Below are 238,720 nucleotides of genomic sequence, written 5' to 3' on the forward strand. Positions count from 1 at the left end.
TATTCCAGAACAGGATAGCGAGGACCTGCCCAAGATGGAATTTTGTGGGGTGCTCAGGTTATCACCACTCTGTTATGAAATGTTCCAGGAATTTCTCCTGATTCTCTGAGCTTTCCCTCATGTCACCTGACTGATTCGGAGCCCAGACAGTAAAATGTAGTTTGGTTTATAACATAAGGTTTTCAATTTCAGCCTTAACAGAATTAAGTATTGACTTGACATTTATACAGATTATGACTCATGGGATGAGTTAACTGATTAAAATGAGGACAAGCAATCTCTCAGAGTATGCGAAAAATGATGAATAGTGAAGAAGTAATGGTTGATAGTAATTAGGGAATATTATATATTTGTCTGTAGATTTATAGGACCTCATATTCACTCAAGTCATATTAACTTGAGTGATTTGCAAAAGATAGATAGAAGACCCTTCAGTAGAAAACAAGAAAATTCTAGTGAACTTTTAAAAATATGATTGACTTATGAGTTAATTCAGTGCAGGCCTTACCATGTCAGGTGAAGTATTTCAGTCATGTACAACACATTTTTCTGTCTTTCTCCCCTAAGAAAGACATCAGGGCAAAGCTCCCTTGCAGGTTCATTTACAGTCTGTAATCTGACATTTTGCTTTCTTATCTTTAATATTTTGGGAACAAAGCCGGTTTCCCCCTGCGTTTGCAGAGACACTGTAGTACCAAGAGGCCAGCAAAGGAGTTTTTGAAGGAAGCGAGTGGACTCCAAAGCCATGTGAAGAGGAAATTGTCTTGCTGTGAGAGCACAAGTGTCACCAGCGTAGGGCAAAGCAAGCAAGAGCTGCGGGGAGCTTGGGAGGCTGTGGAGGGAAAGCAGCACTAACGCTCTTGAGTAGCGCTTGAGCTTTGCAGTGAGTGTCTCTGAGATTTTAACGAGGAAACCCATACCAGTGATGTGATGTGTTGGACACTGTGACCCTTGACTGTAGAGAATAGCAAGTGGCAAGGAGGATGGGAATAAGAAATAGGTAGAGAGAGAAATGTAGAATCTATCTACTAGAGATTTGTGACAGGGTGGGCATGAGCTTCTTTTTATTGAATTAATTACTGTCACGGCAAATACAGTGTGAGTGAATCCATTCTTCGTCCCAGCATGTGTATTAGCTCAGCTGTGGCTGTCTCTTCGGGGCTTGCAGGGAGAGTGAAGGGCTGCAGCAGACCAGACTGCAGACCCCAAGGAGGCATTTTCATATCTGTCCAGAGTCGTCACAGGTGTGCTGGGCGTGTTCCATGTTTTTTGTTTTATTTTTTTAATTCTATTTATTTCTGTTTCAACTACTGGGGGAAGGTATTTCTGTTATTGATGTTTGTTCTATGTACTGTTTAAGGAAGGGCTAAGTCAAAGATCACTAGTAACCAGTGCAAATGGTAGCTTCTGAGCAGATGCTGCCTGGAATTGAAAGACAAGGTTTGCCCTGTGTGATTATTCCTGTTGAATTTTACTACTTCCGCTTCACTTTTCTTAGGCTTGACCTTAAAAATGTTCAATGAATATTGATGTTATAGATAGATATTACAGTTTGTGAGCTATACAGTATTTCTGTCTTGTTACACTGCTAACAGCATGCTTTTGTCAGGGTCCTGAGTGCATTAATAGGCCTTTGTAACCCTGACCACTGTAAACGCAGGTTAAAGTTTTCCTAGTTATGACTATATTTTGGCTGGTAACTTTGCTGTTGAAGTGAAATGTATGTCTCTAAAAGCAGCTGCTGGTCAAATGTGGTTACAAATTTTATTATTGTCATTTTACTTTCTTCTTGGATAGCAATATTTATCCTTCTTATTTTATTAGTAGCACCATAAATCCAAACATTTCTTGGTGACAGGGAAGCATGAATATTACCTCAAAAAGTTCACCCAATCCACGGCAGTGTCAAAGAAAGTTCCTGGTGTTTCTCTAACAGTGCAGGTTCCGTTTTTGATGACTAAGATAATGTGTGGGGATGCCCTGAGTGACACTGTGTTGCCTTGGACAAGTCCTTTGCATGTGACCTGTGGCTCGCAGTGTAATGGAGAAGGTATTTCAGTGTAAAGGTGAAAGCGACTTGCCTCTGTTTATCAGTTACTGCTCTTCGTTGTGAACTTACAGCCTATTTTCAGGAGAATACTGGCACATTTAAAAGATAAATTTATATCTTTTTTTTTGTGTGTGTGTGTGTGTGTGTGTGTATTTATAGTGATTGCAGGATGCCTTTCTTCTGTCAGAATTTATAGTTCACTTATAATAGCTTCTTATTAACTCTACAGTAAAATCCTCACCATCTTCAATCAGCATTGCATTAATTTTTTAACGAGGGCTAGATAAATAGCACTCTGAGGGTGAATTACTGAGTACTTTGCTTACCTTGCTTTGATTTCTAACTTCCTCGTTAGTTGTGCTTTCCACATCTAATACTTTAGGGATTATCAAATTCAGTTCATCTTACTCAAAATAGAATGCATTGTTAAATGGTAGGAGTAAGTTCATCGTACAGTAGGGAAAAATCTGGAAAGCTTTAGCTTATTACTCGCTTTTGTTTCTACAACCAACTTTGTATTTTTCTTTTAATATGGTAATTGCCTAGTGGATAACTCAATAGGTCATCCATGTGCGCGTGTGTGCATTTCTATATCTCTCTCCTTTCTTTTTTTTTTTTTTTTTTTTTCAAATGTGTAGCCAGTGTTTTTAGGAAGGCAATTGTCTAATTAGGAATTCATTGTCTTCATTTTTATTATTGAGAAAGCCAATATGACGTAAGACATGCACATACTGAATGCATTAAGATAATACAATCTGACCCTAATCGTTAATATATAACTGCCATGTTGTAGCTACTAAGGTAGGAACCTATTTCTGGCATTTCTAGCGAAAAAAGAAGTGGGATGAAGAAGTGTTGGATGAAGAAGTGGGTAAATTATACATAAAGGCCTTGGTAGAACTTTTTAGATGTAATTTCTTTGAAAACAACATTTCAATAACTACTAAAGCAGCAGCCCATATTTTTTCAGAGCATAGTACTAATTCAGGTTTGGAAAAGAAACTTGAAAATGAAAATCAGTAGGTCAAACTGGGAGATTTAAGGCCTGCTGTCCTTGTTAGTAACTTCTCCCAGTAAAGAAATGGCTGTTAAAGAAAAGGATATTTACCATGATTTACCAGAGATGCTGTCGTGATGGTCCAGTTGCAGTGATGTGCAGTATATTTTTGCATTTCGGCTTCACAGTGTGTTGTTCTTTCTGAAGCACTGGGGGTCTCTTTAATCATTCAGGGAAGGTACACTATAAGGATGAAAGCTTAGGTTGAATGCATTCTTACAAAAAAAATCTGTCAAAACAATTAAACTAAGAGATGCCACATTGTGCTATTTTGGCAGTGATCTGAATCATGACACACCTTCCCCCATTTGTGTGGGAGAGATTTCAAATGGAATGCAAGATTAATTATTTTGTGACAGTTGGCTTTTTTTTTCCAGGAGATTACCTCTTTGCATAGCTATGAGCTGCTGCTGGGACTTCCTGTCCATAGGGCAGGGCCCTTTATGGCAGAACCAGGGAATTTTACCTCCTGCAACAAATAATACTTGTTACTGCATACACTGCAATTTGGGTTGGAGTCCTCAGTTGGTTATATTGAATAGGTTTCACACAAATGCTGTGTCTGTGCAGAAACCAATTGATATGAGGAAGGCTTCCTGTAGTCCCTGTAGCCTGCCTTGTTGTTATCAGATGACAGATCAGAGCCATAGATCTTCATTATAAATGTTAAATAGTGTCAACTGTACACAGCAAGAGTGCATATGCTGTGGGTTTGTTACTTAGAAATGCCTGTTATTTCTAGGCACCTATTTTATACATGGAAGCTCAAAAATAGTAAAATGAATCTGCTTATGGATGTAATCAGTATAACTGTAGAATCCTTTCCCAAACGGCTGAAACAATGTGGCCTTGCACCAAGCTGCTCATGTTACAAAAGCCAAGCTGACATGAAGTAATGAAGTGGAGCACATAAATCCCTATTCAGATGTAGACTATGTTAAAAGGTTAACAAAGTACAAAACCAAGCTTAGTCTACCTTAGGCTTTGTTCTGTTTCTTTGTGGAAAAATATCCTCTCTCCTTGCCCCCATCTCTGAAAATATTAACACCTCATTGCCCAATTGTCTAGAAAGGATTTTTTAATAGTAAGACAAACAACAAAGGCCAAGAATCTGAAAAGCCTGTAGGGTATGAATGAATGACAAATTTGTTTTTATGACTTCCTAGAGTGGAATGAGGAATGACTATTTTTCTGAGAGCTGGAATTAAGAAGAAGGTTGGTCAAACATGTAGCATGAAATCATCTTGCTTTTAACAAACTGAGAAGCCTTTCAGCAAAACGGAAGGTGTGGCTTGGTGAAAGTATTTGGGAGCCAAAGTCTCTTTATAATTTTGGGCCTAAGTGTAAGAAGCTTAATGCCTACATGAATCTCTATCATCTTTCCTAACATGAGGCAAATCAAAGCAACGTGAGCCACCAACACCCTTGGACTGAATCGTGTAACGGTTGTGGTGTGATGCTGGTGTCCTGCTCCAGGAAGAGCTGCTTGCTGCCTCCCTCCTGCTTGTTGTGCAGGAGGCCGCCTTGCCCTGAGCCAGCCAGCAATCCTCGCTGCCGCAGCTGAGGCCTCGCGCTCGCCGCCTCCCCGTCCCACTGGGGATGCCTAATGCTCCTGGCAGTGCTTCATTTGAGATGTACTTGTGAGCTGATCTGGTGCCAAGTTGCAATCAACAGCCTGCTTTTTCTGCCCAATCTCAGGGCTAAACCTCTGTCTTGTCCTTAGTTTGTAATTCCCTAACAGCAACAGCGATGCCTGCCTGTTTTGTGTGTGCTGGCTGTTGGCTGAGAAGAAATTCACAGTTTGGTTTGGGGGCACTGATGTGGCTCTGAAGCAAATCCCCCCAGCTGTCCTCACTGCCTATCAGCTTGGAGTGCAGAGCAGTTTTGATGCCTGCAAACTGGATTCTTTTTGGAGAGAACTAAACCAGTTGCAGATGTGTGCCTACTATATTCCAACCCCTGAAGTGGTCAAGTCAGCTAGCGGGCAACACCATCATGAAGTCCTCCAGCATGGATGGAAGCATATCAGGAGGTCCTGTGGCACCTTGAAGTGTTTCACAAGCTATATGAAAATCTAAACCTGTCAGACCTTTCATATTTATTGCTGACAGCGTTTGCCACATTTGCCACTCAATTCTTTGTCTTCCCCTAAGAGTTTCCCTGTCTCAAAAACTTTCCCCTCCCTTTCCTTGCTCAACTTCTTGTTACCCCTTGCTGAAGCACCTGTCAGCTCTCTACCTTTTGTTTGTTTAGTAACATCAGTCCTTTTTGGCCTCCCAGAAGATCCAGGCATGGTGCAACCCTGAACTCCAATGAAATGATGTCGCAGCAGTAATTAGGAGGCTGCCAACTAATAATGAGAAGAATCACATAAAGCATGAGATGTCCCTGCTCTTGAAGACTTGAGGAGAGAGTCATGCGGGCAGGTAAAGTGGCAGTTGTTCCCCATGTTATAACATGAGACAGATGCTTGAGCCAATCTTTAGGTGGCAGTACACCACCCAGTGAGGCACTCCTTTGAACATCGTGCTCTGGACAGAGTGTGCCTATCTGTGAAGAGCAAGCAAATCTCACCTCACCCTCCCCGCCTTTCCTGAGCTGCATGGCACAGCCACTTCTCAGCTGCATTTTTCTCCAGCAAAACACTTAATCCTGAGCCTGTGGTGTTTCCTGAGGGTTATGGACGTGGCAGTCACAGTCACATGACAGAGTGCTCAAAAAGTCAGAAGGGACAGTGAAAGCCAGAGCATATGCAATCCAAATAACCATGCTTGAGCAAAAGAGATTTTGATTCAGATGCCCTGAGGAGGTAGTGGGTGTAGCAGACAAACCTATAACCCTCTTTCAGGAGGCAAAGAATGTCGTTGACAGTAAACTGCATCCCATCCTCTCATTTCACCTCATTAATGAAGACATGATCAGATATGGATGCTTACTTGGGTGCTCCAGCTACTCTCAAGCTGCAGAATATGGGCATAAAGCAGCTGAAGAAAAAAAAAGTGCTTGCTCTTCAGGCCAGATGGAAAAGCTCAGCCATTTCCCTGCAGAAGCTGTGTAGAACACAGAGGCATCGGAACTGCACTGGGAGTATTTGTGTCTAATCTGTCAGTCAGGACTAGTTATATTGCAACCAGAAGAAAAAGCATGTCCCACTTCTCATAGCATGTGGGAAGGGTGCAGTTAATTGAGGCACATCATAGTTTGAGTATGGCCTCGTGGACCAACAGTACAGAGGGGTTTCAGCCTCTTCTGCAGCATGGGCAATGCTGAAAATGATCCTGCTTGGAAAGAAGGTGTCACTATCAAAGCTGGGAGAAAACACAGACACCTTGAGTCCTTCTGAGGAAACCTCTCAGGCTTCTCCCTTCTCAGTGCCTCTGCTTGCCCAATGACCAAATTCAGGGCCAGGATGAGACCTGGACAGTTGGTTTGGTGTGTCCCTTGAACACTGGCAGGAACAGAACAAGGAGGAGCAGGGGCAAGAATATAATCAGAAACCGAAAGCTCATGCATGAAGTCTTACATAAGAGAAGATGCTGCTGTCACTGCATGTGGCAAATGGAAAAACAACTTGTAGCTTCCTGGGCACCTCTGCAGGGAGCCTGCAATCAGGAAAGCAAAGTTCCAAACTGCCGTCACTAGTGCTCAGTGTGGAGGAACAGGCTGCGTCTTATCCCAAGTATCCCAAGCATGTATTGCAGTTATAGAGACCTCAGCACATTTGAATTTAATCTACTGATCTGCTCCTATTGGACTGCATTCCTTGTGAACAGACAGTTCACAAGCGAGAACTTCATGTTTTCATTTGTGGGGAGACAAGTGCCCAAATATTTACTTCTGTCTCATAAGCTGTTTTGAAGAGGTGCAAATCTCATGCAGTACGCGTGGTGCCAGAACCCAGCTAAACTACAGGTCATTTTTGTGCTTCGGTACAGTTCTCTGCCTCTGTGATAATGTGCAAAAAATGCTAGTTTCCTGTGTGAGTTCTGCCATGGCCAGGGAAGATGTGGGGACCTCGGGGTGAGAGATTTTACAACCAGTATTCTCATCCCTGAATGTGCTATTTAACTTTGTCTCTGTTGATTTTCGTTTACACCCCTTTCCTTTTTTTCCTATGCTTTTTAAAATATGGCAGATCAAAATCAGGTCCTTGTTTTTCATATGCTTTTGGAAAATGTCCACACACGAGTTCTGCCAGGAGAACCAAGAAACTACTCAGCGGATAAGAGTTTGTGGGAGTATTATTAATTAGCATCCCAATTCAATGAGGTAACTAAGGAAAGCATCATTTTAAGCACATGAATTACTCCAGTGAATTCAGAGTGGTGGATGTCTGCAATTCAGTACCTTCCTGGTTCACAATGTGAAGTTCCTCAATTAAGCTGTTCATTCTACATAACTGTCAAAAGGATAAATTCAGGGTTAATGGTAGGTTTATTGATTGAATATTTTTATTTGTTCCATTATTATTTTGTTTGATTATTCTTTATTATTTTTGTTGATATCTATTCCCTTAGTAGAAGATTTGATAGTGATCCAAGGCATCTTAAATATTTTACTTTACCGTCATTGCAAATTTTAAAAATGCATTAGAGACACTATTAACACAAAATCCCAGGAATGTCTTTGTTCAATTATTCTGAAGGAAATTTTTTAGCAAGTTGAACATTCGTCTTGCACTATCCTTACCAGAGAAGACAGAATTTTAAAAAAATGTACGTTGAAAAAAATAGCATCTGATTACATACTGCATGTTCTGCCAGATATTCTGAGACAGCACCAGAAGGCACCGCATTTCAAGTGGTAGCAACATGTCATGGAAATATCTGAAAAGTCTTTTTTTTTTTTGATAAAAATCTCTGTTTATCATGCACTCACTATCAAGCTGGCCTGTTTTTTTCCTCTTAATTTTCTCACTCTTCATTCATTAGGTACACTTTCCCTTTTCAGATAGATTCTGATATTCAGTTATTTAAGAGCATAAGAAGTACCATCAATGTGTAGTTTTTTTGATATTTTGTTTTGTTTTGAAAGGTAATATCTTTTGAATTAATTCATTCTTACTGCAGCTATGTTTTTCTTATTGGTCTGCATTGACTTCTGTCCCTAGTTCTCAGGTGCATGACTATCAAGAACAAAAAGAAAATATACTTCCACAGCCACTTCAGCTACAGTGCTACTGATAGTAAATTAACAGGCTGATTTAAAGGAAGAAACAGAGGGTCTGGAGAAGGAGCAATTAGAGAGTTTGAGTTGTTTACTCCCCAATATGGATCACGTCACTGATAAGGGCTTTCTGCATATCCTCAGGGATTTTCCTTAGCTTGTCTGTGCTTGAATGCCTTGTCTGCAAATGGGGTAATAATATTTCTTTGTCTATTCAGCCTGTAACTTCCGTGTGACAGGAATTGGGTCTTATGACATGTTTATACAAAATTCACCAGTGTGATCCTCTGATACTTGTTCTGTAGGTTGACAGTGAAAACCAAATTGGAGAAAGAGGCAAACAATTCCTCATCTGAAATCTCAATACGAATTAACTTTTTTGGACAAGTGCTTTTCTCCTTCTTGACAATAAGAATCACTGGTCACAGTCTATCTCAGGCATTATAGATTTAGGGAAGACTGCCAACATTACCTTTTAACCAAAAGTATTTCAAGTGTTTCTGGGGCCTAACAGAGGGTATTCTGAATATAGGGCATTCAACTCAGAATATAGGGTTTTCTGAGGTATGTGGACAGAGGGGAAAAGTAGTTGAAGAAGAATTGTTTAAGGTCTAAAAAACTCATTTCTGATCTTCAGCAATTCTTTTTTTCACTCCTTTTTCCCCATACCTAAATTACGCCAACCCAGGAGAAATGATTTTCCACTGGGTACTGTCTGTTGAGTTTTGGCAAAACATCCTTCCAGGTCCTGAAGGCGGCATTGTGAGGGACCTCAGAATAGCCTGTATCCTGAGAAGAGGCTTCTTGGTGGGAAGAGGATGGAAAGGGATAAGACTTTATTGCCATTTTTGCCTATAGAGGGACCCGGCAGTGTAGTGAGAATGTAGGACCAAAGGGGAGAATCTGAGGACAAGAAGACTTGTGGAGGGAAGTGGTGTTGAGGGCTATCAGACAAGGAGTTGCCCACAGAATGGGAAGGGAAAACAAGAAGAATGGTAGACAGGAGAGAAAGACACATTTTACAAGATTTTTGTATTACCATCTCAGTTCTCTTATATCCAAAGAAAATGAACTGCTGAACCCTCTTCTCTTCACCCATCACTAACCCTTACATAATGAAACGACAGCAGTGAGGCAAATCGTTGTAGGCTGAGAAGACAGAGTTTCACGGAGAGTAGCAGTGATTTCAGCAAACAGTGACATTTGAAAACACAGACAGACTAGCCTGTCCTTTACTAGCAGTAAATAGACCCTGTTATGTTTAGCAAGCAGCCGTGGCCAGTAAACTTGACCAAAATAGGAAGGGAAGCTACAACAATTTGGGCAACTGTCATTGTAGATCTTGGATCTATAATGAAATGTGGCATTTTGGTGATAGGATGCACAAAAAAGTGGGTACAGAAAAATATCTGCTTGAAGGAATTCATGTCCCCAAGTAGCCTTTAGCCAGACAAAGAATAATGTATGTTTATCTGTGAAACTCTGAGGACAGGACCTTACTGTACAAAACCCACTGTAACAACACTGCTGTTTATAGGCTCCACCTATGTGGAGAATCCTTACTGCCCTATGTATTTTTAACACTGCAGATTTCAAAGATGATATGTGTGTTTTGAAGGACAGCTCTTTTGACCCAATGGGTTCAAGAGCGAACTAATATTGTGTGTATTTTCAGTTGCCACCGAAATATTGGAACACAATGTCTTGAAGGACAGCCAATGCTAGAGGGATTAGTGCCAGCAGACCTCTACTGACGGTACAAGAAGAAAACCCATGTTCTGTTTAAATCAGCAGCAAACCTTCCACTTTCCTTAGGGTATACTTATGTTGCACAGGTAAGTACGTCCTATAGAGACAAGGTGAGTGAACTATTTTGGGGACCAAAAGCATGGATTCCCATGTAGTATGCTTAGTTACATTCCTTTCCAGTACTGTACCTAGACTGCAATTTCGATTGTTTAAACAACTCTGAAGCCCTGACTCTTTTAAATCTCTTGATTTTGTAGTATCAGACATCTGGTAAACTCCATATGTGCTACAGAACTATGCTATTTCAAGGTCATGCATTTCAATATATGATTTCTAATGCATTTTTCTCCTGTGTGGATTTAGAGACAGGTCTCTGCATCCAAGTGTGGTACCAAAATGCATGGCCTTATAAAAAGCGAGTTTATAAGAAAAAGAAGAGTTTGCAGTTTGCTGAAGAAATGCTATATAGCACATGCACACACCACCTTAGTGGAAAAGGAGGACAGGAATGTAAGACCACCATGCCTGAATCACTAGCTCTTATTTGATCTCAGTGTGAGCAGGAAACATGAAGAAATGAGATCTAGGTCATCATAGGGAGTTTTTGCAGTAAAATGATAATGCAAGCATTTTGGGTGGAAATTATACTGTAGCTAGCAAGAGAAATAATATGTAAGAAAAGTTCTGAAAGTATATTATTAAAGAGAGGAAGTTCAAGATAGGTGTTGAACTAAGGAGGAAGGCAAAGCAATCAATTGTGTCAATACTTGGGGAAGGTGAACTGTTTTTTCTTTTTTTTCACTTCTTTTTTTAAGAATATGATTAATTGCAGTCAAGTAGCTAACATATTCTTGTTGATATATGGAACCATGCATATCTTGTTACTGAATTACATCTGTCTTTTTAGAACTTTTCTTTGCTTTTTGGTAGCAACTTAACCCCCAACAGGTAGCCTATCTTTGCTGGATGCCATGTGCTTTTTTGTTTCATCATCTAGGTTTTACTGAAATTTAATGATAGTACACCAGGTCATGTTTTCTGGATTATCATGGGATACTTTCCTGAGTTTTGACAATGAACCACCTGTCCTGTTCTCATTTTGTAGTATTGCTGCCTAATGTTACCCAAGGAATTAGCTTGTTTATGAGAACATGATGTAAGGCAGTATCAAAAGCCTTACTAAAATCAAGATGTAGAACACCTACTGCTTCCTCCTACTCAAAGGCCTGTTACTGAATCATAGAATAAAAATATTTTGATTGGACACAATTTGTTCTTGCAGAAGAACATATTGGTTGTCAGTTATCCCCCTGTTTTCTTCCAGATATTTACAAATAGCTTAATTATTTGTTTTAATATTTCTTCCAGCAAATGAATCAAGCTGGCTGATCCACAGTTCCCTATCCTTCTTTTCCTCCCTTTTGAGTCTTCAGTCACCTGGACTTCTCATGCACCTTTATAAAGTATTCAAGGTAGCCACCGATGCCTCTCAGATTGGACCCCCTGTACTTTACAATGAATCTTATCAGACCGAGTTGATTTAGTCCAACTTACATATGTTATTTCTCACCTTTTCTTTCTTTATTCAAACTTAAGTGAATCGAGATTAATAGTACTGCTATGGGAACATTGTACAAGTGGTGGAAATGTGGCTTTATGGTAGCTAATCTTATGGCTACACTGTCTTACTGATCCAGGAAAGCAAACAAAATAGAAAAGAATGAAGATATGCCTACAAACTTCTCCATTTTTTATACAAAGTGAGTGGCAGAGGTGTCTTGAGGCAGATGATAGAAGTTAACTCCCTCTATCCATCTTGAGGCAGCAGTATCAAGGGTACAATGACCAATCTGTATGCAAAAAATGTGCCCATTCCTCAACTTGAGATGCAGCAAGTGATTTTGGTGTCTAGGCATTTTCTATCACACAAACTATCTTTCTGTTATTCTTCCACTCTCTCATTGCCCTGTGGAAAGGTTGGAGGTAAGAGAAAGCAAACAGACTTAGGAGGGTTAGGGGAAAACAGGGAGCTATTTAACATCCTGTTTGAGGGGAAAGGAAACAAACAGTGTTTCATCTTTTGGTGGGGTAGGTGCTCGGTTTGTGTGCATGTGTTGCCTTGGATGTTACTGTAGGACCCAGGAGAGTCGGGTACATGTGGCACTTGTCAGGACGTAGCCTGGCAGCTGGAGCTCCCGAAAGCTGGTGTCCCATGGCGGGAAGGAGCGGATGCCAGCTTGTTCCCATGCACTGCAGCAGACACGGCACAGGGAACCTGGCTGCTGGGCACAGCCGTGCTGCGGGGTTTGTGACAGAGCTGCTGAAGGGGCAAGGGGGATCCACACAGCTGATGCGGAGACACAAGCACTTCAACCTGTGAATCCCTCGCGCTAGTCTTGCGCAGGTGGTAGGTGATGCTGTTAGGGACATGCGCTGTGAGGAACGCAGGGATCGAGAATCTGCAGGTGTTAGCTCAGATCTGAGCCACAATCTCATGGTCCATACGTTAACAGTGACAAGGCCGAAGCCAAAGGCTCTCCAGCACCTTCTCATAGATGACCATCTCTCAGTCTGTGTCTGCCTTGGGAGCAAGTACATCTGGGACTGGTGGGTGCCCAGCTCTCATCTGAGGCGCGTGCACCACAGTACAAGCTCCTCGGGGTGCGGAGACCCCGGACGTGGTGTCGCGCTGTCCGAGCAGCAGCACAGAGCCTGCTGCTGCCACAGGCCGTGCTCAGCAGTGCTTGAGCAACCGTGTGCTCACCACCCTGCACTGGGGCCTCTGCTGTAGTCCCGTTCTGCCACCAGCCTGGGGTCGTGGGCCTACTGCAGGTGCCAAGGGCTTGTGGTGGGAGAGCTCCAAGGCACTGGGTTTCTCTCTGTGTGGTGTCAGTGGGGCCGTGGCCGGGGGCTGCCTGTGAGCAGCGTAGGAAGGAGCTAGGAGCCGAGCTTGCTTTCTGGGGCACATTGCAGAGAACGGTCGGAGCTGCAGTTACACGGTTAATCTGGAAAGAGATGGGGAAAGGTACAGTTTCCTTCCAGAAGAGCACGGCTCTTCTTGAGGGAAGTAATTTAAAGATGACCTATGGAGGGTTTTTTCTTTTTATTGAAGGCTTGAATGCTTTTGGGGGAGGGGTCTGTAGGGAAAGTCCAAATGATGTTTTTTGCTTTAGTTTTGGATTTCTTTCCTGCTTTTTATTCTAGCAATATTGAGAGATTCCAAATGCATATTTAAAAAAATCCGAGATTGGTTTCCTTGTTTTGCTAGAGGATTGCCTGAATGTCTCTGAAAAACCTGACCTGTTCACTAAATGAATGATGATGCTGCATTTTTTGCAAAACAGATTTTCCCACATGTTAATTGCTCACTGCAGTTATGCGAGTGTTAGCAAAAGCATGTACCACCAGAATTTGAACAGTCTTGCCTAAAAATCCTGTTTGTACTCAGTTACTCAGCCAGAGTTTTGCTCTTTTCTCTTGGAGTTTTGTAATTGCTTTGGGGGTACTTTAGAATAAACACATCTGAATTTCTAATCATAATAAAAAAATCCAAGCACAATTTAAAAATTATAACAAAAAATGGAGGACGTAATATTTTTTCTCTGTAGATCAATCTCAAGCCTCAGTGAAAATGGCATATTTTGAAAAGTGTCTGTGCATGTGCATGAATATTTACCACAGACCACTTTACTGGAATAGGTGACGGAAAAAAAAAAAGTGGTGAACACTTAAAAAAACATAGCTGCTTGGCTGAAAATAGTTTTACTTCTACACAAAAGCAGAGCTTAGCAGGTTTATGCTTTTTACTCAGATAGAAACTGATATGTATGTTCAAGGAGAAATGTTTTTTTCTTTTGGTTTCTGGGTGCTCATGATAAGATATAGAAATTCATGTTTTCTATACACAGCAAAAATAATTGCACAATTTATATTCTTATCCAAGGAAAACCAAACCATCTTCCTCCAAGCTGCTTGTTTAATGGCTTTGTGAAACCTAATTTCTTCCCATGATCTTACAGCCAGCAGAGTTCAACATGTGGAATTCATTAGGTCACAGCATCCACATTCTATTAGGAATGATCTTTAAGGCCTGTTTGAGCAGGGTAAATAAATAAGTGCCACCCCTAGGAACATACATTATACTAAGCTAATGGAATAAGTCAATGTACCTGCCATGCTCCCGAAGATTTTTTTTTCTGTGATAAGCCTATGAACAAATTTTATTTAATTAACTTGTTATACTCTCATAGAGCACTTTTTAGCTTTTAATGTGGCACTTACCACATTCATGTCTTGTACCTTCTAAGCTCACATCTTTGCCAGACTGCCAATGTAAAATAAAGTTCTGGATCATTTCCTCAAGCTCCCCCTGAAATCTTTTTTCTGTCACTATATAAAGCGCTGTGTTACTCTGTCTTTTGAGCTTGCCATCTGGATGTCATTCTTGATTTTGTCTCTCTTTAAATGCATATATTCAGGCTGGATCTGAAAGGATGCAGCTTCTTTCTATGTAACAGTTCTAAAAACTGTACTTTCTTTTCCATTCAGTTGTCTTTGGTCATGTCTTCTTCATCCTGTGTCTTGATATTGCAAGTTCTTCGTCTCTGGTATGAAACTTTGCAGTTTGTACCTCCCTTGGGATATGCAAACTAGCACTGCAAAATTATTTTCCTAGCTGCATGGACCATACAAACCCCTCAGCTGAATCATCTTTCCCTACCACCTTGTATCAGTCACAAGTTTCTTCTCTTCATCTTTAAGCCCCAGACTACTCAGCCTTTCCTAGGTTAGCTGATATCAAAATTAATGACATCAGTTGCTGCTTCCTCTTTTTATATTTCAGTCATAAACTTCACAGACGTGTCTATATTCATGTCTTAATCTTTGCGAAAAGATCTGTGCAACTGCTGACAATGCAGTTCTTATTGGGATCTTTGGATACAGTTATAAGCTACTGTATAAGCTCCTGTAAGTAAAATGCTGCTTGGTTATTGTTGTCCACGTCTTGCTGGTTTGTGATCACTGCCTTGTGTTTTGCAAGAATATCACTTTATTTGTGAAACTGAATTTCATCACAAAAACAAGTGTAAAAAATGTGACAGTAGTAAAAATCAGTGTTGTCAGTGAACGCAAGATTGTTGACTTTAATTTCTTTTTTTCAGAATTCAAAAAGTTGGGTGGCCACATCTGCAAGAATAGCTGTTTAAAAGGATGTATAATGAAGATGAAGAAAAAATAAAGAGGTAAAATACAAATGTTTGTTTTCTATTTATCTTTAAACTAAAGAAATCAAATATCCTGAATATCCTGTTGCAATATTTTTGTAGAGAATAGTATATTATTAGAAATCTACCAGATACGAATATATTTTTCATATCAGTTCAGTCTTAGTACCTGAGAGTACAGTTTTTTGGTTACAGTACTTATAACCAATTGTGAAATCTTACACACATACACACACACACACATATTTTAAAGCTAATACTTAACAGACTAGCAACAGCTCAATTTTGTATATCCTTTCACTTCATAGTAAACTTCATACTTTGGATTTTCTTAAGCCAGTGAACGTGATTAAGAATGAGAAGAGCTGTCCTTCTCACTTGATACTTAAATGGGTCCCTGTTTCTGACGGAGGTTACTGAGTGAGGCAAGCGTGCAAGAACTGGGGCATGCAGAAAGTAACTTGTTTCTCATAGCAGACCCATCTGCTTACTGTCAGTGTCTTAAAAGCTTCCTGGGTTAAAATTGTATCCCTTGTGTTTAATGCTTGCTTTTATGTTCCGTGACCTGGTCTACTCCTTTTGTCAGCTCAATTTTCTCTTCCACAATACATTGTGGCAGAGTAAGTCTGTGATTGTGTCTGGAGAAAATAATCCTTTTTTAAAATTTAAATTTAAATAATCCTTTGTTTAAATTTCTTTCTTCATACTATGTCTGTGTCTCTCAATTCTTCTATATGTCTAACTGTATTCAACTTCTCTGTGCTGCTGCAAACTTTGTATATCTGCTTGTCTCTCTTTTAAGCTGGAAAACCCTAGCCTATTAAATCTCTTCGTTAAAAGTTGTTCTTTATTTCTCGTCAGTCAGAGAGTGAGGAAATGAATATTGAAAAAGTGGTTTATAACAGGAGTGCACTAACCAATGGTCCTGAGTCCTAACATTCCTCTCCCCAAATAGATGTGTGAATCTTGGTAACAAAACATCCCTCTCCTCTTCCTCTCCTGTGATTACCCCATTAAGGCACAAGGTACTGGTTTGTGTCTTCTGTGCATCAAATATTTCTCCAGCCCAGATCCAGGGGCAGCGTTCAAAGAGGTTATTCGTGGTGTCCTTTCTGTTTGTACAGGTTGTTGGGTTTGTTTGTTTGTTTTGTATGTCTTTTTTTTTAAGCAAGAAATGCAGGGTAAGAATTACAAAATTCATTTTGCCAAATTAGGAAATTATAAAATTACTATTACTTGTACTTCATTGATGTAGCCCATTTATATAGAGAGAGTTGTGTTAGCTCTTAGTTAGCTCCACAATGTGTTGTTTTTCCATGGATCTCTGCATTACTGCATCAAGTAGCTAGTGCTGTGGGAACGAACCAGCTCTGTGGAGAAGCAGTCTCCTGCCTGTAGGACCCCTGCCTTATCTGTTGCAGAGCTAAAATGCACATAGATTGAAGAAAGGTGAGCTTTCTTGAGGGAATAACTTGAATGATGCCTGGATTGCTGTTGCTGTAAGGCACTTAAACAAAGCTTTTGTGTATGGCCATTGGTTCTAATTTCCTTGTTTTCTAGGTGAGAGGAGGAGTGTGTCCACAGTACACAATGTTGGCACAGCCAACGTGATCACAACAGATTGTCATTCCAGACTGGCAACAGGCTGCTCATATACGTGAGCATTTCAACTTTGTTGTTATAGCGCACCTTTAGAAGGGAGATGGAGAGGTAGGAAAGAAGGAATTTCCTGAAATAGGTATGCTGCCCACTGTTACAGGCAAAGTGTGTGCCACCCGTATCCCAGCCTGGCTACAAGGGAGGTTCCCAAACCAGCTGTCCCAGGTCAGATGTGCTGGGGCTGCTCAACACAGGCCAGTCCGTGTGTGTAACAGGTCTAATGTGATCTGGAAAAACTGACCTTGTGAAACCTGTAAAGGGCGATGTGACACTGCGTGTGCAGTGGCCATCTGCTTAGTGTTTGGGGTGTCCAGAAACATGTGGGACAGTAGATTACTGCTTTCAGTGATTTCAGTGCCCTAGTGATCTGAATAGCAATCTGCCATGGCAGAGGTAGTAGATAGAGGACCAAGGTAAAAGGACCACAAAATGCTGTCCATGTAAATACTGTTTGATATGTCTATTTCATGCCCAAGTTGAACACATGATGGCATCGAAACTAGCTTCTTTGGAGTTGCATTGTGAAGCACAGGCATATCCTTAGAGTCTGTATCATCAGCCTCGTGCATCCTACACGTAAGGGATCTCTTGCGTTTAAGCCGGTGGTGCCCTGTGTGGGGGAACTGGATGCCCTTTGTACTGCTGCTCCAGAGCTCCCCCGGTGTTAACAGGTGCCCACACGCGGGTGGGTTCTGAGGTGAGCCCAGCTTGAGCTTGAGTCTGAGTCTGAATCTGAGCCCGGTCCTGGTCGAGACGCGGCCTCGTCCCCGTGCTCCGATGCCTGGGACACGCGGGGGCGGGTTGATGACGCAACAGGAGGCGGGGCACGCTCATACATATGCATATACAATTAGCATGCCGCCGCGAGGCCCCGCCCCCGGCCGCCATTAGCGGGCGCCGCCCCGCGGCCCGCCCCGCTGCGCGCTGCGGCACGGAGGGGAGCGGAGCGGCGCCGCGCCGAGCGGAGCGCAGCGCAGCGGAGCGGCGGGGCCTGCGGCGGCCGGAGGGCAGCGAGGCAGCCGGGGCGGCGGGTGCGGGTGCCGCGCTCGGCTCGGCGCGGCGCCCCCATGGCCGCGGGCTGCAGGGACGGCCCGGGCCAGGAGAAGTACCGGCTCGTGGTGGTGGGCGGCGGCGGCGTGGGCAAGTCGGCGCTCACCATCCAGTTCATCCAGGTGAGCGGCGCCGGTGCCGCTGCTGCCGCGGGCCCGGCCCGGCGGCGGGCGGGGAGCCGGGGGCGGCGGCAGCGTGACCTTGAGGGGCCCCCCGCGGCGGCGGCAGCGCGGGCCGGCGCCCCCGGGGCGGCGGGGGCGGGAAGCGGGGCCGGGCCCGGCGGCGCCGCGGGGCGAAGCCGCCGCCCCGCGCGGCCCGAGCGGCGCCGCCGGGCCCCGTGCGGCGCCGCCTCCCGCCGCGCTGGGGGCCGCCCGCAGCCCCGCGGAGGCCGCTCGGGCAGCGCCCGCCGGGCCGGGCGCGGCTGCGGCGAGCGGCGCCCAAGGCCGCGCCGGAGGCGCCCGCGCGGAGCCCGAGCCGGGGCTGCCGCCCGCGTAACCCGAGCCCGTGGGCGCTCGCTCCTGTTCCCTGCGCGTTCCTGGTGCACGGGAGCGCGGCAGGAAAGACGCGGTGACTTGTGCGCAACAGCCTCGCGAGGGAGGGCCCTTCCGCGGCGCTGCCCCCTCGCTGGGCAGCGGCTCCGCGGGGCGCGGGTGTGTCCGTGGGCGCCCCGGTGCGCGCGGGGCGGGCGCCGTTCCCGTCTGCTCTCCTCTCCCCTTCCACTGAGGAGACATCTGGAGAGCTACGTTAACGTCTTCTGACATCGAAGCAAACTGTTGCCTTTTAGAGCTTGAGGCAATGATATTTTCAGAGAACGTTACGTTAGAGCAGCTGATCTGGTTGAAAATAGACTCGCATTTGGTTTCAGCATCTCTTCTTCAATGCACACATCTTTGTGTTCTTTAGCTGTAATATTCTGGTGAGAAGTTAGGCTCCGCAGCATAGACTGTGTAGTAACTGCATAGAAAACTGGGCGTCCAGAATCTGGTCAGTACTGGATAACCGAATGCTTAGAAAATCAGGTATATTCAGTAGGACATTCCTGACACTTAAAGAGATTGAGTTCTCAAAATAACATATTTGAGGGTGCGTTTATGCTGGAGTGGAAGTACTTGTTATGCTTGGGACATAGATAGCTGGTCAGGTGCTGTGTTTAACATACTGAGTCTCTGCAAATATGTTAGCCTTGTAAGATAGCAACTGCACAGTCTGTTTGGAGATGAGGGACTGGAACTTCCAGTTCCCTTGCTGTACTGGTTGGGTTCTTCCTTGCTTGTACAGAGAGATAATTAATTTCAGTGTCTGCTTGAGGCTGAGATTGAGTGCCATTCATACAGTACTACTGCTTGAGGTGGTATTGCCTGCGTCTTCTTGGGGGTATCTAGCTAATTGTGACAGTGATGTGTGCAGCTGGGCATGACTTTAAATCATTTTTGAAGTGGTAATGTCTTGAAAAATGTTGCTGAACGGATTTGTGAATAGTCCTTGGCCATGTTAAAAGCTTTTGGAGAGTTTTATCTTGACAGCTGGCTCAAGTTAGGGATAGGGGCTATCAGCTATGGGAGGAGTGATGTGTACAGCGCTGTCAACTTTATAAGGCCTTGTACTTAGTCTGTGTTGCAAATTTTAACTTAAGAGTTATATTCAAAGCTTGGTGGCATGTTAGACTACTGACTGCTTGACAGTATTTAAAAATATTGATCATTTTGGTGTGTGATGGAAGGTACTTATGTTTGGACAGGTCTTGAAATCAATGAACTGTTTCATTATTGTATTTTGAAGGTATAAAGATGCTATTGTTTTTATAAAGATGTGAAGGAAAAATGTGAAGTCCCCATGTTGCCTTGATACCTCAATTTACATCAGTAGCAATAAGAGTCTGCAGCATACTGGATCATTTTAGCATTTCGCCAACTGAAATCTGCTCTTTAAATAATCCATCAGCTTGGGCTACATCCCTATAGAAATAAAAGTTTTGGTTCAAGTGCTTCAGTTGATATTTGTCTTTCAGACAAGATCTGCAAACGAGGAACCTCTCTGTTTTGTTATGTATAAAGATCTCTTCAAGTAAATAGCAGGAAAAAGAAATAGTTGGGTTTTAAAGAGTAATGAGTAAACAGCACCGTAGTGTTGAGTAGAGGTGTTGAGGATGAATTATTCAATATAAGTTATTGTCAACCTGTATTAAATCATCTGTAACTTGTTCTCTCAACTGCTTAATCTTAGTCTTGCTCCTACAAAGTGATCTTTAGCAGAAAATTCAACCTTGTAAATGGAGAGGGGAAAAAAGAAGAGAAAAGCTGGGAAGTACATGCCTTTTGAGCACAGTGAGGTGCTGCAGAGTGAAATTTGGTCTTGTTACAGTACTGCCGTGTAGTTACGGATAGTAAGAGATGAGGCTCGGCGTAGATTTGTGCACCGTGGTGCCTTCCTGTGCTCTTGGTGCTGGTGATGTTATCAGGAGGGAGCCTGTGCGAGGTCTGCTGTGCAGCCGCCTCGCTAGCTTCTGTGTGGCAAGCGTATTGCCAAGTATGTTGTTTGTCTTTCAGACTGCACAGAAACTGCTCCAGACTGTTTTAAAATTGATTACAAGCAAGCCACGTGCTTCATTTTTGGAATTTCTTAGGATTAAGTAACAAACTCAGAGGGTTGCCATCCCTGAAACATGGTTCAGTGCTAGATTTGACCACATGACAAGTTTTGATGTCAAGGATTTCAGTTCTTCTGCTCCTGTTGCTTGCGTTAGAATGTGGCTCTCACCATCTTAGTCTTGAAGCTTAAAAGGGAAAGTTTTTTCTTACTGGTAGTAGCAAATAATTCCACGTTTGGACTTGCTTTCCTATAATCCTGTATTTAACTTTCTGTAAATCTGTACTTACGAATGTTTATTCTTATGCAAGTGATTAGTTTTCTCTCGCTTCTACCTTCAGTTCTCCTTTAGTATTTTCCAGTAAACCAGGGCTATGGTGGTGACAGGAGGTCAGGAGAAGACGTGTGGCTGTGAGATTATTTGTTGGTTTGCATTGTATCTTTGAAAAACTAAGGGGATTCATATGTGGAAATGGGAAAAATATTCCTTCGCTCCTTCTGAAATAAATGAAAGGGGGGAAAAGTGGAACTGAGAACGCCGTGAGACCTGAGTTAACTTCTTCCTCTTGGGAGCTACCTCATGTGCCATGTATCCTTTCGAGCCTTGTTTAGGTTTTGGTGGGGAAAACAGCAGCGTGAGCTCTGGCAATAGTAACTGTTGCCAAGGTGGACCCTTGCTGTGGTACCGAGCAGCATCTCGGTGCTGTTGTGTGCAGAGTATCAGTTCCTGAAAACTGTCCTCCTTAAACCTGCGCTGAAACAACAACGTTCTTGTAGGGAGGCTGAGTGAGAAAAACAGCATAGTGGAAGTCGTGTCATATAATGGAAGTTGTTTTATAGACTGGGCTTAGCATCTGTGCGCTAATTACTGCGTCGTAGTAAGAGACGTCACTATTCATTTGTGTTTAATTGCTTGTGACCTCGTGTTCCCTTTTCAGAAGTTCATCTTACAACTTGGGGAAATTTTAGACCACAAATTGACAGATCAAAGCTTTAGCAGTTACATGACTAGTGTGTTCTGCCTCCCAGAATCCTTCGTCGGAGGAGATAAGCGGAGCCTGTGCTGATGTTGGTGGGCCAGGATTTCATCCTGGAAATTTTATAATCATTTCCTTTAAATCAGGATGTGATATACGAACTTACTGCCGAGCAGCCTGTGCACTGTTAAGACAGGAAGTGAAGAAGCTCTAATTGTGATAAATAATCCCATCTACTCATCTCTGCAACTATAAACTTGAAATAAGCAACAGTGACTTGTAGCTGAACTTTATACCACAGTCATTTAAAATCTGTGAATGCTGAAACTAAGCATTCCTTCTCCTATTAAAAATAAATAATATATCCCAAAAGAGAGGCAGAAAACTTCTAAAGCATCTAGCAGCCAGCAAAGCGGCCCCTTGGTGGGCCGCAGGAGCTGGGTGCCTGAGCTGTGGTGAGCACACAGCTGTTGCCACAATAGCCTTTCTCCAGCTGTCGTGCCGAGGTCCCTCACAAAATACCCCACATTCCCCTCTAGCTCGGCCCTTTGTAACATTCAGGTTTCCTTGCTCAAAGGGAGAGCAGGCTAGCAGATACTTAATCACCCTCTGTGGTTTTTTAACTTGCAGTTGCCATTTACTTCATGCATTTTTTTGTTAAACTGAACAATGTAGAGTTAGTTTTAGCAGTATACTGTAAGCGTGCCACTAATGCTTCAAATAGCCCCTTTGCAAAATACGGGATACTTTTGGTCAGAAATGCTTTTCCACAGATGGGATATTCAGCCTCTCTGAAGAACATTACAGTTATTTATCATAGTGTTTTGCCTCTTTGTAGAGCTACAGATTATGTTGTGTGACAGATACATGTATTATTTTGCATTATTTTGCACTCCAGTGACTTCCAAGTGTGTACTTGTTGGAGTACTGCCAGGGGACCCTTGAGGTGGTACTGGTTGGATGTAATTCAATGCAGCCGAGTTGAGTGTAGTTTGTCAATCAACTTCAGGTTAAATATGTTAAACCCACAGTGTTCAGACTATTTCAAATGCTTAATGTAAATATAAAATATACCCCCAATCCTGTTTTGTTTTGTGTATTGATAGCATGCTCTAAGTCTTTTTTTTTTTTTTTTTTTTTTTTTTTAAGTTGTCAATTAAAAAGTCCCGTTGCAGCTGAACTTATCATATTATCGATAAGCAGTGAGAAAAATGAACAGGATGGAGTTTTGTTGTCTCTTTAACGCTTGTGTCAGACCTATGGCTAAAAACAAGCATATATGACATGCACATGGGCCATGAGGAGGATTCATATATACGTTTTTTCTTTTTTCTAAGTCGCTACTTGCTGAAGAATGCTAATTCTCTTTGATTATAAATGAAGTTAAAGGTGGGTTGTTTGGAAGTATCTTTTATCTGGGGAATAGCTGTTGGGCAAGCAAATGGGCTGTCCTCAGTTTTATGGTGGAATTGTAAAGCAGAACGGTAAAGCAGATTGAAGAGCAACAACTGAAAATGCAGCTGGCCTGGAGGGCGACGTGCTGGACGTTTGACTGAGCCCGATGCCTGTGGTCTCTACCATTTAGTACGCTGTACTTAGGGGATGTGTAAATCCCTCTGCTATTTCTAAGTACTCTTGACCAAACATTGTTCACCATCAAGAAAATGTTCTTCAAATAAGTCCATAAAACTCGAAGGAATAAAATGCCACGAATTCCAGGCTGCAGATTCACGTGGGGCTATGCCAGGGCTGGCCTGCCTACACGCGCCTTTTTACTTCGAGTAATACATTACAATCCCAGGTGGCAAAATGCAGCTTGGGAGAATGACCAGCTTAGTGTTGGCACCTACTGAGGGTAAAGGTAGCAGTGTATCAGGAGGAGGGGGAAAGAGTGGGAAATAGAAATCCTGGTGAGCTCAAAGCACCCGTGATGCCGTGGCCTGGGATAAGAAGGGCCGGTTGTTCCGTGTTGTGTGAAACTTGAACTGCGTGGCTCCTTGCTTCCTGCAGTACCGCGACCAAAAAAAGCGCTCTTGTTCGCTTAGCTGCAGATTGCAGCCTGTCCGACAAATGTAGCAGATAACTTCTGGCTTAACTTGCAGGCAAGAACGAGGCACTGGATCGCGCGTTAGCGTTTTGGTGTAACTAACGTTGAAAAGAGTTGCCACGTTCAGCGCGTGACCCCTCAGTGCAACGCGTACGCGACAGCGTGTTGGGAGGCCGGGGCGGTGCGGCTGCCCACGGGGCTGCGGGGCGCCCAGCGTGTGGTCTTGGTGCGCGCAGGGGCTGCCCGCCCGCGCGGGCTCTGCGGGCAGCGCGGAGGCAGCGCCGAGCAGAGCGGGAAGGGCTCGAGCCACGGTGCGACGCGGCAACCTGCCGGAGCAGAGACACCGTGTGTTAATGTACCTGCGGCACAACTGAGCAGCGCTCCAAGGCCACCGTGAGTTCTGAATAGCGCTTTACTTTTTAGATGCCAGGCGTTCCTACTTTGGGAAAGCGCTGCGAATTCCTCAAAATAAGTGCACTTCCTTTTAGATATTTTAGCCGAATTTGCTGTGGTGAGGTAGCCCCTTTCAGCGCATTAGCCCCTCGTGGCCGTTGCTTGCGCGGTAGGTCAATATTGACATACCTTGCGGTCCTTGCACAAGGAGCGCTGGCGCCGCTTCCGCGATGACGCGCTGCCGTGCCCTTTGCGCCTGCAGGGATGAATAGGCCGCGGCGGGCGAGCAGGGCTGCTCCTCCTCTCCGTGCAGGAGGAGAGGCTCCCGGCTCGCGTTCCGTCTGGGGGCAGCGCGAGCTCCGCGTTTCGGCGGTGGGAGCCGGCAGTGGCCTGGCTCACTGCAGCTCTCGTACTGTGGGGGAGCTTCGGAGGAACTCAATGGTTTATATTTGCATAGTTTAAAGATGTTTAACTTGTCTGGATTTTCCAGAAACATTACTAGTACTAAAAATGTTGCAACATAAATCCTTGAAGTACTAAGTACTCTGAAGTAAATACTAGCTTAATTAAGTAAAATACAGTGGTAGTCTGGCTAGCTAGAAAGGCCCACAGAAAGCCTAGCTGCCTACTAAGTTATTCACTTTCCAGGACTAGCCTAATATAACCCAAGTGGGTAACATCTCAGTTATTTCTAGCAGCTGTTGCAGTGGTTCAGACAGCTTAACTGCTCTGATTTGGGGTCCTTATGTTCTGCTATGACCATAAGTACCCAGTAAAATGTAATATTCTAAGTAAAGGCAGCATTTATTTTGTTATCATTTTAAGATGCTTGTAAAATCAGTATTAAAACTGCAATCAGAACTGTAATTGCTCTTCATTTTTTGACTTTTCTTAATTGTTTTGCATATAATGTGTCCCAGTCTAACCTAAACAATTTTTTATTGAAGGGGGTAGACTGAGTTGGGCTCTGATTAAACAGTTCAATCACAAATGGTGTTAGTGGGAAGCAGTGTTTACCAGACAAAGCTGCTGGAGCCTTGTTTTAAAAAGTTGACAGATGCACAGTGGTAACCTGTCATTACATATTTGGTGAAGCGAACAGGATCCTAGATGTGGGCTTGTTCACATATAAGGAGGGAGTGAAGCTCTGTTTACTTGCTTTGAACTGCATCTTTCTAACTTTGAGAGATACACGCTCTGTGATCTGGAACAAAATCTTTTTCTCAGCTCCCTTTTTATGTTCTTTACTGTTTTGACCCTGCCTGGTTCACTGTGCAGCTCAAGTTATTTGCAGCTTGGGTCTCACATACCCTGTAAACTGCTTTGGATGAATGGGTAATAGGAAAGACAATCCTACTTTCCTCTATTTTGTAACATAACCACTTGACGTAGGTAGCAGATAAAAAGGAGTTAGCAGTGTTTGCTTTGCCTTGTCCTGCTCTTCTCCAGGGACACACCATATGTATGTTTAAACTATTCACATAGCCTACGCGTTTGACTTTGGCACTTAGGTGTTTGATGCGTATTGCTGCTTTTTGATGGAGGTACCATAAGATTAAAATTACTCTTTTTGTAGGTTGTTTGCTTTCACTGGGCAGCTTCTAAAGGGATTGGGGTAGAATGCAATGCACAGAGTTTTTACAGTTAAGTTAAAGGAGGGTAATGTGTTCATGTTTTTAGGTGCTTGATCTCGCAAGTCATCAAGTGCTGTGCACAGCACTGCTGCTCATTAAAGCAAGATTATGGTTTCTTATCAGTCTCTGATAAAAGGCTACAGAATTTGCACTTTAACTGCCTTGGAGTATATGCGGGGCCTCAAGCCGAAGCTGAACAAGGGCTACTGAGGAGGGTTTTAATGCACTTGTCTAGTTAGGTCTGGCAGTGCCTTAAGTTTCCAGGTTTGGATGGCGATGCTGTTGGATGGCGAGTTTTGCAGAACATACAACTGTGCAGCCGCACGGCAGGAGGCGGTAGGGCCGTGTGGGCAGAACAAGCAGAGGTCTAGCTCAGTGGCTCCTTATCTTCGTGTTGCTTGTGGCAATGGGGAAAGTCATAAAGAAAGGTATTGAGAGTGCCTTTCCAGGGCCTTATATAGAGGCCATCAAGCACATGAAGGAGAGTGAGTGCTGCATGTGACGGCGCCAGAAACATGAACTGGTCGGCAGGTAGGAGCAGTGCAGCAGAGAAATTCCAGTGGCTTGAAAGTGAGGCCAAGTTGATAACTTCTTCGCCCTTTAATAAAGGGCCAGCCTTGGAAGGGAGCTGCAAGGCAAGGGAAATAATATTTTTATATTTCAAAACAGAACAGGATTTTGCTGTAATGGAGGCTTTAATTTGATAAGCTAATATTACCAGTAAGGAGGAATACTCTGCAGGCCCCCGAATTGCCGCAGCAATTGTACCAATATAGCTATTTACTCCATCTAGTTCACTGAAGCTCTGAAGCACTGAAGTTAAAAATAACCACGGAATGTTTTTACCCAGGATGAGTTACCCTGTATGGTTCACTGTGCTGCTCTGCAAACAGCCTCATCTCTCCGTAGTGCTACTTTAACCAAACCTGCACCACGTTCTCTGCTGGGTCGAGAAGCTGTGTTCAAACTACAGTACGTGGTGAAACTAGCTGCTGGGCAGCACTTTAGGTGGTAACAGGCTGTGCAGATGTACTCTATTAAAGACATAAAGACTCTGTGTGCCTTAGTAAGCAACTAGATATTACTGCATAAAAATGCTACAGTTAAGCAAAAAAAAATGAGTGCAATAATGAGTGAAACGTTCTACAGCAGTCTGGGTGCAGAAGATCTATGAGAGGTTTTATTTCTCAGCTGAGTTACCTTAGATATGTGTTCATAACTGCCATGTGTGTTGCATTCCTGAAGGCTTTTAAAAAACAAGAAAATAAACTTGATTCCTCTCCTAAATGAGTAAGGGAATTATTTTTCCAGTACTGTTCTGAGTACTTTGCAACTGTAGTCATTAAAAATGTTGAGTCACTGGTTATGTTTGTTAGGAAAAGGTGAAATTTTTATATCACTGCTGTTTTAAGATGTTCATTTTCAGCCTTTCTAGCAAAACTAACTTGCTCAGCTCAAACCACAGAGCATCTGCGGATATCCCAATTTAAGCAGGTATAAATGCATAAACCTGCATATAAATCTGAGTATTATTTCTTACATGGCAAGTAGAGTGAGGAAGGGTGCTAAATCTGTGTGAAGAATCTAGAGTCTTTGGATGGAGGACGTCTCCTAATAGAAGATATTTAGCATTTCCTATGTAAGGAATTGAGATGAGATTACAGTAATATGTACTGTAGCTATGGGTGTTTCGAAATAGTACATCCGGAGGAGTATTTCTTCATGTGCCTTTCCTTTTAAGAAAGTTCTTGGTAATCAAGGAGAAAGAGTAATTGTTGATAGTGTGCTTGTTTATGTGCTGCCAGCCCTACTACTGAAAATACGTACAAGGTTTTCCTCTACTAGCTTGCACTAGCAAGTCCTTGTGAGCAAAACCCAGTAAATAAGCAAGTGATGTTTACAGGATTTTGGCCTTGCAAGCTCAAATCCAGCGCTACTAAGAACGCAATTATCAGTTTGTTTTTAATTGTCTTGTAATCCCAGTTGTTCCTTAAGATTTCTACTAGTGGTTTGTCTGCAAAGTCCTCCATAAACTTACTAGCCTTGCATGTTATTCTCCTGCTTTCCCCCCAGACCTCTCAGAAACTTGACCACATTTCCTGAGATGTCCAAGACACAAATGTACGTGCTATACTTTTTTTTTTTTTTTTTTTTCCCTCTTTTCTGTACTCTGACTTCTCTTTACTGATGCTCCTCAGTAACGTGAGTCAAGTTCTCACCTTGCTGGGAGTTCTCAGGCTGAGGCTGTCTTTGGGGTGGTCCAGTGTTGTGGGTGCAGTGTCCATGATCTCGGAGCCCCGGCACAAGAGCTTTGCCTTTCCGTGTTGCCCGAGGAGCGTGCTCTTTCCAGGTGCTCAGTTGGTCAGTGGTCATCTAATAGTCATTTGCAGTGCCATTATTTCAAAGCTGGGAGCTTTCACGTGCTCAGTGTCTGACAAAATAATGATAGGTTATGCAATGGCTCTTAATCACTTCCGTCTGCTAGCTTCTATAAGGTTTGTCTTCTGAGTAGTGAAAAGACAGTTTGTTTTTCTGATCCTTGTGAGTTTGAGGATGCTTGGGAATTGCAAGACTTGGCAGTGCAAACTGCACTGATTGGCTTTTTTTTTTGAGGGGGAGACTGAATTGAAGCTCATTCTTTCCTTCCAGCTGTGTACACCTGGTTAAGTGCAAAGTCAACAGGCAAATTGGAGCCTCAAAGGTCGTCCTCAGGTGTCCGCATCGCGAGCCACTCACTCTGCTCTTCACTCGCTTTATTCCCCAGCTTGTTTCTGTGCATACGTACTTATTAACTGACCTGTTTTACATGTAGGTTTCAATTTGATATTAGGCATACGTGGTGGTCAGCTACTAAAAACTGTCATTTGAAGGTCAGCTATACCAGGAATAACAGGTATTTGGCTGATCACTTGCAGTAATCTTATGAAATAATTGCTATCGTTGCTCTTATTTTTATAAAGAAATTCTGAAAAGCCTGTCCTGGGAACGAAAATACGAAATCTTAAAATTGGTAATACTAAGGATGACTCAGCAGCACTCAGTGCTTCCCTGAATTCAGAAAACTTAGCAACGGATTATTGCATGAAGCAATGTTCAGACCCTCATGTTGGGAAATATTGCATGCAAGGTCAGAATTCTTTGCAGCATTAGGTTTCATCGGTTCGACTTGTGTGTGCCAGGTAAAGCATTTCTGTAAAGCTGGCTGTGTCTTGTCTTGTAATGCGAGCATATGGAAATGACAAGTCTTAAACTACAGAAACAGCACTTCTGCCTCTGGAGGGTGGGTTTCTCTGCCCAGGGGGATGCTGTTTGTGGCAGTGCAGGTGAAGCAGGGGGATCCTGTCCTGCCTTGCTGCTTTAAGCTGTCTCTTACGAGAGTGTCACCACGTGGCCATGCTGCTGCCTCATCCACTGGTGCAGGTGCTTGTGCTTCCAGGTGCCTTAGGTCTAGGAGTTTCTTTTCACAGACTAAGGAGAAAGTCTCATTAAACCTCTGTGTAGCCCTGCATGTTGTTCAACAACTTTGCTAACTGTTGGTGCCATTTTGTTTTGGACTGTGCAAGTGATGGTACTGAACTGCCAAAGTACAGAACCTGAGAGCTCTTGTCTTGTGGCTTGATTGCTGTAGGGACTACCCTTTAACCTGTTTTCCATGCCTGGGTTGTTGGAGGAGTGATGGTCTAGAGGCATTCTACTAAAGAAATCATCAAAAGGGAGTTGTGCTATTTAGTGTGCTTGGCATGGTGCAGCGTCAAATGTTGTATTAAAGCAGGTCCTCAGCATGAGGACCATCAGCAGATGGTTTAGGAGGCTTCTGCTTGTGGCAGCTGCCCAGTTCTTAACGTCCTCAGTTGCCCTGGTGTGGCTGCCTGGGGGCCATGCCGTAAACGCGATCCCCACACCCCAGGCATGACTCTTCCTTGGACAACGCCGCTGTCCCGCTCGGGCAGCCGCGCGTGCCGGCGGAGGGCCCGGGCAGGCAGCAGCCTCTTGGGCAGCGACACGCACGGCGAAGAAGCCGCGCGCCGCACCGCGGAGCTCGTGCAGCCGGCTGCGCGCGGTCCCGCTCGAGGTGCAGAGCGAGCCCGCAGAGCGCACAGGGCGAGCGGGAGGCCACCTGCAGAGCGTCTCCTGTGCTAAGTGATGTGCAAGTCCTGCTCCCGTCTGGTACGGGGGCACACAGCCGGGGCCTGTCTTCATCCTGGCTGTGCAGGGCGGCTCCCGGAACAGGAGGGCTGCCTTCGCTCGCGTTGAGCCGGGAAGGTCACGGTGCTGCGCGGCGTCCAGCGCCTGTGGTCTCGCGGCGTGCGCGAGGGAAGTCGGTGCATGCACATCGTCGGCACCGCGGGCCTGGGAACTGCCTCAGCGCCCTCGCCGGGGAGCTGGTGGGCTCCCCAGGGCACTGCTTCCGAGAGCATCGCTGCACGGGGGCGGGCAGGCGTCTGTACGCTCTGAGTGTTCAGAATTTCATGGGGATATTTAAAAACTCAAAAATTTCCACATCCCTGTACCCCTGCAGTAACTGTAGAATGCATTTTATCTCCTTTGGAGGTGCTGTTTTCTTCTGCTGCCTAGAAGTTTTTGCACTTACCAGGGTGGATATGGTGTGTGTCATGTTATCAGAGGACTTGATCTTTTTTTTTTTTTTTTTTTTTTTGTCTGTGAAACCACTTTGAAGTCATGTGTTTTATAAATGTTCGTGAACTTAATTATGTTTGTAAAAAGTCAAATATCTGAAATCACTTGTATGGGAAAAGAACATTTACAGCTGAAATAGTGTCCATCCTTGTCCCATATTATCTGCTTTCCTCCAAGCAGGTTACATTCCACACATTTTTAGTAGTGGTTTCCCCTCCTCCATAGCTGCTCTAACTTGTTTTGTGGGAGGACTTGATTATTTAGAGTGACACTCCAGAAGTCTTCTCCCAAAAAAGAAACTGATTAGGATAATAGAATTGTTCTTTTTTTTTTTTTTTTCCCTACCCCCATGTGTGTTTGTAATACCCAGATTCAAGGTATGGGCAAAATTTAAAAATAATCCTATAGTAACTTGAGGTCTGTGTAAGTATGATCTATGATCTTAAAGTCCCGCAGAATTTGTATAGTTGAAACTTGGGAATTTTACTTAAGATTTAGGGCTTTAGAGGTGTGGAGTTTCTGTTTATTTTTCTCGTGAAGAGCTAAAATTGCATGTTGAAATTCTGTGTTCTATGCATTTCATCAATTACAAATATTCATAAGTTTAAAAATGTACAAAAATAGATAAATTCCTTGCAATTTTTGAAAAGATCTCCCCTCAGAGATGCTGGCTGCCTTTCTGGATAAGGAAAGGGATGGTGATTTTAAGCAATTTGTTCAGTCTGGTTGCAGAAGATGAATAATTTAAGCTACGGGCACCTGCTTAAGACTAGATGATTGGGAATTAGCTTTGTAAGCTAAATAGCTTATGATAAAACTTGAATGTAGTGTGGTGCATAAGCTTCCACTGCTTTGTACTTGTGAGTACTTTTATGCTAGTTGAATGGTTTGAGAAATTTAAAGCATCTCTTTCAGATTTCTCAGTGTTAGTGGTTATTATGAAATGCTAATGAAATTGCTTAATGCTGTTCAACCAGACATTTACAATTCGTTGTCATTTCGTTCTTGCATGTTTTTTCATACCTCTCTTTAGTGAAGAAGAGTATGTAAAGTGTACTTAGTGAAAGAGACTCAAGTTGCTTTACTCTTCTGGATGAATTCCCATGTGTGTCCTAAGTTCTGTCTTGCAAACTGGACATCTTGGGGTTGGAAAGGTAACCTTTTGTCAGTGTCTGTCACAGTACCTTGTGTGGACTGATGCAAACCAGTGACAACCTACTATCCTAGCAGTTGGCAAGCATAGAGATTCATAGGAAGATAGTCCTAGATTTGCTTTTATGTCATGTCTTCAGAGTGTGATGATCGTTTCTGAAACCTGAAGCAGGTAATTCCACAAGTTTGAAATGCCTGCAGCCTATTTAATTGTTTCTGATAACTATGAAAGGTTGCTTTTAATACACAGGAAACAAGTCAGGAAAACTTAGACTTAAATGGAAGCACTTTATAATGCTGGAAGCGAGCTCAAAAGAAAAAAAAAATCACTTGCATTGAATTGGTAGCATCCATTCGACTCCTATAAGCATTTAAAATTAGCTCTGCGCATTAAAAGCTGACAAAAGTCTGTGGTAGAAACATGTTGTTTAGAGATGTTCAGACATGGCTAAGTAAGAGTTTAAAAAAAAAAAAAAAAAAAAAAAAAAAAAAAGATCAGGTGTCCTAAAGGCTTTCTTCTTATCCTAGTGATGTGCTGGCTGTCCTGGGACTTCACCTGTGATTACTGGAAGTCTGAATCACACTGAATAGTCTATTATTCTAAGTATGATGAAGTTGAAGAACCTGTTTCTAATCTATAAAAATGAGAGAAACTAGCGTGCTTTCCTGTGGTTTCAGTGCAGAAGGCTGGTTACTTGTGCATTCCACGCTCTGTTTTCTCTTCACTGAATGCCTTTACCACAAGATCACTACTCGGCAGAATAGGGGAGCGGAAATAGCAGTAGGTTTTTAAAAAACAACACCAAAACCCTCAGATCAACCTTCATGCGTTCTAAAACCTTCTTCTGAAAGTAAACAAATTGACGGTCTTTGCTCACCGCTCAGACATTTTAAGGCAGCATTTATTGTGTTGCTGCCTCTTTACGCCTTTGAACCGAATTTGCTCAAGAAAAGCAGGAGGTGATGGCCTTTGCTGTTTGCTGGAAGCTGTGCTTTGTTGCATGGGCCTTTCTGGTCAGGGAAGAGTACTGTGCAGTGCAGTTTAAATTCAGAATTTCCTGTAGGGGAGAGAATATGCCTTCCTTTGCGGCACCTTGTTTCCAGCTGTCTTCCCCACTACATATATAATAAATATATTTTCCCAAGTACAGCTAGCTTATAACTAGGGGGCTGCAGCGCGTATCCTATATACATTTCATGAGTTGAACTCAGGTAGTTTCTTTATCAGTTTGCTGACTTTTGCTGAATATTGACTTGCTTGGGGAGGAGAGAGCTGAATTTGTCTCATTTCTAATGCTTTTCCTTTGGGATTACTTTATGCTACAAAGCTCTTGGATTGCTTTCCTTCTCGCCCTTCATATGGGACAGCTAATTCCCCTCTTGCTGCATCTTCTGCACTGCAGCACCCAGTGCTACTCGGATGATGCTGGGCAGGGGTGCGGTGGGGAAGAAGAGCAGGTTTGTTTCCAGAGAGCATTCGCTTCCCTCCTGAAAAATCTTATGGGACCAAACAAATGCTGTAAACTTATGTCTTAAAACTGATCATGGCACTTGACGTGTTTGATTTGTTGCCTTAAGCCTATAAACAATGTGGGACTTCCTGGCAAGTTCCTCCTAGCCCGTCCTGTTAGTTTGGTTCGCACCAGTTTAAGCTTCCTCTCTGCTTGCAGTTAGATGAGAATATTGGTGTAAGTACCTTAGAGGGGTTTTTATGGCACAATATCTCAGTAATGAAGAAATTGCCGACTTTGGACAGTGGCTGTTCACTGACTCCCTCCTGAGAGAGGTAGCTTATTTCTTTCGAGTTTTGGTTCGACTTAGTGATTGTAAAATCAGATATTCAGAATAGCAAGTAGTGTAACCAAATGGTTTTAAGTGAAGAAATAGGACTAGCATGAACAGATTATTTTTCATAAACCATTGTCTTTCCTCAATTTAATCATCATGAAATATTTGCACCTTCATGGTTTAGCTTATGTGTTTGCTGATGCTTTCATGACCTCTATTGAGAAGACTTGCTCCTGTGTTTTGCAGAGAGCGATGCAATGCTCTGCTGGTGTCTGTAAAGGAATATTGTGTAGAGAACTCATCTTGTATCCTCTGATGTAAGTTAAGTAGATCAGGTGATCTGTCTGTGCCATTTGGGTGAGGAGCAGCTCGTAAGTTTAGAAAACAAGTTTATTTGAGAAGTTATGTAAATTTTGGTAAGAATGAGAACACATGGGGGCAGAAGGGAAATCACCTTGCTGGAAACCCCCTGAAAAAATTGTTTTACTAACCATACAGTATTGTAAAACCCAAGTGTCTGAGTGTACATTTTAACTTAGAATATTTGAATTTCTGGCTTTTATGAAGCCTAAAAATAGCATTTGAACCAGTCTTGAAGATGGGCGGACCTGGTCAACATGGGTGGGATAGAGCTAAATGTTTTAATCTTTCACTGATCTATATCTCTTATTTTCCTTTAAAACTTGAAAACTGGTCAGTCAGTTGAAATATAGCTTGTATTTTATTCAAAACAATATTTATACATCTTTCTTGCACAGAAAGTCCACCATCAGCTTTCTATGCGAGGTCTCTATCATGGGCAAGGGAAAAATGGAGAAAGGAGACAGAGGATTCATATTTCTCTCTCTCTCTCTCCTTTTTTTCTTTTTTTTTCTTCTTTTTTGGGGCGGGAGTGACTTGATTGTCTTGAGTCCTGTGGATTCATTCCTTAGGCTCCAGAGCACTGGCTTCAGCCTGCAGGAAGAGCAGCCCTTGGGCACTGAATGAAGCCCAGCTTGCTGAATGAGGAGTTGCTTAGGGCAAGCGGCGCCGGCAAGCGAGAGATGGAAGCGGCGACAGGGAAGGCTGATGCTCTCACCCTTGTGCTATTGCACCATCTGTGGCTGCCTTGGTGTCTGAAGCCCTTGTGCTTTGAACAGCAAAATCCAGCACCCGTAGAACCAGGAGAAATCTCTTCACTGGAGAGAGCAGGTTTTCCCTGAGCGTCTGGCTCTTTTTATAGAACTAAAGGTTGAATAAAGCACTGTTGCCTTTTTAGTAGCTTATGCACACTTCTGAATGACACAGTCCAACCTTGTCTAAATTAGTCTAAATGTGATCTTTAAGCTGTCCTTCCCCTTGGAGCAACCTCAGCAACAAGCTGTGGGTAGAGAATTATTTTGGAACTTGCTTTAACATAGTCTGAAGAAGAACGTGCAAGATACTGGTCCTCAGTTTCCAGTGACCCCGAGCTCTGCGTGACTTGTCAGCCAAGAGCTGCGAAACATGCAAGCACTTTTGGCTCAAATTCTGAGTTCCCTGAAGAATGAGGGTTAGTCTGCGATGTAGTGTTTTAGGTAAATTATGTTTATATCTGTTGCTTAAAATCAACTCCATCGTGGGAAGTGATGCTGCGCAGTGTAAAACTACTCCAGTCTTTTATTTGCTGCCTTTACTGCTACCATAAATGGCTGTACTGTAAAAACATTTGTTGAGAGCTTGTGGTGTTGGATTATGTAGAGGCTCAGCTGAATGTTTACTTGCAGCTTCTTGATGTGGTTCACAATAGATGTGGCTTTTCATGGTGTGAAAGTAGGTATTTGCAGATAGAACGGCATAGTTTGTGGCGAAGCATAGTGTTTGGAAGATGTTAATATGAGAGCAAGGCTGCTAACTCCTGCCTTTGCATATTATATTTCTGGTTTCTGTTAATTGAATGGTGATGATGCCTTGCGGGAGGTGCAGTTGCTTAAGTTATAACAATACTTGGATTTGTGGATAATTGTATTCTCACTAGGGTAAAATAGTTCTTGCTGGTAAGGTCATTGATTTTTCCAAGGCTAGAAAAGCCAATAGTTTGGATCCTCCAGCTCTGAAGATCATATGAAATATGAATCTAAATGCTGTTAATGCTGCAAATGTTAAGTAATGTTGATTATCCATATTTTTTTTCCATTCCATGCAATGGCTGTGGTAGTTCAGAGCAAAAACTAAGCTCCCTCCAAGTTTCTTACACGTGCTGCAATTTGGGGTGATGCTGACTAAGAGTGGTACAGCACCTGCAGGTGCAGAGACGAGGGGGAAGAAGCATTGCGGTTGGTTTTAGTATAAGCAAATGTTTTGCTGGTAAATATGCTTTTTTTTCCCCTTTTTTTTTTTTTAAGATGAAAAGTAATGATTACTTAAATGCATAGACTGAATTCTGAAGACAAATGCTTTTTGTTAAAACTTGAACATAAGCATGCTTCCAATTGACGTTGTCTCTTTTGACTTCAAAATCCAAAGTTGCTATGGCTGGAAATTCTGTCCGTGCTTAAAAGAATTTAAGTTGTGCTTCACCTTACCTGAGAATCTCTTCCCTGTAGGTGGGCTGGGAAGGTGCTCTCAGCAGGTTGGTGCCTGGAAGCACTTCTGCACTATGAAATCTTGCTCATGTGTCAAGAACAGCAACTGTAAAGCCACTTGGCAGCTTCTGGTTCGTGGAACTTGAGCCTCTGCATATTGCACCATGTATAAGTTGTGGCAATATAGGTTATTTCTTCACATTGTGCTTTTAGAGCCGTCTTAATTGGAAAGATAATTCCACTCGAGAGCTTGCTGTGGTCGGTGTGCCTAGTGAGCCCTCCTGGTGTAGATGTTCCTGCTCTGTGGCAGCCCCGCTGCTAGGGGTGGGCTGGAGGTTGGGGGAGCAGCGGGAACGCGCCCACGGCTGCTTGGTGAGGCTAAAGGAAGGAGCAGCCCCGGCTGCTTCTCCAGACACCTGTGTCTGCCCTGCTCTCGTCACGTGCCACGTGATTCTGGTGCTGACCAGAGCTTGCACACCCTTCAAAATAACTCGGGTGAAATAAATACTGCCTGTTCAAATGTTAGGTAAGCACGAGCAATACACCCGGCGGGGGGACAGGGCAGAGTGTGCTACTTTGTAGGTAAGCTTCAGGGGCTGATCTGCAAATTCATGAGCTAAAGGCAACCGAGCACCTTTGTGCCGCTGAGGTGTACTGGGTCTGAGAGCAGCATAGGCATGTCTGTGATCTTCCAAAAGGAATAAAACTTAGCATAATGTTCAGATTCACTTGTGAGACACTTAGTCATGCATACAAAACAATATCTTTCAAGACTTCATAATCAAGAGCTGTGGTGCTCTTTTATCTTTTTTCCTTTTTTTTTTTTTTTTTTTTTTTTCCTTCCTCTCCCTGGCTACTTAGGAAAAAAATTGCTTACTCTCCCCAGTTGGAAGTATAATTCCCTTGTTGGTACTATTTCTACTATGAACTTTATCTAGTGTCTCTACTTCAAAAGTTATAGTGCACTAGGCTTAATTTCTAAAAGATCGGAAAAGAAATACCATGTTTTCTATTATATATCTGCAAATAGCTCTAGTGTGCTGTACTCCTGCAGCTTATGTATGATGAGAAAAACAGTATGAGTTACATTGTTGTCAGATGTGAAGGAGTAATAAGTTAAATTTATTAATCAGCTGCTGATGGCAGTAAGAGAGTAAGTCCCATAATGACTATGAAGACACTTTCCAGAGATCAGCTTCACTGTGAGCACTGATTACACTAGAAAGAAAAATATTGCACTTGACTGGGACCCAAGATGGAAAATATTATTATTTTTTAAGAATAGCTTGTCTGGTTGAAGTTTCATTTCAGTTACATACTGTAGGCACTTTGAGCTCTGTATTTTGGATTTCTGTTTTATTTAAAAAAAAAAAAAGTAGTGCTATTAGTTTGTACCTTCTTTTTTTTTTTTTTTTTTTTTTAATGGAGCAGTGATGTCTGCATCTGTGGATGTGGATTAAAACCAATCAGTTGTAATGATTTAGGCTTTTCAGCAAGCATCATCCACTGTCATGTTTTCAAGTCAGCTTGTAGCTCTGAGATCTGTCTACGTCAGACATCCCTGCTGAGCTGGGGTAGGATTTCCCGGTTCGTGCTTGTAGCTGTGTTCACAGATTGTTTGCTTCGGTTTGACAGTGATCAAGCTCAGTGTGTTTTTTGCCCTGTGTCTGAATTGACATGGGTAAAGCCCTGTTCAAACAGGCCCGTAAAGCAGAGGGGCTGCTCGTGTGCCTTGAAGCTCCCTGATGCACGGTCTCTGCTGCTCAAGTGCCTGCACGGCCTGTCGGACCTGAAGAGATCCCCTTCCTTCCTTTTCACTCTCCAGTCAGTTTAACCTGATACCTTAAGTTAGAGACGAGGCAAAAACAACCCAAGGCTCTAAGTTTTTGTTGTTTGGGTTTCTAAATTCCAAAATGAGGTAATGAATACCTCTGCATTTGTCTGGGTTAAAAACCTGCCTCTGAAATATCAGTCTCTTGACAAACTTCTCTTTGTAGAGAGGGCACTGATTTTGCTGAGCTTATTGCTGGACTCTAGGAGCTACTGGAATTAGGTGCTGTTGTCTCCTTTTCATTAAGTGCACGCACCTTTGTGCATGCTCAACATATAAATGCCACTTCTGAAAGCAAAGGTCACGTGGAAACGGTATTTCAGTCAACCAGTATGAATTCTCCCTCCACCAGAGGTTTTGCTGCTTAGCCACGGGTTTCTGAGGACCCATTTCAGGATGCAGAAAGCACGTGTGCGTGTTGCACAGCACAGCGTGGTGGCGGGATACAGTGGTGTGAAATACCTGGGGCTGGGGATGGCCCGTGCTCCAAGCTGCTGCTCGGCCTCCGGCAGTGCCCGCTCCATCCCCACCTTGTCTGGGGCAGTTCCCAAGCCCTGCCTCTTCCAGGGCGACGCAGGATAGGAAAGTGCCACGTCAAAGGTGCTCCTTATCCCTACCCTCGCTTTTCCATTGTGGATCTGACGGCATTGGGGGAAAGGATATTTCAGCATAGCTAACCTGGCTGAGGACTTCTAGTAGAAGTAGATGAGCAAACAGCACTAACTGCTAAGTTGCCATTTCAGCACCTTAGCACTTTATGGCATTTTCAAAGCTCAACGTTTATAATGATTGTCTGTAGGCTGTGAAATGCATCTCAACAGTCCAGTCTCAGGCCAAAAGGCCTGAGTAAATACATAATTTGGCCTGAGTAAATACATAATTTGAGCAAATAAAGCTATTTGAGCTGTGCTTGTCTTCTGACGCAATCGTTTGTATTAGATTTAAATGCTATTTTATGCCTTCTTACTAAATAATGAGCTTCTAATGATCAGTCAATAAATCTGGGAAAAAATGCTCCAGACTCTGCTGAGGAAGCTGAATCCTCCCACGCCTTCATGTTGGATGTCGTCCAAGTTGATGTTTAAAAATTCCACAGGGTTAACTGTGGTAATAAGAGAAGAAATTACAGGACAGGACCGAGAAGATGGCTAGCTGTGAATCCAGCCATCTCGCGGTACAAGCGAGGTGCGTTACTGGCTCTTAAAGAGCCTCCTCAACTTGTAATTGCACGTGTGCTGTGAGAAGTTCTGGGAACTTTGGTTTCTTGATTTAATCCGTGTTGAACACTTTATCTTGTGAGGGTTCATTTTTGATTTTTAAATATATACTTAATGTTTTTTAGGGAACAGGAAACTTTTCAGTGATGTACTGTAAAATCCCCTCAAGTATCCTCACATCTAAAAGCAGATTTGCACTTGACTAGTGTTTGGGTGGAGATGGTGTGGTTTTGTTTGTTAAATTTTAGCCATTTAAACTGTTTCATCTTCTGATCGTACTGTGTGCAGCAGGAGGGGACAGGCCAGGAGGTAGTGACAAAACCTCTTTCTTCCGCTGGTAGCAAGTTGCTAATGTGGTTCAATTGTATTGCAAAATATTAGTTTAGTAATACTTAACCCTAATTTGAATCATTCTAGAAGGCTGTAATCTGCATGAAACTGCATTTAAACCTGGCAGCTGTGGTTCCCTGCAATGAGCTCCTGCTTTCCTCCTTATTTCCAGTTTTAATGTGATCCTGTAAAGCCTAGTCAGGGACTGGGGACAATTTAAATGCCTTGGGTCACCTATAAGGTGGGGTTTGGGCCAGTCTAACTCTGTGAACCAACTTGTCCAGGTTTGGACAAATATCTGTCAGCCTAAGAGACGGAGGTTTTTTGAGAAACTGCTTTTAGTTGCTTAGCATACACATTATTTAAGACGCATATTTAAATTTGTATACGTTCAGTTAGAGTGACTTGATTCTGACCTATAAAGTGATCTGTGATAAATTGGTCTATGCAGACTTCTCTGCAGTGGCGATTAGTCTGGCTTTGCTAATTATTTGAAGTGTCAGCTGTCATGGCCTAAAGAGATAAGGAAGGTGGGGTATTTTTATTACCTGGTACCGTCGTGGAAAAATATCTTTCTTAACAGACTGCACGTACGCTAAATGTAGGTGTCTTTGTAGCTCTCACCTGAAGTCTGTTGCAGCCTGTAATTTAAATAGATTTAGATTACTGAAGTGAATAGCTATTTTAAATTGATTTTGTGTCTTTTCCCCTTACTGTACTTAAATTTTATAAATCAAAACAACTTATCTTACCCAGTATTGTATCTTGAGGTATTCTAATGATGCCATATATATATATATGATAGAAGGTATTCCGGTAACTTGCCTTTTTTTCCTTAAAGGCATTTTTATTAACCTTATTTTCATTTCATTTGTGGCTCCGTTCCCTCTATATGGTCCTAATTAGTTATTTATTTTGGAGTTAGTGTTGTTGTTGTTGTTTGTTTGTTTGTTTGTTTGTTTTTTGGAAAAGCCTTCTTGAGGTAAAAATTGAGGTTGACCAGCAGAGCTTGCATAGCCCACTGTGTTGAAAACTGCTCCTGATAAAATTTCATAGGTAAAAAAAAAAAAAAAAAAGTACTGTGTAGTTCATATTTTTAACATTCCTTGAATTGCAAGCGGCCAAGATCAGGAGGACTAAGCACTTAACATGCTTATAGCTCTTGCAAATGTTTGTTTTGAAGCAAAAATGAAATTAAGTGAAGTTAAGATTCATCATTGCTTGCAGGATAGAACATATTTTATAGTCAGACAAGTTTAGACCTGGGGAGTTGTGCAGTCTCGAGGACCTCTGTAGGTGTTACTGGCATTAAAGTGCACTAATTAAAAGCATTGCAAAGAAGCCTTAAGAGGCAGTGAAAGTCTTTATTCCTCCAGTCTTGAGTAATCAAAGTTGTATCTGCCATGAATGGTTCAAGTCTGAAGGTATATTGCTAATAGCAAGGCTTTGGGTTAGTGTACTCCGTGCTAGGTGTTGCTTGATTCTTAGAAGTTGGATGCCAATTACAATTAAGAGGCAAATGTCCACGGTAGGATAAGGAGCTACTGTAGCTGCACGGGTGTATGGTTGTAACTGAACAATGCAAGCACGGTGCAAATTTGGTTTGAATTCAGGTTTTGAAAGCTATTTAAAAAAAAAAAAGTGCTGAACTGCTGTTTTCTGAGGACACTAGTATTTTAAAAAGGTGTTTACAGGCATTTCAACTCTTAACTGAAAGAAATCATACAGTAGAAGGTGAAAGCTGTGTCTTACTGACAAATACTGAGAGAGGAGCGTAAGGATCAAAGACGATGCTCTATTATAACTGATGGTCACCTAACATACAACTCGTGTGCAGCTTGTTTACGACTCATGCTGCTCTTTCACACCTCAGAGCAGCAGGAAGCGCTACAAACTGAGGAAAGCTTTCGTGGTTGCCTAGAACACTGACTGTCTTCAGGTTTTTAGAAGAAAGCAACAAATGCTCTTACTGTTTCTAAAACTAAAATAAAATTATCCCTAGGGACTTGTGTGAACGTAACTGGATAACTGGAAGGTATACATGTCCTTCCGTAGCATAATCTAAACTTTTTGTCAGCGTTCAACATGAAAATACATCTTACATTTCCGCCAAGTGGCTGTATGCCATCTAAAATGCTTCTTTCTGGGCACGCTTTGGGTAGGTGAGTGCACCTTTGGGTGTCTTTAGTGTTCGTGTGCGTGTGGCAGTCGTCTGCGGTGTAGGTGCTCCTCTGCCCCTGACCCCAGCAGGCCTGGGGCTCCCGCAGGATCTCTTCAGGTGCAGGGGCCCTATGAGTTGCTTTAGCTACCAGTGATGCCCGGCAGAATGGCTCTAGGTCGGAGGCAAACTGTGCGAGATGGCTGCACGTTGCGGCTTGTCCCGTGACACCATATTGGTGCTGGAGACTTTGAACTTGCCTGTGCTTCTCTAGGGATAGGAAGGGAAGTGTAAATAACACTTGAAATAATCTCTAACATCTTCTGCACTGTGGAAGAGGGTAAAGTATGACTGATTTATGGAGTTAGTCATTTAGATCTTCATGCGTAGTCCGTTGTTGTTGTTGTTGTTTTGCTGTAGTCAAGCTGCTCAGGCAGAGAGCTGGCCTCTCATCTCCCTACTGGCTGGCCAGGCCACTTTAATCCTTGTCTTATACTGTGGCAATGACCTAGTCTAAGACCTAGTACATTCTCTTAAGTGAAGAAAGATGGTTAGAAAATAACTTGGGCAGATTTCATCCTTTTTCTGGTATTTCTGATCAACGTGTCATGTGGTGTACGTAGAGCTGGTGGTGCTATGTTATGTCCGTGGCATGAAGATGTGTCACTGCATCCTTCAAGTGTATGTTTGAGTAGATAGAGAAGCTTTGCTAAGAAAGTTCTGCCATCTCCAGCCCTCAGCCTGGGAGGTGTCTTAGCATCGTGTGTTTCAGATGTTGGCGAATCAACTCAAGTTTCAAGCTGAAGCTTTGGTGTATAGCGTTCACTAACTTGTTTGCTTTAAGCTATAACATGTAATTTATAGCTGGGAAGGATTTCTGGGCTGTTCACAATGCTGAAATTGTAGATGTTATTTAAATCTAAAACTGGCCTGTAACTTCAGATGGAGGGTGGAAACCCTTCTATTTCCTTGCCTTCACTGTTCACTGGCTTGGAACCAAGAACACATTTGAACATGTGGAAAAAATTTAAATAAGCAACTAGTTACTCTTTGAAACATAAAGCATATATTTAGTAAATACAAATGGAGATTATAGACGTAGCAAGGATGAATATATATTTTGGCATGTACCATTCCTTTAACTTAGCCATAGTGGTATGCTTTTCCTGTGCTGTGCTGGACTGCCTTTACTCTCATGCTCTTCAAGTTTTGTGTAAAGATAAAAAGGAACAGATGATGCAACCATAGCTTGTAGTACCTTGGTATAACGTCCGATTTCTCCCTCTCCCTCCCCTTAAGTTAAATTCTGGGCAAAACAAAGGTGTGTGGTGTCTTTTTTTTTCCTTCTTCTTCTTCTTCTTCTCCCCTTCAGACTATGGGCTATTTACTATGAATAGTAATTAAAAATAATTTTTTTAAAAAAAAAAAAGCTGCCCAGGAAGCTGCAGTATCAATTCAGGGAGAGGGAATCCCAGGATTTGCACATGAGGGAATCCCGGGAATTACACACGAGCTGATCTGACAGAGAAATTCCCCTATGTGTAGTAAAGGCAAAATCACTGAATGGGGAAGATGGTAAGCTGAAAGCAGATTTTCACAAGCTCTCCCCTCCAAAAGACTTCAGTGTTTAGAGCAGTGATTAAAGAATTCTTATAATCTTAAATGGGAGTAAAACTGTTAGAGTGGTATCAGATATGGCAGTCTCATCATTGCAGAACATTGCTTGTAGGAACCCCTTGGGAAAGGGGGAAAATCAGCATTGAGGCACGCTTAAAGATGACAAGTGTGAGTATGGGAAGAGTTGTTGGTGGGTTGCCCAGCTGCAAGTTTGTTTGAATTACTTGGCCTGGGCAAACATGGTATAAAACAAGTGGAGCCGTTTCTTACACGGCAGAGGGCAGCTGGACTTGTGGTAAATGCTGAGCAATATGCAGTTGGATTTCATGCTTCATGCAGTTATCTCTGGTGGGACAGATCATTAGGATTACCCTTTTCACAGGAGCATGGTGTGGTTAGTTTTGTTAATGCTAATAGGTGGTCACTGAGGCAACGTTCCTGGGAATACTGGGCAGGTGTATGCTAAGAGGCAGGTTTTAATCTCTGCTCCAGGAGTCAGCCCTTCATGCATTTTCACATTTTGTGCCTTACTGCAAGAGACCAACAGCAACCTGGGCACACCTGGGGTTGTGGTGCGTGCTTGGGCAAAGGGGTGCGCGTCAGGGAGGCGCGTGGCGAGCAGGGAGGTGTTCGTTGCCACTGAGGCAGCTGCGGCCCTGGTACCCGGCTCTGCTGGGACCACGGTGTCCGGGGTGCGCATGGCCGGATGGCAGGCGCCGGCTGGTGCCGTCAGGTTGAAGTCATCGTCGTGCGTCGCTTTGGCAGGAGGACGGGGAAGTTCAGGAGCCAGTCCTCGTGGGCAGGCCCAAGCTGAATCCAAGCAAGAATAAATACACTTACATTTGTCAGAACAGGCTTGTCTGGATTCTGTACTGATAAGTTTCCTTTGGAGGAAGTTAGCGGGCTTGTACTGCAGTTTTTGGATTTCCCCCCCTCCCCTGCCATGGTGACATCTATCAGTGCGACTTGGGTAGTTTAGAGGATGGATGTTGATGACTTGTTGTCAGAGTGATGGTTTGTTGGTATCTTTGTTTAGTTGGGAAGATGATTCAGTGAGAACTTCTAATTTTGAAATAAACAAGGAGATGCTCCCTTTTTTGGGTGATGGTCATGGCTTTTTTTTTTTTTTTTTTTTTTTTTTTTTTCCATACAAGAGCAACTCATCCTCCTTTCGGCTTCCTAGGAAACTATAATTAGGTTTAAGGCATTCTTATTTGTCTGTTGACTTAGAGGCTGATTAACATAGGCTGCTGTAATGTTTACCTGGATACATATACACCTGATAATCTTAATCACTAAATAATCAGAGTATTACACATTTCCAGTCCAGAATCAATGCACTAGTATGGTTTTGGTTCTGGGTAAAGATAATTCTCTGTGACTTCGTATGAACTAAAAGTTCCCATTGAGAAATCCACATTTGTATGTTTCTTTGGACAGTATCGTTAGCCACAGTATTCAGTATCCCGTTTCCCAGCCTACAGAGAGGTACTTCATTCTGTGGTTCAAGTTATAGATAACAAACGTAATAGCATGTGGTTGGAATCTCGGGTTTAGGTACCCAGAGATGCAGATGCTTTATAACTTCTGCTTTCAAAAATTGCCCTGGAAGGAGCACTGCTTAAAGGCATTAAAAACATAAGATAAATCCTAGGAACAAGAGTAATCTACTAAATTTCATCCAGTTTAAAAACTTAAATGTCATTTGTTCTGCATGAACTTATTACTAGAAATAGTAACTACTAGAGAATTCCAGAAATGGATGAGAATAACTCAGTGCTTCCTAGAAAAAGACGGAGGGTTCTGGAAATTCTTAAGAATTGCCAGTAAATTCTAAGTCCAACCAAAAGTGGACAATTTCCTAGCAGTGTTGACTTGAACATTGTAGTTTCTGGGACTTTCTGCTGGGAAATGCTAGGGATTGTTAGAAACTTCTAGGAAAATGCTAGAAATTCACTAAGAGTCCAATAAACTCTGGTAATCTGCTATTAATTTCTAGAATTTATTAACATTTACCAGAAATAGAAAAGTTATTATTTCCTGTCCTCTCAGATAGAGTGACAAACTGCTGAATATGAGTATTGACCTGCTCATCTTTACTGGGCATGAAGGTTACAGTTTTAGCTGTGTTGCTCAATGAGTCCCTTATATATATATATACTTGACTTACAAATAAAATTTTCTTCTGCAGTCCTATTTTGTTACGGATTATGATCCCACAATTGAAGATTCCTACACCAAACAGTGTGTGATAGATGAAAGAGCAGCGCGCTTGGACAGTAAGTAGACAAACTAAAGCATCGTATGAAGTGATCTGTAGCTGTCGGGGCCCATGTTCGCGGTTGTATGTGTAAAATGTACTGCCGAATAACTTTGCAGTAAGTGATTTTACACAAGCTTGCAGCTGATAAAAGCTGGTGTACTGTCATTTTATTGCTGAGGTATCAATGATTTAAAATGTTTAGACTTTACATATATTTAATGTCTTTGTTTACCGTAGATGGAACACTTTTTTTTGACAGACTTATTCCTGAAACCTTAATGCCTGCAAAATTGGGAGAATTTGACAATTCCTGACAATTACTCGTGTGACATGATAGAATGAAAAGCATGTCTCCAAGCCCTCATGTTTTGCCTCTCCCAAATAAAATATAAATGTTTGCCTTAAGAGTTTCAGTTCCCGTTTGTGAATAATTTAATTAAAGAGAAAACAATGTATCTGCTTCAGTCCCTCTATCTTTTCCAGCTATTTAAGCTGGTCTTGAATTAGTGAAAATACACCTGCACTTTGTCTTTCAGTTTGGTTTGGAGGTCTTGAATTGCTGAGTTAGTCCCAACAAATTGCTGGAAGACTCATTAGAAAATCCTGTAGTGTCTATGTGAAGTGATTTCCACATAACTTCTGGTATATAGGAGAGACTGTCACACTATTCTCTTAGGAAGTATTCTTAAGAAGATAAATTCTAGTAATTAACATTTTGTGTATGTTCAGTTCTGGATACAGCAGGACAAGAAGAATTTGGAGCCATGCGTGAACAGTACATGAGGACAGGGGAAGGTTTTCTGCTTGTTTTCTCAGTCACGGACAGAGGAAGGTAAGCTTGATGCCCACTTATTTAAAGCAAACAAACAATCCACATTTGAAGCTTAATTAATCTTAAATTGTTGCTCTAACATTACTGAAATGATCTCTGACAGAAGTCATAAGAGATATATTCATCTTTGTTCTGAGGTATTAGTATTCTTTCAGTACTAATGGAAACCCATTTTAAGTCACTGTTTAAGATGGTTAGCATCTATCTTTTACAGTATGTTGTTTAATAAAAAATGGTGACTCTCTTCAGGTACTTCATTACAGTTAAAATTTGCCCTGAATACTAGCTTCCTGCAAATGGATGAGGTGTAAAGCAAGTGCAACACACTATGATATCTGATCAGCTCTTGAGAAATACCTCCTTGGCCCATGCTTGTTGATGTCCAGGGACCGGCTCTGTGCGCATTTCTAAGTTTTACATTCCTTCAGAATATATGTTTATGTCTTCAAGTAGGCAGATATTCACCCTTGTTTATTCCTACAAATTGATTGGAACCTACATAACTGATATATACGTGTGTGTGTGTAAGTATATATGTATATACACAGTCACTTAAGATTTTGAGTATGATCTTCTATTGAGATTATTAAATATATATTGTAGAGCAGAAGCTGTCAGGGGAGCTCTCGTTTTGAGTTGCAGTAGAAGAACTATAAGATGACTAAATCACTGTACTCAAAAGTTCGGTCTGTAGTTCTTTGGCGTTTTTCTTTTCCCCTTTCAGATTCAGTCTGGGATCTGAAAACTGACTTCGGAGTTTATTTTTGATAGCAGAGTTTATAGAGTTTATGTTTGTAATCAGAATTAAGATACATGTTCCGTGGAGCATACATATACTTCCTTCGGATCTGTATCTTGCATTTAAGAAGGTTGCTAAATGCAAAAATCACCTTGAAATACTGAGCAGAAAAAAGGCTCATGCTTTTGTCAAGAGATCTGGGTTTGTGGGTATAAGATGTATTGAGCAACTTGTGTTAGCATAAATGTTTTTGCAGCAAAGAGCTGTAGATTTTAAAAGTCATTGTGTGAACTCTTGCCTGACTGAAAATTTTAAGCTTTTGTTTGGTTCTTTCTCAAAGGATTTGTCTCAATTTTAAGCAGGTCATGGTATGTTAAGCTTTCATATCACTTTCTTCTCTGAAATTCCTAAACTTAAGGTGAAGATCATTGTTTTCAGTTTTGGTCTCATATTTATTTATTTTAAGATTTACTTTATGTATCTGTTAAATTCTAGATAGTGGCATCTGTTCTACCATGTTTGCAGAAAGTAATTCTGACCAAAGAAGAAATATAGGTGAACTAATTGGTAGCTTTCACTCTGCTTAGGACAACACCTAGTTCCTCCTCCTTTCATTCAATTGCTACAGACTTCTGTGTTAAAACACCACCTAAGTGGAGGTGTGGGTATGCTTGGCAGTATACCTTCCTTCTAATTCATCCTTCTCCTTTATGTGGGTGAGGTGGGTTGGCAGTCTGGCTCCATAACTTTTTTTAATGAAACTTCCTTATCAATCATGATCTTGCTTTTTAGTTTTACTTTACAAATCTAAATGTAAATGTGGTGTTCAGAAAACGGGTAGATGAGGCACTTAGGGACATGGTTTAGCAGCCCTGGTGGTGACAGGTTTACGGTTGAACTTGTTGATCTTGAAAGTTTTTTCCAACTATAATGATTCTATGCCTTCAGGCTCTGTGCCTGAAGTTAAACGTGGTGTTTGGGATGCCTCTGATACAGAGGCTGTTCACTCGTCTCCAACTTTTGTAGTGATCTCTGTGTAGTGATACGGCTCTAACAGCATTCACTAAAAGTCGTGGGGTTTTTTTTGTTTGGTTTTGTTTGTTTTTTGTGAAGAGGTACCTGTTTAGACCCGAGTTAACTTATTTCATGTACTTGTTTTGCGGAAGCTTTCTGCTTTTCTCGCCCTCCATTAAGCAGTGCTGGCAATAGCCCTTACTGCCTAAATATCTCCAGTAGCTGAAACAACTTGGTTGGCCATCCTAAGTATGTATACAGGAAACTGGAAAGCTTTCTGCTTATTTAGCCCCATCATTTTTCTGTTCTTCAACTAATGTGATTTACCAGCTTCATAACTTGCCCAGAAATTCCTGGAAGCAGCTGTAGAAGCTTTGGGGATACCAGGTAATATATTCGTCATCAGTATCTCTAGACTGAAGTTTGAACATCCTAGCCAGAGCTGATCTACAAAAAATCAGCATTTGGCAAATGAACTGTTCGCTTGGTTGTGTCTCAGGCCGGGGGAATCCCAGTGCCTCTGGAATGGGACACAGCGAATGTTCTGCTTGCCTTGCAGTGCAGACCATGCCCAAGTGTGTAGTGCAGTGCTCCCTTGAATCAGGATTTTTTTACAGTTGGGGCATTGATTGGTTCTTTAACTGGTCGTGCAGTGACAGTGGACTCTGAGGGAACATCTGCAGCTGTCTGTGCTTGTGTGACAGGGCAGGGCAAGGCCTAATCGATGATTCATCGTTCCCGAACTTCTGCAGAGCTTGAGAATCTACAAATTAGTACACTGACAATCTGCTTTGTTCTTTTACAGTTTTGAAGAAATCTATAAATTTCAGCGGCAGATTCTTAGAGTGAAAGACCGTGATGAATTTCCTATGATCCTAGTTGGTAATAAAGCAGATCTGGACCATCAGAGACAGGTGAGCAATTTGGTATCGATTACTACTAGCTTTTCTTCCTGGAAACTTTACATGTTTCCCCTCAACTTGTTGCTGGGGTAGCAACAAGTTAAAAGTGAGTAAATAGTATTATCACAGTGCAAGAAACACAACTGATGCTCACTTTCTATTCCTGAATAATCTTAGAAGTATGATGGCATTCCACATACCGCAGATCTTCTCTCTGACTCACTGGGGTGATGTTGAGACCAAATCTGTTCACGTACGGAGCTGAGAGCTTTCTGTCATGACTTGATTGCTCAGGCATGAACGTGTCTAATTCCTCTGTTGTGTTACTCACCACAGCGTGCTGTGCCAAGCAGAGCACATTCCAGCGCTAGCTCGGGTGACTGTGGGACTGCACTGATGTTGTTTTTATTGTTCCCTGCTGTTATGTGTAAATGAGTAGTCATTTGTCGTTTTCTTCTCTCTTTGGCTATTTAATTTCTGCATAATTGGTTTACATCTTTTGAAGCTTGAGGTACAATGACAAAATTTATTCCTTATTTAAATGACTTATCTATTAATTTCAAAGCCTTAATTTTACTAGCCTTGCACCTAGTTGCAAGCGTACTCAGAATGGTTTAAAGGAGGAACTTAAATTTGTTTTTCCTATTTACACTTTCAATTTTCATGCACCAAATTGCTGAAATGAAAATAACCTTAATATGTCCGCAGAAAAGGATCAGTTGTCAAACTGTACATGTATTTTTAATGAAAGCAAACCAAGAGTTACTAAAAATGTAATTATTCTGAGATTTTCACAAAGAAAACAAAGCTTTGAATAGTAAGGAATTCCCAGATTTGGTCACCCAAAAAAAATGAAGTGACTTCGACGTTGTTTGTGTCCACAAGTATTTACCTAGCATCTTTTTTTCTTTTTTTTTTTCTCCTCCTCCGTCAAGAACTTATTTTTTTGGAAAAGCTGAAATAAGGCCTGGAATAAACATTAGCAGATTAGTGGTTTTAGTACCTTTTTTCTTATTTATTTATTTATTTATTTCTTCTCTCTGTTGTAGTTTTAAAGAGTTTTTTGAGAGTCTTCAGTGCAAGAAAAAAATCCCTGATTTCTTGATTGTCACTGTCACAACATCTTGCCCTGGAAGTAGAAAGGTCATTAAAAAACTAAGACCTGTGTTGAAAGATACAATGTATTGAGAAATTTTCACATTTGCCTCACTATGTTTATCAGATGTCACTTCAAATAGACATACACAGAACTCTCCAGCCTGTCCCTGAGACAAAAGTGAAACTTGCATTACTGTTATTCTCCATCAAGATTCCTGGATTTAACCATGCAAGTCCTGGAAAATAATGTACTTTATTTAATCCATGCGGACAAGACAGCAGCATGTAAACTGTGCAGGTGAAACTAAACTATAACTGTACCAAAGCAGACTACTTGATGAAGGACAAATACCCAAGAAGGGGGAGGGAAATAGCATCATCTCTATCAATCCTTGATGCTCAGAGGATGCTCGTGAATGTAGATCCATTGTAATTCTGTAGATCCATTTCTAGAAATTGCTATGAATTGTGTTCTTTTATTCCTCCATCTGCCTAACGCTGTTATACAGGTTATAACTTACCTGTTTCTCCCTTAAAGGAAGAGGTATCTATCGTTTCTTTTCCTACCACAGTATCCTCCATGCTCAATCTCTAGCTACTGCTTCAGATGATGATGGACTGATTTCAGTTTATGCTCAAGCAGCAATATTCAAGTTGTTTAACTCCAAAGTTTTACTGTTTAAAACTTCTGGTATGTAGAAGTAAAATAGTACTTCTAGGTTTTCTGGAATAGCTGGATACGGGTCTTTAACTTGTATACACATGCATGTATGCACACACATGTACATGCTCTTCCCTCCTTCACGTGGTGCGCTTCAGCTGGCGTCAAGTCAGTTCGAAGGGGTGGCTGTGAGATGCGGGGCTGACATAAGGTATCTGCAAAAGGGAGAGGTCCCCTCTGCCCTGCCTGGCCTCCCTCCCTCTTGCCTTTGCCTTCTCACACTTAGCGCTCATCTGAGGCACTTGCTGAGTTGAATCATCTCTGTAGACTGGGAGTGCAGACAAACAAGCTGGGGTGACTTTTCAGTGCTTGAGCGAGTTAAATCAGCTCTCGGAGAGGCGAGCGCCAGGGGCGAAGCATGGGAAGGGGTGGGACTGTGGCCGGGAGCCGAGCAGGGAGGAGCTGGGCTGGGGGAGCCGAGGCCTCGGGCCTCGCCTTTTGGCAGCAGCAGCACCTCGATGTTATCAGCTGGTGCGAAAAGGCAGCCGGAGCCCCTGCTCCCATCGCGGGCGCTGCGCCCGCTCCGTCGCGTGACCCCCAGGTGCGGGTGGCGGGCAGCAGGCTGCCCCAGCACGCTGGCCTGGTTGGAAACTGCCCCCGCGCTTCCCCACCTATGGGAAAATGCAGCCGGGCGAGCAGCACCCGGCTCCTGCGTGCGGCAGGGCAGGCCTGGGGAGCTGCAAGTCCTCAGCCAGCATGGGGTGGGAGCTCTGTGGGAGTGAGAAGAGGAAAGTGCCTCCAGGCTGTAACTTTCATAGGCAAAAAGAGAAGTGCCGATCTTCTCCGTTTCCCTATTTCCAGCCTGCTAGTCTATCAGGTCCTGCCCGAGTTGCTCCATAGATCTGATTAGTCAGACTCCAGTCTGACTAATATAATATATTGCCCCAGTCCTTTTTCTGTTCTGTTTTTTTTTCTGCAAAAAGTTATCGTATTCTTTTAAATTTGTGTAATCACGGCTATATGCTCTTCAGCTTCAGAAGTTAAAAGCAGTATTTTCAGAATCCAGGAAGTTGAGTGTAAGTGATGTTTAGAACAAAACTGCCCCCACCAGGCATCTGCTTTCTGGTTTTGAAAGCTAGGAGGCAAATCAGTGAGCTACCTGCGCAACGCGTGCTGCCTATGAGAATGTAAAACTAAGTGAAAGTAACTTTCTCTGTGTTTTGATCACAAAATGACACTCAGTAGAACTAACAAGTCTTTCTGGAACCTGAGAGTTAAATCTGTAAGAATGTGTTTTGGATCCAAGTGTCAAGAGTCTGACCTGTATGCAAGGAACTATTTTGAAGTTGTGCAAACTAGAGTGCTGTCATTACACAGCTGTAAGTTTGAAAGCAACTTATGTGCAAGTAAGGATCCTAGTGTGGTGGTGAATGCTTCTCAGCACACACTTGAACTGCCTCATACAGCTTGAGCAATAGAAAGTAGGTGGAAATCTAATACAGTCTTGATATGCTGAAGGTTCCCTTGCAGCAGGGGAGTGCATGGGGGCTGGTTTGTTTTTGTTGAGGAAGAAAGATGAAATAGGAAGTGTATCAGAGACTGGTTGCAGTTTTGTCTCCTGCATGGTATGGGAAGAAAAGTCCTGAATATTTACACTTGTTGAGTTGACACAAAAGATTTGCAAGGGGATGTGCAAGCATTAATCTTAGGATTTCTTCTAAGGGTCAAGAATGCTGGTATTTTCAAAGTTCCCTGATCAGTCACAGGTTGGTGACTGTGAGAGTGAGATTTAAGCGTCATCTGTTCTGTAGCTGTGAGCCTCTTAAATGGGTTAACTCAGTATAACTCAAACAACACTGGATTTTTCTACACCAGCCCATTCAGTGGAGTACCTGATGTTCCAGCTGTTACCCCTACTACCAGAGGGGTAAGCTTGCTGATGAAGGATATGTGTATTTATTTATTTAAGATAAGTGCTAGTTAAACTGAGTTGAGTCTGATCGCTCCCCAGATGGCAAGGGGAAATCCAAGTTGCAACAGGAGAGTGTTTGGATTTGGTTAAAAGCTAGTTTTCCCTTTGGCATCACTACTGAACGAAAGCAGTGGCATAGTGCTAAGATCTTGGCTGTTACTAGATGTATTTAAAGCAAGATCCTTGTGACTTCAGTTCATGCCCCAAGAGATGGTCAGCACAGCTAACCCCAGGCAAACAGTCTCGTGGTTTGCCCTTCATCAGCCACAGCCTAGATGCTCATTCCAGGGGTGGTGGATGGGTGCAGGGACCTGGGTGGTGGCTTTCCTTAACACTTTAGCTCTTAGCTTTGGCCATTCTCTTCCTTGTGAACTGTGCATGACAGCATGACAATAACTTCTTGAGGTACTAGCTGCCTTTTTTTTTTTTTTAAGGGAAAAATGGCTTAATACGTGTATTTGTAACTGGCAAATCCAGAGCTATTTTCTGTATAGTCTTCTGAATATTTCCTCTAGTACTGTTGAAATGGAGATTTGCAGAAGTTATTCAAAAAATTCTGAAAAGAATGCTATTGTAGCTAACATCTCCTCTTCAAGGGTGGGAATGGCCATAAGAAATGATGCTTCTACTATCACAGATGGAAGAGCTCTTGATGCTTTACCATGGTTCACCTGATTTCTAGAAAACTAGAATTTGAGCTGTGTAGACAGCAAGTAATCAGTCATTTGGTGCAGTATTTGAATAGAACAAGTTGGAATACGTATCAGTGCTGCATACCCTGCGGTTTGTCTGCACCAGTGTGATTTTTTTAAACAAGAATGTTACCAAAATACAATTAATGGGTGAGTGACTACCATTGCAGAAATGCATCGTGTTAGCCAACTTTAAGCAAGAACTAGCAGCATCTGTGTGGGCTGGTGTGGAAAAAAATCAGGGTGACAGCTCTACTTCTTGGGAATGATGGAACTGTCCACAGGAGCAGAAGAGTGTGTCCGGGTAGGCGACATTGTAGATGGGCCACAGGAAGGTGAAGCTGGATCCCTGCTAAACATAAGAAAATTCCCACTTTCTGATGCAAGGACAGTGTGGCCCTTAGCTAGGTAATTATGGAGGCAGAATATGCATGCAGTGGTGAGGCAGGGCAGCCTTGGAGAGGCTGTTTTTCAGATACAGAAATGAATAGCAACTTCAGAAATGATTATATTTCTGACACTTTTCAGATACACTAATGAACAGGGAGAATTCTGTAGGATGCCTAGGGGAGAATGTTCACAGGATTCTTCATGTTCCAGTAAGAAAGATGCTACTTGTGCAGTGAGGTTTTCCATGTTTGTCTTGCTCCTTTGCATCCGTTCTGGTGCTTAGCTTGAGAAACTCTGACCAAATATCGGGTAGCTTAATGAACGGTATCTGAAAGCAGACAAGAAACTGTATGAAAACATAGAATAAGAATCATAAGTGATTCCTATTGATGTTTATCCTTAAGCTGCTAAAAGGAAGAGTGTTTCACTTCAGGGTATGTGCACACAGGCACATGGACTTGCCACAAAATACATAGGAGTATTTCTCAAAACACAGTCTTCACGGGCTTTTTGGAAAAGGACATTCAACACCAGGGATTGGAGAGCAAGATTGAAATGTATTTTATCTAGCTGGGGGAGCAAAAGCAAAACTCTGGAGTATCACTCAGTTTTCAGATGCTATTGGAGAATTAAGGGATCCCAGTCAGTTTTGCTTTGTGCCCTGGAGCTCCACTAAGGTCGCAGTCATTGATTTCAAGTTGTTGTGTCTTTGTTTATTTGCTTATTTTAAGGCTCCACCAAATGACAATAGTCCCAAAATAAATGCAGGGTTGAGCAAGTGTTTATGAATAGCTGATGTACCCCGACATGCTCCAGCTCATGTCACAGGCTGCCGGGGGCTCCCTGTAGAGCTTCGGGAAGGTTTAGTGGGAGCTGCTCTTGATGCAGCAGCGGAGGATGGGGAGACTCTATATGGGGGTGCAGTGGCACGAGACTGTAGCAAACGGAGGGACCTTGCTGGATACTCTCCGGTTGCTTGTATAGCTGTGAGAAAGGGGCTTTGCAAGCTGAGACATACTTGTATGGTGATGAATGTTCCCACTAGTGTTGTGGGGCTTGGGTTTAATTTCCACATGTTCTCTCTGCGCAGCGTCTTAGTGGAAGTGAATATCTGACAGCCATTTCAAAAAAACAGGAGTTTAGGTTTTTGTTCTCCTGCTGTCAGTCCTGTACGTGCCTCCTTGACACCACTTTCCTGTGGAGGCAGCACAGTCCTGGATGTTTCCTCCTCCAGCTGCTGCCTTGCCAGGATGTGTCGCTGCTTCCTTTCGACGGTGGCTGCCCTTCCCTCCACCTTCCTATGGGTGACCTTCCCCTCAGAGCCACCTTCCTATGAGTGACCTTCCCCTCAGGGCCGTGCTCAAGGTGGCCGTCTCGTGGCTCTGCACTCTGACGTAGGCAGCAGCCTGTGACCAGCCTGCTCCTCTCTCCTCTGGTGTTGCCTTCCACTCCATCCTTTCAGATTCTGTACCAAATTCTTCTGTAATGAGAGAATCTTCTGGAAATTGAGGCATTCTTGATCTCCCTTTTTTCCCTTGTCCAAGGTAGACCAGAGGTAGACAGGATTTCTTCAGTGGCGCTAGATCTAGAGACTTCAGGGGTATCTCTTGTAATTCAAGCTGTACTTAGAAACGTCTGTCAGAAAAAAACTTTGCTGTGCCATAAAGAGATTTCTTATGACTTTTATAAAGATTCAAAGACTAAACATCACTTTAAGTAATAATCTTTTTTTCCGTAATTTTTTTTTCTCTCTCTAGATTTAGTCGGGACAGGGAGAGGATGAATTTAGCAGTTAGTATCCAGAGCCGTGTTAGTAATCCAGGACTTCTGTTTGACTGAAGCACTTGCTCTGAGCAAGACTGAGGGACTTGTGGCTCCTTTCAAAGGAAAACTTGGTGGATTTGTGTTCTGTCTTTATTATGTGGACAGTGCAGAAACTCTTCTGTGGCCAAATACTATTTACTGCTTTTACAGTGAAGCGTTTAGCATTTCTGTTTGAGGGAAGTAGACTTTTGATGTGTATTTGCAGTGGTTGCTCATCTGAATCTCCCTGCCAAACCCTTGCTTGAGCTTAACGGTTGATTTATGTTGCAGGTGACACAAGAGGAAGGTCAGCAGCTAGCACGACAGCTTAAAGTAACGTACATGGAAGCCTCAGCAAAAATCAGATTGAATGTAGACCAAGCTTTTCATGAACTTGTCAGAGTTATAAGGTAGTGTAACTTAAATTTTGAAAAGTTAGTGTCCTTTTATTACTGGGTAGCTGCAACAAATGTGTGAAGGAGACGGCTAAAATTCTACTCTGTTTACTCGAAACTGCAACCAACACTAGATGTTCGTATGCATAAGAAAAAATGCTTGTGACTACTATGTGGATTTAAAAGATCATTTTGCATTAATTTCTTGCATTGTGTTGATCATAAAGTAAGCAAGCCTGATGAATTAAGTCAGATTATTGGCCTTCTGTAAAAAGAGATGTCTTTAAAAAAAGAAAAAAAAAAAAAAAAAGGTAAAGCAAAAACCTGTTGCTCGCTAAATCAATAATTTGGATGTGAAAAGTAATTCAATCTCTAGAGAACATGCAATGATAACTTTTAATGTAGTATTTTTTATTTAATGGAAAGTGCTATATTTTTATTAGAGTTTGTAATTCTATTTTTTCTATCTATATCTATCTATATCTATTTTGATTTTATTAGAATTTAATTAGAAATTTTTATTTTCAGGAAATTTCAAGAGCAAGAGTGCCCTCCATCACCAGAGCCAACACGGAAAGAAAAAGACAAGAAAGGCTGCCATTGTGTTATTTTCTAAGAATCCCAAGAACTAAGCTATCAACTGCCAGATTATTTTTTTCTTTCCATCTTTTTTCATCACTTCTGGTATTGGTCTAGCCTTATATGTGCATGTCCTATAAGTGGTCACCAGAATAGCCTTAGTCCAAGAAGCTGGCAGAATAGTTCTTAAAGAAGACTCGGTCATCTTGGGGCAGACTTCAAAACAAAACACTAAGGCTGCTTCTTTAATACCACAGTTCCTTCCTTCTCTCCCTTAAGAGCTTGCACCTTGTGGAGTTTTATTCGCAAAGGAGATGGAACAAAACCGTGTAGGACAAGGTGTGGAAGTCACGCATAAGTTGTTTCTTGTGAATTAATTTATTTTTACTTCTGACATTTCATTAGCTATTGCAAAGATATTGAAGTATAGAGTATACTTTTTAAAAGGGGTGGATTGGCTTTTTGCCCTCACTTAAATTAGACTTGAGTATTCAGCTAGCCTTAAGAAACGTACACTGAATTTCATTGTCAGCAAAAATGTTCATCTGTCGTTTATGCTGCAGTTTTATTTCAGTGGCCAAAACAGTCTACTGTATTTATTTTATTAATCCAGAGCAGCTACAGGATGATTACTACTACTATTAGAATATGGCCAAATACCTGAGCTAATTCTGGATTGAGGCATTTCAGCTTGTTATGAAATTTCACATTGCTGTTTGAAGAAAAAAAAAAAAAAGAATTAATGTGTCTTCCTTTGTATTTCTGGGTGAGGGATTGAGGAAAACTTAAAATTGTAGCTGTTTTGTTTTATGTGATATAAAAATGAATTTGATCTTTCCATTGTCAGAGATGATTAAATGTTTTTGCTATATACTTTTATACATTATTTTCTTATCAAACTAGGTAACAAGTATTTTTATATGTTTGTAAGCAAATATGCTTTCACAGCATAACTTGTGTATATGTAAAGATGAGTATTTAATTCTCACAGTTCACTTTTAACTGACAAAATGTGGGATTTGCCAAACTGTGGTAAACTTCTCCTTACTGTTCTGAGTATACCCAAGAACGGCTAATGATGTGCCTGCCCAACACACCCATGGAGTAAAATCTAGTGTTGTGTTTTAATCAATTTCAGTATCCCTTACTAAAGACTGACCATTATGTGAATTATTAAACTGTAAGACTTTTAACTGATTGTTTAGTTAAACTATGGATGGTTGTTTAATTTGAGTTGTGTGGATTGTGTTTAAACAATTCAAGAATATGTTCCCTGATACTGAAATATGGAGTGGTATTGCACAGTTGTCACCTTACTGAATGTGTCCGACAGTTCTTTGAAACTTGATTATTAAGCAAACCCTTGTATAACTTCAGGTGCTAGAATTAAAGATGATCTAACCATTATTGGGGGGTAAGCATATTGCCTCTTTCTGCCTCTCTCTTCTAAAACCTTAATTTTTGGGGGTGGTGGGAAGATGGGGTGAAGGAAGCTCGTCAGAGATATGCAAGTCTGCTCGACCTTCCTTCATGCCTGGAAGCTTGAGGCTTCCTCCTTGAGTGATGACTTGAAGTGCTTCTTTAGTTCTTAAACAGGAAAAAAGGGGCAGAGAGGGAAAACAAGTTGTGTTAATTCAAATTGTTACAGCTGTTAAGAGCTGGTATTTATTTTGATTTGAAATATGTATGCAAAAAAAAAAGGCCCACTTAACAATTCTTTTGTGTTTTAGGCTATGGTGACTGTCAGTTGCTGTGCCATAAACCTGTAATTGTCTGCTGAGGAAACAGTGTTTAAACAAGTTCCAGTTACCTTCACTGTAGCAAAGCATTAAACCTAGAAGTAACACTTAACACCCTGCGTAGAGGAGGAATGTAAGTTTTTTATGTAATTTAGATTAGGTTGTGAAATACTGTCTACGGGAGGTGAAGTAGCTTCCCTCCCCACATTTTCTGCTATTGGTTGGCAAATGACTAGTTATGATTTGAATAATATGTAGAAAATTCAAAATAGAGGTTACAGTGGAAATGTATTTGGGAGGTGGATTACATTCTTCAAGTCTAATGTAAGATATTACAGCCTGTAGCAAAGATCATGTGTTTTCTTGTCTTAAATATGCAAAGCTCTCTGGAATTAAGTCACTTAAATGTGTGACATTAGAATGAGTTCCAGAATTACAGAATGCCCGCTGAGACTAAATTTGTAAGGTGCGGATATGCTTATTATTAATTTGCATCATTTTTTCAAGTTTTTAACTATTCACTCCTGATATTTTGATTTTTAAAATTAACGGGTGATGCATAGATTTCTTATGAGGTAACTCTTCCTAGAGGAGGTGGAGAGCACCACACCCTTGCTTTTCTTCCTCCTATGTAAAATGTTACAGCTTTGAGGTGGTTGGTGCTAAGCAACCTCCTCCTATCTGCTGAGCCACATTGTAACTTTAAAAAAAATAACAGAAATGGGACCTCTGGGTGCTGCTAAGTTTATTACCCAACACAAGATATTTTCAGGCACACGTTTTTAAGCCTTGTGCTGGAGAGGAATTTGCAGGGGAAACTTCATGTGTAATAAATACTCTGCTTTCTTTTTGAGACTGGTTCATACATGCCATTTAAGAAGCTGTTCCAGGTAGGTGCTTCACCCAGGATGAAGGTCTGTAGTCAAACAGTGGGGTTTGCTGCAATATAGTAGTCAGTCCTACTACCACTCCTCTGTAGCTGCAGTGCACTTTTGTAACAAGTAGCCCTTTTTACTGCTTAGCAAAAAACGGCAAACTGTTTTAGTTGCAGTGGCTGAGGTAGAGAAGAGATGGATGTCAAATTACACAATATGTTTGAGGTAAGTGGTAAAATAATGTCACATTTTGTGGCTCATATTATTGGTGATTTAGGTTGTCATGAGTCTAAACCAGCTTGAGACATCTCAAGGATCTACTTTTCTGATTATGATATCCAAAGATAGTGATGAAAAATGATGCTTTTGTTTCTAGTGCTTAGCTTGCAAAGTATAAGAACCACCTAATCAGGCTTCTGAAAACTAATGTCTCTGATCTATATGCCTTTGACTATTTGGAAGCTCAAAGTATTGCGCTCAAAGCTTAGCATCTTATCTTGGGTGCAAGAGCAAATGAGATGCCATGAGATGAGATGCTGCAAAATGGCTAATAAACAAGATGTGATTGAAGGAGTTAGCACCCACTAACATGAAAGAAAACTTTAACTCTATGTGTAGCGGTATGGTTAGTCATCATTGATAAAACTGGGTTCAAACAACATTATCGGTTAACGCTTCTCTGCTGTCGGTTTATGAGGCAGCGCTTCCCGTCCTGCGTGGCTGCAGCATGGCCTTACTGCACAGCGTCTCTGCTACAAAGCATTACCGAGCTTATTTCAGACAGAAGACTCTTGATGGCAGTTACTGGCCAAGCCCTGCTGCAAACTGTGATCTGGGCGTTATTTATTTAGCAAGTTCAGCCGAAGAGTTTGGGTCTCCCAAGCAGTAGAAGTGAACACGTGTGTTGGCTTTATATAGGCCTAGCTTTTGGAAGCTCTTTACATTTGTGTACCAGAATTGGAGTTGAAGAAATGCTCAAACTGAATTTAGAGAAAAGTACAAACTAGAATTCCAAAGGCATGATATGGTTTTGTGTGGGTTGGCTAGTAGACCCACTTCACAGAAGCAGTTTTTACCAAAAATTAAAGTCTTAAAGATTTTTAAGATTCTATCACTGTCTTAGCAGCCTTTAGCTAGGAGGATAAAGAGCTTTAAATGAGATGAGGCAAAAGTGGAAAAGGCAACAATTAAACTAAGGACAGCCTAACAGCCAGAAGCAGCACTCCACAGTTGTATGATGTGCCTGCTTTGTGTAGAAGCTGGCTACCAGAATGTTGTAGGAAGACAAATGTGGTTTTGGGAAGCTAGATTTTTTTATTTTTTATTTTTGGTGGAATAAACATAAAGGGTAAATGTATGTCCTTCACAAAAACTAAACACTAAACTGAGTTAATGCATGTAGTGTAACAGGCATAGTCCTGAGGCAGCCAGCAAGCAGCATGCAGAGCTGAGCGCGTCTTGCTGATGGAAAGAAAACAGGTACTAATCTCTTGAGTTGCCTTTTATAGCTGTCTACAGCACACCAGGTATTGGGTATTCATTGATTTGTAATGACATCTAGCGCTTTATAAATTATTACACTTTTTTGAAATGCCTCTGACATATGAAAGTGTTGCAGGGAGGGAGAGATTGTTGTGGAACAGTGTTGGTACCCAACTTTAAATAGAAGCCCTGATAAAGCCTCTTGTTGGTTCTAGGCAGGAGTTACTTTTTAGGAACAAGAAAAGAAACTAATTTCATTTGAGCATGACTCCTGAAGAGCACTAGTATGGTGTAGTTACATTTCTCCAAGTGTCTGTTTATCTCATGACAAACATGAAAATGAGCTTACTCCTGTGGTATGATTAGCCTCTTTAAAAGTGTTTGGTGACTGTGTTTGGCAGCCTTTAGAAGCTACTTTAAAGGACAGAGCTGCAGGGTGGCTTCCCCACAGCTTCGAGTGGGCAGAAGGAGGTGTTGTCTTCGTGCCTCTTGCCCTGGAGTGGGACGATAATAAATTCTGACAGAAAGGTGAAAGGCACATTAAACATTTTTATTGACAACCACAAGGTGTCAGTATTGATAGGCATATATATGTATTTAAGAGACTGTTAAGTGCTGCTTTTACTGAGACCTTTGTTCAGACTTGGAGTGCTTATTTGTTCAAACAGTAGGAATGAAAGACACAAAATACAGCAAAGCTGTTGAACTTTTCAGACCCATGTGTTGGTGCTACTTCGGAGTATTTTGTTTTATGAGCTGTGTAAAATCTGGATGGTCAGTATCTAGGAAAATGCATGGATTTATAAGTAGTAGTTGTGAAAGTTGATGTGAATAGCAGGAAGGATGCTTGCAATCTAAAGCATTAAATGTATGTTAAACTAAAATATAGTAGAGATTCTTAATTTCTTTACAGATTTACAAATTTAGTCATGTGCTTTGACAGGAAGACAAAAACTAGTAGTGTTAAGATATTACTCGTAACACGTACGCTTTGTACGTAAAGCTATGTATAAATGTGATGAGCTAAATAGATTAAAATAAAAATTACTGTTAATGTGTGATAGATATCACTCATCGAGGCACTAGTTTGGAAGTTTATTCAACAAGCAGAGATATATTTGGGAACATAGTACTGACCTTTTAAAGTGAAAACTAAATTATTCTAATACTGCTTTTCCCTTGCGCAGTAACTTTCAGACAACACCTGATGTGACTTTAAAACAATAAAAGTTTGTATGTGGCAGCATGTTTCTCATTTAAGCTGTAAAATCTGCCTGTGCTCCATGCCGGTCCTTCAGGAAGATGTGTTATGTTTCTTAACTGGTAGCTTTCTAACCCATCTTAAATGATGATCTTTACTATCTGCTGCATTACGTAACTGAGACATTCTGTTTCTCAAGGGGATTTTTATTTGTTCGTGCAATGCTCTGGTACCATAATACAAGGAGAATTCCATACTGCCAGTTTTAACCTTCTACTTACAAGCACATCCCTTAGCAATTCTGATAGCTGCCTTTTCAAGGTTTTAGATATTACTGTTTTTGTGCAGTAACTTTCTGTTCCTTTCAAAAAATGCTTTTAAAATATCCACTCATCCATGCGAAGTAAAGGAAGTGGGAACTATTTATTGAATTCTTTTTTTTTTGTATTTTTTTTTTAGTCTTGCAGGTTTAAGCAGGTTGTACACTGAGGCTGCTCGCTCCTCTAGTCCAGTTGTCTTTATAAGCTACTCTTTTTAATTCCAAAAAGAAAGATCAAGAATTTAAATGAAAGTTGGACCCATTCACCTGTCTGTGAGCTCATTCAGATCCTCCTTCCAGTGGCCGTCCTCATGATGCTGGATCACTGTTTGCCAGAGTCCTGTGGTGCATTTTGGTTGTGTGTGATGTCTGGGAAGGTATCCATTGCTGTCAGGTCCTCAGATCTGGGCTCTATCATTGCTAGTCTTCTTATGAAGTCTACTTCCAGGAAGAGCCCTGTGATGATTTTTTCCTGGTAATGTTAATTGCTGATGTTTTAGAGGGCTCTAGTTATGTGTGCAAGTAGAAAACAAGACACCTGTATTACACTCAGTTTGATCAGCTTCTTCATATTGCTCAGGCTTCTTGATTCTCACTTGCTCCTTCAGACCATTCCATAACTTTGTTGCAGATGATTCCCCTCTGTCCTCTTACCTTTCCAAAGCTGTGTGTGACTTGCTGAACAAGGACAACACGGGGCCATTGCTGGAGGGGCTGTCACTAGTGGTGGGTATAGATAAGGCTGAGCCTCTGCCTCAGTCTCAACCAACAGGGTGTCCTAGGCCTTGCTGACCTGGCATGTCAAACGTTGCTGTCACCGACTGACCTGGAAGAGATGACAGCGGGTGCTCATCCTATCTGCAGGTGACACCAAGACAGGGGGATGAGCTGATTCACTCTGGAGCAGGGCTGCCACCCAGAGGACTTAGGCAGGCTGGAGAAAGGGCTGAGCTGCTCCATGGTCACATCCAGCCAGGCCAACCCACCTGGGAAGGAAGAGTCCCCTGCAGCGCTACAGGTTGGGGACCAACAGGCTGAAAAGGACCAAGGATCTTGCTGGATGGACAGATAAGTGGGATCTGGCAGTGTGTCTTGGCACCAAAGGCAGCCAGCAGCATCCTGGCCATTATGTTTGCAAGGCACATGGCTGGTTTCTGTCATTTTGATACTTCCTGGTTTTTGAAGAACTGGCAAGGTATGTAAAAATACCATTATAGTTGATGTCCTGGAGAGGTGCTATTAGAATGAAAGTTGCAGGCTGTGGTGTATAATGCATTTGTCTTGAACCAAATTGGAATAACCTTAGATGCATGTCAGGGTCTAGCATACCAAAACACTTTCAGCTGGTATGTGACAAGCAACCCTCGTGTGTTGCTCTTAGTTCTGTGTTACCATACGCTTGATAACTGGAACAATAATTGAGCTGTCTTTGTAGCTCGAGCTCCGCAGTGTGCGATTCGTGTGCTCACAGGCATTGCACGTGATGCTGGTGCATCTCTCTTCAGAATTCAGTTGTAGGATCTAATGAAAGATTCTGCATTGAAAGATCTTTCCAGCCAGAGCAAGGTTAAGTTAAAAGAAGTGACTTTTTTTGTGTGTGTCTGTTCACAGAAGTTGCTAAAAAAGCTAGGAAGTGTAATTGCAGAAAACCTGTTTTCCAGCATGAAACCTGTAATTTTGTTTTATTAAGAAAAACAGAACAAAAGATGTGGTAGGACTGACAGATGTGTGCAGTTTTATAGGCACTTTTGCCGTTCTTCCAAGGACTGCATTGCTTGAGGTGTAGAGGTATAGTAGATAGGTCATCTTTGACTTGTATCTTTGGATTGAGAGAATCCCCTGGCAGAGAGAGGACTCTGTGTGTGTATATATGTGTGCCAGCAGCCAATGAATTTTGTGATTAAATCTGAAATGACTTTTTAAATATATTTTCATGTACTTCAAGTTCAGCTGTTGTTATTACATTCTTAAATAATCCATTTTTTTTCTTAATGAATTTAAAAATCTGGATCACTGTGACCATAGTAACTATTTAATCTATGCTGAGGTGGAGCTACCTGTGTGTGTGTGTGTGTTTGATCCTGAAGTTCTGTTGCTCAAGCTAGGAGCTTAACAAATGGCTGGTTAGAGGTGCAAATACCAGGGTGGGAGTGCAGAGGATGAGTGTATTACGAAAATTCCCCAGCAGATGGGGTCTGAAATGAAACTTTGTGTGTCTTGATTTCTACACCCTTTCAGCCTTCTAAAATTCAGAAATGATTTCTTCATAATACATATCTACAGCTGAAGTCTGAGATGCCTGCTAGACTTCTGTGGTATTTTGGGGTCTCTCATTTTTTTTGCTTGGCTTTTCCTTGGTGCTGCCTGCTGCAATTATGTATTTTTTTCCTTTTATCCTGTGTCATTCATTACATCTTTCTTTGTCCTCTTCCCTCCAGCAAGTGTAACATCATGCTGAGAGCTCCAGTGTGTAGCCTTGCATTTACCCATCTGTATTTACCTTCCACACTGTCTTTTAGCAAAAGAAATGAGGATATTTGGGCATCTTGAGCAATGGGCCAGCAGAGCTGCCCCCACACATGGTTGAGCCATCTAGCCCCCACAGCTGACAAGGCCGCTGTACATAACCCCCCCAAATCAATACCAGGTTCTGCACATCTGGGTGATTTTTACATTTTCAGTGAGTTGGAATGCAGGCTTTTTTCTCCAACATACAACACGGGAAAAATTAGCCTTATTTTTAAAATACTACAATGTGAGTATTAAGATGCTCACATTTTATTGCATGTTTTTATTCCATGCAGAGGGACAGCTTTAACTTGCTTGAACTTGAAGATGACTTTGATCAAAAAAATTTTTATATTTCATATTTTAATTCATATTTGTATAGGGAGTAATACTTTGCTGAAAGCCACTATGGCAATCCATTGGCACTGTCTGAAGTTAGACATACTGCATTTTTTGTAAATGTGAGGAAACTTGAATGTTGTTTCATTCAAATGACTGGGTCAAGACTAAGCTTATTTTTAAAGAAGCATTAGCTGTGCTCAGTGAAGTCTGACTGGAGACTAGAGGGCTCCAGATCGTGGGCTGAGACATACTCCAAACATAGGCTCATCGGGTCTTGCACAAATATATATACGGTATAACTAGCTCCTCAATCCTAAAGATCGGGATTAAAAACAAAAAGCAATTATCCTGTATTTGTTGAGAGGGACTTTGAAACAAGCATGGGCAAAAAAGAAAACATGTTTCAAAATGCTTCCAGCAAAGAGGTGTTTAGAGGGTCAGCATGGATGAAATTTTAATGTCAAAAGCAAACTAAAATTACATTGAGTCTTAGAGATAATATTTAGAAGCTGTGTTATCCTTTGAAAGTAAAATTAGGTACAGAAATATGCTCAGTGTAATGGCTTGGAGCCCCCAAGTTGTAAATACCCTATTTTCAGAGATAATTTTTGAGTCTGATCTTTGACCTTTATTTTTGCATGTCATGTAGAAGGACTGTCAGCACTGTTTCTTCTTCCTTATTTCCCCGGTATGAAATGATGTATTATTGAAGGTACTGGCTTATTAGTAGCTAGCCCAGGTATTAGGTTTCATGGAGTCCTCTCTGCTCGTGCCCCTGGGGGACGTTGCCTCTCCCTGTGGCTGGGTACACCTGGGCAGCACAGATGCCCTTACGCTGCTCTCTGCGGTGGGGGCAGAGCAGCGTGTCCCTTGCTGCCTGTCTTCTCTGTTGTTCTTCAGGTGAAATTGCCAGTGTTTCCTCACAGGCATCTCCTGCTCCCTCTAAGGCAGCAAGCCAATCCCTAGGTGGGCAGACTCTGCCATGCTGTTCCCTTACCTGTCGCTGTGCACAGATAGAGTGTCTCATGTTGCTGCTAGGTCAGGTAACTTCGCTTCCAGGAATACGTGATGCATAAAAATGACTGAGGCTTTTAATTCTTAAACGTAATAGGAGAAGCTATTAGTGTTCTGCTTATTTGCTTTATGGACCTGTTTCAGTGATGCACTTAAATGCTGGTAGTATTGGTAGACGCTTAGGTATAAACCCATATATCGTTCTGCAATTAGGCTCGGGATTTTCGTTCTCCTGTGGGAACACAAGTACATGTGTCTAGGAGGTAAAGGGTTAATGGCTGTTTTCTCTTGAGGGTTTCCTGTTGTTGTCTTAAAACCTCTGTGGTTGCTAAAGGGAAATATTTGCTTTATTTAAGTGAGACCAACTTTCTCTAGAGTTGGCATACAAACTCCCTTGCTTTTCCTGATGCAAAACATCTCCTGCTGTTATCTCATAAATGTCACCTTGACACTATTGCAGTGTTGCAAAGCATACTGCTGCTGTGACTTTCTGAGAAAAACACTGTTTATGATGATGCTTTGGAGGCCAGAGCTCCTGCTCTTATTGCTCAAAATCCTCCATCCTTGATCCTTGCGTATTTACGTTGGAGATATCCTCAGTGCTTTCCCTCTCTGACGCGTTGCTGTGAAATGGAAGATGCCCGCGCGAGTGGGGCTGCCTGATCGGCTGCTGCTGGTGCAGCCCGCCTGTGTTTATGCCACAGCAGTCAAGCAAGGTCCCAGTAGGGCAGGTTGGAAGAGGAGAGCAGGGCGGCCAGGGGAAGCCTCCTGTGAAGGAGGCTGTAGCCTCCTAGCTGGTGTCCCCTTTGGGTCCCGTACTAGCTGGAGCAGGGCCCCCATGCCATCGTGCTCCCTGGAGTGGGACCCTCTTGGCCCTTCTGTGTTCCAGTGGTAAACACTAAGAGCTCTGTTCCTTGGAGGCTTCTCAGCCAAGGGGATGACCACAGGCAGCCCGTGGGTGAAGTGGAAGAAGTTTTTAGTCAAAGTCTTGGGGAAGGGGCAGCTAGTGCCCTGCTTGCTCTGCCCGTGTAGGTCAGGGCCTGCCGAGGAGCGCAGGCTTCTCCACGCAGCATCCTCCAAGAAATCCTCACTTGTTCAAACACTAATTCACGTTATTAAAGGAACTAATAATGACAATGAGCTTTTGTGGCTGTGGTTAGAGCATGTTGTGAGCAGTACTTGAAAGGTGCAGTTGCTGGGCTTGTCTGACTCAAAGCATCATGGCTGAGCACAAGTCCCGGTGGAGAGGATTAACAGCAAAGCTTTTGCCTGTCTCCAGCATGTCTCCAAAGTTTGTCTCCAACAAATAACCAGGGGAGTCCCAAGGCTTCAGCTGCCGGGTGGGTTGGGAGCCTGTGCTGGGGCAGGACTTGCTCAGAGGGCCCAATGCTGGGGGGAGCAGCCCCTCCTTGGTGCCCCAACACTAGAAGAAAGGGATGGGGAGAGATTGGTGAAAGAGCGGTAAGAGAAAAAAGGTTGGGAAGTTTTTGCATACCCACTTTTGGAGACCCTCTCCAGTGTCTCAGAAGTAAAGGGACATTTGTGCCATAACAGCTGAGTCCTACGAGTTCTTCCCTGTACAGTCCTCCTCTCATTGGAGTTCATGTCTTGTTTAAAGCTCCAAGCCAGGATTAATGAGCAGGGGCCCAAGATGCTGGAGGGCAGTGTTTTCCTGTGCAGTGTGCACACCTGAGAGCTTGCATTCCTATAGCTAGATCATGCTCGGTATTTTTATTAATATGTCTTGAAGTTTGGTCTTGATGGAGGCCTTGCTGTCAGGCAGTGACTAATCAGGATGGTTTTTAGCTGCTTCATTGCAGAAAATGTCGGTTTGTACAGTTGCATATTTAAGTGAGTACTAAGCAGCTAAGCAAACAAAGTCAATTTTCAGTGGATCCATTTACAATTTGCTCAGTGTGAATGCAGAGTCTAAGTGTAGGTAAGCTATGATTACTTCTGTGCTTTCCAGACTGTCTTTTCCTTCTGAGACACTTGATGCAGGTTGTGAATATGCCAAATGGAAATATACTGTGTGTATGTAGTAATAATAATAAGCCAAATAAATGAATAAAGTGAAAAAATGCGCCAAATAAGAGTAAGCCAAATGGAAATACACTGTATGTAATATCAACAGCAGTGTTTGTAAAGAGGTATGAAGGCTATAATATTACTCGATATATACCGTTCTGAGGAAGGAAACTTGGCCCTAATCTCAAATGGTGAAGATGCTGAGGAACAGCGGTGCCTGCCAAGGATGCTGCTTGTGTGGCAGAAGCTCCTCGGGATGCCGCCTGCTGCTGCACTGCTGTTGTGTGGTGCTGTCCAAGGCTGGGAATGCAGGGTGAAACTGCTCCTTCACTTTGCTGTGGGAAAATGGGGTGGGATGAAACACCTCTGCTGGAGAGCGTGCCTTGAAAATATGAAAGCCCTTGAGCCTTAAGATATTTTCTGTCAAAGACCTGTACAAATGCTTCCTCTATGAATGATATGTAAGTAAAAGAAAGATCTATTGCAAGAGGCTGTAAACTTGTGACTCCTGTTTTTCTTTTTTTTCACTGTAGCTTGGGTAAAGTTCTGTATTACTTCAGGACCTCCTAATGCCACTTTGGGTGTCTCAGCCCCAAGGTTCACTGCTAAAATGAACCTGACAAAAAACCAAAACAAACAAATAAAAAACCTCTTGGATACAAATGAATATGTGCTCCAAGCAGTGAGCACAGCCTTCTCTGTAGAGCATGTGTGGTTCACCAAGCTTGATTTGGCCTTGCTTTGCATGGGTGGATTTATTTGCAAGGAGCTTCACTAGAGCCTTTGCGTCTCTGAGCGGTGTCAGTAACAGTAACTGGGCAGTATTATGAAAGGCAGCAGGAGGCTGCACAGTTGCACATGTGCATGGGTGTTTCACTTAAGAATTTGGATACTAATACTGCAGAGCAGCAGCCTTGTTCTCTCCTATATAGGTAGTGCATCCCCCGGAGTGTATTTTCAGGGTGTTTGTCTTAGCGTTGAGCCAAACATGAGTTTTGCTCTGTGTCTTTGATAGGTGATAAGAACAGCTCTCTGTTGCCCTGTTTGCTGCTGCTTGTTGGTGTTTCAGAGCAGCTCTGTCACAACCAGCACCCCAGCTCGGAGTAACTGTGCCCGAGTCGCCCAACAGCAATCCCCATAGTGCACTGCTGAGGGGATGGGGCTCATCGTGGTCCTTTTCCATCAGGCCAAGCTTGAACAACATTGCTGTGAGTTGTTAATAGATGAACACAGTACATGAAACTTCAATGACTGCCTGGGTCACTGAGCCCTATCCCTTGCTTGTAATCCCATCACATAACCACGGTCAAACTGTGGGTTTTAGCCAAAAGACCTGAACCATGGCAGGGGGAAGGGGGGTGTCAGGGCGAGAAGGGCTAAGTGGGGTAAGTGTGAGAGCTGCATCTCCACAGCTTATACTTTAAAAGGCAAATAAGACAGTATTTTGGCTAAAATGGAAAAATATTGATGCTAAGTCTTGTCAAGTTGGCTACTTAGAGCTGCAGAATAGCTGCTGAATAGCTACATCTTGTCACTTCAGTGTTAATAGTTCCTTAAGGCATACTCTGAAAATGTCATGATTTTCTGGTGTCATCTGAGTGGCAGGTATAATCTCAACATACTATTTTGTTGTCATATGAATACAAGATTTGAATAGTTGTGGTCTGAAAGTTACCTAGCTAAAACATCCTCCTGATTTGTGGAAAATGAGAAAAAGAACAAGTATAAAAGCACAATCTATGGAAAACAGGCTATTTCTCACGACCTTTTTTTTTCCAGGTACCATTCTTCATCATCCAGTGCATATTTTGTATGTTCTTGCATTGTGATTTCATCGATTGTAATTCTATGTTCAGTTTGTTTACAGAAGCTATATGGAGTGCTGCTTCAACAGATCCTTCTCAAAGCTGTATCTATATACATATGTATATTTATATACTTATATGCATACACACGGGTGTATATAGTATTTCATTTATGTTCTTGTATGTTTTCACCTAACAAAAGTAATGGGTTGTGGGATTTTACCTTCTGAACAATTGCTATTTCTTCAACATATTAAAAATGAAAATCATCAGATTTCTAACATCTGAGTAGAAAGAGGATATGGACTTGCTTAAATGAGCAAACCATCCCTTCCTCCTATGGCTTGGGTTAAACATGTTGCTGGGGAATGCTGTTGCTCACAGCTGCTGCAGAGGGCACGTAGTGGGCAGCTTTACCGAAGGGGCAAGCATGAAGTAGCCATTAGTTTCACAGGAAGGGAGGAAATTGCTGTCTTCCTGGTTGTCAGGTAGTTGCACTATGTCTTTCCAGAGAGGATGTTAATTGGTGAAGTGCTAATTCAGGGAGGACTCAGGAACAGTGAAGGAAAACAAAAAGAAAAAAATGTAAACAGATGAATCTTCAAAAAAGTAAGTGTTTTCATAAGAATTTTTTTCTGCTGCTTAGCTTAAATTAACTGAGGGGGAGGGGGTGGGGAACATATAGCTTTCTGTTGACTTTGTTTTCAAATTCATGGTTGATGCATCTTAATTGAATTAATATCTGTTGAGTTTAGTTCAAGGTGTTCTTCAGAGCGGAGATTACCTGAGTATCTGTGCGTACTAATAGGCAGTGTGATAAGCTCCAGCGTTGTCTCTGCCTGCCTGCTCTAGCACAGCCGCGCATCTCGATAACCAGACTTCATAAATACGTGACATTGGGGGACCTGATAATAAGGATATATTTTAAAGGGAGCAGCCCAGCACGCACAGCGCTGGATCCCTACAGTGTCTTGGTGCAACAATCCCGTTAAGCCTGCGGGCTTCCACGCAGCCCTGGAAAGCAGCTTGCTTCGAATTCTGGTGTTTGACACCTGAGGTGGTCCCTGCCATTTCCAGATCCTCAAAATAGGCATAGAATATCTAAAGGCCATCTATTTGCTTGACTACTGCTTTCCACTGCCTTAGCTACAAAATCGCTATTAATGACAAGCAAAATAATGGTATTCAGACCATGCATAATAGAGTAACATATTTACAATGAATGGAATAGATGTTTAAGTTGGGGGGGAAAAAAGAGAAAAACTAGACAGTAGTGAAGAGGCATTTTCATTTGGGTGCTTCATGCCACAGAGTGCAGTGGGCGCTGGGACAGACCGTAAGGTAAATGGACGGCCACAACTCCAGCCTGATGCAATGGAGTCGGGGGTTTCCCCATGCTTTGCAGTCACAGACCCAAGGCTTCCTGATCCCTGCTCCTGATTCTTTAGCTCTCTTTAGCCTCCACATTAATAAGAGATTCAAGGAGACCCAGGAAGAGCATCTATCCTGCCTGAAACCACAGCTGAAATACAGGCTGCAGAGTTCTGCAGTGATCCGAGGGATCCCTTTTGTTTGGTGAGGAGCCTATAAAGCTAATTCTGCCCAGACGCAGGAGATTAGCCAGACTAGCATGATTAGGTAGTTAAGGTGGCTGTGCCCTGCCTTAGGGGGTGGGGAGGACCTCTGCCGAGCGAGCGCGGGCGGCTCGCGGAGCATCTCTGTGCGCGGGGGATCCGCTCCCGCGAGGTGAGGATTGCAAGGCGCAGGGACCTGCCGCGGGGTGGGCGCAGGGTGATGTCAGCGCCGTGGAACCGTATCTGTGGAAACCGGGATAAATAAAAAAGGAGAGCTGCCGTGGCAGGAGGCGCTCACGCCGCTCCCCTCGCTCTCGCGGGCTGCCTCCTAAGCCGCTTAGCATCGCTGCTGCTGCGGGTGGCCAGCCCGGCCCCGGCGCTGCGCGAGGCCCGCAGCGAGGCCCACGGCCCAGCAGCTCCCTCCGCGGCGGCGCAGCCGGCTGCTCCCTGAGCGTCGCTGCGCCGTGAGGGCCGCGGGCGTCTCGGCATCCACGCCGGGGCTCGCTCCCGGGTGGGTGGTTTGTCCTAAAGCGCTTCTGTTGTCCGCCCGGACAGTCGGCCGCCTGCCAGAGCGAGCGCCGCGGGAGCGCCGCAGCCCAGACGGAGGATGGAGAGCGTCAGCAGCAACAGGACCATGTCTTACAGCAGATGGAGTTACAACAGGTACTGTGCGTCTTGGCTCCTGTTTCCTTTTTTCTCTTCCTGATACTGTAAAACTATGAATATTCTCTCATAAACTGAGGCTGAACCCTCTCCAGGGAAGCAGAAACCTTTCCTGATGCTGCTTTTGCCATCTGAAATAGGCTTGAGGAGCACGGGTTTACCAGTTCCTGAAAAGTGATGGTTGCTGCTGTGTGGCAAGCATGGTGATTTTTCATCTCTCAGTTTTAACAAAACAGAGGATTGCTTCAACCACAGAGCAGGAAAGTACAAACATTTCCTGGACTTTCTTCTTGGAATAGTTGAATTTCAATACCGTAATTAACTGAACTATTGCTTAGACTCATGGAGACGTGATACCTATTCAAAGCTGATATCTGGAAATTTTCTACAAATCTAACTTAAGGCTTAGGAAATGAAGGGACCAAGGCTTCTCATTAAATAGTGGCATTTTCCTAGCAAAACTAAGAAGGGTGATGTACACTGTCTATCCACCACAGAGCTAAAAAGGCTAAATTAGGTCTCTCATTGAGACAGCTGACATATCCATCTTGTATTTTATATCAGAGTGCAACTGTATGTGCATATTTTTAATCTTTCGTGGAATGAATAATGGAAATTACTGCTCCATCAGTTTGTGATTCATGGTTGTGATTGACAGGTTCTTTAAGCCTAATTAAAAGGTACAAACTTCACACACTTTTCTTTTGCCTATGTAAATGTTAAACATGCAATGGTATTACAGCATTGTTAGCATCTAACTGAATCGCTATTGCAAGCCACTGAAATATTCTGAAGAAATAACCTTTGGAAGTGTTTTCCAGTGCTTCAACATGTATTCAGTGTCGCCCACGTTCCCTGGGTCTGTAGGACTGTATGGTTTATAGGTGCATCTGGAGAGTTTCACTCATTTCTGTATGTTCGTATGCCTCAGCAGAAAAGAGGTACAAATGCATGTTGTGGTGGCAGTTGGGATTGTGTCTTATTTAAAAATAGCTATACATGCATGTAGAGGCAAAGATGAATTACTCAGCAAGTCATGTTTTTGTGCATATATTCTGCTACACTGATGATGATTTTCATCACTGAAAATCCATGTCCTAAGTAACATGTAAGTACTAAGTAATCCATGTCCTGTTAGATTATAGGGAATAGAATAGAACACAAGTTTGCAGCTGTTACAATGCAGTATCTTAACCTGTGGTAAAGAAAACAGAAATTTCAAGAACACATCCTGGATGCTTTATCCCAGTGCTATCACCTTTTGATTTAATCTTGTTTATTGCCTGTGATCTATTTCTCTGGTCTACAGTCTTTATTGACAGGACGAAGAACTCTCTAATTACTATTTCTTCGCATTGCAGTCAGTAGGGATGCTACACTTGCTTGTCTGCCTGTTTTTATTATTATTATTATTATGTTTGAAGTGAGGAATATAGTATTTCAGTGCCCAAATTGTGTTTTTTTTTTTTTTGGTACCCAGTTTCCAGACTATGAAATTCTATGTAACAAATCCAAAATACATGAACCAAACCTGTGTAATTTATTTTTCTGTCAGTTGCTAGTGCTAGAAGGCAAAGGAATAAACTGCTGCTTTAACTAAATCTCTCCTTTCTGAAATGGTGCAGAGTTGTTCTCGTACACTGAAACTGTCCTCCCACATCCATCTTATGCCCAATCCAATTATACAAGAGAGAATAAATCCTTTTTATCTAACCCCCTTTTTACTGTCAGTTGTATTTGGAACATATTTGCTGCCTCATCCTTGATCTTCCTGAGCAATGACAGAAAAAGGTTTGGGAGAACTTTCTGTTGGCAGAAATACACTTCATTATCTGCTCTTTGTGATTTAATGGCAATAGTATATATGTGGAGAATATCCTTTCTTGTAGATGTTTGTGTTTTTCTCAGTGTTGCAAGCATACTAATTTCAGGCTTGACAGATGACATGTAAAGAAATTCTCAGTGTAGATATTTGCAGTTTCCTCACTGTCTACAAATGTGGAATGCTCCAGCCGAAGGTACAGCTCAGTATTTTATACGCACTTCTCCCCTTTTCGTAAACAGAATTTCTCAAGTAAAACAAGTGAGGGAAGAGGGGGATGCTGCTCACTGTGTGCATTTAAAGCTCATGAGACTCGGGAAAAAAAAGACACATGCTTTGTCTTTCTTTGAGCACTTAAAATACAGTCGGGAGCTTGCGGACGTGAACTCGTCTCTCCTGAAGACTGAAATTTTCATATACTTACATGGATGTTGGGCTTTGACAAAAACATGAACTCATTGTAAGGCTTCGTGAATAGTGCTCACTAGTATAGTGAAATGAAGGAGCGTTGCTAGCTGAGTAACATAATTTGCTTTTTCCTCAGTGGGAACTTTTAAAGTTGTGCTTGAAATGTAACTGCTCATAAAACAGCATTAGTGACACTTGCCTCATTTATGAGTGCTGTGAAATCAAGCAATGATACTTGTATTATTACCTCTCCAAATAAAGCAGAACCGTGGTGACAGCTACCACGGCAATGCTGTCACCAGGAATCACAAAATGCTACAAGTGCAGGCAGGGTCATTTCTCTGTTGTGGCCCATTTGAGGCCAGGACTCCTCAAACCAACTCCTACCAAAGTTAATGTGCCGAGCTCTAATGTTTTGCTGTTCTGCAAGAGGAGCCTTATCATAAATAGTGTGGAGTGTGTCACAGCCTTTCTGGAGCTGGAGCAATACCTGTGCCTGGTGCAAGTCGCAGGAGTGCTAGCTTATCTTTGAGATGATCTGTAGGTGCCAAATACTACTTTGATGCTTTTCATTTCTCACTTTCTCAGCTTAATGTTGTGGCTTTAGATGGGGGGAGGTAGGGTCTTTTAATTTTGAAGGTGAATGTCTTAACAGTTCAAGAAGAAAAAGACCTTTGAAGGCAGAACTGAAAGAATAACACACACTTAAAGTTGCAAGGTTGCAAAGTTATTAACAGGTATTTTAATTGTAGAATTTTTAACTGTAGAAATGTTCCTCCAGTGCCTCTCAGCTCTGCAGCTCTGTTGAACCTCTGGGTCACCCTATGGGTTTGCAGGTGGAGGAGCCTCTTTAGGAAAGTGGAAAGGAGGGCCTTGGGGGTAAGTTTGTAAGTAAGGGGTAAGTTTGCCCCTTGCAGCAGGACTGACAGCAGCTGGATGGGAGAGTGTAACTCATTTTTCTCTGAGTAAATATTTAGATTTCTTGGCTCTGGTGCCCATTACTGGGTGATCTGGATGAGCCACTTGCTTTCTGCCTGCTTCCTCCTCTATTTCCTAGAAGTACAAGGGGCCTAGGCATTTAGCTGTCTATATTGAAGCGGTTTGCAGTACTCTGGACAGGCCAAACTCTGTGTTAAAGCTGATGACTGCTTCTCCTCCAGCTGCACTCTTTTTTTTTTTTTTTTTAATCTTGGAGTTAGCCTCTGTGAATCAGCATTACAGTTGGATAAGGCTGAAAGAGCAGACTCTGGCTCCTATAAATGCTGTAGCATCTATCATTTTTCAAAAAAGTTCATAGTTGATTAAATAGCATGAAGGGTTGGGACGGAGGGAAATGCAGTTATGGAGTCCAGGCTCTGTAAATTGCATGATTACGGAAAGCCATAGGAACAGGCAGAGTTACTATGTTCCTTCCAATGTTCAAGCATACGCCTTGACTAAAATACTTGTTTGTTACAAATACAGGCATTTTCCTAGGGGAGGAAGGTCAAGATTTTTTATATTTCTCAGAATTTGACCCTGACATTAAATTCTTTTCTCCAACTTCTTCCATTGCAGTGCAAGATTTATTTATAGGGAGAAACACTGCTCATTCCTGTAGGCAGCTTATGGGATGCAGAGAAAGTCCAAGCACCGAATATCAAACCTGAGGTGAAGGAAACTCCATGCAATTACAAGAGACCATTCCACCAACTTCACCTCAACTGCTCTTTTAGGCAAAACTGCTCTTTTGAGGGCAAGGGGAGGTTGTGTGGCTATGAAAAAGACGTGACTATACTGTGGAAAAGCTCTTAAAGAGAAAATATGGCATTGCCATGGCTCATAACTGGCCTTCCTGAAAGGCCAGCCTTATTTTAGACATATCTTTGCCTTCCTCCCATTTCAGTGTTGTGATAATTTGCTCCTTGTTCTAATTATTGACAATCCAGAGCAGAGGACAGGGAGGGATTTAAACAAAAGGTGAGGATTCTTCATAGGTTGCAAAAATATCTGGTATTTCTAAAGTAACCTGGCTAACTCCTAGAGTGAAATAATTCTCCTCTTTCACTCTTTGCACTCGGTGAGAAACTGCTTTCCGAGAGAGCTGCTATTGCATTTCTATCAAGTTAACGTTCTGTCTGAGCTATGTTCCAACAGCTGAACATGCATATGGCCTTCTGGTGCAAAGAAATACTTGTTCTCTGGCACAGAGCGGAGCTCCCTCGTGTTTCTGATTCTCAGTTTCCAGCGCTGCGCGAGTTCTGGCAGCGGGGCCTGGGCAGGCCGCCCTGCGCCTCCTGCTGCTCGCAGGGCCTGTGGTGCCGCGCAGGCCCCGGCTCCCCGGGAAGCGTCTGCGGCTCGAGCTGCCGGGGAGAGAGCGCCCTGCTCTGAAACCAGGGACCGAGGGGCGCTGGTTTCATCTGTGTGGGGATAATGATCCTTGTGGAATACTCCCTGGGTTAGCCTGGGATTAAATATATTTCTGTAGGAGGTCACGGTCTTCAGGGAGGGTGCTGCCCTTCCAAGAGGCTGCGGGTTGGCGTGTTGCAGTGGCTCCTGTTCCCCAGCCCTGACCAGGCAGGGCTTGCACACTGCGTGCGTTGGCTTCCTCGGGGTACTTGCAGTAAGAGCGGGCAACTAGAGTATTTGGAAGCCCATTTTATGGTGAAAGTCTTTGAGATCGGACAAACAGAGTGCCTGTGCATGTTCAGTCACAGCTAGGGACACAAGACTTTTTTTTTTTTTTTTTTTTTCTTTTTTTTTCTTCCTAAGAGGCTATGGAGGCAGTAAAAGAATAAATTAAGGCCATGCAGTCATAGGCCTAAAGAGGCAAGGGAATAACATAGGTATATACAGATGGTATCTTTTCTGTATAATCTGTTCATGTCAGACCATAAAATTATATTAATACTCCTAGTTACGCCACAGTTGGCACTCTTTAACACACAGCTATGTTGTAAGAGGACCTTTTAGTCAAAGACTTCACCTAAAACTTCTTGAAGTGAAATGAAAACATTCAAGCTCATGTTTCCTGAATGCTGATGAATTAGGACTCTGGACACCATGCAAAATTTCCCTGTGTCAGTCGTCTGTGGTCTAGATGTCTGAAGCAATGTCTGTGACTTACCTTAACTGATAACCTCATAGTCTTTGCTTACTGAGACTGTTAGCGTTATTGTGTGCCTCCCTGCTGCAGCCCATGCTCCCCTGCCTTTAGCCCTTGGAAGAATATTTTGGGAAATTTACCTCTAGGATGTTTCAATTGATGTAGACAGCTCAAAACTTTTTCTCTTGATCTGTCTCTTAGGTCTATTCTGGATATCTGTTTTGTTCCTGGCTTATTTTTGAAGATGCTATTTTTGCTTTGCCTTTTTTATTCAGAGTTGAAAAGCTGCTAATGTGTATTTGGGTCATAGTATAGGAAGGTTTCGATCTTAGATCTTTTCTGAGATCTTTTTCAATTCCTTGATCTTTTCTAGGATGTGCTGCTATCAGTGAGTTTATAGGGCTTGTCCTTCAAACCTCCACCGAAAGGGTTTTCTTTGGGAAGTCATAATTTCTTGTTGCTCCCTTCTCTTCTTTGAACTAGCAGCTGTTGAAATCCCGAGGTGCGTCTGTCTCTTACATCCCTGGCCTCGCTGCGGCCGGCTCCCCGTGCCGGCACCCGAGATGAGTGGGGCCATCTCCACAGCCCATGCTTGGAACCACTGGCAGGGAGGACAGGCACATCGCGCTCGGAGCCTTTCTGAGGCTGTTTGTTAGTGAGACTTCCTTATCCTGTCTCCTCTGCAGTCCTGTGGCCTTGTGTGGTTTTTCTCCCCAAGTAAATATGTCTGTAGTTGTAGCCACTGAATAAAGTAGCTGGAAGAACCAAGAAGCAGAAATAAGGAATCAAAGAAGGAGTTAAAAATGGCCACATCTGAAGTGAAGCCAGAATAAAATGTTTCTGTAATTGTTGAACTTAGGAGAATTTATGTATCAATATTGTGCATTTAGCTTTATAGATGTCTGTTCTTTGCCTTTTTTTTTTTTTTTTTTTTTTTTTTTTGCTTTTTTAAACATAATATCAGTTACATAAGAGAATCTAGAATTTTGGAAAGATGTTTTCCCTCTTGAATCAAAACACTATAAATGGTATGTAGACGCCCATCTCCTTTTCTCGTTTAGGATAAGAGTTTCACATTGGTTGGTGGCGCATCCTTACAGGTGTGTGAATTCTCCAGAGACTAAATGGTGATTTGTAACAACCTGACAGCAAGAGGTGGGAAGGGGAGAACTTCTGATCACATTTCACTGAGGAAGAAATTTTAAAGCTTTTTATTCAAGATCACTGTATGTTAATCATACTTACTCACTTATCGCATTGCAGTTCTAATGATCGTCAGGAGCCCAGAACATGTAACATTACTTAAGGGTTTTCAGTAAAAGAGACGAGTTTTTTTTCTCTCCAGTGCTAGTGTTATTACTTAGAAATATCAGTAAAGTTTTAGGTTGTTAAAGCTGTTTTCTCACAGCGTAGATCTGCTTCAGTAAGCTTTACCTTCCCTGTGGCAGGTAGCCCTTGCATGGTGGAGGTGGATGTCGCCGCGTGGAGCGGAGCAGCTCATGGTGCTGCCCACATGCTGGGCCGTGGGGACGGTGGCAGGAGCAGGGCACTGTTCTGGGGCCTTGGGGCCACCTCGCTGCTGCCGCCAGCACAGGCAGCCACTTCCACGGCCCTTTGCTGTTGCTTACCCGCATGCGTGTGCATGATGGTAGATACTATATTCTTCTTGTTGGTATCTGAATTGTACCTTTCATGAAGATGCATTTGTCCTACCAGCTCCTGGCAAAGCTGGGGTGCTGTTTTGGGATCTGGGGCTAAGCCACAGACATTGTTGTTCAGTATTGTTGCACTCTCATGAAGTTGAGCTTCAATCAGACTACAGGGCATTATTAAATATATCAACTTAACTATGTTATTATTAAATATGGATATACCGCCTTCTGTTCAGGAGGGTAGGATGGAGAGCACTGATATTTTCCCGATACTTTTACTGTCTGCTGTAGGCATTTGCTACCGGCCACTTATGAGGCCAAGTGAAACGTTGGCTCTACCATGCTCAGCCATTCTTGTGCTGGGGCAGCTGTGCCTTTGGACAACAGAGAAGGAGCTTCAGGGCTGAGCGAGAAGGATCTGTAGGAACCTGAAAGGTTTGAGAATGACTGTGACTAGCGCTGAAGACAAGTGTGAGTTTGTGACGGCAAACTTTGTCTAACAGCTATCCTCCTGGGCAGGCTGGGACTGTGAGTATCCACAACGAACACATGCCTGTGTGGAACTGAAGCTTAAATGGGGGGACCAAACTCTGTTTTGTTCACTATAGTGTCTTTGCCATATGTTATTTACATTGCATACATTCATCTGAAAATGTTGTATATACTAACAGGATGTTTTAAAATTCTAATCAGGGTGAAATGCCTGCAGAAACAGAAGCATTTGCTTTTTTTTATCCACTGCAGCAAGATGGTTCTTTTCTGCTGTTGACTGTGCTGTTGCTTTGCTAACACGGTGCCAGTGAGATGCTGAAGCAACATTCAAATGTAGGGATGCTGAATGTGCAAGAGACGAGTTGTGTAGGCGGCCGTTTGGGTAAGTTCTCGTCTTGGCTTTACAAGTTTGGGTGCTCTGCTGTGTGTCTTCCACGCGCCCTGCGTGCAGCCCTTCTGCTGCGGCAGGGAGAGCCCTCGTGCATGGGCGCATGGTGACGCCCGCTGCCGTGTGCCCGCCGCGCCTCGCTCGCAGCTCTGCAGTTAGCTCGGGCACAGCTTAGGGCCCTTCTTGCATGGACAGTTCTCTTCCTGCTGAGAACCTGGTCCGTTAACCTGTGTGGCTGCCTCCAAGGTTTTCTGGCGTCCAGCACATGCGTTATGGCAAACCCAGGCAGCACATGCCTAAGTCCCTTTTCTCTGAGTCTTATGAACATTGCCAAGAGCAATATTTCAAGGAATGTTAGTTTGCTTCACGCGTGTTGCATTTTTTGGCCGTTTGGCCCAAGTTCTGTCACAGATAGTATCTGCTAGTGTTTTTAAGGCATTATTTCTCCTATATGCTGAACAACATAGAAGTGCTTGCGCGTCTGGCAGTGGCGTAATGCTCCAGCAGTGGTGTGTTGCTCTAAATGTGTTTGCAGTTCTCTGACTTCTTTACTAGATTATTGTTCTTATTTTATAACTGTAATGATTTTAATATATCATTTTACCTTTCTATTGTCATGTCCTTGATGGTGCTGCTTGAGTACAAATTCTGAGCTCTGCATATTGTAAATAATGTGCATCAGTGTAGGAGATGCCCCTATCTCCTTCCAAAGAACTGAAGTGACTCTGTGTTGCCTGGCGTGTTATTCCAGAAATGCTTCTCACCGCCTTTTCCCTTTCTGAGGAAGACAAGCATGTGTCAAAGAAAAGCAGGGCAATGATGACTTTGCTGCCTGAGAGGATGATTAAATACAAAGTTTGTTTCCAGCTGTTTGATGTTCTGCATCTAAGGTAGTTCCTGTCCAAAAAATCAGCTAACAGTTGATGCATGCTTCAACTGCTATGAAACAGGGAGAAAAGATGCTGCAGCTGCCCAAAAGGAGTAAAACCACTCCATGTACCACAAGAATCAAATCCAGAAACCTGCCAAGCTTGGGGAGATGCTTATCCCAGGGGAGGCTTTGTAAGTGTGTATGGGAGTAAATAAAAATAACGAAGTCTCATTAATATGAAATTGGAAGCCAATCTAAAGAATATTTGTGGTGTTTACTAGTCATTGCACTTCGGCATTTTGGTGTGTGCAGTGTGAGAAGGTGCATGTGCAGGAAATGCCTCTTTAAAAGGACATGAGAACTAGAAAGATACTTTTTTTCCCGCATTTCTTTCAAGTCCCCTCCTTTCTATTCCTTTTGTCTACCACTTTATTGCCTTATTTTTTCATACTGGTTTTATTGCTGTGATGGACCCTCAGAGAAAAAATATACATTATTTCTCTGGGATCTTAACAGTGGATGAGCCTAGAAAAAGTGAGGGTGGTCTTTTCAGATGTTTGCTTGGTTTAGCCCTTCAGTGAGCTGCTGCATGGAGCACTGAATTGCTTTCTGAATTAAATCTGTGCTGTTTTGCTAGCACATTTACTGACAGCTGGCCAAGGCAATAGGAGCTGTTATGTTGCGGTATTAGTCATGTTCTGAAACAATATCACCTTATGGCAGCTGTGCAGCTGCAGCAGGCTGAAAGCTTTGCATGTCTAAGGGGAGGGCTGCAGCCAGCCTCTCTGGCAGACGAGACCTGCATCGTCACTGACCTTTTTGTGTTTTCAACTAGAGATATTTCGTGATCACTCAGTAACAAGCAATAATCCTTTTATTCTTCTAACTAAAGATCTTTTACAGTATCTAGAAGGCTTGTTTTAAAGATCAAACTCAAGGAATTTCTATGCAGAAATAAGCTCTAGTTTCTCAAGCTGAACGTGTTGCTGTTGCAATTTGTATAGCCCTGCTGTGATGCTTCCGTTGACTTGGGTAAGATCCATCCCGATGCTGATGCTGCAGGAGCTGGAAGCCTAACCAAAGGCTTGGGGCACTCAGGGGTGCAAGGAGCTGCCCGGTTTGTGCTGCCAAAGGCCCTGCGCAGCAGGAGATGCTGCCTGGCAAAGGGTGCAAGGACATCCCTTAATGTCTTTCCGGAATGTCTCTGCTCTGGCTGCAGATGGAAATAGCAGAGTGAGTTGCAGGCACCTGACTGGTTTTTGGTTGTGGGGGACAGGGACAGAGCTAAGGATATTGTCACTCTCTCCCTACCCTGGCAGAGTGTTTAAGTGAATCTCTTATTTGGAAGCTGACAGGAGCAGGAGCGTGGCACTGACCTGGGCTCTGCTTCCGCAGCCGATGCTTTGAGCTCCGAGCTTTTGCTGTGCAGCGTGATGCAGGCATCAGCTGCGACTGAGAACTTGGCGGTACCTGTGGACCTGGAAATTTCTATTCGTTCCATATTACTAAGCCTATTTTCTTCTTTAATTGATCCTGACAGCTGTAAATTCTTGTTTAAAACAAAATTTGCTCCTGTGAGAGAAGTGTCTGTGTTAGAAAAAGCATCTTACTCTCTCCTTTATTGGTCTTAGTGAGCCCTTTTGTCTGAAGAGCTGAATGAGGACGCACTTATGCTTCTAATCTCATGTGTCACTTAAATCCATTGGGTGGGTCACTTGAAGATTTGGCTTTACTCCTTAGGGGCTCCTGGCAGGATCTCAAATTGGCGCTCGGGAGCATTGCCTCCCTCCCGGAGGTGGCAGAGAGTGGGGGCTGCTTCTGCAGCAAGATCTTCTTTTGCAGACTTTGCTCTCAGACTGACTAGTATCAGCTCTAAGGTCTGCAGGAAATGAGCTCAATTTCTTAACCACTCCATCTGAATTAGAGCGCGAGCGAGAAAAGGCCCCATCAAATCGTGACTCCCACAGGAGAGCCAGCAACAGTGCAGACACCGGCAGCGAAGCCGTCTCGCAAGGGTCCAGCTCTAGAGCCTACCACAGGCTCAGCTGCTTTTCACGTTTTATCTTGCACTTATTTGGAGAGGTACAGACTGTTCCCGGCTGTTGAGCACAGCCTGTCTGGACAGGAGTACTCACTGTGTTGCGAGTGCTTCTTTCAAAGGAAATACTCTTTCAGGGCTGGTTTCTCAGTTAGAAAACTGCATAGGGAGAGATGCTGAAAGCCCTTCCTCTCCCCCACCAGAGTACCTCTTACCAAAGGACAGAGGGAATGCAGGGCCCTCTCTCCCATAGGGAGCCAAGCCTGACATATCCATTACCTAAGCATGCTGCTGTAAGCCTAGCTAGCTCCGGTGCCTCAAACCCTGTGTGTTCATTCTCCTCCCTCCTCTATCTGCCCATATATGTAAATATAAATATATACATATGTATAGTGTTCAGCTACCTTTTTAGGTGTTGCAAGGCATAATTCACTCGCATTTCTGTATTAAAGCAGCTTCAAATCTCTGTTTAATTGAATAAATTGTTTAATTTTTCTGGCTGACTTAAGGCCATCATCAAAAAGCATTTCAATCTTCTTGAAATTAGCTTCCTTCTACCGGAATATGTAATGTGAAAAATATGGTCCATGTCTTCAGCGGTCCTGTAAACCGGAAAATAATCAGCCTGTTCAGTGTTATGTCATGGCGGTTGCCTGGGAAGTTGGGAAAGGCCTGCATGGAAAAAGTACTACCCTTTACTCCCTAGCTGCCATGAAGTTTTGAGGAAGCCAGTCCTGGGCAGTTTTCCTATACGTTCTCTCTGTTTCAAGTCTATTTTAGAAGCAAGCCACAGAGCTGGCAGCTGCCAAGAAAAACTGTCACTGAGAACTGCTACTCTGGAGTGCTCAAAGCTCTATAGAGTTCCTGTGGCAAAAAAATAGCTTTATGTAGATTACATTAGTTACTGAGAGGCAACTGAATTCCCTCAGGCTCTTGTGGGAGGAGGAAGGGTGTAGGGGAGAAAGGGGCTTTTCTTCCCCCTGAATGTGTCATATCCATGCAGTAACATTTATGTACGCCGGTGCTTTCGCCGCACGGTATCTCCGTGATCAGCCCTCAGCAGCGAGGCAGGGCAGCCTGGCAGCACAGGGAGCCTGGGGAGCATGGGCTGCAGAGGACAGGGATTTTCCCCTGTGATCTGTCAGATACAGAAACTTTTTTCTTTTTTTGCTTTTTTTTTTCTCCTTTTTCTTTATTTTTTTTAAACTCTGTGCATTTTTTCCTTTAATAGAAAGTGTCATCTGTAATTGAGACTATTACGTTGATATGCAGGGGTAGAGCAGAAGCATATGTGATTTAACTAATTCTGAGCACGCTCGTCCTGCTCGCTAAAATAAGCACTTTTTAGAAGCCCTACCCATTCGATGTCTTGCTGCGAAACAAAGCCAACCTCCATCACTTGCACCGCTTGGAAGCACGTATCCCTTGGCCCATGCTCACGGAGCCTTTGGAGCACTTGGCCAGGACTAGAGCCTCACTGCATTAGGTGCTGTGCAAGCACCTTGCCTCAGCTGGTCTAATCAGTGAAAATAATAGAGACTGCTGTCCGTCACTGGTAGGAAAAAGTGAGTGTAGCTGGGCAATGCAGTTAAATTGTTTACTCAGGAGCAGGCCCAGGAATTGAGACTGTCTTCTGATTTACGAATTGCCACCAAGGAGGCAGGATGCTGGAGACTCTATCTTCTCGCCTGCAGTCGGGGTGACTTTTTAACTTGTGTTGTCCTTTCTAAGCATGGCAGGCCACTGACAGTGCAGGTGGCTGCTGCTCCATGTTCTAGGGTACAGTGGCCCTAGAACCAACTTAATGATTTTGAAAAATCATTTGCTTGCATCATATGGTGTTTGTTTCCTGTGAACTGGACACCTCAGATTTGGGTAAAGTACTTTAAAATGCCTGTTGCTGTAGAGGTGATTGAATTTGAGCTGGCTGACTTAAAGGCTGGTAACATGCCAGGCATTTCCTATGCCATGTGCAAAAGAACAGGACAGATAATTTAGATGCATCAATATTTTTTGGTGGATCTGATACAATTGGTATTTATGTCCCAACTGAATACTTCTGAAAGCCTTTTCTTTATAATCTCCACTGAGAGTGAGTACTGAAAAGATCATTCCTTTAATCAGGGCTTTAGTGTATTTGAGATTTCAAAGTTTTGCAAGTCCAGCTCTGCACTGGCTACACAACAACCATGGGTTCCTAGCCCATCTGGAAGGGATCAAAGATAACTCACGTATATTCATCTTGATATACCATGTAATTTTGTAAATACAAAAGACAGACATCTCAGGCTAGACGGAAAAAATATGGTTTTGTCTTCAAGGCTTGATGACATTACAAAAAAAATGCTGTAATTGTCACAAAATAATTGAGATGTTACTGAAGTATTTGTTCAGCCTTTATTCTCTCATATGTAAAATGACTCCTGTTACTAGCAACTATCTTTTGTTGTAACTATGTCTCTGACCTCGCCACGGCCTGTTTGCCAGATATATGATAATGCCCTGTTTGTTGTTTAAACAGCAAATTGATGAGGTCTCAGCCTGGTTATTTTATGGTCATGAATAAAGTAATTAGTTCACCTAGGAGACGTGATGCCTGGGAGCCTAATTTTTCAGATAAACTGACTTTAAACCCTGGTCATTTGTATTTATTTTTTACATGGATGGAGTCAAGTATGTAATTACAGGCCCTTTTTACATAACATAAGCAAATACCCTGTATTATTCTGGTTAAGTTGCAATTTAAGCAGAGTATCAGTCTAGTTAAACAATTAGAGAAAGAGTTTTCCAGGCGATAATCCGTGCGTACTGAGAGTGAACTGAGCTGGCCCATGGTCAGAATCCTTAACACAAAAAGCCCCCTTAAAAAGATCAAAGCAAATAGTAAATCCAGCCTTTTGAAAGTGTAGGGAAGTAATGGCACTTTGAGAGTTGAAATAGAGTCCCAATGTGTTTAGAGAGATGCTGAAATTCCTTGGCCTCCTTTAAATCTTGCATACAGCTTGTCATTCCTGTGTCATTCCAGATGCTCTAACGAAGAAAACTTTGCCTGGTATTTCCATACATAGGCTTGGAAGGAGAAATGTAAGAGCAGCCAGAGGCCCTGGCAGAGGAGTGGTGGTTCCCTAGCCCGTGTCCTGCAGGAAGGGTGAGGGGGCCGATGCGGTGCTCGGTTACCTTTAGTTCCTGAGTCTTGCTGACGCCCGCTGAGAGCTGCTCTGACAAGGGCTTCTTGTGCTCTGCTGGACCACAGGGCCCCAAAGTGCTCTGTGCGTTTAATAATAATAAGGCCAGGAAAAGCAATTGTTTTAAAAATCAGTTCATCGTAACGAGATGTGTATTTCTTTCTGGGAGACTCAAGGTACATGATCCGTGGCAGAAATTGCCAAAAGACTTCTCTTCAAAGAGCGGCTCCCCAGGTTTCTACCTGGTATTTGAACACTACTGATACACCTAGTCTGAGTCCAGAAAGCCATCTGGTTTTCACAGCTAATAGCAATTGTAGCCGATAAAGGTGTATTGTAGCTGGAGGCAGGGAACAGGCCATTCACATTCAATTTGTAGAAACTGTAGTGGCGTTGCTCTCAAAATACCTTGTTTGCACCTGGTTTGCAATGCAGGTGCCCTGCTCTTGGGGGAGAAGCCACTTTCCCAGCTGCAAACTCCAGCCCAGGAGAAATGGGCGAGAGCAGCCCTGAGTGCAGCAGCAGGAAGGGATCTGTGCAGCTCCGGCACCTCCGAGTGCAACATGGACACTGATCCCTGCTCCAGTCCTGATGCCAGCGCGGAGCAATGCAAAGAAGAGCAGCTGTGTTTATAAGCAGCCAGGGAGCACGTTGCAGCGGGGAGGAAAGTGCTGCTGCCCCTGTTTAAAGGGAACAACTGGAAATGCTGGAAATCTGTCTCGTAGCCATTGTGGCTGATGGGCTGACAGGGCTCACTGCTGCACTGTCAGCCTCTAAATGTCCCATGTTCTCCCTGTCCGCACTAGCAAGGGAGGATTTCTGGAGCTGTGTCCATGTCACAGGGAAGGCAGGAGCGAGATGTTCCCAGCAGTGCTGCTTTCTTGTGCTTTGAATAAATGAGGGCTTGTGGGGCCATCAGGAACCGCACGAAGCGTAGTGCAGAATTCTTTATTTTTGGAGGAGGTGACACTCTGCAATGGAGGGATGAGGAGAGGCAGAAGCCCAGTTGCCACTGTTAATTTGGTAGAAAGCCTGGTGTTGGGATAAACCTTACTGCTTCTGAGTAATTCAAAGAATAGATAACCACTAGGCATGTATTCATTTTCTGAAAATGCAAATATTCTGTTGGAAAGGGCAGTGAAAGAAATACTTAAAACTGGAAGTTAACATCAGTATCCTCTGTGGGCTGATGGCAGATGGAGGGCAGAGTCCCCCGGAGCAGCGCAGCGAGCTCGCTGCCACCCGCTGCGTTCAGCTGGGACGTGGCCGCAGTGCTGAGCAAGGACGTTGGTACGGGGCCGTGCAGAGCTGCCCTGCGTGGGTGCACGCGTCGTGCTCGGGTGGGTGCTTCTCCCTGTCACGAATCCCCGGTGTTTTTCCTTCCTACATGGATAGCTGCAGCCCAGCTTCTGATGGGAATGCTGCCAAGCACCTGCCTGCAGCCTAGCAAGCAAATAGACGGGATGAAGCTTCGCCTTGCTCCCCTGCGGGCTTTGGGGTGGCCCTGCATGTCGGGGGCTGTTCCTCCTGTGCAGTGGGGCTGTTCAGCAGCCCCAGGTGCATCCAGACCCGGCCGCCTGCTGCTGAGGAATCAGACTCGTTGTCAAGGCAACTTCCTTCGGCTCTACCAGGAAGATGAGTTAAGACCATAGTCTTAAAACCGCGCGGCTGCCAAGGGTGTCCTCACCGCACCTCCCGTAAGCCGTAATCCCTGCGGGCGCGTAGCCTGGAGACATGAGGGCGCAAGGGGGAGCGCAGCGCGCGGACCCCGCGCGTGATTCTGCGTGAAGGTCTCGAGAGCTGCCGCCCGCCCTGGGTCAGCCCCGATGGTGCCACGTCGGGGCTGCACGAGGGTGCGAGAGGGGCAGGATGCGAATGCCAGTGCCCTCGCCAGTGCCATCCTGTGTGTGTTTCAGGAGGGTGCGTGTTTCAGGAGGGGACACAATGCCCAACTGCTCCTCCCCTTCCCTGTTGAAATTCCCGTGGAAGGCAGCAGCCCCTTCCTAAGGGCCAGCAAGGCCACCAATATCTGAGATGCTGAGCAGCATTTTCATTCTGCTGACAGCAGCTTACCAGAAATGTCAGATCCCAGCCCCAGCTTCTCCTCGAGGAGAAGATGCTTGAAGATACTTGTGTGCTGCTGGCTACTTTGTCAGGGCAAGGCAACCTGCTGTGGCACAGGGTTCTGGCACTGCCGTAGCTCCCTGCCGTATTTTAGGAGGATCTTATGGGATCTGAAAGCCAACTTAATGAGGTCTCTTTATTGTGCTACATCATATTTAGTTTGTGCAGAGAAGAGCAGTGTGAGTAATACTGAAAGAGGAGGGGAAGAGTGGGGAAAATAAATGACAGGTGGAAATGTGAGTGTAATACACTACAAGATAACCCAAGATGGAGATCCAAGGCCACATTGTGCTCTTCTCAGGCAAATACTGGCGGAAAGCTTTACCAGTGTGCTTGGGCATCTGAGTGCCAAATTTTGGGGAAGGTCAAGAAGTGTAATAGGGGCTTGTCTTTTTAGTACCGATCACATCATGTGAAATGAAGATCATTTTAGAAGAAGCTACAAAATGCCTGTATATGAGAATTTCTTATGCTTAATATGAAAATATATTTTGTATTTTGCAGCAGTGTATGTGCTATGGACACATGGACATATAGAGGGTTTTGAGAAAGGGAAGTGAAAATGCAAGTACTTTGGCTGCTTGAATTCAGCCAAAGCCCACTGGATAATTGTGTTTACTCCACTGGGGATCTTCAAAACCCGCTTGGACACAATCCTGTGTAACATGCTCTAGGTGACCCTGTGTGCGCAGGAGGGTTGGACTAGATCAAATCCAAAGGTCCCTTCCAACCTTAATGATTCTATAATTTGCTTTAGACTTCCAAATGCAAGCTACGGAAGTACCTAATTGTGGCTTTGGTGCTTTTTCTTCTTTGTTTTTGTTTTTCTTTTTTCTGCTTTGTTTTTGTTTTTCTTTTTTTCTGCTTTGTTTTTGTTTGTTTGTTTTATAATGAGAAATAAGAATCAATATATTCTAGTCACCACAAATAGCCTTACAAATCCTTAGTACAGAGTGTGGAGTTTTGGAGCATTTGTAGAAGTGCTCTAAAATAGTTCCCTCATCCATTTCATAACATAAAATGCATTCCCTATTGTGCTTGCAGATCCTCTTTCTCTATCAGCCACAGTGATATTTAAATATATCTAATATGTAAAGAAGCTTGGCTTCTTCATATACGCTTATGAGCAGTCTTGTGGTTCTATGCAGGCCTCATAGTCCACAAAAACACATCAGGATATTTACAGATACTCTACAAAGCAAATCTGAAAAAAGGCAAACGGCTGCAAAGGTGTTGAATAAATCTCATTTGGATTATAATTAAATGCAGAGTTGTTATATGAATTCAAGAGGAGATCAGACTTGAGCAATGCCCTGAACTGAAAAATACTGATGTGTGTTTGCTTTATTAACACCTATTGATCAAGTATACAGAAAGACTAGTTGGCAAAAGATAAACAACTTATTATACTTCAATCATAAACTCAGCATTTCCATTCCCTTATGTACTTGAAGAGCCTGTTCCTTGTTGCCATTTCAGTTCTTATCAGATTTAAAGTAGATGCAGAATTATGATTACCAATTAATCAACCATTTTTTTTTTAATCATAGCTAAGAAGAAATGCTATTTTGTTCTCATTACTTGTTCCGTTCATGGAAGTGAGTAATCTCCTTGAGACTATTGCAATAATGATCTGACAGCTGCATAAGAAGCCTAGAAATGTCCTAAGACAGATCTTTTTTATGTGTCAGAGAAATGCAATCCCCAGGCAAGTTAAAAACCACCCTCCTGTGAGATCTCATTAGCTCTTCTGGGAGACTATTTTGACAGCTGTCACTTGGCTGCCTCCCCCGTCTACTTTCCCAGGCACGTTTGTGTGCATCTGACTTTGGGAAGTCTTTACCTGAGTGAAAAGGGCAGGATGAATGGATGGCTACAAAGGGTCAGAAAATGGAGGGAGATAATCAGTGCTGTTCTGGAGTATTTTTCTGAAAGAGATTATGGAAGTTATGCCACAGCAGAGTTCCTTTACTCCAGAATGTGAGACTTAGTAGCTTGCCTTTCCTAGTCCTCTGATTCTTGTGGTTGTAAAAGAAAAGAAAAAAATCTTACTGCACTTCAACAGGTATTTTCTTTCCTATTCTTCTCATTTTCTGCCCCCATTTATGAGAATTCTGGAGTTGGATTCCTTCATACAAGCATGTTTATTTTATGATCTGTTAGTTAGCCTAAATGAATTTTATGACTTGGCCATAATACTAAAGCAGAATCCTGGCCATGTAGAGTACATGAAGGAAATTAAATAGCTGTTTTTGTGCTGCTGCCTACTCTTATGTGATCTGTTAAGGAATTATGACTTCACCAAGAGTCCTGGACTGCCAAAGAGTTGGACAAATTACTTTGATGGGGAATTAGCCTGCCTTTCTCTTGCTGGAGGAATACCAAATATAAGTATGTATTAGTGTCTTGAAATAACAAGGCATATATTGATATATACATACATATGAATAGCAAGACAGTGAGAAAATTATTTAGTGATATAATCTAATGAATATTGATGTAAAACTTAGATTGTTCCATCCACCTTACCACGAAGGTCTAGTTCATGCATGTTTTAAATCCTGTGTAGGATTGGTAGCTGAAAGCACTGTATTTGGAGAGTAGTCAATGGGAATGGGATCAGCTCTCCTGTCTGCTTGGGAACTGAAGAAATACCTGGAAGTTGATAATCAAACTTAGTGAAATATTACATTTCTTTAATGGCAAAGTGAGGATGTAGCAGGACTGGAGTGCACCAAGCATGTATGTGGACATGGACCTTGTTGTGAGCAGGGAACACTAACTCTTGCATTGCCATCCCTGCGTCTTGTCTTTCGATTCCTTTTGGTTTCTCCCTGTTTAGCTCAAGTAACCAGTCATATAAGCATAAGAGGTACAATTGCATCTCTTCTCAGCTCTGAAGTCTTAACCATGGCCAGGGTTAGAACACCATTCCACCACGTTGTATCAGTCACCAGCATATTGCTGGTTATTGCCTACCACCAGCGACCCTGAGCCTGCTTTTCCCGTATGGAAACCGCAGTGTGCTGCGCCTGCCCGACGCATTGCACCCAGCCATGCAAAGGACCTTTCTGAATGGGAAAGGGAACCGTTTTCCAGTGAAGTTCAATAAACCTGAGCTGGGGGAAAAACGTCTGTTCTGATCTGATAGTAATGAGGAGTTCACTAAATAGTTCTCAAGGTGATTTTCTTATTAGATATTGAACATGTATACATTAGGCATTTAATGGTAGATAAAAGCTCAAGGAGTTGAAGCTTCTCGGCTCATGCTCAAACCAGAGCATCAGGCTTGATCCCACAATTTCTGAAATATACCTGATGTCACCAGGCATGTGATTTAAATAGGCTTCACTGTCACAGTAAGTAAAGGGGTAGGCCTAGCTTATCACAGCAATTAAATTAAATTCTTGACCAAGTGGACCTTTAACTTGTGATTTACTGTGTTCCTGAATTAGGGCCAAAAGACATAAAACTCCAAAATGTTACTTATCTTGATTAAACGAATGCCAACTAGTTTTCTAGTATGCTGCAGCTCTGATTTAAATGTTTTCTAGACAAATGGTGATATGCAGGAGCTGAGTGTCTGTCTCTGCATATTTTCCTGCAGAAGGAGACACTTATTGCAGGGCTGTTCTGCAATCAGGTGCTCTTAATGCTGACCATGCCTTATCGTTCTCCTTAAATTAGTCACAGGTGACCAGGCCAAGGCCAGTGCCACCCAGGTGTCAAGAAGTAGCTGACTGATTTAGTCTTTCTGCAGCTCAGGAGCGGGAAGGAAGTATGAATCTGCTCTGCAGGTAAACATTTATTTGAGCTTTACTGGGATGTTATGCTTTCATCTGGGTTATAGCACAGAAGGTTGCTTTGTGCTGCTGATCAGATAGGACTGAGAATTAGACAAGTTACACTGTTACAGATGCAAAAGTTTTATGGGAAGCCATGAGGAAACTTTTCTGGGAAAATGGACTTATGTGACCCTTTTATGCTGTTTTTCTGCGAGTGTATTGAGAAAGCAGGGCCTGCTACAGAGGTGAAGGGCCTGCAAGGTATTGCTGACCTTGGTTAATTTAAAGGACTTGTTCCTAATTCGTTTTAGGATTAATTGACTTGTCTGAAGAAATGTTCTCCTCTCACCCCAGCTTGTTTTAATATGCGATGCAAATTCAGTGAAGTGAAGCTATTTATTTATTTATTTTTACTGTGAAGTAAACTCAGCACCGTCCTGTACTTTCTGTACGTTCTGTATGAAGATTGGCATTGGTAAAGAAATGTGGGCAGCTTTACCGCGTTTTCTATTTCTGGCTACCTCACAGGCAGTAGTTAACTGAGGTGTAAAAACAGTGCAAAAGGGGAAGCATTTCAGGCCATGAAAATATTTCCTTTGAACACGCATTATGGCACAGATCTAAAAGCGTTTGGAGCTGGAGGTTAAGTCACTTCTACTGTGTGTGCCTGAGTACTCTGTATGTGTCGAAGCAGCGCAGAGCACAGAGTAATGTGGTGGTTGAGATGCCGATGAATCGGCAGCCTTCCTTGCTGGTCAAGAGACCGCCTGCAACGAGTTCTGCACGCGCTCAGTTTGTGCTTAGCGGCTCTTGCAGCTCGATCAGAAAGGGTGATGAAACTACAAAAACATGGCAGTGCTGCAGGGAGATTTGGCGTTAGAAGCTGGCCTAATGTGCAACGTTTTCCTGGCCTATAATGTCTGGCAGTGCAGCTGGGAGGAGCAGCCTGGGGCTGGGCAACACAGGTGGTACCTGGTACCCCACAGGCAGAGAGAGGTTCCAGAAAAAGCTGGGGCATCTTGGGTTTTTTATATATATACTTTGAATTCTGCGACAATTATGCAATATGTTGAATTCTGCAGTTTTTCAAATTATAATTGTGAATATATGCAGTGCATCAATGTGTTTTTTCTAGTTACACTAGAGGAATGTCCTTTAAGCCATCCTCATTTTCTAGTTGTAGACACTATAAAGCAGGAAAATGTGCAGCTAACATGTAAAAATGGAGTTTTTAAAAAATGTGTTGGAGCTTTAGGAAAACAGTGACCCTTCAAGAGGTACAGGGTAAGAATGGGAGTAAAAAGAACAGAAAGAGGAAGATGAATAAATGAAGACAGGCAGGAACACTGAGGTGATGGAGGCTGAGGTGATTTTGGATACACTGGAGCATCCAACCAATGGCACAGGAAAAGGTTCAGTGAAAACTGCTTTGCTGCAAGTGCTCTCTGATACCCTCATGGTCATGGTTTTCCTGCGGCAGTTGAGTCAGCTTTGCTCCCTGTCTGTTCTTGGTGGAGTCTCCTGCTTCCCTGCATCCCCATCCTGGGGTTTGGACCCCATATTTCCCCTCTGGCAGTGTGTAGCAGCCCTCATTAAAAGGTCTGTGGCTGCAGATGCCACTGGTCACAACTCTCTGGCTGTAAAATTGGACTGTGAAACTGGAATTTAAGGTCCTATTTTGGATGTGTGTGTGTTCGTCACTTTAATGCTTTTGAATGTTACTTAAAATTTTTGTGACAGGGTAATCTGTGGCAAGAGATATTTAAAATGGCCTTCAGCTCTGTTTATTTTCTGTAGGTTGATTTTTATAGTCCATCTGCCTAGTCCAGATTCTATCTATTCTTCAGCTGTCGTCTTAGAAGTAGACCCTAATAAACATGATTTTTTGCTTTTGTTTACTAATTTTTTCTCTTAAAATCCAAATTTACAAATTATTTCCTCAGATTTCAGCATTAAAGATGGATTCTCTTAGAGCTTAACCTTCTACTGCTAGCTCAAGAAATAAGTTTTTTATTTTTGCTGTTTCATTTAGGATACAAATATAAGCTAGGTTGTCAGTTTTTTCAGAGTGTAAAAGCTTTGACTATGATGAGTCACAAATATATTTTACAATGTTTTACCTTTCTCTAAGGATTTGAAATTATTCACTTATGTCAGATCTCAGTATTTATTGACACTTCCATTTTATATTCTCTAAATATCAAAAGTTTTTCTCTTTGAACAGAGCTGCAACTTTAATGTATTTACAGTACTTCCCCTGCTAGTCTGTTTAGGCTGAATAAGATTATGGAAATTCTTCCATTCTATTGTTAGTCTGGAAATATTTCGTTGAAACAAATGTCTGTCCTGTCGGGTTTTTTGTTATCATGGGTTCAGAGGTACTGATTTGATCATGATAAGCATTTCTAGTTACCATCTTGATGTCCTCAATAGAAATAAACAGGGTTATCTTTGTTGTTTAGGAGACTTCATTTTCTCCCTGTAAGGGGCAAAGAGTGAAGGTCTTCAGTCATCTAAAATTGATATAATATTCAAAACATATTTTTGAATTCAAATCTAGCTGGGCTAAGGATGTGATTATGAAACTATGTGGGGCATTGCAAGTAGTTTTGATATATGGTAGTCTTAATCGCTGATTTATTTCTACACGCACCCTTTTTGGTCTCTTTGCCTTGGGGTCCTGCCATTCAGGGCCCTTGCAATGGGCTCTTGCGCAAGGTAGGAAACCACACAACTAACACTGTGATGTTCCCAGTTATTTTTGGCAGAAAGTTTGTGTGAACTACTCGATCCACAACAAAGAGACTAGTCTACCAAGCATACAGCAAGCCACTTTATCCAGGCTCTTGTCACACGAGCAAATGGAAACTAGTGCATGTGTGCAGAGGAAAGCAAACTCGAGTCCTGCTGGAAGCAACACATGGGCCGTTTCTGTAGGCAAGTGAGATTTAAGCTGGCCTTGTCCTTTTTGCTACTTCTGAAAGACCTTGGGAGTTTTAACGTCTGGAAAGATACTGAAAGGTGTGATACAGGCATGAAATGTTAATGATAAGAGTGAGCAGGTGGCTCTTCTCTCTTGATAATTCATAATTAGTGTTTTCAAGGCTGGAAAAAAGGGCTTTATTTATTTGTTTTTAACTTGGAGATTTTTAGGAGCACCATAAACAATGAGTTTTCCATTCCAGGGAGCGTGCTGTTCTGGGCTCTCCTCCTGCAGCGTTTAGCCCATTAGATTGGATCCTGCTGGAGTGACGGATGCTGCGGTCTCCATTCACTGTTGGCAATCTGGTGTGTCTCCATGCTTAATTAGTCAGTGAGATCAGCTTGAAAGGCAGCAGTTGCCTTGACAGAAGCACTAAGAGAGGTTAGTTGTCATGTGTTGGATTTTTGTGCAGTAAATGTTTGGTTCTCAGGGGATGGCAGTCAGCTGGAGCCTGTAGCAATGGGGATGGGAGAAAGAAAACATTTAGCCAAGAGGTGTGGGAAGTGCCTTGCAGTTAGAGAGCAAACAGGATTTGGTTGTTCTGTTGGCACAAGCCTCGTGGCCATAAGGCAGTATTTCAGGAGCGTGTGGGAGAAGGCCTGGGCCCTGCTTTCTGAGCAGCTGAGTGCCTCTCTCCTCTGGCAAAAGGCAAAAAAAAAAACCCTGAGATATCACTTGCCAGTATGTAAGAGATGGCTACTTTAAATACTGCCAGTTCAGCTCCTCTGCTGCACACCAATCCATGTTGGTGGTTGGGCAACACAGGGAATGGGTCTGAATTGTGCATGATGTAGAGTCGTGTGCCATCTCCCAGGCCCTCCTCCTGTTCAGAAAAGACTTGCCTGCCCCAGCCTGGAAAGCTGCACAGCAGCTCTGGTGACAAGAAGCGAGGGTAACTGTTTGCTCTCGTGCATATAAGGCAACCTGCGGGCATGTTGGGTGCATTAGGAAAAGTGTACCTGGCAGATCGGGGGGCTCTTACCTACTGAGCCCTAGTGAGGTGACATCTGGAGTACTGTGGCCAGCTTTGGGCCACCAGCGCATGAAGGATGTCAGAAACCAGAGCGGGTACCATCAGGGGCAACTGTGGGGGCCAGAGCTGATGTTCAGCAGTCAGCAAATCCTCTACTCTGAGATACCAGCAAACAATCCAGGCAGATCTGACCTGAGGGAATGAGGGGCCTGTCCTCAAGTTGAGCTGCTAGTAACGATGTCTGAAAACAGACCCATTTATTTCATTTTGTGTCTTGCAAAGCAACCTTTTTTTCTGAGCCAGTAGGGAATTTTAGTTACCCTGGGCTCCAACCTACGTGAAGGATAGGCCTAAGAAACATGGTAGTTTCTCTGCCAGCTGGCAATGGAGCCTAATAAAGAGCAGACTTACTGAGGAGTGACTTCTTTAACTGATCACTTGCTGTCAATGTTATTAGTGTTGAAAAGTTGATAGGATAACAGGTCCTTTGTGACCTGAGAGGGAATATTGCATAGGAGTTAGTCAAGTGATTTATCTATAGAGATTAGAGAGCTCAGAGAGACAGAAAATACTCTTTACAGGTTTTAATAGTAAATCGCGGTATGTTTAAGAATGGTGCCTAGTGTTTGCATTTTGCATCAACCTAAACTATTGCCACTGTCACAGACAGCAAGGTGTTAGCTTTACAAATATACTTCTGACCATAACCAGCAAAAAATAATTATGGTAAAACACTGTCAATGTGGAAGAGCATCAGCTTTGGTTCTGTAGCCACTCTAAGTACACTTTCAACCCAGATGCACGCATTGAGAGAAAGCAAACTAAATATTAGTGAACTACATTGCTAAGCTTAATTTTATCTTCCTTTCAAATAGGGGATTGTTTAGCTGACAGAAGTCACAGCTGTGGCATAACCAGGAATAATGGGTTTGAGAAAGCCTTATGAAATGCCTCTATTTCTTTTAAAATACAATGCATCTCACCATTAATTCCTTTCCTTATCATGTGAAAGCTTACTGAAGTGCTGTCTGTAATGCCAGTTCAGGTATCACAAGCCTGATATCTCAGCTTTCCCCTTAGGTCAAATAAGAGCCATGTCTGATTGCCATACATAAGAGAGTAGATTAAAAACATATTGAACAGAGGGGATTCTCGGGCAGTTCCTTACCTGGAGGTTCTCTGCTGCTGTCTCTTCTTGTCCTTCTTACCATGGGCAGAGTCCCTGCATTTCAGATGTGAAGGGCTGAGTTTTAGACCTGTGTAAACTGGGTTTTTGGCTTTAGTTGAAGCTTTGTAAGGTTAACAAATTCTTATCTGTAATATTACAGTACTGAAATGCAGAAGTGGCAAACTTTAAAAAGAAATATAAAAGTACCTTGAAGTTAAAGGAATGGAGATCTGTTACTAATTCATTATCGTTGTATTAATTAAAAAGTTATTTGCTGGAGTGAGAAATGGAGAAGAGTTTTTACTTGCTTTGGTGCTTGAGGCATTTGGACTTGCTCTTTCCATTTGTCATTTGAGAAACCAGTGATTGATGGTATTTGCCTATGCATGTTTTGGGTTGGTGAGACTGGTGTAATGCAGAACTTTGCTGGGTTGATAAAGCAGGAGACATAGTGACTGCAGTAGAGCATCAGCATGTCTCACATCTCTGCTGTGCCCAAGGAGGCTTCATTGCACTCCGAAAAAGACTTGGATGTGCCTCTATGTCTCCTCATGTATGTATTCCTCAGCTCAGTTGATTCGTCCGACAGTTGCCTGTCTGTCTCTTTGGTGTGTATGTGTAGCTCTGCTTTTACGTGCTTTGCGCTGAGTATATCTGCTTGCACTGGGCTCCTGAGATTTTGAAGACTGTGTAAAGCATTCTGGTTCCTGGCTAGCTGTTGTTTCTAGAGCTTTGTTTCTTTCTTGTCTCCATACGAAGTTTTCCACAGAGACTTCCAACTATTCACCAGGGTGTGAGAGCTCAGATGGCACCAACTCTTTCCTCATTGCTTTGTTAAAAGAAATTGGCTCCCTGGGCCCGGTCCCGCTTGGAGATGCTGTTGTTGGGCACTGTGTGGTAGGAGGCACATCCACAGTCTCTGCTGGGCATAGATGGATCTGAGCACCACACTGATTCAGAAAAGCTTCCAGAGATGTCTCTATAAAAGGCACTCTCAGCTGACTCTATTATACCTGCTCCACAGCAATCCCTTCTGAAAAAGGGCTTCTTTCTAGCTATCGTTTTCCAGAGTGGCTCTTACTAGTATTGACAGGCATTGAATTAGAGAAAGCTTCTAGTCTGTATTCTCACAGGCAGTCACCTGCAAAGGGCCATTAATATGCACAGGATTTACAAGACCATCGTGCAGAGAAACAGCAAGGGAGCCCTTTGGGAGGCAGCAGGTGGGAAGAAACACAGTGGGAAGGCTGCTGGAGAATCATGAGATACCTGGTACCCAAGCCTGAGCAATATTCCTGCTTCTCTGTCATTCCCCAATGTCCTATATTCAGCTCTGCTGAATACAAAAACACCCTACCCAATGTGTATTTTTTGTTTTGTATTTAGTGACATTTCAGGCTATTTAAATGGAGTACCTCTGTGATGTGTGTACAGAGCTCCAAATGTGATAAAAATCTGCACAAAAGCTCTAGATATGTCGTGTTACTTTTAGCAAAATGAAAAGATCATGCAGGCTCTATTAATGAATGTCCACGAGTAGGACAGTATTTGCTTGAAAGGGGTATTTTGGTGTATGTTGTGCTTTAAAGACCCAGTAAAATGCGCAGTTTTTAGCATTATTGGAGCTTTGTCAGAGACAATTCAGAGAGGAATGAATTTAGTTAGACTTCAAGCCAGATGTAATCACAAAATCTGACAAGAGTCTTGGAGAACATGATGCAGTGGGGAAAAGCAGATATCGGTAAGAGGGTACATCCTGTTCAAGCTTGTGTGAGAGAGACACACAAGCCACCAAGCACCTTTAATGCAATTTTTGGTCAAGGGCAAATCTGAAAGGAACATTGCTAAGGGCGGCTATCCTGTGGTTTGACATAGTCCCTAGTATAGATTGTCAAGTCTTTCTTTTTTTTTAACTCAAAAAGAGCTACATAGGAGTAGACCTTAGTGTGTGCTGTGTGTGTATGTGTTACTGGAGGGGAGACAGGAGGGTTTGGTTTGTGTTTTTGGTTTTAGGCATGTGAGATTGTCTACTACACTGAAAACATTCAAAGAAAAAAAGCAAAATGAAACAAAGCAAACAAACAACAAAGAACTATGGATGAAGTTTCAATAAATAAATTGGTTTTTTTTTTTTTTAGTGTCGAGTATGAAGAGAAAATATACCTTTTTTCAGAAAACTGTTATTGGAAGAAATATATATATATATATTTTAAAGTTCAATTTTCTTGTACTGCCTGGTGTAAGATGTTTCTGGCAGCAGTTACGCCCCTCTATGAGAGGGGGGTCCGGAGGGGTGGTGGGCAGATGGACCTTAGCAAGCTCCGCAGCCCCCTTTGCTGCCGCGCCGGCCTCCAAACAGGGAGAAAGAGCTCCACCGTGAGGAGCCGCTTCCGCATGCTGGGAAAAGCTCCAGCCGCAGCTCCCTGGAGCCGAAACGCCTCCTTTCTGTGCGAAAGGTTCTGCTGGAACACAAGGTTAAATTACGGCAGCAGAGAACTCGGCAGATGCTCCCTTTTCTTCAAAACAAAACACATTTATGAATGGTGTTTGTCGGGGCATTTTAACCTATTAAAATAAGTATTCCTTTGGTGTATAGGGGGAAAGAATTCCAAATGTTATTTTAAAAACATTCCTTTATTTTAGGACAGCCTAAATGCTATGTGTGCCTTCATGGAAAATTTGGTGTTAATTTTTAAAGGAATAGCACCATAGTAGAATCATAGCAGAAGTTCTGTTTTACATAAGTTTGACTGCACATGTCGATTCCCTTTTCTGAAGGCATAACTTATTTTGTTCCAAGAAATTTTTTTTTTTTTTGAGTGTTTCACAGGTCATGATTTTCAAGCTTTCCTCTGGAAGCCTGGGTGTCATTAGTCTTTATAGGAACGTGTGTTGTCTTAATGCAGAAGCCCTTTTTTTTTTTTTTTTTTTTTTTTTTTTTTTTTTTTAAAAAAGATAAAAATTATTATCCATTCTTGGGACTTGGATGGGTTTTCACTTTGTCTTTTAAAGGAAACAACGCATGCCTTACACTTGAGACCATCTCTGCTCAGTAGCTAAAACCACCTCAGTTCTAACACATGCCTCCACGTTCTTGGTTCTTACAAAGACTGCAGGATATGAAGACTGTGCTTTGCGTTGGACTTCAGTGTTGTCTTAAAACATTTTGTCTGGGTTCAGTAGAGAATAAGGATGATGTATAATGAGCTTTTTCTATGCAATGGAAATAAACTATTTTGATATCTCAGCGGCTTGTGCCTTGGCCTGAGATTCTTGTATCTTTGGACCAGGTAGTGTGAAGTAATCCTTTATATTTAGAAAGATTTCCTATGTGGGAGCGTTTTCCTCTTAGAGAAAGGTAGATGAAAATGCAGCTTATTCACAAAAGTGAGAATTTGGACTTGTGTGACAGTATTGGACACACAACTAAGGTAGGAGACAAGAAAGAGAACTGAGAGGAATGAGCATGGCTATTGATAGTCTTTTCCAAACCACTGGTTTGGCCTTTTCCTCCTTCCCTTCCCAATTTATAGATCAAAGTACCGGATTGAATCTGCATGTTAGAAAACAAGCACTTGGATAGCTTCTATTTATTTGTTACAGCTAGTTAGTGCATTAAGATATGATTGCCGATTTCATTAGAATTGCTGAATTTGTAATGTCACTATTGAAGTCTTCTACTTGTAAGGAGACCATAATCCTTTACTATGTAGTTGTCCATGTGTTAAAACATGCCTGAGATCAAGATTTTAATGTCTTTCCAAAAGAAAGATGCATTTCAAACAACAAATGATTTGGTTTGGCACAGGAATTGCTGGGTGATGCTCTGGCGCTTCTTTAAGCAGAAGGTCAGAATGGTCCTCCACAGCTGAAACATCTGACTGTGGTACAGCTTGGATACCTGGTGAGCAGTGTGGTGGTAATATTTTTTTATTATTATTTTTTATTTTTATTTTTTCAAAGAAAGTAATTTTAGCTGCACTACTGTGGTGTGGTATTAAGCAGCTGGGCAAGCAGCCCTCAAAACTTTTCATGGATATTAAATCATTTTGAATGGTTTTATGTTCCTAGACATTGTGTTGTGTGTGGACACTTTGCTTTTAACTATTACTTTAACCATGAGTAGGAGGTAGGTAGACTCTGGGGAATTCATGTCTTTTATACAGCAAAAGCTCTCTGTTATTGTTATATGCAGTGCCTTGTTGCTTGCTCCAGCAAGTCTTTTTTTTTTCCCCGATGATTAAAAACATAGTGGAAATTAATGCATTTGTAATTTAAGTAGGCTAAAGTACATCCTTACAGTTTAGCCTGTTATATTTTAAGACCTCATCTTTTATTATTTTATGGATAGCCTTTTTAATACTTTTGGTCACTCTACAAAAGGCAGTAACCTAGATGTTATCTTTGCTACAGTCTGCTATCTAGAGCTATTTGCAAAAAGTGGCCTCCTCTTGGCAAGTTGGGCAGTCTGTAAGAACCTTTCAGATCAGGAGGCAGTAGTGGAGTAACAAACCACGTCTGTGAGAGTCGCAATTGTCGTCATTGGAAACAGCCCTGACCTTGGTGGTCGCACGTTTTCCAGCGTGTGTTTGCAGTCTGCTGTTCCCTTCAGCCAGGGCATCGCTCACTACCAGGAACATTCTGTCAGCAGCTACGCGAGCGCCCAGGGATGCCAACGCAAGGGGGAAAACGGCTTTTTGAGATGAATGTCACTTCTTTTTCAACAGTACAAAACATCCACCCATCTGTCACAAATGTATGTCTTTTTTCCTGGCACTCGAGCATCTCCATATCAGTTGCTCACAGAGTACAGCTCAGCATAAGGGACTTTATCAAATTAGTGTTGTCAATCATATGCCAGTTCACATTACTTATAAGTGCCACAGCCTTCTTATTTTCACCACTTAACATTAGATTTGGGCTTTTATTTTAAGTTTGTAGTGAAAAAAAGCTGGAGAAAACCCTAGCAAGAGCTAGTGCTGAAGTGCCTCTCGAAGACCAAGCCGGCTTGCAGACAAGTTGACTGCCTGCGTTCCGGAGAGGAATCTGCTGTCGGGTTGCAGAATCAAAAGACCCTTAAAGCCACATATATTAAAAGCACCCGCAGGTGATTGCTTTCAAAATCCTGCCGCTTGTTTGAAACACCAGTCTGTTACCTTGCTTCTGTATTGGAAGATTCCGATTCCATACAGGAAAAGAGGCAGTGTGAATTGTCCGACTTTGTTTTTCTCCTAATAGCAAAATAAATAGTCTTCATGCAGCTGCTTTTGGCAATCACGTTCGGCCCCAAGTTCCTAGTAAAACAGTGGTTGCAACTTTGGGGACTGATTTGTAGTTTTCAGTGTTGCTGTGTGCCACTAAATAGCAGGAGCTTTAAAAACACAGTTAACCATTGGAGAAATAGTATTTCTGACTGCAGTGAAGTGTCATGTGCACAGTAATTAATAACATGTTGCAAATTTCTTGCTGTGTATCAGGCATTTGCATTTTACCAGAAATACTGGTAATGCAGATTGGTTCAGACCAGCTTGAAATTTTGGTTCATTAAGCCATCAGCAACTCACAGCAGTTATAATAAGGAGAAAGTATTGTTGCTGAGTAGTTTCAGAAGCTTCAGGCATGATTGCAAGAAGACCTTATTTGGCTCTATGAACATGAGCTGGCTGTAAATCTTAGGTTTGTTTTTAAATGTTTATGTACTTGTTAATGGCATGCTATTTTTTTTATAAAATTCAAAGTCCAAGTCACAATATTCCTTCAAGCTGTGTTAGAAAATGAACATTATGGCATACATAAATATACAGGAGACTGAAATAGAACAAAATCCAGAGAAAGGCCAGTGTAATTTAATGTAGACTATTGCATATTCTGTATATAAATTTGTACATGCAGAGTTTTACCTGCAGTCATTTTGGTGTTAACCTACTTAAGAATAATTGTGTTGAAAAGCTATGAAGAGTTCATGGTGCACACATTCCTACTGCTAAGATTAGACAATTTGCTGTTTTAAGTCTGTGAATTATTGCCTTTTCTCACATCTGCCACCATTTTCCATCCCTCCCTGTATTTGCCCTCTTCAGAAATATCTCATTCTTTGAGACAGGAATTTGATTTCTTTTATCAGACATTCATGCCCAGTCATGGGTATGTCACCCCTGGGTTAGGAATCAGCCTTTACAATACCCAAGGAAATTAATTCTCCTTTGTCTCAGGCAGTCACCTTGAATGGCAACTTCTAGAAGTGAGATAGCTTTTGTCATTTGGAAAATCCTGTGGGTTTTTTTTTCTTTGTTTGTTTTGGTCAGCTAGATAACCTTGGGTTGGGGAAGCATGTGCGTGCAACATTAGCAAGCTGGTACATTTTAGAGTTGGGGGACTATGAGAGATGGAGTCGAGTTGGGAGCTTTTATATGTAACCTCTGCAAACTCGAAGATGAAAGGGGGAAACTTAGATTGTGCAGGATAGGAATGTTCATGGTTTTGCTGCCCAGGTTAACTTGTCTTAATAAGCAACAGCATATTTTATTCTGGACCTCATGGAACAGCCGCGATACCATTTTGGCAGTTCATGTACCTGAGCACCTGGATTGCATTGAATTTGCCACAATTGCATTGTGGTTTGTGGTTAAGGATATTTTGTAGATAAATGGGGGATGGGAAAAATAGAGCTCAGTCACCTCGTATGTGACTCTTGCTGCAGAACGGGCTTCCTTGTGTTTTCCATTCTGGAGCTTGTTAGAGGTGGCCGGGCTGGCTTGGGATGGAGCCCAGGCCGGATCTGTGGGAGCAGAGCGGCCTCCAGGCCAGGGCGGCCAGGGGGCCGGGTGGCCAGTGGGGCCAGGTAGTGGTGTGGCCAGGGGGATGGCATGGCCAGGGGGATGGCATGGCCAGGGGGCCGGGGGGGCCCGGTGGCAGGGGACAGGCAGCATGAGCTCCTGCTCCTCCGCCTGTGAGCCCGGCCTCCTGTTGGCGATAACTGCAGGCCTAGAACCAAAGGAGAATTACTAAACTGCGTTGTGGGCAGAGAACTGTTAACAGCTGTTTGCAATTCAATGACTATCTGCCCCTTAACTTCTTATTAATACAGTGAACTTTCTTTTCATCTCCAGTATTGTAATCAGTACAGCAAAGTTATGACCAGAATGTAAAAACAGTGTACTGGGAATTTGCTACTGCTTTTGTTGTAAAAGGTCTGTTAGCAAACTGCCAATCAAATGCTATTTGTTTCAGAGAGAAGTATGATGACAGCTTTTCTGCAATGGAGTTTCCATTATCCACTACCTAAGTATGCTGCCTAAATAACAACTCTTCACATGTCTTGAATCCTTTCATATGACTTGCCTGTTTTTAGCTGTTTGGAAAATGATTTCCTTTTGAGTAAATCATTACAAAAATTCCTAGTAAACTTTGCTAGTAAAACGTACCTAGTTTTAACATGGAAAATAGGATGAAACAATCATATTGCCTGAGAATATATTTACAAAAAATGCTTTGTGTCAAATTATTGAATGCATCTTTTAATGAAGTGTCTGAAGGAAAAGTTTAGAGTGAGATACAGCAAGATTGATTGTGGCGGCTGATGTTAAGTTTAAAAAAAAAAAAAAAAAAAAAAAAACTGTTGTTGTGGAAAGCTGATGGTTTGGTACGTGTTGTGGGGGGAGGTTCATCCTGAACTTCTGTGCTAATGCCTGCTACCTAGTTGCAAATGAACTTGTTTTACCGAAGAAAGTGGCAAACACGGTGTTTGGGCAATCCACAGGCTTTTGTCCTAAGACAGTAACATATGTGAGTAGAAACTGGCTGGTAATGCCAGCCACTGCATAGACACTGTAGATACGATGGATCGATGATGACAGTCCACGCCTGAATAAATTTAAATTTATTCCTGCTGTGGGTTTAGCTGATTTGAGTAGAGGCATGTCAAGAGTTACTTCAGTTCATTCTTATAGTGAGGAAAGACTTCGTTGTGCTTAATGTGGTTAATAGTGGTAAGATGGTGACATTTTTGTATAACAGGTTGGAAAGCTGTACAGTCCAGCAGCGCTGAAAAACCAGGAGGGAAAAATCCTTATTTGGAGCATCTTGGTACATGGCTGTGCTTGAGAAAATCAAGTTATATAGTTTCTGTCATTTTTCTTCTAAGAACACAATATAAAATGGTGCTGCATTACAGATCAGAATTTTTTTTTTTTTTTTTTTTACTTGATCTTTAAGCAAAATCTGAAAGCAGAGCCTCTAGGTGAGGCTTTTTTTTTCTGTCCAATTCTGCATCATTTACAGAGGAATAAATGTAAGCTATCTAGTACTTGGCTGTCCTTAGGTTTTATTTTTGAATTTCTTTCTTCCACACAATTGTTTAAACAGACAAATTAAATAATTGATGAAAACTGCTAACTATGCAGAGAACCATAGCAGTTTATCTTAGAGAACATCCAAAATTGGAGATTGTATCAACTGAATGATAACCAGAGGATGTAGGAAATAAAATTTACCAGCTTACAGCACTGAAATTTACATCCTTAAATTGATTTCACCTATGGAAAAAAGTTTAAAAGTGAAAAAAACCCACAAGAGTCCTAATGAGAATTACATCAGAAATATTCAGCATTATGAACCATAACGGTGAGATTGCAAGATCACTTCTGAAAGCCTGTGTCTATTTAAGATGCCTTACTTTGCTTGCTTTATTTCTGTCCCCAGTAGGTTGTAATTTGCAAAGGTGAATAGGCCTTTGAGTTAAAGCCATACTTATGGTGATATTCAGGATTTTCAAATTATTACATGTTTATGAAAACATTCAGTATTGTCTGTGGCCAGTGATACTTACTGTAAGACTGTGTAGAGTTGGGATTGAGGTTATTGCCACTTTATACTGAAAGAATGAGAGCAGCTTGGCAAAGTGAATTTTGATTTATATATGCATTTCACAATTACTAAAAGATACAGCATTTTCTCCTTCGTATGAGGATACCTGAGCTAAAAGATATCATTTTATTTTCCATTGGTTTAGTGGATCTTGAATTATGCTTCTAGATATACTTTATAGACCTGAAATAGGCCACTGCATCAGTTATTTAACTTGGAGATCAGACATGTAATGAGGGAGAAGCTGCATAGCTCCTATTTGCTGCTTTTCCAGCAGAAACCTCAAAGTTTAACGTGTTGTGGTGTTTCATGCAGGAGCCAAGTCTGTTGGACATAAAGCCTCTTTTTACTCCTGCTGTGCCACCTGATGGTGCCTCCTGTGGAAGGGCTGAGCTGGAAGGACATGAGGGAGGTGTGATTAAAATACACCATAGAAGTGTTTATTCATTGAACTTAAACCAAGATGGAAATCAGTGCGCCTGTCAGTGTGAGCAGCAGGGCAGTATCATGATGGCCAAAACAGTCCAAGTATCAAGATTTTTAGCTAACCGAATCACAGGTTTTAAAGCTTTAAAAAAAAAAAAAAGTGTGATAGAAGAAACTCTTCTGGGTGTTCCTTATTTAGAGCTAATTAGGCTACCTTGACCTGCAAGGAAATTAAACTAAATGTGGCTGGGAACTGTGAAAGTATTCTTATTTCATTTTTTATCTTGAAGGACAGTTCTTGCATTTAGCAGTGCTATGTAGCAACATCTTAATTTTGCTCCATGTATTTTTATCATGTATGTATTATTTTGATTTACTAATCAGATTACTGGAGCCCTAAGAGGAAATCAGGCCACTAGATTATTCACTTTTGGCAGCGGTGGCTACTGGGAGGAAAGAAACCAAATGTGCAAGCAGCATTAGTAGTCCGGCAGGGATAAGTGGGGACTGTAGAAATTAATGAAAGCGGATATTTTTGAAAGCTTGCTGGTCTCACAATTAGCCATCCTCGATTGTTTGGTGTGGCAAAAATAGAAAATACAGGATTTAGACTGGAATCTCTGCACAGGTCCGTGTAAACCATTGGAGGTTGGGCAGCCCCGGAGATGCGCCAGCCCCTGGCCCAGGCTGGCCGCGGGCAGGAACCCCGTGGCCCTGGGATGTGCTCTTTGCTGCAACCCTCCTCCAGCCGCCGGGGGTTTCTGCTTAGGTGCTTCCTTAAGGTAGCAGCTTGGTGACACAGTGGATTTTTCCTCTCTTTCCTCTAAGCGAGGGTGGAATGTGTGAACTTTTTTAGCATTCTCAGCGTCCCAAGGCAAGCGGCGCCCCTGGTGCCGTGGAGGGAGAGCACGCTCACTCCCTGCCCGTTTTCCCCACGTCGGTTGCAATTTATTAAACATTGCTCATACTCCATCCTCAGCTGTTGTGAATTTTTTTCCATACTGAAGAAGCCTGTGTGTATTTAATATGTTCTTATATAGAAGAAATTTTATGCTTTTGATTGATTTTATTTCTCTGCGTCCTTTTTAGTATGTTTTGCTCTGCTAGAACTGGGAAGACTGCATACTATGTGCACAGTGTGCAAAGCATGGGGATACCATGTGCTGAATTGCTGATGTAAAGATGTTTCTGCTTTGTGTCCTAATTCACTCCTTTTAATTTAACGCCTTCTATTTGGCTCCCTGCTCCACAGAGCTTCTTGGAAACTCTACTAGCCTATAATGACAAGCTTTAATTTTTAGTGTAAGTAATTGAATATTTCTCAAAGCTGAATTTGCACTAGGGCTCAGATTTGTGGCTCAGATGGGGTGCTCTGTTGTTGGAGAGGCTGCTCATCTTATTGATGAGGCAAGCACATCTTATTTTATGCTTGCATGAGAGTTATTATATGTAATTTGACTAAAAGCTTGGCTGTGAATTTACATCTTTCTGAAGATGTTATTGAGTCTATAAAAGTCTGTACTTGTACTTGATTTACATAAAATGAGTTTTTAATCATAAGCAATTCTGTTGTATCCAGTGTTAATGCAAACATCAAAAGCTTCTAATAATTTTCACGAGCAATTAACAGACCAAAAATGAAATTCTTGGCCCTAGAAGCTAAACAGTAATATTTTGATTAGTTTAATGGAATTAATCCCTATGACCTTGTGAGTAATTTAAAAATACTGAAGGGGCTTTAGAGCACGGAGGTTTTCTGTAAGTGCAGCTCTTGAACAAAAACTTCCAATAGTTTGTCCAAGCACCCCTTGCAGAGGTCTGGCTTTTCTTCTTCAGAGGGCCTGAATGAGCGCAGGACCAAGCTCAAGGAAGCCCAAGGGGTATGATGGAGATCTCTAGCTACAGCCGGCGCTTGTCACACTGCTACCTCTCTCTTTGCAAGGTCCACACTGAGAGGGCTAATAAATAGCACCGCATTATAAGACTGAGTCAAATCAACTACAGATGATTGGATGATATTTGTTTAGGCCAACTCTTTGGATACTGTTAATTTACATGTTCTGCTACTTAGGATTTACTTTTCAGTGAAAAGCAGGCTCATTAGGATGCTAAGTGAAGATTTTGTATTATTTCTTGAAAATGTTGAGCATTTTGAATAAAAGAGTAATTATAGTTCTTACAGTCAGCAGAACAATATGAAGCAGTTTGGCTATGAATGATATGCAAGCACTTGTCAGTTTGCCAATCACAGGAACCTTTTAAAATGCCACAGCGGTTAAATGCGTAAATATTAAGTCACTGCAGCACAATTAAGCAAATGACATTCAGGGAAATGCAGTTGGATTTTGACCACGGAATGAATGTCAGAAAATCTGTGTTTCTAAAAAAATCATTAACGTTACATTCCATGCAGATTTTCTTTCTTAATTAAATGCTACTGATGTTAAAAATTGCGCCTAAGTCTTACTTGTAATGGACAGTACTATAGTATTAGTATTTTACTATATCCATTAGTATTTTACAATAACTGATGTAAAAATGTGAGTATAATTCATGCATTAACATAAGATTTTTGTATTACAGCCGTTATCGCAACGTGCAGGAAAAGCTGTATTTTGTTTCAATATTTGCATTCTGTATTTTCAGCAGCTTGCTACCTCACAGAGGGTCTCTGGACCTTACAGTCACCATTGGGAAGCACTAGGGTGCTGGCCTATTTGAATGCCATTTACTAAACTCTTGCCCTGGTTATAAAATCGGTAAGCACCAAAAGAACCTACCTGACACTGCTGAACCTTACTTGATAAAGTCAGATACTGTATCCAGTATTAGCCTGGCTGTTGTTGAGAACACGTGCTGAGAGGCCAAATTTTAATCCCTGTTATCTCTATGTAGATGTGGCTGAAGTTCATTGATCTCAGTAGGCTTCGTAGTGAGACGTGCCCTTGTGTTACAGAGCGGGATTTGGGTTACGTTCTCATTTCCAAGAGGAGCAGCCTCCGGACTCCTGCGCTGTTCCGTGCTCAGCACAAGTGCCCAGCGCAGCTCAAGCCAGCGCCGCCTCAATCCTCCACTGCTCCGTGACTTTGGAGCTCCAGCTCATGGGCTCTTTACTGTTTTTCTCCTCTTCAGATTCTGCAGTCTGACTGAACATTTTTTTAGGCTACCATGAGTTACTGAGATATCAAGAGGTCATTTAATTTAGAATGAATAGATGGCGATACGTGGGGAGCAGTGATAAGGGAGTTGTGAGGAAGATCTCCGAGCAGAGTGTTTAGCTCAGTCCATAAGGAAAGCTGCTGTTGTCCTTTTCCTGTGAAATTCAAGTTTGAGGCCTTTGACTCCTAGCTGATCTCTGCCAGCTGCTTACATAATCTTGCCCAAACCACTTTCCTCTTACGTAATTTCATAGCATTGTATGTTATCTTCATCCCCCAAAGAAATGAAGAAATGCAGTCCAGACACCTAGATGTCTTTGAGCAGCGTGTGAAGACGCAGTGGTCAGCAAGGGTTAGAACAGGCCTGTATACAGAAGAATCATGCTGTGAAAATGGTCTGCAGCTGAATTTTTTTTTTCAGTGGCAGGTACTGTTAACCAGTAGGTCATTTTCAGTCAAATTTAACCCATGCTGTGGAGTGTAAAAAAGAACTGCTTGTTAAAATGGGCATAGGGTGGTCAGCCCACAAGTACCAGGTTCTTGTCAAATCTAAGAAAGAGTAATTGGGTACCTCAGACAGGATGGCCCCAGCACTTAAACAGTTACTTTTTACATTGTATAAAACCCCGTAAACATTGAACACAAAAATAAGGTGGTTCTCTGTGAAAATGTGTAGTAAAAATGAAGAGTGTCTTCACAGTAGGGACCTAGAGCAAACAAGCTAACCCTCAGGCTATTATTTAAGAGTCTAAAGCAAAGCTAGAATTATCTAAAAATACTAATTGTGATATTAAGGACCTAGGCTTTGTCCTACAAGTTGAAGCAACTTTACTATTGACTGAATAGACAGATGATAAACCATGCTGTTTGAGATCTATACTCACAGTTTTCCTCTATTAATTAGAGAGTCAGTTTAGGCTTTGTGATTGATTTTATAAAAGATGCACAAAATCCAGCTTTGATTTATTTAATCCCAACATTTTGCAGTCTTTGTGCCTTTTTTCATTCCTGCAGAAATGGAGAAATTATATGAGAGCTTATTGAAAGAAATGGAAAAATTAGCTGTGCAAGCAAAAATAGAGTATTTTTAAGAGCAATGAAAGGTCAGCTTGTAGCAAGGTCAGAAAGGTTCTCTTTGGGGGATTTGACAGGTGAGGAAAAAAAAAGCCTCTAAGAAGCACTGCAAATGAAGTCTTGATTATACATACAACACAGCAATATTTTTACATCAAACCCCCAAACAGTAGTGTTTTTATCCTGGTTAGGTAGGTGATTGTTTTTTGGTGGGAGAAGGGGAGGGTTGGTTGGGGTTTCTGTTTTTCCTGGACAGTATCTTTCAAAGTGACAAAACCTCTATTACAGCAAGCTGCAGAGGTGATAAGGTAGGATTTGTGGTAATGAACTGATCAAAAGGAAGAAAGATCTATGTTCTCAAATTGTCTCCTATAATGAGAGAGCTATATAGGGATTGCACTGCAGCAAGCCTTTCTGTCTCTGGTAGGTATGCGAGAGAGCTCTTTTTTACCCTTTTTGTTTTTCTTTTTCATCTTTAGGAAAACAAAAATTCAGTCCCACAAGTGTGGTCTGTGGGTGCATTTACGAAAAAGGAATGTGTTCTTAGTTGCTATTCTCTCTGTAATAGACTTTTTGCAGTGACATACTCTTGATCAAAGTAATTGCTTTGGAAAAAAACTGCAATAAATGCATTGGTTTCTTTGGCTTAGGGGCCAAAATGTAATAAAACTCAAGATTTAAATGCCTTAGAATTTATGCCTTAGAATTTAAGCCACAGGCAATGCCTTGAGGTCTAGCTTCAGCAGAGACTTTCAGTAGTTCTAATATCAATCAGGACAGGAGTGAACCTTGGACCAGAATATGAGTGAGCAGAAAGCAGGTGAATCGGCAGTGTCTGCCGAAACTCGGGAGCAACACAGTAGCAATCTGGTCAGTGGCATTTGCACAGCTCGAGCTTTCTGTTAGTGTCTCTCCAGGTTGGGACATGAAACTATTAAAAAAAATTAGAAGTTGTGCTAATGATATGAATGCTATGCCTTGCATATCTTCATCATGTTTTACGTATGGTAATTCTTTCTTCTCTAGCCTGTGGAAAGTTGTACCATACCCTCAGACTGGTCTGAAAGCACTGTTAGCCCTTTAGGGCCAGGGAAGGCCCTCAGCAATGAGGAACTCATGTGGTTTTGCACAGCCCCTTCAGCGCACACCTTTGCCACCAAACTCCTCTTCCACTCTGTCCTGAACTGATACGCCCGCGCTTTGGCCGGGATGTAGCTGGTGAATTGGTTACCTTTCCTAGCTGCAGGTGCAAGGCAAAGCGTCCTGGGCACGCTCGAGGCCATCAACAGCAGCAGCAGCAAACAGGAGAAGAACAGATTCTCTCTTGTCAGCTTATAAGGGCTCTCCTTGCTGTTTGAGAGTCAGGTGGTATTGCTCCTCTTGCATATTTACAGGTTATTTTGCTATGTTACATAAAGGCTGTGTTACATAAAGTGCTAGGCCTGCATTAATAGGGGTATAGACTAACCTTGTCCTGAAGGAACAAAGCAGACAAAATAAGGATGGAAAACCTGCTCAAGGCTGAGCCAAGAGAAGAATCCAGGTGTTCTGATCCACGGTCCAGTGCCTTTCCCACCAGTCGGAAACGTCTCTGCCGTGCAGGTAATGGAGTAAAACCAACCGAAACAACAGAAGATGACACGCTGGCTGGGCTGGGAGCCTGCCTTGCTCAGTGCTGAACAAACAGCAAAACCCTGTAACAACGCAGTGAGACGGCTGCCCGCAGTGTGTATGTTCTTATGGATGGTTCTTTTTGTAATATAGAAAAAGCACACGTGGAATTATCCTGAAGCATATGTTAATTTTCAATAAGTGCATTTTTAAATCTGTTCTAATTCAGTGTGCTGTGTATTTACGTTTTTCTTTCTTTCTAAAAAAATGTCTTACTTGCCTTTGTAAGGCAAGTAAGTAAGATTCTGTAAAATCAGAATATCTCCTGTTATTTTACAGCTTTACCACAATTCTGTAGTGGGGGTAGTGCTACCAAAATTTCCAGAAGGTATTTTTGCATCTGATAAGCACATACTCTTCATTCCAAGTCATTAGAGACATAAACCCAGACTTCTAATATAGCAATGATTACATTTAACCAACATTATCGAGGCCCACATCCCTATTAACCTGACACTCATCTGTTTTAAGTAAAAATATGACTTCTGCTTTGCTCTTCATTGAGAGGTTTTGTTTGGAATTAAATGAACCAGACCAACATGTCTAAAAATGGTACAGTGGCCTTTGAGTCATCTGAGAATGTTTTCTCCTCTCTGAGATCATGTGTTTGCCACAGATGGGCATGTGAAGCCACGTTGCATGTGTCCTTTATAGCTGTGAGGTTCAAAAATGTGTGTCCTGAAATGGTCCGGCTCACCTGCATCTGCAACACTTGCCCCTGGAACCACAGGATTTTATTATTTTCATGTCCCTGTAGCGCAGCTGCCAGCAAAGCTTCTTCAGGACTTCTCATTTGCTCAAGATGCAGCTGTCAGCAACTTTGGCAGTTTTGCTGTTAAGCTGATAGATTACCTGCAAGTTGTCCCTTTGTTTTTTGCAGACCTTAATGGATGTGTTATATGTCTCTGTTTTTTCTCTCTGAGCCCTTGTACTTTAAAATTTGCATTCCAACAGTGTCAGAATAGTGAAAATCCTGTTACCATATTTCAGCCCGGAAAACATTGTATTTTGTCTTCTGTTATATCCTAGAAAATTAATTTCCTTTCAACAACTTTCTTGGTGTGTTCTCTTTACTCTTTACCTTATAGTTTTTTTTTCCTGCTTTTGAAATTGATTGTTGCCTGAATGTGCGTGCAGTTTAATGTAAGAATTGTTTTCTATTTTGTTCTTACCCTAAGCAATTCGATAGAGAGGGGGTTTAAAAAAATACCATAATTCTTTTTCTTGGTGGTGTTTGCTGAAGTAGTCCTGCTGAACAACAGCACGGGGGTGCAGTGAGAGTCAACTTTGAGTCGAGTTTCAAAGATGTAAAGTCCAAATGTGATAATAGATGTGGACTCTACTGTTGGAACTGGATGAATTCTGGAAGCCTTTTATTCTGAGAAAGGTAATTCAAGGTAATTTCAGAACGTGTAGTTCTTCAGGAGAGACTAAAGTGCTTCTCTAGTATTTTGATTGATTGGTTAAGAGCCCGATGCTTGGGTAAAAGGGACATCTGAAATGTCTGATCTCGGTTAGGGAAGGAAAGAATTCACTGGTTGAATAAATATACCATCCTTGACTATTTGGTAGGCCAACAGCTGATAGACACTGCCATTGTAGTCTTTTAAGTTTTTGCGTTATTTGAAGCGAATACCAACAGTTTCACTACTTTTCATGTTTGGTTTGTTTTCTGCATTCATTTCAGTTTCAGCACTCAGTTACTGAAGGTTGTGAGTGCTCCGGGCTCCCTGCTATCTGGACTGTGGCAGCATGAAAGGCATATCAATGCAGTAAAGCAGTTGAATGGGCTTGAATTCCAACTTTAAAACAGGAACTCTGAATACGAAATTTGGCAGCTGTTGGGAATTTGGAGGTAATGCCCTGAACTGAACTGCCCGTGGGAGGTTGGCATCATCGTATGGCTTTGACTAAAAACCCATCATTCCAATGATTGCACAGAGCAGGTGCCTAATTCACTCCTAATTAAAATTCTGGCTTTAACCTGATTGAAGATGGGCCAGAGCAATTTTATTATTTCTTTTCTACCCTTCTTTAGTGTCTCTGCTATGCTTCTGTTTCATCTAGTCTCAGGGGACCTGTTCAGGGATGGAGCAGGAAAGTGGTAATCGTTGAGGCCCAGACATGGTTTTTGTTCAGAAGTATTTCCAAGTGAGCAGAAACGTGTCTTATTTTATAGTTTTACAGCAGGAGTTTCCAAGTCCAATGGGTTCTGAGGAGGAAGAAGAAAACTGTGTGTGACTCACATTAACCGTGCTGCCTGCTGATGTACAAGTGAGCGATAATCGCCTTGGTGGCGAAAACATATAAAATTTCATGGATAGGATCACAGCAGGTCTACTTCAAACATGTTACCTGCTTCTTAGGGCTTTGAGTACTCTTTCAAGGCTACATGTTGGCAATAGTAATCTCAGTATTTTTACCAGAAACACAGACTTGCCAAAAATAGAATCCTCGGAAAGGGCAAGTGCGAGACGGTGATTACAGCTGCTCAGGGCTGCCTCACACCATGCACGGAAAGCGTAAAAACGAAGAGTGTGCTCAGCTGCTGGGGCCAGCTGTTACATTCATTATAGTGACTGCCACCCCTGGCGTGCTATTAATATTGGTCTTAAAAACTTGTAAAACAAGTTGAAATGAAAATGCTAAGTCTGTTCCATCTGCAGCCATTTGGGTTCTGTGAGATCAAGTCACATGAGTGACAATTTTTAGCAGTCTCTTTGAACTCCTTTGTGCTGAGGATGCTAAAAGATTGGTCTGCTCTTAATTATTAGTATTGTAGTGGGCTACTTGGACATTGCTATTGTCCCCTAAGGAAATGTTCCTAATGTGAAAGTTTCCCATTGCATTTCCATTTTGTGCTGGAGCAGCATGACAGCAGATAACTTTGGGGAGTCACAGGTATAGGAAGTTTATACAGGAAATTTTCTGGGCTTGTCCAGCCTTTGGGATTGCTGCATACAACAGAGAGACCCTGAGTTGCCAGTGAATGCTAGGGCTGGGAGCACCCTTTGCCAAATGTGTGCCCTGGCTAGGTCTGAACTGAGGGTTTGGCAGGATGTGAACTGGAGACAGCGTGTGAACCACCCTCAGGTGCTGGCGTTAGTGGGGGGCTGACATAATATTCTGACAGTTGCGACGTGCCCTTATGTCAGCTCTCCATCACCCACCTACTCCTGGAAGAACTTTATGGTGGGCTAAAGTTTGGCCCTATATTATTTTATTATTTATTTCCCTCTCTCTGATTCCCCCAGTTCTTTGGGGAAATTATTGTCTATTAAAGCACAGTTGCATCAGCAGCTTTCAGCTCAGGAGTGCCAACATCGCTCACAGCAAGTGGCTTGGAAAAATGTCTTAGTTTTAATTTTCTTTTTTATATAAACTAGCAGAATGGAGAATGTTGCTGATATAAACGGCACTCTTACTTGTCAGAATGATGAATACTGTGGCTGAGCAAAGGCTAGTTATTTCACATAATTTATTTCAGAAGAAAATGTAAGTACCAGGGAAAGCTGCTATATTGATGGTTTGTGGTCTGATCCATTTTCAACTTTTGCGAAAAAAATATTGATCAAAAAAGTATATTGTTGATACGAGTTAGTTATTGAGCGATGGGTAAATGACTCGAGCCCGTGTCAGTGCTCTTGCCCGCAGGAGAATGAACATGCGGATGCTGCAAAGATACTGCTCGTGCAGTGCAAGCACCGTGTGCTGCTGCGTCTTGGCTCACGCGCTCCCGAACGAGCCCAACGGGCAGGTGCATCCGTGATGTCCTGCGCAGGGCGGCGGGCAGAGCTCCGTGGGAGCTCTGTTCTCTCCCTGCGCGCGCTCCTCCTCGCTGCTTGCGGGATTTGGGCGCGAAAGCTGGGCCTGGGAGTTACGCTCTTCATTATCCTGGATTTCCCCCTCATCACTGTCTAGTATCTGCTTGTTCGCCCTTCTGGCCCTGTGAGTGGGAACTTGTTTGCCCATAAAATTACCCAGCGCTCTCACAGATTTCATGTGTCCTCATAGGCCGAGGAAGGCTTTGCTCTCCCAAGGAGAACCCCAAGACCTGCAAGGACCTGACTGCAAAGTCTGTCCCAGCCAAAACCTATCACTTCAAAGAGATAAAATAGAGAAGTTGATGGATTTGGAATCAAAGAGTGAGCAACGTATTCTAGAAATGTCATATGGCACTGATTGAAGCAGCAAGGTTTGAGGGAGACCCTAGTTAACATTTATCAGCTCATTATTAATACTGCATCTGTCAGGTTTTATGAAGATTTACATAGTGTGATAGAAATAATGGACCAAGCCATCAGCTGATGTAAATCTTCACCGTTCACTCCAACACTGCTAGGCTCTTTGGAAATTTTGAGTTCGATTTGCAGTTCTTACTGTTTCGTAAAATATTTTTCTGTTTGCAAAAGCTTTACAGCGTATATTTCAAGTGGCATAGACAATGTTAATAAATCCATCTAAATGCTGGAATTTCCCTGGAGATTAACAAAATGAGGTTGATCTCACAGAAAGACAAGTACATGACCTTGTGTTGCTAATGAAATTAAAAACACTGAGGAGATCTTGTTACAGTATTAGCTCTTAATATTGCATCTCTACCAGCAAAAGGGTATTTTGATGTTTACACTGCAACAGCAAATGCAATCCTTTTAATTCCCAAGTTGCATCCCTCACATGCGGGAATGCCCGTTTGTCTTTGAGTTAGTTCTGTGCAGTGTCTTATGAAGTGAAATTTATTGAACCAATCTTTTCATTTGCAAAATGATGTTTGATGGGACCTATTAATCGCTTCACTTTGATCATTATCTTTTCATCCGACTTCCTCCTGCAGTTTCTTGATCTGAATTAGGAAACTGTTTCCTGCTCTTCAGGGCTCGCCGCTTGGGAAACGCCAGGGCGCAGGGAAGCGGAGAGCAGCTGTTCAGCCTGTGCGCGAAGCAGCCCTGGCCTCAGCAGGGTGCCAGAGCAGCAAACCGCCTTCCCGGAGGAGCTGGGGGCTATGGGCTGCAGTGCTGGCTGGGCCGTGGAAACTGAAGCTTAAGGCATCATTTGGAGTAGGAGTAAAGGGAGAAAAATTCCGTAATGCCTACACATTAGGCCTAAAGGAGAGACCTGGGCAAATAATGGTGTGTCTTGCTTAGCCCTTCTTTCAAATAGGCCATGCAGATCCAAACGCTGTGTGCCTGTAATCTTGGGCAAAGAATTTTAAAAGCTTGAAATCTGATTTAAATTTAAATCATAATTGTATTTTCTTTCTCATTTTGATTTTTGTGAGCAGATGGACTATAGCTAGCAGTTGCCCTTGAGGAGTCTTTAAATATGTAGTTCTGTGAGCTGTTTCCCTGAAGATTGATACAGCTGCTATTTCTTCAGCTATCTCTGAATCATCCTCAATTACTATATGTCTTTATAAAATAATTATAGGTTTTATCCAGGAGCTGAGCGCAGCTCTGTGTTTTTCATAAAACACTTATGCAGTGTTGGTTAGCAAAGGGGATGGTTTTACCAAACTAAGTTTTCAATTATTTAGCTTTGATTTTTTTTTTCTTTTATTTGATGCTTGACCATGCAGCAGCTATATTCCCCTGAGGCAGAAACTGAAGAGCTTTGGCTGCTCTATCCACCCCTTTACACTTACTTAATTTGTCTGCCAGAGTAAATCACACAAGAATGAAGCTAGAAAAGATATTAGTTCAGATGAAGCTATTTAGACTTGCACCAATAAATAAATGATAGTCTTGTCACACAGCATCTCTCTCTGCGAAAGATTGGCTGCTCTGTCTCTGTGTCACACTCAGATATCATGTGGAGCCATCTTGTAGAAAAAGACTTTGGTTTTAAATGCAAGATGGGAATGGTCTGAATGAAGGTAAACTCTCTGGCTGCAGGGGTGAAGGAGGCTGGATAATATCCCCATGGAATTGTTATTGGATGGTACAGGTACGGTTTACAGGAGTTTTGTTTAGTCTTTGCCCTTTTATCTATAGGCTCCATAGTCTTCTTTGCAGCTGTCTTGGCTAATGATAGATATATTGCAATAGAGGGGACAGTAGATAACCACTAAAACAGCAAAAGATTCCTGCAAAACATTTCTACTCAGCAAGGCCAGCAGGCCTCTTCGGGTGCCTGAAGATACACGGAGTGGAAAACATTCGGTAAGGGAAAAGTTTTGTCTCTCTAAACCTTCCATTTCTGCTGCCATTCAGGACACACTTTGTTCATTGCAGATCTTGGTCAAAAGTACTTATCTTTCTCCTGAACAAATGTTAGGAATTGGGGAATCATACAGCTTCCAGTGCCTTTGTGTAATGGCTCACCAGGGGATTCCTCTTTTAATATGAGTTAGCAAAGTTATAGGTTACGAGTGTTGTCAGTAAAATAGAATCTTCTACTCCGTAGAAGTTAAATCTCCATCTTTATTTTCTGTATTGTTTTGATGCACATAGCCTATAATTTTAGACGTACTGCTGTGGAGGATTGCATAAATTAATCTTTTATCTAGAGGAATTTTCACCATGTATGTCACTGAAATGAGGTAGGGATGGAGTCCAAAGCCTAACTCATCTTCAGTCCAACATTCCCAGCAGCTACTGCTGGGAGCTGCAGAGCTCCTTCATACAAGGTGCCATTTCTACAAGAATGTCTTGCAGAATAACCTCAGACCTGTGGAGTTTCCAGTGTTGATAAACTCTAACAGTCAACAGCCTCACTGTTGGGGATATGATTGAAACCATTGCACTAATTTTGATTTAATTGGGTCAGCTGATGAAAAACATTTGCATTTAAGGAAAAAAAGTCTGTGGGTCTGTGGTTTATTAGAATTCTCTCCTTCTCAAGCCATAATAACAAGAAGCTTGTTGTTATGAGGCAGATGAGAGATATTGCTTCTGTCTGTGAGGACTGGTTAGTTAAGTGACAAATACCCCTGGTGGCAAACAGTATGCTGAGTATTTCTGAAAGTAGATGCCCCGTAGTACACATTTCAACTTTCATGAATATCATGGCAAGTATTTGGCTTGCAAGTTCAGGTTAGTGCAGACTGACTCAGATCATCTTTTGTGTTTGCTTTTTGGGGTCCTACTGCAGAGCTCCCCAAGCAGATGGCTGGGGCAGACATTTACATTTAAGGGCTGTCCTGCACAGCACTCTGCCTTGCATCTTTCCCATTGCTCAAGGAAAGAGAGAAGTGATTTGTTCAAAGTCATGCAATCTGGCCCTGGCCTGAGAGTCTCACTCTGAAACTCCTTCTCATGCGCTCGTGACAAATGAGAGTTTCCTGTTTTGCTGCCTCATTGGATGCTTTGCTTTCATACTCAGGGTTCTTGTGTTCTTCAGGGATGACGGGTGCTCATAACGTTACCTTTATTCATGGATATTTTATTTTGAATAAAGGGTGAGAGATGGCTGGAGCTGAGCAGAGGACAGAGAATGTAACTTTCAGCATCTCTGGAAATAACTTTCTATTGCTGGAAAAATTGGCATTCCTAAAGATAAATACATCGAATCAGTTCTGTTCTTGAGACTGCAGGTTGGGAGAGCAGTGCCTCTCCCTTCCTTTCCGAAGCCCTGCCTTGATGACGTTAGACCCACTGAAGAATAAACACCTTGAGTTCAATGGACTTTCTGAAATGTCTATTGCCACATTTTTCATTCCAGAACATCGTTTGCAGCTGAGCCACAAACTGCTTTACAATATCTTATCTCAGGGTAATCATGTTTAGAGCTGTTGGAGAGTCTGCACACAGACAATAGCAAAGCAAAAAAAAAAAAAAATCAAAAAAAAAATCAAGCTACTTAACTAATATTAGCTAGCAAAAGCATATGGCAAGGGAAATGCATACTCTGAGAACTCTATGAGGCTGAGTGCTTTGACTGTAACTTAGCAGTATCATATCTTTATTTACAGACTGATGTGTTTTAAGAAGATAACTTGAAGTCAAATCTGCCACTCAGAAAACTGTGCAATATCTGTTTCCTTTCAAGTGTTGCTCGCTTACTGTATAGCTGGCATGTTTTGTGCAACAAAAATTCATTACCATCGAGTGCCATTCCGAATGCTTTAAGATACTGCCAAACAGAAAAAACATGTTCATCACCACCTTCTGCCTGTGTTTCAGGTACTGCATGTCGTTACCTCTTTCACCTGTGACTCATTTCTAATTGCCCATTTTACTCCAATGTCCTATTACAATATGTGATACTTGTGGCGACTTTTTATTGTTGTAGTGTTTTTCTCCAGCCTGCTGGTGTAAGGGCCTTTTGTACATAGTTTTCTTTGATTATATGCAGGCTGGTGTGTAGGCTTCCCTCCACCCTTTATTTGTTGTTCTTTTTTTGAACATCAACTTACTTATTACCCTTTAGTGAACTTTTTCAATGTTTTCTAGATTGGTTGTGCTTTTCTTCTATTTCTTCTTGACTTTATTTCCTTCAGTAATTCTCAGTTTCCTTTTGCGGCTTCTACATAAAGGACAGAACTTTTTGTAAACTCCATCTGCTCGAGAGTTAAATTGAAAAACATGCTGAGAGGCAGAGTAGGAAAATTCCTTTAGGTCTTGGACTCAGTGTGTCTCAACACATCTCTTTGCTACCGCAGTACAATACAGCATTGGCTCTCGGCAGGCTGTTACATTACCACCTTTTTAATATATGGAAGATGGTGTAGACAAGGATCAATAAATGGCAGATGTTAGAATGAGGAAACTGCTTTAACAGATCCTGAGGAAAAGGCAGGGTTCTCTGAAAGCTGGTTTTTCGAGAGCTGTGTTATAATTAGGGCATGGTGAGAGGGAACAGAGTTGCACAGCAAGAATAGCAGCAAAAAGTCTGTGCCAAATATCCAATATTTACCCTTAGACACACAATTGCTTATTTGTGGTTGCTAGAGGTATAGCACGTATTTATTTCATACATATATATAAAATATCTAAACATGTTGGTATTTGCTGGGAAAAGGTCCATCAGTGGTTTTGGAACAACCTCTTAAAAAAAATCTGAAATCTCATACTTTTCTTCTTATCTCCAGTCCCATTTCATTCCCTCCCAGTTTTTTTCCTACTACTTTCCCATTGCAGGATTCCTTCTTGCTTATCTTTCAAAGTATGCTGAGCTTCAGAGATTAACTGTGCGGCCAGAGGAAGGTGGGGCAGTGCTGCAGAAACAGTGAAAATCCCTTCCTTAAGGCCTTTAAGGCCCTGATCTTTTTGAAGAACCTCGCTAGGTTTTGTTTAACTCCGGGAAGGAGATGGAGCTGTGAATGGAAGGACAGTGAGCTCTGAGATCACGGCCACATCATTCGTGCAGCAGTGGGCATGATGGGTGATAGCAGCAGCAAGAAAACGGAGGCTACAGCATCCCAAATTGTCTTAATCCTGTACTTGCTTTAATTTCAAATCTCTAAATCCACTTTTTGATTCTTAATCTACCATGGAAGTGCTCCCCCTGCTTCTCAGTGAATGCATCGCATTTTATTAGTGCAGATCTACCCCCTGGTTTCACATTATGTCCTCTACAGTATGTAATGCAAATGCACTAAAGGAAAATGCATGTTCAACTCGTTTTTTTTTTTATGTATTTGCTTGTTTAGTCATACATAATACATTTTAGGTGAATCTGGTCAGTTGAGCTTTCCCACATCCCTCCTTCACTGCTCCTGAAGGAGGTGGTTGAAGAAACTGGTCACAGGAATACTCCAAATGTGCCATTGGGAGCTGAACTCCGTGCACCTGGCAAGGGAATGAACCAGGCACATGAGTCCAGCTGACTCTGCAGCTAGAGAGATAGAGAGGGAAATGTGCCTATCGGTGCAAGGAAGGTGGAGCAGGATTTGGCTTAGAAGGAAAGCATGGAGCTGTCATTGCTAAGGTGTGTGGTAATCTGGGAGACATTAGATGCTCTCTGAGAAGGGGCAGAGAGGCCAAGAGAGAAGACTGCTTTGTGTAAAACAAAGGGAAGCAAAAAGTGGTAGTTATCTCCCTGTGTGAAAATCTGCACAGTTCTGTTTTGTATCCATGTAATTTTTGTAAAATATTTAGTACAGAGATATAAATCTATTTTCACTATTTGTTTTTTCTTTGTTTTTAATTTCTACCCTAAAACTGCATGACAAATGTTGTTTAGCCTTACCTTCTGCTTTGCAAGAAAAACTACTCTTTGAAGAATTTAGTATTTTAAAGTAGAAATCTCATTTTAATGCGTCCTTTTTGTTTTCTTTGCAGTGCTCTTTGAAGGTATGAATATGTGTTTTGCTTAGTAATTAATTGGTGCTTAAGTACTTACCATTTCATGTCTAGAAGGGAGATTTGAAAAGCCTACCTTCTTGTCTGGCTGCCAGGGAAGGTATTTTGCAAACAATAGCTCCTCCAGCCCTTTACAGAAAAGGAACAAACGAGACTGCTTTGATTTGTACTTGCTCAAACCCTTGATGGAGGTGGTGAGGACAAGGCCTTGCGGTCTGCCAGGTGCAGCTGGGACCGTGCCCAGTCCCGGGGGCAGCAGAGGAGCCAGGCAAGGGCAGGTGCCCGCGGGGGAGCTGCGTCCTGGCCAGCCGGGCATCTCCGAGCCGCCCAGGAAGAAGCGGCCCCAGCATCCAGCAGGAAGAGCTGCCGAGGCCGCTCTATGTTACGTTTTGCTACAGCTAAATTCCCCTAAACTGGATAACAGTGTGCTAAAACATTTCATAAAAACACCTTTAAATGAAAGTCCTTAGCTGGACCTGGTTGTTGTGCACAGTAGCTCAAATTTAGCTTTTGTTGAACTATTTGGCCACAACTTCACTGCTCTGTCTATTGAGGTGAAGCAAATAAATGGTGTGGTGAAATCGATAGCATTAATAACTCTTGCAAACAAAAATCCTCAGTCAGCTGTATAAGTTAATGTAGAATCTATTTGAAAATGTAATGTATCTATTTGAAATGAGTGTCAGTTGCATTAAATTACAATTCAGAGAAACACTGAGTAAGCACCACAGTCTCATCCTGCCCTTGTACTGGCAAATATGGAGGACTTGGAGTGAACTTGGCACCTCATGCTCAGAATATGCTTTGTATGCCCTGTAGATGAATGTCTTGAGGAAGAGCTTCTCATCAGTTCCTAGCTTACCCAGATACTTTCTAAATAATTTTGCTCTTGCCTTGATTTATCAACTCTAATGCGAATGTGACAGTGTACTAAAAAAGCTGAAGCCGAGTAATCATATTAAGAATAATGTCATATAGGGGCCAGAAGCGCATGTGACTGAAGTAAGTCAAGCTAATAAGTTGCATAAATTCTGAATGAAAATTAGGTATTTCCTTTGCAAGCTCAAATATATTTAACCCATCATATTAGGAAAAGATCACCAAAACAGTAATTTCAGTACCCAGTTCTACTCCTTGCCTGAAGTTTTAACAGCTAGCTCATTTTAAGCAAGCAAATGAAAAGAGGGCTAGAACTAGCTAATGTTTTATCTTTAAATATCATGTAAAGAATTTGAAGACTGTAGCATACTTGCTAATTACAAAAATGCTCAGCTATTCTGAAGGCAGTCTGCTGTTTTCTAGGTGCTTTGACTCCAAACAAAATCATTCAAATCTTTTCTTCCTTGTACATTGAACTCATCCTCATTTTAACTTGATTGCAATTGCAACTCTGTGCTGAAGTGTAATGGAACGTTAATTCTTTCGAAACCTGTGGCTCATTTTTTTTCTAAATAAACTGAAATAAACTGACTTCTTTTAGGAATCATGTTTGATGGGAGCAGAAATCTAGAGGGTATAAAATGAGAAGGTCATTATGTTGTTCCAAATGAACAGTTATGGCAAAGCGCTTCTGGTGCTGCTTACAAGTTCTGCTGGGAGCATCTCAACTTTCTGGCTCATTGTTAGGTGAAGTTAATAGCTTTTAAAGGCACATAAGTCATATCAGAGTTTAAAACATTTGTGGCTAAGCTTTGAGGGTAGATAGGGTTTTTCAAAACCATTTTCTTTGCTTAGTTCCCCCGTAGCTAAGCATGAACATTTAAAGCTACAGGCTCAGCTGGGATGGGCAGTTTTAGACCTATGACTTTTTTTTTTTTTTTTAACACTAACTGGAGATAATGCCTATGAATGCCTTTACAGAACAGTTGTGAAGGATGTACTTGGCTTCACGCTCATCCTGAAGCTTTGTGATATTAAGTACAGATGCCTGTTTACCATGCTGCAAAGGAGAGAGCGTTTATTAAAGAGAAGGAGTTCTGGCTTTATCCTCTCAGCAAACAAAGACTTGCTGCTGTGGGTTAGCAGCCATATGAGAACCCCAAGGAAGGGGAACCTCGGCGTGCCCCGGGCCAGTCATGAGCATGAGGAGAAGTACGATAGGTTCCCTCTCTAGCTGGCTGAGTGCAGGAGAATGCCTCTTGGCACGAAAGAACAAAACTAGTACTGGGTGCGGATCGGGATACAGGGAAACTCCATATAAACAGAAGGGTCTCTGTCACTGTGAGCGTGGTCAAACATGGCACAGGTTACCTGGAGAGGATGAGGAGTCTCCACCCTTGACATGGAGTCTTCTGGCCTCAACCATTTTGTGGAGACAGGAAGGAAAAAAAAAAAAAAAAACTGAAAGCTATCCTTGATTTTTAGTAGGGAAAACAAACAGGGAAAGTGACTTTTGCCACGGGTAGCAAAGCAGCATTTGGTTTGCTATGTATGTAGGCCTGTTCTACAGCTGTTATGAGAGACACCTGTACTTTAGTGGGGAGAGGAGAGCTCTTATATATATATGTCTTTTTGCTATGGTATTCTAACTGCCTTGAGTGACATGTAAATAGAGGGAATTGTTCTGAAAAGTTCAAAGTGCACCAGTGCAAGAGAAAATAGCAAGATTACCATGTAAAATTTGGTTTAATAATGACATTCAAAGGGAGAGAAGAATCTTTTAAAAGCAAAACCTATGTGAAATACTATGCCAAAATGGTATTATCCAATTTTGTATTTAAGGGTAATCATAGGAAAATTCATCCTACACGATCAATCATTTTAAATAGTCAGTATGCAGGAATAATGTTAGAAAGCAATAAAAAGGAAGTCTGAAGGGAATATACAACTGAAACCAATTTCAGTGGTCCCACTAGATTTAGGTAAGAGTATTTGGGATGGCAGTTTAAAAGATAATGGACATTCAACTTATGATAATATTAATTTCTTATCCAAGTTTGAATGGCTTTATGTACGACAATTTCTTAGGTTAGTCTGTCTCTTTGCAAGAGACTTTGTTTTCACCTGAGTACCTGGGTTCATTATTTGCAGTGGCGAATCAGTGCTGGATATATCGAGTACCAGATTTTGGGAGAGATGTTAAGTGCTTTTACATGATCCACTATCAGACTGAGCTAAGTATTTGCCAAGTAAGTGTTGAAACTGGGTTACCAGTGGCAAACAGCAGGGCAGTAGTCTGTCTGGTTCTGCTGGTAAAATAAGCTCAATGACTTTCACTCCCCAAAAGTTAACATTTTCTTGTATTTAATTCTTGTATTTAATGGGAGTATGTAAATAGAGGTGTCAGCTGTATTAATCATCAAAGAACTGATATTAGACTGGATCTCGTTGGAGCTGATTAGGTACAAACTGAAGTTGCCTATGTGGAAAAATTACTCTATTTGGGTGTCTAAGGAACCCTATCCTGATGTTGCAGAATAGATTTTTATTGTGATACTTATTGGTATTTATGTTTCACAGCCCCACAATAAAACATGAAGAGAGGATCAACCATGTAAGGACTGCAATAAAGTTATCATATAACAATTTGTCTCTTTCCCAGAGTTTTCCTTACTAGGAAAACAAGATTTAGCTAGGGCTTTCTGATTAAAGATGCAGGGAATGCATACTTTGCATAAACCTCATCCAAAGCCCACAACAATGAGCAGAATCACCTCTGTGATGATCCTACTTGCTTTATTTGAGCCATTTCTTCTTTTTGATTTGTGAAAGTCTTAATACCCTTACTGTTATCCCTAGAGCTTATTCTGAATTTGTTTCAACACATTCCAAAACTCACTACTTGGGAAGAAATCCACTGAACGAATTGAATTTCACTTTATTATACAAAACCTCAGCTATTGCATCTGTCCCTGGTTAATTGCATTGTTTGGTTTTTAAAACAAACACGAAATATCCTAGATGCACTTGCTTCTGGTCTGAGCTTTATACAGAAGAGCTCATGAGCCTTGTTAGGAACTCTGAAGTTTATAATGAAAGCAGATTATTTGGCATGGTTTTAATTCAATTCTGATAGCTCGATTTTTAGATACATTGGAATAGAAAATCTAAACACAGCCATTTCTGTAGTTATGACAGCATAAATATATCTCTTTTCCTTGTCATTTTGAGTTTGAAGTTAGAAATGTCCAAGCTGATAAAGGAAAACCCAGAATGCTTACACGTTTGTGCCCAGTCTGCCCTGTTTGTACTATCATACTATTTAAAATGCTGAATAGAAATGTTTTCTGCACTATGCTTGAACTGATCCAGAGACCACAGTCAGATGTTGTCCTTTGAGAAGATGCTAAAATGCTAAGAGTAAATACCAAACTAGCCTCTGGGATGTCTTATGAATGAGTTAGGAATTTTGACAGCATAAAAACAGGATGAGTCCACAAATTGGTGGTGTTCACTATTAGTTTACTTTTTCTTGAAGTCACTTGAAGGACAGCTAAAAGAACAGATGAGACAGGAACTCAACTGAATATATATCCTCACCTTACTGTAGAAACAGTGATGTGAGGCAAAAGTTCCAAGCCAGGCAACATGGAAATTTCTTTATCTGTAGCATGTAAGATCCCAACGGTGCTGTGCTCACTAATACAAAAGCAACAGAGAAGCAAGTGGCTCTGGTAAAAGAAAGAATAAAGATATGGATAAAATAAAAATCCCTCTATAAAAAATATCTTGTGCACTTTTCCAAATTAGTATATAAATTTAATGCTTGATTTGTCACGGGTTCAATTATCAAACTTAATTCCTCCATCAGTGCAAAACTAGATCTCTTTTAATTATCACTCTATACTCTCAGTGAAGAGCCTACATCAGTTCCTTATTTTACAGCTTGCTTAGGTTCTTCCCACTCCCTTTCAACAGCCTTCGTGCTTTGATGTCATGCTCTCTGCCCAGATTGCCAAAAGGCTTGCAGTGGTAAATGCACGTGTTTTTGAAACCTGTTTAGACAAAGCTGTGTTTTATTATTCATCAGCTTAACCACAAACCGTATTAGCAGGACATTTACTTTATACAGAGAACAAAAGGGGAGTAATTGCTAAGATAGCATACGGTACCTAGGGAAAGACAGTGCTCAGGGAGACAGGGTTGGCAATGGAGGAACTGTGTTTAAGATCGGTAATGCTGCTTTCACCTGTATTTTGTCTGTATGTCATTTAACCTTTAAATATTGCTTTTTTTTTTCTCCTATCTAAAAGTCCATCTTGCCCACTAGCTTGATAACTTCTGAGGGGTACAGTTTTCTTTGCAGGTAGCGCCTAGAAATCATTATTACCTGTAAGTGTTACATGCAGATACGTCTTCCTAGTTTTTTGTAGCAGTAATGCTTGGGGAAACTGGTACCTGCAAAAGCCAGGTTCAAGAGCTGATGAAAATCATCAGAAGTGTGAGTGAATGCTTCTGCGCCTCAATCTGGAGGCTTGTTGCGCAGGAAGATGAGCACCTGAATGCTCCTAATAAGGGTTTCTCTACCTCTTGTTCTGCGCTAACCTGGTGTGCTGAAGAGAGAAAGCAGGCCAGCTGGAGAGAGAGGTGCTAGAGACTTGTGACCTGACACTGCAAAAGGATAATGTAGGATCAGGGTTAGGGAGGATGAGGAAGAGGGTCAGGGGCATAGGCAGGAAAAGGGTAGGGACATAGGTAGGGACAGATAGCATATTGAAGAAAAGTTGCCTTGTTTTCATTCTCCTTCCATTTTTTCTTCCCCCCCCGCCCTGTGTATCAGCTCACCCCAGATGGACACTATGCTGTGTGCACCCCTATCTTCCAGGACAGACTGACAGTCTTCCGTTTTGAATGTCCAGTGACTCCTTGGGCTTTTATTTCTGAACACAGACTTGGTTTTGGGCTGTTTAAATGACAGTTCGCACTTCCGTGATTCAGATAGCTCAAAGGTTCAGAGGGATCTTTTTTTATGTATATTAGCTCATCTATCAGACCTTATACTTAAGGCTTTTTGAAAATGCATATTCTACTCATCAATCTTGAGAGACTCTTAATATGAGAAACTCTTCTTATTTTCTCAATTCCTTTTCTTTTTGCTACAGAGGCCTCAATAAATGGCTGTGGTCAAAAAGCATGCAGCACAGTGCCAGGAGGTCGGCATCTGGGCTAGTAATGCCCAGATGTAACGCTCCCATGTGTGTGGGCACTGCTGGCTGTTTAACTAGTGCAGGAGGTGTCCAATCGGAGCTGAGACCTGTCAAGTCTGGTGTCTGATGCTAGTCAGGAACACAGCCAATTCTGTTCTAACACATAGATGTGGGATAATTCTTCTGTAATGTGAGCTCTCGTTTGGGTTTCTGGAACATGTTTACATTTGAGCCTTTGGGTTTGAAACAAGAGAGTCTTTCAAAAATTTGTAATAACAAATGATATGGTAGCATTACTGGTTTGTGTTGAGGATCCCACTTTCTGAATCTTGTTGGATTCCTGTCCCCAGCTGTGTTCTTTAGTAGCGAGCTCTACTACCCAGCTCTGTTGTGAGAAGGGGAGGAGGGAGGGAAGAATTTTCTTTAATCTGTTTTTAATTTCCTACATTATAATGTCATTATGTGCCTCCTTGTGATAAAATCAGGAGAGTAGAAGTTCTTGTTCTACTGTTCTGTTCTACTATTTCTAGATGGGTTATTTTAAACTCCTTTTATCTATTTTCTCAGGTAAAAAGTTTTTCATTCTCTGCTCAGTTGTGCATCCTTTCATACTCTTTATCATTCATCCTTCTTTCTAATTTTGCAGTACTTCACAAGGGGATGGCCTGTACCGTACACTGCTTCCACGTGAGCTCACACCACCAAGCAGGGGAGCAACATGGCAATTTGGGGGTGGGCTAGCAAGGCACATCTCTCACCCAGTTGCCTGCCTCTTTCTTAGTCTTTTCCAGGTGCAACTTGTGCCAGACTTTGCTGTTCAAGTGTTAACACCTGTTTCATGTGGAAAGGTGATTACAACTAATGGGTAATTGTCTTTTTCTCCAGGTTTCTCCTTCAATGCACCCACTACTTAAATATTACCCAAATATTGTGGGCCATTTAGAGATTTTTCTGAACAGAGATAGTCCCCCAGGGCTGTGGTAACTTTCTCTCCCCTGTCCCGGGCAGTGGTTGCTGGTGCTTTGCTATCACGCTGGGCCGTGGGTGGGTTAAAGCCACCATTTTCAAACGGGTCTCTGTAAGGCCAAAGCGTGAGGCGTTGGCTGCACTACCGCAGCCGTGACTTTTTGATTTTATTTTGCTAACAGGGACTTAGCAGAGCTTTGCTGCCCTGCACCAGCCCCTGGGGACCCTCTTGCTGACACTTGGAATTGTGCTCCCTCGCCGCCCCTCCCCCACCGCGGCTCGCGCCGCGCGGACCGTTAGGCGGCTCGGACCGTTAGGCGGGTCGCGCCGCGCGGACCGTTAGGCGGCTCGGGCCGTTAGGCGGCTCCCGCCGCGGCCGCGCGCCCGTTGCCGACCGGGGGCGCCGCCATGCCGGGCCGCCGCTGGCCGCCCCCGGGCCCTGGGCGGCCGCCGCGCGCCGCACATGCCCAGTGCCGGGCCGGGCGCCGCGCGTTGAGTCAGTGTCGGCGCGGCTGACGGGGCTGGGGTGGGCCCGCCTCGCCCGGGCGCTGCCTCAGCGCGCGGGCAGCGGGGGGCGGGCGGCAGCGGGGGCCGCGGCGGCGCTGCTGCTGCTGCCGCCGCGCTGCCTTTCGCTGCCTGCCGGCGGCCTTTCCTCCGCCCCTTCCCGCGCCGCTCGCCGTCCCTGCCGGCGCTCCCGGGCAGGGAGGGCGGGCGGGCGGGCTGGGAGCCGCCTCCCGCTGCCCCCCGCGCCCCCTCCCCATGCAGCCCAGCCCGGCGCTGGGAGCCCTCCCCGGGGGCATGTTCCTGCGGCCGCTGCCGGGATAACCGGCGCCCCGTCCGCCCCCGCCCCGGACGGAGGATGCTGCCCGCGCCGTGGCGAGTTCCGACTCGGGCAGCAGCGGCCTCGTCCCCCCGCCCGGCTCCGGGCACCGCCGCCAGGCAGAGATGACTTCAAGGTACCAAGCGGACTGGATCCCTTACAGGTACGGCGGCACGGAGAGGTGGTGGCGGGCGAGTGACAGGAGGGCGCCCGGCGGCCGGCCCCGTGCCGTGCGGCCCCTCTTGCAGGGAGCTGCGCCGGCGGTGCTTCTATCCCGCCTCCAAACTTCGGGCCGCTGCTGTTCCCCGATGTTCAGGGAGACCGGTCCCCGCCCGCAAGCTGCGGGCCCGCGGGGAGCCCCCCGGCTGCGGGCAGTGCTGCGGAGCCCGGGGCGCCCCGAGCGGGAGCGCTTTTCTGCGCGCCTCGGCCGCGCGCCGCCGAGGCCCCGGGTCCGCCGCGCCGGCGACCTCCGCCCCGGAGCCGGCGGGAGCCGGGGCGCAGCCGGTGCCTCCCGCAGTGCAGGGGGGAGCGGAGCGGCCGTCATGGCGAGCGGGAGCAGCGGCATCGCCATGGCAGCGCCGCGGCGAGCGGCTGCCATTGGCCTCGCCGTTGCTATAAGCTACGGGCGCCGACGCCGCTCCGGCCCGCAGCCCCGCGCCGCAGAGGGCGCCGCGGGCCGCGCTCGCGCCGGGCCGGGCGGGCGAGGGAGCTGCGCTCCCCCCCGCTCGCCTTGCAGCGCCCGCCAGCCTAGGGTGCCCGCCGAGCTCCGAGCACCGCCGAGCAGGAGCGCCTGCTGCACGCGCGCTTGTTTGCGCTGTGTGTGTGTGTGGCTTGTCGGCGGGTGGGAGAGAACCAGCCCAAGAACGTGTGTCTCGGGGCAGGATGAGCTGGGCTTAGAGCAGTCGTAAAGCGATTGCTGAATCTGCGATCAGGACCGTTTTTAACACCTTTTTTTTTTTAACGGAATAAATAGATCATGCGGCAAAGTATGCTTGTTTCACTTATATGCTTGCAATAAAAGCATGACTGGAGTAACGTAGATCAGTTATTTTTGTAGACAATCATGATTTTAAAAATTTACAGGATGCATTTTAGAACAAAGGTGCCTGTTAAAGCCAGAGTTGTGTTTTGCCCCATTCTAGATGTTACCAGTTGTAGTGACCAGATGTTGATACAATATGAAAACAAATTGTTCCCTAATATAGATTGAAAATAGAATGATGGATACAAAAGCGAAAATCTTTTAAATTTGTTTGTGTGATAGTTGTAATCAATGGAAGAATCAGAAATAAAACTGATTACAGGGAGCCTAACAACATTGCTGCGGACGCTTTAGCAGCTCTTCCAGAGTGTTTTAAAAAGATGCAAGGAATTGGTAATAAAGCTTCAGAAGTGACAAGCTGATGCGTTCTTATGCAATTTGAAGCCCTGTAATGAAGGCATAAATACCACAAGAACAGCTGTTCCATGACTCTTCCCTGTAGCAGCTTGACTTTTTTTTTTTTTTTTTTTTCCCTTTTACGCAAGCCTGTGCAGAGGCCAGTACCATAACTTTGCTTAGGGGATTTGTAGTATACTTTTTCAGAAAGGGAATTAAAGCATCTTATCTAACTGTTTCTGTGCAGTGCTGGTCAGAGAAACAAGGAGGTTCAAAATGGTAGATCTCCAGAGAAAAACAGATGATGTTTCTTACAGTTTTCCTAAGCTAATATTCTCCATGAATATTGCCTCTGGAACTACAGGCATTTTGCTACCCTGAAGCCAATAGCCTAGATCAGCCTGCTATACCTTATGTGCATGACCAGCAATTGATAAGGAATGCCCATTTCTCCAAACCAAAAAACAGGCAAACCCAACCCCCTGCTCTGAAGTCCCTTTGTTTAGGCTTCTAGCATAATTTTATTTTTACTTAAGCTCATTTTCTTTTTCTGTCTATAGAGAGCTGATTCCAGAGTTGGAGGTATACACTTGTAATTGAACTTGCTAGTTTTCAGTATTTCTAGAATACTCTAAATGTATTTACTCAGGAAACACGAGTTGCTAGTATGTGGCTGATTATATACAAAATACTTTATTAGGTCAAAATGATTCTTTTCTAGAAATGAACCATGTGTGGTGGGGGGGAAGCCTGTTGTCTGTGCGCACCTAGGAATACTTGATGTCTCAGAAAGCAAATGTCCCTTGATTGATCTGCCCTGTTGCTTTGAACTCCTGTTTGCTGCCAGTGATTCGAAGGCTTGCTGACTCTTAAATCCCAGAGGCCTGTTTTCCATTTCCTTTATAGCCTAGGTAGCATGTGACAGCCAGCAATGTCAGTCCTAATGCGCGGACAGCGCAGGATCCCTGGCATGCTAAAGTCCATGAAGAGTATGTGACGTATCCTGAACTTCATTGCTAGACAGTGTTCTAGCAAATGCTGCAAGCCCTTCTCCAAGCTTGGGAAAATTCTTTCAATTTTGGCATGGACTTTAAAATGATGGCATGGCTCCTAAATTTGCATTGTTCCTCTTACCAGTCTAGCTAGGTGTACTTGCAAATATACACCTGAATTAATTCAAGCACAGCAGTGCTGTTTCTTTAGGTGCATAAATGCATAAATTCATACATAATACATTTAATAATGAAATACATATATATACACATGCCCTTACAAGTGGAATGAGCCAGAAAGAATTATCAAAAAAACAGAGGGAATCATTTGTGCGTGCGTGAATCTTGCATCAATCACTGGGCAATCCACGTTCCTGCCCCAGACTCACAAAACACATTTATAGTTTTAGGACAGTGAGAACACTTTAGGTGTGCTTACAAATGAAGTGCGAGGCACTTCTTTCAGTGCCGGTGCTAGCCTTTTCGTGTTGAAATGAATGAAATGTGTTCTTGTTATTTGTGTAACACAGTTTGCACTGTTTACTCTTTTTGCTCTAAACCCGTTTTCTTTTGTGTGCTGCTTTTGAATCACTAATACTTATAGTATGAGATTTGAATTTCTCTTATGCTAGAAAATAATTTTAGAAAGAAACTTTAAAAGTAAGTATATTGCATTTATTTTTCTTAAACTGTTCCATAGATAGAATTCAAGCATATGATGAAGTACTTGTATGAAAGTCTATGTGAGGTTCAGTTTTTTTTTTTTTTTTTTTTTTGAGACTCTTTTGGAAACCTTTATATTCTGTATTATAGAGAATCCAAAAAGTTAAGAAGTTAAAAATAAATTGACCGAAAAAGCAATTGCAGCTCTACTGCTTTTTTTTTTTGTATGTTCCTTGTGCAAGTAAGATGTAGCTTCTTCAGAAACTATGCTAATGTGCAATAATTTTGATTGCATATCCTATTGCAATTTGCAGTAGAAAATATAACCAGAATAATTTCAAATTCACAGTTTAGTTTTTTAGATCACAAATATGTTTCAGATCATTTTTCTGGACTCATTTTAAACTTATAGATTTTTAGAAATTAGCACACTCATTTCTATTTTTTGCTTACATGCCTTGGATGAGCAAGCACATTCCTCACACTGCCTAACTATAGTTAGATGAAGCTGTTGCTACTTAAGATAAAAGCATATATTCATCTTTTCAGAATAATTCTTACCTGGTTCTTTAAAAAATGCTTCTTAATAGTATGAATTTTAAAGCAACATTTATAGAAATAAACAAGCATGGTATATAATATAAGCCCCTGAGTTTTCAATAAAGCAGCAGTCTAAATCTTGTGAAACTTCAGGTTTGTACAGTCCTACAGTAGTGCAACAGGAGCTTGTGAATTGTGCTGCTGAGGATTTGGCATTGGAGTAAAAGGCAATAAGTAAAGCCAAGTATACACTGTACATATGTAGTAGCATAATAATCTTGGTATGAGTAATACAAACTATTTTAATTTGTTAAATTTTTATTCTGTTTTTTTGCAGTTTTTCAGAATTTGCTTTTAAGTTTTAGGTTGGATGCTTAGATATCACAGCTATCGGCAGTCACTAGTTACTTGTTTGCAGGGATTATAGTTGGGTAAAAATTGTGTGGGGGCAGTGCTATGTTGAAGATTTGTGAATCATGGCAACTAAGAGTAGGTAAGATTTGTGAAGGTGCAGTATGTAAACAAGTTTTGGAGCAAGAATTTGTTTGAAGACCAACAGCGTCCGAAACGTGTTTCTGTGTATTTATTAGAAGCAGTGGTATATTATTTATCTTTATTCCTTAGTATTCTCAGTGCAACAATGCAGGTAAAATACTCCCTCTGCAAGGTAGGCTCTGTTGGAGGCTGTGAGTGCATCGCAATGCAGGCAGACTCAGCTGCCTGCTGTGGGGAATGGCGTTGATAGTTTATAAGAGCTGCTTTTTCTAGAGAACAGGATACAAGGAGCATGTGTCTGCTGTGCTCTACACTAGGCTGTCTTCTCCCAGGTTATTGTGATGTATCAAATTAGCCTAGTCAGGTGCTGTTAAAATGTTTAAGTTAGAGCCCTCCCTTAATGACGGTCTGTCCGTGGCAGTGCATCGAGACTCAGCATGAGCACTGTGGGACTGTGTAGGCACGTTATCAGAGGCAGTTGCTGCCCTGGAGCTGATAGCCTAGATCAACCAGGCAGAAAAGAGAGCAGAGGAAAAAAAAACTACTTCAGTTTTACCAGCAGGGGAAATAGAGATTAGTTGAAATTGTGGGGAATTGGCTTTAAATGGAAATGGGACGGGGCTCAAGGGAGATCAGGGAGAGAGATGGAGGTGAAATCTAGTCGTCTTGTGCTTTCTGTAGTGCTGAGGGTGGATTTAAATCAGAGAGTGATGGAGAGGCTGAAGGGCGGCTGAACTTTGCCACCTGTTGCAGCTTGCTTTGTGCATATGGCAGATAAGTGGCTGCATCAACTGTCCTGTAGTGCGATGCCCCCGATAGCCTTTACGTCAACATCCAGACTGACGCCAGCGATTCATTTCATAACAGACCAGTGAGTTTCTGGTAGTGACAATCATATGCAGGTTTCTGGCAGTGACAATCATTTATAAGCCATCTGCGCCAGATTTGGACTGGAGAGGGAAAGTGGGTCTGAAATGTTACATCTCTTCTTGCAGTTCCCTGAGTCAGACAGTTTCTCTCTTAGGTCTGAGGGTTTGCACTTCCCTTAAAATTGCTTTTATTTGGACATGCACAAAGCAGCTTCTCTGGCAGGTGGTACTTTTAGTAATTAAAAATTGTCACTCTAGAGAGCTGGATTCTTTTTACACTTCCTCCCTGTTCCTCCTCCTCTTATACTGGTGGCTTATCCTGTTTTATTTTCTAATTCATGCTTTTCTGTTATTTTTCTTTATGAACACAGATTGACTCTTGCCATTTTTTTTCTCTTCTTGACTCTGTTCTGTTTCCTTCTCTCTTCCCCAACTTCCATCTTATTCATGAACACAGAGTTATATCTTGCCAGATCTGTGATTCCTAAAGAAGATATATCTCTCTGTAAATATTTTCTAATTTATATTTTATTTTTTTGTAATTTTAAATAAATCCATCCCAACTTCCTATTTTCTTACTTTGGTAGATAGTACTGTTGGTGGTTTTTAAAAGATAATTTTTTTTTCTTGGAGATTAATTAGAAATACTTTCAGTACCTCCAGCAGATTATTCCAAGACAAATTGTTGTAAGCATGCAATGTTAAAAAAGGGGTGTTTAGATATGCTAAAGTTTATATTGCTGTGTTATATGATGGCCAGTAATCAGGATTAGGAGATGCATTCCTTGCCATTCAATTCAGGAGATGCTCTTGTCAGTGATAGTCAGTGCTATGTAAATGTGTGTTTGTGTGACATCCTTAAGTTTGTTCTCTGAATACTTGAACAGTCAAGTCTTTCTTTCATGACATTGAGTTTTAGCTTCAATTCTCAGATTTTTACTCAAATAAGTCTTGCATTGAAGATATCACTGGACATCTCATGCTTCCTGTTGAAGTGCATATCGACACAAATCTATGAATATAACTTATGATTAATATAATTCATTTGATATGAGTAATGAAGCCACAGCAGGGAGTTCTTAATGGTAATTTTCATTGTAATCACAGTTCTAACTACCTGCAGGTAAAAAATTCTAAGATGAGAAAATTTCTTGATTAACTTGAAATCGTGTCTTAAGCTGGAAATTTATCTTCAAGTAAAATACAGGTACATCAGAATTTGCTTCACAATAAGGATATCAAAACTGTTCTGCCTTTCAAGTTTTGTATCAGTTTAAAAACATTCGAGTGAAGTCAAAGACTGATTATTTCCATCAAGCAGGTTCTGTGCCAATGGGAAAAATGTAAGGAAAACTACTGTTTTCAAAGTAGTTTGCCGCTACCAATACAGGTGCAATGTGATATAACTCCTTCTGAAGATTTGAGAAGTTATGTGATATACCACAGAAATTAAAAAATAACTAATCTAGATGATAACTTAGACCAACTGCTCAGGTCACACAGTGACAACTGGAAAACTGATATGCTTACTCCACCTTGCAATGCATCCCACTACTTTGACCAATATAAATCCCAACTCAAGTCTAGAGTAAAAGTTTAAACAAACCTCTGCAGAGCAAGAGGTTGCAATCAAGAGGTTGTTTAGGTATTTACCTACCTAAAACTTCAGATTAAATATAAGGGAAAATAAGTAATCTTTTGGGACACTGCAACTGCAGAGCAGCGTTACATAACATAAAATAGTACTACCTTTGCTTTGTTGGCAGTCCATAAAGTAGAGCTTAGGGCTCTCTGCATAGTGCATATAATTAAACCTATACTATGATGTAGATGTAGAAAGCCCTGTAGACTTGCTTGGTTTAGGGTTTGTTAAATCTCTTCAGTCTCTGTGGTAAGTCCATGCTGCATACTGCAGTGCAGTAGAGAAAGATTTTGGCTAGCTGCATGTGAGCTTACAGATATTGAAAGCAGTACTGTGACATCAAAAATAGAGAAGTGATTTATTCCTTTGAGTAACAGTGCAGTTCAGTCTCTAATGAGCTATGTGCTGCATAGTTAAACTGTTTCCAGTGTGCGTGTAAGCCTGTTTACAGCAAGCTCAGCATCTATCATTTCAGTTTGCACTGTGTATGCGACTTCTGATCCAAGTTTTGTTATTTGGCCTAGACTGAGAATTTTGATTTTTGTCTGCTTAGAGCTCTAGCCACCCTATTACAAGCCACATAACCTAGGCTCTGGTTTCCAAAGTACTAGGCTCATTGTTCCTTGATATGCCAGATACATTTTTTATGACACTGTACTAGTACCTGGAGAAGCTGGATCATCATATCTGTGCAAAAAGGTCAAGTATCATGACTTTGCTATGTATCGTAGGTCTTGGACAATGCCCTTAAAATGTTAGCCATCAGAAATAATAATATATTCTGGTAGTCTGGAACTTCTTTGAGACTTGAATATCATTCACAGATTAAAAACAAACAACAAAAAAAAACCCAAGAAAACACAGCACAGGAGAAATGTAAACAAAATGAAAGGTTCTTCTGTCCTTATTTTGTCCTTCCTGCCATATTTCTTTCTACTGCTGTTATTTGCTCATTTAGTGCTATATACTTAAGGCTTTGCTGGATAGATGTTGTTCTGAGTAGTAGTGCTGAAAGGGAGAAATGTTGCCTGTCCTTTGCATCTCACAGTTGGTGTAGTTCAAGGTCTTTCCATTAGAAAATTGTGGAATCTATGTCTGATTAGCCCTAGGGGGTGGCATAGGCAGGGTCAAGTCTGTTCTATGTTTTCTTCTCAGAAAGGTATTTCTAATATCTCAGGGGAGTGTCCTCACTTTCAGGTTATTTCTTGATGTGGGCTGGGGCTATCCTTTTATTTTTGTCAGAAATGTCACCCCGAAACTCTGGAGGTCATTAGGAAATGAATGGAAAAGTTTAGATTGGTTAAATAGGCGTTATCTTACACAGAGCGTTATCTTACAAAGACTTTTGGAAAAAATAAAAATAAAAAAAAAAGTGAACTCTTGACTTGGAAGGTTTTATGGCCTGTAGAATTAACTTTACAATTTCTGAAAACTGTAATTTCATTGAAATGATGCGGAATAGTATCAATAGTAAGAAGAATTAAAGGCTATAGTAAGGTGTCTGGGAGCCCATTGAGAATGGCTACCCAATTACTGGACTTTCAGTTTAATAAGTTTTGTTTGTTGCATTCTGCTAAAATGCAAAGATTTTGAAACAGAAGATTTAAAAGCACAGACCCAATAGCTGTATTTTACTATTAGACTGCAGTGGGCCTGTAAAAACTAGAATTCAGTAATACAGAGTGAGCTTCGGACAGTTAATAGTTGGATTTTCAAGAATATTCAGGGTCACTGTCTTTTTCTGCTTACATTATTTCCTAATCATGAGCTTCTTTGAAAATATGAAACTTCTGTTGAAGATGCTTCTTATTGTGGCAGAGAGAGAAGAAAGGAGAATGACTATTGTGCTGCCTAGTCAAAGTGCCTTGTCAAAGACAAGCAACACACAATACTTTGCAGATTTTATGCGTTCTTTGGTGAGAAGAACCCATTCCCATCTGTAAAAGATTATTCTGAAGAAAAACTTAAAATACATAAAAGGCATAGAAGTTCTCACTGCATTGATGAATTGTAAATGCACCCAGTTAACTGTGCTGGGAGTCTTCAAAGTAACTGTGTGTTTTGGCATGAAAATTCAGCCCATAGAGTCTTAATTTACAACTGTCTTTGCATCTGCAGTGGACTAGCACTCAGATTAACAATGCTATCTATACACCACTGCATATGTAATAAATACTAATTAGAAGTGTGGTCTTGTGTCTGATTTTGCTTTTGACTTTGCACTTGATGTTTTGCACTGCTGTATTGTTGCTATTTTTCATCCAAATGGCTATGATATTCTTTCCTTTTTATTTTCACTCCAGTAGACTAGGATTACGAGTAGCAATAATTGATGTACTATTAATAATCCCCAAGGTACTTATGAAATGAAAAGCATTTGTTTCCTTTTTATTTCACAGTCAGTCTACGTTGGTCTAGTGATAGTTAATACCTATGAAAACTTGCTGAGCTTGCTTCTGTGGCTGCTGTCTTTTTCATATGAGTCCTGCGTATTTGGAAGTGTGATCTGTAGTGTTCTGTTGAATGGGCTATCAAATATCTGATGTTGTTTTGGGGATATGTTTGTTGTTATCGCCTGGACTAAAGCCAATTAAGAATGAGTTGCGTTTGTCAGTAAATCAGTGGCAGTATGTCCTTAAACTTTCAGCTCCTCATAAATTATCTTTTAATAATGATTATGTAGATGAATATTTGATCAAGATTTCAGGTCTTTGCTGCCATTCAGAAAATCTCATTGTAAATATTTCTAAAACAAGTTTGAGATTTAAGCAGAGATCCTTCTGTCAGCACGTGGAAATAGAGGGGAACAGCTGTGATCCATAGGGAGCAGCATAATGCATGTGCATGCATGCAGCCAGTGATGCAGGTAAGTGGTCCGTGCTTACCAGCGTGTTTGCTGCAGCAAGGCTTGAAATCAGGGAAGCGGCTGCTCGCATTTGGTTTGCTGCACGTGAAGATCACTTCTTGTGCACTCTTAGCAGTCAGGGCTCTTCCAGGATGGTAAGACCTTGTGAAGGGTCCTATCAATGAAGCAGCTGTTGTCATACACATTTCTAGCCTTCTTGTGCCAGCCAGCTTTCTTTTCATAATTCCTGTGCTGAATTTGTCATCATCCTGTTCCAGTTTTGGCAGGATCGTTCACTGACTGACCTGCAAGTTGAAGTGGCTGACCTTGTATGGTGTAATAAATAGTTGTGACACACTGAATCACAAGGGACATTCTGAGGCTGAGAAGTACTGTCCTTTGGAGGTAAAGAAGTAAGACCTGGGTAATTTTGAGAACCAGCAGTATTTTTAGAAAAAAAAAATCCTTTTGTTGCAGCTGTTAAGAAAGGCAGGTCAGAAGCTAGGATCCCATGGTGAATGTTTCAAAGACCATATAGTATGCTATTTTCTGGTCACGGAATGTTACCAGTGACCCCAGGAGCCAGAGAGCGCTGGTGCTTGGACTGATTTGTTCTGCACACACTGTGCACACCTGAGAGGAGTGTGGTGATGATAAAGCTAGTCTGTCTTAGGTGTTAGGCTTTTCTGGTTTTCTTTTGTTGCTGAATTCCAGCAGTTCTCAAAACTGAAATGAAATATTTGAGAGGGATTGCAGAAAAGAGGGAAAGGCACAACAGGAGGTTAAACTGCAGCACCAGAGGCTCCAGAGACTGTTGTGCCCTGAAATGTTAGAGCTATGACTAACGTGCATGTAACAGTGATCACGTGCTAGACATTAGACATTTTGTGCAGTACACATTTAGCATTCCTTAAAGTGGAATATTTGCAGTTGTGTGTATTTATTTGAGAGGAGCATCAAACATCTTCTGGTGTGTGAATGTTAATTAGAGGCAAAGGGGAATCTTATTTTCATTGTTTTTTTTTTTTTTTCCGCTCCTTACTGGTTCAATATGCAAAATGATACCGTCTGCATTACTAAGTCACATTTGGAAACAGCCTCCCACGTGCCAGAAGAGGTTTAATTATATTTGGAATGATTGAAAGGATTCTCCAGGTTATGTTTAAAAGGATTCTCTAGGTTTGTCTGATGTAGCTTCCTTTATGTGAGAGTTACTCATGCTTGCTTCTCATTCCTGCTGTCATCTCCTGTCTTTCCTGGCATGCACTTGATGATTTATGGGGTGCCACAGCTTGTGAGCTCTGGGTGACCAGTGCCTCAGTGGTCTGGATGTGTTAATGCAACTTCCGTTTTAGGCTTTGTTTGCTCAGTGCCCTAGTGTAGTCTGTCCCCACCTTGAGTCTCACCCTCACACGCACATTTTGTGTGATGCTCTTGGATGTGATGCCGGGGTAGAGACATACTACTCCTGTGGCACAGGTGAGAACACTGCACGTGCAGTGCAAGTGTGGCCTTTACAGTATTATGTAATGAATCAGTAGCAAGGTCAGGAAAGCAATTATATCCCCTTCATCATCTGCTTCCTTCTTGCCTCTAAAACAGATTACCTTTTTGTGTGTCTTTGACCTGTTTATAAAGAAATCCGGATAAAGATATTGAGAACTATACATATGTAGACAAGAGAATAGGAACCTTGTAAATTTTCTTCACAGTGTGTGAGGCTGATTCTCTAGTATATATCTTATAGCTTTGGATCAGTACAACTTCTGAAGCCAGATTACTTATAGTTGTCACTCATAATGACTCCCTATGAGGAATTCTCATTTGTCTAATAATACTGTTAAGCTTGTAACTTTCGCTCCATGGAGATGATAGTTGCCTCCACCCAGTCACCACCTTTTCATGAAACCTACTGGGCTTAGTGTCTCTGAAGGGTTCATCTCTCTCTTAATTTTAGTTGAAATTAATTGGACTGGACAAAAACATTTATCAACATTATGGATGGATAAGTCTCAGTTTCTTAAGGAACCAGGTAAAAGCTCCAATATGCAGATATTGAACTGTTAGTGAAGGAATATGAAATTTGCTCTGGTCAAATTTTATCACAGAACCACAATGGGAATGAGAATTTTTCCTGAAATTTTCAGAAATATACTTGTTCATTGCTTTGTCATGTATTCTTATGCAGAGTGTAGCAGCAGGCAAGTGTTTGGCATGAGACAGAGAAGAAAAGCTTAAATACTTCTACTTTCCTGAATATTGAGAATTTAGTTTTTCTTGCATAGTACAGTTTGTTTCCCATGCTAGAAAATTTAGTGACCACAGGCTGCTATCCCATTTTACCCATATTTTAGTTGGAAATGTTTCATAAGAGGGAGTTAGCAGGCTGAGAAGTGTGCACACTGACAGAGCTGTATGTGGAGCTCCAGCCCCCAATGGAGAATTGCTTTTACTGTAATTGTTGCTAACAAGCATTATAGCAGGTGAAGTGGAATGATTGAAATGGCAGCTTCAGTCACATATTAATAAAATACGAGAAGTGTGGTAAAAAAGCCCTTTCCTGTAATGTTTTGCTACTAATGTCACAGTACCTGAACAGCTCTTTGTTCAGTAAAAACTCTGCATGACTTATTCTTCCATCTTTTGCTCTCCACAAGTTAAATGCAAACTTACAATGGCATATCAGCAAATAATAAATTGATGTGTGGTTTTATTTCTAAGAAGGAGAAGTGCTGATGAACTATGTGCTCTTGGCCAATACAGTCTTGCTCTGGCAGTTAGACCGATCTATTTCAGTTGTGATCATTTTAGTTCCGTAAAATCAAATATGGTTTATGTTTCGACTTCTTCAAAGATACACTGGAGTAAATGGAATTATGCTTGTTTCCTTTATTGAAAAATGGAAGACGCAGAAGCTTAGGACCTGTACTGTCTTGAGTTACCTCAGGACTTACGTTATGCTTGAACAAATGTGCTACAAAATAGCATGGCTCTTATTTGTGATACCTCCCTAAAGCTATGCAGTTTTTGAAATCAGAAGTAGAGATAATTCCATATAGACTTCTTGAAATTAAAATACTTGGATTGGGAAACAGTTTGTGCTTTCTCTGAATACATGGAAAATTATAAAAGATATTTTTTAAAAATCTAGAATCTGGATACTTTTTCTGTCTTGAAGCTATTATTGGCTCCATGTAAACACTTAAGAAACAGCAGTTCTCATAATATAACTGAGACTTGAAGATGTATTTAAGGTCTGTTCCCTGAATGCATGGGATGAAATTAATTTGCCTTTCCTTAAAAAAAAAAAAAAAAAAAAAAAAAAAAAACAGGTGTAAGAAATAAACAGTCAAAAAAGGCAAACCAGTTGCATCAAATTTACCATATGTCTGAATAATTTTGGAATATTTTCAAAAAGGAGAATATGTATATTTTTTGTGGTAAGGAAAGATTAAGCAGTTTTTTTCTGTGTTCTTTCTGGCCAGTATGTGTATTTGTCCCTTTGCTGTTTCATAATGTGCCTATATTTTAGTGAAAAGAAAAACAAAGACAAGGAACACAAATTTTGTCTAATTAGTAAATGAACTGCAGTGTTTTCAGGACCTGTATTTAGCATGAAAACACGCATTAGAATTGCAGATTTTGCTTTGTGCTTTGTTCCTGCGTACTGATAAAGGTACAATTTGCAATCCTATATAATTATAATCTGAGTCTAGAGAACTGTAATTTCTACCAATATCTAGAATATATCATTTGAGTGAAAATTTTCAGTACAGTGTATGCAAGGATTAACAGCACAACCTTAATGAGAATTGTGCTTTCTAATTCTTTGGGTAGCATGCTGGTAATGTATCCATTTCAAAAGTGAAATTATACTGAAAATCTATAGTTCAAAAGAATTCTTTAATTTTATCTGATAGCCATTGTTTGGTTTGTAAAACGTGATACCCTCTTTGCTGATCATTTTTCAAATGATTAAAGAGAAAAGTAATGTAAGAGAAGAGATTAAAAAATAGTAGACTGTCTTTAATCTAGTATCTTTGGATATGTTACAATTTAGGAATGATGATAATTTCTTGCCGATTAAAAGAAAATCCTAGAGTTGGCATACCTTAAAAAAAAAAAAGCTTAATGATTTTCTGCATTTATTGTTTTAAGAAGAGCATACTCCTTTCCATGTAAAAGTCTTCATAACAACTCATCAGAAAAGGCATCTTCTCTTTTCATCTGTTTGTTTTTTTCTTCTTGGTTACTGTTTGGTGGAATTGGTGAATACTTGACACGCAGTTCAGGAAATGAAGGTTAAAATTGAAAGATATGATTTCATTCTTTTCCCTTTTGTGTTTTAAATTTAATGTGCTGTAAGCTTCCCCCCGCCCCCCGCCAGATTCATAGCTCTCTGCACAGTTCACTGTTCATAAATATTGCCGTGTGAATAATGCATAATAATAGATAATAGAAATGGGAAACACAAATAATCTCAATGAAATCTGTTCGTGAAGCACCTGAAATGGTGCTACTGCATTGCATGAGAAGAATCCAGGCTCGTTTGGTTGTCTTAATGTTGTTTCTCCTAGTATGTCTACTTAGGAAAAAGACTGCACGATTCCAAAATTTAACAAAAATGGGCATAGACTAGTCAAGAAGAAATTAAGAAATAAATTCAGGACTAATATAATTTGAAGTGAGGATGAAAATAAAAATATTCCAATAGCAGAGTCCAACCCCTAGACTGTATGTTTCTCTGAGATTGTCTTTGCATGAATACCTGCATAGCTCAATTGGAAAAGGAGTATATGCACTGTTTATGCATAAAGTGAAAATAATGCAGTATTGTTAGTAGTTGGTCCAGAGTTTATACATATACGTCTTTTTTTTTTTTTTTTCCCCATGTGGAATTAGTGGGAATACTTCCATGAGATGAAGTTGAATTTGAATGGGTTCAGGACCCAAATATGTAGATCAGCCTGCATTGAATACCTGATCTTCATAGAGTACTCTGAGAAATAATGAGTTAGTGTTCACAAATGCACAAAACCCAGGCCAAATGGTGTTTGTTAGTTTTGCTAGATGTCAACATCTTATTGAAATCTTAAAGTATTGCATACCTTGAAATCCATATCACATGCTCGGGCACCAGAATATGATAGTTATTTTTTCCACTGAAAATGCTGTCCAGTATTGTCAGGATATTCTGCTTGTATAGAGGATAATTATGAGAAAGAGCTCTTAAGCAGAAGGGAAAAAAAATGCTATCTTCAGTTTTAGAGGAAAAAATACTAGATTGGATTATAAAGATAGTATCCGTGTGGGAAAAAATGACTAAATATTTTGTTTCAGGGTTAGTATTTTATCATAAAATGACATGCCTTTTCTTAGAAACCGTACTCTTTAGAACTGTACTCAGTAAAAAACACCTTTAGCAAAAAATAGGAGCTTGGCAGTTTCACTTTGCTAACACAACCTATCAGGCTTGTAATTCTTACTACATTTTTCTTTAGTTTTGGTTGTTACAGCTGTCAAGGGGTACTGGCTAATTTCCTTCCCATTTTCAATGAATAAAGCAGTAGCTTATTTCCCCAGTTCTGCTAAAATCAAAGAAATATGTCTGTATCTTTTTCCTATCCTGCTCTAAATGGATCAGTAGGCAGTGGGATCTGTTAATAAGCTGCTGTGCTAATGAGTTGACTCAAACACAGTGGGAGGATATTTCACCTATGTATTTATGCCAGTGTTTACACCTACTGCTGGGAGAATCCTCACTGATACCTACAGCATTGACCCTGTGGCCTGAATGAGCATTTTGTTCGTTAAACTCTTCAGAACAATACTAAAGTTTTAAGTGCCAGCATTGTTTTGGGATTGGTTATTGTAGCTGTAATGCCTCACTGTTGCACCGTAAAGCTGTTTGCAAGGGAAGTTGAGTCGTTAATCTCGTTTTACAGGTTTCTTAGAAGGTTGTACTGTTTGATATAGAATGGGTCCCGTATGCTACCAACTGGACAAAGCGTGTTTCATATAGCTGGCATAAGACAGAAAGCCCTCTTATGCCAGCTATGTGAAATGTACAATGCAGGTTTTTTTGTTGGCAGCCGTGTTTCCCAGTCTTTTCCATATCAGAACTGCAGAGTCCTGGTTTAGGTGGCATCTTTTTTTTCTCCACTGTAGCAGTCCTGGAAAGGAAGAGCAGACAAGGCCATCTGATAACACTCTTTATTTCTAAAGTGTAAGGAGTATAGACTCCTTGTCCAGGGAGTACTTATCCCTAGTTTCTGTTCATTTAATTTGCTGCTTCTTGTAGTGAGGTGCTTTGTAGATCTATGGGTTGATTCCTTTTGCATGTGCTTCACTGTTCTGATGCTAGAGATGGTTTGAATTTGGCATTGAAATAGAAATGAATTTGAGTGTTTGGAATGGATATGTCTTGTGGCTGTTTGGTTAGTTTGTACTCAGAGTACTTTCAGGAGCTACATTTACTGATGTTAGGTTGTACTCTGAGTAAAAACTAACATCAGTAAAGGTAGTTCCTGAAAGAGATATTGTTTGGCATCTGGATTAGCCTGCATTTTAGGTAGTGTATCTCTGGGTCTGAGTGGTTTTTTGTTTTGTTTTTTCTTTCCTTCCCCTACCCTTCCTTTTTTTTTTTTTTTTTTCCTCCATTTTGGACAGTGCCATTCTGGCACTTCTCCCTGATCTACTTTGAACATAATTTATTTTATTTTAGCTCGCATAATACCCAAAGGCTGTTTTGTGTTTGTTCTCCATCATTCATGTTTATTATATTTACCTCTGTCTTTTGGGATGTAAATTTCCCTTTCTAACATTGTGATCAGAATTTTTGTGTGTGGAGAAAGGGGGAGAAATAACCCAACCATCCACTCTTCCCTCAAGTGTTATTTCCGCTCCCTGTAATTTACTGCTGTGTGCTATCTTATTCACCTCTGAGTAATTGCTTGGAGTGCCTTGATAGAAGTGATAGCTCAGAGAATCTTTTCAGAACTGTAGTGACAGCCCTGTAGTTTTGGCTATTTTTAAAAAAAAATCCAGATGTGATTCATGGTGTAATTTTGCTTTGCCTCTTACTAGGTATTTTCCTGGTTTCTTACTGTCTTCACTGAAAGCTGTCTGTCTACATGCTTCAGATCACAATTGAAATCAAAGCCAGATCTTATTGATACAAAGTGTATCTGCAGTATCTGAAGCTCTGCTGTTCTCTTCAACGCAGAAATTCTTTTGGATGGCTTTACGTTTGGTCAGTGCTTGATTATGCATATCCTGTAATACGTCCTTCTTCCATCCTTCTACCTTACTCTCTTTTTCTTCTTAAAATCTGTTCTGAGTGAAATATTTAGAAGATTTCATTTCTATAATTCCTTTCAGTTCTGTATGTTCCTGAACTCATATCAACTGGAGAGTTGTTCTGATGAATTGTGCTAATTAAACTAAAAGAAAAATGTGAGTTTTATGGTTATCTTGGGGATTTGGCTGGAGTGTAGTTTAACAATTGTCTAAGTAGAATAAAGAAAATAGTTATGAGTGTGTATTCCTGTTGCTGCATTTTCTTTCAGTTAATGCTACTGCGGTACAATCTGCAGTGTAGCCAAATTGGGACACTGACATTTCGGTTCCATTTTGCATGACATCCAGAATATTCATAGGGCCATTCAAACTGGAGGGGACTTCTGGAGGTCTCTGCTGTAACCTCTTGCTCAAAGTAGAGTAAGCTGTGAGGTCTGACCAGGCAGCTCAGGACTTCATCCAGCTGGGTTCCTGAGAACTCCCAAGAATGGAGGTGGCACAGCCTCCCTGGACAGCCTCGCATTGCAGGCTTACTGACAGGTTTCCCTGAAACTGCTGCTTTTCTGGCTTGAAAAAGCCCAGCTGCCTCACCATTTCCTTATGGAGCAGGTTCTCCAGCCCCTGAGCACACTGATTGCGCTCTCCTGAACTCACTCCAATTAATCAATGTCTTTCCTGTACTGGATCTCTCAAAACTGATTGCAGTGCTCTAGGTATGGTCTCAAAAGTGCAGGAGGATACACACTCCCCATGGTGTACCAGCCATGCACCTACTAATATGGTCCCGGATGCTGCTGGCTGCCTTTGGTGCCAGGACACACTGCCAGATCCCACTTATCTGTCCATCCAGCAAGATCCTTGGTCCTTTTCAGCCTGTCAGGCTCCAACCTGTAGCGCTGCAGGGGACTCTTCCTTCCCAGGTGGGTTGGCCTGGCTGGATGTGATCATGGAGCAGCTCAGCCCTTTCTCCAGCCTGCCTAAGTCCTCTGGGTGGCAGCCCTGCTCCAGAGTGAATCAGCTCATCCCCTTGTCTTGGTGTCACCTGCAGATAGGATGAGCACCCGCTGTCATCTCTTCCAGGTCATTGTTAAAGATGATATCTCTTCTGAGATGCAAATGCTGAGTATTTGACTGAGTGGTGATGGAAGAGAAAAACAAGTGTAAGTCCTGTGTTGACTTAATGGAAAATATAAGATGCTAAAGAGTTTTCATTGTTGTTTTTAAATCCCCAAAACAGAATTACTGGACATGGCTAATTAGTTGTGTAAATATTAACTACTGTACAATGAATATTCGAATGAGGCGAATGCTCCTGACCATTCAGAAAGGTCTCATTTTTTTCTGGATTTTTTAGAACTATTTTGCCAGTCAGGATTTGAAGAGAAAATAAAGCATTTGGTTCTGTAATTATTTGTGCAACTACAAATTCAGTCTCTGCTTTCAGCTCTCTGCTCTGCAGGCATTACTTTTACAACCATTTAGAACATTGGCACAGTGTGCGATCTCTGCATCTTCTTGTGTTTTATGGCTGACTTGGTGCTGATAATTCTGACGTATATGTGCATTCATATTCCTCCCCACACTCCCCTCTCCCCTCTCTTTTTTTTTTTTTTTTTTAAAAAAAACATCCTTCTGCTTTATCTCTTTTAGTCTTTATAAGGGTCCGAAGAACAGCTGCACAAGAAGTGGAAGCAGTCATGTATTCCTGAACAGGCTTTTCTTTTTACGATTATTATTTATTTACCATGCGAGATGCATAGTAGAACAATTTTATTTCTATTAAAGTTCATGGAAAGAGTTGCTTCCTTTCTGCAGCAGTTCCCAGTGTCAGTAGTTTAGTGGTAACTCCATTACCAGTGATGGTACAAAAGTGCCTGACTGAACCTGGTTCTTGCCTGAACATTCTCTCTCCTGTATGTGCATGGCCTGGGAGAAACCTAAGAGCTTCTGCTCTTCTGCTGTTGGCATTAATAAACAAATTAGGTTTGAATGTCCTCAAATGAGTAAGATGGCCACTCTTACTTGCTTACATGGCTCCAGAGAGAGCTTACTCATTTTATTATGAAGATAGAAGCTTCAGATTTTAGTTTAGATGAGAATTGAGCAACTGCTTTGGGGACAGAAAGCCCGGATGAATCCTGGCACGAGGGCTGCCCTCAGTCTTTGTTTCATTTAAACAAAGGTCTAGGCCGGGTTGTCTGCTGTAATCCTGTTCTTCTAAGTTGCTTCTGGTGAGCTTGGCATGTGGTATTCATGGAGGAGTAGATCTTATTTTAAGTGGGGATTTGTGGGTGTTGAGACTTTGCAGAGACTACTTGCTTCACTGGGTAGGTATTTATTTATTTAAAGTTGTTTGAGTACCTATGTACCGTTTCCTGTGGAGCATGACTTCTGTCTGGGAGTTTCCCCAACCCTGCCAGTTGGCTAACATTTCAGTAGCATTTCATCAGTGCTGCTGGAAAGCTCATTTCTAAAGACTTAAAAAACAACTGCTCTAGATGCTACTGTTATGGAAGTACAGAGAATAGAGAGAAGTATATTTGGGTGAACATGACAGGGTATTTCATAAGCCAAGTGTTCTCACTTTGTAGAATTTGTATTTCGTGTATATTTAGAGAGTTTGAAATGTTCAGTGGCACATTACTTCCCATTCTTTTAGTTTTCAGTTAGCCTTAATCTAAAAGATCCCATAATCTGCTTCTCTTGGCACAGGGAGCATACCAGGTCTTCAAGATCTGAGGGATCAGGAAGGTTAACATGGACTATTTCTTTCTTTTTCTATCTGGTTCTTTGTTTTTGAATTGCAGTTGGCAATATGGAAGGAGAAATTTGAAATGAAAGTATCTTGTTTAATTTTCCTTTGCTGCTGCTTCTATCTGTGAAATGGGAATATTATTTTCTTATTCAATTCCTATCTTTTATGTAATATAAACCAGTTCAGGAATTTTCTCATGGTATGTTCATTTTGCTTGTACCAAAGTCCTTATTTTTGCATGAAGTTTTGGGGCACTGCCATTAGTGATGCACTGTCATGAAACAACAGAAAAAAAATGTAAAGATGATGCTTTGAAACTGTCTATGAAAGTTTAGGGGTAGTATGTGTGTAATCTTGTTTCAACAGGAACATTTCTCATGGCAATCAATGCTGGCCTCCAAAGATGTGATGAATATGATTTTGTACCTTTGTTTTGATAAAATATTTATCAAATATGAAGATGTTTCTATATGAAGCAGTACCAGTAGGGAACAAATATATTGCCTCGTTTGCCAGGCAGAAATGGTAGAACTGCAAGTAGTGTATCGAAGACGTCTCCATTAAAAATAAAAACGAAAACAAACCTATCAGTGACTACATGCATTTTGGATGTTCTAATCAAAAAAGTCTCTTTTTCTTTTGTGCTGCTGCTGGGAATTTCTAACATTATATCAAGTACTTTGCCAGAATTGTTCTAACAGCCTCGCTCTCCGTTACAGCCATACACTCTTTGTAATGATCTGTTACAGCATCAGTTTTCCCACCGTAGCGTGCAGTTGGTTTCTGTCCACCGCTGTCATTCTGACCACTGAATAGCAAAACTATGGCCGTTTAAGAAACCATCCTCTACATGGGTCTGCCCGGGACGCAGAAAATGTTGTTGCTCTATTGCTGTTCTTCCGGTAGAAGAGCAGTTGGATTCTCTTCTTTCCAGTGAGTAGGAAGGGGAAAGAGTCAGTTTCTACTCTTAGATTTTTGTCTGTTTTATCTGTTTTCCCACAGAATGGAAAGGAGAATTTCTCTATATTTTAGCTCTTGGAGCTTGGAGCATCTGCCGCCAAGATGCATGGACTGGCAGATGCTGTGGCAAAATGGTCTCCTAGATTTTTCTGCTAGGCTTTTGTCTGAGCCTGAAAAAGAGTCGCTTAAGCGCTGCTAACACACTTCCATCTTGGAGTCCCCAGCAGACATTTTTAAGGCAACTAGAGGGAAGTCCAGGTGGAATCACTGGGGAATCACTGTGGGAACAAAGCTATATTTTTTTAAAAGGTCTCTTCGTGGTAAACTGAGGGAGTCATGTTAAAATCGGAGAATGTGAAGTATTGGCCATTAATCATAGAATCGTTAAGGTTGATCAGTACCTGCAAGGTCTAGTAGTCCCATGAAAAATCATAAGCTAGAGTGTTTTGCTATCATAACAGAAGAATGTATAGGCTAAATGATTCTCTCTTTGGACATGCGTGAGGACTATTTAAGAACAACTATAAAGAAAGGTCAGACCTGCAGCTTTTCAGGGATGCTGCCACTGAGTAACTGTTAAAACAAACAGACCTGGTGGTAATCAGGCTATTTTCTAAGTTTTTTTTTCTACACAGAAGGATTCCGAAGTGTGGTGTGACTGTGTGATTGGAATAAGGCATTCCAATACAGCTCCAATTAAGAGAGAAATCATATGGCTGGCATCACTATATTTCGCTAAGCTTCCATATCAGTGAAGATAGCTTGAGTTCGGTTTTAGTTGGCGAAGGTTGCAGGCTACGTAATGCAAGCACTTTTAATTCATATTTACAAAAGGATTATGGAGAAGAACTCAGAGGTTCATAGATATCAAGTCACATAAAGAAGGACTTGGAGAGTCACTTTTCTGGGGCTCCTTCAATACATCTGTGTCACTTGGCATTCATGGAAAGCTGAATCAATGAGAATCACACCCTTCCTTCAGGTAGCATTTGCTGGGGTGTTACTAAAACTGCCGTGTTCATCACAGTAAGGTTAGGCATAAAGATATCGGAGGGGGCTGTGGTGGTTTGTGTAAACCTGAGCTTAGCTTAGTGTGACAGTAGGTAACATTTAGAACAGAAATGAGTACGTTTTTCTCCCGCCTTGTCCCGTGCAGTGTGTTATGCCTGGATACTGTATAATGGGAAAGTTTAGGACACCAAAGACACCCCAAATGCTCAATCACCTCATCCATGATAGGGAATTTAGAATTAAAGCTGATCCAACATATTACTGCGAAGTATTATATCATAGGAAGATAATTACTGAACTTATGGCTTATGGGAATGTCTGAGAAGTGTATATAACTCATTTAGCATATCATCTGAAGGTGTCAGCGTAGCCTGATCTATAAAACAGAAGATGAGAGAAGCAATCAGTTATCTCCTTTAGCTCTACAAATGACTGAAGGAATTAAGCAGTGTCTGCCAGCAGCTAACACAGCTGTATATACATCCCTGCCTCTGCAGTTCTGATGATCTGGACTAACTAAAATAATTTCCTTTTTTCTTTTCCCTAAATGTTTTATATTAAATGAGGAAGTTATTTTCTGCTCATAAAGCCTGAAATCTTAGACTTAGGCATCTGTTATTCAATTGTTTCACCTAAATAACCTTTTTGTGTGTTTCACTTCGTAGCAGTGTAGCTTATACAGTATCTTTTTTTCCCCTCCAAGAGTACTTCATTATAACTGCAATACATACAATATGGAGGAATCTTCTTTTTATAACTTATTTTTGTAATCTATCAAATGAAGACTACTTGGAATAAAGCAGAACATTTTTGTGGGTGTATTTCTTTAGTCTATGACTACCTTGGTGCTGATGTGTTCTGTCTTATGAAATTAGCATATTATTTATTTCCTTGAAGACTTGTCGTCAGCATCCTTCATTCTGAGCCCAAATCAGAGTAGTAGATCAGAGTTTCATTCTGTGGAGCATCACCCTTCCGTAACGAGTATATAAATGATAAAGGTTTGCCAATAATTCCTTACTACAAGTTCTGATAATGTTGGGGTCTGAAAGGTGGTATTTTTTAGATCTCCTGTTTACTGTAATGCTGTTTGTCTTAAAATCAATACGCTCTATTTTAATTAATTTCATATCAATATCAAATGTATATTAATCTATTTGAAGTGGTATTTTTATGACATATCATTTGCACTGAAATTTAGCTGTATTTAGATCAGAAACCACTTTTGTCTGATCTGGGTTGTTTTTGCCTCTTGGTTAAAAGTGATTGTAAAAAGGAATTCATCTTTTAAAAGAATATGTGTTGTAAGAGGAAATTAAACAAATTGTACTTGTAAGCGCCTCTTTTTTTTCTGTAGCACTTTAATTATCTATATGTAGTCAGTGGTTTGATAAAATACTGTACAGAAATAGTTTTCTCATTTCAGTGCTATTAGTTCTTAACATCTAATTAATTAGAATGATTGAATGCAACAGGAGCTAATCTCCCAAATTGTAACAATTAGAAGAAAGGAAATATGGCAGTGCATGGTACTATTTGTAGCCAGTCTCAAAAAGTTGGGTTGCTTAGCAGCAGTAAGTGTGACTTTTCAGATATTCAAGAAAAAAAAATCTGTTTCAGTGTGCAAAAGGAATAGACAATTATTTTTCCTAAAGCAATTTGAGTACTGCTGATTCGCTAAGTAGCTCCCTAGCGCTCTTCACTTATATGCTTTATATGCAAATTTTTAGTCAAATCCCATTGCTCTATACGTTGACATCTTTATCAAACAGTGGAGAAAAAAGCAAACTTTGGATTGTGGATTTTTCATCTCTGTCATCCAGCTAAATAGAAACTTTTAAGTTTATGTGAACCAGTTTATGTGTTTTTTTTTATGAACTGTATTAAAATTCTCCATAGCCAACTTCTGTGTTAAGAGTCCATGGAACATAGTGGAAGTCTTTTCTTGAAGGAATTGGCTCTAATGATTGTTGTTTGGTGTTGGTCTGAGTGAAAAACTTCTAATTATTTTCCCTTTGTCTTTGCAGTGTTCTAGATGATGAGGGCAGTACTTTGCGTCAGCAGAAGCTTGACAGGCAGGTAAGATCTTGGACTCTGCTTGTTTTCTGAAGTGTGGATCTTGGAACAGGGAAATCGTTGACACATAGTTGATAACTGCTAGAGGTATTCTGCCAGAAAATTGCATGTAGTCATTGGAGAGTACAAAAGAGAGGACTATGAAGGTTACAGCTTACATAGAAGTCTAATTTCCACTGAAATTTTTCTTATGATTGAAGTTTGAGTGATTCTCACTCCCTCTGCCTAGAGGTTGTTTTAAGCTGACTTATAGTGTTACCTGTTTGAAGGACCAGAAGGGACAAGAGATTCTGGCAGACATGTGAACAAGTGGAAATTCACCATCAAGTTTTCACATCTTTCCTTCTCTGTTCCCTGAATTTAGCCCTTGTGGCTGTAAACTAATGGTATTTTGTGTGATGTTGTCAATTTACTACTATATTCCTATCTGACTTATACAACAAAGGATTCAGCATCTCTCATCTGAATTCTAAGAGATTTTTGCTATTAAGTTTTAATTGATGTTAGGATTTCTACCTTTGATTTTTCTGTGGTGCCATTTCTGTAACTCTTTGTTGTGTTTATAGTTAAGCTGTGTTTAATTTTCTCTTGTCCTGTCCACTTCTGGCATCGTTTTATGAGCCTGAGTTTCATCTTCAAATTCAGATACTTTCTATTTATGACATAATTTTGATCTTGATTCTGACCTTTCTAAGGTTTTGTTGAGGTGTTCAGCACAGCTCATGGGGCTTAAAGTTGTCCTGCCTTCATTTTTGTTCTTCAGTTTATTGCATCTGTATTCTAAAAGCAAAAATCACTGCACAGGAGCAGGGAAAGGCAATAAGGTAATGGATAATTAAAATTATCAGTTCTCTGAGATTGTGGAAAAGGACTCAAACAGAGAGGTGCCTGTAGTACCCTCAGATGATGAACACAGCATCTGGGAGAAGAGACTTGTATGACTGGTAAGGTAATTAATTCCCTGTCTCCCATCTGTATTGCTTTGGTTTTCATCAGTTAAAACTGAGAAATCCAAGTGTTTAATTAAAGGTCAGCTTGCATAGTTTTTAAATTAGCCTCATGTCTAGCCTTGCTGCTTGATTCCAGTTCACAGATTATCTGCTCCTGATTTACAAAAACTTAAATTGACACCTTTGTGCCTCCTGCCTTTTACTCACCTTCCCATTGCTTCACAACCAGTACTTGTCACACTGTTGTTTTCCCAAGGGTTATTTCCAAGCAATCTCTGGCAGCTGGTAGACTACTCAGAAGGATCTGTTTTAATTATTTTGTATTTCCTGGAGAAGGTGTTTTGGTGGTGGATTTTGGTGGGGGAAAGATTTCCTACAACCTAATACCCAATATCTCATTTGTTAGCTCTCACCACTGGAAAGCTGTAACAGGTAAAAAGAAATCCATTGCACTTCATCAGAGATTACTGTTGTTTGGAGTCCAGTAACAGATACTTTTCTTTGCATTTCCCTCAGCGAGCATTGCTAGAACAGAAGCAGAAAAAAAAGCGCCAGGAGCCATTAATGGTTCAGTCCAATGTGGACGGTCGCACAAGAACGCGCAGAATGAAACATTCGGAAGAACAAGCACCTTTGGTTGAATCATATCTTAACAGCAACAGCAGCGCCATATATCATGGTATATGAATATAAACTATTGCATGCATATTTATTCCAAGTACGATGCTCTCAATATTAAATGTGCACTATGAGAACAAAATCTTTTTTAGTAAATAATTGATAACCTTAATTTATATTTGAGAATAAAAACATCAGAACTTCCAAGGCTAGTCTCAAAGGTATAAACCAAGCTGCCATTTCAGTGCCATGGGAGAGGGGGCTGATTGTTCCTTCTGTAGGGAGTATTTAATTATCTTCAGCCTAAGCTTCAGCTGATGCTGTCCTGCTTTATGAATGTCTTTGTGTGTATGTACCTGTGCTTAAACCTGTCAGTCCTAAATTTGAAACTTGTTCACCAATTTCAGCTAAGTTTGGCCATAAAAATCTTGAAGATACTGCATTTTCTCTGAGTTTCTTTAAAATAGGTGATCAGGTAGAAAAGAACAGTTGAAGTTTATACCATGTAGTTTTCATTATATTAATAGAGGTTATAGAATCAAGAAGGGACAGAAAAACTTCAAGGTGTTGCAGCCATGCAGAAAAAAATATAATGCCATTTATGTATTGGTAGATTGCAAAGAATTCTATTGTCAGAAATCAATCCCAAGGAAGTTAGTATTTATTTAGTTCTGTGCTCATGACCCATGCCTGTAGACACTTTATGACAGTAGCTCCAAGCTTTTCTTCAGACTTTCCTAGGAGGAAGTTTGGATCATCTTTGCTCAATATTTTGTCTTTTGTGGATGTTATTCCAGGATGATGAAACCACTATGAGTTATTATAAAGAACAATGATTTCCCACTTTTCTTGTTCTGCAAGTCCTTAAGTTGAAATTAATTTGTAATGGAGTATAACAGCAAAAGGCTTGTTTTCTTTGAGTACTCAGGGGTATGTGGGACACAAACTGAAAACCACAGTACCTAATACGTTAGGTACACTAAATGAGCTAAATTTTGCAAGTTTGTACCATAGTGGACTTTCTGATATAAGTGAGATTAGCTGTACTTTTAAAGCAAAACTTGACTCTTCATGTGATTTTTTGATATGTTTATATATTTATATTTTATATACATTTATACACACACACACTATTTACTAGAATACTGAATTCTTCTCCTTAAATCAGTTTCAATTTTTTCTCTCATACAATTCCAGTATTTGACTAGTTTTCAAAGAAGCAAAAAATATAGCAATGTTTCTTGTAGCCAACCTGGAGTCCATTAATCTTTTGGGGATAGCTGTCCTTATAATAAACTGTGAAGTTACCAAAAGCCAATTTAGGATAATATAATTGTCTAATAAAGTATTTTATTGCCTTGTAAAATCCTCTGTTAGGAACATTGCTCTTGAAAACACTAAGAGCTTCAGAAGTGTCCTTTTTTGGTGTGGTCGTCTCTGGGAATGTGCTTAGTGTCTCAGCATACAGTGTTCTCATGATACGTATTTAGGTTGAAGGCCATTTTTAACCATGGCATTCAGCTTCAGGCTTTGTGCTTTTTTTCCCCCTTCAATGAAAACATTTGTACGTAGGAGTGTCGGATACATGAGACAGCTGGGCCGCTTCTAAAGAACTATTCTGCTCTTTTCCGTTCATTTGTTTCTGTTAGGGGCATGCTGATTTCAAGTTAAGAATGACTCTTTGATGGAAGCTGACATTCTAGTGAATGAACCTCATTGCTTGGATGAGCATGTTTGTGCAATCAATTCCTATAATGCAAATGCTACCAAAAAACCCAAAACAACGACGACAACAGCAAAAACCTTTTCCCCCTATCAGCCCCTTACATGAAACACTTTTCCCCCTATCAGCCCTTTACATCCCCTCATCCCCTGCTTTTTTCTTCCTCCATGTAAAATTTCTGTATAGCACCGATTATGGTTGGTTTTAGTGAATAACTGGATGTGCCCATATAGTGATGTCTCTATAATACTTGGAGCAAAATAGGTCAGTGGTTTCAGTTCTGAGATGTTGGGCTTTGTGCACTGGGAAATTGTTTTTCATAAGCTGCCATCATTCAGTCTAATACAGTTTTCTGTGTGGGAATGGTTCCCTGATGGACAACTCTATTCTGGAATATTCTGGTTTTATTCCAGAATAATTACTGGAGAGTACAGTAAAAAAGTCCCTCAAGATACCTTCAAAACAAAGAGCTGACAAGGTAGGATGAGATGGTTTCTCCATTCCCTGACAAGTTTTATTAGTAATTCCCCTGGGTGCCTTCAGACTTTTAGGGAAATGGATGCTCTGCCTCTGAGGAAATGGATTAGCACTGCATAATTCATTGTGCAAAATTCCCCAGATGGATAATTTCTTCTCAGCTCCTGATTATGTTTCACCTACAGGTGTAACTTTTCAAATCCTGTGACTTGCAAGCTACTTGCATGTCGAAATAAGAAAATTTTTAATTTTTTAAAAACCCTTTGGTTACTATCCTATTGCCTAATTAATTAGTAACACTGAAGTCTTGTGAGTTTTCTGTGGGAACTGATATGAATTAGGTTGAACAGGCCAACCTGAGATGAAAGGAAGCCTCGGCATCCCAGTCCATAGGAGTGCCTAGTTTGAGCTGGAGTATTAGCCAGTGGTTATGCCACTTAGCTGCTCAAATGATTACACTTCCCAGCATTTCTCTTTCAGCATCTGCATGTCAGGTAGCATGCAGGGAACTTCTTTAATTATTTGGAAGGGATTAGAGAGATATTTAGTATGAACAGAACCTCTTGTTTTATGATTTCTGCACACAGGAACGCAAGCACGCTAACGGGAGAAATAGTTCCATGCAACATTCTATGGTAACTTTGGGAGAGAGCTGAGTATATGGAGATAAAATTTACATATAAGATGATGATTGCAGTGTTTATTTTTACACCGATATGTCAATATTAATGTAATTTTGGGACTACACATGTAGCTGAGACCCTGCACTGCCTGCCTGCTATTTCAAGCAATAGGTATCTGGTGGAAGTTTGTTGCAAATTTGAATAAATGTCATAGCCTGATTTGAGATGGCAAGATTCGACAATTAGCGCAATACTGCTCAGTCTGGGTTACAAATGTTTGCTGGGAGCTAAGATCTGAACGAGTGCCAGTGATGCTTTCATTAATATTGCTATATTTTGTTGCAGATGTGGGTTTTCTTAAATGCTTGAAATTAAAAATGTTTTGAATTAGAGACTCTCAAAATAATTTTCATGGCAACTTCCAGTGTAGAGATTTAGATTAGCCATGTGTAAAAAAACAAAGTTACTTTCCTTTTTGATATTTGGCAACACATATAGATGAAATGGTTGTGTCATGCAGATTTTGGATGACAAGTCATAGCTCTAGATTGTTAAATTTGACATGTCATTCTGCTCTGATCGTGAATGATGAGAGAGTGTTTTCTGATGATTATCAATCTATCAGCTTACAAGGTAGATATCAGTTAACCATGTGTTTTAAAAATGCCTGTGTGTTCATCAAAACACTTTCTCATACCCCTGTTTCCTGACTTCAAAAGGAAAGGTGTGTGTTTGTTTTTTTTAAGAAAGCAAAGAGTATATTCTGTGCAAAAGACTGTACTCTTAATCCTTAGAGTGCTGCCTGACCTCTCCATATCATGTGGGTAAAATACTGTACTTCAAATAATCATATATTCTGAAATCTCCCTTTCAGTCCTCATTTCTTTGCCAACACTCTTGAAAGCATTTTGATTTATCAACAGTCCTTATTGTGCTAGTGCATTAATAAAATAAATCAATTCTCTAACTCCCTATTAGCCTTTATTCCTGCTTTAGGTTTTTCACAGATATTTTTAGCTTTCCTTATTAATTGTTTTTTCCAAGGAGTCTAGTTCATTACTATCAATTGCATTTCACATGCTTCCATTTCTTCCCTCTTCTGTAGTCAGACCACAGATCCCTGGAGGTTAAGGGGATCTTTCTTTCATTCCTTTGTGCCTTCTGAGGAATTTCCCTTGTAACAAGGAGTTTTTGATAGCGTCTTTAAGCGACTCCAAATTATTGTATACACTTGTTTGTTTTTTTTTGCAACCCATTCACTTTCAGTTTCATTATTTTCATCTTTGTAAAATCAGCTTGGTCAACACATCAGTGTTAGCTATATAAACTGCAAGGAGTTCATGGTGAATTTTTAGGAGGTCTGGAATCTGTGAATTCCTAGTTGCAGGAATAATGCTTGGAAATATAAGCATTTTGAAGCAGAAATCAAGTCTTCATATGTAATTAAATTGTAGCTAACGTTCACAAGCTTTATCCTAATTTAGACCTTGTATTTAACTAGTTTTGTCATCAGGATGTCCTTTCTTAGGCCTTTTATACAAAACTAATTAGAATATTTTATCATAAATATAGTATTTTCCCATCTTCACTTTACTAAGAATATGTCAAAGAGAATCCTGTGCCTTTTACCTGATTGCAAAAAGGCTGTTCTAGCTCATAATCTGAAGTTGATCAAATAAAATAATAATGGATGACAGCTCAAATAGCAATATTCGCTAATGTTAAAATTTTACAAATAATAGTTGCAAGCTAGTTGCAGAAGAAACAGAAGAGCATCTCAATACCAGGAAAATGCTGGCTAGTTTCGTAAGAGGCCCCTAGTTTAGTTTTCTTTGTTGATAGTCATTCTGGCTTTCACTTTTCTGTGAGAGGCTGTTAATAAGTAGGCTGAGTACAGTTCAGCCAGTGATTTGCAACGTACAGCTTATCCATCTGGCTGTGTTTTTAATGTTTTCATATTTAAGATTTTTTTTTTCTGTGATTTTCCCCCCCCCCTTCATTTTTCACATAATGTGCTGATCAGAAGTATTTTTTCTTTTAGCACTTTGCATTTCCATGTGATAGGGATTGGTAAATTATGATAGATAGGTTTTTTTTTTTTTTTTTTTGGTATTTATTTTCCTCTAAGATCATAAGTGTGTGCAACAATTCCTCTCAGACTGCATCAGTATGCAAATGAAAAACATCATTGCATTTTCTCTGCATGCTATTTGGGAATTAGTTTTCTACGTGAACTTGTGATCACAAGGGACAGATGGAAAAACATCCGTTTTTATTCATTTGAATATGTTCAACAATTTGTAGCTCTACCCTGTAAAATGCAGTACTGTTCAACACACAGTTCGTTCATGAGGGAAACTTCTTTTGGGCCTCTCTTCACACGTACCTCTGCCAATTTCATGCATGTTATTTATAAAAGTTGAGTCCTTTCTCTGTGTGAGAGGGTGAATGCTTAAGGAGTTCCTTAGACGCTCAATGTATTGTGAATGTAATGCTACTTATAACAGATTGTTGTACCAGGAAAGGGTAGATGTGGGTTTGCAGGCTACAGTTCACAGAGACTTAGCTAAATCCATTTCATCTTATTCTTCTGAGCATCACCGTGGTGTTTCTATTGCTGCTCATGTAGGTGAAGGATTTGGAGAAAAGGGATTTTTTAAGGTAACCTTAAGAGCAACTAGTTATTTGCAAGAACTTAGCACACACAATTTTGTTTTCTTTTAAATGAAACATTTAGTTTCTCATAAAAGAAAAAAGGATTATGGGAGGCCCCAAGTGCCAGCATCATATTCCTCTGAGATAAATCCTTGTCACCACTTAAAGCCAAGGGGCTTAGCAATTAACAGAGAGAGAGCAGCTGGTGCCCAAACCTCTCTGCGCCCACCTCCAGGCTGCTCTGCCTGGGGTTGGGAAGTTGGATGTTTTCTGTATGCATCTCACAAAGGTAATTGCTTTTATGCTTTTGTAAACTCATTTTTATTTCACTCCAAGGCTTGCTCTGGCCAGAAGAATGAGTTATTGTGTATGTTGCTTTCATAGATTTCAAATATTGACCTCAAAACGTGTTGTGCTTTTAGAAAGCGGTAAAACCTCTTTTGACTTTGAAAACAGTCAGCACTGGATGTTTTACGCTGACATTCACAATTCACTCCATGTATCTTATGCTGAGTTTTCAAAATAATTAATTTGCAGGTACTACAAAGTGAGAGCAGTTTGTAATTTCAGCCTGGGCTATAATTTCTCAATAAATGCATGGCAGTTCTACTAATGATAGCATCATATATGCAATCATATAAGATGTATGTTTTGAAAATAAAGCTTCTGATGATTCTTTGCTTATGTAGTTAGGATGTAGCTGTAAGCATATGCACTAAAAAGCGTAAATTAAGTCCTTCTGTCTTCATGCTGCCACTCTTGATGGTCAGTCTGACTGTTTTGCTATGAGGAAAAGTGCTGCTTACACTAGCTCAACAACACATTAATCTTCTGATGTTATTTTTGGCCTGAAAGATGATAAATTATTGAAAGGAAGAAAAAAAAAAGTTAGGAAATGCATCCCATCCAAAAACACCTTCAATTTTTGACTGCTGCTTTGCGTTTTCTGGCTTATTTAAATCTCATCTCTGCATGAATTGGCTGAAATATAAATCAAACCCTAGGCTCTATGTCTACTTACTCCTTTGTGCCTTCAACAGATTCTGAATTTGTTTTCTCTTGTCTCTTTCTTGTTCTCTGTTTTTTCTTTTTTGGTGGGTTCACTCAAGCAGTGCAGGAGGCTGAACAGGAAGATGTAAAGGTGGTAGCGGATGTCCAAGCTCCGAAAGCAACTAAAAAAAACAAGGCAGCAGCTGCCAGCTGTCAAACTGGCAACGCCAAAAAGGAGAAAAAAGGGAAACACAAAGGTTAGATGCATGCTGCTGAATGTCAAATGTTGAATTGATTGCAAAATATCCTTTTTAATTTTTATTTCTTTGAATACCAATCAATTTTTGATAGCTGAAAATTGACTGTAATTGACTGGGGCCTGTCTCAGCTTCTACAACCTGGAAGTGAGGGAGGGCTGAAGGTTGTAAAACAAATATTTTTCGAAGTAACATATTTGTTTATATTCTAGAGGAGGAAAAAAGTGTAATTCAGAACTAGTGGACAAACTTGTCTATTGAAATTATTTTATACATGATTGGATGTATAAAGTCCTGATAAAATTCTTACCTTTATTTTCTTGTATTAATATTTCTTCCAGGAGATCCTGATTTTATTTGGTCTGGTTTAGTCAAGTCTGATAGCTTTGCTTGTTTTTTTGTTTTTGTTTTTCTTTGAGACTAGTAACTGTTGCACAACCAGTAGCAAGAAAAGAGAGTCCTCCTGTTTGATGTTTCTTCTGAGCTGGAGGGTGCCAGGAGATGGTTGTCTTTGACTACCAGTCGGCGCCGCTGTTAATCACTAGAAGCTGCTCAGCTTCTTGCATGGCCAAACAAGAGCAACATTTGCTTGGCTGCAGGAAGCATCACTGTTCATGCACCGTGTTTACCTGAGCAGCGTCCACTGAGCAGCGCTCATAGCGCTTAGAAGTCTGGGGAAAGCTGCTATAAGGGCCCTTGATAATATTCAACATAAACAAGTAGGGGCAAATATATTTCATATGCTAAACAGCATGGTAGAGGGTTCCTTCGCTATTTAACTATAGTGAATATTACCTGTCTGAGCATAGCTGAGCCCTTTGTGCTTTAAGAAGAAAGTATGTTTAGACTCAGTCTTATGAATAATGAGCTAATTCAGAGTGAAAACCTTTGAATTATACATAGCTCTTGAAGCTATGGTATAACGATAGTGCTCTGAACCTTAAATGTGTAATGCTTTTCTAAGTGGCTCCAAGAATGATGAAACTATGATCAGATGAATGTGAGGGAAATACTGTGTCTAATGAGGTTACAGTGGTGTGAGGCAAGAGAAGAATGTGGCTAATTGCTTGTGTAGGACTGATAATTCCTCTCCAGTGAGGGGTCACTGCGTTTTGTAAATCTGTGATGGGTAGTGTTGTGCTTAGCAACTCTTTCTAAATCTGTGATTATTGCTGGTATTTCACTCTTAATGATGATATCCAGTACATACTGTGCCTATTTTTAAAAAGAAACAGCATTTTTGTGGGAAGGAGACTGCAAAAGCAGTAGCTTGCTTACATTTTGTAGTAACTCTACTGATCAAACTGGTATTTCTGAAAGCTTTGGTCTCCCAGTTTGCTGCTGAATATAATACTGAGTATTGGGAGGGAAAAAGAAAAAGTATGCAAATCCAGGAGCTGGTTCAAAGTGAAATCTGATAGTAAAATTCAGGAAACATTCTGTGAAAGTGTTTTGTTATAACTGAACATATAGTATATATAGCATGCAAATAATGCAAAGCAGGAGAACCCTGCTTTGAACTGCACTGGTTCATTCATTGCAATGAGCAATATAAATGAGGATTTTGACACTTACATTTGTGATCTGGATTTTTATTTAAGTGTTCAAATAAATAATAGCTTCCCTATGATTTCTCTTTTTTGTTACATTAAATTTCAGTAGTATGTTGGGCATTCCCTACCATCATTATGAAAATCAAAAAGCAAAAAGAACTGCTTTGACAAACAGCACTTATTCTGCCAGGATGGCTATTTCATTCCTTGATTTGGTTGGCTTCTTTAATGTTTCCTTTCTCTTTTTCATGCCTGTCTGTCCGTTTTGATTTGTGCATCCTGTCCCATTTTTGTATGTAACAAGTAAGTATGTTAATGCTGGCCAAGTAGGAAAGCAGCACCATTTGTTGGGCAAGAAGCATCATTTCTCAGCATAGCACTTCCTTGTCTGACAGGAGAAGAAGAGTTCATGCAGGGTAGATTTATCTTTCTTTCCCTGCACATTAGAGAGAAAGGGCAGAAGGAGGAACAAATGGGTTTCAGCCAAGAAACTCCTGATCTGACAGCACTTTTAGGCTATGCTTTGGCAACTTTGTTGTGTAGCATTTTGGCTTCCCTCAAGATACAGATTTATGGAAGTATAGTTCTTGCTGTGATTTTCTTGTTTTCCTCAAGCTGAACACAGAGATTACTGCTGAACGAGAACTCTGTATAACTGTGCTTGTTCGTAGTGACCTAGTCGGGTGTTAGCAACAGTCTCTGTTCTTACGGAAGTTTGAACTTAATCAGCTTTTTTACCAATATTTCTAATTGTCTACTTACCTAAAAAACAAATACCTTCGTGGTTTTGCATGTCCTTGCACCTGCATGGGTGGGCATCTGGCCACTGTGAGACCAGGCACACATTGGGAAATGGCTTAGGTAATACTGACAACTAGAATATACTTCATGTTATTTGGTCCTAAAAACAGAGCAATCAATGCTTTGTATTCACTTTTCTTTCCTTTAAATCTTCTGCTTTTCCAATAAATTACTTTTGAGGAGAGTTTTACCCAATAGAGGTTTTTTTTTTTTTTTTTTTTTTTTTTTTACAGTAGAGTTCTAAATTTCTAAAAGATGTGTTTTTATATTTCATTATAACTATTTTATTAGTGCTTCCTAAGCAATAATTCTGAGCATGAACATATTCTGTTTTTTTTTTTTTTATTATTATTTTTGCAATACTACTTTCTTATGTCACTGTTCTAGAAGTAAACCTTGTACTCAGTGGTCTAGCTTATTGATAAATGAGTATTTCAAAAGTTTCATTTGTTGATTGGTCTTTTTAACATAAGAGGTAGATCATTTAAGATAATAAGTGCAAAGACGTGATTTGCTTTAAGCCAAGTTCTTCAGTGGTTGGAAATCCTGTTTGTTCTGATGTCAGCTTAATGACAGATCCAGTTATTTTTAAATAATTTAGAAATGTGGTTTTTTTTACAGTAGGTGCTGTGAAGATCTCTCTAAGCAATTAGTTCATCGTTCTTCCCTGTACGTACATGTTCATGTAAAAGAAGCAAGAGGAGATAATATTTGCTCAAAAATCTTTTCACAGCAAAATGTTTGCATACATAAATGCAACATAATGTATATAAATATAATTTGATTCTTTTCTTGAAAGATCCCATTACTGGGTATTCATGTACTACACAGTCAAATACTTAACTAAAGCTTTGTAGCCTATGCTTATGCCTATAATTTGCTGCTGGGTAGTTTGTCACATTCAAATCTGTAACCAATTTATTGAAAAATAACATAGTGCGTTTACTATTGTCAGATAGAGGTATCCTGTTTTTATGTTCAGTATAGTGCTTGCATGTAACTAGTGGTCATGTATATCAACTGCCCTTCTGAAGCTTCCCTGATTAAATATAACTTACTAGTAAATTGGTTTTTTTTTCTGCTTCTCCTTTACTCCACTTAATTAACTCATTCTTGATTTATCTCTCAAGCAGTGAAATCATCAAAGCTGCCATTTTGGTCTGTCTTCTTTAGTTTCCTTATTCTGCTGTAATGATATTGTGTCAGTGGGTTATAATGACTCTGAGATTTTATCTGTTCAGGAAATATTTAATATCTGTCCAATTTTAAGAGGAAGTTCAGCTCTGATCTATTGTAGCTTCTGTGTTTAGACAGCATAATCAAGAGGCTTTGAGCCAAGCCTTGTGTTCAGCCTGAAAATACCCTTGATTTTACACATGCAAATAGGGTTAGAAAGTGTATTTCTTTTCCAAAAAAAATCATTTTGAAGGTTGTGAAGTGGAAGCTAGAGCTGCACTTGGTACGTTTTGTTAGTGCTGTTGCAGAACTCCCACCTGAAGGTCTGGAGGAACGAGAGGAGGAATATACTTGAGGATCTATAGTTTCCATCCTGAATTACTTGTACTTGCTTAGTTTCTCAGAAAGAAATGCGACGGCTGTGTCTAGTTGTACAGAGAGTGTTCATCAAGATTCATTTGTCATCTATCCAGAGGGATACATCAAAATGGTTAGAAACTGTTCTGCAGAAAACTGATGGGGGTATAGGATAGAGGGGCTGTGCAGCAGCCCTGCTGGTAAGAGATTCCACTACTTGCTGATTGGAATGACAAAGGAAGGTCTCTGCTTCATACATCTTGTAATGGGATTTTGAGTTGTTGGTCCATCATTTGAAAACTGAAGTTTTAAACAGACATTATGAGACAGTATGAAATGCATGGAAGCTTAGATTTATTTATCATACATCATGAGCATTAAGCAATCCTTTTTCCGTTTTATTCTTTTCCAAAGCTTTCAGTAGCAACTCTCTTATTATTTGTTTATCCCATATATTTTTCTCCTTCCCTTGTTTCAGTCTTGGATCTTTTGAATTTTTGTGTAGATAGTTGGCACTTCAGGTATTCAAAGCAAAAACAGAGAGAGATATCACAGTTCAATATGTGTCCTCCAGAGGTATTTTAAATTTCATAGCATTTAGATGAATTTAGATGATAAAATCAAATTATCTCTGTTTTACATGATAGTCTAGATTACAGGGTTCTAGGGGCCAGGTACTGCCTAAATATTTCCTAAACAGTGTCTAAAACACTGTCTAGAGCATATTAAGTGCATACAGAATATAGACATTGATAAATACCCATTTATAGGATGGAAATTACAAGGTTTTCCGAGTTTTGGTGATCTCTTTGTTTGTGTGCCTCTGGGTTTCATCTGAGACATGGCCATTTAGAAGTTTGCCAGAAGCTATTCACTGCAAGAACTGGGGTTATTTTGATCCTTCTCTTTCCTCCTTGCCCTCAGAGTTGCCTAGCGGGTAATACAAATAATTCCTTTTCTACTTGGAAGTCCTACTACGCAAGGACTTTTTCATCAGTTTGCTTTTGCCTGACTTTTTGGAAAAGCAGTAGAAAAGCTGGACACTGGCAATAAAGAAATCTTTTTGGCACAGCGTGCTCAGCTTCTTTACCTCTCTTGATCCTGTTCTTGAACTAGGAAATTTATAACCATAGATAGGGCTGGTTTGTTTTTATTGCATGGTGCCCTCCTTCCAGCAGGTGGGTGGAAGAAGAAGGGATTGGTGAGGCAAGGGAAGTGAGAGCGTAGGGAGAGATCTACCTTGAGTCATCATGGTTGTTCAGGCTTGGAAATGCTTTCAAACATTAGGTGGGTAATGGTAAAGTCATTTTTGAACTGTGGCTTTCAAAAATGCACACATGTGACCTGATACATATAAAGATATACATGTGCTCACACTTAATTTTATATATGCATGCATAGATTTGTTAATGCGCACACTCGCACACAAATATAGCTAATCTTGTATTTGCCAGAAAACATGTGCAGCATCAAGTATCTTTACTGCTTTTGCATGATATTACAATGCAGCAAAGGTTTAATTTTTTGTCATGTTTTTTTCTATCCTGCTACATTTTCCATTCCCTTAAGTGGGGTCAGCAGTGAAACTATTCATAGTGCTTAATAACACACTCTATCAGTGATGCACTCTTCAGAATGCTGAAATTGATTTTTCTTCTCTAAATATGTGTCCTTCCAGCGTGACCTTTGTCCAAACACCTAATAATATGGGATGTTCTTGACAGCACAGGATATGAGTGCGGATGTTCTGCAAGCATCAGAACCCGCAGCCTCTGTGCAATTAGCTTGGACAGTCTAGTGCTCTTCTAATGCAGTGTAGGGCAGCATCTTATTAGGTAGTTGCACAGACAGTGCTGCTCCATTTGTGCTTCGCACCAGAGTGATACGAGTGGCAAGTATGGAAAAGTACAGTAAAGCATGCTAAATGTACAATTCAGTTGTCTTTTAATGCAAGTTGACAGCTGCTAGCAAAGAGGGTTGAAATGGTGTGTTGAGAGACTGACTGCAGACAACAGTCCGAAAAGTCCTGTTTCCCCCTTCCAGCTTTCTCTAACAGGATTTACTCCGCACTGTTTGGTGTGAGGAGTGACATCTTCTGTTACTGACCTAGCTCTTTGTAATGTTTGCTAATACTTCACTGGATTGCTGTTTAACAGGCATTTCAGAACACCAGCACTGTGTAGCTTTTTATTATTTACTCTATCATAAATGATAATATTACCATTTATACTGGTGCAGAATTCCATTTTTTTATTGCCAATGCTTTTATTACCAATATATCAGCATTATATCTTATCTAAGATTGGAAGTACATTTGCAATCTGACGTTTAAACTTGCTATCCTGAAGAAAAAAAATGTTAGCTTGTATTTTCATTTTACCATTTTCAAAAGCAATTTACAATAACAAGGAAGTAAATACTTTTCTCTGATTGTGAAGTTCAAAACCCAAGGAATTTTTTATTACTCTCTTTATATTGTGCTCTAGTCTTTTGGTTGTATGGCAATATACAAAGTTAGCAGACATATTTAATCTTGTTAACCTCCTCCTTATGTAAACACTGCTACATCTACATGTGAGTTTCCTAGGTTCTGAAACTTTGAAGCATTGGTTGGCAGTGACAATGTCTGTGTATTAGGGGGATACAGTGTAGTATGGAATTCAGATTTATCTATTTTTGAATCAGTTTTGTGTCTTTGGGAGAGCTGTGTGCACTTTCTTTACCTATCCAGTATCTTTGTTTAGTTTTTAGTGTCTCTGGGATGCGGACATGTGCATTTTGTGCATGAGGAGGACAGCAGTAAAATTGTTTGTGGTTTTGATCTCTTGGAGATTCTCTACTGCAAATAATTATAAGGCAGCTAGACTTATTAAAATGGCCACATAAAGATGAGAAACTAACACCTTGATTCACATGTTTAAAGAAATGCTTAAGACATCCAGTTGCTGAGTGATGCACCAAAGAACAGCACCTTGCATAAATAGAATCCTTTCTGAACAAGAGAGGAAATCTGCTGCTGATTTGGATCTCAGTGAGAGACTGAACAACTGTGAAACAGTAACTCTAAAATACTCATGAAAATTGAAGAAGTCCACAGGTCTGAGCATTTAAAAAAATGCACATGCAGAAAATTTTTAGTGAGTGCTGTTATGTTATGCTGTTATGGTTTCTTATGTAGAACTTAGAACTGTCTCTCTCATATTGAGAGTTTTGTGCTCTAATATGTGTGTTCTGATTGCTTGGCATCCTTGGAGTACGCTGGAACCAAGGTCTGTCTCTCACAGAAATGGAGATGCTGCAGACAGGTACAAAGACTTGAAGGAGATGCATCTTGCCCTTCTCTCACTTGTGTCACATCTTGCATATCCCAGATGTCTGGGCCTCATTCTGGGCATGCGTTTGTGGCAGCTTGGATGTGAGCATTCAGAAACTGAGTGGGTTTTGTGTGATGAACTCTGTCTATACCAATAATCAGGACTACTCCTTTCTAGGCAACGGCTCTTTCCCTGAACTCTGGCTGTTTAAAGCAAATCAATAGATAAGGAGCAGGGGAGATCTTAGTACTTGTGGAGTGAGATGCTTGCCTTGGAGCCTGTTTTATTCCTGTTTAATCTCAAAAATATTATTCAATATGAGCCGCCGAGCTTTGTTTCTTAAAAAAGATATTTTTGCGAGTGGTTCTCTTCTTAGTAACTCCTTGGCACTGTTACAACTAATTTTTTGCTGTTGTCTGAAGGAATTGATGGCCCAGCTGCTTTTCAAGAGGATGTTCAGAAGATAGGAAGTCAAGTGCAAATTCTCACTGTTGGACAATCGAGCCATGATGAAGATGATGATGAGAAAATGGCTAGCAGCCAACAACAGCAAAACAAACAGGATCTTAGAACAGCAATGCAGAAAAAGGGTAAGTAGCCAAAGTTGCCTCCTTATTCCTACTGCTTGCTTTACATATGTTGATGACTCCTCCTGTTCTCGCTCTCAACATTATTGTAGGCAAAGATCAGGACTCCTTTTTTTCTGCCTTTCAGTTTAGGCCTACTGCTATTAGCAGTAGTGTCTTCTAAACAGTAATGAAGCTCTCTCCTGACCCAAGAAACAAGAGCTCTCCAAGTGCTATCAGGGATGTGACTTCTGCATCTGTAATGCAGTACCCATGTTGAAGCACCGGGCAGATGTTCATGCTTATATCCATCTGTTTACATTTTCCATTATAGAGCTCTGGAAATCACATACTTGAGGGCTGAAGAAGAATCTGGAACAGCAACATTTAAACTACAGTGTTAGTTTTAATTTTGATGTTAGTTAAACTCTATTCATGTTTTCATAATGCATAGTGTTGCTTGCAGAGGTGAAAAATGACAGAACTGTGTACTCTGCAGCATTTCTTGGAGGTATATGTAGTTCTCAGATGTTCTGCCCTTTTTTTTTTTTTTTTTTTTTAAGGCGTGCATGATTCAGGAGATAGATTGTGTATAGGTGCATTCATGTGCCTGTTCCTTCCTTCCTGTAGCACTACTATCTTTCATCAGACATTAACCGTAGGAAGGAAGAAATTCTAAAATCTTCACAAAGCTTTTTCTGAAGGCAGTTGCTTGGGAGTTCTTCTTTAGTGTATAGCCTTTGAAGCTGAGATGGCTTGAGCCAAGACTGCTGTGATGCTTTAAGAATAAACTCTTTGTGCATAAGGAGCAAAATATAAGTGCAAACTTGACTCATCTAGAATAAGCTATTCATACCTCAATGCCAGCCTCTCATCTGCAGAGCAGTTCTCACTAAGGTTCATTTTTTTTCTGGGTTATTATTCTGCAGATGTGAGCAACTTCATCTGAAATGTGCAGGTTTTCTCCAAGTGATGCACTTCCTGGGCATCTGAATGGGAGGCATGTTGCCATGAGTAACAGGTTCTGATCTGTGCAGTGATTGTGTTGGCTTAGAGCCTGGCTCCGAGTATTTATTGCCATGTGCACTAGTTACTACTACCCCAGTTGACTTAATCTCAAATTAGGTCAGGCCTCTCTGATTTATTGCTTTGGAGGTCATTTCTAGTTTTGATGTTTCTTTTCCAGGTTAGCATAAAAAATTATTCTCTGTTTTTTGGTCTATTTTAAGTGGAAGCATTTTTTCCCCTTGGTTCTTCTTAAGAGTGCAGTAAAACCTTTTCTTACCAAGGTCTGAGTATACTCCTGGGGAGAACAGAGATGCCAGCTAAAACTGTTCCACTAGTATGCTTAGAGTCTATGTAGGTGCATTAGTCTTAACTGAAAATGCAGGGATTTACTTATTTTTATTAATGATAGGGCTGTGCTCTGTGAGACACAAAGAAAGGTATTAAGACAAGACTGCCACTAGTGGTCTCTCCATAAAGTATTTTTAGTCTCACTGTGTGGTTTGCTGCTTGATGCCAGGGGAGGAGCCTTGGCAGACAGTTTTGAGTATCTCAAGATTCATGGGAGCCTTTACATAGAGTTAGGAGTGTTCATAGGAATTCCCAATTCTGCTTCATAGCCTGCAGCAGACCATTTAGAGTTGCTGTCACACATCAATCCTTGTCTTGTAACAGGAGTAACAAGAGAAAGCCACATGGAGCAGTGCTAACTGGCCTAATAGGGAAAAACAGGTCAATTTCCATTAGATGTGCTTAGCCCTGATTTGTTCCCATTCTGCTCTTTACCAGTAACTTTATGGAGATATACAGAAGTATATCTCTTAGGAGAATGTAGCTTTGTTCTTCAAGGATCCCCCAGAAAGCCAGTTTCTGTTTCAAAACAATGGAAAGAGAATGTGCCACTTGCAAGCAAAATGCCAAATATTTTATTCGATTTCTCCATCTGTTAGAAATTTCTATAGCTGGAACCATTTTCTTCCTATAGGAGATGGTCATCCTTTTCATTTCAGTCATCTTAACACGTAAACTTCCTTTCTGGCAAATGAGTCACTCGGACAGCCAAACTTCCTTAAGTTTTAACATTGAATAGCTAACACTTGATGAAATTCTTTGCACAAGTATAGAAAGTAACCGGTTATGTCAGTACATAATAACACATGAAAGCACCAGCTTTTCAGCCCTGATGCCAGCTCAAAAGATAGATTGCCTAGATTAACCATGCATATTTGGTTGTCATTATAAGGAAATAATGCTTGTGATTATTAATGAGTGAGCTGTTTGAAAATATATCTGTTGACCTGTGAACTCGGGCCTCCCTTGCATACCACATTCTGTTGAAAATGTGGATAATGAGACCGTCCATGTTGCATCTGCATGGAATACAACGTTGCGTATACTTGTATTTCACCTCTGTATTTTCCCTCCTAATGCTTTCCTCTTGCTTCATTATCCAGCATACATCTGATGTCAAAAGTTATTTTAAGATTATAGGCGTTGAAGTTATTGGAAGCAGCAACAGCATAAAATATAATGCCTTTATAATACCTTTTTTCATTCAGTCCCAAAAATTTGAACTGAAGAATATCATTACTAACTCCAATGTTTATTTCTGTGCTTCAGTTTAGGATGCTGTCTGCTTTTTGCAGATCAAAACAATATTCCAAGAAACAAAGCTGTGTGTAAGCCTTTATGCATATCCTTGGAATCACCAGTAGAATTTAGAGAACCCAAGAAAGACAGTGAGCAGCATCTGTCTAGGCAGCCAAGAGGACACACTGGGCATAGAGATTTAGGTAGGATTTAGGCCATCTAAATATGTTTCTGGAGACTTTTTCTCAATATTACTGTATAATCATTTGTGTAGAAATTGAGTATATCATTTTTGTCCATCAATTTGTATTTCTACATGTTAGACTTCAAAATAAGGTCAAAAACTTGCCATGGAGGGAATACAGTCTACAGGAAGGTTTGTGATGCAACTGTATAGTGTGGATGATGCCTTATGAAGCTTCAGTTCTGTGATTCAAGTCTTTCTGACTGAATTCAATGAGCTGAAAAGGAAGGTGACAGCAGATATAAGCCAGGTGAAAGGTAAACTTGTTTGTACAGAGAAATGTAATTTCCCTAAAGCATAATTGAAAGTTCTGGCAACAGCATTGCTGACCCATCCAGCAATCCCTTAGTCCTGTGAGGAATCCTGTTGACAAATTAGGCTTGTTTGCACAACTGAGGGTTTGCAGAATCAAGCCCATGGATTTTTTCCTTTCCCAGATCCCCATGCAAATACATCCTGGTCCACTTCCACCTCCCAATCCAGTCTTGTCGCCCTGGATCATGTTCATGGTAAGTACAGAAGGATTAAGTTACTTATGCCCATTCTGCTTGGCTCCAGAAATCTTTGCATTTATCCTTCTGCATCTGACTTACCAATAGTGGAACTTCTGGACCAACTTTTTCTTTCCTCTCCCTTTTTTTTTTAGTCTTGTATAATCTGCCTCTTATATGTGGGCTTTGAACTTAGGTACAGGGTGGCTTCATCTGCATGATGTTCCTTGAAAACCTAGACCTGGCAAATGTCCCTCTATTGACACATTCTGCTGCCAAGTCATCTCTGGTGTTCAAAGTTCTTTTTCCTTTGAAATATCTGAAGTTGGGGATTCTTGTAAAGTCAAAGTTATAAGTGTTCTATGGAAGTTCCTTTGTCCTGGACTGATACTCTGCTTTTTGCGTCAAATATTCAAGAGAACATTTCCTTGATACAAATGTTTTTTCTCACTTTAAGACTGGCTTCTCATGAGTTTGCATAGGATCAGATAACAGTATGCTGTAGGAGGATTCCTATTTTAATTGTAAGGATTTCCATATAGCTGTAGGCATTGTACACTCAGCTCCAATTTCAGGTTTAAGATTTTGTGTTGTATTGGAAGCACTTGACTGAACAAAGGAGGTTTGCATTTTAATTTCTAGTGGGTATTGTTTGTGTTTTCTGGGGTAACTCAGTGCGCTCTGTAGAATGGAAATCATATTTCCTTTCTCATTTGTTGAAATGTTTTAGCTCCTCAGTGAGATACTGTCTCATCTATGTATTTGTACTCAAGGAACTCCTCCCTCCTCCCATCTCCACCTGTAAGCCTCAGGGTGCAACAATAAAATAAATGATACTTATAAATGATACTTTGCCTCGAGTTCGTATATTAGTATTTCATACAAATGTATTGCTTTCTTCTCAGGCATTTCAGGCAGCATGAATTTTGATGAGGAAGAGGATGAGGAAGATGAAGACAGTTCTAGTTCTTCACAGTTAAACAGTAACACCCGGCCTGGTTCTGCCACAAGCAAGAAGTCCAATAAGGTAAGGGGTCAATATGAACAAGTAAGGGTGTCTGTGTGCTGTGCAATTGCAGGGTGCAGTGGCTTTCTTGTTTCATTTTAAAATGCAGCCGAGTATCTCTGCAGTCATTTGCTGTCATACTCTCAGGGTTCACAGAAGGAAGCAATGAAAATAATGACTTGGAGAAAAGAATAGCAAATATTGTCTGAGCTTGAATGAAGATGAAAATAAACAGTCAGTATTTACTTTTCTGTCTCTTGCAGGTGCTCAGAAGGTTCTTTGGGTTTCTATTGCCTTTTTCTGTGCAGTTTCCCACCTTAGGAAACTGCAGTTTGCTCTTACTGTCCAGAGATAAAATAAGTCTTAGAGATATTAAAATATTCCACGCCACAAACACTAGCTAAACCCCTTGATGATGCCCTGCTATTTTCTGTACTGTACCCAAGTTCTGATTTCTCTTACAGCTTTCTACGGCCTAATCTGTCTCTCTCCAGCCCATTTCTTCCTTTTGTCAACAACCAGCACCGTCCTTCATTGCTATGACTTCTCAAAAGAGAAACATATTGAGAAGGGGAGGTGTGGGCCAGAGATTATTCTCTGCCATTACAGCACTCTAATCGGGCAGCTGCCCTGTTCCACTCTGCCAAATGTGTCCTGAGTAGTAAGCATCACCGTTCCAGAGATCTGCTGCGTGGGCTTTAAGTAGCCAAGGACTCAACCACTTGAATGGGGACAGATTGAGAAGCTGGCTTGAAGGCCGCTGGAGAATTGGAACAGAAAAGACTATATTTCCTTTTTTTTTTTTTTTTTTTTTTTTTTTTTTTTTTTTTTAAGTGCAGCTGTCATCAAATGTAATTCCTTGTATTTATAACATTGTGTCTTAAAGCTGAGGAAATCTGAGTGTTGCTTACTGTTCCAGGAAGCAGCCTCAGCTCCCAGTCCTTCTACAAACGAGCCTCTCATAGATGTTGATGACCTGGAGGAATTTGCTGTAAGACCTGCGCCCCAGGGCATCACTGTCAAGTGCAGAATCACAAGAGACAAGAAGGGAATGGATCGGGGGATGTACCCTACTTATTACCTCCACTTGGAAAGGGAGCATGGTAAAAAGGTCATAAAATAACTTGAATGGCATACCAGTTACATCTGAATATAAAAGTCATTAGAAGTGTGAAGAAGTCTGACAATTTAAAATATATATTTCCTTTCTCTACACTGTTCCAAAAGCAAAACAACTTTGTTCCAATTCCTTTCTTCGTGTATATCTAATCTTTGGCTTTAAGAGAATCCGTGCACAGCAACTTAATGTGACAGTCAGCAGTTAGGGTTCTTTGCATTCTGTGATTTGAACAGCCTCTATTTTCAGTCCCCCTGGAAGAGCTAGTGAAGCTTAGAATTAAACATTTAACAAATAGTACAGGTTTAATTATTTAAACCATAAATAATGGACTGAATGGTTGAGAAGTCACTTTCCCTTTCTGATTTTTACTGTTTTTGATAAGTCCCAGGTGACACTCTATAACTTTGGTAATGATGCTGGAAGATAGAAAAATTGCCTTGTAGTTTCCTTATATCAAAGCAAGATACAGTGTGTGTTAGTCCCTTTGGCATTCTAGAATATGACGTTTCTTTCATTGCTTAGGTGTTTCTGTTAGCTGGAAGGAAACGAAAGAAGAGCAAAACCTCTAATTACCTTATCTCCATAGACCCAACTGACCTATCTCGGGGTGGAGAGAGCTTTATTGGAAAACTGAGGTAAACACTGATACATTAAAGTGTTTTTTTTTTTTTTTTTAACAATTCAAATTTAATTTGAAATTAAGAAACCTGTAATCCACTCTGAATTCTTAATGACAATCTTGACTATACTATAGTACAGTGTGGTAGTTGCCTTACAGTGTGTCCCTGCTTGAGCAGGGGTGTTGGATTAGATGATCTCTTGAGGAGATCTCTTGACTTCCAACCTATGATTCTGTGATTTTTCAGGTATCTGAGGCAAGTTTTCAAAATGCCTCAAGTACCTAAGAGGCAACATCTTATTAAAAGTTAGGGGGATAGATGCTCTTAGAATGCCCAAAGGGCAGATTCTCAAGGATGTATGGGCACCTAAAGATATAGACAATCCCAAGGGATTTCCACTGCCTGAGCAGATTGTGTCTAGGCCCTTTTGATATGAACACTTTTGAAGTTCTGTCACTTAGATACTCTGAAAATCTCTTGCCTTTTGCGTTGTACTAAAGGCCCTCTGATTTACAAGTAGTGCCATTTTTTCAGAACCATGTGCTGCTTTTCTACCTGTCACCCCATTGTACATCCGTGTGTTGTTCATATCTGCCTGGTATCTCTCAAAGTATGTTTAGATCGTCAGTGCCTGGGCAAAGGGACCTATCACCCCATGCTGTTTGCCTGCATGGATCTCAGAACTTAGTGTGCTACTGTAATATAAACACAGGATGTGTTTTAATTAATATGCTCAAAATCTCATTTTGCATTTATTTGTATGATATCCATTTAAATAGTAAAATTTGCCCTTATTTATAGCTTTATGAAAATCATTGTTTATAGTCTAATTAAGGTAGTGGTCAAACAGGTAAGAAAGAGGATGCTTTCTTAACGAGGAAACATATTCTTAAAAACAAACAAACAAATCACATTTTAACATTTCCTTATTGCTGTCTTGAATTTATTAGTTTGTAAGATGTCATGAGAAATCTGTGGGCTAATTATAGGGACATTTACTGTACTCTGCTGTACCATGCCTTTACACTTTTGTTATTGCCTATAGTTCAGGAGTTGCTGTTCAGTTGTGATTTGAAATGACAAAGACTGTAATACAGTAAAGAATGTATGGTTTGGGCAGTATTATTGACAAAAAGCAATTTCTTTTTCTGTTTTTTTTTTTTTTTGATAGATCAAATCTTATGGGAACCAAGTTTACAGTTTATGACAATGGAGTAAATCCAATGAAAACAACAGCAAGCCTGGAGGCGAATCTCCTACGTCAGGAGCTAGCTGCTGTTTGTTATGTAAGTACTGCTCACAGGCAAAATATGCAAGAAAGAGCAGTTTAGTTTCTGAAATAGCCTTTCCTTCTCACTTACAATTATGTAAGTCAACATTCATACTTTGATGTAATCAAACACCTGGTCTTCGCTAGAGAAACCAGGAATTTCAGCCAAAAGTAGAGGTGAAAAACTCCTGTGTTCAGAGCTAGGTTGCCCAGTTCTCACTTTTGGCCAGAAGATGTCAAAGCTTTTACATAATGCTCTGAAAGGGATAGGAATCTCCACAGCCACGGAGGCACCACCTGAGAGAGCCTGCAGATTTGGGAGGAGTGGTTATGCAGGCAGAGTTACTCCACTAAGGTGCGATGCCATGACGTTTTGACACTTTAAGGCAAAATGCAGTGACATTATGGAGGAGGCCTCTCTGATCCAAAACACAGGGAGCTGGACAGCCATATTTGCAGCAGTGGCTGAAAGACTCCTTTCTACTAAGAAAACTAAAAGAAAATCTGAAATGCACCTGATTAAGAGAAACCAGCCTACTATAGAAGGGCACTTGTCAGGGATAACAACAGCTGTGAATCAGAATGTAAAACACAGTTCTCTTGTTGGCATTGGACTACTGACTATTTTGGTGAGACTACTCCGTCAGTCCAGGAATTTTTTGGTCTAAGAAGCACTTCCAGTCAAAATTAGTAGATATGCTCCTACAAAAAGTTTCCTGTTTTCACAAATCAACAACTTCTGACAAAAATACTCAAACCTCTACTTTTCTAAAAAGTTGCTGCCCAGCTCTCATCAAGGATGCACTAGTCAGTTGAGGTCCAGCTGTCCAAGCATACCCCATGCAAAATCAAATACTGTGTTCCTGGAACATATATCTCCCCATGCTCTGTTATTCAGGCACATGGCCTCTGGATTCATGCACTCCTGCCCTAGTTTTGCAAAACTTATTGAAAATTCTATTTGAAACTCTGAGAATCTCAGGAAATCCATCTAACAGGACAAAGCTCATGATCTCCCATCAGCTTAAAGCTGGACTGACGTTTCAGTAGGAGTGTAGAAGAACTTAACATATTTGATAAACATGTTATCAAGAGGGCATTCTATGGAGCCAGGAAATTAATTTTCTGAGGTAAACTGGAAATACAAGGAGAAAAGAAAAGAAGTTTTTTTTTTTTTTTTTTTTTTTAAAAAAAAAAAAGAGTTATGCATTGGAGGGGGAAAAAAAGGCCTTATTTGTGCAAATTAACAACAATGATGTTTGAACCATTAACATAACCAAATTAAAAATTCAGTTGAGTTCAGTGGCGGACACTAGAAGTGTAACATGCTTATAGAAAGAACAGATCTACTGCTACTGTTTGGAGAATGTGACTAAGACTAAGGATGTTTATATCTATGCCTGTTTTGAAATCAGCACTTTAAAACTTCTGCACTTATATAAAAAATGACTCATTCCACTGATATATTAATACTTATGGAGTAAGGTAGCAGGTTACGGGTGTGCTATGGCCATCGGACAAAGGAAAATCTTGAAAGATATTTCACAAATAGTCAAACTTACTAAAGTGAGATTATTGTTCCTGGCTGCAGTAGAACCAAAGAATGCCAGAAAGATCATTGCCAAAACACATTTGTTCTTAGGAAACTTTTTAATTTCTGCTTTGAGATTTCTTTTCTGCAGGAAAAACAATATTAAACAATATGTTGAAAACACTGCCTGTCAGCTCATCTGATCAAATACCCATCTGGAGAGTGAGTTGTGCCCACTTCTGCCAACCTAATGATCCTGGCCTGCAAAGTCATCTCAGTAGGTCTGGTTTATACAGGGAGAGACAGGCACAGCTTGCACTGTTATCTCTGGGTAATTGTGTTGAAATCTCTCCTTGTGGAGCTCCCATTAGGGCATATTTTGAGCCATTTGAAAAAAAATAGTACAAGGTCTGAACTTCATCAGGTGCTCATAGCTGTTTTTACTCTTCCTCACTGATGTCAGGCTAGCAGATTAATAACCCTGCAGCAGCACCTAATGGCTGATTCAAGAGTCGCTGTGGTTTTGTGCATAACTGTGAAGGAGGAGTTATCCAGAGGCAGAGTGTGTGACTGTAACATTTGCACCAGGACGTTATGCTGTGGCTTCCTTTATATCCGCAGAAGCTCGTGCTTCAGTTTGTGTCCAGTTCTGCAAGCACAGTTGATAATCTGAGGTGTGACTCAGATTCTGTAAAGCTAAAGTAAACCCGCGTTTTTCTGTTGTACCTTTATCACTTGCATTGTGGTACAGGGTTTGGGGGGTTTAGGCTTTGTGGAAGGGTAGTTTTGGCAGACTGTGTTAAAGGCAAGGCACACTGATGTGTCAATCAAGTCCAGATAGGGAAGTGGAGGAAAATTTGGGCATAACTAGAACAATCATGAATCTCTTAGAAAACTGTTGTCAAGCAGGCAGCTGGGATATATGGCACACAGCTTTTATTATGGCAGTTATAGTCGTCCTGATGAAATGCTTGCATAATTTCATGAAAATGCATAATATTTTAAAAGCAAAACTGACGAGAGGTTCTGTGCTTTTTCAGTCAAGTTTGCTGTGATGCCTTCTCGCTGAAGCCAACTGCTGGCTGGTCTGAGGCACAGACTACAGAATTTAGCCCATGTTCCCCTAATAATGCTAATTATAGTTCTGAATATACACACACAAAATACTGGATGGGGTGGGGGGAAATAGAAGAGAAGCAAGGAAGGATACAGAAGGTAAGGGGAATTAGTTTTATTTGGATGCAGATATATTGAAAATGCTCCTAAAGTTTCTCTTCTGTCTTTACTGCTTTATTTACGTATTCCATATTTGCTTTTTTTTTTTTTTTTTTTTTTTTCAATCAGAAAAAACACAAGCAGGTAGAATTGGCAAATAAAACATTTGAAATCGGAGATTGACAGAGTATTGTGCAACTAGAAATTGTTCCCATCCATTCCCATATCACCTGGCAGAAGTATTGATTTCAGTGTTTCTGAGAATTCAAAGAATACAGTGCTGCTGTTTCAGAGGGATAATGGTGCTCATTGGGAAGGAAGTGATTCACCCCTATTATTTAACTTTACCTTGAACAAAGTCTTCAACCAGTCAGCATCCAAATGAATTGTATATAGCATAACTGCAGCTTGATGAGCTTTTAAGCAGTCCCAGGGGAGACCAAAATTGACAGTAGTTAGTGAAAAATAAGCATGAGCATGAATCTTTTCTTAGAAATGCTCTTTTGCTGGGCTCAGTCTCTCCTGCTCATAAAATCTCCTGGCAGTCGTTTCAGTTTGAGTCTCATCATGATACAGAACCAGGACGCTGCTTCCAACTGAACCGAAGACATTGGTTTAGTCTGCCAAGGGCCTTGATGTAAGTGCTTCAGAAAAGAGGTCGAACATCTCCCGTTGATGTGTATAGTCATGAAGATGTATAAATATAGCTGGACTGCTTCAAGAGTCTTAAGCAAAAGAACTCAATGGGATTTATCTTGCACGCATGAGCATCTTGGATAAGTTGTGTAAAATCTCCAGATGGTTCGCTGAAACAGCCAAAGTAATTTCAAAGGTCTGACAGATGGCAAAACTTTTTCTGCATGAGTAGATTTTAGGCATGTATTTTCAGATGTTTCCAGTGAGTGGAACTCTCAACTGCTGTGTGGATTTTTGCATGTGAAAATAGAGATACTGTAGAAAACTTTGTGGTCCCTAAAATCAGGAGGTTTTAAATAAATGCATATAAGGAGAGGCATCTGAATTACTTGTCAATTCTGAAAGTGCCAGTAGTAGAGCCGCCTCAGGTGGAGCCTGGGGGTGACCAGCCCCGGCATTGTAGCACCACTGGGAATTTCCTTCCTGAGGTTCTGTAGCACATGGTCACAGCCCTTCACTGAGGAAGGGCAAGGGGAAAATGCATGCGAGCAGAAAACAAACAAAAAAAGACATAAAACATGAAGGGATGAATTTTCAGAGGTGTTGTTCTGCACCTCTCTTTCACATGCTCATTCCAGCATGAATTCTACTGAATTTTACTGAATGAGTTGGAAAGCATCACCGTGTATTTTCTTCTCTTGGGATCTAAGACGACAACTTACTGAAATACGTAGCCTCACATGATTCAGTGAAAAAAATGCGTCATGAAAGGGAAGATTTCAGGTGAATTTGGATTTTAGTGATTATTTTCTGAGAGAAGAGTGCAGTGCTGGTTTGTGAAGACCTGCTTGGAAAAGCACTAATTGGTTTAATGGAAGAATTTGTATTTTCCATGGGTATGTTGTTGGTGTCTATGTTATTTCTCTGCTGTCTCTGCCTTTATAGCTCAGAAAATTTGCGTTCAGGCTGGTATGTTTATTTTTCACCATCCTTATTTCCAGGTCTAGCATATCTGAAGACTTTGAGAACTACAGCACTGCTAACAGATGCTCTTACTGGCAGCTTTTGCTTGTCAGCTTTTGTGCTGGCTATAGAATAAATGGAGTTGGTCCCATATATTTAATTTTGTTTCTCATCAAAATATGTGACTGAATTTTATCATATTTAACTTAAACTGCTTTATTTTGGGACCAGTATCCAAGCAATCTGGTTATATATCCTTTTTTAACAAAGAAATTTTATTTTAAATGGTATTAAAGTTGCTGGCAGCCAGTTACAGGAGTGTTTGTGGCAACACTCTCCAAATCTATTTTTCTTGTTGTCAGAGCTTCTAAGACGAAGCCAGAATGTTTGGCAGTGCTGGTGAAGGCAGGAATTTTGAGATCTTTTCTGAGCTAACTAACAAGTGATTTCCTTGGGTTGCCAATATATCTGTTTCGCTGAAGTTGTTAAAGAAAAACAAAATGCGATGAATTCTTTTCTAAACACTTTTTAGGAAACAAATGTCTTGGGATTTAAGGGACCTCGCAAAATGAGTGTGATCATACCAGGAATGAATATGGACCATGAAAGAGTTTCCATCAGACCACGGAATGTAAGGCATACCATCCATCAACAGTAATAACAACTTGGATTATTTTTTAGTTAGAGTTGTTGTTTTGCATCTCTAAATGTTTAGAGGTTAAAAAAGTCACTCTGTGTCTGAACAGTTGTAGAAATGGGGTGTGTGGCTAAATCTCTGACTCACAGTAGCAGTACAAATAATAATATATTCTGATAACAGCTGAGCTTTCCCAGACTGTGGAAAGGATTCAAATGCATGGTCTCATTCAGATACCTCAGAGTTTTCTGAGGTACCTGTTTTGACGATATGGCGCTGAGAACTGTGGGGGACTGTTCAGTCTTTGGGCTATTGTGGTTTTTGTGTGAATTTATTTTTTGCCTTGTGAAAGTATTAAACTGAAGTGTGTATCTGGTGTGTGTAGGAACATGAGACACTTCTTGCAAGATGGCAGAACAAAAATACCGAGAGCGTTATTGAGCTGCATAACAAAACTCCAGTCTGGAATGATGACACCCAGTCCTATGTTTTAAATTTCCATGGTCGAGTCACACAGGCCTCAGTGAAGAACTTCCAAATTATTCATGATAATGACCGTAAGTAGAGCTCCATGAGTGAAATGTGTGGAAACAGTATTGCACAATGCAGCCTGACAGTGCTTCTGCCCTTACTGATGTTACTTGAACAAGTTTAGTTACTTGGGTCCAACTTACTGCTCTCTGACTTGTGTGGCCATTTCTGTTGTGCAGACTGGGTGTTTAAAAGCTCCTGTTTGCTCCTACCAGAAGTGATTCTGCTGTTTGCTGCCTTAGTTTTTGCCCCTGCTGCCCTGGATGTGAACTGAGCAGCAGTCCAGACTCCCTGGTGCCCTCAGCTGCAGTCCCTGTTCCCAGTCAGCAGGCCTGGAGGGCAGTATCACCCCAATCCTGCCTCATAGCACGAGGTTCATTGTTTGCTGTGGTCCCCATCCACTGTCCACCTGGAGCTGGTGGGCTCAGATCGGTCCCATTGCACACCCCCTTTGCCATTACTGCTTCTGGTTGCACTAGTCCTGCAGTACTCGACCTGGTAAAGCTGGGATTACCTCGCACACCCCCACTAGGACCTCACTTGGAGGCTGCTTCCTCCAGCCTCGCATGGCTCTGGGACTAAGGTACGAGTGCTGTAGCAGGGGAAAGGCTGAATTCACACCACTTGGCACTTATTTTTGGCAGGCCTAAACAGACAGTAGGTTCTAGCCCACACTGGCTTAGAGCAATGCTGTGCTTAGACAACAAGCAACTGGGGAAGCTGGGATAAGAATCACTGTGGCTGTGCCGGGCTGAGAGCTAGGCTGGGTTTGAAACATTCATGTACACATTTGCTGCATTTTCTAATGGAAAATAATTAGGCCAGCTCCACGAATGAAGGAATGTGTTTCAGGCTGTGAATGAGGCTAAGATTTTCTCTTGCTGACAAAAAAGTACAATTTAAAAAAAAAAAAAGCTGAGGAAAAACTACTGAATTTCATATAACTGAGACACATGCTCAGAACTAGATTGCAATCATATGTCCTCTTCTTCCCCTTACTTATCCACTTGCCTAAAGTAAGGAGGAATTGAATTAGTCAGTTGATTGTATATGTGAAATTCAGCACTTGGTTTCTATAACCAGCTTGCACATTTTATACAGAAGCAGTCTTTTCTCTGTGTATGAGATTTCCTGCCATATAAAAGCCCAGAGCATTTTGCCGTCAGTGTGATTGTTTTAAAGGCTGCGCAGGTTTGACCCGCTCAGCTGTAGCTCGCTCAGCACCTCCTTGCTTGTGTCTGTGCTGTGAGCGCGCCTGCTGCCGCGGCCTGCACGGGCCCTGCTGCGAGCGGAACGCTCGCGTGCCGGGAGCGCCCGGGAACAGCGGCGATGCTCTGCTCTGTGACCTCTCTTGCAGCTGACTACATCGTGATGCAGTTTGGCCGGGTGGCCGAGGACGTGTTCACCATGGACTACAACTACCCCATGTGTGCGCTGCAGGCCTTCGCTATTGCCCTTTCCAGTTTCGACAGCAAACTGGCTTGTGAGTAAGGGGAGAGCTGCGGGAGAGCGTCCTCTCGGAGAAGGCCGCGTGCCCTGAGGTTCCCAGTTCCTGCGGGGGTCACCGACGGTCTGTACTAAACAGGTCAGGGAAAATGCAGTTCTGGAGGACTACTATATTGCTGGGGAGAAAATAAAAAGAATCTTTTTAAAATTCAGGACATTCAGGAAATAATGTTTTCCTTTTTTCTGTCATCTTTTTCTGAAAGTGGCATCAAGTTTGTGTAAATAGAAGTCCTATCTCATGTTCTTGGTTCTGTTATGGAGATCTGCCATGATGTACTGTAGCGTGGCTCTAGTAGCACCTTTATAACGGTGTGTCTTTTTTAAATCCAGAAAGCGCGCTTTCAAAACATTTCTTTTTACATTTAAGAATTATTCTGAGGCTGCAGTCATACCTCAAGGTTGCATTCCTGCATTGGATAACATGAGCTTCACATCATCCAACATAAAGGAAAGATCACTACAAAGATGCACTTTTTTTGAATTTGCAAGGATCTCGTGTAGCATAAAGCCAAGCCTGAGGGTTGGCAACCTAGCCTGGACTGCTATTGTATCTGTGGAAGGGCATGGTGAATTTTAATTGCAGAAGGAGGAAATGGAGAAATGGAAAGCACAAAATAATGTTGCACAAGTCACTTGAATTCTGAGTTGTCATTATGTTTTAACATCTACATATTTTTAAATTTGTTTAAAATGAAAATGTGTTGGGAATACAGCAAAACAAAACTCTGTAGATGCCAAGAAAGCATAACTTCTGTTGAATTTGGCATGTTGCTTGTTGGGAACGTATATCCTTGTATTGCTGTGGTAATTGAAATGCCTATTTTGTATGAAGTGATATGAAGAGTTGGATAAAGGCTGCCTACACAGAATCTTATTTTAAGCAGGCTGTGTAAACTTGAGGAGGGTAAATGGAAATATTTTATTAAATTTGTCTGGCCTTTTGCAATTTTAAAATTTGTTGATTGCCTTTTTTTTTGTTTTTTTTTGGCAATTTCAGCAACAACCACTTTTCATATTTACCTGAGATTGTAAGAATGCTGGAAATCAATTGAAACTGTGTATGTCATTCTATAATGTAATGTAGTGCCAGCACCTGAGCTAAATCCTTCTAGGCAAATCTAGTGCAGGACACTGAGTAGTTTGAAATGTTTTTTTCTTTTTTGGGTTTTTGTTTGCTTGTTTTGTCTGGAATATATAAACAAATGCTACTTCAAAACATAAGCAAAGAGCCAAGCCATTCTGTTCTGAATATCTCAAAAGTCAAGAGCTGCAACTACAACTGCAGCTTCAAACCTTTAAAAATAATGAGTCTGCCTATATTGTTCTATCCAGTATTATCCGAGATGGCACACAAAGAAATTGTATTTATATGTAGTTCACCCACCAGAAGGCTATTGAAATGTGAGGGGAGTGGAAAAGTAACTGTGTTTCATACTGTGTTTTTAGACCCCCTTTTTAGCCTCTTGTGTTGCCCAGCCAAAGATTATATAATAAGAAAATGAAATCAAATCTGCATGTCTCATAGCTTTCAGCCCTTTTTGACTGTAGGGGACAGGCCATAAGGACAAGTTGTGCCATTTGGATTGCGTAATTTCAACTAATAAAAGAAATAATGCTGTTTTCTCTCAATTGCCTTCAGGTCTGCTTCCAAGTACACAGGCAGGGAAGATTCAGGGGACTAACACGCTTGTATTAGATTATTATTGCTCACTTCACAGCTTTATTGGAAAATCTTTTTTTTTCAGATGGAAGTGATAATATGTAATTGGCAACTTTTTTTTTCTAATAATCTTATAATCTAATAATCTTCTAATAATGTATAGGAGAAAAGACTGCTAACTTTGAACTGTTTTCTTGATGGACTCAGCCTGTCGCATGTGATCTTTAAATAACAGGAGACTCATTTTCTTGTTTTCTTTGTTGTTGTTGGTTTTTTGCAAGAAGCATTTCCACGTAACTGTATAAACTGGAAAGTCACCTTTGTGCGAGGTAACTGAGCAGTCACCTCCCAGTGACTGATCAAAATGACGAGTCAGGAGCTGCAGTCTGTTATGCTGCACTTTGTATGTGGATGCTTCGTTTCTCCTGTAGTTGGTGATTTTTTGCACTGCCTCCCATCTTAAGTCTTTAAACACTAGTGCCAGTGATAATTGGGGATTTTTTGCTTAGCCTGTTGCAAAAGGAGGGATTCGCACTGGTAATATCCAGGTCAGATTTGGATTTCAGGTACACTGCAGCATGGGAATGGCTGAACTTGGGTGACTTTAGTTCTGTGGATCCCCAGGAATATATTTTCGTTGTAATCCAAGGACGTGGGCCCTGAAATAACTTTCTGCCTCTCTCTGTGCACAAAACTGTGTCAAAGGCTTTAAGTACAAGTTGTGTGCTGCAGATAGGCATGTGTTGGCATTAGGCTTAGGAAGATTTATTTTTAACCTGGATCGTAGCAATGGTCTGACTTGCACCTTGGCCCCGCAGGGAACTGGCACGAATCGGATGCTCCCCCACAATGAACTTGTGCCCAACAGCGTGAACGGGAGCTGGGCAGATGACTGCGCTTCCTGGGACGCTTCCGCTGCCCGCGCGTTGGGTAGCATCACGCTTGCTGCGTGCTCTTTCCAGGCCTGCTTTTTAACCTGTAAGCGTGCCAGGAGGAAAGTGGAGACTCCAATTGCCAGCATCCTAGTCAGCCACTACTGCAGTTCAGCTCGCTAGAAGGAAGTGATAACTTGGGACTAGTAGAAATGAGAATTTCTCAAGAAATCTGGTGTCAGTTATGGTAGTATTTGTTTCCAGCATCCCTAGCCAAAACCCCGGCTCCTCACTGCTTTTGAGATGGGTACTGTGTTGTTTTGATTCGCCTGTCCTCATCTGCTCCAAAAAGCAGTTGCTTTTAATTTAGCCTGGCATTTGTGTCACATGAGGGATCCTTTCTGGTGAAGGGCAGCTCTGCTACTGTGTATGGATGTTATTGCTTCCGGAGCCTTCCAGCAGCTCTGCACATTTTGTTTCTGGAGTGCTTGATGGGTTCACAGGTTCTGTGTGCACATGCTTGCAGGGTCTCTCTGAGCATATCTGACATTACCCAGGCCTCAGGAAATTAGTTTTTCCTGCCCACCAGCAGGGTACTTGCAGAGACACCTCCCTCCTAACACAAGCGAGGAGCCAGTGGCACAGGCAGCCTAGCCCCAGCTGCTGGAGTGGCTGCGTGTCCGTGTGCAAAGGAAATAAACCCTGTCCTCCACTCTATGTGATAAGGATAAATGCTAGCAAGCCATGGATTTCCTTCATGCAGTTCCAGTGAGTATTTGGAATACAGTGGATTTAATATTATTTAAAATCTCAGTTTTTTTTTTTTTTATCTGCTGTAGATTTTGGCAGTGTTGTAAACAAATTCCTTGCCCAAATTGCTTATAGGCAAATGCTGCATGCTTTAATGAGAGTTTTTAATTTAACTTGTCACTCTGTGTACTTCAAACAGTTTCTTCCTAGCCCTGTATCTAATTTTCTTCATCTCCCGTGTGCTGTTTCTCTTCATTCTCTTCACAATCCCTTTATCTTTTCTTCAAGGAAGAGCAACTCAGAAGTGTTTATTTTGACAATATCATTCAGTGGTTTCTCTGCAAATGAATAATGCCTACAGTGCACATCCAGTGATGCTTCTACAATAGAAGCCTTATCAAAGGGCTGAATTTGGCCCTTTGGCTTTTCAGTTGAGCAAATTAACACATTAAAAGGTAGCAGATAAAAAGCTTGGCTAAAATATAATCAGAAATTCTTTCAGTAAATGTTCAGTAACTAGTTTCCAAACCATTGGTTGCAATCAATGAGCAGCACTGTCCACGTGCCTGGAAGCAAACTGCTACACAGATTCTCTTTGTAGTCTTGTCTTCTTTTGCCTTTTTCAAAGTGTTGAAAGTGATTCTGTGAAGTGAAATGTGTTGATGCCCTCAGACAGTTTATTTTCTAGAAGAAATAATCGCCCTGCTCCTCTTGGAGGATAATGTATGGCACACAAAGGTGCGTTCATCCCGCAAGGTAGTAACGTCGCAGCCGTTGTTGGGAATGGGGGTGCTGGGGAGTCTCTGCAAACACCTTCCTACTAATTGCTGGGCAAATCTCTCGCTACCAAAGCTGCCCGACAGCGGCGCTAGCGCAGAGAGCTTCAGAGCAGGGGGCTCTGTAACAACATCTCGTAGCCCCGCTGTGGACCTAAATGGCACTACGGGGGGGCGTTTCTGTCATGATGAGCCAATGTCATCAGTTCTGTCTTCCTGGCTTTTTACTCCCTTTTGATGCACAAAAGAATTAAGAGGTGCTTGAAACGAACAATAGACATCAGAGAAATCTCTCTGACAAAACTAAGGGTTAGATCTACTTTTCTACCTGTAAAAAGCTTGCCCTACATGAGTGCTGCCCATTAAGAATGAGGTCAGTCCTTCAATAAATCACTCCAGTTCTTGCATCTTGGATTTTTATGATTTTATTATCATTTATTTTATATAGGGATGCAACAAGGCTGGATGCTATACAGTCACACAGCAAATGAATTCCTGCTCTGAAGAGATGAAGAATCCAAACTGCAGTCAGAGTACTTGGTCCTCAGTTATATTAGTAGTACAGGGCAGTGGTTGTCTGGTGTTTTCGGCAGAGAGAGCTTCTACAGGTGTTTAGCAGATGTCAGAGGGAGGAGTTTTGGTTTGATACTGGGGAATTCCAGATAGCGCCCCTACTAAGTTGTTTGTCTGCTATTTTTGGAGAAGCACGTGCTCACCACCGCAGTGTCTTGCTCGGCTGACAGCAGCAGTCGCGTTCATGAGAACTGTGGGCGCCATGGCGGCTCCCGCGTTTCTCACAAGACCTTGAGGGGGTAGTTCATCTAACTGCAGATCCAGGCTCTTCTCGGATGCGCTGCTTGATGAGCGTCGGTCTGTGGTGTTTTTCTTGTGTGGAGCATCCCTTGTAGGGCTGTAACTACTCAAAATCACTTGTGTAGAGATTTTTCAGTTCTCACTGTTACTAGCCCAGGAGCGACAAAAAGGATCTGCACAATTATCAGTGTTTTGGTGCTTTGCTATGAACTGTAGCTCAGTAGAAGATACTTGCAAATGCTTGTGTAACTGGGGGAAAATATATTGAAACCTCTTTTACATGTTGTGTTTCCTTTTAAAAGCCTAGAAGTTATGGAGTTCTCTTATTGAAAAGGGTATGTTTTTCCACACCTTCAAAGTCCTAACTGTCGCTCTTGAACTTTTCTGATGGAAACAGTGTACTGCTTTTGCTAAGTTGCTTTAGAAAGATGACATGATTCAGGAAAATTTTGCTTAGATTCCTGACAAAAGAAAACTTTATATTCACTCTAAAATTTGGTTACTGAATAACCCCATGAAAATTCATCATTGATTTTATATAAACCTTCAGTGGCAGTTTGAACATTACTCTGACAAAAGCTTTCTTGCATGAGAATTGGGTCGTTTTAAACTCCTGCTTGAGAGACAACCTGCTAAGCAACAGTGAATGGTAATGCATTTATTGTGGCTTAGGCAGTGCTTGCAAAGGATGTTCGTACGAGTCATAGATCCATGTTTGAATCAACATGAGGATCAGCGTCAAACCACTGTTAGAACACGGGCCTGGGGATCGGGTCTGCTGGGGTTTAATCTCAGTGCTGCGGCTCTGTGCACGTCGAGTAGCCTCCTGCTGCCTCAGCGCCCTCAGGTGCTGGGCACACGTGGTGAGTAGAAGAGAAGCCCCTTGGTTGAGAGGCCAGATGGAAGATTTGAGGCGCTGGCCACAAGCTGAGTTATCCTCTTTAGTGCTTACTTGGGAAGTGCAGTTACTGCCACAGAAACCAGATAGCTAGCCCCTTCCTTAGGATAAACTCGCTGCACTGTTGAATTTGATGGAAGTCTCACTAGTGATTTTAGTGGGCTTCGACTTTTACCTTCTGTGTCATCCTGGTCCCAAAAGGTAGAGCAAAGCAGCAGGATGAGCCATCTGATACATGGCTCCTCCTCACCGTGCCGTATCGCAGGCTGTGCTGCCGTCTGCCCCATTGGTTGCTCTCAAACCACTGTTCCTGAACACGTTGCTGTGCTTCAGGCAGCCTTGCTGCCTATTTATGCTTTTATGTGCAGGCGGGCACATTGGGTGATGGTGCTAAAAGTTGCCTTTTGTACTTTTGTCATTTTTTTCCCGCTTGGATGTGACTCATCTGTTCAAAACTACTGTTACTGCAGACTGCGACTCGTCACATACCCCTGATTTAAAAACAATGAGTCCTATGATTTATTATTGACTTTATATATATTCACATGGGCTGTTTACAATGCAATGTGCTTCTCATATTTGATAGCGTAACTCAGGCTTTTCTATTGAAGCTATCCCAGCTGGCACAATGCCCTAATTAGGCCATCACAAATATTGGTAAATTATGAGACAAGTGTTCTCAAAGTAATAGCATGCAACCTTTAAGCTCTGCGTATAGGCTTTTAGTGTTAGTATCTAGCTGATTTTAATGCTTACAGATAGGATGAAATTACAAGGAAATTATTCACTCAAAATTTTATTTCTTAAGCTCACATTAAGGTTGGAGATGTCACATTAGGAAGCTTGAGACAGAGGAATTTGCACAGTGGAAATGGAAACAGCTTGGTTTACAGATCCCAGCCTTTGGCTTTGGGAATCTTTCAGAGTCCTCAGGACCACAGTAAGTAATGGGATTTCCAAAGTCCTCTGAGGAGTTTCTCACAGGCAATTTTGAAATCCCAGCAGGAATTATTTCATTTCCCATCACCGTTTTTTTTAGGCTATGCTCTGCTTACTGCTTACTGTTCAAGCAGGTGTTAGGAGATCTGCAGTCTTGAGGTCTGGGCAAATTATCTCATGAGGTCAGTTACTTTGCCAGTGCAGATGATGTCTCAAGTATATGAAACAAGGTATGTTTTGTACCGTGGTCAGGCTTTGGATCTCACCTATGCTACATAAATTGAGTGTTTAATCATGTTTGTGAAATGTACAAAAGATTTTTCATTTCAGGCAGAGTTTATTAGAAGATAACACAATTTTTACCACCATGCTTTCTTCCTTAGAGAAAATCTTCTGTCCTCACTGGCTGGAAATAGAACTATGTTGATCCCCATACATCTTAAAACACTGGTGTTTTTAAGTTATTTTTAAATGTTTTCAAAGATGTGGTTTGGGCTCAAAGCAGAGAGACTTTGAAGTAGTTGCAGGCATACCAAGCTTCATGCTGTTGAGAGCAGTGCCTGAAAAACTGCATGTACTACTATAGAGCTCTGATCAGGCAACTGATGTTACACTGGAATCAAGTTTCATGCTTGTTAATTTACATGAATGACCCAGAAGAGACATTAGGGTGTTGTGCGAGTGTCAGGAACCAAAAAGCTGCTCAGCAAATAAACTAAATCAGACCAATGAGTTTTTCTAAGTAAAAAGAGTGAAGTTATATTAAATTTTTGACCCTGTTTGTTTGGAGATTCAATGTTCTATAATATATGCTGAAAATGTAAAACGGGTTTTTATTGTAACTCCTATCTGCGTGTTCAAAGCCAGGCCACGGTAGCGCTGCGCTCGCTTCCAGGAATTGCAGCACTGTTGTCTGCAGGGCTGATACAGCTCTTCAGCTCTCGCAGGGAGCCTCCAGAGCCAATGAATTTAATGCCGCTATGATAGTTATTTTTTAATTGACACACAGTCTATCCCAGCTACCATGTTATGCCTGTTTTCAACCAGTCATTCTGTCTGTTGGGAGGGTGTAGATCAGTCGGTCCATAAGAATGAATTCCTATTTGCTTCAAATCCTTCCTTACAGTTGGGAGATGCTGTTCAGCTTCTTAGGAATCTGTGTCAACTTCCACTTTGCTTTATTCTTCTATAACTTTATTCTCTCAAGCTTGCACGAGTTTTTCCATGTGGGGACACACGAGCAAGTTAAGCTATGACAGCTATAAAGGTTAATGTCTGTCAACTGAAGTGTGTTAAATCCCTGTGTATGCATTCCCAATTTGAGGTAGGGTGGCCTGCATTTCCAGCTGCATAATCCTCAGCGGCTCAGATTGCATGGGTCGAGGTAAACTGTGAAGCCTGGAGTAGGGGCCTGACAAAGATGAGGGGCACACAGTGTCCCCACAGAAGGGATTCACCCCGCTGTAGTCCCGGGGCAGCGGTCACAGGCTGTGGAGCAGGATCTGGTGGCCACTTCCTTCAGCTGGCTACTCAGAGCCCATGCGCCAGGCGTCTCGTTCTCCTTCTCAGCCCTGGTTTGTTGATACATGTTTAAGCTTCCTGACAGCAGCCCAGGCTGTTTTGTGGATTTTTACAAATGACAAGGATGCATGGACTGTAGGTTAAAACCATCTGCTTTATCAGTATAGCTTCGCTTCATGCTAAGAGCATGGTGTAAAGAATGCCAGAATAACCAGCTTTATTTTTAGAGCCCCTCCACAGATTCGCTTTGTGAGGAAAATAATCTTCCTTTCCTTTTTCCTCCTTTATTTTTAACTGCTTAAATATTGAGGGCAATGATAGTTGGTTTTAACATTCGTGCAAGCAGCCGCCACACATACTTACCTATGACAGAGGCGTGTTCATTGCTAAGCCCATGCTTAGTACTCAGTAGAATGTCATCATGCTGGGTAACAGGGCCTACTCTTTCCCCGTGTGGTGTTTGCTGCCCTGCATGTGCTGCTCTGCAGTGTGAGGACACTACTGCAAAGATGTGCAGGGAACCTTAAAGAAGAAAATATAAAGCAATAAATAAATCAGAACTGAAGCCTCTGAGATTCAGCTCTCCTACTATTGAAGAAATGGCTCCTCCTGAGGGCAGAAACTGGGACTTGTGGCTTTTTTCAAGTCAACTGAAATTTTCCGGTGTTTACATTGTGTGTAAGGTAACTTTTATTACTATTATACTTGCACTGTATTCAGTCCTTTACTGCAGTAGCCTCTAATCCCTAGCCTCTGTTGTGTCCCCATAACACTGTACTTGCACATCATCCTACTGTTTTCTCTGTTTCTGAAGGTGCGCTTGGAAGGGAGATCAAATTTTCCTCTTAAGCACATCCTATCTGAAGCGTCCTTCAGATCAAAAGGTCTGTCAGCAAAGACCAGGACATTCTTTTATTAAATGTGCCTTAAAATTCTAAGATGATATTACTGCAACCAGACAGACATTTAGAAAGAAAGAACACTGTTAACACTTGTCTGTGATTTAAGGACTCATACTGAATAACTGTCCTGCATAATAATTGCCAAATTACATAGGGAGTTTCCCAAACAAGTACTATATAAAACAAACCTATTGCTGGTTACAGTAAAACAATTATGAAGAAAAGGTAACTTTTGTAACTGTTTTAAGAGTGCAAAAATTATTTCCTGTGATTTAAAAAATATTATTTTAAATAATAAATCTTGTACTTGGTGTCATGAAACTTAACATCATGTGGGAGTCATATATAAAGGGGCACACACATGCCCAGTATGGAAGGCATCCCCAATATTAGGAATAGGTTTAATTTATTTCTTTGCCAATATTTCTGACGTTATGTGTGCAAATAGATGTGCAGGGTACCCACATATATGTACACATGTATATATAATCTTTAAAAAATCCATTGGTGTTCTCTAGGGGTTAATGAGGCTTCATTTCCACTGTTCACTGACAGCATAAATAATTATAGTACTTTAGTTTGGAGTTAGCTGTTGCAAAATAATATCTCAAAAGAGACTCTGTCCTTTGAAATCACTTTTAAAATATTTTTTGAAGAGGTGAAATCTTTCTGTGGAGAACCTTTTTTAAAAAAAAAAATAAATGAACTCTTACATGTGCTCTGTATAAGTGACTATTTAATAGACAATCCCCTGCTTTTCCTTTTTCCTTTGGGCTGACTTTTCAGTGGGTTGAGCTATGGGATGAGTCCATCTGTACCCACGTTATTGTAAAACCGGGATTTTTACTTTTTCTGTTTGAACAGTTTCTTGTTGCAAACATAGGGGAACAGCAGGAAAAAAAAAGAGTCTGTGGAGTATGTTTTATAATTTGATAGACCCACAGAGCTACCTCAGAAAATAATACTTCTGAGATAGTTAAGCTTGGAAAATTCCTAATAGGAATTACCCTGTCTGGTTCCCACTCTGTTTTGGTCCAGCTAATGACAGCTTGAAGGATCCATTCTTGGAGAGCAGCTGCATTTTACAATCTGTTGGGGTGGGTCAAGCCTGTTGAGAAGAATGTAATTTTGTTTCTTCTTTAGTTCAATTTCTAGAAATAGAAAGTGCAGGTCCAAACGGATGTTTCTGTCCCAATAAAATGAAAATGTAAAATTTATTTAAAAATTATTCTCCCACAATGAATACTTTCTAATCCCTCGCTGTCTTTCTTAAATAAATCATGAATGATATACAGTAGAAGGAGAATGTTACCGTATAGAGTTCATTTAAATTGCAGGGGATTTAAAAGAGGAAAATACTGAAAAACTGTCTTACCCCGTTCTGAGCAGTCATACATCTCCTTTTTGTTCAGAATTATATGGAGTTTTAGATAAACCTGCAAGAGTATATTTTTATGATCTTTTTTAAGAAGCTCTTTGGAATTCTGGAGCAAATGCACTTATTTATCAGCATGTACAACTATTAACTTTGTATTTTCACAAAATTTGCACTGTGCATGACACAGTGTTCCAGTGTTTTTCAAGAGAGACCACCTGTGTGGACCCACTAAACTTAATCTATTTGAAAGTAGTATGTCTTTCCCCACGGAAGGCTTGAAATATTAATAAATTACGAATATGGAATGATTATCATAAGGCATTTCTACTACTGTTCAACTGTTTTTTTTAAGGTTTAATGCTACCAGGAATTCCAAAATTAAAACATAACCGTTAAAAGTTAGTATCAGTCCAGTCCTAAGTGCCCTGACTTTAGCCTATCTCTAAACATTTTCAGTTCAATTTTTCTTGAGCTCAAGTACTTGACGTTAATTCACAGTGTAAAATACTGCCCTAGCTCATTTTTACGAAGAGGCCAGTGAGATTCCTAATGAACACAGGGCAAGCAGAGGCCCAGCTGTTTGCTGTCTGAGTTCTCTACTGCTGGACTACAGGCTGCAGTGCCTGCCACTTCGGTGCTGTTTTCTGAAGGTGCTAACTGAACTTCTAATCCTAGCTATTATTAAGGACTGAAGTTTTGGCCTACTTATTTATCAAAACAAGACTGCAGAACGGTCTCAAGAAAACCCATGAGGATAGGTCAGTAGGACAAGAACCAAGGATATACCTAGGCAGGAATAATCAACTGCACAAATACAAAACCAAGGAAAAAAAACACCACCCTTCACCTATGTAAAAGGCTCCTGGCAAAGCCAATAGGAGTCATCTGTCCCCCATATCTGTGACAGACAGAAACAATTCAAACTGCAGCAAGGAGGAGCTGGGACCTTTTCAACTGCAAGGTCAGTGATCCCTGGTGTGGAGCCCTTTATCTCAGCAGCTCTGCAGGACGGGAGACACTGCGTTTCCTCAGGTAAGCTGCTGCCGGGACAGCACAGGTGAAGAGCTCCCGCACTGTGCAAGGAGTCCGCGCACAGCGGCCTTGGCAACTGAGGGCAAGAGGGGTCTCTGGACTGTGCAAGAAAAACAAGCACGTTGCCACATGCCTAAACGTGCTCCCCAGCAGCCTGGGCCTTTCCCAAAAGCTGGGGAAGTTCACAGGGTAAGAAAAAGAGCTCTCTACACATACAGCTGGAGAGGTTGGTCTACAAGGAATACGAGATCTGATGTTGTATTTTTTTCCTCTGAAATATGTAATTGCTAAGAGAACACTGAGAAAATTGACTTCTTTGTAACTCTTACCTGGGCTGTCTTGTCCAGCGCTTGTGGCTGGCATTTGTGATACATGAAGACAGAAGCAGCATTTTGATAATGGTGTGCAAGTAAGAAAAAAATCACTTAAATACAAAATTTTGCATTAGATTATTCTGTGACCTCAAGATCTTTCTCACTTCCTTACAGTTAGCTTGAAAAGGAAAAGGTCCAGCAAATGCACACTAATGGCTGAGTCAGGGAGTCAGATCAAAAAAATTCTCACCTGTTTACCTGTTATCCAAACAAACATTACTGAATTACTAATTCTTTTCAGAGCGTTTTTGTTAGGCATTGATCTGATAATCCATAATCTATTTACAAAAACCTCAAAATAATTAGGCACTTGCATTTTTATGCATTTTACAGATATACAGTATGTATAACATACAAAATATATTAGTATAAATATATAAAAATACAATGTTTAATATATTTATAAATACATAAAATGTATTTAAAATATATATAAAACTGCAAGTACTTATTTTTATATATACATTTATATAATAGTTATTAAACTACTTAATTTACACAAAATGTACTATTTATTTTAGCTTTAACCAAATGCATAATTAAATATATGGCCATTTAGTTTGCTAGTTGGGAGCATGTGCTTTTAATAAATATAAGGATAATATAAGGAGCATGTGCTTTTAATAAGCCTGACTGCAGGCTGCCCAGAGAGGTTGTGGAGTCTCCTTCTCTGGATATCTTCAAAACCTGCCTGCATGCCACCCTGTGCCATGTGCTCTAGGTGTCCCTGCTGGAGCCAGGGGTTGGACTACATGATCTCTAGTGGTCCCTTCCAGCCTTAGCCATTCTGTGATTCTGTGACTGAATTTACTGGCAGCCCCCTTGAGCTACTAAAGTTTTTTTTTGTGGCATCCTGCCTTGATGATTTTCAGCCCTGATTTTGATTTACCCAGACTAGGAGCTGGTAAATTCTTTGCGGACTGCTGCTTTGATCCAAAAATGTTCTTCAAATACTGTCTCCTAAGAATGAGTGATTAATCATTAAGAATGCTGGCATACCTGTGAGAGCAGCCCATTTTAAAATGCTTATGTATTATGCATTTCTGTTTGAGAAGGGGAAAGAATGAAGCAAACAAAAGTAAGAGTGCCAGGAAAAAGCAGAAGGAGAATTAGTCAGTTTGAAGGCTGCTGGTAAACTGCTATGTGATATACCTGAGGCATAAATGCCTCTGTTCTAACAGCACTTACTGGTACCGTGGATGGGGATGCCAGAGCGACTGAGCTGTTTAGACTGGCACCAATCAATCTGCGATAGCATCATTTTTTTTTCTTCCTGTTGTAGTAAAAGAAAAAAAATAGTCAAGCCTTTAGTTGTAGTGCAAGTATTAAAAGAAGTGCTAATGACTGATTCTGTTTTAGTATGGACTCAGAGGCTTTCTTTATTGATTCTGATAGGAATACTTCTGTTGTTTCACTCCAGTGCTTGGTGTCTCTGGTGCACAGAGTAGCCTGTCACACTGATTCTAAGGAGAGCTGAATTCTGTATCTACCTTTGTTAAGGGACTTGGAAGTCCAGACCTAACTAGCATAGCCACTGGAAATGGCAACAGAAAAATTGACTTGTACCCCACATTTGTGCAGAAAGTGTAGTACAGTTTGCACGAAGTGGTTTGCTGGGCATCATCCTAAGTTGAACAGTCCTTAGCAGCATGAAAACTTGGGTGCATGCTGCAGTACTTCCATAATTAATGCACTCTGGAGTATGAGCTTTGTTACTCAAAACAATTTATTACATGTTAACTTATTAACATATGAAAATACCCATCTAGAAATGCTATCTTATCTTTACACTCTATGCTTAACATACATTTTATGTGTTTTAAAACATACTGCAAACCTTGAGCACAAATTCTAATAACAACAGTGCACTACTATAATTTCACATACCTTTATAAGCAGCAGGAATTTGAAGTACATAATAATAGATTTGCAGACATGACAAATTCTGTAATTAAGTCCTTTTGTCCGCAAGCTGCCGTAGAAATGAGTTGGCCTCCTTGTTTCTTATGGCAGGGAGCTGGACTACTGCTACATGCACAGAAGCCTTGTCACATGTGTATCATATAGTACCTGGCAATACCCAGTAACGGGCTTATGCTCGGCAAGCCACGCAGCAGTATCACTTTTCCTACCGCAGAAGAACCAGGAATGCCATCATCCCACCTTTCTCCTCACTCAGTCTCTCCTCACATGCAGCTTTTAGGAATATTTAACCAGTGATCCTGTTTTCAGAGGAGGAGAAGACATGGTTACTTATTTGCAGTGGAATGAAGGCAGACCTTCAACAGCTCTCTTCTGGTAGTAATGTATTTTCTAAATATATGTAGTGTTCCAATAAGGATAGTGCCTGCCAAAGCAGAGATGTTGTTAGACAAGCTTGTGATGAAAGTCTTCATTTGTTGGGATATGACAGTATTAGCAGGCAAAGCAGTATGAAACAACCAGCTTTCATTCCAGTGACTCATGTCAATTAAAAGCTCAATAATCAAATGATATAAATATGTTCCTATAGAACAGGCTAAGTATTCAGTAAATTTACTCTGTTATTCTTCCCTATTCCTTTAGGGTGACTGTGTTTTTTGTAGTAGGATTCCCTATAGAGAGCACAAAGGCAGTAGCCATTGATCTCAGTGAGCTTGCTGTGAGTTTGTAAGCCAAGAACCACTGTCTTTCCAAACATATCTATCTAAGCTGTGGCCCAGTGACCCAAGAATAAAGCTGCTACACCGTGGCTACATGTATTGTTAAACAGACCATGTGACCTGGATTCAAACAGGCTGTTCAATACACTGCCCGTGCACTGCAAGTCCCAGGGGTGTTTTCAGTAGTCTTCCACAACAGGGATCATGGTCTGATTCATGCACTCATCTTGACACCTCACCAGGCAGTCTAAAGGCCACAGTAGAGAAAAAGCACAATCCCCAAGGCTTCATGCTCTCTCATGCTCTTCCTGGGACACGAAGTCAATTAAACTTCAGCTCCTGTGGCATGTAACTATGTTGGGAAGTGTCCTGTGGGCTGTGGTAGCAGGTAGATTGCAGTGACAACCATTTCTTGGTTTACAGAAGCAATAACAACTGAGTAGCACTCCTGTGACCATGGTCCGTTCTGCCTGCTCATCACTTCACATCCAGGTAAGAGAAAGCAAGCATACTTCCTCCTCTGTCTTCCTGAAAGCCTCCTAAATATATATTGATACATTTTCATAAGAGAAGACACAAACAGAGAGTTGACGGAAGAGAGATTCAGTTATCTCTTGGATGACAACAGCAAAAAAAGAAGTGATTGTTCAGCTAGCTGTTGATTCCTTTGTAGTTTCTGAACAGCGTAATCTCCTCTCCCATACCAGCCTCTGAAAAGCAAGGCCAAGTGTTCCTGGCAAGGCAGCATGAACTATGACAAGACTGCATTGTGGAGGGCACCAGCTTCAGCTTCAGGGAGGAGATGATGTGATCACTACTGTGGGGATGGAATTAGCACAAGATAAAAGCAAACAGGAACATCTGAACAAAAACCCACATGAAAGACAACTTATGACCTCTCAGTCACCATTGGGGATCATGTCCACACATCTCTTACTCAAGTGCTTTTGTGCTGCGCTTCCTCAGGGTGCCTGTTTCATTTGAATCATTGGCTTTTTGCTCCCTCAGTGCTGTGTTTTCATCGTCAGACTCCCCAGACAGGTCCTCTCTGGCTGGCTCCTCTGCTTCACTGCAGCTCTCCGAGTGGAACCCAGCATTCTCTGCCAAGACAGCAGGATCACTGTCCTCCTCGCAGCAGCAACAGCTCTCCTCAAAGTCCAGGCTGCTACCAAGGTCCCCGCCCTGGTCAGCGATGCCAGTTTCATCATTCATCTTCTGACCTGCATCACAGCTGCTGCTCCCCATGGTGAGATTGGAGAGCAGGCTCTCCTTGCACAGGTAAGCGTCAGCATCAAAGGCCTCCATTCTTTCTGCCAGCTCTTCTGCAGAGGGTTCATTTGGGTCTGGATAATCTACAAGGATCGTGTCCTGTTTACGCTTGAGCCAATCAGAATTATCATAGACAGGATAGGTCTCTTCTGGATAACCTTAGGAATAAAGCGATATGCAGCTTGAAACATCAACAAAATTTAAAAGTCATAGTAACGTAAGTAATGTAAGCTATTAAAACCAACTTTTTTTTCACAGAGAGAGTATAACTTCTTTAATGCTATGCCAAGAATGTGCCAAACATTGGAAGATAACTGTAAAATTCCACTTTCAGAGAACGAACCCAGACTTTCAGGAGTTAATGCCTGGGCTTTGTGGAAAGCTGGAGGAGTTAACTGGTGAAAACTGTTTGAAAGCCAATGCTTAGGTCTTCAAAAAGATGCATTTTTTGGTTCCCCTCTAAAGAATGACTGATTAAAATTGGAAGATTTTTACCTATAAACAGCATCATTTATAAAGTTGGAAAACCATATCTGAGTAATGGCTATGGATTTCATTTCAGAGAATGCATCATGAAGAAAATAGATCGAGAGGGAATGTTTATGCTTTATGTTTTGAAACATATTTGAAAGGTTCTTAAGTAGCAAGAAATTAAGTCTGCAAAGATGCCTTTAGAATTCTAAAAGCTACAGCTCAATTGCAATGACTTGAAATTTGTTATATAATAAGTAAGCAATGAGAAATAGAAAGGATGTTACAATAGAATTTTTTGAAAGATGTCTTAGAGTTCACTTTTGCAATATTGAAGCAAAGAACCATGAATAAAAGTAAAAAAATAAGCTGCAAAAAACATACAGATTCTCATTTCCAAAGTTTTTATGACTTTATATGAAATCTGACCCAGCGAAGAAATGGAAAGACATAACCATACAACAACCAAGGCTTAGCCGCAGATGGAGTACTACTGCTGGCAGCAGGTAGCGTGATATTTACACAGTAAGAAATGGTGGATGCCTCAAAATCTATTTGCTTTTATAGTTGTGAAAACAACCAAGGAAGGGTGAAGTACCAACCGATTCTGACAGGGTGTGGGGGCTAAAGTAGTCCTTACCCAACTTTATCTTCAGGGTAACAGCAAGAAAGGTCTTGCTTACCTTCCCAGTCCTCCATGTAGGGAGCTTCTTCAGCTTCCTTCTCAGGAGAGATGCCATCTATGAATTTTCCTTCTTTCATAACCCTAGTAATGTCTCGGAGTTGCTGAAGCAACCTTTTCTCTTGGTCTGTTGTTACATTTTGAGTTCTGCTAGAAAACACTACACATCAGAATTCAGCGCACTCTTACCAAAAGTCTGTAAGAGGTGACTTGGAGTTTGAGCTCGCTCTCGCTAGCACATTCTGAAGAAACCCTAGATGCAGTATGATCCCTACTCAGCATTTTCACATGCTCTGATACGGTCCCAAATCCTTCTGGAGATTGCCCTGAGAACCATTAAGTTACTGTAGTAGTTTATTCCACGGAGCAAGTGAAGGTTTGAGATGGCATGTTATAAAAAGCTTGGAATTGTGTAGATGGAGAATTTGAGATGCAAATTAATAAGGATGCAAGAGGAAATGGTTTCATCAGCTAGCTGCCTTTGACAATAGCTGAAATAGAACTGCTGAACTAATCCTTTCATAGACAAAAATGTATGTAATTTGAATATATATCACCTACATAAAGACAGACAGGCATCGAAGTCCTGTCTGTTTAGCACAGTGTGGTGATATGCTAGTTTGGCTAATAGAATCAATAATGCAAGCTGCCCAACTGTGACATTTCACAGAGGATAATTCCTAATTTGCTAGATACTCTCACCAGAAAGCACCACTTTCCTAAGGAACACGAGGCTTCTATATTTCAGAATTCTGTTCTGACCCCAGAGCTCTTGCTTCAAAAGAAAATTCTGAATCCAGAGAGAGAAATTGAAAACCACACCATATTACTTCTTCATTTAAGGCCTCCAGTAAGACATACTGTAGGACTGGTGGCATTCAAGACCAGTCTGGTTGGCTTCATACAGGAGACTTGCTGAGTATAATGCACTTATGAACAGAGTAAAGGGACAAGGGATGCAAAGCATTTATGATGTAAGAAGAGGTTGTCATTTTTGCTGGATGTTTCAGCTCCAAAAGAACTATTATTTTCATAGTGTTGATGATGCACACATTGCTTTGTAGGATCCCAGAGTACTCACTAACAGATTCAGTATTTTTTTCTGATTCGTACATTGAAATTCTAACACTTCCTAAAAGGCTATCATGATTGCAGTGAAAATCTAGCATGGTGTCTCGACTTGTCAACTGGCATTTTTTGCTTCCTGGTCTTAAAAAAAAAAAAAAAAAAAATCACCACTATAATTCAGTATAGGCCAAAAATTGCACTATAGAATACTATATATCTCTGGCTTGATAACTTCCATATTACATTTGCTTAGTTTATGGTAAAAAAGCTAAGTTTTTTCAAAATGTCAGCCTGCTAAGCAGGACTTTGAGAACAGGCAATCAAACTGCATTATTTTTACCTCTTACATAATTCCTGGAAATTGAGATTTTTTTGCAAGAGAGTATTCTTCAAGAGAAACAGAGAAATAGCTGTAAATATTCTTTGGTTTAAGGCAGTTTCAAAACAGACCAAAACTTAAGGTGAGTGATGAAAATTATACAGGTGATATGGGTAGGGAAAGCTTTTACACAGGTTTTATCACTGCCCCAAGCCTTCTACTAAAAGCTTAGAAAAGCAGTATGCTGCATGCTTTTAGCGCAGAGCACCCTGCACACCCATCAATCCAGTCTCTACTTCTGAATCATCAAAATCCTAGCAAGGATTCTCATCTCTGCTGACAAATCCTGCATGAGGAAGGTCTGTTTTCAGAAACTGGAGATAGTAAGGTCCCCATGCTGACAGGATGTAATGTTCTTAATTTAAATTCATAATTTGTTGAAAAAAGTGTGAACAATGCAAATTTTTCTCAAAGCTTTGAGTTGATACATTGTTTGGTTTTAAGTACTGTGTTCTATCCACATAAGTGTGCATGTTACGGAACAATTATCTTTGTCCTTCTCTTAGTTTAGGTATTTTTAGGTTACTGAGTACCTGCTGAAGGTTTCTTCCTTCTTAGCTCTTTATTTACCCTGCATCTAGTGCTTGCTAATATATGCTAGTCCTAAATAAAAACCTTTGCATTTGTGCTTTTTGAAAGTTTTCCATTTTTGCAAGGGCTACTTCTGTATTCCAGGCTTTAGCAATTGCAACTGGCACGTTGGTTTGAAAGGTCTCCACACCTGGTCCAAGCAGGCTTGGTTCAGCAGATACCAGTTTCTGCCTGCGTGTCTCCTGCACAACGCAGGGCTGGGTGATACTGTCCCCTGTCACTAAGCAGATAATAGTATTGAGAGGCTTTCAACTAGCATCACTTCACTGAAATTATGATAGTGAAGGAAAAAGTGAATAGGGCAAGCCATAGCCAGAAAACACTACAGACACTTGCTACAGAAGAAAGTAGGATAAAATTACAGACTACAGCACGAATAATTCCTTCAAAATAGATTTCTTGCTATGGTATGGCATTATCTGAGAATCAATGGTCATTCTAAACTCACTGGAATTTAATGGAAACTTTTTGTTGTTGTTGACAAAATATACAGAATTAAGAGGATCTTTGGATTCAAAGAATTCAACAAAAACGGAAACCCAACATAAACCCTGGACCCTTTCAGTTGAGAGAAGATATTCTACAGCATAAGGAAAAAGCTCCAAGACAGAAGCTCAGACCTCAGCACTACTACAAACACTGTATGTTACAATCATAAATTGCTTTTTGTGACAACAACAAAAAAAAAATACACCTCTGTTTTTGTTATTAATACTTGCCTGGCAGAAAGTCTTTTTTGCCATATTTAGCATAATGGTCTGTGATTTCACTTGGGGCCTTTAGGAATTAATGCAAAAATGATACCAATTGTTTCTTTCTTTGACATTTTCATTATAAAGATTTTTGTTTAACTGCACATTAATAAATGGAGCACAAGTAATTTTCATGCTCTTCTTCCCTTTTAATTTAAATCTAGCACTGAATTCTGTGCTCTAATTATACTTTTCAATTATATATTTTATTTTAAGGCATTCATCGAGTATCACTGAGCTTAATTAACTTCTCAGTTCAGACTCAAAGCTTCAAAGACCGATTGCATTTGGAAACCAAGTATTTGCTCCATCTTGACGTTGCGATTTTTCCCCTCCCTCTTTTAAAAAGAGAAACTGCATACAATATTTGGTATTAATTTCAGTTCTTGATTTCCCCTGAGCTCTCTAGTGCCACCTATGTAAATAGTCTGGTCGAACAACAAAGTTCTACTAAATAAAAATCCTGTGCCACTTGCTCTGAATGAAGCAAATATTGGATCAGACCTGAACCCATTTTCACGGTATAAAATAACGTATTCTCACAGCAAACACACTATCTGGGAAGCCCATTTCTACCAGCTTAAAGTTAAGCATAGAGCGTAGTGCTAGCTCTCCAAACACAGGTAAGTAAGAACAGTCAAAGTAGCACCCTAGTTGCACTCGCAGCAGCAGAGCAACCCTAGGGATACGTTCCTGCAGGTCAGGCAGGTTGGCACCTCGGCTAATACAACCACACTAGTGACCACTAGTGCAGGGGCGCCAGAACTACATGTTCTAGGAGAACAGCATTTAAAGCACAAATGAATGTAGCATCCAAATTCAGGCTTAGCACAAAGTTGTTCCTATAGAACAGTTAAAAATAGAAATTGACTGATCCAGAAAAATGTAACATGCTTTGCAGTTTGCACAGCTATCTTTGTTGCTTTCAAATTTCACCTTGATATTTGCAGCATTTATGTTTTGAAACACTGCAGTTATGACCTATTGAGGTCTTGATACACTTCTTATTAAAAATACAAACTTATCAATGTTTCTTTATAAAGTACTCAGATTTATAGCAAGCGTTATTAAAACCATTTTTAAAATTCTGATTTTACAAATTTCTTTTCTTTCCTATTTAGTAGGAAATACATGGATTTATTGGTTTCAAGGTTGGAATTAAGTTACAGAACCAGATTATTATACAATAATATAACAGCTTTTCTATTCTTTAAAAATCTATATCGTAGAAAAAAACACAAAATAAGTGGTTCTCTTAGGATTCATTCATAAAATTACTCTGACCACACAGGATGTTTTATATACTTTAAATACAGATGTTTTATTTCAGCTTAGATATTTCGGTCGTTATCTTCTAAATAACACAGTATATAAAATAGGGGGGCAAGGATAGCTACTCTTCTGCTTAAGGAAAATGAAAATGTAAAGAATGATTTATTTGGAAAAGAAAAAGAAAAAATGTGACAGGTAAAACCAAGTTCCTACACTTTGAAGTAGAAATACAATTACTATTTGAGTGGGGGTTTTTTTTGTTTACTATTCTTGCACAAAGTACTCTATTTTTTCCTGTAAAAAATTCACTTCTAATCAGAGAATCCTCCTTTAAAATGCTATGATTTGTAACATACCTGTCACAATTAGGCCCTACTCTGTTGATCAGTTTTTCCATAGCTTCTTCAGTCTCTCTCAGTTTTTCTTGGAGTTGGGCAAGCTCATAGTCAGCTGTAAAACAAACAAAATCCATCAACAGGAGCTTTGAAAATGTCTCCTGTCTTATTGTTGCAGGCAGCATATGCTGCACTCTTCTTTCCAGGTATTCTAGGTAATGGCAAGGAAAGCATCACCCTTCAAATAGCTTTGGAGCTACCACCTGACAAGCTCAGTGCACTGCAAATATCCTGGAAGTTCAAGGTAAAATAAGGAAAAGGTGGAATAAGTTACAACTAACATTGTTAATAATTTTCACCGATTTGCCAGGCCCAATACAGTATAATTGCACTAAAAATAAATCTAGAACACTGACTGTAACACCTACCACGTATTCCAATATAAGCATTAACAACAAAATTCTTACAGCTACATTAACAGCATTACATGACTGCAAGCACGTTCTATAAAGCCTATGTACTTCTAATAATTATTAGAATTTAGCCACTAAACACAACATATTTAAATAGTGTTATGGTAACTACTCTCCAATTTTTAAGAGTAAACTTATTAATTTCTCAAGCATTTCAGAATGCTGGCTCCTGTCTTTACACTGTAGTCATTAAAACTCTGAACGACATAAAAAGGAAAAAAAGCAGTGAAAAGACTGAAGATGGCAACAAGTTCACAAATTCAAAAAATGAAACCAGCTTTTAGTAACAATTCTATATACTACTATTAGAATACAGATTATAACATAATTATAGACTGACATCTTCCACTTTTAATTACTACTTACTCTGGCTTTTCAGCAAATCAGTGCAAGGCTCCAAGATGGCTTCAGGTCAGGCTACTATCACAGATTCTCATTAGCGAAAAGTGATGGTGTTTTAATGGTGCAGAAAATCACTTTCATATGTGTGTTTATAGTATATCCAGAAGCTGAAAACACTGGCCAGACTGTGACTTTACTGAGTAAACAACTACGCAGATACAACTTAGAAATAATACTTACTGATTTTTCTCTTCATGTTTCCAGGTACAGTAGGAGGACATTTCCTCTCCCCAACTGCAGTTTTTCCTTTAGAAGACAGCTGACAAGTGGGGAGAAAAAAAAAAAAAAAAAAAACACTCTGCTACACACGTGAGTTAGAATAGTAGCAGTGTATAAGCCACAAAGGCAACAAAACAAAGATAGAAAGCTAAAATTATGCTATAAAATGACCATAGAAAAGCATCCCTAGAAGCAAAAACACATGAAGGAAGCACAGATGAAGAAGCAAAGACATAAGGATGCCTAGAAAATCTTGCCAACTAGAAGCTCCTAAAGGAAACTTGGAATGAATGGTATATTTAAAGATAATGAAAGCATATAACATTTTCATTTTAAATGCACATTTAAAATTTGGTAGCACCAAAGGGTCTGACCTTGTGATGCCTCAATGTAAAGGGAAAAAATGGTGGATAGAGCAGTTATCCTGAAGTAATATACATGACTCACGTTTTCCTCCTGCAATATTTTCTGCCATTTTTTCCTTACAAATTTCCATACCTTTTTTTTTTTTTTTTTTTTTTTGCATAAAAGCTAAATCTGCAGCAAAAATACTGGGTGTCCCTATCCAGAAGCTTCACACTCTCTTTTTTCTTTCCCTCTTCTCTGTGTTTGATCAACTCTCTCCATTCACTTCCTTACGACCTTGGGACTCTTTTTACTCACCAGAGCAGACTCAACTCTTCAGACATTGCGCAGTCTGGATTCAACTCTCATTCAACGGAAGCAACCATTTCCCCAGACTTGGTCCCCTTCCCCCTCCTCCCAAATGAGCAGTATTTTGAGACCTGGTCAGTTTGTACAGTTGCTCTTCCCCAGCTGCACAAAGACAGTTCCTCATCTCCAGGTTGCAATTAACTGCATAAAAGTCAGGTCTGTGTAACAAAAAGCTGTATGAAGTTCAAAGCAAGTGTGAAGCATTTGAGGGGGCATTTGGCATTTTAAACCAGCTTTCAGCCAGCTCCCCATCTGGAGTAGTGGGTAATACAACCTCACAAACCTCTCTTGGAGAACCTCCATTCTCCAAGACTGTGGTGCTTTTTGTTCTAAAAGCTTTTCAGTAATTGTATTCACTCTCTACATAATACAGTATATGACCTATATAGCATATATAACATGCAATAATACATATTAAAAAGGAATGTGTTAGAAATTAAACATAGAACTTGCACACATTTAGCCACATAGATGATCACCACACACAGTCTGCAAAGAAAAAAAAAATCCTAAAAAAATTGTAAAGGGTTAAAGGCTAATACAGTTTATATTAACCCTTTGCTGTATTCTTCATTACAGTATTTGCAATAGCAAAAAACATAAGATGTACCAATTTTTCACTGCCAGTCCGATGACTAGTTTTTTAACAGGTCTGGAATGAAACCAGATATAAAACTGTTACTAGCACTGAAGTTTGCAGGCTGCTTAGTTGATATACCCATCTTTTCAATTTATGCTGTTCTTACCTTAAATAAAATGTACAGGATATATAAGAAGATTCCAAATCCATAAATAGGGATAATCTGCCCCACGAGACCTCTTCCAGTCCCGCTGCTGCTTCCTCCTCCACCTGCCTTGGCTTTGGCAACAGCTTCAGCAAGGTGGGACCTTGGAAAAGGAGGGGCAGCTCGGCTGTCGGGTGTTCCTTGGTAATGCGTCCTTGGTGGAAAGTGAGCAAGCTTCCCTGCAAAAAGCATATGGCAGTTAGATTTGCTCTGCTACTTCCGCCTTCTCTCTGCAGCCTCAGCATTGTGCATGGGCATGCTAACGCACGCGCTCCTGCCCAGCTCCAGGACTGACACGCGCCTGCAGTGTTAGCCCACTGCACGCTCACAGACTCCTGGTCAGTGCGGTAAGAAATAGGCAGCACAGACTTGATTCCACCCACTACGTAATAAAAAATGGTGGCATCTCAAATTATTTTCCTTTAAAAATTGTGGCATAAAGCAATGTAAGAGACTGCATACAGCCTGGGCCACATCGTTTTCAGTAATTTTAGGGAGAAAACCTTCTCAGTTTAAGAGATGCAGAATTTTGTTTTGTTTTTTTAAAAAAGAAGTGAACATAAGCAGATGCACAGATGCCAATAACAAAAGACTGTAAAGAGCAAGAAATGGCGCTGTAAAGTATGGACTGTTTTAATCAGCTTAAAGGTACCAAGATCTCAACAGACTTATGCTCATGCAATAATTTTCTTGATGCTATTAATTCAGCTCTTTTTTTCCTACATGAAATCCGCTATACCACTGTGCCATATGCTTGATAAACTGTTTATCTCCCAGCCAGCTTGGAGTAGCTATCTACCCTTGTTTCCACCATAACGTGGGTGTGCCCTGAATTAATTACTAAGTAGCAGATCCCGGCAGGAGGAGGAGCTGGCCAGAGGCACCAGGGATGCATTCTGCCAGACTGGGCTGCATGAAGGACGTCACCAACACTGAGGTCAGTCAGGGAAGCAAGATCTGACTTGTGAATGTGCTAGCTCTACCTACAGAACCCTACCTGTTCTTACAATCTTTTAAACTTAAGTAACAGTTTATAATAATTTGTCAGTAACATTTCACAACAGCTTTTCAAACCAGCTAAAAGCCAAGAGGAACATGTTTTATCTAATCCTATCTCTTCAATGAATAACTTTAAGACCAAAAAACAGAGAATTATGTCCCATCTAATACTTCTGTTGGTTAAGAGACTATAGGTTTCTGGAAGTATGCAAAATCTTACTTAATAGCTGTATCACATTAGAATTACTGAGTTTGTCATCTTTTAGCAATACTAACACTCAACTGAATACAGCAAATTTAAAAGAATAAAACCTCTAAGGTCAATCAAATAATAAAGAACAAAATAACCCACCAGTTGGTAATATTCAGATCATTACAAGTGCCTTTTTATTAAATACCTGCTCTGTGTTCTACCTAATGAGGAGGTTTTAGGAAACGCTCCTGAGCTCAGCTTGACAGTTGCTAATAGTATTTAGACTTCCTTACTGCACACCAATATAGCAACTAGATAGACTATTGCTATAGTCTATCAAGGCTCTTTATTGCCTACTCAGCAGTGTGTTTTCATAAAGCATTTACTTTCTAACCCTCTGCCAACCCAGAAAAATTGGTCCCACGGTTTTAAATTTGTATGTGGGAATACAGAAAGATCCATAGGCTGTATGATTTAAAAAAAAAAACAAAAACAAACAAAAAAAAACAAACAAAAACAAAAACAAAAAACTTTGGTGCTTAGACTACCAGGATATTCCTTTTATATTTTCCTGTGTAACCATCATGCTTAGTATAACTGTTGAGAGCAATCCACAAGGAGGAAACATTTTTCTTGGCATAACCTAAATACTCTTCCTAGCCCCTGTGCTGCTGTTGTTACTTTTCATCAATACCCTCTAATTTCCCAATACCTTTGCCCAAAGAAAATCCAAATAATTTGTCCTTTTTATTACACGATAATCTCATATTCAGTTCATTGTTGGGTGACAATTTCAGTATTTTTTGATCCGACTTATCATTACATCCCAGTTTTAGACTTTTTCCATGAGTCATTTCTATGTTTCTATTCAAATTCTTTTTATTTTCCTGCCGCTACCGACTTTGTAACAGTGTAACATCAAGATGAACTCAGACAATTGTATTTATTTACTTCCTGTTCCAAAGTATACAACACAGTTCTTGCTACGTTCCAAAAACTTGAAAAATACAGCATTAGAAACCTACTCAAAGAGGGTTAGAAGGAATGCTCATTTGGAATTCCTAACTTGAAACCACCACAGATGCTTTAAAAGGACATGATCAAAGTCTTAAACATTTTAATTAGATATTGCACCTGGCAGATAAAAAGGAAAACACAAAGAAATACCCTAAACAGCAATTTTCAAGCAGGGACACCTGCATACAGGTGATGTATTGCACAAATCCAGATTGGCCTAAAGAATTACCTGAATCACATATTTTTCTTGCAAAACCGCCACTTCATTCCTTTTACAAAGACAAGCTGACTGCAAATCTATTGCCTTGAAGCTGAGAAGTTTTTGTAACTACCAGCTTAGCACTGGTTTCCAAAATGCATGCCATACATTTGATGGCTATACTAAAAATACTCTAGAAAGTTGTCATTAGTACTTTTTTCCTTTTCAAAAAATAACTTTTTTTGAAAATTCAAACGCCTGTTCATAAAGCAAACTAGAAATGTGGTACATTCACAGTCTTTTGTGGTCATCTGCCCTACGAGGAAAGGCTGAGAGAGCTGGGCCTGTTCAGCCTGGAGAAGAGAAGGCTGAGAGGGGACCTGATCAGTGTCTATAAGTACCTCAAGGGAGGCAGTGAGGAGGATGGTGCTGGCCTCTTTTCACTGGTGGCCACTGACAGAACCAGAGGAAACGGCCAGAAACTAAAGCATCAAAAGTTTCACAGGAACTTAAGGAAAAAAATTTTAACAGTGAGGGTGACAGAACCCTGGAACAGGCTGCCCAGAGAGGTTGTGGAGTCTCCTTCTCTGGAGATCTTCAAAACCCGCTTGGACGCAGTCCTGTGCCACGTGCTGTAGGTGACCCTGCGTGTGCAGGGGGGTTGGACTAGATGATCTCTAGAGGTCCCTTCCAACCTTAAGCATTCTGTGATTCATTCTATGATTAGGATTTTTATTGTATATATATATAAACATATATATATATATATAAAACTATAGGGAGAGAACCATCCTTTCTATCTGGAAGATACCAGCATCTATAGCACTGTCTGGGTTTAATGCTTTCTTAAAAGAGACTTCTGAAAATACTTTACTACAGGAACTGCCATTCCCATGTTCGAAGCCCATGCTGAGAATAAGCACCCAATTCTAAGAAACGGCAGTAACCTCCAAGTATCTCTTACTTGGAGACATTTTGTCCGCAAGACTACAGAACACACTCGATTAACTTCAAGAGTGACGCTACTACTTCAGCTCCCTGCCACCAGCCACTTTACCGCTGCACTGCTTAAAGCAGGTGCTTTGCTTTAGACCAGCGGAGCCACCGCCTGGCTCGCGGCTCAGCCACCGCCCGCGGCTCCTGCTCAGTACCCGAAGAGCCTCGGGGGCCAGCCCCACACTGGGTAGGGGATGGCGACGGGACCGATCCGCCTCGGCGGCCTCTCTTACCGTCGGGCGGCGCGGCTCCCGGCTCCAGCCTCCCGCCGCCCCGCGGCAGGAGGGTGCGCGGCAGCAGCAGGGAGACGCAGAGCACCAGGCACGACACGGCCGCCACCTTCCCGAAGGCCGAGTACGCCATGGCGGCCCGCGCCGGGGCAGCGCGCGGCCCGCACGCGACCGTTACGCGGCCGTTGCTCCCCGCCCCGGGGCAGCGCGCGACCGTTACGCGGCCGTTGCTCCCCGCCCCGGGGCAGCGCGCGACCGTTACGCGGCCGTTGCTCCCCGCCCCGCGCGCTCTGAGCACGCGCGAGCATGCGCCGTGCGGCGCGTGCCGCGCCGAGGCTGCGCGGCGCGCCGGGTTTGGCCCCGTCCGCGCCCAGGGTGTGCTTGAAGCCAGTTTGCTGTATGCAGCCTGTGAAAGGAACGAAAAACAAGCAAATGAAACCTGGGGGTCAGATGTTTTCAAGAGGGAGCTTGAACGTGTTGCCAATGGATTGGTTCAGGTTGCTGCTGTGCAAGGGCATCCTGAAGCCGCCTTCCTTACGGCGGGCAAGAAAGTGAGAAAATAAAAATAAGAACAAAGGAGATGGAAGTGGAGAGAGGAGCTTCTTGTTTGTACTGGTTCACTTTCACAGCCTCAAGCACTAAACTGCCAGTCACATCAAATTAAATGTTATGGCGTCGTATATTTATATTACACTGTGTTACTGCGGTTGAACCGGGCGGTTTTCCACGGATCTGGGCTGCGACGGCTGAGTTTTAACTTCCCCGGCCGTGCAAGTGTCACCAAGTCACTTCCCAAGAGCGAGGCATGCACAAAACACACAGCGGCTCCCGCGGAGGCAGCGTTGGTCTCGCCCTTGGGACCATGGAGGGTGTTGGCGACATTCGGCAGTTGACCAGCTGGCCAAACACCGCAGCCTGAATTAATTTCAAGAGCCTGAGAGACCTTTTTTTCCCACCCCCTAGGAAGGGGTGTAATGCCAAATCCTAACACAGTGCTAATAATTCTCAAATTTCAGTTAGTGAGTTTAGGATAGTATGAGGTAGCAGATGGGCCTGCTCACAAACTCCAACCAGGAGCACACGCTGAAGGGTTTGGTTTGACCTTGGGTCCGGGTGATGGCTTGCAGAAGGAAGACCCTTTCCCTGCATTTTCCCTGTTGTCATCAATCAGCAGAAAAGAAGCTCAGACTTGAAATCTTCGGGCCCCTCTGTCACAAAAATAAGTAGTCTTCTCCTCCAATTAATTAAACAAACTGATATAAATTCCCCACTTAAATCGTACTGTGCACATCCATAATCTCTGCACTACATTTTATGTGTACTTTACCCTTGGGTAAAAATTTGTGAGCATATAAATGCTTTCTCATATAATCTTGCTAAAGCACACTCTTGCCTATAAATATTCATACCACTGCCAAAACATTTGCAAGCTTTCCCCAAAGGTGAAATATGTGTAATGTACTTTGCCTTCTGGGTATAAATATTATCCAATACATTTTGGTTAATATGAATACACTAATTATTCTTGTAACCCTTTTTAAAAGGGTCATCCTCATGATGTGAATTTTTTAAAAATGTAATTACAGTAATTGGATACTTAATCTAATTAAAATTGGCTTTATCTTTAATGGGAATTTTTCTAAAGAGGCAGAATGACAATTGACTTTCTGATAATCAGTGTTTTCTTTCAGCTAGAGGATGCATTTAGTACAGCAGGAACCAGAGAACATGGCCTCTTTACCATATGCCAGCCACCTTTTGAGCCACTTAAACTATAATTTTATCCATTATGGGCAAAACTTTTACTTTACTCATAAATAAAAGTCCTGCATCCTGAGTATTGATTTCATTGTGGCTCTGATGCAGATAATTCAAAGAGCACATATAGTACCAACCACTCTGCAAAGCCCCCTTAAAGAGCATGACATACAGGAGACTGTGGCAGTGCACCACAAAGTCTTCATCTTTGAGGATTCATGTCACTAGCTCCATAGAGCTGTGATGTGTAGAGTCATATTTGGGACATATTTTGTACTGAATATGCAAAATAGGTGCTTTTCAGACATGATTCACTAGACCGTAGGTAGAAATCTACTTTCGGATGTAAAGAAATACAGCATGCTTTTCCCCCATTGGTGAAAAAGGGTGCACAAAGTCTCTTGCCCAGACAACTGGCCACCTCACAGTTGTGAATACAGATCAGATAAATCCCACCAAGTGAGAAGCAACAACAACAAAAGAACTGTCTTTGAAGCAAAAGAATTTACTCAGGAAGTGGAAAAGAGAATTCTAGCATGAGAAACCAGGTGAGACTCAGAAAGAAAGTTTGGTCAACATGGAAGCTGGGTTGGAAGAGTTATAAAACCTAGTTGAGAAAGAAATAAAAGTGGAGGTTCCTTGGTAACATAGGAGATTTTCATTGCTTATATGGTTTTGACCCAGTCATCAAGATGAGCTAACCAGAGCACAGCTAATTGCAGTATCTAGAGAGCTCTGCTTTGGGCTGAAATACCTGGAAGCAGGTCTGCTGCTGCCTCTCTCAGGTGCTTTGCTCGCAGCAGAGGACATATTACTGGAAATCAGGAAAGAGAGCTCCTCGGAAAATAAAAAAATGAAAAAAAAAAAGGTTCATGAGCTTAGCGTGTAACCAGTATGCCTCTCATAGGCTGGTGTGTTCTCACAGGGCTCCAACCACGCAAGGTGGAAATAGGGATCTTTCACTGAATCATTGTCAACTAAGGAGGTTAATCAGCTACAGTGTGTTTCAACAACAGTCTGTGCATAAAAGAGGAAGAATAGTGTCTAGGTATTGAGAAAAAAAAGAATCTGGAGTGAAATTAGCGATAATGAAAAGAAACAGTACACTTAAAGACTAGCATTGGGAAAAGCTGATCACAAAATGAGCACACAGCTTCAGAGGCATCCAGGAAATCCTCTAGTTTTGAAAATTACCATCAGTCTGGAGCTATAATTTTCACTTTATTAAAACCATTTTCCTTGTGAAAACCCTTTATTTTGAGAATATGGTGAAAATGCCATTGCCCACCAGTTGGTTTAATGAAAATAACGTTGTGTAAGTTACACCATTGGATCAAGAGCTGATGGCACCATCTGATAGCCTTTACTGAGCTAAAGCAGCCAGATGGAAATCAAAAATGAAGGTAATGTTGTCTTTCAAAGAGAACATTTATGTTTGGCCCTTACAAGAGTGGGAACTTTCAGTGGTAAAAGAACAGTGAATTGTTGGGTAATTGATCACCTACCAGGCACACACAGATTTTGAGAATCTGTGAAGGCTGTGTTACTCTTATGGAAAACCCAGTTTTAGGCCCAGCAGTATTTTGGCAATGATGCAGAGAGGGAAAAGAGGAAACTGCTGTAGCAGCATCAGAATGAGTTTCAGTATTCGCAGAACTGAAAAGCCTTGTGATTAATGCCTACACTTTGGGGCCACTAGCAGCTAATGAATGCAGAGAAATTGAGTGGATAATGGCCAATTATGAAAAATTAAGTTTTTGGAAATAAATTTTTTGGATTGTCTTAGGAATTCCTGACTCCATCAATGTGGTCAGTTCGATTCATGGTTCTCATCAAAGCTGCTTTTGATTTTTGGATTCTGTCTTGGCCAAAATCTCTGCATTGCTGATATTCTCTCCAGTTAGGCTTATTGAGAAACCAATTTCAAACATTGCCCTAAGCATGAAGGAGACGTATTGGCTGCTGAAGGAAGTAAAGGTGCTCAGGGAAAAAGAGAAAAAAGCCTATTGCCTCTCTTGTCTTTTTTTGGAGACATATGAGTGTCTCTCGTCTTTCAGTGGTACGGTTGCAGGAAGCAACTACCGAGTAACTGACCTTGTCATGTATAGCCCCTTAGAATACCACAGGAAAAGGGTGTTTTTTATTGTTGTTATTTTTTTTTCCCCTTTTTTTGTCTAAGAGAAAAGTTGAAGTTTAAAGAAAACTTCTTGTAGATTCAGAAAAAAAATCCTCTTAGCTATTGGTAGAAATCCCAATGGGTTGTACTGGATTTATTTAAAAGATAATAAAATCCTGAGGCTCTATCATGGTTTTAAAATGCAAGGACAGCCTGAAATTACAAAAATCTTAGCAAGCCTACGAGAAAGCTTCTGTTAGGTGTCTTGTGGAGGAAATCAGGTGTTTCTGATAAAAAGGAAAATCCTCAGAAGACCAGAAGGGCCCTTATATGACTTGTGCTTTGCTTTGACTGAAGTCAAAGAAAGTGGGTGCCAATCCTATTATCCACAGGATTATTTCAGGAAGCAATTTGATACCATGTACAGTAAGAAATGAACAAGCTGAACAACTATGTTCTAGTGAATTCGTTTAGAGCAGATTTAGTATCTCACATGCATCGCAGGCAGGAAAAAACTAAGATTCAACTCCAAAGCATTACTGAGAGTTTTTGGATATCCATGAGGCCAGCATCCCACCTGCATGCCCACAACATGAGAGAATGAGGGAGCTGCTCAGCTGGAGACGTATCCGGCTGTGCAGCTGAGCAGCCAACAAAGCCCTTTTTTTTTCCAGGCTGCAAAACTGGGAGCGGGACCAGGCGGAGGCAGGTGCGGTGGGAAGGGAGCCCGGCCAGAGCAGGCGCGAACAGCGGCGACGCGGCCGCGGCTCCATCCCAGCACCAACGGCCACGGCTTCCCCCGGGACACAGGGAACCATTCCCGGAAGGCTGGGTGAAGGGCAAAGCTGGCTTTTGACTGACAGTGGCAAAGCAGCCTGACATCAAGGCACGATAATTTGAAAGTAATTACAATTGCCTTCTTATCTGGGGAGTAGTGCAAAATGTGTGGGCTTAGGAGGTTACCTGGTAAGTGCAAATGAGGATTTCAGCTTTTGAGGTAGCTAGAGCTCTGTAACTTCAGGAAATAGTGAGCAACTGTCTAGCTGAAACAAGAAGAGCTTCCCCCGAACCCATTTCACTCTGCACAAATCCAAGGCTTCCTCAGTGTAACTGGGCATGGAGGCAAATTTTAGCCCTGCTTAAGAGAAAAATGCTGCTGGTCAGCTACTTGCCTCACTTGGAAGTGCCTGGTTCTGGGTTACTGACCACCTGGGGCGTTAAGGTAAGTAGTATTGCCCCATTTCTTGTTGTGCAAGTCATGATGCCCTTAAGTTTTGTATAGAAACACCAGAGCAAAGTCTCACTGTCTCCTCCAGACAGAAACAGCCCTCGATGCTCCAAACATCAGCTAAATCACTTGATAACACAATCATGCAACCGTTTTTCAACATTAAAGCCAAATATTTCGTCAGCTCTTTTAATTCTTCAATTTTGGAGTAAGTGGAGTGTTCTATTTTTAACCTCTTGCTCATGAAAAGTTCCCTTCATCTCAAGGAGAAAGATTTGGACGCGCAGCCTCTCTTTCTCCAGAAGATGGCAGTGCCACTACAGAAAAGAGGCCTCAGCTCCGCTCCTAAGGTGACTGCTCTGTAATTTGCCAGCTCAGAACTCATATATAACAAGTTTTGATTTTTTTTTTAAATAGATGATCAGATAATTATACTTCAATGACTGTCAAAAGCAATAATGATAGCACTCATTACAACTTTAAAGTGTGCCTGGTTTCCCAAGGGCTCACAACAAACGTTAATTCATCTGAATGGAAGCAGGAGACATAATTAGGCAGTAACTCATTTCTATCACATATAGCGTATGCTATAATTAATTTTTGCTACACGTGTTCTCACTGGCTGCTGAGCTGTCCTCCTAACAGCCCTCTCAAATGCACCTACCTGGGGTAAATACGGGTGTTGCAGCACTTGCAGTACCGGGTAAGTAGCTGTTAAGCTCTGAATTCAATCCGAGGGAATGGAATAGCACTTCTGGCAGCACTCGGAAGATCTGAAGAATAAATCCGGCAAATAAATGTATTGAAAATTAATAAGGAACACAGCACTGCACCAGATGCAGCAGTATGCTAACTACATTGCTAAATAGATTGCAACATGCTAACCAGACCGTCTAAAATATATTCTGCCTGCTTTCACGAAGCGTGAGAGCTGATGCTTTTAATTTTCAGGTTGAGCTTGATTTCTGATTATTTTTGTCACATAGTAGTTCAAGGATTTTGTGTTATGATTACATATGATTTACTAAAAATAACGGATCAATGAAAAGATGCAGAACTTACTGTGCTTCTCTTTCCATTCACTTATTATATTTTTATAAGTCTTTCTTTACAAAAAGCCTCTATTCACACTAAAAAGGCTACCTACCAGTTCAGTGAGAGGAAGGCAAGCAAAGAGTTATCCTACACCCTGCTAACATATTCACATAAAGCTCATCCAATTTTGTTAAGACCTTTTGTAGAGAATCAAAAGTTAGTGAAGATTGTATTGTAATTCCTCTTCCTGACCTGAAAGTCACACAGCTGGATTCAAGTAGGCCAGAAATGTGAGCTTTACAGAAACACCCTGTGTTTTTTTTTTCAAGCTCTGAAAGTTTGTACTGCTGACCCTGCCCTCCATACCAACAGCTGAGTCTCTGGTAGGAACTCATGACAGAAGACAATTTGTGGCAACAGTCGCAGAGTCAGCTGAAGGAAAGAGCTATATGTTTTTAGCACTTGCAGCCTATGTGTTTTCCTTCTAATGGTGCAAAACTTAACGTATTGCTTACTAAGTCCTAAAGATTCCAGTTTTGTTTACCGTAGAGGTAAACAGTATGCTGCTTGACCCAGCAGCACCTTTGGAAGCTGATGTAGAAATGTTCATTAGCATCAGCGAGATTATTTGGCTAAGATCCCTATCATAGTTGGCTGGTCAACAGAGGTTGCAACTGTGAGGAGGAGCAGAGGGCTTGAACTATCAGCTAAGAGCAGGGAAGCGTGGAGGAAAAGCCGTGTTTCTCCCAAGCGCTCTCAGTTATGGAAACTTTGTGCTGCGAACACTTCATGCATTTTGTCAGCACTGTGAATATGCACATGGAATCATTCGCATCCCTCCTGGATGGGGCTAAATACAGCTCCATACTGCACAGGAACACGTCACAACCTGCCCCCTCCACGCACTTGTCACTGGCTGGTGCTGGTGGAAGGGAACTGTCAGCTGCTGACCTAGGACCTACTGTGGTGAAAAATATTCAGGTGCTATTTACTGTTGCAGTTCATTTGCAGCTCTTGTGATTGATAATGTAGTTTTCAGGGGAAAACATAGCTATCCCATATGAACAAGAAATGACATTGAACATGTCTAAAATTCAAAATCAAGTAAGGAAAGTATCAGGAAATGTAACAGAAGGAAATGTTATAAAACATGTATAATAATGATGTAATAACATGATGTAATAACCTTTTTCCTACAAGGATGACTAACTGATCTTGACCCAAATTTTGAATAAGGCATGAGGCAGAAATACAGGTATAGCATAATAACTGTTTTGTATCATCTCAGTTATTTTAAATTCTCCATATTGAAGACAAAGGCAAAGTAACTGACAATGAAGCTTTGCATTACGTATGTGGTAGAAATACCAGAAAATTAACACATAATGTGGAGAATCCCTTCATTGTTTATGCCTTTCAATTTACTGCGTGGACTTGGTATATGACGATACATAATTAGGTATTTAAATGACAACCTTACAAATTATAGTCCGATATAACTTTCCAATGTAAATTTCCAAATTTTTAATTGTGTGTTGTACAAGTAGGACGGGTCCACCGTGAGCTATCAAAGCTATGACTAATGATACCCGTCATGTTCAGACAAAGTAAAAAACATCACACATTGCTGACCAAGTTGGCTATGTGGCACTCAGACCAACCATGCAACTGCACCAGCATCAGGGAGGAAACCAACAGAACTGGTGCGACTGGAAGCAAACTAGAAGAATAAAAGACAAGTTGGGTGTTATCAGCCATATGGCTCCCTCAGGACACTTTTCAGAAGTCCTGCCCTGTGCCTCTGAAGGTGCGTGCGCACCCTGCACGAGCCTCTGCTGGAGCAGTATCCACATGATGTCCTTCTCCCACACGCGGTGCGGCCGTGAAGCCCCAAGCGCCCCCCTCCATGCGGTGCAGACCCTGGCAAGCGATGCCAGGTAGGGTAAGCAACAAAAGTGAACAAGTTCCAGGAGCAGAACACCAGCCACTGGGGACTTGCTATTTCTGGGTCAGTTAGTTAGTTACCATGCGTCTTCACTCAAGTCATTCAGCCTCGGCGTGTCTTTTTTCTGCTTGGCTGGGCTCCTCCATTTGCTGGTAGGACTTCAGTTTTGGCCTGTATTTATATGCTTAGAGCCTGGTTGATGCCTCCGGGCATGACGATGTTGCCGCCGCTCATTGATCGTCCCCCCAGATGAGGAAGGGCAGAGCAGAGGCACTCGTGTGCCTTGCCGTCGCTCATCCCATGCTCAGAAAGTCAGCAGGAGGAGGCCTACTCCAAGAGGGAACAACAGGGCTGGAACCTGCGTATGGCTGAAGGAAGAATGAAGGGCCTGTCAAAAAAAGAGTAGAAATGGTGGCTTCTGATTTTCAGTGATAGAGGCTAAGAAGACACTGTAGTATCCTGGGTGCAGCTGTTACGATAGTTAATAGAGAGTTCCTTTTAAAACCTCTCAGGAGATCCTGTAACATTAAGCAAAATTAGCCCAAAGACCCAAATTCTACCTTCAAATCAGGCATCATGCAGTGAAATTAAAAAGCCCCTACCAGAGTGCAAGATTCAATGAACACACTGAGGCAGTCTACGGTTGTCAGGGGGGTGACTCAGACACAAGGCGGGAGTCACCTGAGCCAAGAAAAGCACCTGGTTGCGAGCAGGCCAGTGAAACCCGTACAAGGTAAGGGCACCAGCCCTGTGCTGCAGATAAAAACACCAAATCTTACATATTTATGTATATAATATACACACACACACACACACACATGTGCATGTGTCTATGTACGTATGTTTGCATGTCCTGTAGCCTCTGAGCAGCTCCTCACCTTGGCCAAGGTGGCAACTGCCTTTTGAGCCTGCAGTTCGTCTCGGTGACCTTTGGAAAGCTGCGTCCCCAAAGTTCAGCTGAGGACCAAGGCGTCCCCGTGTGCCGGTGTCGCGGGGCCCTGCCGCGTGAGCGTGAAGAGGCCGAGCGCCTTCTGGTACCAGCACGCGACCCAGCCAGGCCGGCTGGCGTTACAGAGTTACAGGGCAGTGGGAAATAACTGCTGGGTGCAGCTTGCATGTCTCATAACTCCTTGTGATTAAAAATTGATGTAGCTACAAATATGAGCTACAAATATTAATTTTACATTAAGTGTTTTTTTTTTAAGAGTTATTAATTAGTATGTGCTGATACTGCAGGTTTTCATTACTTTCACCAGTCATCCATGTTATATATTTAGACTGTGTAGGAGATCATTACATTATGCAACAGCGTTTTTTTTTTTGATTATTATGAATATTGTAATGAGGCATTTCCGAACTCTTTCCTTGTCCAGATCATTGAAAGATACGTAGCGGAACTGGTGCCAAACAGGGATCATGAGGTCTGTTAACCATGACTTTTGACTGTACCAGTTACTCCAGCTTGCCAGCAAACTTTGTATTCAGAGGATTACTGTGTGCATTTTGCAGTCCTTTTGCATTGTCGAGTACTTTGCACCTGCAAATAATTCCCCAGGAGCGCCTGGCACTGCTACCGAGACTTGGTGCTCAGCGGTGTCTGCGTTGGTCCATTAAGTCCTGGAGATGTTTATTGTGAAGCTAAAGTTTATTCAACCGCATCTCTCAATGAGTCAAAAGCGTAATATAAATATTAGAGCTACACTTGGTAGAAGCAGTAAACAATGCGCTCTTTAGTAGTGTAGCTATGAACGTTGTTTAATTTGTGTCTGAAATAATTGCACAGAGGACTTCATTACATTGATACAAAGCATAACATGGGCAGACCTCGTCTCCTACGCTTAAGAATATTTCTGTATGGGAGCTACAATTTTTGCTTAGAAAGACTAAAAACAAGCACCTTATGTTTTTAGCAACTGGTTAGGCCTCTGGTACTCTGTAAGGCAGATGAGCATTTGAAAACATTGATGTAGTTTAAGACACTACTTTGAGCAAGTCCTCAGGTGCAGATGCTTTAGTTAGATAAGTGTCAAACTCCCAAGAAAAAAAAAATGAAATCAGTGGAGCTTTCCCTGCATGCAGTTCAGTTCACTGGAAAAGCTTTAGCCAGCTGAGGGTAGGAGCTGCAAAGCTTGGAGGTGCAGAGCCCAATAGCAAGATTTTAAAAGATATTGGCATGCCTAGCTATTTTACAAAGCACCCAGGAGCAGTGCCAGAGCAACCCTTTTAAACTGCCTGGCACCCCTGCCACAAGCCCTGCCATGGCAGGACATCCGTGGGCACCCCGGCCCGCTCCACCGGCCCAGCTTTGCAAGGCTGCGCCTGTGTTTCAGGCAGCGTGTACCGAGCACACGCGCGGACCGGAGCCGAGCTGGTGCACTCAGTGATTTAATTATGAGCCAGGGCTCTCACATCCTGCTGCAAGTCAATAGGATTTAGGCTGCAAGGGCCTGTGTGTTCGTGACTCGCAGGCGCCTCAGTGCCCCTCGAGCAGAGCGCCCCGAAACATCCCGCAGCATCAGAGCACGGGCCGGGGATGGAGGGAGAGGGTAGTGGGAGGAGGGTAATTTAAATCACAATACTTATTTGGACGTAAGGATTCCTAACATCCTCTTACTTTCCTAATTGGTAATATACTTAACACTGGTTTTATCAATAGTCCATGGTATAAAAATTACTTGATATCAGTTCATTAGTTAATTAATTTTGGCAGGGACAGGACATCCAGTGAAGCCAAAACTACACTGAAGACCCAAACTGCTCCTTGAGTAGAAGGAGCAGCTCTGCCTTTGGTGCGGCGGTACTAATGCCAACTGGCCTGCACGTTTTTCAAGCTATTTTCAGCAATGCAGCTTTGCAAAATACAAAGTGGTAGCAAGTTCTTTTCAAATTTGGAGAGTTATCCTTCACATAAGGAAGCTCCAGGGTTAACTACACACGGCTCAGCACTGTCCTCATGTCAGCCTGTTTAAGGAAAAAATCATAAGCTAGTAAAGAACTATCGCAGAATAAGAGAAAATAGCGAATTAAAATAAATACATATCTCAGTTTTTCAAAGAATCTCTAACTAGATGAACAAATACATTAAGAAAAGCAATGTTCAGTAAGTTTTTCAGTGAGAATGGATCCATGCTAAAAGACATAAAAGACAAATATTAGTTATAATGTCCAAATTCACATGCCTTTTCTGCTAAGAATGAAATACTGTATGCTTTTTTTAACATTATACAAGTGTTGGGGAACTGAATGCTTTTGCTTTCCTAACCCAACCAACAAAATATATAAGACAGCTTATTTTAATTCTAAAATATCATTTCTGGAAAAGGACACAAAGCCAGTTCACACAGCTAATCTGATGTGTAGTAACACATTAAGTGATGATCTGTCCACATCTTAAGGTCACCTCACTTACAGGTAAGGCTATGTAGGATTAGATGTTAGTTGTTGGGGCTTTTTTGACCCGTTTTAATTCCTTTATTGGTAAGATAAGGCAAGGGGAGGAGGCGAGATGCAAGAAAGCATGTCCCAAGTCACTGTTTTCCCACCGCAGAGATCTTTCCTTTACTGTCTGTTGGACTGAAATTTAATCAATTTTCTAATAATGTCATCTATTGAGTGATGTGATCACACTTTGCTTCAAACACTGGAGGCATTGCAAATACATGGTTTAATTTCCCTCATCTACAGAGTCCACATGTGACTTTTGATGGGATGTAAACCTCCCTGGCTGTCTCTTTCTTGGTCATGTTGCCTCCACCTCCTGCAAATCGTACATGACAGTGCCTTCAGCCCCGGGGAAAGCGTGATCACCCCACCGGAGCTGAGCAGTATGAACTTTACATGAGCAGCCTTTCCGCTTGTTATCTGCAGAGAAACTCAAACTCCAGGTTCTGCTTCATGCTAACTACACTTCTAGCAGGAAAAACAACATTTTTTTAGCCTCATTTTCGTTTTCCCATCAATATGGAGAGTCTATAGGTGGTGTTATATGACTGCGCTTCCCTTGTCTTGAAGAGAAAGTGGTGTCTCTTTTGCAGTCCCAAACTCTGCTACGAATGCCATTGTTTGTCCCAATTCTCCCCACAACCTACACTTACCCCTCTAGCTTCATGTGATGAGTTATTATTAAAGAGCATATTTTCCATTATGGGGCTGGGGGCAGGGGGGAGTTCCAAACAAACTCCAGTGGCTGTATTCAAAGTGTAATGCTCCTTATCACAAATAATTTAAAAAATGCAAGAACCCCAATTTGCAGCTAGGAGGCCCACTTGAGGGATCAGTTAAAATTTACTCCTTTATACACATGCCAACTTTGACTTCAAAAAGACTTTATTCCCAAGGATAAACAACCCAATATTTGTGTAATATAATTAAGTGAAGGCATCTTTAAATGTCATACCAGCTTGTGCCATGCTTTAAATTGTTATGCATCAACAGAATTTAACGAGATGGCCAAGGATCCTGCTTCCTGCGTGAATGCGATAAGCCACAAATACTGTATAGCTCTTTAATAGATTGCCAAAATAAAGCATTTTGTATGCAAATTATTCATGGAGTGGCAAAGCTAATATAGTGCCAAAATTACGCCCACTGGTCCTCTGCAATTAGTAGTTAAGTTGAAGTATCTTCAAACTGCAGAATTGCTTTCAGTGTCTCCCAATACTTGAAACATCTTTTCATTTATGAAAATATGAAATAGCAGCTTTTATTTTCCCTTTAAGGTTTAGGGTATGTGTGCGCTATAGCAGAGAGGTGGCAAAAGGGATCTAATCAGAATAATTGCACATAGGCTGCGCAGGAAACAAATATAAAAGTCCAGTGACTTGCAAGAAAGTTGAAGGAGAAAGAAAAAAAAATTGAATTCCCCCTCCTCAGCCTATGTCACCCCTCCCAATTACATGAGTCTCATCAAGTCGGGTTGAAAAAAACAACTAAACCCCAAATGTTATACTTAACAGCAACAAAGAATAAATTAAAAAATATAAGCAGCTGGATCACACTGCCATGTACTTTTTAGCCTCTTTTAGATACCACATGATCCAAGAAGAACCCGTTTATTCCTAACACTTCCCAGCAGAAAACTTTCTTGGCAGAAACTAGGTGGAGAAGCCGCCGCTACAAAGAGCCATGTAAATCATTTACTCCACACCTTAGCTGGCCAGAAATCCTCTGAACTGTTCTTTTCAGCAGAATCGGAGATGAATCACCCATATTCAAGGGTTTCTAATATAAAGTTAAGTACACAAATGACTGGCAAGAGCAAAGTACATTAAATGGAAAATATCTGCAACATTCTCACCTTTAATTTTAAACATTTATATTCTCCCCTGCCTGAAGGCCAGCAGAGAGGCAACAAATACCGCAAGAAGGAGAATGAGAGAATGAAGAAAAGAAAAATGATTTCTCAGATTCCCGATTTTCAGTGAAAAACCTCTTCTCCTTATTTTTCCTGTGCCTGAGATCATTTCTTTCTTACGCAAACTTAGGGCAGATAAGGGAGTGGTGGATAGGAGAAAAAGAGTCGTTCCTTAGGGGGAAAATTGGTTGGGGGAAAAATAACAACCCGGTAGGAAATTTCTAAGTGTTCAGGCAACTTTTACGTTCTTTGGTGTCACTTATAACACTGAGGAGAAATTAAGCATGATGAAAAACTAGATGAGCAGGTATTTCCTGTAGATCATGTTCATTTTCTGTAGTGTTAATGCCAACTGTATTTTTCATTTACAATCTAATCATCAAAAAGGTATAGTACATGTCGAGGGCCTGCGACAATGATTTAAGGAGTCTGTGTCAAACTGCTTGGACCTAAACGGCCTTTCTAAACTAACCTGGAGGATTTACTGCCGGCTAAACAAAAAATGCAATTTTGATCGCAAACTATTTTCTAAAATTTTGTGGGAGGCCATAAACAACTGCAGTCAGCCCTGCAAACTCCAAAAATTGTCATTACGGTGTGCAGCTTTTTAGCGAGGGAAGGGGGGCATGTGGGCTGGGGACCTGACACCAACCACTCGCCTACATGGGTGGAAAGGGGAGAGCTGGAAAACGGGGCCAGGAAGCAGCCAACATAAACCAAAGGCAACAGAAAGTTTGGGGAGGGCAGACCTCGTGCGTGCAGCAAGGGCAGCAGGACTGCAGGCAGCATCGGCCGGCGGCGACTTTGTTAAAAGCGGGATGGGAGGGGGTGGGAGGAAATAAAATCAAAAATAAAAAATGGCAGCCAATGAAAACCAATCTGCCGCCGCTCCGCTGCCTTAAATACCAGCAGAGCAAACAGAGGGCCCTAAACAATGCGGCGGGAGCCGTGTATCAATTACCCGGCACGGCGGCGCGCGGGCGGGCGGGCGGCGGGCAGCTGCGGGCCCACGATAACGGGCCGCTTTTGTTCCGCGGCGCCTGGCGGCCCGATAAGGCTCCTGCGGCGCCGCGATAAGGGCCGCGGGCCCGCGCGGCACCGCCAGCCCCCGGCGCCCGGGCCGCGCGCAAAGGTGCTATTAAGCCCACTGACCCCAATTGAATATTAATTAGCTAATTAACAGATTTATTGTTCCACGCAATTTCTGGAGAGGCGATTTTTTTTTTTTTCTCAAGTGCCATTTTTTAATTTTTTTTTTTTTTTGCATTGTGTATAATTGAATCTTTGTGGCTGCCAGCATCTTCTGCATGATTTGGCGGAAAAAGGGAAGAAAACACAGTTATAGCTTTTGCTTTGCTTTTCTTTCTTTTTTTTCTAACCCAAATGTTTCCAATCACTGAAGTCAGTGTTTGGAGGTGGGGGAAAGGAGGCAACTGTTTATGCCGTAGTCTACGGATTTATTTATTTTATAAGGCTCAACTTAAAAATGTCCACACTTTCTTTTCCCACCCCTTTTATGATTCACAGGCCTATTTTTCAGCCTGGAGTTACTGTACAACACGCTATGCTTCCCAGGATAGAAAGGGAAGCCTGTTCCCCACCTTCCTTCAAGGATCCTTCTAAATATCGCGCATCTTTCCTCAATTCAGACCTATTAATCCTCAGTCCTTTCTGCTACGTGGCCACTCTCGGCGCGGGCACGGATGCGGAGGCCTCCCTGCAGCACTCGGGCAATCCAGTCCCTGTCTGTCCTGCTGCAGGGTGGCCTTCACAAAGCGGCATGGGATTATTTCCTCAGCAATATTTTTTTTTGTCCCACAGGTTAATCCTGTGAAACCAAAGTATTATTCTAAATGCTGACTTATTGGTACAGAAAGGGAAGCTGCTATTCTACAACATTCTGACCATTTCAAACTAGGTTATTCTGCACAGGCTCCTCGAGGAGCTTTGCAGTTACCTGGATGATGGACAGGGTGTTATCGGGGTTGGAGGCACCTTGCGCCTTTCCTGCACATCATCTACTGCATGTTCTCTTTTTCTATGCAACCAGGCAATCTCTTATGTGACTTCTTCTTACTTCAGAAAACGCCATCCAAAGTACCATGAAAAGTCTTTAAAGTTCCTAAATCAAAAATCAAGACGTGCTTCTAACAGTGCAGCGTGTGGTGCAACATACTCCCAGAGAGCACCCTTATCCCATCGGAGGCGGAAAACACAGAAATAGCGAACGCAAACCTCAAGAAGTAACACGATGGTCCCTGCAGGTCTCCTAGGTCCATGCACTTGACCCTATCTCTTCTTCCTAAATCCAGCTTTTGCCTAATCTTTTGTGGCAAATGTGGCCCAGAACTGAGGCCTGCATCACCCAACAGTGACGACGCCTGGGGCCTTCCTGCTCTGACTGGTGCGGACGTCTCTTCCCTTAAAAGCACTGTCAAAAAAGGCACGAATGTAGGAGTCCTGTTTTGCTGATCCTCATTACTGTGAGTCTTACGCTATTGCATGGCTTTTGGAATTGATGTTTTCTGCATTGATGTCGCTGAGCAGGAATCCCAGCCGCCGTGTTACATCTGAGCTGCTGGAGTAATTGGCTTGTGTCCGCACTCTCCGGCTTGGAAAAGTCTGCTACGTGGTGCCTTTGCAAGGCTGACCAAATCAAGATGTTTTAAGGAAGCTCTGCTGTTGCAAACATCTTTTAATTACTGTTTCTGCTCCTTTTTTTTCACACTTATATCCTGTCCTTGTGAAATATGCTGGTCATGAAGCTAGTGTTTAAACCACATGATCATTTATTCAGAAAGATGAAAAATTACACGGATTCAAAAAAAAAAAAAAAAAGGAAACAAAACCATAAAGAAAAGTGATTTCTATTTTAATATAAAAGATAGGGAAGGAGAAACGTAAGGATTGTGGGAGGATTATAGAGATATGTGAACTGTGTCAGTAAAGACCCTGGACTAGACTCATCAAAAGGTTGGTGGATATTTCATATTGACTTTGACCTTCTACTCTAATGTAATTACTAGGAACAATTTAAATAACTTTCTTTTTTTCCAGAAAAAAAAAAAGAAAGAAAGAAAAAAAGAAAGCATTTTCCATTGCTTAAAACTGGAAAACAAAATGTTTGATTGAGGTCATCTTGACATCCATTAGTGTGATAAATGAAGTGGAATTCAAGGCTGCTCCATTATCAAGGTTCATTTTCGTTGTTCAGATCTGGGTCCCTCCTCCCCCCACCACCTCTTTCTCTCGCTCTCCTTTTTTTTTTTTTAATTTTTTTTTTTAAACAACATGGCCTCAAACTCAAGGCTGATTACAATAATTACATTTTCTACCCATAATAGTACAAATGATTCAAAGAGTTATTCAGCATGTTTCAATGTCGGCACTTAGATAAATGCTCATTCTTTCATGGGGATTTCATTTTTTATGCAGAAGGTTAGTTAGGAGCCGCACTAACAGGAGAGCTGTCAGAAGGCAGCGAATTTACGTGCCCGGGAACTAGAGCCACGATTGTGTGGAGCGCCGCATGGCAACAGCGCTGAATGGGACACCGGATAATTTATAACTACCCCCCAATACAAGAAGAACAATTATATTGTGTGCCGTATAAAATGGCCATTATTTAGCTCAATTTTTAAAAATTATTTGAGCAAAATGCCTATCCTTTGCAGGGCTATTTTATTCTTGGTGCTAATTAGATGCCCGAGGAATACAGGATATATAAATTTCAGCCAGCAAATATATTTATGGAATTTTAATTTGCTTCTTGTGTACCTCTCCCACAAACCTTATAAACCTTCTTCTTCAGAAGGTTTTTCATCTCAAAGGTTAAAAAACAGGCAGAGAGAGGCAGGTAGGGAGGGCGCTGGCTGCAGCGCGATGAGCAGGGAGCCTCCGGCCGCGTCTCCCCTCTCTGCTCCGCACGGCAAAACCCATGGGATGGTCCCAAGACACAGAGGCCGGCGGCGGCCCTGGGTCCCCCTCTCCTGCCAGGGATGGTGCCGCAGCACCTGCCTCCGCAGCGGGGCCGGCCGGGCTGCTCCCTCGTGGCTGCGTTTCCTCCCAGCCCTTCGGGGACGGCCCAAACCTGTCGCCACGTCAGGTGTCACCAGTTTTTGCATCATTTCCACGTCAACTTTGAAACCCAGCTACGGACAGCACAGAGAGAAGGGCTGATCGAAAGCTCACACGTGCTAGGAACGGCTCAGCTTAAGGGGTCGTTGAAACTTATATTTTGCTAATTTTTGCAGAAAACAAGCACTGTCTGCAGCAGCAACCAGCCATGACAGAAGCCGCTATCACGACGTCTCCCCCCTCTCTCCTTCAGCTCATCCGAGGTGTGGATGGAAGAGAGCGTTGGGATGAGAGACTGTGCCGAGGGCAATTAATTTATATCTCCATTTAAATAAAACCCTCACAAAGCCGGAGCTTGGGAGGAGGCAGAGCCACTTGGCAAACAAAATTACATTAAGTGCACTCCACTAGGAACGTTTATACGCCATCCCCGCGAAATGTTTATGCGGGAGTACAGTATTTAAGTTATCAGCCTGAAAATGAATGACGACTGCGGAGGGTTTCTTGTTCCAGAAACATTTGCTAAGTGCCTTTCACTTGTGGCGAAGCCAAAGCCAGCGAGAAGCCGCCCTCGTGGAGGCGGCGCTGCGCTTGCTAGGCCTGGAAAGCTTCCTACCTGCTCCATCGGCACGCGGGCGAGAGCGGAGCTGCTGGGGGACTGGAGGAGACTGATTCACCAAGCGTTGGTGCCGTTCATCAAACTGTTGGAAACTCATCACAGCGTCGGGAACTTGCAGTAAGAATAGCCGGGGGGTGACACGTGCATTTTGACAGAGAGGTGTCTGTGGAAAAAGTGTTGCATGCTACACAGAAGCCAAATAATTTCTGCTTTCCCCATCGCTCATTTGATCTTGTCCTAGTAAAAGAACTAGACAAACAAAGAAGTGCTGATAAAAGCAACACACATTGGCCCGATATGTATAGAGAGTATTATACAGTTCTTGTAATTCTAACGTCAGCAGTTTCCATCTTTTCTATTTTCAAATGTAGGCATCATTTTTCAAACACTGAAGTTGCTGCTCTTCTCAACATTTCAAGCAATCAGGGGGACAAGTCTTGGCTGAGGCAAATCCATGTCATTCTGCTGAGGCTGAAAGTGTTGTGGGATTTTGGAGACCTTGGTGCACAGGGTGCATTTCCTTTCCGCTATATTTTAGGTAAATTATACCTCATTGTTAAGAGGAATGTGCTCCACCATTGCTTAAAAGCACATTTGTTAACCTTGAATTACAGGAAACGTTGGCGCCTGCTAATGGCACGTGCTCCTGGGGAGGCAACCTCATGAGCATGGCGAAGCTCAAAAGATCACAAGCCTCCTCTGGCAATTATTTCTGCCTCCGACAAGCTGCGAGCTAGGGATGTCTTATAAAAGTTCCTTTTCAATATATTGCAGGGTTTTGATCCTTTTTTTTTTTTTTTTTTTTTTCTTCTTAACCCTAAATCCGGAGGTCACAGGGAGCTGTACACCGTGGTGGCCAGAGCACGGCCTGGACCTGGGCCTGCAAATTTGTGTGTTGGGCTGCTCTGGGGCCACGGGGCCACCCCACTGCTCACGGGTGGCTGTGGCCGAGGCGGTCGGGGCCACAGATTCCCCAAGCAGAGCAGAGGCAGGAATGGTGACCAGTTCAGAGTGGAATATTTCCATCACCTTGAGCTGAGGGACCAGCCAGGCTGGGGGACAAGCATTTAGATCACTTATGATCATATTGTAGTATTATATTGGCTGCTATGAGGCTAAAATGACCCTCCTGCCTTGTTGTCAGCACTGTGGAAACAACAATACCCCCCAAACACCCCCAAGCCCAGATGCAGACCAAAGCCAGGAGCCCCTCCTGCTGAGCAGAGCCCAGATCTGCAGGTAAGAGCAGGGAAATGCCGGCCCACGGGCCAGGGCAACGCGCTGCCGCCAGATTTACGTCCCATTTGGGATGATAATGAGGTGGTTAATGCAGAAATACAAGACCGTAATAAACCACTGACTTTTATAGATCTCTGTATGAGTCTGAATCATCATTTGGAGACCAGGAGATCAGTGATATACAGTCGCTCATCCCACTTCCTTTCTTTTCGCTGCTACCTGGGATAGCAGCAATCCCGGATTTCACTCTGCAGCAAAAGAGATTTTGTGAGCAAAGGAGCCAGTACATCCTGCCTGGGGACTGGGAAAATTCCGGGAAGAATTTTGTCTCAATTACAAATACATTATTCCTACATAGATATCCCTTGTTCTCCACACAGGTACTGCTCAGCTTAAGCCATATAATTATATTAAGAAATCCAAGCTAGTAGTTCAAGACAGATTTTATTGCTGGCCTCAGTAAAAGATTGAGAAATAACCCCTTCCCTGTTGGGTGAGAAAGACTGTCAGCTGCCACTAAGTGATTGATTTTCAGAGCACACAAAGAAGTGATCTAAACTTGCATTAAAGTGCCTATACCTTTGAAGGCCGCAGAATCACGGAGGATGTGTTGCAAATGCTTGGAAGTTCACATGAGTTCAAAGTGGAGACTGGACAGTCGGGGAAGGAACAGTCCCTTGAACCACGTCACGTCACATTGGTGAGCATGGCGATGTGCTTTGGGTGCATAATGAGCAAGACGGGGGGAAGAAGAAACAAAACAAAACAAAAGCTTTATATAAAACATCCTTCAAAGTTAAATCCAGATCGAATATCCAGATTTTTTTTTTTAAGAGGAAATCGTGATTAATAAAGGTGAATGTTCCCAGCACCTCCTAGAGGGGTGTCCAAACTGGGTTTCCCCATCATCAAGGCAACCAAGCCACAAGTGGCCTCCCAAAATACTCCCTCTTCTGCGCGCGTGTGCGTGTGCACGTGAGCGAGAGGGAGAGACTCACAAGCTGAAATGATATTTCATTAAGGTAGCTGGAGTTAATCCTTTCCTTTCGCGTTTCTCTTAGAGTGAGTATTCATGCAGTAAAGCCCCCAAAGCCAGGGCTCCTGTGACAGGATCCTTTCGCCTTTAGATTGCAAACTTGCTGGAGTCCACAGGGAATGAAATATATGAGGATTTATATGATGGAAGAAAAAAGATAAAATGTTAGAGGAAATGGTCCAGAAATGCTGAAATAGAAGTGAAGGACTGAAATAGTCTACCAATACTTTATGCAGTGGCATAGATATAAAAAAATACTGTGTATTTTTTTTTATTGAGAATCCTTTTTCTCTCCAAGAAAATTGTTTATGCAGAATCTCCCGAGAAGCCTCATTCTTTATTTATATATTCATATATATGAGTGGTGGTAATTTGAAGTCCTCCAAACAATCACCTGTAAATTATAATCTTTCTATGCAGCAATATACATCCACAAACCAGTCCCAGGACACTGAAGTTACGTGCAGAAAGGTCTGTTTATGCCACTCGAGGCACAGCAGAAAATTTGCTCAGTTGTTCTTATAAGGTAGGAAATTTCTTATTAACATTTCTAGCTAATTGGATAATAAAAAAAAAAAAAAAAAGAGGGAGGCCAGCAGCAGGATTCCCCTAAAAGAGCGGGGCTGACTGGGGAGTTAATCTGCCGAGCTCCTGAGCAGTGTGATTTACCAGAGCGGCGATGCCCGCGCCTCCTCCTGCAGTGCAGATTTATCTACTGCGCTGAACACAATTCTTGGGAAAAGGGGAAACCACCAAGAGCAGGGGAATTTGCTCCTCAGGCCTGTGCCTGGCTCTGAGATGGGCCATAGTTGCTAGCATCTGGACCAGGGTTATTTGCGTGGGCTGCCAAAGCCCTGGGAATCGGGGACTTCAGTCCTGACCCGTTAGTTTGCTGTTGCTGAGCTGCTTATTATTATTGTTGTATTTTGGGAAACCAAACCCCATCCTGAGGTATTTATTTTCCCTTCCTCTCTGAAGGCTGCATGGAGTTTAATGGATGCAAACACGGGCAAAGCCAACAGCAAACCTCCCACAGAGTTTGGCGAGGGTTCCCCTCAGAAATGGGCTGCTTTGGGGGCTGCAAGAACAGCAGCTTTTTCAGGCATGTTGCAGACTGCATTGCTGGCAATGGGAAATTACTGTTTCCACCACAAACACTCCAGGACCGTGCTGTTTGGAGTGATGATTGGTCTCTGTCTGCATCATACTTAAGTAAGTATTCTTTTTTTTAGCTATGCTTTTCCTCAGAGCGAGCTTTTGGAAGAAACCCATCGCGACATTAGCTGCAAATGCTGCTCGAGGAGTGCACACCGGAGCCGCAGGAGTACTTTGCAGAGGACAACACATCTGATTGCTGCAGACTTTCCTCCCATAAATTACATTCCTGGCTTCCTCTTCTCTTTTACCTACCTTGCTGAGGGCTACTGAAGGCACAAAAGAAATGCCACTCTAGAAGGACTCACTCATGAAATTAAAGTGCACTAGGCAGGGATAGAGCCAAGGAATTTCCCCAAATACTCCTGCAAGTACATGAGCTTGCTGCAGCTTGGCTCATGTGGCTCCTATCAGCAACGAAGCAGTCAAGGTTTCCCTGCACAGTCTTTGTGCCAGAGGGCTATTAGCACGTGTCCTCGTGCTTGCCGTGTTTCCCGTGACATGGGCTGCTCCTTGTGCCTTGGGCTGGGCAGAGAGGCTCGGCTGGGCCAGCACATGCCATAAGTAAGATTTTGGATGCAGGCACGATGGCCGTGCACCAGGCTGCAGAGGTGACAAACACCGCAGCCTCGTGAGCGCGAGCGGCCGCCTCGCCGCAGTCCGCACGTGGGGCCACGGGGCTCTGAGCATCGGCCCCTAGAGACACTCGCTGCGGAACAGGGGCTGCGGCTGCGCAGGCAGGTTGCAGCCTGGGCGACCCATCGTGGGTAGGAAACATGGCTCAGGGCGCCGTCACCCACCTGCAGGGAAAAAGGGAAAAAAAAAATGACCCTATCACCTCTGGAGACTAGCAGATTCACAGAAACCACAATCCCTTTACAGGCACTGAGAAACAGAAGCTGCGTTTACTGGAGAAATTATTCACTGTGAATTATTTGCTCTCCTAATAAGCTGCTTTCTCCACCTGCCTTGCGCTTGCTTCCCTTCTTGCACATGTGGGGATAAATCAGGTCGCACTTCACCGAAATTAATGGAATTGCTCAAAATTCAGGCAGTGCAGGCATGGGGCGGCAGCTCCGCGCGCTCTGCTCCGGGCACGCCGTCCTGCAGCAGCAGCGCTGCCGACCCGGCACCGGCACCGGCACCGGCACGGATGCGGCGCAGAGCCGGCGTGCTCAGCGGGGACGGGGGTCACCCCATGGGCAGCTGGCCTGGGCTCAGCGCGCCGGTGGCTCCCGCGGCTCCTGGCTCGGCGAGCGGAAAGCCCAGCTGGATTTACTGGCGCCATTAGTGCCGTGCAGCACAATTTGTTTTTTAAGCAGCTTCCCTTGCGCGCGAGCAGCGCAAAGCGATTCACCACAGATTACAGCCCCGGCATGCAAATCCGCACCGCTCGCGGCCCGCGTCCGCTCCGGCGCCGGCAGCCCGGCCACGGGGCCAACGCGATTATCCGCCAAACGGGGCAACCGCGCGTCGTCCCGGAGAACACGCGATCCGAGCGGGTAAACGTGGGACGTGGCAGAGCCGGGAAGACACGGAGAGAGAAGAGAAGGATGCAGATTAAAAAATAATAATAACAAAACCCCCCACCAAGACTAAATTAGTATTGGGCAAATTTCATTGGGAATAAAAGTTTTCATATATTTGAAAGGAAATAAGGAAGAGCGTGGAAACTGGGAGGCTCAGGCAGTTGCATTGCCCTTGAGCTACAGAAAGTGTCTGTATAGGTTAAGGAGGAAGAAAAAAACTCACACGTGAACAAGTACTAAAGCTCTCAAAACTCAGAACCAATGCAGAAATAAAGGAGACAATACCATGGAACAAATAATTGTGAAGTTAAATCGTATAATTTTGAGGTGCGACTTGATATACAGCAATGGGCTTCAAATACTTCATTTTTTTTGAAAAACTACTCTAACTACTCTCTAGAAGGTATTTCAAGTCATACACTTAAAATTAAAAAAAAAGCATTCCCCCAGATTAATCACTTAAAAGTTGTCTTGCATGTCCTGATTTTTTAAGAAGAAACAGACAGCTCGTGCCGAGCCAGAAATCCATTTTCCTTTCTGATTTCCTTACTGTCTGTCGAACATTTATAAAGCAGAAAAGCCAGAGGCAAGGGATGTCAGCATTGTCTTTCAAGGGGTTAACATTTGTAAGATGAATGCTGTAAGAAGTTTTTTTTTTCTTTTTTAATTAAAAAATACATTTCTGCAGCAAAAACACAAGCAATAAAGAGTGTTTGCCTGTTGGGAGCCTTGTTTTGTAATGCGGTATGAATAACCAGCTGACAGCTCTGGTTTTTGTTTTCTCTTCCTATGGCCAGTGGCCAAGAGCCAGCCAACTTTATTGTCCTTGAAATGTCACCATTTGGAGTAGGCGCAGAATTGCTAACTGCCCAAATTACTGCAGAACAAGCCTTTTTATTATACAGCAACAATGTGATCCTGGGCTCAAAGACTTACTAGTTAAGAAGATTATGTGTTTTCCTTTTTCTGTTTTGTTAAAGTGCCAAGTCTTGCGTTTTTGGCATCTTCCAAAGAATAAAATGTCTTCTGAAATATTCTCTCAGAGCGCAGAAGTTACCTCAGAGGAGCCCAGAAATTTAGGCCTTTTCAATAGTTTCCCACTTGCTCAGAAGTTCAGATGTGCTTCTTTTCCTCAAAAGCTTCCAATTTCAGAGGCCTTTGTGTGTGCTGACAGCAAAAAATTGTCCTTCATAAGTTTACGCCGCTTCACTTTTTTGCAGCTAATTTATTTTGTGTTGTTTTCATGCCTCTCCCCTGACGGCCACATGTTGGACATGTTAGCGCAACGTGGCAGCTCAGCCTGTCCTCTGCCCAAAGCCCCAAATACGCCAAATTACAGCAACTTCAATAGAAAGTTTTTGGAGAGAAGGCCCTAAAATAATTTGGAGGGGTTAAAACAGACGGATTGGGAGGTAAATTCCTGCTAGGTGAAGCCCACGACCTTCCCTCCCACCTCACCCTCTGCATCCCCTGCATGGGCACGCGCCCACACACACACACACACGTATATGAATATAAACATATAACTCTACATACGTCACTCCCAGGAGCTCCGAGCTTCCCAACAGCCACTCGGCACCATTGGCACCACCACAGCCTCCGGGGGCAGCCTGGCATGTGCTACCCAGGCAGAAAATTCCAAGCCAAGGCCAGGGCACGGTTGGGGAAGAGTTAGGGAAAAATAAGAAAAATAAAATAAAAGCAATTTGTGAGGAAGAAAGACACGATCCTTTTCAGAAAACTGAACCACCAACACAAGGCCTCCCTCCCCTCTGACTGCAGCTGAGTTTTGACCTGCCAAGGAAACTGACTGCCTTTTGCTGGGCAAAAAAGGAGATATTTAGGCTAAACACCAGACTTACTGGGAAGTGGCCCTTACTGGCGAGGGGCGGTTTGAGGCCCTGCTGTTCTGTGGCTGCCCACGTGCTGAGGGGCCCGGGCGGCGCCGCTGTGGTGGCTTCTCCCAGATTTCTCACAGGAAATTCCCCGTTACCTGACAGGAAAACCTACCTGCCGGAGCCTCTGCCCATTCCCTTGTCCTGGCCTGTCGGCTACCAGGGAAATCTCCACCCGCTGACTAGCGATGAGGTCTCATGACGCGTCGCCTTGTTACATCCTGCCCCCAGCCCGGCATTGCCGGAGCCAAGTCCCACTCGGAGAACTGCACGAACAGCCCCAGACGTCTTTACGGCATCCAGAAACACAGCTTTCGGGCCAATGGAAGAGGGAAGAAATGCAAATACAGCATTTCTGGCAATAAATTAACGGAGCAACAAGGTACCAACGTGCTGCTAGTACTGGATTAACATGCTGGACACAAGGTGAGGGGAGCTGCGGTGGTGCCGAGGAAGCGCAACTCAGGCCTGAGGTGCATGGACGCTGCGGGGGAGGCCGAGTCTGAACCTGCACAGCAGCTACGCTGGCACTGAGGGAGCATAAAGCCAAGACTGGGTTGCCTCTAATTATTGTCTTCCTTTTAGCCTCAGAAACCCACTGTGAAAGACGCTAGATTTCAGCGCACGGCTTTGACGCGAGCTGAGGAGGCAAGCGCAGCCGCCGCATGTGCGGGCGTCGTGGTGAGCCGTGCGCCTGCCAGCTCCGAGGCTTATTAAGGCTGATGCAAGAGGGGTCATTGACAGCGTCCTCCGGAGCCAGGGACTCAGGCAAAAGCTTAAATGTCAGACTGTAGACCAGTGGTCACTAAACTGATTAAGCAGTGGTTATCTTTAGCAGTAAAAAGGCGATCTGCTAATACTAAATGATTAGAGCCTAAAATGCCATTTACTCCGCTCTGATTCCTCGAATGAATATTTATGCCAAGCGACGACTCCAACACCATCAAAAGGTTCCTGCGCTCGGTGTTCCGCCGTGTCAGCGATTACTCACCAGCGCGTCTACACTCCGCCACTTTCTGTTAAGCAAATCTGCAGCACTGAGACCAAAAACTCAAACACGATTGTGTTTCCTTTGGGACTTTTTAGAGACGCCGTATTCCCACCGGTCTCGGGAGCACGTGTCAGAGCACACAGGTTTGTGTGGGCACGGAGAGGGTGACAGACAGGCTGCAGCTCCTCTGGGTACTTTTATGTGAGGCGGAGAGGCAGCAAAACTTAGAATCACATAACCCATTTGAACATGCTTTGAAGTACCAACCTAGAAAGGATTTTTTAATATCCAAACACTCCTTGAAAATCTGAGATAAAACTTCATAAAATCTCCCAGCTTGCATCATTTTGTTTCTTACCACTGTTGGCTCTCACAAGGGGCAGTATCTGTGTGCTGTCATTGCATACCGATTTTGACCTATGGGACATGTAGCTAACAGTGACTTTGGAGCATAGGCAAAGGTAAGGACAGGCTGGCAACCTATTTCAAACGAATTAAACCAAAACTTTGGATAACAAAGTTTGGCTATTCCTTCAGCAGAGTCCCTGGCCACCTGCAATAACCTCTAGAGAAAGAGCATCCAATTTCCAGTTTCTTCAGAGTCCCCCAAAACCAAGCGAACAAAACCCCCAAAAAACCAACAACAAAACAAACCCACCACAGCCTAACCCTGAATGACACAAAAATAGAATACTAATTCATCAAAAAGCCACTTGTTCTTTAAAAAGGTGAAAGGGACCAGTCAACTTACAATAAATCTTCCTAACCCAGAAACATCTGTTTACATAGAAGCAGCCCACCCAGCCAATCCGCATGTGGGAGGTGGGTGGTATTTTGGAACATATTAAGTTTCTGGGGTTCAGCTTTACCTCTCTTTTCACCAGCTTCAGTCCTAGTGGTATGGTAACAGGGTTTCTTGCAACAGGTAAAGCAGTGCCAAGATGTGCAGCATTTGTAGTTCAGAAAACATTCAAGACCAGTAACCAAGTCAGTCATGTCAAAAAAGACATCTATAGGTATCTATTTATTAGAGGGAAGGAGGGAAAACAAGAAGCAAGACCAGAGAGCTGCAGCCACGCTTCGCAGCCGCTGGGCGCCCCGTGGCGCCCGCTCCCCGCGCGCGCCCCGGCTCCCTGCAGCCCAGCGCGTCACG

The 238,720-nt window shown here is 41.7% G+C and overlaps 3 protein-coding genes and 1 long non-coding RNA gene across 12 annotated transcripts; 2 read left to right on the forward strand and 2 right to left on the reverse strand.

Moving 5' to 3' along the window:
• Positions 1 to 17,961: 17,961 nt before the first annotated feature.
• RRAS2 (RAS related 2) lies at positions 17,962 to 57,614 on the forward strand. Of its 2 annotated transcripts, none has more exons than XM_088525768.1 (6): positions 17,962 to 18,078; positions 45,059 to 45,146; positions 45,860 to 45,962; positions 48,521 to 48,629; positions 55,525 to 55,643; positions 56,157 to 57,614. In XM_088525768.1, exons 1-6 carry the CDS (start codon positions 17,974 to 17,976, stop codon positions 56,242 to 56,244), a joined length of 612 nt encoding a protein of 203 aa, XP_088381894.1. In that variant the 5' UTR covers positions 17,962 to 17,973; the 3' UTR covers positions 56,245 to 57,614. The 2 variants fall into 2 exon arrangements, with proteins under 2 accessions (XP_088381894.1, XP_088381895.1); XM_088525769.1 differs by lacking the exon at positions 17,962 to 18,078 and adding an exon at positions 42,799 to 42,825.
• A 14,072-nt stretch (positions 57,615 to 71,686) lies between these two features.
• TUB (TUB bipartite transcription factor) lies at positions 71,687 to 184,942 on the forward strand. 7 transcript variants are annotated; one of them, XM_088525748.1, is made up of 13 exons: positions 71,687 to 71,757; positions 153,515 to 153,566; positions 155,030 to 155,192; positions 161,719 to 161,856; positions 169,480 to 169,647; positions 172,900 to 172,971; positions 173,859 to 173,980; positions 174,879 to 175,070; positions 175,602 to 175,714; positions 176,871 to 176,985; positions 181,847 to 181,945; positions 182,337 to 182,508; positions 183,840 to 184,942. In XM_088525748.1, exons 1-13 carry the CDS (start codon positions 71,702 to 71,704, stop codon positions 183,971 to 183,973), a joined length of 1,596 nt encoding a protein of 531 aa, XP_088381874.1. In that variant the 5' UTR covers positions 71,687 to 71,701; the 3' UTR covers positions 183,974 to 184,942. The 7 variants fall into 7 exon arrangements, with proteins under 7 accessions (XP_088381874.1, XP_088381875.1, XP_088381877.1 ...); XM_088525749.1 differs by having other exon boundaries at positions 161,722 to 161,856; XM_088525750.1 differs by lacking the exon at positions 71,687 to 71,757 and adding an exon at positions 129,954 to 130,201.
• A 12,847-nt stretch (positions 184,943 to 197,789) lies between these two features.
• Positions 197,790 to 199,175, reverse strand: LOC148594508 (uncharacterized). The gene is made up of 2 exons (XR_015913447.1): positions 198,666 to 199,175; positions 197,790 to 198,125 (listed from the first exon to the last, which is right to left on the reverse strand). It is a non-coding gene; the product is annotated as an uncharacterized LOC148594508 (long non-coding RNA).
• A 298-nt stretch (positions 199,176 to 199,473) lies between these two features.
• RIC3 (RIC3 acetylcholine receptor chaperone) lies at positions 199,474 to 211,761 on the reverse strand. Of its 2 annotated transcripts, none has more exons than XM_088525761.1 (6): positions 211,595 to 211,761; positions 207,919 to 208,136; positions 206,420 to 206,498; positions 205,386 to 205,479; positions 200,969 to 201,114; positions 199,474 to 199,972 (listed from the first exon to the last, which is right to left on the reverse strand). In XM_088525761.1, exons 1-6 carry the CDS (start codon positions 211,722 to 211,724, stop codon positions 199,479 to 199,481), a joined length of 1,161 nt encoding a protein of 386 aa, XP_088381887.1. In that variant the 5' UTR covers positions 211,725 to 211,761; the 3' UTR covers positions 199,474 to 199,478. The 2 variants fall into 2 exon arrangements, with proteins under 2 accessions (XP_088381887.1, XP_088381886.1); XM_088525760.1 differs by having other exon boundaries at positions 200,969 to 201,117.
• Positions 211,762 to 238,720: the final 26,959 nt, after the last annotated feature.

The sequence above is a fragment of the Tinamus guttatus genome, unplaced genomic scaffold (genome assembly GCF_059628265.1).
Source record: "Tinamus guttatus ecotype Peru unplaced genomic scaffold, ASM5962826v1 Tinamus_guttatus_pri_ptg000240l, whole genome shotgun sequence".
Taxonomy (NCBI): Eukaryota; Metazoa; Chordata; class Aves; order Tinamiformes; family Tinamidae; genus Tinamus; species Tinamus guttatus.

Excerpts from the sequence above, each read along its gene's own strand:
- RIC3 (XM_088525760.1), bottom strand. The coding sequence starts at position 211,724 with ATGGCGTACTCGGCCTTCGGGAAGGTGGCGGCCGTGTCGTGCCTGGTG. Across the intron at positions 208,137-211,594 it reads GGGAGCCGCGCCGCCCGACG|GGAAGCTTGCTCACTTTCCA; the intron begins GTAAGAGAGGCC and ends TGCTTTTTGCAG. Across the intron at positions 199,973-200,968 it reads CTACATGGAGGACTGGGAAG|GTTATCCAGAAGAGACCTAT; the intron begins GTAAGCAAGACC and ends TTTATTCCTAAG.
- RRAS2 (XM_088525768.1), top strand. The coding sequence starts at position 17,974 with ATGGCCGCGGGCTGCAGGGACGGCCCGGGCCAGGAGAAGTACCGGCTC. Across the intron at positions 45,963-48,520 it reads TCAGTCACGGACAGAGGAAG|TTTTGAAGAAATCTATAAAT; the intron begins GTAAGCTTGATG and ends GTTCTTTTACAG. Across the intron at positions 55,644-56,156 it reads GAACTTGTCAGAGTTATAAG|GAAATTTCAAGAGCAAGAGT; the intron begins GTAGTGTAACTT and ends TTTTATTTTCAG.
- TUB (XM_088525748.1), top strand. The coding sequence starts at position 71,702 with ATGGAGAGCGTCAGCAGCAACAGGACCATGTCTTACAGCAGATGGAGT. Across the intron at positions 153,567-155,029 it reads AGCAGAAGCTTGACAGGCAG|CGAGCATTGCTAGAACAGAA; the intron begins GTAAGATCTTGG and ends CATTTCCCTCAG. Across the intron at positions 175,071-175,601 it reads AAAGGGAGCATGGTAAAAAG|GTGTTTCTGTTAGCTGGAAG; the intron begins GTCATAAAATAA and ends TTCATTGCTTAG.